This window comes from Geotrypetes seraphini, chromosome 12 (genome assembly GCF_902459505.1).
Source record: "Geotrypetes seraphini chromosome 12, aGeoSer1.1, whole genome shotgun sequence".
Lineage (NCBI taxonomy): Eukaryota > Metazoa > Chordata > Amphibia > Gymnophiona > Dermophiidae > Geotrypetes > Geotrypetes seraphini.
The window spans coordinates 52690081-52978438 of record NC_047095.1 but is presented as its reverse complement, the minus strand read 5'-3'; the positions used below and the strand labels follow the sequence as shown (position 1 = coordinate 52978438).

The 288358-nt window shown below is 42.8% G+C and overlaps 2 protein-coding genes across 6 annotated transcripts; one reads left to right on the top strand and one right to left on the bottom strand.

Annotated features, from left to right (window-relative positions):
• Positions 1-159496: 159496 nt before the first annotated feature.
• On the bottom strand, positions 159497-220895 carry OMA1 (OMA1 zinc metallopeptidase). 3 transcript variants are annotated; one of them, XM_033915773.1, is made up of 9 exons: positions 220687-220895; positions 212076-212617; positions 208764-208992; positions 202317-202490; positions 198747-198854; positions 192048-192176; positions 190233-190307; positions 176676-176813; positions 159497-160040 (listed from the first exon to the last, which is right to left on the bottom strand). In XM_033915773.1, exons 1-9 carry the CDS (start codon positions 220789-220791, stop codon positions 159891-159893), a joined length of 1650 nt encoding a protein of 549 aa, XP_033771664.1. In that variant the 5' UTR covers positions 220792-220895; the 3' UTR covers positions 159497-159890. The 3 variants fall into 3 exon arrangements, with proteins under 3 accessions (XP_033771664.1, XP_033771665.1, XP_033771666.1); XM_033915774.1 differs by having other exon boundaries at positions 220758-220865; XM_033915775.1 differs by lacking the exon at positions 220687-220895 and having other exon boundaries at positions 212156-212432.
• Positions 220896-221036: 141 nt separating this feature from the next.
• MYSM1 (Myb like, SWIRM and MPN domains 1) lies at positions 221037-277399 on the top strand. Of its 3 annotated transcripts, none has more exons than XM_033915771.1 (20): positions 221037-221289; positions 225520-225598; positions 226350-226420; positions 227727-227798; positions 228427-228453; positions 228554-228632; positions 239349-239447; positions 241179-241954; positions 244660-244790; positions 246387-246490; positions 250639-250716; positions 250896-250981; positions 255534-255588; positions 255663-255713; positions 258596-258670; positions 260396-260584; positions 262385-262517; positions 263811-263916; positions 274181-274235; positions 276100-277399. In XM_033915771.1, the coding sequence occupies exons 1-20, from the start codon at positions 221234-221236 to the stop codon at positions 276259-276261; spliced, it is 2484 nt and encodes an 827-aa protein (XP_033771662.1). In that variant the 5' UTR covers positions 221037-221233; the 3' UTR covers positions 276262-277399. The 3 variants fall into 3 exon arrangements, with proteins under 3 accessions (XP_033771662.1, XP_033771661.1, XP_033771663.1); XM_033915770.1 differs by having other exon boundaries at positions 274178-274235; XM_033915772.1 differs by lacking the exon at positions 221037-221289 and having other exon boundaries at positions 225520-225602; positions 274178-274235.
• The last annotated feature ends 10959 nt before the right edge of the window (positions 277400-288358 follow it).

Here is a 288358-nt window from a genome sequence, read left to right as displayed (position 1 = left end):
TGAGAGGCATAGCAATACACAACAAAAGGCCAAAACTTGGGGCAAGCAAACAAATCCCACCCCAGAACCCACAAGAATAATAAGCCGGACTAGACCCTCAGCCATATTTTATAATGAAAAAAACCCCCACAAGCAACAACACCCAGACCGCTCACCAGACACACCAATCCGCACAACAAGCACCCAAGAAACACCCAGCCACCACCCAGACAAAACTACCAGACACACCTACCCCACCAAGCCCAGACCCAACCCCCCCTCCCCAGAGAGTGCAAGCGCAAAGTGGACCGTGAAAAGGGCAGCTGCAGAAGTGGAAAGCCCCAGATAAGTAGGTTAGCTAAAGAAAGCCCACAGATAGAAGAAATCAGGATAACAGAAGTTCCAACAAATGCTCCCACAGAAAATTTTCTTTTATTGAACCTCATTTATGTAACCATTATTCCAAACATAACATAACATAAATTATGTCTGAATTGTCATGACATCAGAAGTACATATGGAGTAGTTGCAGGTGATGCTTGGGACAGTTCTGATTATGTTAGTTTGGTTTTATGTGTTTTTTTAATAGAAGGGTTTTTATTTCTTTTTTTAAGGTTTTGTAGTTTGTGGTCGAGGTCAATAGGTTGTAGAGTTGGGGGTCAAGTGTTGCAGCTCGAATGGCTAGGAGGTTGTCAAACAGTTTTTTTCTTTTGACGTTTTTGGTTGGAGGGTGTGTGAATGGTGCGTGAGTTCTCCTATGTCTGTTTGAAGTGGATTGAATTATTTAGCTGAAGAAATTAGTTACCCCCCCCCCCCCATTCCACACACATTAATTCTCTTCCATTTTTGTTCCCATTATAAAAAAACACTGATAAGTTCCCAGGAAAAAAATACATTAAAATAAGAAGTGAAAACAAAGGCCCCTACAGATGAGAACATAACATAAGAATAGCCTAACTGGGTCACACCAATGGTCCATCATGCCCAGTAGCCCATTCTCATGGTAGCCAATAGTGCTGCCCGATTCAGAGAAAAATATTTCATTCGATCCGATTCACCCTGTTGAATCGATTTTTCGATTAGATTCACTGTTAATGACACCGCTTTTTAAGTTTAAACAAAGTATAACAATAAATTTCACAACAACAATAAATTTCACAAAGTACTTAAAAAAAAAAAAATCACATTTTTCCATTAAAGCAGTTCTGGAGACATTTGCTTGAACAGTCTTTTTTCCCAGTCCATAAGCAAGCAATATGAAAAAGATTTCCTTAATTATCTACTCAAACATTTTTGCTATTTACTTTCATTGTACCTAGACTATTATTCAGTAGAAAAAATGGACTTAACTGTGCAGGAAATGAATCTCCTCATACACCCACCATATAGTGCAAAAATGTGCAAAGGTCTGTTTTTTTCTTTCGATCACTACATAGCCTAATGCCACACAAGCAGCGCTGTTACAAACATATTCTGAAGGTCAATGCTAAGGTTGACAAAGTTTCCTTCCTTGGACCAGAAGGAGATACTGACAAACCACTGGAAGAGATTCTAAAACAACTACCCAGAAATAACACCCAAAGACCCACTCAGTGTGTGAACCAGTTGAGTGGAGTGGACTAACTGGGGGTGGAAATGGGCCCAGAGTTTGCTCAGCAGAATTTCCCAGACTACCTCTTCCTCTCAACACACTGACATGCTACCACCACCACCAACACTAGGAACACCTCACCGAGTATGCCAGCAATGCTTATAAACTTTATAAAACACATTATTATATTTTCTTATAAAGCATATATTTTAACTGAACTCAGCCTTGCCATTCACAAAAATAGAAAAGTTCCCATTTCAAGCTGTCTCATGTACACTTTTCAAATCTAACATATTGTAATCACAAAACAGAAAATAAAATTATTTTTTCTACCTTTTGTTCTCTGATCAATATTCAAATCTTGTTGGTCCCAGGCTCTTGTTGTCTTGCTTGCCAGGGTCTCCTTTCTCCGTGCTAACCATCCGTCTGCCCTCTCTGTTCTCCCCTTCCGTTTCCCTTCCCTCTCCCGGAGATCTGGCATCTTTCCTTTTTTTTGTCTCCATCCACAGATTCACCTTTTCTCAACTCCCCACCACCCCAGGATCCACCATCTCTCCCTTTCTGTTCCCAACTATCCTCCTATCCAGTATCTCTATCCCCCCTCCACACCATCCCCTGTTTCCAAGTTCTCTCCCTTTCTGTTCCTTCCCTCCCTAAATCCCATTATGCACCATCTCTCTCCCACTCCTCTGTTTTTAGACCCATTATTTCTAACCCCCAAAGTCTGGCATATGCATGTATCTTTGAACCCCCCCTTCCCTCTCTCCCTCTGTGTACTTTTACACCAGGACCCCCCCCCCCCGAAGGTCTGTCCCCCCTCCGAAGGGCTACACCCCACCCCTGAAGACCTGCACCCCCCGAAGGACTTTACCTCCCACCCGAAGGTCTGTCCCCCTCTGAAGGCCTAAACCCCACCCCTGAAGGACCGCACCCCCCCCCCCCCCGAAGGCCTGCACTCCCTTGAAGGTCTGCACCCCCCCGAAGGCCTGTCCCCCCCTTGAAGGCCTGTCCCACCCCCTTGTAGGCCTGTCCCCCCTTTAAGGCCTGCCTGCCTGCCTTTCCCCCCCTTGAAGGCCTGTCTCCCCCTTGAAGGCCTGCACCCCCCCTTGAAGGCCTGCACCCCCCCTTGAAGGCCTGCACCCCCCCTTGAAGGCCTGCACCCCCCCTTGAAGGCCTGTCCCCCCCCTTGTAGGCCTGTCCCCCCCCCCTTGTAGGCCTGTCCCCCCCTTGAAGGCCTGCCTGCCTTTCCCCCCTTGAAGGCCTGCACCCCCCCCTTGAAGGCCTGCACCCCCCCTTGAAGGCCTGTCCCCCCCCCTTGTAGGCCTGTCCCCCCCCTTGTAGGCCTGTCCCCCCCCCTTCTAGGCCTGTCCCCCCCCCTTGTAGGCCTGCCTGCCTTTCCCCCCTTGAAGGCCTGCACCCCCTTGAAGGTCTGCACCCCCCCAAAGGCCTACACCCCCCCCCGAAGGTCTGCACCCCCCTGAAGGCCTGCCTGCCCCCCTTGAAGGCCTGCACCCCTTGAATGTCTGCACCCCCCCCCCCCCGAAGGCCTGTCCCCCCTTGAAGGCCTGCCTGCCTGCCTGTCACCCCCTCCCCCTTGAAAGCCTGCTTGCCTGCCCGCCCGCCCCACCCTGAAGGCCTGATGCCCCGACCCACCCCGAAGGACCGCTCGCCCCCCTGGCCTCCCCGCACCACCTATGAACAGCCGCAGCAGGATCGCGAAGTCAGCGTCGGGTACCAGCCCTAAGGGGGTGTTCCCGGCCTTGCCGTTCAGTCCCCCGCCACCCCCGAAGGACCGCTCGCCCCCCTGGCCTCCCCGCACCACCTATGAACAGCCGCAGCAGGATTGCGAAGTCAGCGTCAGCGATCCCTGCTGCTTCCTGCGCCACGGTCCCGCCCCTCCTCTGACGTCAGAGGAGGGGCGGGATCGCGTCGTAGGAAGCAGCGCAGGGATGCTGACGCTGACTTCGCGATCCTGCTGCGGCTGTTCATAGGTGGTGCGGGGAGGCCAGGGGGGCGAGCGGTCCTTCGGGGGTGGCGGGGGACTGAACGGCAAGGCCGGGAACACCCCCTTAGGGCTGGTACCCGGGGCGGCCCGCCCCCCCCCCCCGCGCCCCCCTAGGTACGCCACTGCTCTCAAGCGGATGTCCTGCCTGACGAGAACAGGCAGTGGGGGGGGGGCCGGGTCTAACCTTAAGCATGGCAAGCAATGCTTCACACAGCTTCTTTCCCTCCCCCCCTCCACCTCTGCAAGTTTATTACCTTTTCACCAGTTTGACATTCATCACCATTCTACTGTATATCCATATCCACTCTTTCCTACAGAGGTTGAGCAATAGACTCATCCTGCTCTCCTGCATGCATGCAGGCACTAAATGATTTATTTCATATTTGTATTACACAGTTGGAAACTAACGCTAGCTTTTACAAAGCCACGGTAGAAACGAGGTAATGTTCCGATGCTCATAGAATTCCTACGAGCGTTGGAGCATTTACATCGTCAGCCCGCGGTAGAAACCACTACTGCGGCTTTATTAAAGCAGCCCTAAGACAGTGTTTCTCAAGTCGGTCCTGGAGTACCCCCTTGCCAGTCAGGTTTTCAAGATATTCACAATGAATATGCATGGAAGACATTTGCATATAATGGATGCAGTGTATGCAAATCAAGTTTATGCAAATTCAATGTGGCTATCCCGAAAACCTGACTGGGAAGGGGGTACTCCAGGACCGAGTTGAGAAACACTGCCCTAAGAGATTGGGTCTTCCCCTGGAATCTTGGACTAGTTTAGCTAACTGTCGAATATTGCACGGATTGCGAGGGGCTGTCATTTGTCACGGTGGAGGCTATTGTGAAAAGTTTGTAAGACAGAGGGAGAGAGAAGAGTGTTGGATTGGGAGAGAGGGTGAGAAGCAATTAGGGATTTGCTAGATCAGCGGTTCCCAACCCTGTCCTGGAGGCCCACCAGGTCAGTCGGGTTTTCAGGCTAGCTCTAATGAATATGCATGAGAGAGATTTGCATATAATGGAAGTGATAGGCATGCAAATCTGCTCCATGCATATTCATTAGGGCGAGCCTGAAAACCCAATTGGCCTGGGGGACTTCCAGGACAGGGTTGGGAACCACTGTGCTAGATGGTTTCAGATGGTATGGCATGCTTGAGGAGGCTACGAGCTGAGCTACGAGACTCTGAATGGGGTCTTTTGTCAATATAAGGGTCCTTTTATCAAGGTGCACTAACTGATTTAGCGCACGCTAAATGTTAGATTGCCCACAGAATAGAATGGATGCCTTAGCATTTAGCGCGCGTTAAATCAGTTAGCGCACCTTAATAAAAGGATCCCACAGTGACTCTCTCCTCCTCTTTTACAAAGGCGCGCTAAGCATTTTAGCACGGATTTAGCCCGCGCTGAATCAACAAGTGCGCTAACCGCTAACGTGGCCATAGGATAACATGCACGTGTTAGCGTTTAGCGTGCGGTAATATTTAGCGCGCACTAAAAAGCTTAGCGCACCTTTGTAAAAGAGTTGGGGGTCAGCGTGAAAGGTCTGAATTCATAGAAAAAAAAGGCAATTCTTGTTTAAAGAATTTAAATGGGTGAAGGCTGATATTAGTCACAGAAAGAATGCTTCTTCTAAAAACAGACTTTTACAGGTTTCCAAAATTCATTATTTTTATGGCTACCCTTCAAATTAAATAGCGGTGGATTAAGAGTAAGTGGAATGGCATTTCTTTTTTAGCTGACCAACAAAGGCTGTGCACCCTTTCAGTTCCTTATCTTTAGCTCTATTTAAAAAAAAAAATACAGCAATCAAACACATCCTTCTCTCTTTAAAAGTTTTGGAATACAAAGCAATCGGAAGACCTCATAACCCAACCTAATGAGTCTCAGTTGACTCCTCCTTGTTGTTTTTCCCCTTCTCTAAACCCCAAAGCTTGGCTTGGTGGGAGATGACTTGCTTCAGACAGGCCTTTCGGTCTTTTATCGGTGTGCATCTTCTCTGTAATTATCAGGCTGATGTGGTATGTTTCCCACCTGTACACTGTGACTAAGTTAGATAATCCCCTCCCCACCACGACACCTTTTTAACTATACATAAGAGCGTAGTGGGTGCTTCAGCACCTCCAGTATTGAGCAAACTCCTTCACTGTGTCCACAAAGAGGTAATTTATGTTGAGTTTAACACTTAACAGTCCTCCGTGGTACTGAAGAGCTAGCTCCTATGAAATCATGTATTCTATAAAATTAATTTCAGCTACCACACTCCCCTGGGCCTGAGGGGGAGGGAAAAGACGATATCTGTATATTCCATATTACAGGATAGCACAGACTACAGTAAAACCCTAGAACCTAAATGTTATCCCCATTCAAGGGTACACAGTCCATATACAGCGTAGCAATCTCCAGCATATGTATGTTCTTAAAACTACACGGCCAACCTGTATTTAGAGAAGAAATCTAAGCTATAACAGAAAACCTGTTGGGGGGGGGGAGGCATTAAGCATACAGTGGGTACCGGGAGAAATGTTCCCACTGCACACCTCTGAATTCTATTTTTGCATTTCCCCCTTCTGCACAAAATTACAATCAGCTAAAAAAAAAAAATAATAATCAGTGGGGAAAGAAAACGTTTAAATCCCTTGTATCCGTTCCACTTGGCATCACTAATGGAATGAAGTGTATGGAAGATGAATCGACAGTGTAAAGGGGTGATTTGTTCTAAGGACCTTTTTAATATGGCTGTATGGTAATACTGCAGTCCCCCATACCCCCCCCCCCAAAAAAAAAAAAAAAAAAGCCTTCTCTAGTAATAAAAAGAGGAACTTCTGAGACCAGGAAATGCACTTCCATACATTTAATCATTGCTGTGTTTAAAAAAAAAAAAACCAGACTGGTAAAAAGGAGGGGTCTTCGCTAGACGCGAGGTTCTCAACTCCCATTATAAGACTTCTAAGACAGCAACTAATTTTCATTCGGTGTAATACAAACACGCAGACCGTGTAGTAGAGACAAGGCAGGAAAGTATCGGGACAGGCACAACAGCATCCCCGGTTAATTCCCCTCCCCCCCCTTTTTAAATTAGAACGCAATTGAAACACCAGGTAGGGGACACTTAGGGCTCCTTTTACTAAGCTGCGTTAGGGCATTAACGCACGGAATGGCACGCACTAGCCAGCACTGAGCTGGCGTTCTGCCCGCACGGCGCGGGTTAGCGCGTGCTAATCTGCAGGCGTGCGCTAAAAACGCCAACGCACCTTAGCAAAAGGAGCCCTTAGAAGAAATTAGAGAAACATAGGGAGTAAAAATGCATCGTCAAATCTGTCATCTTTATATCGCCATCTGGTTTAAATGCTCCTACGTTGCACCTATTACGAAGAAGGAAGCTAGTGGAAATATGAACGCATATCTTATCTGTGCTATTAAAAAAAAAAAAATCAAACACATATTCTCCCATGATTATCTTTCAACAAGGTTATTCCTAATTGATCATCCGCCCCAGCTGATTGATAACCCAATTTGCAAGGAGGCAACAGTCGGATAGACAGCGGTATAGCAAGATCAGTATTTCCTTTATAAACACAATTCTGTTGCTTGTAGCCCGTCCTGCGAAGGGGAACATTTAGGATGGGTGGGGGGAGGGAAATGCTTATATTATTATAATTGCTAACAGATCGGAGGAAACATCATTTGCTGCGTGTAACCGTTCTATGACATAAACACGGTAATTCCGATGTCCCTCGAGTATGTCTGAGAATCCATCGGTCAGTCGGAAGTGTCTTAAATGCTACACCGAGGAGTTTCTTTCCCTGCAGACGCATATCCAGTATCTCCACATTTATTATTGGGTCTCGAGCTAGAGCAAAGCCCGAATACCCTGCACTCGGTCTCAAGTTTCCTCTCTCCAAGCAGCCTCTGAATGCCATGCAACGTGTACGGATTACAGAGTGGCGGGGGAGGGGGCTGAAAAATACCACGGTTTTCACAGTCCAGCAGGTAAAAATCAAGGCTTGAAGTTCTACCATGCACATTGCAAAGGGGGGGGGGGGGGGGAGACGTCCTCTTGAGTAGCAAATGCTGAACCACATTTCCTATACCACATCCCTCAATGCAGAAGCTGGGATCTGTTCATGTATTCCAGTCCATGAGCAAAATAAATCAAACAGACCGTTAAAAATAAAATAAAATAAAAGCACCTGCTGGGATCCACCCAGACCCAGATCTCAGCTCGGTTGAGGCGGTATTAGCGAGTGATCGCGGTTCGGCAAACGCTGCAAACGAGAAACGAAATGCCCCGGTGGATGCGCCTGAGCCGCCCGGGAAAGCATCGCAAACACCTTCTCCTACCTTGAGCCGGCCGCGCTGCTCCGTCAGTCCCCCTTCTCATCCTCTCGTTGCGGGGAAATAGGCTCTCATTCCAAGCTTTGCCAATTCATCTGTGCTGCTGTGGTTATGTATTTATAATGATTACTGGCAGCAGGAAGTGGATCCCGCAAGAAGAAGAAGGGAAAAAAAAAAAAAGGCAAATAAAACGTTGGGGAAATGGGGAAATCCTGGTCAGAAAATCCTCAACAGTTTCAGTTCAACTGGAGCAGCTCAGCCACGGCGGCAGAGGCAACAGCAGCTGAGCCTCTGCTCGTTCTCCGCAGGCCGAATCATTCACACAGTCCCTTATACATCACTACCGCATTCCTTCTAATACTGGAGCCCTCGCTCTCCCTCTCCCCCTCCGCCCCCCACCCGCCGTTCCATCTCCAACAGCGTGACTTCATCTGCTGAAGTTACAAAGGGTAAAAAAAAAAAAGAAAAAAGATATATATATAATAATAATACATTCAGATGAGTTTCTTAAAGATTATTCAGTTCATCAGCCTCACCCAGACAGGCAAATCAAGTGTGTAATGATACAAGTGCATGAAATCGGTGGCAGCATGGGTTCTGCCTCCACCAAAATGATATAAAGGGAACCGTCCAGCAGGAAGGGAAGCCAGAAGCCGGAGCGCATTCGTCACTTAAGGTGTATTGATTGGTCCGAGCACAGTCGTAGGGGAAACGGAGCGCAGTCAAAATAATGCACTGGGCCAACTGAAGGGTAGTGTTTTTGATAATTCGCCTTTGGAAAGATCTGTCAGGCTCTGAAATTACAATAAGATAAACAGTGTTCTGGAGCATAATGTTCCCCCACTCTGTCTTGAGTTGTTTTAACATTTCCCCCTGGTGAACTGAAGTACTTAAAGGATAATTCAAATCCCTCTTTCATAATGCTAAGACCTGGCTGGATATAATTACATATTATTTGTATTTCTTACTAAATTGGGGGGGGGGGGAGGGTATTATTCCCCTGTAACATCTGAACCAGTTGACTAGATACAAGGATTTGAAACACCTCTCAAGAGGATATCAATGAGAATAAAAAGCCCAAGAGCTAGTCTCGACGGGCAACTTTAACGCGGGGCTGGGTGGCCGCCTGAGTGGCCCATGGGCTGGGGTAGCTTTGAGGAGGGGCTGGCAGGCGTGGAGCAGCAGGAAGTTGGTCTGGGGAGATCCTTAGGTCGAGGGATCGAGCGGCAATAGGTCGTCGCAGCCGAAGAGGATTGTGGGTGGGAGGGGTTAAAAGAGGGGCGCCTGGAGGACCCTAACGGGTTTGAGTCCTCCGAAGCAGCCTTGGAGCCTTGCAGCCTTCTCGGGGTCGAGCCTGTTCGCGGAGTGAGGTCACCGGTTCGTGCGCGCGAGGGGGACAGGTACAGGAAGGTGATGATAGGGGGGCTCCGGCGCTAGTGGCGTTGTCGGAATTATGGAAGAAGGTCCCGCGTTCTCTACGGCGTAAAATTAGGAGGCGTACCTGTGTTGACATCTTTAAACTTATGGAGGGTCTGGCTCGCGGTAGGAAGAAGAAGGGCAAGAAAGAGGGTGGGAAGCCTAAGGTGGGTGCAGTTTTGCACAATGTTCTCAATTGGACGCGCGCGTTCTTACGGTTAGCCAGCGTATGGGGGAGGGAAAGACCTCAGGATTATGGCCTTCTGCTTGCGTATACTGACTCCATTTTGGATGCGTGCCAACGCTTCGGGGGTTGGGCTTGGCTAAATTATGACGAGGCTTTCCATGACAAGATGGAGGAGAACCAGCACATGTCCTGGGGTACGCAGGACATCAATCTCTGGCTCACCCATATGGCGAAGCCGGGAGGTTCGGGTCCAGGATCTTCGGGTAAGCCGGTTTCGCAGGTCGCGGGAGGGGTGCTTTCCTTTCGTCCGCCCGGAGGTTCCGGTGCTGGGGGAGGTCCGGGCCTTTGTTGGCAGTTTAATAAATCAGCCTGCTCCTTTACCGACTGTCACTTTCATCACGCCTGTTCCTTGTGCGGCCAGGGTCACTCGGCCCTCAAATGCCCCAAGAAAGGAACCGGGTTACCTCCGGCCTCGGCTAAGTGAGTTGGGGACGTGCGGGTTGCCCACTCCGGTTGACATTGGCGCCATGCGTCCGTGGCTCGCTCAGTATAGTAATTGGCGGGCAGCAGCTGTTCTGTTGGGGGGGTTTAGCGAGGGTTTTGTGATTCCTGCTGCGTTGCCCTTAGATAACGTCCAGGCCTCCAACGCTTCCTCGGTTAATCAGCTTAAGTTAGAGGTTCGGAGGAAGTTGGACGAGGAAATTGAGCTGGGGCGGATTTCAGGTCCTTTTCGTGATCGCCCGTTTCCAGTGATGGTGTTGTCTCCCCTGGCGATAATCCCAAAAAAGGAGCCGGGAAAATATCGTTTGATTCACAATTTGTCCAGACCAGAGGAGCGTTCGGTGAATGACGGCATTCCGCGCGATCTCTGTTCGGTTCGCTACGCGTCCTTTGACAGTGCCCTCTGTCTCGTTCGTCGGGTGGGTCCCGGGGCTTTGTTGGCGAAGGTAGACATTGAATCTGCCTTTCGGTTGTTGCCCGTTCACCCGTCCTCGTATCCGTTGTTGGGTTTTCGGTTCGAGGGTGAGTTTTATTTTGATCGTTGCTTGCCGATGGGTTGTTCCATTTCTTGTGCCTTTTTTGAAATGTTCAGTTCACTGGGTCACGGTTCGACGTGCCGGGAGGGACTCGGTGGTGCACTACTTGGACGATTTTCTTTTTGTCGGGGGGGCGGATTCTGGTGATTGTGGGCTCTTGAAGACCACTTTTGAGCGTATGGCGGAGGAATTCGGGGTGCCGTTGTCGGCTGATAAGTCTGAAGGTCCTACATGTCTCACGTTTTTGGGGATTGAGATCGACTCAGTAGCGATGGTTACTAGGCTTCCACAGGGCAAGGTGCGCCAGTTGTTGGATTTGCTATCACTGGTGCAGGGTGCTTGCAAGACTACTTTGCGCGTGGTTCAATCTCTGTTGGGGTCCCTTAACTTTGCCTGTCGGGTGTTGCCTATGGGTCGCCCCTTTTCTCGGAGATTGGCGGTAGCGACGGCAGGTATAAGAGACCGCAGGCACTTCGTGCGGATTTCAGCTGGTATTCGCGCTGAAATGCAGATGTGGTCCCTTTTTCCGGAGCGTTTCAACGGATCGCTCCCAATTCAACAGCCTGAAGTTTCTAATTTGGATCTTGAACTGCAATCAGATGCTGCGGGGGGTGTAGGTTTCGGTCTCTATTTCCAGGGTGATTGGTGCGCAGCGGCATGGCCGGAGTCTTGGCGCCAGGCCGGGATTACCCGTAATGTCACTCTTCTGGAGCTTTTTCCGTTGTTGGTAGCTTGTGAGCTGTGGCCGGACAGGTTTCGGAATAGGAGAGTCGTGTTTTGGTGTGACAATATGGCTGTGGTTGAAGTGGTCAATAGGCAGGCTGCAAAATGTTTACGGGTGACGGCGTTGATGCGTGAGCTCGTTATGCGCTGTTTCCATCTTAATTTATTCATGCGGGCGCGTCACGTTCCTGGGGTGCAGAACAAACTTGCTGACGCTCTTTCTCGTTTCCACTTTTTGCAGTTTCGGCAGCTGGCTCCGGCAGCGAAGTTGGTGGGATCGCCGATGTCGGAGAGTTTGTGGAGCCTGGTGGAGAACAGATCTGGTACTTATTGCAACGATCCGTAGCTCCGTCTACGTGGGCCCGGTATAATTGGGGTTTTGTTACGGTGTCTGGTTTTCTGCAGTCTCGGGGTTGGATTCCTGGTCCTGTCTCAGAGCCCCTGATTGCGGACTTCCTAGCCTCTGCTCAGGCTCGGGGTTGTTCGCGGAGCGCAACAGCAGGGCATCTTGCGGGCTTTACGTTCTTTTGCAAAGCTCTCGACTGGCAGTGTCCTTCGTCGGGGTTTTTGCCGCGCCGGATGCTAGCGGCCTGGGGGCGTGTGGCTCCGCCATTACCTGATGCTCGGCTGCCGATTACCCATGAGCTGTTGGTCAGGCTCGTCGGGGTTTTGCCACGAGTGGCGAGTTCTAGCTTCGAGGCGTGCTTGTTTCAGGCAGCTTTCTCCTTGGCCTTTTTTGGTGCACTGCAGGTAGGCGAGCTGCTTGTCCATCCATCGGATGTGCGGGGCCTGCGGGGCCTGTTGGGTAGCCAGGTGTGTCTCGTCGGGAACACGTTGCGGGTATTCATTGCTCGTTCTAAGTCGGACCAGCTGGGCAGGGGGCGCACGTTGATCCTGCATCCAGTAGCGGGTTGTACGTCATGCCCCGTTCGCTCTATGGTGGCCTATATGGCGGTCCGTCCTCAATCAGCCTTGGCGTTCTTAGTGCATGAGAGTGGCGATCTTCTTTCCCGTTATCAATTCTTAGCAGTGTTGCGGCTAGCCTTAGGTTTGTGCGGTGAGGAGCCGGCTCATTATAGCACTCATTCCTTTCGCATTGGGGCGGCTACCAGCGTGTTTACGGCAGGGGTTCCCGAGGCGGTCATTCGACAACTCGGGCGGTGGTCGTCGGATGCTTATCGAGGTTATATCCGTCCGTCAGATACTGCTCGTGGTGATTCTCGGTCGGGCAGGATGGATTAGCGGGGAGTCCTGGGGAGGCGGTCTGTCAGGGGTGGTGAATGGGGGGGTTCTGTATGGGGTTGGTTTCTTTGATGGGGGACTGGGGTCACGGTCACTGCATGGCTCCCTCATTACTAACATTCTGATTTGGTGGTCAGTGACTTATTGACGGGGTTTGCTTTGCAGGTGCTGTGCAGCGGGTCCTGTCTGTCTGGATTATTGGTCACTCTTTCGTCCATTGGGCTGGGGAGCGTGCCATTGTCCGTCCCGGCGGTCGGCACCTGGGCCTTGGGCGCCGCGGAGTGTTTGTCTCGTGGTGGGGGCAGAGAGGCATGCGCTGGCACCAGTTGCTTCCTCTGCTGGATGATCTTCGGCGGCGTCCTCGTCGTCCGGATCTGTTGCTACTGCACCCGGGTGGCAATGATGTAGATACCCTTAGCGGGAAACATCTTATTGACTTGATCATTGGTGATTTGGGAGTGGTTCATGAGTGGTACCCTGGGGCGCGGTTGGTTTGGTCCGATATCATTCCTCGGCCGAGCCGGTTGGCGTCTCGGCGGTGGACCAGGGGGCTGGCTAAGGTTAATCGTCAGGTAGGACGTTGGGTAGAGGCCCGGGGCGGTATTCAGGTTAGGCACGAATGGGTGGATGTGTCTTGTTCTGGGTTGTTCTACAGGGATCGGGTGCATCTGTCCGATATTGGCTGGGATTTATTGTTAGACGACTTCGCCTCTTGTTGCGAACGGGTGTTGGTTCCCTAGCCGCAGCTCTGTTTCTTGGGGGGGGCCTGTAACTGGTTACAGGCCTGTGGCGGTATCCCGAGCTACTGGCTACTGGGCTCATCAAGGGATGAGCGGTGGGCCAGCTGGGAGCTGTGCCTGGTGGGTCGGATGACCCTGGATAATGGGGCATGTGTGGGACATGCCACCCCTCAGACCCTTGCTTAGATGGCGGGGTCGGGGGCCAGTTACATCTGTTAAGGTAGCTCGGGATCAGAGTCACAATGGTGATACCATTGTTATGGGTAATTATTAATGGGTTATTTATGGCTGTTAAGTTATATATATTTAATTATGTTAAAATTAAACCAGGCTGCGGCCTGGTTTATACCAACTAAAGTGTATTTGTTTCCTTGGGAAGGGTGAGAGGTATGTTGGGTGGGAGGTAGATTCTATGGGGAAGTGGGTCACTCCAGGTTCTGCTGTTACAAAACACAGACAAATTTGAAAATGCCCTTTGCTAGTTTTTATTTATTATGGGCTCTTTTTACTAAGCCGCGGAAGGGTTTCTTTCTGCGGGATGGCGCGGGAAATGCTCCGATGGTCATACAATCCCTATGGGCGTTGGAGCATTTGCCTCGCCAGCCCATGGGAAGAAGCTCTTCAGTGGTTTAGTAAAACCCAGCATATATGAATTCATTGCAAACTTACCCAGATACACTTCCTGAGTAGAGTGTGTTTTAATAGGATTTTAAAAAGATTTTTTTTTTTTAATCATTTCCTGAAAGAGAAGTCCATAGGCCATTATTGAGATGGCCTGGGTGAAATCCACTGCTTATTCCTAGGATAAGCAGCATAATATCTGTTTTACTACTTGGGATCTAGCTAGATACTTAGGACCCGGGTTGGTCACTGTTGGAAACAGGATACTGGGCTTGATGGACCTTCTGTCTGTCCCAGTATGACATGCTGTTATGTTCTTATGTGAGCCAAGTACAGGACAATCAAGCCATTGTGACATCACTGATGAAGTTGGCTCTAAGGCTTTGGTGGACTGAAGCATTATGATGTCACAATCTGAACTCTGGAATGTTGCTACTGTTTGGCTTTCTGCCAGGTACTTGGGAGCTGGGTTGGCCTCTGTTGGAAATAGGATGCTTGGCTTGATGGACCTTCTGTCTGTCCCAGTATGACATGCTCTTATGTTCTTATGTGAGCCAAGTACAGGACAATCAAGCCATTGTGACATCACTGATGAAGTTGGCTCTAAGGCTTTGGTGGACTGAAGCATTATGATGTCACAATCTGAACTCTGGAATGTTGCTACTGTTTGGCTTTCTGCCAGGTACTTGGGAGCTGGGTTGGCCTCTGTTGGAAATAGGATGCTTGGCTTGATGAACCTTCAGTCTGTCCCAGTATGGCAAATCATATGTTCTTATCTTCCAAGAAGTATAATGTTATAGAATTCTCTTAGTCACAGTATTCTGTCTGGAAGCAAGTTTATAAACCATCTTTTGCGTGATTTACATGAGGTATCAATAGTTGTGTATTTGTAGAATAGCCTGTTCAGGAGATGAGCTTGGCACAGCATGGGCGGAGGCATGATTTACATGTGTGTTCTACAAAGTGTGACTGTATTTTATGAAACAGTATTTACGCCCGCTTTTGAACAGACATAGATGTCAGCACCCACCATTTCGGCACTTTCTGCAGGATGCGTGCTAGTATTTTTAAGGACACTGTGGGTGTATGTCCTCCTGTCCCATAAGAAAACCCAGGACTGGAAGGAAAAGGTGAAGGCGGGTTTTGACATTTAAAAAAAAAAACCAAAACCTAAACCGCCTCATTCCTACAAGATTAAAATAGAGCTCAACAGCCTGTGAAACACCAAATCAAAACAGCTAGAACAGGGAAATCATATGGCATATGGCAACAGAAGTCATGATCTGTAGGGTCCGCCAATCAGATGGTGGATTGATGCATAAGGGAGGAGTCTACTGCCCTATAAATAACGAGAAGTGAGCATACAATGTTGCCAGAAGATATGTATCTCGTTTGTTTTGCCTATGGAATTTATTTTTGGTCCCCCCACAGGTTATCTAATTTTAAAGTACTTTTGAAGAAGCCCGGATTGTGGGATTTTTTTTCGCCAGCAGGAGGTTGTAGCTGCAAGTGGAGCTATATAGGTGGTAGTAGGTGGGTAGGCCTAACCCTAATTTGAGACTGTTTGTTTTCAGGATGGATTTGAAGCAATGGTGCAGTTGATATGAACACGTTTTACTTAAACAGTAGCTGATGGTCAAGGAGGATTGATTTGGATTACAAAGAAACAGAGAAAAATGAAGGCAGTTAAAGACCATAGGGCCTATCTAGTCTGCTCAACTATGCCATCCACTATCCCTTCATCTCCTTTAGGGATCCAACATACTTGGCCTAAGCTGTCTTAACTTCAGACTCTTTGTCTCCACCAGGAGGCCATTCCAAGTATTCACCATCCTTTCCATGAAAAAGTATTTTCTGAGATTACTTCTGAATGTATCCCCTTTCACCTTAAACCTATGCCCCCTCATTCCAAGGACTAAGTTTACACCAAGTTGTAGGAACGATCCATCGGATACCCTCCCTCCCCCCCCCCCCCTCCACACACACACACCTCCAGGTAGGCAATGTGACAGTGGAGACTTGGCCTATGTTTAGGGGGCGAACAACAGGATATCTGGTCTAAGCTTACAGGCAGATGATGTCACAACTGGAGACTCAGCCTACATGGATGGTCGGGCAGCAGAGTGAGAGAAAACTTGGCCTGTGGGTACATAGCCTGACAGACAGCTAGGTGCCTATTCCCATTATCTTAGAAACATTGTTAGGTGCCATCGACTCGTCTTGGAGTCCTAACGACTTGATAATGACATAAAGTTTTCATGGCAGATTATTACATTACTTTGGTGTCTTCTATCCCGCCAATACCTTTCAGTTCTAGGCGGTTTACAACAAGAATTGGCCTGGGCATTCCCAGCGAGATTACAAGGTTGATAGATATAGTATGCATCGGGATCCGGGGAGGGTCGATACCGTTTGGTTAGATCATTTGACAAATTTCTTGAATAGTAGTTTTAATTTCTTTCCTGAATGTTTTGTAGTTGGGTGTCATGGTCAGCAGATTGGAGAGGTGACGTCTAGTCTCGCTGCTCTGATGGCTAATAGTCCATCATTTTTTTTTTTTTTTGCTTTGTATGTCTTTGATTGGGGGTTGGGTAAAGTGTGCTTGAGTTCTCCTTGGTCTGGATATGTTTTTCCAGATTAAGCGGTTGTTCAGATAGCTTGGTCCATTTCCATTTAGGGCTTTGAATAGGGTGCAGTAGAATTTGTATTGTATGCGTGCTTGTACTGGGAGCCAGTGTGATTCTCGGAAAGCGGTGGTAATGTGGTTGTAATTTTTCAGCAAGTATATCAGTCTAAGAGCTCTATTTTGGACTGTTTGTAATTGTTGTAGCATGTTGGTGGGGCATAACAGGTATAGGATGTTATAGTAGTCCAGGAGTCCTAGGATTAGCGCTTGTACCATGAGTCTGAGTTGTTCGTTGTTGAAGTATTTTCGGATTGCCTTAAGTTGCGCCTAGTTGCGAATGCCTTCAGGATCGTTTTGCTGATTTGAAGTTGCATGGTGCAGCCTTTGTCTATCATTACTCCCAGCAGTTTTAGGTTGGGTTGTATGGGATATATGATGGAGTTTATTTCTAGGTTTTTATTGCCAGGCCTTTCATCTGTGCAGTATAAATTTAATGTTGTAGCCGTTGGTGCATCAAACGCGATCCTACGCCTCCAACGCTGCTCATCTGCTGCTGCACAGATGGATGGTGCATCATTAGTCTGACATCTCCACTGAAACCTGTCCACCTTGAGAAGCCCTGCATAGCTTTCAGCTTCACAGATGTAATCAAGCCCCAGTGGCATGTCAAGCCCATGTACCTTGTGTAAATAATAGCACCTGCAAGTCTATATGGCATACAGTATAAACACCAATTTTAGAAAAATAGAGAACGACACGGGGACAAAGTTTGTTCCTGCGAGCTCTGTCCCTATTCCCACCCCATCCCTGTGGACTCTGTCCTCATCTGCACAAGCTCAAACACTTATGATTTTATATTTAAATCTTTTTATTAAAGTATTAAAAAGGGACAATATTCTGTAGAAAACTGTTGTTTATAAATCACAAATAGAGACGTCCATTTCTATCTGGTCTTGGTACAACCTTCCCAAAGATTCAGTTGCTCGTGTTTTTACATCATCTGGGAAAATAATTGGATTGTCTTTCAGACATGGGTGTAGACAAGAACCAACGCTGTGTAGCGGATGAACAGGAAAATCAGTGTTTATTAAATGTTGGAAATGCTCCTCGATGCCGGCAATGATGGAAGAATTTGTTGCAGTAATAGTAAGACACTTGAGTGACGACACATGATGGAAGGTGGTAGGAAATTTAATATGATCAGCAGACAGTACTCTTGTTGCCACATCAAAGGAAAACATGATACAAATGACGTAATTTAACAGCAGTTCATTTAAATCCAGTATTTTTAATTACTAAATTCAGTTGCCATATGTCCAAGATGTGTTAAGTTTTTACAAATTGATTCTAGCATTTTATAGATGTTGTTCCAATGTTCCACCTAGTTGGAACAACCAATGGAAAATGACACAGGGACAAAGTTTGTCTCCATCCCTGTGGAGTTTGCCCTTGTCTCCGCCCCATGGTTAACCACTGGCCCCCATCTCCACGTCATTCTCTAATATAAAGAGCTACACTATGCAGAGAATTTGTTTTTTCTCTTCCAATGTAGGTAAAGGGTTTTCAAGTATGGTTCATAGACTAAACCGAGCGAGACAATTGTGCGCAGACAAAGCGAGGCCGACAACTGCGTGCAAGACATCAGCGCACTGGATTTAAACTGAATTTTAAAGCGCTCCGAGGGGTGTGGGGGGGGAACCATCACACTTAACTTAGAAGTGTTGGCGCTGCTGTTGGGGGAGGGGTGTTGGGGGGGAACCCCTCCATTATAGAGGAAACAAGCTTTCCCCCCTCCCAACGGCAGCGCCAACACTACTAAGTTAAGTCGGGGGTTCTCCACATACACTCGGAGCACTTTAAAATTCAGTTTAAATCCGGCGCGTTGATGTCCTGTGCCCAGCTTTGTCTACGTGTGATTGTCTCGTATTGTCAAGTATAGGTAGCCAAACACTGGTGGTGGTGGTAATTTTTCTTTTAATTCTTAGCATTTTATTCTTGTTTAGTTCTCTTTCTATATTCTCTCTCCCCTCAAATGTAGAGGATTATGTTATGGGTGGTTTTTTAAAAAAATATTTATTTTTATTGTTGTTTGTGTCGATTGTAACATTTCTCATATCCACTCACTTTCTGCTTCAAGATTTATTCTTGTAACTAACCCCCCCCCCTGCTCTTTTTACAAAAGCATATCGCAGTTTATAGCAGCGATAACAACTCCGACGCTCACAGAATTCCTATGAGCATAGGAGCTGTTACCACTGTGGCTGGCGCTAAAAAACACGCTACGGGGGTTAATTTGAACTTGTATAAATAAAAACAAACAAAGCATGGGGCAAGCACATAGGATCTCTAAGGGAGAAGTAGAACGTGAATGGTATAGGATCTCTAAAGGAAAGGAAGATATACCCCATCGTTTACAAAAGGTGCGCTAAGCTTTGTAGCGTGCACTAAAAGCTAATGTATGCATATTATCCTCAATCAACACGGTTAGCGCACATGTTGATTTAGCGCACACTAAATCTGCGCTAAAACGCTTAGCGCACCTTTGTAAAAGGGGGCCATAGTGGATGGGCAGACAGGATGGGCCATGTGATCTTTGACTGCTGCCTTCATTTGCTCTGTTTCTATACACAAATGATCCACCCTTAGATCAAGAACAAAATAGACTTTTTTTTTCTTCATCTCTCACTGAAACCTACCCCCTCTTTTACTAAGGTGCGCTAACCGATTAGAAATATAGAAACATAGAAAAAAGCGGCAGAAAAGGGCTATAGCCCACCAAGTCTGCCCATTCCAAGTATCCCCCCCCCCTGAATTTACTCCCTTAAAGATCCCACGTGAGTATCCCATTTTCTCTTAAAATCCGTCACGCTGCTGGCCTTTATCACCTGGAGTGGGAGTCTGTTCCAATGATCCACCACTCTCTCGGTGAAGAAGTACTTCCTGGAGTCCCCATGAAACTTCCCTCCCCTGATTTTCAGCGGATGCCCTCTGGTGGTCGAGGGTCCCATGAGCCAGAAGATATCACCTTCTGACTCAATGCGTCCCATGATGTATTTATACGTTTCAATCATATCTCCCCGTTCTCTTCTTTCCTCGAGTGAGTACAGTCGCAATTTCTTTAGTCTTTCTTCATACGGGAGATCCTTGAGCCCCATGACCATCCTGGTGGCCGTTCGCTGAACCGCCTCGATCCTCAGCACGTTCTTTCGGTAGTGTTGTCTCCAAAACTGAACACAGTACTCCAAGCGCGCTAATCGAATTAGTGCACGCTAAACGCTAACTCGTCCATAGACTAACATGCACGCGTTAGCGGTTAGCACACCTCAGTATAAGAGGGCCATGGTCCTACCTAATCAATCCTGGCTATGTCTCAAAAAGGACATTTTTTTCACATCACTAAATCCAGGTTTTAAAACATTCATGATTTTCAACTACAGTACACGGCTTCCTTCTAATTTATTTATTTATTTTTTTTCTTCTTTCACGGAGCGTAAAGCGCTTTGATTGCCATGCAACTAATGCCTCACGCTCAACCTGATCATTATCAATCACTCTATGTACATATACTTCATTTGCTTAAGGTTATTTTTTGTTGTTGTTGCTTTTATAAATGATTCATGCTCTCTTTCTTTATCCAAGCAGTACATGATTATATCTTTATTATTCCTTTATCTTATGAGACCATAATTTGTGGTACGTTGTTACAGGTAAAGCCTGTTTTGGATAAATACAAGAGCTGTCTTTTATTGATCATGACAGGAATAGCCATCCAAATGATCACAAGGAACTGGAAATGCCATGACAGACTTAACTACGGTGACGGGACTAAATCGCGCGAGACAACGGCGCGCCGACAACTGAGCGCAGACAACTGAGCGCAAGGTTGACGGCGCGCCGAAGAAAAGCACTATTTTAAAGGGCTCCGACGGGGGGTGTGGGGGGGAACCCCCCCCCCACTTTACTTAACAGACATTGCGCTGGCGTTGTGGGGGGTGGGGGGGGTTGGGGGGTTGTAACCCCCCACATTATACTTAAAACTGAACTTTTTCCCTAAAAAACAGGCAAAAAGTTTGGTTTCAAGTATAATGAGGGGGGTTACAACCCCCCAAACCCCCCACAACGCCAGCGCGATGTCTGTTAAGTAAAATAGGGGGGTTCCCCACCAACACCCCCCGTCGGAACCCTTTAAAATAGTGCTTTTCTTCGGCGCGCCGTCAACCTTGCGCTCAGTGTTCTGCTCTCAGTTGTCGGCGCGCTGTTGTCTCGCGCGATTTTGTCTATGAACCCTTAACTACACATTCTGGTGGGCAAATGTGTGTAATACATATAAATATGAAAGAATGAATGCGGAATGCTTGGGTCTTGGCAATACATTTAATAAAGTATGGAGCCCATTGACTGCATTTGTTAACATACAATAATAGAGATATATCTTTTATTTCTTAGATTGCCTTACACATCCAGGGTGGGGGGAGGGGAGGGGAAAGTGTTTGGAAGAGTTTAAAAATATTTAAATATAATATTGTAATAAATAAAATAATTTCATATATTAATAATTGGAAGGAGGGGGAAAATGGATGTTTTCTTTAATAATATGTATAATATGGTGTGTTTTATGCAATCTGTTAAAGTTATATTAATTGTAATACACTGTCAAAGCTTGAAAATTAATAAAGAATTAAAAAAAAAAAAAAAGGAATCATGACCAGTGGATCATTTAACATAACCACCAAGAAGATCGTCAGAGGGAAACAGCAAAGTAATTGCCAATTTGCTTCCCAACTGGCCATTACCATGATTATTTGGACAGTAAATCTAATGGCAAGGATAAAACATGGCTGCCAACTTCAGACTGGTTATATGTAATACTAGATCCTACCAGCTCACTAAGCCACTTTTTATTAATCAGGCCATTACCAGCCAATAAACTAGTCCTGGAAGTTTATGAGGATTGCTTCATTTATCTTTATTTATTAACCTTTATGAACAGATTGACCCGTGATCGGTGTAGCTGATTGCACTGCCAGTAATAAAAGTGATTCAGTTTTACAAGGGATATGAGGACGGTACATTATACGGGTCACTTAGGCCCCCTTTTATCAAGCTGTGTTAGGGATTTTTTTTGTCGCCAGCCGCTGCGGTGAAAGCTCCGACGCTCATAGAATTCCTATGAGCATCAGAGCTTTTACCGCAGGGGCCGACAATAAAAAACTCCCTTCCGTGGCTTGGATAAAAAGGAGCCTTAGGTTGGGACACATAAGGGGATGGGCTTCGTGCAACGCAAAATGCACAGCAGAGCACTCTGTGAGTTTTAACACTGTTGTTAGCACTCTTGACACACAGGTGGTCCACTGTCTGCCTTCACTTCTCAGTGATTCACATACAAACTCCTGAGGCAGGCAGTTTGGGTCTGATTCTAGAAAAGACACTATAAGTTAGGCAACTCCAGACTCCGTCCCTTCTGCCTTGCTGCGCCATATGCTTGGAACAAGCTTCCCGAATCCCTATGGCGGGCTCTGTCTCTGGCAGTGTTCAAGGCCCAGTTAAAAGCCCACCTCTTTGAGAGTGCTTTCGACTCCTAGCTCCTCTCACCTTGGGTTCTGCATCCCCAACCCTATATGTCATGTCTGTCTGTCCAAGTTGGATTGTAAGCTCTTCAGAGCAGGGACCATCTATAAATGTCAACCCACGTCTTTGAGAGTGCTTTCGACTCTTAACTCCCTCTCACCTTGGGTTCTGAATCCCCAACCCTATATGCCATGCCTGTCTGTCCAAGTTAGATTGTAAGCTCTTCAGAGCAGGGACCATCTATAAATGTCAACCCACGTCTTTGAGAGTGCTTTCGACTCTTAACTCCCTCTCACCTTGGGTTCTGCATCCCCAACCCTATATGCCATGCCTGTCTGTCCAAGTTAGATTGTAAGCTCTTCAGAGCAGGGACCATCTATAAATGTCAACCCACGTCTTTGAGAGTGCTTTCGACTCTTAACTCCCTCTCACCTTGGGTTCTGCATCCCCAACCCTATATGTCATGCCTGTCTGTCCAAGGTAGATTGTAAACTCTTCAGAGCAAGGACCATCTATAAATGTCAACTCCTAACTCCTCTCACCTTGGGTGCTGCATCCCCAACCCTATATGTCATGCCTGTCTGTCCAAGTTAGATTGTAAGCTCTTCAGAGCAGGGACCATCTATAAATGTCAACCCACGTCTTTGAGAGGGCTTTCGACTCTTAACTCCCTCTCACCTTGGGTTCTGCATCCCCAACCCTATATGTCATGCCTGTCTGTCCAAGGTAGATTGTAAACTCTTCAGAGCAAGGACCATCTATAAATGTCAACTCCTAACTCCTCTCACCTTGGGTGCTGCATCCCCAACCCTATATGCCATGCCTGTCTGGCCAAGTTAGATTGTAAACTCTTCAGAGCAGGGGCCATCTATAAATATCAACCCAAGTCTTTGAGAATGCTTTCAAATCCTAACTCCTCTCACCTTGGGTGCTGCATCCCCAACCCTATATGTCATCCTGTCTGTCCAAGTTAGATTGTAAGCTCTTCAGAGAAGGGACCATCTATAAATGTCAACCCACGTCTTTGAGAGTGCTTTCGACTCTTAACTCCCTCTCACCTTGGGTTCTGCATCCCCAACCCTATATGCCATGCCTGTCTGTCCAAGTTAGATTGTAAACTCTTCAGAGCAAGGACCATCTATAAATGTCAACTCCTAACTCCTCTCACCTTGGGTGCTGCATCCCCAACCCTATATGTCATGCCTGTCCCCATTGCCCCAGGTACATTAGATAGAGTTTGAGCCCACTGGGACAGATAGGGAAAATGCTTGAGTACCTTCTCTCACACTTTGTGCTGTATAGTCCGACGAGGGAAACTAGAAGTTTACACTTATTCGTTTATCCAAAAATTAATGGTTGTAGATACAAGACTTTTTTGGACAGGACCCTCACATTTCAAGCAGGTAAACAGTGGTCTTGGTTAGGTAAATGCATCTGTCAAGCTATGTCATCTTACTGCTTTTTTCGGAAAGCAATTATGACGACGCTGTTTGATAAATCCATCTCCTAACACAGGTCATCATTACTAAAAATTGTATTTTAAATAAATGTTTGTATTTTGTATCCTTTTATGAAACACTTTGTATTTCTGAATCATTTCTGTATTTCTCTGATTGTCCAGCTTTCTTTGGTGTAAACCACCTAGAAATCTTTTTGGTTAGGGTGGTTTAGAAGAATAAAGTTATGTTATGAATGTTAACCACTTAGGGCTCCTTTTACAAAAGTGCGCTAGCGTTTTCAGCGCACGCACCGGATTAGCACGCGCTATAGCGTGCGCTAGCCGAAAAACTACCGCCTGCTCAAGAGGAGGCGGTAGCGGCTAGCGTGCGCGGCATTTTAGCACGCGCTACTCCGCGCGTTAAGGCCCTAACGCACCTTTGTACAAGGAAGCGGAAATCCATGCAAGACGTACTTCTTGAACGGAGAAACTTTAACTAGGACTTCAGCAGAACGAGATTTAGGAGTAATCATCAGTGCAGACATGAAAACTGCCAATCAAGTGGAGAAGGCTTCATCTAAGGCAAGGCAGATATTGGGTTGTATCAATAGAAGTTTCGTCAGCCGAAAGCCTGAAGTCATAATGCCGTTGTACAGGGCCATGGTGAGACCTCATCTGGAGTACTGTGTGCAATTCTGGAGGCCACATTACAGTAAAGATGTGCGCAGAATTGAATCGGTTCAGCGGGCGGCCACCAGGATGATCCCGGGGCTCAAGGGTCTCTCGTACGAAGAGAGACTGAACAAATTGCAGCTCTACACTCTCGAGGAATGTAGGGAGAGGGGAGACATGATCGAAACATTTAAGTACCTCACGGGACGTGTCGAAGTGGAAGATGATATTTTCTTTCTCAAGGGACCCTCGGCCACAAGAGGTCACCCTCTCAAACTCAGGGGCGGAAAATTTCATGGCGACACCAGAAAGTATTTCTTCACAGAGAGAGTGGTTGATCATTGGAACAAGCTTCCAGTGCAGGTGATCGAGGCAGACAGCGTGCCAGACTTTAAGAATAAATGGGATACCCATGTGGGATCCCTACGAGGGTCAAGATAAGGAAATTGGGTCATTAGGGCATAGACAGGGGGTGGGTAAGCAGAGTGGGCAGACTTGATGGGCTGTAGCCCTTTTCTGCCGTCATCTTCTATGTTTCTATGATGGGTCATTTGGCCTTTATCTGCCATCATGTTTCTATGTTTCTATAATCAGAAAGTTCTATGACATCACAATGCAGGTGTAAAGAGCCTTAGCCTATAGGAAGAGGAGATGCAAATGTTAAGAGCCTTAGCCAATAGGGAGAGGAGGAGAGAGTGGCTGCTGCAGACACCAGAAAGTATTTCTTCACAGAGAGAGTGGTTGATCATTGGAACAAGCTTCCAGTGCAGGTGATCGAGGCAGACAGCGTGCCAGACTTTAAGAAGAAATGGGATACCCATGTGGGATCCCTACGAGGGTCAAGATAAGGAAATTGGGTCATTAGGGCATAGGCAGGTGGTGGGTAAGCAGAGTGGGCAGACTTGATGGGCTGTAGCCCTTTTCTGCCATCATCTTCTATGTTTCTATGTTTCTATGAGCCCTTAGACTATAAGTGGTGTCTAAATACTTAGGAGCATAGCTGAAAGATACAGGCATTGTTACATTTGGATTGGGTGCCATGAGCCTAATTTTAAAATCTTTTCCAAGGGCATATTGATATGTTGCCTGTACATACTAAACACTGTGACTGCCACAGAGTGGCACAATTTCTCTGTCTGTTGTGAGAGGTTGAGAACATTTCACCCTGGCTTAGGAATAAGGTTCATCCCTCTTGTAGTGTGTGCAAAACTAAGCAACTTGGAGACATTATCCCCATCTGAGACTCACACTTTGTAGCCTGTTTTAGACAGAGTAGTTTTATGGGACATACTCATGTATGCAAAAGGTGAACTGTACGGTAGAGAGTTGCGAGGGGACAGAAATCCCACCCATCCCCGCCCGTCCCCGCCAGGATACTCTCCGTCCCCACCCATCCCCACAGGGAATTACCTCCATCCCCGCCCGTCCCCATAAAAAGCAGCAATTACTTCTGGCAGGATCATCAATTCCACAGTTTCTTTTGTGTTTGCGCTGCTGTTTTCCTTGTGGAATCTCTTTGGTGGAACCCTTTTTTTTTTGTTTTCTGTTCAGGTAATTAACTTATAAACCCCCTCTTTTACTAAGGCTGACATGTCCATTATATTATATGGATGAACCTGCTTCCAAAGCCTTCCATCCCCGTGGGAGTCCCGTTGGCTAGAGGGGGGTCCCTGTGGGAGTCCTGTGAGCCAGAGGGGGGTCCCATTGGAAGTCCCGTGGGTTAGGGGGGGATTCCCGCGGGACCCCCCACGGGACCCGCGGGATTCCCGCGATCCCCGTGCCCGTGCAGACTTCTACTGTACAGATCTTTGTAGGAAAGTAAGGACGGAAGAAAAAAAAAAAGAGGAGATGTTAAATTTATACTGAAGTAAAATTTGGGATGAGAAAGAATAAGTGAAAACTAAGGGCTCTAGCGTTTTTAACGCACGGACTGGATTAGCGTGCGCTATAGTGCGCGCTAGCTGAAAATATACCGCCTGCTCAAAAGGAGGCGGTAGCGGCTAGCGTGCGCGGCAATTTAGGGAGCGCTATTCCGCAGCATTAAGGCCCTAGCGCGGCCTTGTAAAAGGAGCCCTAGGTTTACAATGAGAATGTTTTCAGAAAGAGAATATCGCTGCTTTCAGAACTCTAACGCATAGATTGTGGCTCTGAAACAGATTTCAGCATTGAAAGTTGGTGAGAGAAACATGTTACCATGAGAGCATTTTGATCCTGATTAAGCTTCCAATCAAAACTGGGGAGTTAGTATAAGAGTTGTTTGTTGTTGAGTTTTTGGGGTTTTGTTGTTTGTTTGTTTTTTGCGGATCTCCATATACTACTATTATTTATTATTTCTATAGCGCTGAATAGACGGTCCTTGCTCAAAAGAGCTTACAATCTAATTTGGACAGACAGTCAGGACATCTCAGGGTTGGGGTATTTCTAGCAGAAGGAATGACACGATGGGTAAAGGTAACTGATGGAAAGTTAAGAGTTGAAAGCAACTTGAAAAAGTGGGCTTTTAGCTTGGATAGCCAAACAATTCGATAAGATGACAGCAAAACCCCAAAAGATGTCTAAATGTATAGGGTGAGGAATGATCTGCAGGAAAAAGGAGATGACAGTGCATCTCGGTACAGTTCTTTGCCGAGACCACATTTGGAGTACTGTCTTCAGTTCTTGAGATCTTCAAAAATATGTGAATTCAATGGAGCTGCTCCAGTGGACAACAGTCTCCTTCGGGGCTGGATCCATGCACAAAGAAAGCAAGAATGTCCTAAGGGGAGGCTCATCAGCTGTCATTTTCACAAGATTTTGCTTGTCATTTACCGAAGAGGGAAATGGCTTTTCTATTGCATAAACAGAGTGCTGCCATGACCTCTCTATCTACTGTGCATTGGTTATGTATTAAATATGAAGTTATTCTGCTGAATACTGATTCAAATGGATCAATACAGCCCAAAGAGTGGCAGAGGAACCCAATAGTTAAATCAGCAGGCTGATGACCGGGAATACCAGTGTTCAAATCGCACTGGGGAATCTTGGAATCTGGAGCAAGTCATTTAACCCTGAGTTGCCTCATATACAAATATGACCCCCCTCTCTCCCCCACCCCCCCCCCCCCCCCCCCCCCCACCCCCGGGACAGGAAAATACAATACCTGAAAGTAGCTCATCTTAAATGCCTGAGAGGCATGAGCTAAATCCAGATCCTAAAGACTAGAGATGTGTATTCATTAGCACTCATTAAAAAAAAAAAAATTGTGCATGCTTCCCATGTGCTACAAGAATCATTTTTATTTCTTAGTGCTGGGGCATATTTGGGAGTGGAGAATAGGCATTCCAAGCGCTAATCGGTTAGCGTAGCTACATCACCGCATGTTAACTGATTAGCACATGTTAGGTGTAGTTAAGAGCTCAGGTGCTAATGGCCAAACGCTAATGGGAAGATTAGCTCCTGGGCATTATCGCAGAAATGGAAAATATAAGAACATAAGAATTGTCGCTGCTGGGTCAGACCAGTGGTCCTTCGTGCCCAACAGTCCGCTCCCACTGCGGCCCTTAGGTCAAAAGCCAGTGCCCTAACTGAGACTAGCCTTACCTTCGTATGTTCTGGTTCAGCAGGAACCCTCTCTAAATTTGAAAGGGGATAGATTCCATACAAACGTAAGGAAGTTCTTCTTCACCCAGAGAGTGGTGGAAAACTGGAACGCTCTTCCGGAGTCTGCCATAGGGGGAAACACCCTCCAGGGATTCAAGACAAAGTTAGACAAGTTCCTGCTGAACAAGAACGTAAGCTGATAGGGCTAGTCTCAGTTAGGGTGCTGGTCTTTGACCAGTGGGCCACCAAGTGAGCGGACTACTGGGCATGATGGACCACTGGTCTGACCCAGCAGCGGCAATTCTTATGTTCCTATGTTCTTATGTCTAACTTTGTCTTGAATCCCTGGAGGGTGTTTTCCCCTATAACAGCCTCCGGAAGAGCGTTCCAGATTTCTACCACTCTCTGGGTGAAGAAGAACTTGCTTATGTTTGTTTGGAATCGATCCCTTTTTAACTTCCGTCCTCGAGGGCCGCAATACAGTTGGGTTTTCAGGATTTCCCTAATGAATATGCATGAGATCTATTTGCATGCACTGCCTTCATTGTAAGCAAATAGATCTCATGCATATCCATTGGGGAAATCCTGAAAACCCAACTGGATTGCAGCCCTCGTTGCTCACCCCTGCAGGGATTGAACTGTTGTATTGGTGGCACCATAGAAATGATAAATTGTTGTGTTGTTGTTGCATTGCAAATTGTTCTAACAGAACTCATTAAAAATCTCATTTTTTTGTTTCTGGAGACTTTAGGTTACTTTTTCCCAGAAAGGGTCATAAATGTCCTCTTAAAAGATACCAACTTGTGTAAAATTGCATGCCATGATTTGATGGCAGCTATCTTTTCAGCGGGCATGCACATGGGCAGTGTTTGAGCAGAATATGGCCAAATTTAAAGCAAGCCTCAAAATCTTTCTTTTTTAAAGATGACTTTGGGGTATAAGAACAGCCTTACTGGGTCAGACCAATAGTCCATCGAACCCAGTAGCCCATTCTCATGGTGGCTAAACCAGGTCACTAGTACCTGGCCAAAGAGTAGCAACATTCCATTCAGAATCCTAAAGATTAGCAAGATTCTGGAATCCCAACAAGTAACAAAAGATTCCGGAACACCAAAGAGAAGCAACATTCCATGTTACCAATCCAGGGCAACCAGTGGCTTCCCCCAAGCTTTTTTCAATAACAGACTATGGACTTTTCCTCCAGGAACTTGTCCAAACCTTTCTTAAAACCAGCTACGCTATCCGCTCTTACCACATCCTCTGGCAACACGTTCCAGAGCTTAACTATTCTCTGAGTGAAAAAATACTTCCTCCTATTGGTTTTAAAAGTATTTCCCTGTAACTTCATCGAGTGTCCCCTAGTCTTTGTCATTTTTGACGGAGTGAAAAATCGATCCACTTGTACCCGTTCTACTCCACTCAGGATTTTGTAGACTTCAATCCTCTCTCTTCTCAGCTGTCTCTTTTCCAAGCTGAACAGCCCTAACATTTTTAGTCTTTCCTCATATGAGAGGAGTTTCATCCCCTTTATCCGGATTTTGATTTCATTTTATTTACACTCCCTTTTCGTATCTTATGTTGTCTCCCGCGTTGTCTTTATCTTCCATGTTAGCTCTCCATATTTTAGATTATTTTTTAAAACTATGGCCCTCTTTTACTAAGGTGCGCTAACCGATTAGCGTGCGCTAGTCGATTTAGCACGCACTAAATGCTAACGAGTGCATGTTAGTCTATGGACACGTTAGCATTTAGCTTGCGCTAATTAGTTAACGCATCTTAGTATAAGAGAGGGATAGGAACATAAGCAGTGCCTCTGCTGGGTCAGACCAGAGGGCCATCTTGCCCAGCAGTCTGCTCACGCGGTGGCCCATCAGGTCCAGGACCTGTATAGAATCCTCTATCTATACCCTTCTATCCCCTTTTCCTTCAGGAAATTATCTAATCCCTTCTTGAACCCCAATACCGTACTCTGTCCTATCACGCCCTCTGGGAGAGCATTCCAGGTGTCCATCACCTTTTGGGTGAAGAAGAACTTCCTAGCATTGGTTCTGAATCTGTCCCCTCTTAATTTTTCCGAAGGCCCTCTCGTTCTTGTAGTTTTCGAAAGTTTGAAGACCCTGTCCCTCTCCGCTTTCTCCATGCCCTTCATGATCTTGTAAGTCTCTATCATGTCCCCTCTAAGCCTCCGCTTCTCCAGGGAAAAGAGCCCCAGTTTTAAGTGGTATATCAAACCGTAATAAACTTGAAATTTGAGTGCATAACTACGCATATAAATTATGAAATTCAATCATTTACTCAATATGTCTTTAATATCTAGCCTCAATAATTTACACTAGCCACTGGGCTGATGTATCGTGATTGTGCCTCAATATAAGTGTGTGTTTGGCCATTTGCACTAGTACGTGCCTAATGGGTTTGGCTTTTTTTTTTGAGAATATACTTAAAAGAGGCCCCATAATCAGTGCCTATAGAGGGCGTCCTGTTATGGAATCACATTGCACATTTACCCCCCCCCTTTACAAAACCATGCAAGAGGTTTTTAGTGCTAGCCGTCTCTGTACTGCTCAGACTGTCATAGAGTTCCTTACTCGGTTTTATAAAAGGGGAGATTAAATTTATTTGCTATATTGCAAATCATTACAAATATCTAGGCAGTTTACAATCTGAAAAAAAATAATCAGGGGTAAAAAGAAGAGAGCGAAACACACGGAGGCCAAGATTACAATTTCCGATGTATAAGCGATAGGAAATTAGGTTGAAATTAAACTAACCAAGATACAAAAGGATGGTAGGATTGTGCTAAAAAGACTTCAAGGACATTCAAGGAAGTCACATCAGGGTGAACCTGGGTGCAGTCACTGGATCAAGCCAAATGTTTAATGATACGGAAGGCTTGCTTGAAATAAAGCATTTTAAGTAGGGAGGGAAAGTGTGGAATAGTGATTAGAGCTGCAGTCTCAGCACCTGAGGTTGTGGGTTCAAACCCTGTGCTGCTCCCTGTGACCCTGGTCAAGCCATTTAATCCTCCACTGCTCCAAGTATTTAGATAAATTGTGAGCCCATGAGCACAGATAAGGAAAATGCTTGAAGCACCTGTATGTGAACCACTTTTTGTGCATTTATGAAAAGTTCTTTATTGAGATAATTATGTTTGTTATTTTTAGGGGATAGACCTTGAAACAGCAGTTTACGCGAAACATGAGTCATGTCTGTTGATAGGTCCCCGATCCAAGTATGATTCATTGAAGGTTTTTTACAACGCAATTGAATATAAGTGAGATCAGATTTCTTTATACTGTATATAAAAATGATATTAAATGAAATTTAAACTATGGAACATAATTGAGTGAGACTGGTGATGACTGGATACTTAAAGCCCTACCAGCAATTAAACTTATAAGAGCGGGATCGCTGAGGTCTCTGAAGAATATTACATATAAGCCATATAGAAGTGGTTTCAATAAGGCCCTCTTTTACTAAGGTGCACTCAGCGTTTTAGCATGCGTTTATCACACGCTAAATCAATGTGTGCGCTAACCGCTAACAGGATAACATGCACGCATTTGCATTTAGTGCATGTTTAGCATGCGCTAATATTTACCGCGCATGACAAAAAAACCCACACAAGAAACAGTGGGAACGGACAATGAACACTCCACGTAGGGTTACTGGTGTAAGAAAATAAGGACAGAAATGTATAAAAACTGGAAAAAGCACAACCAACATCAAAGCAAGCGTCTATATACCGCGTATCAACAAGGGTTCCAAGGGGAAAAAGAACAAGGAACCGGCGTGGCTCACAGTAGCGGTGAAGGAAGCGATCAGAGACAAGATGACTTCGTTTAAGGAATGGAAGAGGACAAAAACGTACAAAAACTGGAAAAAGCACAAACAACATCAAAGCAAGTGTCTTAAGGCGGTGAGAGGGGCCAAAGGAGACTATGAGGAAAAAATAGCCAAGGAGGCAAAAACTTTTAAGCCGTTCTTTCGATATATTAAGGGGAAATGACCCGGGAAGGAAGCAGTGGGGCCGTTAGTACTAAAGGAGGACAAAGCCATCACTGACAAACTGAATACATTTTTTTGCATCTGTATTTACTGAAGAGGATTTATCCAATATACCAGAAGTTTTTATATGTCCTTTTATTGGAATAAACAAGACTCTTTTTACACCAGTAACCCTACATGGAGTGTTCTTTGTCCGTTCCCACTGTTTCTTGTGTAAACATGAGAGAAAAATCATAGAGACGTTAGCATGAAATCCATGCCCAACAGAGGTTGCTATTTTGCATCTGATCTTCATCAGGGCTTAACAATTGAAAACAAACTCCTCACAATGTTGAGTATTTTTTTTTTTTTTTTTTAGTAAGACCACAGCAATGCAAAGAAAGAGATCAAAATATACAAAACAATCAGACACCCACAAAGAGGTATACACGCCAACAAAACTGGGACGAATGACTCTGGCCTCCTTTTACGAAACTATGCTAGCCGTTTCTAGGGCGGGGAGCCACGCTGAACGGCCCGCACTGCTCCCGACGCTCATTGAGTTTCTAAAAGAGGGGGGTTTATTCAGTAAAAGACTCTACACTGCCAGTTTCAAAAGGAATTTATTGAACAGACAACTACAAAGACCGCTGAGGCAGGCCAAGAGCCGAAACACTGGCAGTGCCGGTCTTTCACTGAATAAAGAGTCGTTCATCCCAGTTCTGCTGGCGTGTACACTTTTTTGTGGGAGAATTTTTTAATTCCATATCTGCCAACCCAGCACTGTTAACATTTTTCTGAATGTATTACATATTATTTGTTCTATTTTTTTTATATATATACTATATATTGGGCTTTTTGCCTGACAGTCTCAGAGCAGGGGTTACTCTAATGCTGCACTGGGATATATGTTCATTTAAACTAATTGGTCTCTGCTTTCACTGTGCTGGAATCAACAACCTCGTCACTGACACGTCTGTACTTACATAGCCCAGTTCTGTCAACCTGAGTCTTTTTTTTTTTTTTTTTGTTGCTATGGATGCTAAATCTATTTATCTTTACTGGAACAGAAAAGCCGTGAAAATGCTAGCGAGTCTAAAGTAGTCCCAAGATGATAACTGCAAACTTTCCCAAACAAAAGACTGTTGGGGTGGCTTCTACGTGCTTTTGCTATGGATGTTCATACCGTGACTTCACGCTACAGGCTAAAATCACCTTTATTGCACATTCTGTCACTGCCCACTGGAAAGGATTTAAGAAGCTTAAGGCGATGGCTTCCTGAAATGATGCCATTGAGCAATGATCACCCTATTTTCTTGTCCTTTCAGCTAATGAAAGAATCATCTTAAACTATGTATTCCACTGGAACGGGGTTTTTTTTTTTGGTTTTTTTTTTGCTTGGCAGATTCGTTTCAGTGGCTTAGAAATACAAAAACTCTGGCAAATCACTCTTGCAGGTCTTTATTTGTTTGGATTTATATCCTGTTCTCCCAGAAGAGCTCAGAATAGCTTACAAGTTTACATATATAGGAGTCCTTTTACTAAGGCGCGCTAACCCATTTAGCACGCGCAAACTGATATAGCGTGCGCTATTCGATTTAGCACACGCTAAATGCTAAGGCGCCCATTATATTCTATGGGCACCTTAACATTTAGCACGCGCTAATCTTTAGTGTGCGCTAAATTGATTAGCGCACGCTAAATCAGTTTGCGTGCGCTAAATCGGTTAGCGCGCCTTAGTAAAAGGACCCCATAATAAGGCATTAGCATTAGTGATAAAGCTTTGATAATGAAGCTCTATTTGAAAAGTAAAGATTTAAAGTTTTGTGGAGATAAAATGTTGATTTTTTCCTGACGTAGCCAAGGCTACACAGCTCAGGAGAAAAGCCTTTTTGGCTTTAAGAACCTCTTGTTCATTTGCATGATAAAGGTTATGTTTTTTTGGGACCCGCTGCAGCTAGAGTCATTTCTTCAAGTAAATCAGAAGTAAATCTGCACCTGTATAGATTTTGGCCCTCTTTTACAAAGGTGTGCTAAGGGTTTTAGCGCACATTTACCATGCATTAAATCAACATGTGCGCTAACCGCTAACGCGTCCATAGGATAACATGCATGCATTAATGTTTAGCGCATGATTAGCGCGCGTTATTATTTATCACACGCTAAAAAGCATAGCGCACCTTAGTAAAAGAAGGGGTTTGTTTCTGCAGGGTGATATTGGGGTAAAATATTGTTAATTTGTGCTTAAATAGTAGGGGGGTTATATATCTCTTTCCCCCAGAATTTACTTGTATATATTTCTTAAGAAAATAAAGCGCTTTCTCTCAATATAGTGAGCTAGATGGATTGTCCTTGTATCCATATCCTGACTTTGTGTTATTTGCATTGTTAAAAATTTTCAATAAAAAATAAATAAAAATAAGGCATAACATTGACTCATTGGTGGTGCAGGGTTCAGAGAGGGACATTAAAAATACAGCGATGCCTTGGAATCCGAACTTAATCCGTTCCAGAACCCAGTTCAAGTTTCAAAACGTTCAAGTTCCAAGACAATTTTTCCCATTGAAAATAATGGAAACTGGATTAATCCATTCCTGGGTCCCACAAACTCAAATTTTAACAGGAAATACACTGGATTTTAGGGGCAGAAACACACACATACAATGTGCAGGGGGTTCGGATTCCGCAGAGTTTGGATTCTGGGGCAAAATTTTCTACAAAAAAAGTTCAGATTCCAAAACGTTCAAGTTCTGGGGTGTTCGGATTCCGAGGTACCACTGTATATCGAACTAAAACTTAACAGGAAATATATTAGAATTTGCATTGTGCCAAGCTAGTGAGAACAACATTGATCTTTAATAGGTAGTCCAACATTAACTATGGGGGTCTTTTACTAAGGCGTCCTAGCCGATTTGGTTAAGTTCTGACACTCATAGGAATTCTATGAGTGTCAGGTTTTTCTGCCGTGGCCAGTGAAAAGAACCCACTAACGTGGCTTCATAAAAGGGGAGGGGGGAGTTATTTCAGAGATATTTTGACATGGGAAGAGTGGAAACCTGAATAATATATTGTAACTAGTGTTTAAGCCCGTTACATTAACAGGTGCTAGAATAGATGTGTAGAATTTCTCTTTCTTTCTGTCTATCTTCCTCTTGCTGTCTATCTTTCTTTCTTTCTGTCTCTCTCCCTCCCACTGTCTTTCTTTCTTTTTTTCTGTCCCTCTCTCTCCAGCTGTCTATCTTTCTTTCTTTCTGTCTCTCTCCCTCCCGCTGTCTATTTTTCTTTCTGTTTCTCTCCCTGCCCCGTCTTTCTTTCTCTCTTTCTTTCTGTTTCTCTTCCTGACCCCTATCTATCTTTCTTTCTTTCTTCTATTGGCTCCCGGCGCTATCATCAACATTTTCTTAGTCCTCTGTACCCTTTTGGCCTTCATCGATCCTTCACTGCATTTATCATCCTTTCAGTCCCAGCTCCATTCCTATCTCTCCTTCCTTCCATTGCCTCAAAGGCCATTCTTCCTGTCCCTATATTCCACCCCCACCCAGCTTCTCTTCTTTTTTTACCCTTTCTCTTGTACCCCACCCCAGGACCAATTTCTCTCTCAAGATATCCCGAATGAATATGCAGGAGAGAGATTTGCATACCTGCCACTGCCATTAGATATATATATCTCATAAACATAAATCAATACTTTAAAACCTACAGCAATTATAAAATAAAATTATAAAACCATATCATAAAAAGTTTATATATTTATATAAAACAAATTATGTTTACTGTATATACAATTAATAAAGAACCTTGAATGAATTGATGGTATGGTGAAAGATTTTTATGTTGTGCAACCAATTATGTTTACTGTATGTGGGACATGATTAAAAAAAAAAAACTTTTGAAAACTGATGATGTATATGGGTGCAATTCTTCGGGATATCTAAAGCAACAGTTCTTAATCCAGGAAGGAAGAGGCCCTGCCACTCTCTTTCGTGGCCCCCCTCAGGGGGAGGGGAACGTATCACACTCGGCTGTATTTCGGGACGGGGGGCAGTTTCCTATCCCTTCCCCCTCCCTCACCTGGACAGATGCTTCAGGATCTGCTTCTTGCTTGGCGTCTCGAGCGGCCTCCGCTCCTCTCACTCCGCCGCCGCTATCAACGGGAGTGCGCAGCGCGGGACGGGGACGGATTCAGGTGTCGCACACGGCGGAGCTTAAACAATTGCCATAGAAACCAAGTAGAGCGCCCGCGACTCGGCCACCTATCCCCCTCTCTGACCACTGCACTGAATCTTTGGGCAGGCTGCCCCTCCCCAGCCCTTCAACCTGATGGACCTCCACACACACACACACACACCTGGTCCACTGCCCCCACAGGTCTGTCCTCCCTCCCTCCACGTGGGTCTGGCCTCCTGGAATGGCTTCAGTTCAGCGGCCCGGCAACCTAACCATCGCGGCAGGAGATGCATCATCTCCCCTACCGCAATGCCATCACTCTTCTACCCGAACTGCCGCGACCCACGGCAGTTTGGGTAGAGGAGTGATGGCATCGCGGTAGGGGAGATGAGGCATCTCTCCTGCCGCGATGAATCACTCCCCCCCAAACACAACATCAGGGCAAGAGGGAGCCCAAGCCCTCTTGCCCCAGGCCCCCACGGCACCCCCGACTCGTTCGGGCCAGGAGGGAGCCCAAGCCCTCCTGGCCCAAGCGACCCCCCACTACCCCCACCCCCACTACAGTACAGGGAGATTTGCATACAATGGAGGCTGTGCATGTAAATTAATCTCATACATATTCATTGTGGATATCTTGAAAAGCAGACTTACTCAGCATGTCCCTAGGACTGGGCTGAAACCCCAGGCTTTAGTTGATAGGCTCAGACTATGGCTCCCTCCTAAATCCGACATCAGTACAGCCTTAACCTAGTGGTATTGCTAAACCCTAATAACCGGGACTCCCTTCTGTGGAGTTTGAATGCTATATTCTCAACATCTTGGAAGTCCTGCCTGCCTGGGAAGTGGGGGTCAGGCTTCAGACTGGAGCAGGAGCATCACACAGTGCTTAGGACCACCTGTCTGTTCGTAGGAGTTTTTGGGGTTGATATTCAATGTGGGTTAAGCAGGCATGAGAGGCCCCTGAACGGAAAATCTGGTAACCCTAACCAGAGGCTAAAAATCGGCCCCTTTATTTCCAAGACTAATCAATAATTGTCATACTCTTAAAGATCTGATAAAGAAAACATGCCCTCCTCTTTCCTCCACGAATATGATACATATCATAGGGTAGAACCATGAGTCTGTGAAAAACTATTTTCTGGGACATGATGTATTTGCCTTCTGCTGTCAGGTCATATTATTCACATAATGGTGTCAATTTAATTAATTTCAAATGGCTGTTTCCTGAATAATACAAAATTCAGTCATGCAAAATGTTGTAGGTAACATGGTAGGGAGCAGAAGCCTAACGGAGCTGTCGGAAGGAGAAATTCCTGTTTTGTTCTAGTAATATAGATCTCTTGCTACCCCACTCATTTCTTTTTTCGCTCAAAGCATTAGAGGAAAGGCAACAGTCTAGCAGGTACGGTGACCTGAAAGGACTGTAATCGCCGGGATTTCTGCATCTCTTTCAAGGAGCTCAGATATGTATTTCCTTATTCTTTTAACCAGAAGATCCTCAATTCTATTCATTCACAGAATGAAAAATATAAACGGCGAAACCTCATTATCCCATTATCCCTTGCAGTCTTAAACTGATCATTTCCAGCAGACATCATTGTAAGCCTTCAAAAAAAAAAAATAAAAGAATAGAAAAACCTCAGGCAAGACTAATGCTTAGGATCTTGCTTTGCTCGCAGTACATCCTAAGGAACCAGTACTTTAAACAAAGGAGAAAAAGAGTGAGAAACAGGCCCTGGAAACGGTTGAAAACAGAAACCTTCCATGCAGGTGTCGCACCGGGGGAATGAGTGAGCCCACCGTGGAGCCAGCATGCCATCTAATCATCTGGGCCTAGAAGAGAGACAGGAAGGTCTCTCAGGAAAGAGACTTGGGAGTTCTGATCGACAAGTCTCCGGAAGAGCGTTCCAGATTTCTACCACTCTCTGTGTGAAGTAGAACTTCCTTACATATTTACGGAATCCTTTCCCTTCTAACTTTAGAAGGTAGAAGTGGCCATGTGTAGAATTTGTCTATTATTTTAGAAAGTCAACTTTGCATATATAGGTCTTCAAAAACTGACATATCCTCACCTCAAGACTACATATCAAGGGTAGGTGCAACACATGTAAGTTGGGTAGAAAATCAATTTTACAAATTCAAAACTGGGAAATGTACAGAGGGAAATATACACATGGTGTTGCACAAGTGTGTGTCACCTCATACATATATAGGCTGCAGACTAGCAACCTACACCTGTACAAACTCATGTAAGGCAGCCATCTTACCAACCAACACATGTAGCACCTTGTGATGACAGAGCTGTTAAAACCCCTCCCCTTCCTCTACGATCTAATCCTCCCACAACATCACAACAACTTAAGAAAATATGGCAAGAGCACTAGATAATATCCACCGCATAAAGTTAGGACAGTCTTTTTGATGGCCTAACCTTATGTGGTTACTTAACTCGTTATTAAGCTGAAAACCACTGCTAACCAGCTAAGGGCTCCTTTTACAAAGCCGCGTTAGGCTTTATTAATCGCCAACCGTGGTGGCATTAGCTCTGAGGCTCAAAGAATTCCTGTGAGCACCAGCGCTAATACCGCCCCAGCCGGCAATAAAAAAAAGCCTAACGAGCAGGGACTGTCTTCTTTGTGACTCTGTACAGCGCTGCGTACATCTGGTAGCGCTATAGAATTAATTAATAGCGGTAGTAATAATTGAGGCAACAGGTTGGAATGAGAGAAGAGCATACAGGAGGTGTGAATGGGAATGAGGGAACCCCATTGCCACATTCATTTTCTATTCCCCTGGGACTGGGGGGGGGAGGGAAAGGAGGATTCTGGAGATAGTTGGAGGATGCAGAAGATAAAGTTAACTGCCATATCCTGAAAAACCTGCCCCCTGCCACCCTTTTTCCCATCATTTTAAATCACCGAATGAGGCAGATGGTCCCTTTCACACGGCAGACTCTTGTTCGAGAAGCACTCCACACCCCCCACACCCCACCCCCCTCTACCTCTCTCAGTGATTTCAAATGTCCTATGAGACTCTTGAGATGAAACCTTTAGGAACCTCTGATATAAAGTCTGCATTTAAAAGTACCAGGAGGGATCATATGTAGACAGACAGCTTGGAAATTGCCCCCTTAGAGATCAATTTATAGTTATTTTGCTGTGCTGTGAAAACTTGACTTTTTATAATGGCCTTTGCTACATAATTTTTAATGGGCCACTATTACATCTTCTGAGGGTAATTTTTTGAAAGATTTCCTGCGTGTAAAAACCCTGTTCTACATGTACAAGGCAGGCTATGCAAAATCTGCTACCTTATACATATATAAAAGTTTACAGAGAAAATAATCCTACATAAAGGGTGGAAGTGGACACAGTTTGTGGTTTGCTTGCATGCCCTGTTTCAAAATAACAGGACTCCTTTTTAACTCTATGACAAATAAGTGGCTGGTTACGCAATAGCACAATAACAAATAGAATCACAGATAGAGCTATAAAATGATCTTGTAAAAAATAAGTAGCATGAAAAATATTCTTTGCAAATCACGTCATTACAGCATAATGCCATTATTTACAGGGTTTTCGCTAGAAGATATGCGCATAGTAGAATTCCAAGGGAGAAGTGAAGCATCATGGAGCAAAAAACGTTTCTTAAAATGTTTCCCGGAAAATAATGACCACTTATCCCCCTCTTTTATTAAGGTGCGCTAATTGATTAGCACGCGCTAATCGAATTAGCATGCGCTAAACGCTACTGCATCCATAGACTAACATGCACGCATCAGTGTTTAGCACGCGCTAATTGGTTAGCACACCTTAGTAAAAGTGGGCCTTGATGGACTAAGGAAACTTATTTAGAAATCAATTTTACCAGCAATTTTAAATGCTGCCACACAAGCAATCAAACCTGACACACACCACAGACTTGGAGTCTCTAATTGGCACCAATTATTTAAGCACTGGTAGGCAGTGGCGTAGTAAGGTGGGTGAGGGGGGTCCTCCCCGAGCACCGTCTTGGTGGGGGCGCTGGCACCCATCCTCTTCTCCCCCCCACAACTGCGTGCACCCCCACCTTCCCTTCCCCCATTCCTCTTTAATGTTCCCGGCGCGAGCAGCCACCCCCAAGAGGCTGCTCGTGCCAGCGTCGGCTCTTCCTCTGATGTCACTTCCTGGATCCGCACCTAGGAAATGATGTCAGAGGAAGAGACAACGCTGGCGCGAGCAGCAGCTTGGGAGTTGCTGCTCGTGCCGGGAATGTTAACGAGGTACAGGGAAAGAGCAGTTCAGGGCCCCGTCTAGAGGTCCTTCGCGCATGCACGGACATCAACATGACAACATCATGCATGCACATGACATCATCTTGTCAACGTCCACGCACTACCAGATGCCCTTGAGCCGCGGCCATCACGTCCAGTGTGCCACGGCTTTGCAAAGTTTGCGAGACGCTGGCCTTATGGTCACCTCCCAATTAGATGATGACACAGGAACACATTTGTCCCTTCCCCGCAGGATATCTCTCTGTCCCCATCCCCACAAGTTGCATCCCTGTCCTTGCCCCTGCTCCGTCCCTGCACGTTCTGACCTTATCTGCACAAGTCACAAACACTTATGATTTTAAAGTGTTCCAGGCTTATGCAGATGAGGATAGAGCTTGCAGGGATGCGGCGCAGACAAGGACAGAACTCACGGTGACGGGATGGGGATGAAGATAGATCCCGTAGGGATGGAGACAAATTTATTATTTATTTAAAATATTAATAGCCGGCAAAATCCAACAATGTTAAGCGGGTTCCAAAAGTACATACATAATCAAAAAAACAAAACAAGACAAGACAAAATCAGAAAAAGTACAAAATCTATATAACACAAGCTAAAAAAACACACACACAGAAAAACCACAAATTAAAAACATCATAAAACTGTCCCCATGTCATTCTCTACAGTCCCAACCTCATGCTTTTACAATGTTTATTATTGGTTAAGATCTGTTGAGCAAAGTAAAAAATTTCAATAAAATATTTAAACTTAAAAAAACGTATTTATTGCTTCATCGTTGATTATAGCTCTATCATAGACCTATATCTAAGTCATATTTTACTATTGTACACAAGGGTTTTTTTTTTTTTTTTTTACCAAACGGCTTTTGCGCACTGTTACACAGGTCTTTCCCACATACTAAGGCCATTTTTTCCTGCAGGGCTAAAATGGCCACATGCTAATTTTCCCATTAGCGTGTGAGCCTATTTTCTTAGACCGTAGGGACTCATTCACTAAACCTGCGCTAATCAGTTAGCTCCATATTCTATAAACGGCACCTTAAGTTACGCTCCCTCTGGGAAAAAATGTTAAATATATTTTTGGGTGCAATGTGCAGGATACCTCAACGCGCCCCATGGTATGCCAATTTAAGCTGTGATAAGCACATGCTGGGACAATTATTTTTTTATAGAAAAACAAGGGGGTTTCATTATTTTGAAACACTTTGCCAATTACATATTCATCACCTGGAAGGCATGCATATATATATTTATAACAGGTTCAGAGCAAGAGTAATTAACCATATGGTCTTGTCACCATTTGTTGAATGTGACAACAGCAATTTTAGAAGTGAAAGCATCTGTGGTTTTCGTTTTTATATCTACATCAGCTGCATCTGTTTACGCATACTATAGAATCATACACAGTCGAGTCACATTATTATGACTACCGCTTAACTCTGACATCAGGGACGCACAGCCAATGAAAGAATGCACATGTCGCATGCAGACTTCGTGAGCATATAAGGCAGGATGTAAGCAATTTGCCAATATAGCAACCATAGTTGTCATGGGGGAAAAAGCACGATTTATCAGACATTGAAAAAGGTATGATCATTGGCTACCGGGCCAAGGTGGAAGCATTTCGGAAACAGCGGAGTTTGTGAACTGTTCATGGGCTGCTGTGGTTACATTGTACTGTGAATGGATGAATGGAACCTTTTCGATGACCCAAAGTAGTAACTTTGGGGCAACATGAGCCATCGATAAGAGAGGTAGATGTCAGCTTTGCAAGATGGTGCAGGTCAATTGACACACTACCGTGGGGCAAATCACCGTCCAAATGAATCAGGGGTCTTCCAGATGTATGCCAAAAATGACTGTGCAATGAACCCTGTTGCAAATGGGGCTTGGAACACATGGCTGATGATTGCAAAAAAACAGTTGCAATTTGCACAGGAGTACCAACATTGGACTTGCACTGATTAGCAGAGGGTTGCCTTCTCAAATGAGTCACATTTTGAGCTCCATCAAATGGATGAGCATTGGCATGTCAGGCATGAAACTGCAAAAACAAACACCCAGCATCCATTGTTGGGTGTACCCAAGTTGGTGACAACAGCCTTATTGTCTGGGGAAGGTCTGGGTCCCTTGGTACCTCTGGAAGGTACTCTCAATCAATATGGGTATCTCTCCATCCTTGTTGATCAAGTACATCCATACATGTTGATGGCCTTCCCTATGGCTGATGTGATCTTTTAACAGGACAATGTGACATATATTGTTTGCAAGTGGTTTGCAGAGCATGGCCATGACTTCCAGATATTTCTCTGGCCTCCGAATTCCCCATACCTTAACCCAATTGAGCACATTTGGGACCACCTCAATCGACATGTTCGATGACTAGATCCACCATCACGAACCCATCAGCAACTGTCAGACATACTGCAGTCTTCATGGCTCCAGATACCTCTAGCAGCCATCCAGCATCTTATTGAGTTACTCCCAAAGAGTTTGGCTAAAGAGTCTCTTTATGGAGATGATGCGGTATACAAACTTAAGGTTTAGTCCATACTGCTAGAGGCGGTTAATCCATGTAAATATAAAGACCATATGACCTATGCAGACTTCCCAACCACACCAACTACTAAATTCAACAATCCCTTCCTCTCTCCGAGGGGTTTTTTGTTCTCGCAGTTTCATGCCTGTACAGTGCATTCTTGCTATTCGTGCATCTAATATTTGCGATTTTACATATCCATGGCAGAGCGAATTGTGACTGCTATTCCCGCCACTGTGTTTGCATATTTGCGGGCATGCGTATTTCAAAATGTAATCTAATCTTTGATTTTATATACCGCTTCATCCCTACAAGAGGGCTCGAATCAGTTAACAAACTATTAATGAAATATACAAGAGATTAGAGCAGAAACTGTAACTTTTATGCCCAAAATCTTTTATGGTCAATTATTTGGGGAAGAAGAGTCGTTAGTAAATTTCTGAAATAAGTATGTCTTCAGTGTTTTACGAAAAATAGGTAAATGAGCGCGAACTCGATGGGCTCCTTTTACTAAGGCGTGCTAGGGCTTTAACGCGCAGAATAGCGCATGCTACGTTGCTGCACATGCTAGACCTTAACGCCAGCATCGAGCTGGCGTTAGTTCTAGAAGCATAGCGCGCGGTATAGCGTGCGGTAATTTCCCGCATGCGCTAAAAACGTTAATGCACCTTAGTAAAAGGAGCCCTGATTATAGAAGGAAAGTCATTCCAAATTTTTATGACTAAAAATGAAAACGATCGACAGAAATTGGCCATAGTTTTTATTCTCTTTAAAGTGGGGAAGCCAAGTTTTAAATTTCTGAGCGCTCCTAGATTTCTTGTGAATTAAACGAAACAGAGACCAAAGGAGAAAAAAATACTATAGAGGATTTTGAAAATTGCAGCTGCACACTTAAATTGGATCCTCCAATAGACAGAAAGCCAATGAAGGGATCTCAATAAAGGTGTAACATGATCATATTTATGTTTACCATATATCAATTTGGCCACCGTATTCTGGATAAGTTGTAGCCTCTTCAAATTGCATTTACTTAAACAAACATAAAGCGAGTTGCCGTAGTCCAACTGAGAGAGAATAAGAGCCTTTTTTGCTTTCATTTTCTCTTTTGCTTCCGAAAATGGCCACCATGCATCTAGGGAGTAAGTTGCTTGGCGTTTCTTTTATTTATATGTATGTTTAGCCTTTGTAAACCGTTTAGATTTGGTAAAAGTGAGATAACAAATCAATAAATAATATTGTAGGGTACTACAGTATTATAAGGTCTGAATTATCTTACCTAATGCACACTAACCTCATTCTTAATAATTTTATATCAGTCTGAGAACACAACTAAGTACCGTATTTTCACGTAGATAACGCGCACCCGTGTAAAACGCGCACACAGGTATAGCGCGCGGAAAACACAAATTTATGTAAAGAAATTTTTATATACCGCGCTCACGGGTATACCGCGCATGCCGCCCCGACTCTCCTCTGGCTGCCCCGACTCTCCGTTCACCTGCCCCCACTTTCCGTTCACTGCCCCGACTCTCCTCTGGCTGCCCTGACTTTCCGTTCGCTGCCCCGACTCTCCTCTGGCTGCTCTGACTTTCCGTTCACTGCCCCGACTCTCCGTTCGCTGCCCCGACTCTCCTCTGGTTGCCCCGACTCTCCGTTCACCCGCCCCGACTTTCCGTTCACTGCCCCGACTCTCCTCTGGCTGCCCTGACTTTCCATTCACTGCCCCGACTCTCCTCTGGTTGCCCCGACTCTCCGTTCACCCGCCCCGACTTTCCGTTCACTGCCCCGACTCTCCTCTGGCTGCCCTGACTTTCCGTTCGCTGCCCCGACTCTCCATTCGCTGCCCCGACTCTCCTCTGGTTGCCCCGACTCTCCGTTCACCCGCCCTGACTTTCCGTTCACTGCCCCGACTCTCCTCTGGCTGCCCCAACTTTCCGTTCGCTGCCCCGACTCTCCGTGCGCTGCCCCAACTCTCCTTTCGCCCGCCCTGCCCTGCTCCCAGCTCTGTAAGCATGCGCAATGGTCTGAGCATGCTTGCCGCTTAGTTTTCTGCGCCGGGTTGTGGGGGCGCGCTTTTGACCTGTCACCAAGGCGGTTTTTCTGGCGGTGTGCTTTTCACCACGTGGCTGTGGCCCCCCTCTATCTGGCCTTGTAATTTGCCCAGTGAATACTATTTTGACTATACAACAGCATCTCAGCCTTTGGGTAAGCCTATAAAAGATTAATGCTGCATGTAGAGCCCACATTTTAATTTGATCTCTTCAGATTGGTATTCTGCATATATCTACCCGGTAGTAGAGTTTATCAATTAAATTTAAATTTACCACCATAATGGCAGGAATGAGACGAAAGTCATATACAGCGGACTTTAAGCTTCAAGTCGTTGCGAAAGCTGAGGAAATAGGCAACCGGGCCGCAGCGAGAGAGTTCGATGTTGGAGAAACATCGGTGCGTGAATGGAGAAAAGATAAGAAGGAACTGGAGAAATGCAATCCGCGAAAACGGGCACATCGTGGGGCCAAACCAAAATGGCCTCAGCTGGAGGATGACTTGAAGCAGTGGATTCTGGCGAGAAGGGAGCAAAATCAATCAGTCTCTACTGTTGCGATTCAGATGAAGGCGAAACTACTTGCCAATGGAAGAGGAATACCCGACTTCAAAGCTGGCTTCACATGGATCTCAAAATTTATGAAAAGGAACGGACTATCAGTTAGAATGAGAACAACTGTTGGACAGCGACTTCCAGATGACTGGCAGCAAAAATTGATTGATTTCCGTGACTTTGTCGCCAAAGAAATATCTGAACTTGGCATCACTGCAAAGGACGTCATCAACATGGATGAAATTCCAATGGCATTCGACATTCCAGCGACAAGAACCATAGCCCCCACAGGTACTAAATCTGTTGCCATCACCACAACTGGGCATGAAAGAACGTGTTTTACAGTCGTTCTTGGTTGCTCAGCTAGCGGGGTTAAGTTAAAGCCCATGCTCATTTTCAAAAGGGTCACTATGCCCCGTGAAAAGCTGCCCACCAGTGTGGTTGTGCACTGCAACAAGAAGGGATGGATGGACTGCGACGTAATGAGATTGTGGGTAGATAAATGCTTTAGGGCAAGACAGGGTGGATTCTTTGCAAAAAAATCCTTGTTAATTTTTGATGCCATGGCTGCCCACAAAGAAAAAAATGTTCAGGCCTACATTAATTCTACTCGTGCCCACATCGCTGTGATACCTGGAGGCCTGACGTGTAAGCTGCAACCACTTGACATCGCAGTGAATCATCCATTCAAGACTTTTATTAGAAAGGAGTGGGAGGAGTGGATGCAGAGCGGCATGCACGAGTACACACCCGCGGGGCGGCTGAAGCGGGCAACTTTCACAGAAGTCTGCAAGTGGGTGGCTTCAGCATGGGACAAAATAACACCAGATACCATTCGAAACGGATTTAGAAAAGCGGGCATTGTTTATGAAACCAATGACACTACGGGTACTACCAGTGCAGCGGAAGGAGGCAACAACATGGATATCAGCGATGATGATGACGATGATGACGATATTACTTCGGAAATAAACGAGGATCGTCTGCAGGCCGTGCTCACTTTATTTAATGACGATGATGACAATTCGGATTTTGATGGATTCAAGGATTCAGATGACTGTGATGATGATGACTGAATAGACCTGTAAACTTTGTTTATTTACAACTTTACCGTAATTACGGTAACTGTATTTAGATTATTTTGTCCTCGATACTTCGTTTGACCTACCGGTTAATGTTATAGTTTATAAGAATGAACATGTCATTTCTGTTCTTGTTGCTGAATTCATACTCACTAACTCTAGATTAAAAGTTATACGGTTGTTTATAAGAATGAACAGTTTTTTTCTTTTCACGTGTTTGGTTGGAGGGTGTGTGAATGGTGCGTGAGTTCTCCTATGTCTGGTTGAGGTGGATTGAATTACCGGTATTTAGCTGAAGAAATTATGGTAGTTAAACACCCCCCCCCCCCCATTCCACACACATTACGGTAATTCTCTTCCATTTTTGTTCCCATTATAAAAAACACTGATAAGTTTCCAGAAAAAAATACATTAAAATAAGAAGTGAAAACAAAGGCCCCTACAGATGAGAACATAACATAAGAATAGCCTAACTGGGTCAGTCCAATGGTCCATCATGCCCAGTAGCCCATTCTCATGGTAGCCAATCCAGGTCACTAATACCTGGTCAAAACCCAAAGAATAGCAAACATTCCATGCTACGGATCCAGGGCAAGCAGACGCTTCCCCCATGTCTTAATAACAGACTATGGACTTTTCCTCCAGGAATTTGTCCAAACCTTTTTAAAACCAGCAACGCTATCTGCTTTTACCATAACTTAAATCTTTCCTTCCAAACAGAGACCTTGCTAGATGTCAAATACAGAAAGAACAAGGTAACTTCACAAGGACTTAGCTGTGCAGGAAATGTGAATCTCCTCATACACCCACCATATAGTGCATAAATGTGCAAAGGTCTGTTTTTTTTCTTTCGATCACTACATAGCCTAATGCCACACAAATATATTCTGAAGGTCAATGCTAAGGTTAACAAAGTTTCCTTCCTTGGACCACAAGGAGATACTGACAAACCACTAGAAGAGATCCCAAAACAACTATGCAGGCACAACACCACTCAGTGTGTGAACCAGTTCAGTGGAGTGGACTACGGTAACTGGGGGGTGGAAATGGACCCGGAGTTTTCTCAGCAGAATTTCCCAGAACATCTCTTCCTCTCAACACATTGACACGCTGGTGGGTTTATTTTATAGCTTTTTCACTCCCTTCGGTCTTCCTGTCCCCCCTTGAAGTCCTGTCCCCCCTTGAAGTCCTGTCCCCCCTTGAAGTCCTGCCTGTCCCCCCTTGAAGTCCTGTCCCCCCTTGAAGTCCTGTCCCCCTTGAAGTCCTGCCTGTCCCCCCTTGATGTCCTGTCCCCCCTTGATGTCCTGTCCCCCCCCGAAGGTCTGCCTGTCCCCCCTTGAAGTCCTGTCCCCCCTTGAAGGTCTGCCTGTCCCCCCTTGAAGTCCTGTCCCCCTTGAAGTCCTGTCCCCATCCTGAAAGCCTGATGCCCACCCCCCCACCGCCCGATTCATCATCCGGAAGGACCGCTCGCACCCCCACCGCTCGCACTCCCACCCCGATGGACCGCTCGCACCCCCACAGCCTCCCCCCCCTCCCCCATGGAGAAGCTGTCTACCTTGTTTCCGGATGCCAGTGAGCCCAGCTGTTTCCTCTGCCGGCGGTCCTGCCCCTTCTCTGAGGCCTGCGCTACGCTGCTTCCTCTTCCGGCGGTCCCGCCCTTTCTCTGACATCAGAGAAAGGGCGGGACCGCCGGAAGAGGAAGCAGCGCAGCAGGGCTCAGAGAAGGGGCAGGACCGCCGGCAGAGGAAACAGCTGGGCTCACTGGCATCCGGAAACAAGGTAGACAGCTTCTCCATGGGGGAGGGGGGGAGACCGTGGGGGTGCGAGCGGTTCTTCGGGTGGGAGTGCGAGCGGTCCATCGGGGTGAGAGTGCAAGCGGTGGGGGTGCGAGCGGTCCTTCCGGATGATGAATCGGGCGTCGGGCGAGGTGGGAACTATGTAAAAAAAATTTTATATACCGCGCTCACGCGTATACCGCGCAAGGTTATGCACGGTTTGTAAAAACACGTATAACGCGCGCGTTATATGCGTGAAAATACGGTAGTCCTTTTACTAAGGTGCGGTAGCTGTTTTAAAGCGCGCTAAATACTAATGCGTGCCAACACGTCCATAGGATATAATGGACGTGTTGGCATGCATTAGCATTTAGTATAAATCATGTTTTATTGGTGCACTATCAGTAAATACACAATACAGCACAACAGCACAACAAGGTCGAGATCACCAAACGTACAACCAAACAATTTTTTTCACCCCCCCCCCAAAGAATCCCCCCAATCCCCCCTCCACTCCTAAGCCCAAACCCCCACCCCAACCCTCACCCTCACCATGAAACCCAACCCATAACTCAAAACCAGCTAGAAAAGAGTATGCTGAGCAAGCTGTGTTCTTATGCCGCTCAGCACATAGCAAACAAGACAACCAAATCCCGTCCACCCACCCACAGAATGGAGTCTCCTCCTACCCAACTAACTCCACATACATCCAACCAGTCATACCCTCCAGTCACACTCACCCAAACAACCCACCAACCACCCCGGGGAAACAGCTGAGAGCATAGGGTATCATCATCGAAATGAGTTTATGACCAGACTTCTGGCCCTAGGGGAAAGCGAGCAAATATAGGGGTCCCAGGTCTGCAGGAAAACCTTCGTCCGCCTGACGGATAAACCAGCATGGCGCTGCTCCAAGAGCATCAGATTATGAAATCGATTCCTCCAAGCCCAGTAAGCAGGTGCGATGGCTTGCGTCCAAACGCTAAGAATGATCTTCTTTCCTATAACAGCACCTTTCCAGATCAGCAACCGATGTCCCCGAGCAGGCACTCGCAAAGATTCATATCTATCCAAAAGCAAGCCTACCGGAGACATCGGAATAGAGTGTCCAACAAGCCGCTCCAAGAAGCGGAGTACGGCTCTCCAAAAAACTTTCACTTGAGGGCATCCCCAAAATGCATGAAAAAAGGAGTTGCAACCCAGCTGACACTTAGGGCAGATTGGAGAAGAAATGCCCCCAACCTTGTGGACCCACTCTTGGGAAAAATATGCTCGATAGACCACTCGAAATTGGCATTCCCTCAGTTCTGCGCTAATAGAAATAGAGGAGATACGACTAATAAGGGAAGGGAAATTCAAGGACTCACCAGGTATGCCCAAGTCTCTCCCCCAGTGGCACTCCAAAGCCGCATAAGACTTCTGAGGAGTAAGACTGCGCAAAGCACCATGCAACGCAGACACCGTCAAGCCACTAGCATGAAATTGGGCAAAAAAGAGATGAAATTGGTGACCCAATCGAAACCGTAAGCTCGGGCGAGCCAAGGACCTCACATAGTGATGAATTTGCTGATACACAAATAAACCTCCCACCCCCAAGGAATGAAGCATGGGAAAATCTCCCCAAGATCTTATAGCCCCCTCCGCGTCCAATAAATGCTCAAGAAGAAGCAACCCCTCTCCAGTCCATCGCACAAAGACAGGGTTATCACAGCCAGGCAGGAACTGCGGATTCCCCCGTATAGACAACTGAACCGAAACCTGATGGTCTCCCCCCAGCAATCCGACCAAGGCCTTCCAGCAAAAGCGCCACGACCGAAGAAGAAAACTGGATCAGATCGCGGGGGGCAAGAGACGAACAGGCAACTGAGACAACGAAAACAAGTGCCAAGGAGAGAAAAGAGCAGTTTCAAAGTCCCGAAAAAGATAGTCATCACTAGAACCCCTAAATTAGACATCACCGCCTTTAAGATTCTGACAGGGATTGCCCCTGACTACCTAACAGAGTTTGCCACCTTATGCCCTGGTGCCTCCAACAGATATTCCACCACAAATCTTTTCCACATAAAATTCCCAGCATGCAAAAATATAAAATCTACTTTATCCATCCAATATCAATTAGCTAAATGCTGGAACCAACTACCACTTACACTACAATCTTGTGTCCACTATCTCAGATCCAGAAAACTTTTAAAAGCATTTCTCTACCAAGACAGGGAACCAGCCCGGAAGTAACTGAAATGGTAATTGTAAAAACCCATTTCTAAACTGTCTAATGCAACTCTTGGGACATAACAATGAGCCAACGATGACCAACTTGAACTTGTAATTCTGTGTTTGTAACTATGACCTAACTGTACGGATTTATCTGTACTAGTATTGAATGTCCATGTCAAACTGTCCATTGTAACTTCCTGGGTAACTGACTTCTTGTAATGTACGGTAATCCGACCTTAAACTGAATAGGTAAAGGTGGAATTAAAAATACTAATTTAACAACTTTTCTGGAAAACTCTTTAGAGGTTATAACAGAAAGGAAAACATTGTTAATAAGTCTTGCTTTGGAAAGTGATAGAGAATATGTATTACGATTGTATTTTCGTCATATAAATGATCAGTTTTTAGGTTCCAATGTTCAAATATTTCCAGATATGTCTTTAAGATCTCAGAGGCAGAGAAAGATTCTTGGCATTGAGTCCAAGAATTCTAGCTCTGGGACCAAATTTTTTGTTGAAATTTCCTGTAAAATGTTTTGTTACCAATCAGAATAAGAATTATCTATTTTTTTAACCTAAACAACTGTTAGGATTTATAGAATCAAAAGAGCAAGTAGTGCCCGTAGCTGAAAATGTATAACTTGTCATAACCGGCTGTAGGTTCTGCAGTTAAGTGCTGCTTTCTAGTTTGAATAAGATTTTTTCCACTAATAATTTTTTTCCTAAATCTCTCTCAATATGGTGGGCTAAATATAGTTGATAAAAAAAAAAAAAAAAGAATAGCCTAAATCACAGAGTTAAGTGGAATTAGATTTATAATTTTTCTGTTAATAACTTTTATAAATCTGTATGCACGTATTTGCTTGTTTGAAATTTGAAAAATTGAATAAATATAAAGTTAAAAAATTAAAAAAAACCTGATTAACATAACAACCACTGTATTTTGCTTATTTGTTTTGTTTCTGCGATTGTTCTGATGCTTCTATATTTTTGAATTTTCTACGTTTGATGTATTTTATACATTTTTTTTATTTATTTGTTCATACAACACCTTGAGTGCATCACAGAAAATTAACAGTTTAAAATATGACTAGATAAAATAATAACTTACAAACAATTAAGATTCTCCAAGGCTGAATGATGTAATGACACCCTAAACTTTCAACTCTGTGCAATCCCATGTTAATATAATAAGTATCACCATTTGTATCAGTAGCGTACACTGGATGATAAATTGACAGTAATTAATTGCTAAATTACAAATGAATGCTACAAAAGCACTTATGGTGGCCACACAAATAACAAATGAGTTCATCAAGATTAATGTTATCATTGAATAGCGCACAAATAATTAATGATTAGCCCTTGATTATATGGTGGGGGCTGTGAAAACCGGGGTTAGGCACATTTGTATGCTAGTCTCTGCTCCGATGAGAAGTGTCAGAATCCAGGTCAGTTAGCAATTTAAGATGAAAGGATATTAAAGTCTGAATTTATTTCAAATATGGTGAGCCTTGAGCATCAGTGTCTATCCCTGGCACTCCATCAACAGAAACGTAGTCTATTCTATCGTACAGAAAGGTTGTTCTGAATAATAGCATTCTATAATGTAGAAAATTAGCATATTTCTGAAAATGAAAGCAGGGCTATGTTAATGTTACTTAGTTATTCTTTTCTCGTTAATTCAATCTGGCTTGGACAAGGACTTCATGTGTCTCGGAATCCGAGCTTCATTATTAAGGGATTTATGAATTGTAGCCAATTTTTTTTTTTAGCCTGTTTTCTAGGATCCAGCTTCTGGGAAGTTCCTGTTTCTACTCTGGAGCCACAGAGAGCTGATGAGATCATATGTACTTACTAGTGTTTAAGCCCGTTACATTAATGAGTGCTAGTAAAGCACTCCTTCCCTCACATGTCCCCTATTTTCAGCCCAGCTCCAAACCCATTTTTACCCCCCCCCCAGCCCCCTTCTCTCATCTTTTCCCTTTCAGCTTCCAGCCCCAGCCCCCTTTTCTCACCAGCAGCATTTCCCTCCTCCCCCCCTCCATTTCCCTGTGCAGCAGCATAATTTCCCTCCCCCACCCCACTTCCCTATGCAGCACCATTTCTGTTTGTTTCTGGCCAGCTCCCTTACAGTCCCTTGCTGAAGTTATTTTTGAGTTTAAAGCTGCCGCGGCGGCTCCTCTCACAATCCGCGCCTGCGTCGGAAGCCTTCTCTCTGACGTGATGTCAGAGAGGCTTCCGACGCAGGTGCGGCTTGTGTGAGGAGCCACGGCGGCAGCTTTGAACTTAAAAATAACTTTGGCAAGGGACTATAAAGGAGCCGGCCAGACCGCAGGCCACACTGTGTTAGACAGAGTGAGGGTGGGAGGAGAGAGTCGCCTCCGTGCATTCCTGCTTAAGGTGCCTCCACATGCGCAGAAGAAACCACCTCTGACTCCTTCTACTGCGCATGCAAAGCCACGGAACTACAGAGCACAGATCACACAGGTAAGAGTGCGCATGTGCGCTTAGGGTTTTATTATTAGTGATAAGGGGAAATTGTTTAATGTTTGATTACTTTTTCAGTGGCTAAAAAGAGAGTAACCCATCCTATCGGACGTACTGATTTTGACCCACTAAAGAGCACAAACTGCTGTGTCCAAGGTGGGTGCTGTGTTTTGTGCAGGGCAGAGGCATTCACGGGGCTTCTGGGAGTCTTTTTGAAACCGCATTATACAATTACATTTTCAGAAATGTTCATAGTTGCAGAAGGACTGCTGCCAACACTGCTGGTGCAGTGGTTAAAGCTACAGCCTCAGCACCCTAAAGTTGTGGGATTAAGCCCATGTTTCTACTTGTGACCCTGGGCAAGTCACTTAATCCCCCCCCCCCCCAAGGTACATTAGATAGATTGTGACCTGCTGGGGCAGACAGGGAAAAATGCTTGAGTACCTGAATAAATTCATGTAAACTGTTCTAGCTCCCCTGGGAGAATGGTATAGAAAATTGAATAAATAATCAAGCTTCAGCCTCTGATAACTAGAGCTGGTACTGTGACATCACAATGCCTCATTCCACCAATGCCTAAGAGCCAACCTCATCAGTGATGTCACAATGGCTTGACTGTCCTGTACTTGGCTCATTTTTGCTACATTTTGCTTTCTAGAATGGCACAGTGGTTAAAGCACAGGTGTCAAAGTCGGTCCTCAAGGGCCACAATCCAGTCGGGTTTTCAGGATTTCCCCAATGAATATGTATTGAAAGCAGTGCATGCAAATAGATCTCAGGCATATTCATTGGGGAAATCCTGAAAACCCGACTGGATTCCGGCCCTCGAGGAGGGACTTTGACACCCCTGGAAAGCTACAGCCTCAGCACCCTAAAGTTGTGGGTTTAAATCCATGTTTCTACTTGTGTCCCTGGGCAAGTCACTTAATCCCCCTCCCCCCCCCCCAGGTACATTAGACAGATTGTGACCTGCTGGGGCAGACAGGTAAAAATGCTTGAGTACCTGAATAAATTCATGTAAACTGGTCTGGGCTCCCCTGGGAGAACACTATAGAAAATTGAATAAATAAAATTCCTTATACCTTTAAAATTGTACATGTATACAGCCATAGACTGTATGTGAAGGGCTAGAAACTAACATTTACAAGTCCATTCTGTATGCAAATGTTTACAATATTAACAAATCGTGGAATCAGCACTGCCCTAATCAACAGCTTTAGTTTACTTTTTAATTTTTTTTGCTTCCGGGGCCTCAGCGATGACATCCAAACTGAAGTATTATTTCATTATCGGCTGGGATTTATTCATCTAATCTTCACCAGCTCCCATATAAACTTCATAAATTAATCTTTCTTCAATCTTCAGCATTTAGTTTGATTTAATAATCAATATTTACTAACAGAGAACTTTTATCTCATTTTTTTTTCCAATAGTAGTACTTTTCCATAATAGGATATGAATCAATATCGGACCTGGGGTTCAGCAACCAACACGTCTCATGTTTCGCATTGTCTGCATCAAGGTCTCTCCCCATAAAATACAATAGCTCTATTAAACATTTTTCCAGCAATTCATTATAAAAATATTTCAGGAAATGCATCTAAGTTTAAGCACAACCATTTGCACCAACAAAAACATGGTCCATATATGAGTGTAGGTGTGACTATACCAGTATTCTACATAAGCGCTATTCTGTAAATAGGTGATTATCTTGCATTGCACATATTCGTGAGGGAGTGGGGCGCAGGCGAGGCTCCCACTTATACACATAAAGAATACTGAAGGCTATATTCACTCCTGCCACATTTAGGAATCCAGACCACATTAGTATTCCGTAACACAGTGTATTGCAAACTGTGTGCCGTGGAAGATTTCATGTGTGCCGCGAGATGCCCGAGGAGGACAGGCGCTGGCTGACTGCTTACAGGGCTTGCCTCTCACGACAAGAGACATTTCCTATAATAATAATAATAATAATAATAACTACTTTATTTTTGTATACCGCAATACCACAAACAGTTCAGAGCGGTTTACAATGTAAGAGACTGTACATACACAGCGAAGATACAGTACAAGGGAATGTGCTATGCAGTTGAGCACAGTTTACAATGCAGGGGACTGTACATATTCGGCATGGGTGATTATATAGCGAAGATACAATGCAGATTTACCATGCAAGAGCCTGTACATATTCAGCGGAGATATTTATACAGTGAAAATATAGTGCGAGTGACTTATAGAACAGGATAAGATGCAAGAGACTGTATAATGCGGTTGAAATGGATTACTATGCAAAGATAGTTACATTCTGGTTATTCTGGTAGAGTTTGGTTATTCGGGGGGGAGGGGTTCGAGAAATTTATCATAGAGGTAAGATTTGAGGGATTTCCTGAAGTAAGGGTAAGATGGGGCAGATGAGATGAGGGTGGTCAGGCAGTCTGTCCATCTGCCAGCTTGGAACGAGAGAGTTCTATTGAGGAATCTTTTGTAGGTGCATCCCTTTGGAGATGGGTAGGTAAACAGATAGGTATTGCATGTGCGAGTGGCGCCTGGGTACGCAAAGTGGTGAGAGAGATATATCGGGGACAAGCCAGATAAGGTTTTGAAGCAGAGGCAGGCGAATTTGAAGATGACTCTCGCTTCAATTGGCAGCCAGTGTAGTTTTCTGTAGTAAGGGCTGATATGGTCTGACTTTTTGAGGCCATAGATTAGGCAGACGGCGGTGTTTTGAATGAGTCTCAGTCAGCCGGCGCCAGTGCCTCTCCTGCTATTCGCACCTCTCCCTCCCCAGAACCCCACCACCGGCGGCAATAGGAGTCTCAGGGCTGCGGTTGGAGCACATCCGCGCATGCGCAGACATTGATGTGATGACATCACAGGGGCGTAAGATGTCATCACGCCGATGTCCGTGTACTTCCGTATGCCCTCCAGCTGTGCATTTAGTGTGCCGCAGCTTTAAAAAGTTTGCGGCAAGCTGCCGTAACGAAACCTAGGCGCTTGGGTTCCGTTATAGAAAATGTTCCTACTGCCTGCACTCAGGACATCCAATGGAGGTGACCAGTTACAAAATTACTCCTATTGACATCACTACCCAAAGATACTTCATATAATGTGTTTGAAGCCTGGAATTTTTCAGACTGCAAAGAATGTGCCCAAGTTGTTAGGCACTCTACAGAATGCGAAAATAAATCTGGAAACTCGGGTTGAAGTAATATAATGGTAAATTCAGTCAGAATTCATGCTTATTATGAGTAAGTCCACACTAGAATCCTAATTGGAAATAATCCATGGAGATCCTACTCACAACTTGGTCTTCCGCAGTGTCGCCTCTTCCCCTTGCAATCTGTGCAAAACTCTGCTGCACGACTCATCTTCTACCAACCTCGCTACACTCATCTCACCCCTCTTCTTAAATCACTTCACTGGCTCCCTCTCCGCCATCGCATACAGTTCAAGCTCCTATTGCTGACCTACAAGTGTGTTCATTCTGCTGCCCCTCAATATCTCTCCTCTCTCCTTATACATCTCCCAGAGAAGCCACTCTTCGCTGTAGCCTTCTCCTTCACTGCCAATTCCAGACTTTGTTCCTTTCATCTAGCTGCCCCCCTATGCCTGGAATAAACTACCTGAGTTTGTCCGCCAAGCCCCTTGTTTAAACGCAGACTGAAAACCCACCTTTTTGATGTAGCCTTCAATCTCCACTGCCCTAGCCACCAGATTAATCATTCCCCCTAACTGTATCCATGGCATCAGTTTGTCTGTCTGTCTTGTCTGTTTGGATTGTAAGCTCCTTCGAGCAAGGGCTGTCTCCTTTGTGACTCTGTACAGCACTGCGTATGTCTGGTAGCGCTATAAAAATAATTAATAGTAGTGGTAGAATCTTCTGCATGTGCCTTTGCAAGCACACGGGTGGGGGGAAGTTCTCTCTAGAGTGCTTAATGTTAGGCCCCATAACGATACTCTCTCTGCACAAATTCTATGTTGGTAAATGAATGGGCAATTGTCATTATAGAATACTAGTGTTGTCAAACTGCATGGAGAAGATAGGTAATTGGATGAAAGTAAAACCGACCGATGTTGAATTTATCTAAAACTGAAGTGATGGTTGTTGGAAATAATGAAAAATCAAGAATTAGAATGGTTATCTATTGATTAAATAAATATACACAAAACCATTAAAAGAATCAATAAATTCTTAATATTAATCAAATTTCAAGTTTAATATTTTTCTTGATTGATCGCTTAATCAAATTCTAAGCGATGAACAGATTAAAATATAATCAAATAGAGGCAAAACAATACAAACTTTAAATAATAACATTGGGTAGATAACTAGTACATTATACTCATTACATAAGGTAAGATAGGGGTTTGAAATACAATTAATAAAGAAAAGCAATACAAAGGAAAAGTACAGTAGGGAAACAAATAACCACAGAACATAAGAGAATAAAATCAAATCGCTGGTTTAAGAATTGTTAAATTAAATATTAAAAGCATCTTTAAAAAGAAATGTTTTTTAGATTACTTTTAAATTTTCCTAAGTCCTGCTCATTTCGTAAGTAAATTGGGAGAGCGTTCCAAGTCTGAGGAGCAGTTACCGAAAAGATAAACTGTCGTCTAGTATTAATAACCTTAAGTGAAGGAATGGTCAACAAATTTTGCTCATTAGATCTCAAGGTTCTGCTTGGGTGATATGGTATTAGTAGTTTAAATATGAATGCTGGAGTCTTGTAAAAAAGAGACTTAAAAACAAGCAAACAAAGTTTGTATGTTATCTGATGGATAACTGGAAGCCAATGTGCATTTATTAAAAGGGGTGTAACATGATCAAATTTTCTAGACTTAGTGATGAGTTTAATGGATACGTTCTGGATAATTTGAAGACGTTTAATTTCGTTTAGTGGTATCCCATTAAAGAGAGCATTACAGTAGTCTAATTTAGAAATCACTAAAGAGTGAATGAGAATATTTAATGATTTAGGACATAGAAATTTTGCAATAGATCGTATCCTACGCAATCTGTAGAATGTAGATTTAACTATAGTACTAATATGATCATGAAAGTTCAGTTTTGTATCAAATGTCACCCCTAAGATTTTTATATTATTAACTATTTGTAGGGGAACATTTTTTATTGTAATGGGAGCAACAAGAGTAAAATTTTCTTTCCATGGGAAGAGCATCATGTTGGTTTTTTTAATATTAAGAGCAAGTTTATTTCTATTTAACCATTGATGAATTTGGTCAAGTTTCTCACTGATCTCTTGGATGTCAGATATTTTGTTAGAATTTATTGGATGCAGGAGCTGAATATCATCTGCATATGCAAACACCTGAAAACCCACGGATTGACATAAGGTAATTAAAGGAGCAAATATCAAATATTAATTTGGTAGGGAGGTGGTACTAAGCCGGTGATGTTATAGGAGTTGGAGAATAGATGTGTCTTTCTTCTGAAGATATCCCAGTATGGGAGGATGTACTCCACTATCTGAGGCTTGTCCCTAATATAACTTTGAATTAAATTTAAACCAAATTATCAATTAAATTATCAATTAAGTATTAAGTACTATCATAGTCTCGAGTCTTCAGTCTTTTTTGATTCTTTTAATGGTTTTCTTGGAAATAATGAATAACTGCTACAATTGAAGGAGACAGAAGTGAAGGAAGTAAAGATGTCTGTCTTCTCAAGTATGAGGTTGTCGGGGGACCATTTTGATAGTAAACTTACAATGCAGGAACACATTGCGTGTGGTAAAAGGAGCCTTTATGTCGACGCATATATTTTCCAGCATACAGCCGAAGTTGTCTGTAACAGATTTCTGAACAGTGATACGGAATCTTGTTATCACAAAATTGGATTTCTGTAATGCCTTGTTGGGACTGACAACGTCTAGTGTAGGCATTACAGGTAGTGCAGAACAGCACGAATGATCACTGGCATATCTCGTTGTCAACATACTGTATATCCTCAGTGTTGAAACAATTACATTGGATACCTGTAACGTTTCACATCGAATATAAAATCTTGATGATTTTACATCAAGTAATAAATGGAAAAGCACCTTGGTACCTGAGTACTGCTTATTTGGCCTCCTAGAGAAGAGATGTTGTTCCATAGATCCAGGCGAAAGCAACAGCACAAACTTGCTGCTTTATTGTGTCAGCTACTCTTCTGACTTCACTTCCTAGGCACGGGATCAGGAAGTGACATCAGACAGAGGTGACACATTCATTCTTCTGTATTGTTCTCCCAGGGGAGCTCAGAAATGTTTACATAAATTTATTCAGGTACTCAAGTATTTTTCCCTGTCTGTCCTGGCAGGTTTAGAAAAATGCAAAGTGATGCACCTGGGAAGGCATAACAAAGAACAAGAATTTAAAATGTTAGGTGTAACATTGGGCAAGAGCGAACAAGAAAGGGACCTGGGGGTACTGATAGACAGGACCCTGAAGCCGTCGGCTCAATGCGCAGCGGCGGCAAAGAAAGCAAACAGGATGCTTGGTATGATAAAGAAGGGCATCACGAGTAGATCGGCGGATGTCATAATGCCGCTTTATAGAGCAATGGTCAGACCACACTTGGAATACTGTGTCCAACACTGGTCTCCCTACCTAAAGAAAGATATAACCCTACTAGAGAGGGTGCAGAGACGAGCCACAAAACTAATAGATGGTATGAAGAATTTGAGTTACGAAGAACGCCTCGATAAACTGGGATTATTTACCCTCCAGAAGAGAAGGCTGCGAGGGGATATGATAGAGACTTTTAAAATACTAAAAGGTTTCGACAAAATGGAGCAAGAATCTTCATTATTCACATTGTCAACAGTGACTCGAACAAGAGGTCATGGACTAAAACTTAGGGGAGGCAGACTCAGGACTAATGTCCGGAAGTTCTGCTTCGCACAGCGAGTGGTGGACGCCTGGAATGCTCTCCCGGAGGAGGTTGTGACAGAGACCACCATTCTGGGATTCAAGGGCAAGTTGGATGCATATCTTCATGCAAATCACATTGAGGGACATGGGTGAACAAGGTGTCCAGTAGAGAACACCTAGCTTGGCCTCCGCGTGTGCGGGTCGCCGGACTAGATGGACCTAGGGTCTGATCCGGTGAAGGCATTTCTTATGTTCTTATGTTCTTATGTGATGTGCCTGGGGCAATTTGGGGATTAAGTTCACGTTTCAAATTGTATAGATGACGAACAAGCTATTGCATACTCATTTCCATGCCTGAGATAGTCAAATAAGAGAGTATTGTAATCAGTGCTATTCGTTGGTGAATTATTTAAAAAAATACAATTACTGAACAAAAAGATTTCCATATTGAAATGACCCATAAATCTACTAAATGTGAGCATTTTTTGTTGTTGTTGTTGTTATTTAAAAATTGCTTCACTTGTAAATGTCTTTAAAATGATCATTTGAACTGAAAGTAATTGTCTAAGAGATGTTTTTTTAATGCAATTCTATTCTGTAACATAGTATTTAGTCACGTCATCCAACAACGCATTGTGGAAGATGGATGTACGATATACAATTGAAAATTTATTAATTTGCAGCTAAGGTTAAGTGGCTTGCTAGTGGAGACCTGGCACGACTGATTGTTTACCTAAAGGCGAGTGCTTCACAAACTGGAGATAGCCAGGTGACTCAAGATTAATTGCAATAAAGGTAGAAAGTTGCAGTGTTGAAAAGACCAGAATACAAAAACATTTACTGACAGATTCTATAAAAGACACCTTTAAGGTAGGCACCTGGATAAGCAGCACACTGACAAATCCACACATGACAATTGCGCCCTGAAAATTGAGTGCACGGACAAGTGTACGCACGACAATTGTGCCCTGTGAAATGTGCATACTAGTGCTGCCCAATTCAGAGAAAAATATTTCGATTCGATTCGATTCACCCTGTTGAATCAATTTTTCGATTCGATTCAATTCACTGTTAATGACACAGCTTTTTAAGTTTAAACATTTTATTTAACCAAGGCAATATCATATCAAAAATTCCCAGCTTCCATCCCCAGCCCCCCAGACTCACCAGCCCCCCTGCCGATTCCCAGCTTCCATCCCCAGCCCCCCTGACGATTCTGAGCTTCCATCCCCAGCCCCCCTGCCGATTTCAGCTTCCATCCCCAGCCCCCAAGACTCACCAACCCCCTGCCGATACTCTGCCCCCCCTGCCGATTCTCAGCCCCCCTGCTGATTCTCAGCCCCCCCTGCCGATTCTGAGCACCCCCTGCTGATTCTCAGCCCCACCTTCCGATTCTGAGCACCCTTTGCCGATTCTCAGCCCCCCCTGCCAATTCAGAGCACCCCCTGCCGATTCTCAGCCCTCCCTGCTGGTTCAGTTACTTACTTGACTGGATGTGGAATCGCGGGGAAGAGAGGAGAAATGCGGAGACAGCCAAAAAATACCCTTTGCTTCTGACTGGTCCGCTGCACGAGGTCTGTACGCTCCCTCTCGACACTCCCATGTCCTTTAATTTCTTCTGATGTAACTTCCGGTTTTGCAAAACCAGAAGTTACATTAGATGGGAACGAGTCCTGTGGCCGGCAGTGAAAAAAGAATGAACTTTAATCGGAATGAATCGGTAAGTCCGTTTTTTTTACAAAATCGAACCAATTCGAATCGTGAATCGGGCAGCACTAGTGCACACCAATCTTAATCTGCCATAAGTGGATATCTGGAAGGCCCTGATTTGCTCAGACTCCTCAGGCCCCGTCCCTTGGGAGGGGCTTGAGGCAAGGGACGGGGCCTGAGGAGGCTGAGCAAATTAGAGCCTTCCAGATATCCATGTATGTAAAGGTTTCCCATAATCATCATCTAAATCTTACCCTAATTCTAGATACCAAGTGAATATTTTAAGTGTAGTGTGGGGGGTCCCCCCTCAAAAAAAGAGGGTTACTTTGGTAACCCTCATAAAGACAAAATAGTATCCACTGTGGATTGTGATCGGGGAGTTCAATTGTTGGGGTGCATTTGACATGTCACCTCCCATTCATTGCGCGCATTTGTCGTGCACGCAATTGTTGGGGCACCTTTGTCGGGGTGCAATTGGCATGGACATGTATGACAGGTCACCGGATCAGCATGCCTCGCCAATCTAGACGCCCACCTTAATTGTTTAAAAAGCATGTAATTGCACGTAATTGTCTGGTAGGCATATACCTCAAAATTGTAGGCGCCTACCTGAAAGTAGTCATGGTTATGGGTGGATTGTAGGCATGTTTGTCCATGTAGGTACCTACTGTAGGCCTAGGAGCTGATAGATACCTAATTTAGGCATACTCATTTAGTCCAAGAAAACCCTGGTATAAATAAGGTGAGTCTAAGCCCACTTTAGACGTCACTAGGCATGATTTATAAAGCACGCCTAACTTATGATTGAAATGCACTGGATATCTAAATTGTAGGCACTTACATTCTAGCCGTGCTTTATAGAATCTTGCCCTTAATTTTTTTTATCTTTATTATATGTGTAGTATTGTACAGAAACGTGTAAAAGACTGCCCCTGCTATTTAAGCCTAGAGTTTAATTGAAACAGACAAGACACACAGACAACAAAAAAAGGACTGGTTAGAAACCAGTTGAGTAGAAAGCAACAAAGGGTAAAATAGGTGGGGTTGATGCTGAAGATAAGAGTGTTACAAGTTGTGTGCCACGGGGCTCAGCACTTTGGCTGGTTCTTTATACCTGTAAGATTTATGTAAACAATATGGTGGAAGGGCTGTCAGTAATATTTGACTCTTTGTGGACAATACCAAAATCTGCAAAATGGTAGATAACATGAGGAGAAATCTAGTGAACGTTGATGAATGGTCTAGAATTTGGCAGGGACATGCATATGGACTACAAAAGCCCAAAGAGGAGATCATTATAGGGATGAGGTATTTCTGTATCTGCTTTTCTTCTCTGTGACATGTTCTTGACTCAATAAATATCTCATTTAAATAAATAAATAAAAAAAGATGAAAAAGGAGCAGAATCAGGGGGGGGGGGATTGGATCCTATGGTAGCCGAACAGGTAGAGCCAACTCAAGGTTATATGATACCCTTGGTCAGGGGTAGGCAATTCCAGTCCTCAAGAGCCGGAGCCAGGTCAGGTTTTCAGAATCTCCACTATGAATATGTACGAGATGGATTTGCATGGACTGCCTCCTTGAGATGCAAATCTATCTCATGCATATTTATTGTGGAGATCCTGAAAACCTGACCTGCCTCCGGCTCTTGAAGACCGGAATTGCCTACCCCTGCCCTAGGTCAGGGATTGGCAACCTGTGGCTAGCAAGCCACATGTGACTCTTCTGCCAAGTAGCTGCAGTTCTCCGGGCCCCGACACTTTAATCTCCCTCCCAACCCCATGAGGTACCTGGTGGTCCAGCGGGGATGGGAGGGAGATTAAAGGGTTGGGGCCTGGAGAGGGGGGAGAACCTTGGCATTGTTAGTCTATGGACGCATTAGCGTTTAGCACGCGCTAATCGGTTAGCGTACCTTAGTAAAAGAGGGGGTTTTGTTGCATGGTATTGTTTTATTGTACTAGCTAATACAACACAAGCCCACTCGAATAACCAAATATACTCTCAGACTACACTCTAGACCTGGTTCACAGCACAGTGACCATATAAACATAGACAACCAAGGGAAAAAACCTTGTGCAATGCAAGTGAGTGAGTGTCCGTTTAACATTGAAAGCACCATAAGGTTAGGTAAACTACCAGTGCTCGCAGCAACATTAGGAGCAAAGCCCCGCCAAGATGGAAAACAAAAGCGCACCACACATCGACGATGGCCAGCATTTCGCTAATTGTAAGCTGCCTCAGGATGTGGAAGTGATCAATCTCTCAATCCGGCTCCAAGATTCAATATGGTGGCTCCTCAGAGGAGTGGTATGCTTTTGTTTTCCATCTTGCTGGGGCTTTGCTCCTAATGTTGCTGCGAGCACTGGTAGTTTACCTAACCTTATGGTGTTTTGAATGTTAAACGGACACTCACTCACTTGCATTGCACAAGGCTTTTTCATATAGTGAAATATTATTTGAGGAGATTTTTTATGCCAATGACTTTAATGTACCTCGGTTAGCCTCCACTTATTTATTCACAACCTGAACTATTGGTAGGATGGAGGGGGGGATCTGAGGCTTTTTCCTACCTCATGATAATTTTCAGGGAAGAAGTGTTTTGGGGTGCAGGCTGATGGTTGTCCGTTTTTTGATTTCAACTTCCAGTGTTCTCAGGAACATCTAGTATCTTCTCTGCGGTTCCCTTGGTTGTCCATGTTTATATGGTCACTGTGCTGTGAACCAGGTCGAGAATGTAGTCTGAGAGATTGTTTTATTGTACGTCATTTTAAATTTATTTGTAAGCCGCTTTGTTACCCTGTGATTTGCGGGATATTAAGAAACAGTAAACTTGAAAACTTATACATGGTTTTGAAGCATTACAGAACTATTTGATGGTTATGAAGTCACAATTACAGAAGAGCTTCACACATTTTATACATCATTCTATAGCAAGCTAGAAAATTAATGCAGTCCACGAATGTGGATTTCTATGCCTTACAGTTGATATGGGTGTAATCCTCTGTCTTAATATAAACCCCTTTGTACTAAGGAGGATCAAATCAATATCGACCAGAAATGAACAGACAGAAAGGACTCTGGGATGAGAAATCTTGAATTTCTAATTTGAATTGATTCATACTTCTAGGACAGTGGTGATGTTTGGGGAGTTTGTAATAACCTATCCACAGCGGTAAATCATTGGACCCTGCTCAAATGCTTAGCACCTAAGAAACAAGGCACAGATTGCAAAAACCTCCCTCCCCCACTCCCATATCCACAGCCTGTACCACAGAAAAGCAGTCTGATTCTGAGCCGTGTTCACGTGGCCTTTCGATGTAACATGGCGAAACAATTCCCTGCAGCCATTAATCTTCAAAGAGAGCTGCGGTCTGTTTCAATGCAGACGTGTGCTTTGTGGAAGACAGCGGTGGCATAAGTTTGCAATATAAAATGTTTTCTGTTTTAATTACCATTCTAATACAGGATCTAGCTACAACAGAGGGAACCTGTTTTCCAGTGATCTTCCAGATGACATAAATGTATCTCACACTGTTATAAGCCCATTGGCATGGCAACGTTACACTTTCTATTCTTGTCTATGTTGTGTTTTTGAAGTTTAAATGTCATAAATATTGAAAGCTTTTATTTTTAAAAAAAAATCCAGTAAAAAAATGCTGTTTCTTTGGGTTTGTTACAAATGGCACAGGATGTACTGGATCAGTGACATCACTGCCATACAAAATGTGTCTCCGGTACATTTTCTCTGAGCACCACAATCAATCAAGTGCTATGTAAAACTCAAGGAACAGAAAATATTTTATTGTAATTGTACAGTTCTGTTGCCAATTTATCCCACAATTCAAAGGATTGCAACCTAAACACACAAGATGAGGCATCTTTCTTATTCCTGGCCTGGAAACAGCTAATAGAAATTTGCAGGCTCTGAATCATGGCCTGGTGCAGTAGTAATTTGTTCCCATCTCAGGCTGACTGAATGCAGAACAGAGACTGATGGTCTTTCATATGTACTCGTAACTTATCCGATTGTGCATGTACATCTGTATTTGTCTTCTCTGTGTTTTTCTTTCCCTTTTACTGTTCCGTTATTGATGGCATCCCTCTTAAACTGTGTTCATGAGCGCACAGTCAGTGAAATACAACATAATTGCATTGCCATGCAACGTTCACAATCTTAACCCTTTCTGACTAAGCTGGATCGCCTAAATTAATTGGACTCGGGTTTTGTAACCTGGCAGTTTCTAAATTTCTTGCGTCTCCTTGCAACCCTGGTGTAATAACAGACTTATGCAAATTAGTGGCTTTGCCAATCTTGATTGACCAGGTTCTGCTGTTCCATTTTGTCTCTCTGTCTCACCTACCTGCCTATCTTTCCTATGAGGGGGTGTTGTAAAGTTCTCATGTGCCAACCAAGAAGGGAATGACGTGGAGCTTACAAGTTATTCCACATATTCACCCCTATGTTCATCACACTTGGCACATTGTGACTGAAGTTTCTGTAATCCTTCCAAATAATACTCTGGTCACCGAAATACCGCTCTGCGGCTGCAATCACCTCTGAACCACTCTAAAATTAATACCCTTTCAAACTCTTTTTTAAGTTTGGAAACAGAAAATAGTCAGATGGAGTAGGGTGAGTAGGATGGATGGTTTAATCAATGACACCCCAACTGCGTCAAGACATCCATCGTTTTGCCAGTCTTGTGAGCAAGTGCATTGTCTTGCAAAAAGAGAACTTCTTTCTGCAGCTTCCCTCTCCTTTTTTCGTTCAATGCCTCCTTTATTCGGAAAAGTAAGTTATAGTAGTATTCTGCATTAACTGTTTGGACCCTTGGATGATAGTCAATTATTATTACACCTTCTTGATCCCAAAACCATGACCTTTCCTGATGACTTTTGGGTCTTGAATTTCCTTGGAGAACCTGAGTGCCACCATTGCATGGACTGTTGTTTGTCTCAGGATCATAATGGTGTAACCATGTTTCATCAACAGTAACTGTTGTTGTTGTTAGGTGCCATCGATTCATGCTCGAATCCTAGTGACTTGGTGAATTTTGGATCTAAAAAGAAATCAGTTTTGTGCTAGTCCAGAAATGTCCTCCAGCCTCTTCCCCATGGTTGTTTTCAACATGTCCAGCCATCTGATTGCAGGTCGCCGTCTTCGCCTGGTTACTCTCTCTCTCTCTTCTGATGGTATGACCAAAATAAGACAGTTGTAACTTCATCATTTGGGCTTTGAGTGACATAGCTGGTTTGATCTCTTCCAGAATCGATTTATTAGTTCTTCTGGTGGTCCACGTCATGCCTAAAATCCTTCTCCAGCACCAAAGCTCAAATAAGTCAATCTTCTTTCTGTCTTGTTTCCGTAGTGTCCAGCTTTCGCATCGATAACAGACCACTGAGAAAATGAGGCTGTGGTCAAGTCTGATCTTCATTTGGAGTGTTACCTCCTTGCCTTTGAATTCTTTGTTGAGAGCCTTCATTGAAGAGCGACCATGTGTTAGTCTGTAGAGTATTTCCTCCTTGCTAGTTTCTTCTTTGTTTACAAAAGAGCCCAGGAGATTGAAATCCTTTACAACTTCTATTCTATCGCCTTCAAGCTCAAAATTTTCATTTGGCTGCCTGATGCCCTTGCAAATCTGTCTGGAAGCATAGGACCTGCAAGCTATAATGATCCTTTAAATTTCACCAATCAGGGAACCCTTTCTGAATGGCAACCACTTAAATGCTTGAGACTTTGTGATATCAAATATGTATTGCAGTCGTGAAAAATCAAGCAGTTTCCCATGTAATAATATATCATCCAAAGTACGTATGCCTGCATGCATCCAATGCTTCCAGAGGATCTTAGACTCGCCAATTTGAATCTTGGGGTTCAACCATAAGGACTGACATGTGGATTGTTGCACTGGTACAGGTGTGAGATTGTTATCAAATTTTAAAGTTTTTCAAGTACCAAGAAGAATACGATTATCCTTATAAATCCTTGGCAGTTTAATACTCAGTATGTGGCACAATCTTAAAGGAGACTTCAGTTGCCATTCTAAGTAAAGCCAGTCCGGGAGATGCTCCAAGACTTCAGGAAGGATCCAATACATACCCTGCCGCATTATGAAAGCTTGATGGTATCTGTAAAAATTTGGAAAATTTACCCTACCCTCCGCAATTGGTTTTTGCAAAGATACTAAAGAAATTCTAGCAGTTTTAATAATAATAATAATAATAATAACTTTATTCTTCTATACCGCCACAATCTTGCGACTTCTAGGCGGTTTACAATCAAGAGAACTGGACATTCAGCGAAATACAATATGCAGATATTCAGAGGAAATACAGAGAGCAGAGACTTTAAGAAAGCAAGAAAATAGAAATACAATTTGCTGAACAAGAGTATAAGATGTACATTTTGGTAGGTAATGTCTGAGAGGACTTGTTTGGAATAATCCGCATGTTTTAGAAAATAACAACGAAAAATTACGATAAGATAAAAATAACAGTTTATATGTATCACAGTACCGTGAAATTCAAGTGGACTAAGGAGGGGGGTAAAGGTAGGGGGTAGGGGGGACCGTTGTTGGGGAGAAAGAGGGGATAGCGGGTCAATTGTTTAGGTATTTCAGGAACAGGTATGTTTTTAGGCGCTTCCTAAATTCCCCGTAGGTAGTGGGTGAAAGCAGTTGATCTAGGTCTTTACCCCATAGGGCTGCTTGGTGAGAGAGAAGGTGTTTGTGGTGTTTTTTCAGTTTGCAACCTCTAACTGGAGGGGAAATGAATTTTGAGTGTGTGTTTCTCTTGCGTTTGTTGTTAGAAAATGAGAAAAGGTCCGTTATGTATTTGGGGGCAAGTCCATATAGTACTTTGAAGCAGAGGCAGGCGAATTTAAACCTTACTCGTGCTTCCGTTGGCAGCCAGTGCAACTGCCGATAGTAAGGTGTCACGTGATCGAATTTCTTCAGCCCGAAGATAAGTCTGACCGCAGCATTTTGCATTATTTGAAGACATCTCATATTCTTTTGGGAGATTGCTAGATAGGCGATGTTGCAGTAGTCAAGTTGACCTAGTACGAGGGATTGCACTAGGATTCTGAATGCTGACGTATCAAAGTATGATTTAATGGATCTGAGTTTCCAGAGAGTAAGAAAACCCTTTCTGAATAGGATGTCCACTTGTTCCTTCATAGTTAGGCATTGGTCTAGAGCAGCGATGGCGAACCTATGGCACGCATGCCAACTGTGGCATGCGAAGGCCTTGCAGCTGGCACGTGCAGGGCCGCCATCAGGGCAGTACTACCAGGGGGTGCACAGGAGAGGGAGCTGAACGGGGACGAAGGGGGACCCGCGGGATTAAATATAACTCGAGCCGCGAGACTTTCGGCAATAAATATTTTTCAGTTACTGTCATTGTCTTCATGAAGATTATTTGCACTGTAATATTTTGTCAATGAAGAAATGATCTAAAATGTTTGTGGTTTGGATACGTTTGGACATTTTAAAAATGGCATCCATATAGATGAAATTTTACTTTGCAGAAATAATCTTATGGGCATGAGAACTAGTTGGTTTAAATGATTTTGGATGGTTCACTTCTGAAGAAGCTTTTTTAAGTGAAACAGGGAAACTCCGTTGAGCGTGAGCACACCATCTGCAAATTCGAGCAAAAGTATGTCATCTGTTAGTTCGGATGGATGTTTATTGGCAAAGTACTCCATTGAAGATTGCCCAATTTATAAAGTGAAGACGTTCATAACAGCCTGCTCAAAGATAAGTAAAATATTTATTGCAAAAATATTTATTGTTGGACGTAAAATAATGAAAAAGAATTGAAGTCTCAGCATTGTAGTTGATAATATGGGAGGTTCTCGTGAATGATAGCTCACAAATTGGGGAGGGGGGGGAGTCAGAATGTTCTAAAGCCTTGTTTTCTTAAGCAAAGTATTTTCCTCCCTTGACTGCAATATTGAATGAAATTTGCTTAAATGTCAAGTTGAGCATAACTGAACAGATAGCCAATATTTTTCTAGTATTAGGTCATGTGTTGACATTGGATTTACAATAAAACCTTGGTTTGCGAGCATAATGCGTACCGAAAGCATGCTTGTAATCCAAAGCACTCATATATCAAAGTGAATTTCCCCATAGGAAATAGTAGAAACTCAGACGATTCGTTCCGCAACCCAAAAACTTTAATATAAATTACTATACGTACTTGTATTGCAAGACCTCACTCATTTAGAACAGCATCAGAGAGAGAAGAACCATCGGCTCCGTTGGGATGATGCGACGCGTGTATACTGTATGTACTGGTATTGCAAGACTTTGCTTGTTTATTAAGTTAAAATTTAATAAAATGTTTTGCTTGTCTTACAAAACACTTGCAAACCAAGTTACTTGCAATCCAAGGTTTGACTGTATATTGTATTGTTTATCTGTACAGATGTACCATCTACTTATATTTATTTATTTAAAATATTTATAATCCGCTTTTAACCAAAGTGGCTCACAATTAACATGCATAGTATGAAACACATACCCCCTCTTTTACAAAGGTGCGCTAAGCTTTTTAGCATGCGCTAAATATTAGGACGCGCTAAACGCTAACGTGTGCATATTATCCTATGGACGTGTTAGCGGTTAGCGCACGTATTGATTTAGCGTGCACTACATCCGCACTAAAACACTTAGTGCGCCTTTTTAAAAGAGGGCCATAACGTGTACAATAATCTAGACCAGTGTTCTTCAACCTTTTTACACCCGTGGACCGGCAGAAAAAAAAGAATTATTTTGTGGACCGGCAAACTACTAGGACTAAAATTTAAAAACCCCGTTTCCGCCCCATCTCTGCGAGCTCGGTCCCCACAAATCATCTGATCCCATCCACACAAGCCTCAGTTATGATTTTATATTGAATGTATTTTATTAAAGTATAAAAAGAAACAATATTCTGTAGAATTGTCATTTTATAAATACAAATAATTCAGAGCAAGGATCAACAAAACCCCTGTCTCCCCTCCCCTTCACATATATCCCCTCTACTATCAAGAAAACTGAACAAGCCAAATTATTACAGAATGCTACACAGAAATATCATGCTAACAGAATACTGAAGTCACACATGACAGGAATAGTTTTAGGGGAGTGCAGCTAGGGCAACTGCCCCCTGGTCAGAGAGCGCCCTAAGCCAGCTGGAAGCTAAAGAAACACTGCCTGGGTTTTGCAGTCCCCAGTTATGTCTAACACCAGCTCTAGCAGGATATATATTTCAAATCTGATATATTCTAATCACAAAATAGAAATAAAATTATTTTTTTCTACCTTTTGTCGTCTCTGGTTTCTGCTTTCAATCTTCTTTTCACTCTCTTCCTTCCAGCGTCTGCCCTCTCTGTCTCTTCAATCCAGCATCTGCCCCTTCCATCCACTGTCTGTCCTCTCCCCCTTCCATATAGTATCTGTCTTCTTTCTATGCCCCTCTCCCCTTTCCATCCAGCTTGTGCCCCCTCTCTCCTTTTTACATGATTCATTCCAGCTTCACTGCTCTCTTCATTTTTATCTCTCCTACACCTGATCTCTCATCATTGTCCCTCTCTGCTTATTTTTCTGCTGACCCCTTCCTATCATCAATCTCTCTACTTTCTCATGCCTGTGTCTCCCCTTCCCCTCCTCTAATCTCTCTGCCAGCTGTTTCCTTCCTTTTTTCATTCTCCCTTCCCTCCTCCTCCTGTCCAGCAGTAACTCTCTTCCCTTCCTCCCCTCCCAGCAGCATCTCTCCTTCTCCCTCTCCAGTAGCAGCTGTCCCTTTTTTTTCTTTGCCCAGCAGCTTCCCAGATTCCTTTCCCTCCTCCCCTCCCAGAAGCATCTCTCCTTCTCCTTCTCCCTCTCCAGTAGCAGCTGTCCCTTTTTTTTCTTGCCCAGCAGCTTCCCAGATTCCTTTCCCTCCTCCCCTCCCAGAAGCATCTCTCCTTCTCCTTCTCCTTCTCCTTCTCCAGTAGCAACTGTCCCTTTTTTTCCCTTGCCCAGCAGCTTCTGATAGTGGCTTTCTCCCCTGCCAGCAGCTCTTCTTACTTCCCAGCGCAGCGATTCAGGAAGGCAGCCTCGGGTCCTTTGTTGGGTCACGCAGCCTCTGAGGAAAGAGGAAGTTGCATCATCAGAGGCAGCCGCGACTCAGCAAAAGCCCCGAGGCTGCCTTCGTGATGCTGCGCTAGGAAGGAAAGGAGAGCTGCAGAGAGGGGAGAAAGCCACTGTCAGAGGCTCCCCAAGATCTCTCCGGCCCAGCGCACGCTTCAGATGTTGATCTTGCCGACCCTACGCGGACCAGCAGGAAGTTGAAGTAAGTCAATCTTGCCGGCCCTGCGCAGACTGGCAAAAATTTCCTGCAGACCGGCTCCGGTCCGCGGACCGGAGGTTGAAGAACTGTAATCTAGACCAGTGTTTTTCAACCTTTTTTGGGCAAAGGCACACTTGTTTCATGAAAAAAATCACGAGGCACACCACCATTAGAAAATGTTAAAAAATTTAACTCTCTGCCTATATTGACTATATATAAAGTAATTCTCTTGAATAGGAATCAAATAAACACAAAGAAAGTATTTTATAATTACTTTATTATGAAATAAAAATTATAAAAATTATAAAATACTTTATTCAGTGCGAAACCTGGGCCTGTTTGGCTGAACACAAAGCTGATATTCTGGCTGGAATGGAAGAAAGACACACACGTAGCTCTTTGTCAACAGCTCTCAGTCTCTCTCTGTATTTGGTTTTTATAGCATACAAAAATAGACAAATATACCCTCCATCCTTTTTATTAAACCACAATAGCAGTTTTTAGCGCAGGAAGCTGCGCTGAATGCCCAGCACTGCTCTTGACGCTCATAGGCTCCCTGCGCTAAAAACCACTATTGCGATTTAGTAAAAGGTGACCATATTGTAAAATATAGACAGCAGATATAAATTCAGAACTGTGCATAGTAAGTGAAGGGAAGTTTTCATCTCTGGGAATTTACCCAGTTAACTATTAAGTTATTTGGGCAAATTCCTTTGAAAACTGTGGTAATACTGCCTCCACTTTGCTAAATTTAAAATAAAATAATTTTTCCTACCTTGTCTGGTGATTTCTGGTTGCACTTTCTTCTTCTGACTGTGCATCCAATATTTCTTCCCTTCTATCAGCCTGTATGCTTTCTCTCCTCCACACCTCATTCCCTCCCCCAACTTTTTCTTCCTCTCTCCCTGACCTTTCTTTCTTTTTTTCTGTTTCTCTTCTTTCCTTCTGTTTCCCTGCCTGCCCCCTTTCTTTCTTTCTCCCTGCCGTTCCCCAAGCCACTGCCACTGCCGCTGCCATCGGGGAACAGGACCCACCAATGGATAACAGGCCCCAAAGCCGACGCATGCTCTCCCTGACGTCAATTCTGCAATCGGAGAGGAAGTTCCGCCCAGCCAGGCTGGTGATTTCTGGTTGCACTTTCTTCTTCTGACTGTGCATCCAATCTTTCTTCCCTTCTATCAGCCTGTATGCTTTCTCTCCTCCACACCTCATTCCCTCCCCCAACTTTTTCTTCCTCTCTCCCTGACCTTTCTTTCTTTTTTTCTGTTTCTCTTCTTTCCTTCTGTTTCCCTGCCTGCCCCCTTTCTTTCTTTCTCCCAGCCTCCTGTCCAGCAGTAACTCTCTTCCCTTCCTCCCCTCCCAGCAGCATCTCTCCGTCTCCCTCTCCAGTAGCAGCTGTCCCTTTTTTTTTCCTTGCCCAGCAGCTTCCCAGATTCATTTCCCTCCTCCCCTCCCAGAAGCATCTCTCCTTCTTCTCCCTCTCCAGTAGCAGCTGTCCCTTTTTTTATCTTGCCCAGCAGCTTCCCAGATTCCTTTCCCTCCTCCCCTCCCAGAAGCATCTCTCCGTCTCCTTCTCCCTCTCCAGTAGCAGCTGTCCCTTTTTTTCCTAGCCCAGCAGCTTCCCAGATTCCTTTCCCTCCTCCCCTCCCAGAAGCATCTCTCCTTCTTCTCCTTATCCAGTAGCAGCTGTCCCTTTTTTTCCTTGCCCAGCAGCTTCCCAGATTCCTTTCCCTCCTCCCCTCCCAGAAGCATCTCTCCTTCTTCTCCCTCTCCAGTAGCAGCTGTCCTTTTTTTTCCTGGCCCAGCAGCTTCCCAGATTCCTTTCCCTCCTCCCCTCCCAGATGCATCTCTCCTTCTCCCTCTCCAGTAGCAGCTGTCCCTTTTTTTTCCTGGCCCAGCAGCTTCCCAGATTCCTTTCCCTCCTCCCCTCCCAGAAGCATCTCTCCTTCTTCTCCCTCTCCAGTAGCAGCTGTCCCTTTTTTTATCTTGCCCAGCAGCTTCCCAGATTCCTTTCCCTCCTCCCCTCCCAGATGCATCTCTCCTTCTCCTTCTCCCTCTCCAGTAGCAGCTGTCCCTTTTTTTTCCTGGCTCAGCAGCTTCCCAGATTCCTTTCCCTCCTCCCCTCCCAGATGCATCTCTCCTTCTCCTTCTCCCTCTCCAGTAGCAGCTGTCCCTTTTTTTTCCTGGCCCAGCAGCTTCCCAGATTCCTTTCCCTCCTCCCCTCCTAGAAGCATCTCTCCTTCTCCTTCTCCCTCTCCAGTAGCAGCTGTCCCTTTTTTCCCCTGCCCAGCAGCTTCCCAGACTGATAGTGGTTTTCTCCCCTCCCAGTAGCTCTTCTTACTTCCCAGCGCAGCTATTCACGAAGGCAGCCTCGGGTCCTTTGTTGGGTCGCGCCGCCTCTGAGGAAAGAGGAAGTTGCATCATCAGAGGCAGCCGCGACTCAGCAAAAGCCCCGAGGCTGCCTTCGTGAATCGCTGCGCTGGGAAGTAAAGGAGAGCTGCAGAGAGGGGAGAAAGCCACTGTCGGAGGCTCCCCAAGATCTCTCCGGCCCAGCGCACGCTTCCGATGCTGATCTTGCCGGTCCTGCGCGGACCGGCAGGAAGTTCAAATGAGTCAATCTTGCCGGTCCTGCGCGGACCGGCAAAAATTTCCTGCGGACCGGCGGTTGAAGAACTGTGGATTAGATCGCCAAGACAAAGTGAGTCCTGGGTGATCGACTCACTTTGCCTTGGCGAGCTACTGGCGCCCCTGCCTCGGGCCCCCTGTCAGCTCCGGGCCCGGCGGCCCTGCGGCACACCAGGCAACATCTCGCGGCACACTAGTGTGCCGCGGAACAGCGGTTGAAAAACACTGATCTAGACAACAAAACTAGACAAATAAAAACATACCCCTTCTTTTACTAACGCATAACGTGGCTTTTAGCACTGGCAGCAGCGGTAACTGCTCCAGCGCTCATAGAATTCTTATGAGCGTCAGAGCAGTTACCGCCACTGCCGGTGCAAAAACCCATGCTAACCCCCTCTTTTACTAAGGTGCGCTAACCGATTAGCATGCGCTAAACGCTAACACGTTCATAGACTAGCATGCATGTTTTAGCGTTTACTGAGTGCTAAATTGATTAGCGCATGCTAATCGCTTAGCACACCTTAGTAAAAGAGGGCTTAACCCCCTCTTTTACTAAGGTGCGCTAACCGGTTAGCATGCGCTAAACGCTAACACGTTCATAGACTAGCATGCATGTTTTAGCGTTTACTGTGTGTTAAATCGATTAGCGCACTAATCGCTTAGCACACCTTAGTAAAAGAGGGCTTAACCCCCTCTTTTACAAAGGTGCGCTAAGCTTTGTAGCACGCGATAAACGTGCTAAACACTGACATGAATGCATTAGCGGTTAGCACACGCATTGATTTAGCGCATGCTAAATCCACTCTAAAACGCTTAGCGCGCCTTTGTAAAAGAGGGCTTAAGTTTCAGTAAAACAGGGGGATAAATAGAAGGAAAGGGTACAACTCATTAAATTCATAAAGAGAAAAAACAAGCTCCGATCCCGTCTAGGGAGGAGTGCGGCCAAATCGGTCGAAGCCGGAGCGAGAGGATGGGAGGGGGGAGGGGGAAGGGAGGAGAAGGAAGGGCCAATCAACAGAAGAAGCGGGGAGGGGAAGATTAGGGGATAGGGGTGAGCGGAAGGGAGGTCGCCCTTTCGATACAGCGATCCCGAGAGAGAGACGCAGCTTCCCTTCCTCCCACCCCTTGACTGCGGTCTAAACTAAACTAAACTAAACTAAATCTTGGGTTTATATACCGCATCATCTCCACGGGTGGAGCTCGACACGGTTTACAAGGTTAGGGAAGGAACGGAACTCCAATAGATTTATAGAAGTAGGTAAGAAGAGAGGAAAGGTGTGATAATACTAGGGAGGGGATGAGGTTACGTTTTGGAGAAGAGCCAGGTCTTCAGAAGCTTACGGAATGGTAGAAGGGGGCTCAAGTTGCGGAGAGGGGAAGGGAAGCTATTCCATAACTGAACGATTCTGAAGTGGAGGGAGGAACCGAGTTTACCAACGAGGGAGATACCTTTTAAGGAGGGGAGGGATAATTTTAGTTTTTGCGTGGATCTAGTGAAGGATGGATTTGAGGAATTCCAGGCTAGAGGAATAAGAGGTGGAAGGATGCCGTGGAGGATTTTGAAGGTTAAGCAGGCACATTTAAAGTGGACCCTGGAGATGACAGGAAGCCAGTGGAGCTTGGACAGGAGCGGAGAGACATGGTCAAATTTACTTTTTGAGAAGATAAGTTTGGCCGCTGTGTTCTGGATTAGTTGGAGTCTGTGGAGGCTTTTCTTTGTTAAGCTAAGGTAAATGGAATTGCAATAATCCAATCTGGAGAGGATGATGGACTGTACGAGCAAGGCAAAGTGTTTTTGGTGGAAGCAGGACCTCACTTTCCTCAGCATGTGAAGGCTGTAAAAGCATTTTTTTATCAGGGAATTGAGGTGGTCGTTGAAGGATAGCGAGGAATCTATGGTGATGCCCAGGACTTTGCTAGAGAACTCCAGTTGTAGAGAGGAGCCTGTGGGCAGTGGGATGGAGGTGGGTAGATGATCAAGTTTAGGGCCAAGCCAGAGTAGTTTGTTCCCTCACATGTGCCGGCGCTTCTAGCTCCAGCGGCAAACTTTCCTCTCCTGCGTCCTCTCTCCGACGGCTGCACACCGGAGTGTCTGGGTCCGGTGTCGGTTTCCCCACAGGGACGCTCATGCAGCTGCCGGATAGGTGAGTCCAGGCGGAGAGGGGGTTGGGCTGCTGCACACGCGGCCAGGGGGCGCACCGCCCTGGAGCACCGGTCGGGTACAGTCTGTGCCCAGCGCGCCGATCATAAGAATTTTCATCTGAAAAAAAACACCAAAAAAACCCATCTCCAGCGGCTTTGCGGTGCTGCCGCCATCCCTGTCTGCTCGGTGCGCTGGGAGGTGGGTGGCCGTTTGGCCCGCCCTGCACTCTGCCACGTGGATGGGAGAGATACGGCTGCAGGGGGGGTGGGTTTGAGTGGCGCCCATGTGGCCGGAGTTCGTCCTCCTCCGTTGCACACGCGGTCAGGTTGGGAGTCGCCGGCCGGTGCGGTCTGTGCCGCGGGCCGCTGGCCCCAATGTGTTCGGGAGGTGGGTCGCGCCTGCTGGAGATTTGCTTCTGCGGCCCATCTCCAGCGGCTTCGCGGTGCCGCCGCCGTCTCCGGCAGCTCGGCGCACTGGGAGGTGGGTGAGGTACATCTCCTAAAATCAGTGTAATCTTCTCCTATCAGACAAAAAAGCTTGTGCAAAAGATGTGTTTTCAGTAATTTTCTGAACTGCAACAGATTCCCACAAAATCTCAAAATTCCTGACAAGGCATTCCAAAAATCAAGGCCCGCAATGGAAAAACAAGTTTTCATTGTCCTCACATATCTCACCGCATCCCTTTTACATGTATCAAATAACAAACAGGTCTCAGATTAGAGAATGACACGGTGACAAAATTCATCACCGTTCCCGTCCTCGCGGATAACCGCGGTAAACCATCTTCATGTCATTCTTTAAGGAGAGAAGGAAGAATCAGAGTATGAATGGCCACAACCACTGACCCGCAAGCTTTGCTTTGAAGAATGCTGGTGTAGAAGGACTGAGGTTGAAACAGACACTACAGAATGACAGTCTCTGGTATCCAGAGCAGATATTGTGATGTCATAATGCCTCATTCCACCAGTGCCTAAGAGCCAATCGCATCAGTGATGTCACAATGGCTTCATTATCCTTGGCTCACATAAGAATCAGAGTATGAATGGCCACAACCACTGACCTGCAAGCTTTGCTTTGAAGAATGCTGGTGTAGAAGGACTGAGGTTGAAACAGACACTACAGAATGACAGTCTCTGGTATCCAGAGCAGATATTGTGATGTCATAATGCCTCAATTCCACCAGTGCCTAAGAGCCAATCACATCAGTGATGTCACAATGGCTTCATTACCCTTGGCTCACACAAGAATCAGAGTATGAATGGCCACAACCACTGACCCGCAAGCTTTGCTTTGAAGAATGCTGGTGTTGAAGGACCGAGGCTGAAATAGACACTAAAAAATGACAAGGGATTATTTCCCGCGGTTATCCGCGGAGACGGGAACGGTGATGAATTTTGTCACCGTGTCATTCTCTATCTCAGATCTCAATGCTCCAGTCAGTTTGTACAAAGTCAAACACTTGACCAAATAGTCTGGCAAGGTATCGTAAATCCCCTGTTGGACAAATTTCCAAAATTTTGAATTGTATATGAAAACGTAGAGGCAACCAATGTACTGTAATTTTTTCAGAATAGGAGAAATATGCTCATAACGGGACCCTCCCGTCAGTATCCGAGTCGCTGAGTTTGTAATGCCTTGATCTGGACAGAGGGCATGCCCAAATAAATGCCATTCCAACATCAATAATACCATTGTTTGCAGCTCCTGTCTAAAATCCCAATTAGCTAAAACAGTTTTCAGGTGAGATAGTTTTTACTTAGCACTACCTGAGCTTTCTAAGATAGTTTCACATCTAGAATTATAATTGCCCTTTTCCAAATCTAACCTCAAAAAAAGTTACATATACATTATAGTTAATTCCCCACTCAAAGGACATAAAATCTAAATAATATCTGAGACAATGGACGGTGACATGTTTTGCCCAAGGTCACAAGGAATATCTTTTCTTCTAATCACAAGACTGTTCCTTTACGAAGATATAATGGAAATGTTTTGCATTTAAGAATTCACTACGAGGGTCATTGAAAAGTTCTCAGCCCGTCCAACAAAGCTGGGGACAATCTCCTTCAGGGGTTATCCTGTATATTTAGTCCAGTGATTTCCCACTTTTTTTTTTTGTTCTACATTTTTCCGACAGAGCGAAAAAAGTGGAAAATCTCTGGACTAAGTATGTAGCCTTCAAAGGAGACTGCCCCAACTTTGTTGATTGGGCTGAGAACTTTTCAGCGGCCCCTCGTACTTAGCAAAAGGTTCATTAGAACATAAGAGCATAAGAGTTGCCATACTGGATCAGACCAAGGATTCATCAGTACCAGTATCCTGTATCACAAGTACCTGACAGTGCCAAAATATAGCAAGATTCCTTGCTGCTTTGCCTCAGGGATAAGCAGTGATTTCCCCTAGGTCTACCTTAATAACGTTTTATGGACTTTTCCTCCAGGAATTTGTCCAAACCTTTTTTAAACCTAGCTACATGAACTGCTTTTACTCCTTGCTCTAGCAATGAGGTCCAGAGCTTAACTATACAGTGAGTGAAAAAATATTTCTTTTTCTTTTTTTTTTTTTAATGTGCTACTAGGTAATTTCATGGAACGTTCCCTAGTCTTTGTACTTTTTGAAAGAGAAAACAATCGATTTGTACCTAAGTTCCAATAGGGCTGTGACATTTTAGCATTTACTAAGCAGTGGTTGTTATGAAATAATGCTTCTGTGATATTTCTTTAGTGAACTGTAAAATCCAATCTCTTCTTTCCTTCCCCCCCACCTCCCCAAAATCCACACAGGGCAATAAAGAGCGGGTCTGAGAGACAGAAAATCCATGGCAGTGAGCTAAGGGCAACTCTTTATGTCTTGAGGGGGAAATGAGGTCAAAGTTCAGTATTGGTACTGACTGGTTCTTATGGGGATCTTATATATAAAAAATGTTGAGCCCTATATAAGCTAATGAACCTTTGTGCATATACTGTAGAAGTGAAAGCTATTTGTTCTTTTCCTGCTGAATGAGGAGACCCCCAGTAAAACTAATTGGCTTGCACATAATGTCCACAGTGTTCAAATGTTTCCTTTGAATTTATGAAGAATTCCTGTTGTGAAGGGAGAAATGACAGCATGCACATGACAGCATGCACATGACAGCATGCACTAGAAACGGAGAAATGAATGGAGCTAGCCAGCTCTAGGTGTGTGATAAAAATCTGACTCCCATATACAAAGAAAGGCATGTGCAAAATACTGATATGTAGAAATGGCACTGTAAAATCTAGAAAACAGAAAACAAGCTGCAGGGAAAATAAATCGAGCTTTCTACTGACTGCTGAAGGAGATTAACAAAGCAGTTGGAAAAGCTGGAGTGTTAAACATTTCCCTGCACACTATCAACCTGATTCATCAAGGTATTTCTCCGCACTGGCGGAACAGGAAAACAGAGCCCTAATGAATTAGGCCCTAAGCATTAGTGAAGAGACCTTTTAAAAAAGCTTTTTATGATAGAAATTGTGAAGCGGTTCTGTGACCTGCCATGCAAAATATCTATCGCAAGAATGCTTTGACTTTGGACATACCCAGGAAGTGTGGTATTTTGTAGTCAAAGAATTTCTCATGTATTGTTTTTTAGGATTTGATGTAGTGCGTTTATGATTTTAGAATGATATTATGCAATTTATTGGATGTTAATTTTTATACTGTATGCTGTTTGTACTGTAACTCATGTGTTCTTGTAATCCGCCTCTGATTGCTTTTGCTGGCTAGGCAGGATTTAAGGCCCTCTTACTAAGGGGCGCTAACCGATTCGCGCGTGCTTAACGCTAACGTGTGCATGTTAGTCTATGGACGTGTTAGCGTTTAACACATGCTAATTTGATTAACGCCCACTGATCAATTAGCGTGCGTTGCTCGATTAGCGCATCTTAGTAAAAGAGGGGGTTAAGGTCACAGATTAAATTACATTGAATTAATCTTGGTTTCAGAGAAGCCTGATCTAGGAGAGCTCCTGTCGCTTGTTATGTTAATGAAAGTATATGGTGAAAATGGCTGTAGTTTAGCGAACGCAGATTCGGCTCAGAAAATATGCTTCCAGTTACAGAAATAGGTCCGTGAAGCAAAATCGCTCCCTAGCTTTCCTTGTTACACCCAGAACTGACTAAAAAGAAAGGAAATGACTGAAAATTGATGAAAAAAATCCATTTCTTCAGAAACCAATTCAGCATCCTTAGAGACTGCTGTAGGTAGGTTTGGCATGCGCATAAACATATTGAGCGAGTAGATCAATCATGATCATCCTAACAAGGCACAAAAGTCCTTTTTGTCTTCTACAAAAGAATGAGACAGAGATTAATATACTCAGAAGCCTGGAAGAACAGAGGTGAAGGCAAACAGGACTTAAAATTAAGGGCGCCTTTTACAAAGGTGCGTTAGGGCCTTAACGCATGAAATAGCGCATGCTATAATGCCGCGTGTGCAAGCCGCTACCGCCTCCTCAAGTTTCAAGTTTATTTAATGTTTGATATAATCGCAATATCTAAATCCAATGCGATTTACAAAACTAAAAATATCAAAACAATTTCAACAAACATGGTATTAAAAACATTGTGATTATAAAAATACTAAGAAAAAAAATGAGGGGGAAAAAAAATAAAATTGGATTAAATACAATGTAAAAATAAAATAAAAGGGTGGGTAGGACATGAAAAGGTTGGGGACGGTACCAACTTGATTTCTATTTGAGCAGGCGGTAGTTTTTCGGGTAGTGCGCGCTAATCCGGTGCGTGCGCTAAAAACAGGTGGAGAAGGCCTCATCCAAGGCGAGGCAAATGATGGGATGTATCAATAGAAGCTTCGTCAGCCGCAAACCTGAAGTCATAATGCCACTGTATAGAACCATGGTGAGACCTCATCTGGAGTACTGTGTGCAATTCTGGAGGCCACATTACCGTAAAGATGTGCTTCGAGCTGAGTCGGTCCAGCGAATGGCCACTAGGAAGGTCTCTGGACTCAAGGGTCTCTCATACGAGGAAAGACTGGGCAAATTGCAGCTGTACTCTCTAGAGGAGCGCAGGGAAAGGGGTGACATGATTGAGACTTTTAAGTACGTCACAGGTCGTGTCGAGGTGGAAAACGATATATTCCTTCCCAAGGGACCCTCGGTCACAAGGGGGCACCCGCTCAAACTCAGGGGAGGGAAATTTAGAGGTGACATCAGGAAGTATTTCTTCACAGAAAGAGTGGTGGATCACTGGAACAAACTTCCGACGCAGGTAATCAAGGCCACAAGCGTGCTCGACTTTAAGAATAAATGGGACATCCACGTGGGATCCCTACGTGGGTCGAGCAGCACTCAGACTTAATGGGGTGGGTCAGTAGAGTGGGCAGACTTGATGGGCTGTAGCCCTTTTCTGCCGTCACCTTTCTATGTTTCTATGTTTCTAATGCTAAGTATCGTTTTAATATGTGTATTCAACATAAGTACTTAACCTGTGGAAAAACCAACATGTGCCATTCTCTTTAGAAACATAATGCATTAAAATCTCTCCCAGTGAAAGCAGAGGTAGCATTTAATAGAAATCCAATGAGATATCATGACTAAATTTCCTATTAAAACTCAAGGGTCCTAAACTAAACTAAACTAAACTAAACCTTAATTTTTAATACCGCATCATCTCCACAGAAGTAGAGCTCAGCACGGTTTACAGTAATTGGTATAGAAAGAAACTACAATGAAAAGTAGAAGGGCTTAGAAAGAGAGGTTTAGAGGGAATTAGTCCCTTCTCTCTCCCCTTATATTTAATTTGTTTCTTGGTTCTATAGCAACTCTCATTCAGCAGTTTACGATTAAATCTCATATCTACACAGATGATATCCTTTTGGTGTCAGAACAAAATCCGTATGATCTAGATTTCACTACTTTTCAGTCATGCTTAGATTCAGTAGAATATTTAACTCACTATTCACTTATCTTTGTACCAAGACATGGAACAACCTTCCAATGGTCATCAAAACTGAACCATACTACTGCAGATTCCGGAAAAATATAAAGACTCTTCTCTTCGAGAATATCTACATCGTGGACAAACACTATTGATGTTCCTCAATCTGACAATACATCGCACCTATGCTCCATATTCCTAAAGTCACTTCTTGGCTCCCTTTATATAGATCCCTCATCACCACCTCCAGTATCTGCAATAATTTCCTGTTTTTCCTACACTTCATTGCATTCATAATGTGCTTCTCTTGAGTTGTAAGTCGCCTTGAACTGATTAAGCACTGAGCGACACAGAAATCGCAGATTAGGTTAGATTGGATTAGATTACTAGCAGACTGGCTAGAAACCAATCATCTTTTTCCAAACCAGGAAAAAAAAACTATAGCTCTTTAAATTACTGACCATTTTTCTGCTCCAGCCAAAGTTCTCTTTCTCCATGGTTTACTTCTGAATTTAATCAAATCTTTGAAATATCTTGGTGCAATTTATTTATTTTTTTAAATTATATATCGGCTATCCCTAGAAGGTATCCATATAAACATATACAAGTAAAAAATCAAAAGTAAGCTGAATCATTATGAAAATTCCTTCATCTAAATAATCCATTAAACCTGGCGACAATAGAAATGGTCTTTAAAAAAAAAAGCAGATACAAAAAGTTGCGTTTTCAACAATTTCTTAAACTTTCTTCTGTCCTCACACAATCGCAACTGACCCAGCTGCTCTTTAACATTGGAACATTAGATTTCTAAAGTCACCGCTTGCTTCGACTTGTCTACTCATTCCATCCTTAAGTAGAAGACAGCTTGTGTGCTGTTACAAAACTAGATTAATGCAATGTTTTTTATGCAGGTTTTTCACGAACATTTCTTTAAAAAACTTCCAATGGTCCATTGCCCCATGTACAGAGAGAGAAAGAGATAACGGTTACTGTGGATGGGCAGACTAGATGGGCCATTGGGCCTTTATCTGACGTTCTGTTTCTATGTTTCTATATAATATGTAAACTGCTTTGATTGTAACCACAGAAACGCAGTATATCAAGTCCCAACCCCTTTTGTAATCAACCCACCATTTAGCATTTTTTTTTTCTGGAATTCTCTTCCCTCAGTGATTCGTTCAGAACAATCCTACCCAAAATGTACATAGTAAAATAGGAAATGACAATAGATAAAGACCTAGACAGTCCATCTAGTCTGCCCAATAGTTACACACATTATAAATTAATGATTAAACTAAATCACCTTTTTTCTTTGATATTTCTAGACCATAGACCATAGAAGTCACCCGGTATAGTCCTTAGGATTCAACTACTGGAGTTGCAGTTGAAGCTCACTCTAGCCTATCCAAATCATCTTGTCATTTGCAGGATACAGACTATATAAGTCTGCCCAGAACTGTCCTCATTCCAAATTACTGTAGGTCCTATTGATGCCCTCTCTAGCCCATCCTAAACTGAATTGCTGTATACAGGTCACAGACCGTGCATGTCTGCCCCGGTACCAGCCTTAGTTCTTCAATTTATACCATTCATTTTCTAATTAGAGATCCTCTGTGTTCCTCCCATGCTTTTTTGAATTCCATTACCATTTTCATCTCTACCACCTCTCATGGGAGGGCATTCCAGGCATCAACCACCCTCGCCTTGAAAAAGAATTTCCTAATATTACTCCTAAGTCTCCCATCATGCAGCCTCAATGTATGCTCTCTAGTATTACTATTTTCCCTTCTCTAGAAAACAATTTAGTTCTATATTAATACCTTTCAAGTATTTAAATGTCTGTATCATATCTTCTCTATCCCTCCACTCCTCTAGAGTATACATATTCAAGTCTTCCAGTCTCTGCTCATATATCTTTTGGAAGAAACACCCTATTATTTATGTTGCCTTCCTTTGAACCGCTTCAAGATTTCTTATATCCTTAGTCAGACATGGCCTCCAAAACTGAACACTCTACCAACGACTTCTACTGCGACATCAATACCTCCTTTCTTCTGCTGATTATGCCTCTCTCTCTACAATCCAGCATCCTTCTGGCTACAGCTACCACCACCACCTTGTCACATCGTCTCATTGCCTTCAGATCCTCAGACATTATTACCACAAGGTCCCTCTTCCCATCCTTGATATCATGGTGCCTCATTGTTTATCCCCCTTCCACAAAATCTCCAGGATGCCAATTCTATCTCTCTTTTCCTCCAGTGCTATACAACCTAATTCTTGCATCTTATGTTTTAGAATTATGACATACGCAAACAGATATTTCCAATTCTGCTTATGATTGTATTTGCAATCTGTCTTGCAGTTAACTGGGATAATTTGGTATTTTAATTCTATCTACTCTTTACTTACTTTACTTCTTTATGGAATATTTGATCCTCTGATTCCCTTACGTTGGAATGCCTATACAACCTGCTATTTGAGGAACACACAGAAGTACAAATTATCGTCTCCCACTTTCAAGGGAATTAAATCAGCTGGGAAACTTTGTCAGTCCTATGTTTTCAAGTTGGTAGAGATTTGGAATGGACTTCCTGGTGTTATTAGGATGATAGACCAATTGCAATTCTTTCGGAAAATCTAATCTAATCTAATCTTCAATTTATATGCTGGGTCATCTCCCGAAGGAGCTCGACTCAGTTCACAAATGATTAAGATCAGAGTGACATAGAACATAAGCCTAAAGAAAAAAATGCTATTAATGTATCATTTCCAGAAAAACTTGATAGTTAAAATTATAGTATAAAACTGAATAAAAACAAAAAGAATAAAATATACCATTATGTGACACTTCAGTAGGTAAGCCTTTAAGATATTGTGTAAACAGCCAAGTTTTTTAATCTTTCCGGAATTGTTGTATCAATCTGGCAGTCGAGAAGTCTGTTCCAAATTTCTACCAGTTTAGACGCCATAGATTTACTAAGCTTCCCAGCAGATTTGAGTCCTGTAAAAGAGGAAAACAATAATTTATATGCTGTTATAATCCTCGAATAGCAGGATCTGGTAGTATTCCAGCATAAAGGAATTGAAGGGTCAATATTCTATAAAGGAATTAAAAAATTACACATATGCACTTAAACTGTATCCTAAAGCGAACTGGAAGCCTTAAAAACCCTACTATTCTCACAATATCTAATTAGCTTACCTGCAGAACCTACTAATTGTTAACATTGCAAGATTTCCTTCTATGATAGACTAAACTAATTTTTATTATCTTTTATTTCTTCTTATTTTATGTATATTCTAGTCTCTTGACTTCTTGTAAACCGAGTCGAGCTCTGACGAGAGATAACCTGGTATATAAACTGAAGACTAGATTAGATTAGACTAGATTAAAGATACCTGGGATACTTTTGATTTTTATTGCAAACTCATTATCAGACCGTTTGAAAATTCCCTGTATGGAGTTTTCCGAAGCTTTTATGGTAGAGCAATAGCAAAATATATTTGTAGCATGCACATAAACTTCATTTCAGCAGCAGCACTGCTAGATTCATATGCGAAGAGAAATGCATCACACAGGTATGTAGAAATACAAACCATTTAAAAATTGCTAGTTCTCAGAGGGAAAGTAATCAAGAAGCTTAAAAGTATGTGCCTATAAAGGTTATTAAGACATGAGAGCTAAAACGCTGCACTTAACCTTCGTCCTGCAACACACACACAGATGCATGAGATGTACCGTAATTCTGGCCTTGGCTGCTCTGGCAGGATGAATTTGGAAAAGAATCTGGCAGAGTATAGAGCAGGGCACTATAATGCAAAGAACCCTCTGCCTTTGCCAGAAGTGTTTTGCTGCACGGTTTGTTATTTTATGTACGACTCGTATAACACTGGACTTACCTATGGAAATCAAGTCCTTGTTGGCAATGTTAAAATAGATGGCTTGTGGAACACAAATATTGTTTAAAGAAAAGTAAACTAGAAGCCTCATTAGTCCCCCACTGTAGGAAAAAAAGGACTTCTTTTCACCAAGTTGTAAGGATGGGAATCCAGGACATTTTTGTTTCATTTTGTTTGCTATTTTAGTTTGGCCATTTTTTTCCCATCATTTTCTTTCCCCCCCCCCCCCCCCCATCCATTTTTGAGCCTTTTTTATTTTTTTTTTTGAGGGGGGGTTGGCCATTTTAGTTGTTTGGCCATTCCCCCCCCCCCCCCCCCCCCCATTTTTATTACTTAGAATCTAGCTAGATACTTGAATGCTGGGTTGAACACTTTTGGAAACAGGATGCCGGGCTTAATGGACCTTCAGTCTGTCCCAGTACTGCAATTCTTATGTTCTTATGTGAGCCAAGTATAAGATAATCAAACCATTGTGACATCACTGATGAGTTTGGCTCTTAGGCACTGATGGAATGAGGCATTATGACATCACAATCTCAGCTCTGGAATGTTGCTACTATTTGGGTCTCTGCCAGGTATTTGGTCCTTGGGAGCAAAGTCATTGAGACCTGGATTTTGTTTAACAGCGCCTAGTAAAATGGCGCTGGCCACGTGTCAATCACGCTTAGGCGCTGTTTCCAGAATCACGGCTACCGGCGCCTAAGTAAAATCTTAGCCGTCAGTAATTTCTAAAGACCTACATTACTGGCTCCTAAGTTTGTTTGTTTTTTTAAATCGGGCCTAACGGCACCTAAGGTCATCTCCACTCCTAACCATTCTGAGCTCGTTGGGGAGAACGCGATAGAAAATGAATTAAATAAATAAATAACCGCACCTACTTTGACCTTAGGCATCACTGTCATGCTGTAGGCTTGATTCAGGCACCTACCCCCGGGTACCTAGCAGCCCCCATTTTTTAAATGGGTTTTTAATTGGTTATAAACAATGCGGTCAATTACTGCACCAATTAAAGCTAATTAAAGCAATTAAGTTAGGCACGATCAATGTCGCGCAGTTTACTTTATTTTCTGCTTAAAGGCATTCTCCGCGAGATCTCCACAAGTTAGATCCAGGTTTTCTTACTTGGGGCTAGATTCGCTAAGCAAACCAATCATGTGCCGATCGGTTTGCAACCCCGACCCGATTCGCTAACCTCGTGGCCAATCCGATTCCGATCCGCGCATGCAAATGAAGGTAAACGGCATGCAGAGTAGGAAGGGATGCGATTCACAAAACTTTTTCCAGTAACACCGACTGGTCTGGCCGATCCAAAAAGAAGCCACTGGTGGGGGCCAGTCGCTCACAACCTTTCCTGCTCTCTGCCGACTTCCCCTGCCCTTTTTAAGCCCCGACTCTCCTCTCGTCACCCCGCTCTCTGCCCCGACTCGCCGTCCTGCTCCCCGAATCTCTGGTTTTGCTGCATGCTTCAGGATCGTTCGCTAGCGATCCGTGTGGTTGTGGGGGGGGGCATTCCTCCGATCGCCCCCATTTGCATGCTGGCCTTTAGTGAATTCGTAGGCCTTCCAGCAATCTCCCATGGATCGGACACGGAAAGGAAGGTTGGTGAATCTAGGCCTAAGAAGGATGTTGGTTACAAATCAATTTGGGGAAAACTGTTTATTTTTCAAGGTGCAAAAGTTTGGAATAATATCCCCTAAACATCAAGTTCTTTCATATGCTCAGTTTGGGAAGGCTTTAAAAGCCTATTTGTTTTGATTTGTCATGATTTGTGAATTGTAAAATCCTTTCTCATATGAAGGTGCTCTTGTTGCAAACGGTGAACATGAGCTATCTAAAAGAGTGCACACTAGTATCAGCAAACATTAACCCCTCTTTTACTAAGGTGCGCTAACTGATTAACGCGCGCTAACCGCTAATGCGTCCATAGACTAACATGCATGTGTTAGCATTTAGCGCATGCTAAGTTGATTAGTGCGCGCTACTCAGTTAGCGCTTAGTAAAAGAAAGCCTAATTTTTTTCTGTTTTTGCGGTAGATATTATGCAGTTTGGTTCTCTTAATTTTGTAAATTATTTTTTTAAGGAATTTCTTCTATCTAAGTATCAATCCTCTCTCTTTTACGAGCGCATAGCGCGGGTTTTAGCGCCAGCAGTGGCGGTAACTGCTCCGACGCTGCCAGTACTAAAACCCACACAATGCGTTCGTAAAGAGGGGGGAATATTTTTTTTTTTCTTTTATTATTGATATCTTTGTTTTAATTTGTGTATTTATATTTTGTAACCCAAATAGATATTGCGATATGCGGGATGTTAGTATTTTAAATAATTAAATAATGACATTCCCATAGCGCTACAGATGAATGCTCTTGCCTAACTCCATTACGAGTAACCCATTTTCATCATTTGATTTAAGGTTAAGTCTCAGCCTCTTTATTCCTCTTAAAAAAATAAAAAAAATATCTCTTATGTATTTATCTGAACATGGTATCCCGTGGGATTTGATGTGGATTGAATACAGATATGTAATATTTAATACACATTTCATTTAAGCACTTGGAAGGTACTATGATCTAAGGAGAACACCGTCTACTACGGTGGATGCAATTTCATACTGGTGGCTCTTGGACTCGGGTGTGTCCTTACTGAAATCCTTCCTTCGCTTTACAATTTATTTCGAGTGTTTTATCTAAAGTGATTATTATCTGTAGTCCATCTTTGAATTATTATATAGAGCAGGTCTTGTTTAGGAATATAGGCCCCCTTTTATCAAGCTGGATTAGGGTTTTTGGAGGGTTTTTAATTTAAATTTAAATGACCTTTATCATAAAGGTTAAAAACCTTAGTTCAGATTAATGTTTATGTAAAAAAGATGAACACAAAAAAAAGCACAAAAGGCCTTTAAGTTCCGGGCAGTGAAGTAGTAAAGGGGGGAGGGGCAAGGAGGTGATCCGCCCCGGACGCCATGTTGGTGGGTGCACTGGCGCCCCTCCTCCTCTCCACCCCCGCCCCCCGCCCATTCCTCCCCTCCACGCGCACGATCCCCCCTTCCCCCATACCTCTAGTTGAAATTATTGTTTGTGGCGGTTAACAATGCGCTCTTCACAACCCCGTTGGTTTTCCCGCCGATGTCACTTTCGGGTGTCACGCATAGGAAGAGAGAGAGAGCCGACGGGGTTGCGAGGAGCACATTGTTGACTGCCACGAGCAACAACTTCAACTAGAGGGAAGGGGGAAGGGGCGCGGGGTCTGAGATGAGGGCAACACCCAAACCACCTCTCACCCTCGCTACACCACCGGTTCCAGGTAATCCTGCTTTAATGATGGACCCGACCTGGGCTATGTTTTGGTGTCTCCGCCAGCGTCAGGGGTCAGAAGGTCTTGAATGTCAGTATAATCGAAATACGCAAAGGACAAAATTTTTGCGCAAACCGGTGAAAAAGAAACATACTCAGCCTAACGGTTAATCTGGTGCCACAAAGAACTGAGCTGCACACGTGGTTCTGCTTTCCAGGTCGGAAAATGGAGTATTTTGATCTTTTATACTGAATTACAAGACCTTCTGACCCCTGTCGCAGGCGGAGACGCCAAAACGCCGCCTGTGTTGGGTCCGTCGTTAAAGCAGGATTACCCAGAACTTAGGGGGTCCTTTTATCAAGCTGCGGTAGGGGCGTAACACCGCGCGTTAAACCGCCTGCCGCGCTAGCCGCTAACGCCTGCATTGAGCAGGCAATTAGTCTTTTAGCCGGCCGCGGGGGTTAGCGCATGATGAAGTGTCCGACGCACTAACCCCGCTAGCGCGGCTTGATAAAAGGATCCCTTAAAGGCCCTTTGTGTTCATTTGTGGTTTCTACTTCGAATCCCTCTTCTTTTCTAGAGTATGTAAATAAAAAGCTATAGATTTCCTTTTTTGGTTTATCAAACGGAATACTATTTTTTTTTTACAGACATTTTGCAGTGCTTGTGCTTAGTATGCTGGGCCAGTTGCCACAGTGCCATAGCTGAATTGAAAACATGCCATCTGGCTCTTTGCAATAACATATAATATGTTTAAGGTACTTCTACTGCTGCTAGGTTTTTATTTTTCTACAAATCATTTCTCATTTTCAGAGAACCAGTTTACAGTTCTTTCAGGCTTTTATTTATCCATTGCAATTCTATGAATTCCCCTTACTATAGGAGTTCCTACAGGTCACATGTTGTCAGGCCCTCTTCTCGCATTGACTGTCAGGATTTACATGAATATGCAACACAATAAGCTCAGGAGTTGTGCTACATCGCATGGACAGTCATGAATTCAAATTAACTTTAATTTGCAAGCCAGGACTGGAAAATTAGAGCACGACAGCCGGGTTCGTTGATGTTCAGCATTTAATGCTCGTGAATTTGAGAAAGAGTTCTGCCGTTAAAGATGAGATTCTAATCAGCGATTAAGGCAAACAACACCTTGAATTTCGGCGTTGCCTGATCTCGCTTCCAGCGTGGCGATATGGGAAAGGAAAACTGGAACTGCAGGCCCTTCTTCGCTCCATTTCTGGTGCCTTAGGGGGTAAATCTATAAAGTAGGTGCCAAATACACACAGAATTGATCAGAATACTGGCGTAAACATGCAGAGGGCACACAGACAGAAGCAGGTGGAGTGGAGAACCAGCCTAATGGTTAGTGAGATCCTGAGGAACTGGGTTCAATGGCTTCTGCGGGTCCCAGTGACCCTGGGCAAGCCACTTACCAACAAATTCTATAAACAGCTCTCAAATTTGGGCATAATTGGGCATAGTCAACTATTGGCAACAAGCAGAATTTATGCATACATCTCTCTAGGCACTATTCTATAAAGATGCGCATGCAAACGTTTTCGCACACAAGTGAAAAGGGGGGCATGACCATGGGTGGGGCATGGGTGTGTCAGAAGCATTCATTAAAAATGCATGCATTATTGAAGAATACAGGGGATCTGTGCCTATCTCCACCCCTCCCCCATTTTACTAAGCCTGACAGCACGGGCCGGCTCACAGGAATTGAATGGGTGTCGGAGTACTTGCCATGTGACCCTCAGCTGCACATCTTAGTAAAAAGACCCCTAATTTAGGCACAAGGATTTTGACTAGGGTTTAGTCGATGTAAATCATCGCGACCAAAACTGGGCTGTTCAAGAAATGGCACCTGACTCGGAGCACCATTTATGGATTAGTGCTTAGCACTAATTTTTATCTGTGTCCCAATATGGGTGTCCATTCCTGGATTTAACCCTTAACTCCCATTGTCCCAGTACAAAAACTGATTGTGAGCCCACTAGGAAAAGAGAAAGTGCCTGTATAGAATAGGTAAACCACTTTAGTTGTTCTACAGAAAGGTGGCATATCATGTTTATGATCCTTCAAATACCAAAATCCATCTACGGACTATTCTGTAGCTCTGCAAGTGTCTTTGATTGCGTGCACTTTACAGGTAGACAGAGTCTAGGTAGAGCTATGTGCGTGCTTCAAAATCTAGGAGTGAACATGTCATACCTGCTCTATGACTAACATTAGTGCTCATACCTAAATTCACACACATAACGTAGGCAGTTGCACTAATATTCTATTAAAAAAAAAAGTAGGCACTAGGGAGATAATTCTATAAAATAAAAAAATAGATAAAATGAAGGCAGATTAAAAAGCATGTTTGTTTATGTGTATTAAAACTCTTTGGGCTCCTTTTACTAAGCTATGCTAGTGGTTTTAGTGCACGTGCTAGACGCTAATGCCAGCATTGAGCTGGCATTAGTTCTTGGCGCATAGCATGGGGGTTAGCGCATGCGGCAATGCAGCGCGCGCTAAAAACGCTACCACACCTTAGTAAAAGGGGCCCTTAATATACCACTTAGGCTACAAATGAGATCAAAGGGGTTTACAATATAATCATAAATAATAAAAAGAACTCCATTTACAAACAGAAAAGAAAGAAAGAGGAGAAAAGTAAAGGATTAGAATACACTCACAGACTCAATATAAATAATATGGCCTATCTAATCTACCTATCGATACTATCTACTATCCCTTCCTGTCCCTTAGAAAGCCAATGTACTTCTCCCAAGCTTTCTTTAATTCAGATACAATCTTCATCTCCACCACCTCCACTGGAGGCCCTTCCACTCATTCAACATCCTTTCCGTGAAAAAAAAAGTATTTCATGAGGTTATTTCTGAGTTCATCCCAACCGCAGAGCTAGTGTAAATGGTGGTGTAAGTTCCCATGAGAAAAGGTGAAGAAACCCCCCCCCCCCCCAAGAAGTAGACCAGATGAGTCCAAAGTAGATCTGATTTATAAAACATGAGGGATAAAATAACGTCCAACCTGGCCAAGTTTTATTCAATTATGGACTGTCTCAGGAGTCGGAGGTACTGTTAACAACAAATATTATTTATTATTATTTCTAATATTTCTAGACCGCCTAAAATCGATTTAACACGTGCTTAAAATTAGCACGCGATAAATACTAACATGCCCATTATATTCTATGGACGCGTTAGCATTTGCACGCTAAATCGGTTAGCGTGCCTTAGTAAAAGAACCCCTTAGTTTTCAGTTTCATCTGAAGTCAACTCATACCCCTGAAGCTACCAGTCGGTCAGTTTTTCTGTCCCAGACTAGCATTATTGATTCTCTTTAAAGTACTCATCACTGGAGAAACTCCCTACAAGTGACCAAATGGAAGAAAACAGAAATCTATGGACTCAAAATGATACCTAAATATTCGCCAGGGGAGTTGCACCCTCTTTAAGGGGTCCTTTTATTAAGGCACGCTAACCAATTTAACGAACGCGCTAAATCGGTTAGCGCGCCTTAGCAAAATATCTAAAATGCTAAAGCAGTGATTCTCAATCAGGCGCACAGAAATGTCCACCCAGTCTGTAATGAATATGGGAGGGATCCCTAATGACCCCTCCCTCCTCCCCTTTTGGGTTAGGCAGATTCTGGGATTACATAAACAATTTTTATGTGTTTGGGTCCTGAAAGACACCGATTCCAAGGCCTTGATGTGGAGTTCTTGCATGCTTGTCCACAAGGAAAACAAGAAACCTCCCAATTCTGCTCCGTGGATATAACCCTTGGGGTTTTTTTTTCATCTGTGCGTTTCAGCATAGAACCGATATCTACAGAGCGGGAATGTCTCTGTGCTCTGCTTGTGGGAAAGATGGATTATCCAATAAAAACAAAACTGAAGGCTAACTGCACAAACCATACAGAGGGCCATTTCCCAGAGCATTTATCAGGGAAAATAGGTATTGATCTGGGCAGAACGGCCTGACTGAAAATTAAGAGTGTGCATGTTATTATTATTATCATTATTTATGGGATCTCAAATGTTATTACAAGAGTACTTTTGATCAGAAAATGGATATGGTACAGCAACAGTCAAATGGGGAAAAAAAAAATTAAAAAATATATAAACTTTTTCATCAAACCTGCATTACGTACAGTCCACTACATTGGAAGTAGTAAATTAGAAACAAAAGAATAAAATAGCTTCTGTGAAAACAAGAACAGCCCTCAGTCATCCATGGCCTAGAAAAATAAAGCAACCAAATAAGAGAGCTTGTGAAGATTTTTACATAGAAACATAGAAAATGACGGCAGAAAAGGGCCATAGCCCATCAAGTCTGCCCACTCTATTAACCCTCCCCCCAAACTACCCTCTTAGGGGACACACTCTGATGGCATCCCCTTTACACTACCCTTGTAGAGATCCGACGTGGGCATCCCACTTTTTCTTGAAATCTTGCACGCTGCTGGCCGCGATCACCTGCACGGGGAGCTCGTTCCAATGGTCAACCACTCTTTCTGTGAAGAAATACTTCCTGGTGTCGCCATGGAAACTTCCCGCCCCTGAGTTTAAGCATATGCCCTCTTGTGGCTGAGGGACCTTTGAGAAAGAAAATATCATCTTCCATCTCGATACGACCAGTGGTATATTTAAATGTCTCAATCTTGTCTCCCCCCTCCCTACGCTCTTCGAGAGAGTATAGCCGCAATTTGTTCAGCCTTTCCTCGTACGAGAGATTCTTGAGCCCCGAGAACATCCTGATGGCCATTCGCTGAACCGACTCTACTCTCAGCACATCTACTTTTGCCCCCCCCCCACCCAATCTTCAGAACTATTTAAATGGACAGGAAAAGCTCCTGGCCATTTAATGGCAAATTCGCACCTAACCACGGCTGTTCGGCAGGAGAGAGCCAGCTATCTTGCAGTTAGCAGCTAGCCACTTAACCGGTTATCACTGAATATTGGCAAAAACCAGCTAAAGTTGTTGCAGCTAAAAATAAAGGTCCCCTTTTACAAAGCCGCGGTAGTGATGCTGCCAAAGGAACTGAACGGGCTTCAGTGCATTTACCGTGGCAGCATCGCTACCGCAGCTGTGTAAAAGGGGCCCAAAACCAGATATTCAACGCCAGTCACTGGAAATAGCCAAGCACTGAATATCTGGGTTGAGCCCTGGGGTCAGGCAGATAGTTCACTGCACGGTGCCAGCTAAATATCAGACCCTTTGGGCCTGATTCTCGAAAACGCCCGTCCCGAAGGCTGGCGGCAGTAGGAGTCCTATCGATGTCTAGCAGCCAATCGAGATGCATGTTTTTAAAAAAAAAAAAAAATCTCTGAGGCAGGACGCTCACATTGTAGGCCTCCAGAGTTCGTCTACGGAGACACACCGCACGTCTACGTAGATACATAGCGATGCTTAAGCATGCCGAAGGCGGGCTGTGGGTGTGGATTTGCTCGGAAGTGGCCTAGGAAGGCCTTAAGCATCACTCACATACAGTAGATGCGAGACAGATGCTTCAAAAGTAGGCCTGCAAAATGCTGGCCTCCATTTTGGGCATCTGACCGGGACTGTAGACGTGATTCTCTTTTGCATGAATGGCACACAATGCATGATTGGCACACAATTTGCAGCCGCTTCTTAGACGGCCACTGATATTGGCATCCAAAAGAGAATCAGGTCCTTTATGTTTGAATGGCTTAGCAGTATTTTGTTGGACCATCCGATTATATGAGAAGCTAAGGTTTGTGAAGCACATTCCCCCAGTATATATGACGCCATAATTTGGGCACCAAACCTTTAGTACACAGCAAAGATTTGCATACAAATAAATTGTTTTACGAGTTATCAGTCAGTTAATTACATATGAATTTGAGCATGCAAATGTCTGTGCATCTAATATAATAAAAGCCTAAGCATGCATGCGCACTCCCACCTGCGTGTTCCGTTTTCCGTGCGCTGTAGGGCCCCGCAGGTAGGAGTGCCGATGTGCGCTTAGGCGGAGGCTGTCGGCCACGGGCAGCTCTTGGCGGCTGCAGGCCGCGGCGGCTGTCAGCGGAGGCCAGACGCGAGGTAAGGGGTACTGCTGGACAGGGGAACAGACGGGGGGGGGAGGAGAAAAAGGAAGGGAGGCCTGGATGAGTTACTGTGATATGCCAGAACAACCGGGGTACGAGCAGGACGTGAAAAACCTACAAAATAATTGGTGTACCAAGGTTCATTCAAGCAAAGCCGTCATGCAAATCGCAAGTGAGTTGCATGCAAAGAAATAATAAGAAAGCCCTACTCCAATGAGATATGCGGAGAGTTAAAAGAATATGCAATGTAACACAAGAATTATAGGGATTAATAGGGGGAACCATGCTACCGGAAGGATATCATATGAAAGTACAGCTACTCACAATAGTAGCACATGGAGGTACAACCAGTCAGAGAGAAAAAAATAAAGAGCCAAATTGGAGGCCTACTGCTGGATAGGGGGACAAGAAAGAGGTGCTGATGGACAGGGGAAGAGACGGGGGGGAGCTGGAAGAAAAAGGAAGGGAGGCCTACTGCTGGACAGGGGGACAGGAAAGAGGTGCTGATGGACAGGGTCAGTGGTTGTGGCCATTCATACTCTGATTCTTATGTGAGCCAAGGATAATGAAGCCATTGTGACATCACTGATGTGATTGGCTCTTAGGCACTGGTGGAATGAGGCATTATGACATCACAATATCTGCTCTGGATACCAGAGACTGTCATTCTGTAGTGTCTGTTTCAACCTCGGTCCTTCTACACCAGCATTCTTCAAAGCAAAGCTTGCGGGTCAGTGGTTGTGGCCATTCATACTCTGATTCTTATTTGAGCCAAGTATAGGATAATGAAGCCATTGTGACATCACTGATGCGATTGGCTCTTAGGCACTGGTGGAATGAGGCATTATGACATCACAATCTCAGCTCTGGAATGTTGCTGCTCAATCTCAGCATTCTTCAATGCAAGGCTTGAGGGTCAGTGGCCGGGCTCATTCATACCCTGATTCTTCCCTCTCTCCTTAAAAAATGACATGGAGATGGTTTCCTGTGGTTATCCCTGGGGACAGGAACAGTGATGGATTTTGTCACCGTGTCATTCTCTACGAATCAGTCCCTTGTTTCTGAGACTTCATTGGCTTCCAACGGAGACACAGACTGTAAACGTTAAACTGTTTTAAGAATTTTAATGGAACAGCGAAATTTATGTCTCTTTTTAGTTCAAATTTTCTATTTTCACAGAGGTCCCCAAAATAAACACAACCATGTTGTAACATAGTCAAAAGTCCAGAGTCTAACAAATATGGTCCCTCTTAACAAAGACCAAAATTCAATCCTCTTTACTGGCAAAACAAATTCAATGGAGCCTTGATCTTTCAAAACACTGAAAATCTCGGGGGGCTGATTTAGTGCGTGCTAAATAGTAACGTGCCCATTATATTCTATGGACGTGTTAGCATTTAGGGCTCCTTTTACTAAGGTTTGCTAGCGTTTTTAGCACACGCAGGATATTACAGCGCGCTACGCGGCTAGAACTAACGCCAGCTCAATGCTGGCGTTAGCGTCTAGCGTGCGGGGCAATGTAGTGCACGCTATTCTACGCGCTAATGCCCTAACGCAGCTTCGTAAAAAGGAGCCCTTGGTGCGCACTAAATCATCTAGCGATCCTTAGTAAAAGACCCCCCCCCCCCTCCGTCTCTTAACTTCAGCAATTTCTTCATACTTCCTAATGAGACACAAAGCATTCCATCACGCTTCAGAGAAAGACTATATTGTCTTCCCGCTCACAACCAGGAGAACAGAAGGGCTGGTATTCAGTCTCAAAAATAGTAAAATCTCCAAAATAAATCCGTGGCAATGTTAACTTCTCAAGAGATTGGCTTTGTAGGAGGACAAGCGTCCCATTGTCTCTGGTGCTGTCTTATTCAATCATCGGCATTTAAAAAAAAAAACAACAACCTCTCATTCAATTTTTTTATTGATATTTCAATCTCATTAACTCCATAGCAATAAGAATTTCAAAATGTTTTCGTATTTTATCATAAAGAGGAAGACTTAGCTGCTAACAGTTGACAATCAAAATTTTCCGCTGATCTCATCAGAAGTTAACATTGTTACAGATTTGGTTTTGGGAGGTCTTATTATTTTTGAAATTGTCTTTCCGCTCAAATAATACACTCAATATCTATGGCTGCAAGGAAGTCAAATAGATTAGCCTGCTTCTGACTTAATAAATGAGATAAAGCAATTGATCTCAATACAACAGCCTTAGAACTGAGTTTCCTAGGATCTGTTTTGCTACTTGGGATCTAGCTAGGTGCTTGGGACCTGGGTTAGCTACTGTTTGAAACAGGATACTGGGCTTAATGGACCTTTGATCTGACCCATTATGGTAATTCCTATGTTCATATATGAGCCAAGTATAGGACAATCAAGCCATTGTGACATCACTGATGAGTTTGCCTCTTAGGCATTTTCTGGAATGAGGCATTGTGATGTCACAATCTCAGCTCTGGAATGTTGCTACTATTTGGGTTTCTGCCAGGTACTTGGAACCTGGGTTGGCCACTGTTGGAAACTGGGCTTGATGGACCTTTAGTCTGTTCTAGTATGTCAATTCTTATGTTCTTAGTTCTAATTCTATCCCATAATGGAACCCAAAATTGTTTTAAAAGCCATACTGAGATAGAGTTTCCACAGCAGACCAACAAGATTAACATTTATAAGAGCTACCGTACTAGTCTCCAAGTTTATAAATGGCGCATAAGCGTGCCTACATTATAGGTGCCACTCAGTGTGGCTATCAATTACTAGGCACTGCCTATAGAATTCCACCTAGCAGCACCTAGGCATTGCTAAGCATCCTGGAAGTAGGCGCCAATACATTAGGCCAGATTTTACTTGTCCTAATTTACTGGTGCCTAACTCGGATTACTGGTAATGCCTAAATCACTATCACTATAATCTGAACCAAATGGGCCTTCTGAGGCTAGAACTGGTACTGTTATATACCAGCTCAAAATGGTGAGCCAATCAGGGCCTTTGGCCCCTCCCACTGCATCCCAAGATGGCAGACCACACTTTTTGAGTGCTGCATAATCCCAGTATGCAGTGGGAGGGACAATCCCCAGTCATTGCAGTACGAGACCCTGTAGGTAGGAGGGAGCGAGCTTCTCTCCTGCGATTTACTCTTCCATAGGTTCGGGGGGGGGGGGGTTCCAGGGATGTGGGAGGGGGGCCCAGGAATATTGGGGGAATGTGGTGGGGGGGGGATGGTATGAGTTATCAGGGGGATGTTGGGATGTGAGGGGGATATGGGAGATATCAGGGGGATGTCAGGATGTCAGGGGGATTTCAGGGAAAGTGTTGTAGGCTCCATGGCTCATATGATCCTGGCAAGGGGGAATCCCCCTCAGCTGAGCTGCCAGGAATCCCCAGAAATCTTGCTCAGCTGATGGAGATTCCTTCTGCCGCGATCAGCTGAAGGGAAGCCTATGGGGTTGTTGGGTTTTTTTTTTGCTCTTTGGGTGGTGGGAGAGGGTCGTGACCATTAGAGAATTAAATCTTTCAGTGGCCTTCGTATCAGTTTAGGCACCTTTGTGGAACTTAGATGCAACCAAACAGGTCTAACTACTGGCGTCTAAGTTCCCTCTAGGAAGTTTTGATTATGGCTAGGGTGCGCCCAGATTGAAACCCGCCCAATTCCTGCCCATAACACACCTCCCAACACGCCCCTTTGCTCTCTGGACGCACAGCAGCTTAGAAATGCAACTGCACATCCAGAAAGCTGGTTTTGATTATCGGCACTCGGATGTCCCTGCTCACTTAGGCTGCTTTTTGGACATTTTAAACTTTTGATTATGAGCCCCATTTTATACACTTTTTTAAATTATTATTTTTGAATCAAAATGAGTGATCCTGGCTCACCACAGCATGATTCATCAGTTTATGAGGTTTTTGTTTGGTTTTGAGACCATTTTTCATTGTGATATTCTTAGGCTGGGGTTTTTTTTGTTGTTGTTTTTTTTTTTTGGGGGGGGGGTTTGCCAGCTTGCAATAAATGTTAGTCATAAAGCACTTTTAAGTGAATTCTAGCATACTCTGATGGTTTTAACTTTCTTTTTATTAGTTTTTTTAGGTATTTATAATTTTTTTCTTGCCTTGCTCTTTGACCTTTGTGGACTAGCATAAAAGACTTAGACTTAGGCCCTCTTTTACAAAGGCACGCTAAGCGTTGTAGCATGGATTTAGAGTGCGCTAAATCAACACGTGCGCTAACTGCTAATGCATCCATAGGATAACATGCATGCGTTAGCGTTTAGCGCGCGCTAAAAAGCTTAGCGCACCTTTGTAAAAGAGGGGGTTAGGACCGGATTCTACAAATGGTGCCGTTATCGGATGGTGCCTTCAAAAATGGCACTGGGTCATGTCAATCGCACAACAGCGCCATTTGTAGAATCACGGCTACCGTCAAACATAGGCGCCGGAAATGTAGGCCAGGATTTTGAAGGCCTACATTTCCAGCACCTATGTGTGACGTGAATCTCTTCTACGTAGAACCCAAGGGCACCTAAGGTCATTTCCAGCATTGACCATGCCTAGTTCAACCTTAAGTGCCTCTGTAAACGTGATCACAGTGCCATTTTTTGAGGCGCCAGTGGGCGCTTATATTTTTTTATAATTACTTTTTAATTGTTTTAAAATAACACGGTCAATTACCATGCCGATTAAAAACAATTAAACCAATTAAGTTAGGCGATGGTACAGAGCCTACTACAGCTGTCCGATTCAGGAAAACATTTTTTGATTCAATTTGATTCAATTTTACCAATTGAATCAATTTTTCAATTTGATACGATTCGATTCCCTTTTTATGATATAGCTTTAAAATTAGCTGGAGGGTGTATTTTGCAGCCTCTTCACTCACCCCACCCCTTTTGCCCTCTCCAATCCCACACTGAGGCTGTCATGTGTAAACAAAACAAACACTGTTAGATTTTAGCTCATGCTCGCCGGTGTCGGGGGAGAGGTGGTGTCATTCAGGCGGGAGGCAAGGGCATCCCTCCTGCCGATCTTGAGGGGGAGGCATCCTCTGCTGCCGCAGCCAACTGAGCTGATTGCAGCAGGGGAATTTCTCCTGATCAGCTGAGCCATCAGGATTCTCTGAAGCCGCAGCTTCGGGGAGTCCTGCCAGCTCAGCTGATCGTGGATTCCTGTGTCGCGATCAGCTGATGAGCACGTTGCAGTCTAGTTTCAGGATCCCCCCCCCCCCTCAGCAAAGATAGGTGGCTGAAATGCAGATCAGGGTTTTCCGGCCTACATGTCAGCCGCCAATCTTTGTGATCAGGCTCGATTCTCTAACCGGCACCGGTTAGAGAATTGGGGGAGTAAGTCGTCTGCGTGTCGACTTAGACACGATTATGTATTGGAACGCTGGTGCATGATTGACATACGATTCTTGGCTGCTTCTTAGGCGGCTGCCGAGATAGGCATCCTATACAGAATCAGGCACTAACTGGATATTTTCAGCTGATCTAACCATCAATTACGGATACAAAAGCTGGACAGTACGGAAACAAGACCGAAAGACGATTGACTTATTTGAGCTTTGGTACTGGAGAAGTATTTTGTGTGTGCCAAAAGCCACTAGAAGAATTAACAGATCGATTCAGGAAGAGATCAGACCGGCTATGTCACTCGAAGCTCACATGATGACGTTACAACTATCTTATTTTGGTCACACCATCAGAAGAGAGAGATCACTGGAGAAGGCCATCATGTTTGGGAAGATCGAAGAAACCAGGCGAACAGGGCGACCTGCAATCAGATGGATGGACACTTTTTTTAAACAACCATGGGGATGACCGGACTAGCACAAAACCGATTTCTTTTTAGACCTGTAATTCATCAAGTCGCTAGGACTTGAACACGAGTCGATGACACCTAACAACCAATTAAGTGTCACTGAATATGGCCCGGTTAGTCTCGAGCAAGCATTTTAACCAGCCAGAAGCTATTTCTGGCTGGTTAGATCACTTTGAATATTCACAGAAACTCCATTTATTCTAGCATTCAGCATGGCATAGGTCAAAAAGAGATCTTGCCATAGGTAGAGTCTCCTCCCCATCACAGTTGCATAGCTCTCTGTACTCTTGGAATAAGACAGACTTTTAACTTTTAGAATTCGGCTCTTCTTCTGTGCATGATAACAAATATTAAGGGAGCAGCACACCTAGACCTACAAATTGGTTCTACTGTCTTCCACAGAGCAATTAACAAATAAGAGTAGAACTCATTATCTTTATGGTTTTGCTGTTGTTCCACTATGCTGTGTGACAGAAGAATGCAGTGAGAGAAAGGTGATCAGAAAGCAATTTCATAGTCGTGTAGAAAGCTCAGCATTGCAAAGCTTCCTTTTACCAGACGGAAAGTCGCTATTATTCCAGCATGCTTTGTCTTTCACACGTGTTCCCTTAGCTTCAGACTAATTAACTAAACTGTAATTTTTAAATCTTTCTAGTTGTAAAAATTAAGAGTAGTCAATAGTACAAAGGCAGTAACATTTCAGAGGCCAGGAATTCCATCACTTCCAGTCATTTCTGCAATTTGTGGGTTTCTACGTTCCAAGGGCCTTATTAGATGATGTAAATGTTGTTTGATGTGTGTACAATAGCTAAGAGAACATTACGGTCAGTTGTTCTTGAACAGATTAACAGTGCTAGGTCTGTAGCCCATATAAAGAATGTGTGTTCAAAACAAGGGCATGCAATTGGAGGGTCTTTAAGAGAATAGCAAAGACAATCAAAGGTCAGACAGTTCCATTGCATGTAGCAGCCTGTATGGTATAGATTGGAGGCCTCACATTTATTTATTTTTGCTGTTCCTTTCTTCACAGTACAGCAATAAGCAGCAGCTTGATACATTCAATTAGGGGAAAAAGAATACATACTTCAGTTTCATGGATGAATAGGATTACAGGGACATAGAATAGGGTGGCAAGACTTTTATCTCTAGAAAGAAAGGTACTGGTACTCAGATTCAGGGCTGTTCTTGAAGGGCAGGTTTAAATCAGGGCAGAGTGAAGTCCCTGAAGGACAAGGCCGAAGCAACCTGTTTTAGAGTGCTGCCGGCCCAACGCTGCTTTGGATGAAGGTAAGGCTCACTCGCAGTCGGTGGGGAGGGAAGGATGGAGGGTCAGCAGGGGTTTGGCTGCGCGGTGGGGGCAGCGGGGGTGGGTGGGTTGAGGAGTTGCTGCCGGCAAATCCCAAGACTAGTGCTTATTTTTGGGGTAAGGCTTATATTAAGACCTACCCCGAAAATTATGCTAGGGCTTATTTTCGGGGTAGGTCTTATTTTTGGAGAAACACGGTAGCAGACATTCAGAATATATCTAGAAAAGGGGAAGTTTTACTAATAGGCGATTTTAGCATGTCAGATGTTGATTGAGGTATCCCTATTGTGGGGTCTTCTAGAAGTAGGGAGATCCTGGATTCTCTCTAGAAGGAGAACTGTTCCATCCGTCAGTAATTGAACCCACGCGGTCATGCTGGGGTCATGCTGGACTTAGCACTTACAAACATGGAAAGTGTTTCTGATGTTACAGTGGGTGATCATCTGGCATCCAGTGATCTCTGCATGGTACGGTTTAATATTAAGACGGATATAGAGAGGGCTCATTCAAAAGTAAAGGTTCTAGACTTTTGAAAAACGAACTTTGTTAGGATGGGGGATTACGTCAAGGAATTGTCTGGATGGGAGCATCTAGAACAGTGGTCTTAAACATGCGGCCCACCAGGTACTGTTTTGAGGCCCTCGGTATGTTTATCATAATCACAAAAGTTTCTTGATCTTATGTCTCTTTAGCTATAAATTACAATATTATTAAGACTTAGCCAATAGGAAAGATTTATAAACTATAAAGAGTCATTTCTTTAATAAGACATTAACTATTTGTTTCTGAGGCCCTCCAAGTACCTCCAAGTCCAAAATGTGGCCCTGCAAAGGGTTTGAGTTTGAGACCACTGTGCTAGAAGTAGAAATGCAGTGGGCAAAACTGAAAGGAGTTATTGTAAAGGTGACAGACATAGGAACATAAGAATAGCCTTACGGGGTCAGTCCAAAGGTCATAGAAACATAGAAGCATAGAAGATGATGGCAGATAAGGGCCATAGCCCATCAGGTCTGCCCACTCTACTGACTCACCCCCAAGTCTACTATTCTAGGGATCCCACTCTTGGGGACAGATTCCCTTGGCTTAACCCTCTAAGGGATCCCACATGGGCATCCCATTTGCTCTTAAATTCAAGTCCAGTAGCCTGTTCTTACGGTGGCCAATGCAGGTCACTAATACCTGGCCAAGACCTTTTTGTGAGGCTAGTAAGTAAAAGTAAGAGGAAAAGAAGGCCACTTTGGTTCCCAAAAGTAGTAGCTGAGAAGGTAAGGAATAAGAGGTTATAAGCTACAAAAGATCGTGGAAAGAGGAAGACAGGCAAAAATATCTGGAAAAGCTTCATTCCCCTAAAATATTGGAAGACATGATAATGCAGTAGAAGATGGCAAACATAGTCCAGCTTGACCCGAACAGTCTGCCCGAAAAGTGGCCAAGGTCGTCTTTAGGGTTGTAACTGACATCGGGAGCGGTTTAACCCGCTCGGTGCCTCTTTGTTTTCGTAATTCTTTAAAGTGTGGAATTTATTTAAGTTATGTTGTAAATTGCTCTATGCTTTTATTCCATCTTTATGCCAAATGAGGAACCTCTGTATTTATCTCACACATTTTAGAATTCCATCACTGGTTTTGACTCCACCACTTCCCTTTGGAACGGCGTTCCAGGCATCAATTACCCTCTCTGTGAAGAGCTGATTTTCAGATATCGTACCAGATGTCCAGCTCCAGAAGTTGTATCTCTAGCAATAAAACCTACATATGTTGAATAAGAATGAGATACCAGTGCTATAAAGGTAGCAAGAAGAGAATTTCACGCCTACTGTCAAATTAGTTTGCACATAACATGTTAAAATTATTAATTGTCACCTTTGAAGGGTGCATAGTGTTTTTTCTCCTTATTGGAGTTGTTTACACTGTGTTTTTCCCTTTTTTAAAGTGACCAAAACCAATGATAAGAACATAAGAATAGCTTTACTGGGTCAGACCAATTTATTTATTTAAAATATTTTGAATTCGCTTTTAACCAAGGCGGCTCACAATTAACATACATAATATGAAACACATGACATGTCTACAATAATGTAGGCAACAAAAATAAGCAAATTAAGAACATAAATAAGAGGGAGGAGTACAGCTCATCAAATCCATAAAAAGAAAAGGTACATCTGCTAAAACCAACATAATCTTCATATATAAAAAAAAAAAAAAAAAAAAAGCTTGTGCAAAAAGATGCGTTTTCAGTACTTTCCTGAACTGCAACAGATTTCCACATTGTCCTTCAATGACCACCTCCAATTCTTGGTTAAAAAAATGCTTTTTCAGCCTTCACATGCTGAGGAAATTTAGATCCTGCTTCCATCAAAAACATTTTACCCTCCTTGTCCAATCCATCATCCTCTCCAGATTGGACTATTGCAACTCTATCTACTTAAGCCTAACTAAGAAAAACCTCCACAGATTCCAACGGATTCAGAATGCCGCGGCCAAGCTCATCTTCGCTAAAAGTAAATTTGACCATGTCTTCCCGCTCCTGGCCAAGCTCCACTGGCTTCCGATAATCGCCAGGGTCCACTATAAATGCGCCTGTTTAACTTTCAAAATCCTATATGGTATCCTCCCTCCCTTTATCCCTCTTTCTTGGAATTCCTCAAACCCTAATACCACCAGATCCTCCCACAAATTAAAACTATCCTTCCCCTCGCTAAAAGGCATTTCCCACACAGGAAAGCTAGGGACCTCCCTCCACTTCAAAATCACTGAGCTCTGGAACAACCTTACCTCCCCTCTTCGGAACTTGAGCTCTCTCCAAGTTTTCCGCAAACATCTGAAAACCTGGCTTTTCTCAAAAAATGTAAGTCTCCCTCCAACTTAGGAATCAAGGAAACTCTTATATCTTGGCATCCCAAGTCCTCTAAATTTTCTTCACACTTCTACCTCTAACCCTCTGTTATAGTTCCTTCCTATTTCTCCTACTGTAAACCGCGTCGAGCTCTACGAACGTGGAGATGATGCGGTATACAAACCTAAGGATTAGATTAGATTAGATCTCAAAATTTCTGATAAGGCATTCCATAAATCAAGGTCCGCAATGGAAAAACTAGGGGCTCCTTTTACGAAGGTGTGCTTGCATTTTTAGCGCTCTCACACAATTAGCGCGCATTTTAGCGCATGCTAGCCGAAAAACTACCACCTGCTTAAAAGGAGGTGGTAGCAGCTAGCACGCGTGGTATTGTAGCATGCGCTAAGTGCGTACTAAAACCGCTAGCGCACCTTTGTAAAAGGAGCCCTAGATTTTATATCTTACTGCATCCCTTTTACATGTTTTAAGCGACAAACGGTTCTCAAATTTCAATGCTCTAGTTGGTTTGTACAAAGTCAAACACTTTGCCAAATAGTCCGACAAGGTATCATAAATTCCCTGTTGGATAAATGTCAAAATTTTATGTACAAAAAAGTACAGGCGACCAATGTAATTTTTTCAGAATAGGAGAAATATGCTCATAACGGGACACTCCTATCAACAGCTGAGCCGCTGAGCTCTAAACAGTTTGTAATGCCTTGATACGAACAGCGGGCATGCCTAAATAAATTCCATTGTTGTGTCTCCACCTAGAATTTCACATGAACCATCAACTACTATAGACTCAACACTCTATAAGTTCAATCCAATGATTAAAATATTGGGAGTTGATATAGATCAACACTTGACCATGAAAAAGCAAGTAGATGCTGTGGTGCAAAAGGTTATTACACATTGTGGGAGTTGCGTACCATAAAATCATATTTTGAGTTTCCGGCCTTTCAACTTTTAGTTCAGTCGTTACTTCTAAGTCTTCTCGACTATTGTAACAGTGTCTATTTGACATGTACCAAGAAAGAAATGGCTAGGCTTAGACTGATTCAAAATACGGGGGTTAAATTAATTTATGGTCTAAAGAAATAGGATCATGTGACTCCTTTCTACCGTGAGTTGCATTGGCTACCAATGGAGGCGCGTGTTTTGTTTAAGCTGGGTGTCTTTGTTACAAAGTTGCGTATGGCATTGCTCCAAACTATATGACCGACAGATTTCTCATAGCATCCCATAAACATAGGAGAGAATCACATGCATTGTTTAATTTTCCATCTGCTCAAGATTGTAAGAGCAAGAAATCCTTGGAACATACACTAGCATTTCAGGCCACTTTCTATGACAGGGAATTTCAGTCACTGTTGCATAGTGCTTGCTCTTACAAGCACTTCAGAACTCAATTGAAAACTCATCTTTTTTCAAAATATTTAGCGAACTAATTTAAATCATCCTTAGGTTATGTTATTTTTAATCTTTTGTTCTCCGCATAGAACTTATGGTTATGCGGTTTATAAGTACGATGTTATGTTATGTTACAGTAGTCGAGTTTCGATAAGACCTAGCCCAGTATCCCGTCTTTGCGGAGGCCAATCCAAGTCACATGTACCTGGCAATAAAACCAAATAGTAACAGTATTCCATGCTACCATCCCATGTCTGTCTCAACAGCAGACTGGCGCCTTCATTTTTAAAGTCTGATATAATTAAATTATTGGCCTGTGTGGAGCTCTGCGGTTCCTTTTTGTTAATTCAATTATAGGTAAAGTACAACTGCCAGTTCTCCCTAGTTTGTTCAAACTAATTTAATTGATAGTAGATGTGAGATTAGTTTTTCCTCGGTTTTGATATATTCTATCAAGAAGAGAATGCCATACAGGGAAAAGAATATAGTTCTAAATACAGGCACTAGGTGTCCCTGATGACAGAGGTTTTCTCTGAAATGCTAAACCTTGTGTACTGTATGAATCACTCCCTGAGCTGGCGGCTACAGAGAAAGATATATTAAATGAAATAGCTACATGAAAAGCACTAGGAAAATAGTAATACTGTCTAGAACATTACTGCGAAGAGTAGATAACCCAAAAGTCAATATTCAGTATGGTTTATGTGGGCAGAAGAGGCTTCTGTCCACTTAAACCATACTCAGTGTCCTAGCTGCCGACAGGCAGTACCACTAAATTATCAATTATGACTGCTGCAACACTGGTTAGTGCCAGGGCAGTCCGTGGGCAAAGTCAGGTGGGAAGCAGCAGTTCTATGACCACTGGTCAAATTATGGGCTCCTTTTACGAAGCCGCGTTAGCGGCTTTAACGCACGCACAATTTTAGTGCGCACTAACCCCCACGCCACCCTCCAGGGATTCAAGACAAAGTTAGACAAGTTCCAGAACGTACACAGGTACGGCTAGTCTCAATTAGGGCACTGGTCTTTGACCTAAGGGCCGCTGCGGGAGCAGACTCCTGGGCACGATGGACCACTGGTCTGACCCAACAGCGGCAAATAACATGGTGGGCGACCTGGCCTGTGCCTGAAGGAGAGGCAGCACACGGTGAACAAAGTGCTGGGAATCGGTGATTTTCTCTGTAAACGCTTGGAATCAGCGATTTCTCTACGCAAGCTGATGTAATTTGGGAGGAGGAGCCAGCAAGCTTAAAAATGTGAATAATCGAAACCGCGAATGCTGAAACTGCGAATACGGAAGGAGAAGTGTACATCATTAGTCTGACATCACCACTGATACCACTGATACTGATGGCATATCTTTCCCATGTATCATAAACTAATTACAGTGGTGCCTCACACAACGAACTTAATTGGTTCCAGGAGCAAGTTTGTTATGCGAAAAGTTCGTTATGTGAAACGCGTTTTCCCATAACAATACATGTTAAAAAAAATAATTCGTTCTGTAGCATAAAATATGCTAAGATGACATAAAAAAAGATAAATTTTTTGTTATTATTTTCATGAAATAGTTTTGATACTCCTTTGGCTACTTTGGCTGATTTTATTGCATCCTTATTTGTCAAATAGGTGAAAATGGTGGTTTTGCTGAGGCCAAACTCTTTGACGAGGTCACACTGTTTTACCCCACATTCACTCCTTCTAATTATTTCCCGTTTAATTTCAACAGAAATCACCTTCCTGCTTTTTTTAGAAGCCATGATATACTGTATAAACAATAATTTTACAGTGAGAGAGGGCAGAGTCTCAGCGGCAAAAACTGGGACTTAACTGTTCATTTTTTTTTTTTTTCTAGCATCGGGGAAGCGGCGAGAGTAGCTCCGCCCCCCCCAACGCATCAGCAGTAGGCGCCGGGCCCCTGCGAGCCGACGGTCCGCCACTGCACAGGGAGCCAGGCGGAGAGAGGGCAGTTAAGCGCAGTGCCTGCGCGGAAGGATGCAGCTCGGGCGACTTCGTTGTGTGAAACAAAGTTCGTTGTAGGAAGCAAGACATGAAGTTCGTTGTGCGCAGCGTTCGCTGTGCGAGGCGTTCGTTATGCGAGGCACCACTGTATTTTTTATTATTATTTTAAAATTTTCTATTACGCTTAACAACCTAAGCGGATTACAATTTACATACAAAGTAAATTGACAGAACCATAGATTCATTAACAGACTAATCATTCATACAATTCCAACATCCTCTGGGGGCCACCAGTATTAAAAAAAAATAAATAAATAAAAAAAAAAGCCTTAACAAAGAAGTGAGTTTTCAAATATATATTTTTTAACTGTTCAGATCTTCGTACAACCTCAGTGACCCATTTACTTTTGTTTTTGCCCTGAATCACGTAGGAGCTTTCACGTCTGCTCAGCTATCCACTGCTGATTCCAATTTTTATCCATCAGGTTTTCTTGTATTGACACATTCTAGGACCCCTGAGGAAGGAGTGTTTCTTCGAAACATGGACCGTGTCGGGTCCGGTCTTATCAGTCCTTTTGGATACAAACTGTTTCATGATTTTATTTTTATGATTGTGGAGGAGTGTGTGGTGCAGTGGTTGGATCTACAGCCTCAGCACCCTGGGGTTGTGGGTTCAAAACCCCGCGCTGCTCCTTGTGACCCTGGGCAAGTCACTTAATTCTCCACAGCCCCAGGTACATTAGATAGATTGTGAGCCCACCGGGACAGATAGGGAAAATGCTTGAGTACCTGATTGTAAAAAAACCGCTTAGATAACCTTGATAGGCGGTATATAAATTCCTAATAAACTTTAAAAAAAAACTTTAAACCTTTAAACTTTATTAAAGACTTGGCATCCTGTACACCATCACTGCCGTTTTTGGTTTTGTTCTTCGACCCATTCAAATCATTCCATAATCGAGGTCCTGCTATTGAAATTGCTGCTCTCCGCGGTTTTTTTTATAACGGACCTCACACCCATGCTCAAAGAACGAGATGGTAGATATTTACCGATGATTTACATTAGGTACCAAGGTGCCTTTCTATTTATTACTTGATGTAAAATCATCAAGATTTTATATTCAATGTGAAACGTTACAGGTATCCAATGTAATTGTTTCAACACTGGGGATATACAGTATGTTGACAACGAGATATCCCAGTGATCATTCGTGCGGACATGTTCTGCACTCAAGTATCTCACGGGCCGCATCGAGGTGGAAGAAGATATCTTCTTTTTCAAGGGTCCCGTGGCAACAAGGGGGCATCCGTGGAAAAGCAGAGGCGGGAAACTGCACTGGGATACCAGGAAGTTCTTTTTCACTGAAAGAGTGGTTGATCGCTGGAATAGTCTTCCACTAGAGGTTATTGAGGCCAGCAGCGTGCCTGATTTTAAGGCCAAATGGGATAGACACGTGGGATCTATTCACAGAGAAGGGTAGAGGGTGGGTCATTGAGGTGGGCAGACTAGATGGGCCGTGGCCCTTATCTGCCGTCTGTTTCTCTGTTTCTACGTTACCTGTAATGCCTACGCTAGACGTTGTCAGTCCCAACAAGGCATTACGGAAATCCAATTTTGTGATAACAAGACTCTGTATCACTGTTCGGAAATCTGTTACAGACGTCGGCTGTATGCTGGAAAGTATACGCGTCTGCATAAAGGCTCCTTATACCACACGCAATGTAAGTTTACTATCGAAATGGTACCCCAATAACTTCATACTTGAGAAGACAGACATCTTTACTTCCTTCACTTCTATCTCCTTCAATTGTAGCAGTTGTTCCTTATTTCCAACAAACATCCCTTCAGTTTTAGATAAATTCAATATCAGTCGGTTTACTTTCATCCAATTACCTATCTTCTCCATGCAGTTCGACAACAAACTAATATACTCTACATAAATGTTTAATAGAAACAGAAGTAGTGGTAGAATCAGACTTTTCTTGAATATTCTATATAAAATGAGATTTACGTTGATCGGTGACCAGTTGTCCTGGACCCATTCCCTGAATCAGTGCTGGCATTTCACATGCATGCTAGTAATTTTGTTCTAAACAAGAGGGGGGAGGGGTCTGCGTATAGCCAGGGAAAGCTCCTCGTCTCTCTGCCACTCCAGAGCCTGACTTATAATCTATAACACGTGTAGTGGTCCATGAATTGCTCCCTGAGCAGTCAGTCACTAACCATTCTATTGAGCTATGCTGATCTGCCGTTGTAAGGCATACCGCATCCAGTGTCGACTCTCCCCAGCGATTGAGTTTCTCAACACGTATTAGTTTGCTTCTATTGAATAATAAAAGAACTTCGGCAGAGAAGAACAGCACTATTTGAGTTAAAATGTTCATATGTATATTTAAGAAACTGAATAACAAAATGTTGTCAACTGTAAAGAGAGCAAAGGATAAAGGGGCCCTTTTTCTTCTTTTGGAATAATCTACCATTATATACCGCAAACAATCATCCTATCTTTCCTTTCTAAAACATTTAAACTTGTATCTGTTTGATAAGTATCTGAAAAATAAGTAAGAGCTCCTTTCACAAAGCCGCAGTAGCGGTTTCTACTGCAGGAAGGCGAAGTAAATGTTTCAGTGTTCCCAGGAATTCTATGAGCATCGGAGCATTTACCTTCCTGGCCCGTGGTGGAAACCTTTACCGCGACTTTGTAAAAGCCAGTGTACATGTAAATTACAAGGGGGTGCTGAAAAGTTCTCAGCCCAACCAACCAACTTCCTGAATTCTGAGCGTCATTTTGCCACTGTAGCTGAAAAGAGTGTTATCTTATTTCATTAAGCGCCAATTTGCAGAGACAAAATTCTATGTTTTGAGATTGTTTCAGATCATTGGTTGAACCATATCCACGTCATTCTCTTCTTGGTTGGGCTGAGAACTTTTCAACACCCTCTTGTAGTATGGAGAGTCTCAGTCACTGGTAACCAGAGCTCAGATTGTGATGTCATAATGCCTCATTCCACCAATAAGAGCTAACCTCCTCAGTGATGTCACAATGGCTTGATTGTCCTATACTTGGCTCACTTTTATTACATATGAGGGGGTGCTGAAAAGTTCTCAGCCCAACCAACCAACTTCCTGAATTCTGAGTGTTATTTGCCACTGTAGCTGAAAAGAGTGTTATCTTATTTTGTTAAGTGCCAATTGGTGGAAACTAAACCAATTGGCGTGAGAATTTGCAGCAGCCATTCAGATAGCGGCCCTGCACGGGGCAGGAGCATATGAAGATCGTTCCTGCCCTGGTTCACTGCTGGCCCACCAGGAATTTTAAAGGTAATATTTATACTAAGCAGAAAGGGAGGAGGGAGGTGAGAATTGTTAGAGTCGGCCAAGACAGGAGGCGTGAGGGATCTCTCCTGTCCTGGCCCAATGCTGGACCACCAGGTCTTATGGCAGGCCCAGTGGAGTACTGCAAGGCATTGGGAAGGAGAGGAGACAGGATGCAGAACCTGGTAGGGCAGGGAGGGAGAGGAGTTGGGTGCAGAGCCTGGCAGGGCACTTGAATATAAACCCCCCCCCCCCCCCCCCCCCCCAGTTTATATTCAAGTCAACCTTTTTTCCTCCTTTTTTGGGGGAAAAAAGTTACCTCGGTTTATATTCAGGTTGGTTTATATTCAAGTATATACGGTAATTGGTTTTTAATTGCTTTTTAATGGCACTTTTCAATTAACAGTGTCAGTTAAGCCTAATTGAATAATTAAGTTAGGTGCCTAGATTGGCTAGATGTGCCAATCTAGGTGCCTAATTTCAGATGCCGTTTATAAAATCTGGGCTAAATTTATAGGATAGGAGTGTAAATCATTTATGCACACAACTACAAATGAGTGCTTGTTGATGCCAATTAGCTAATTTAAATGACTCCTGCATGCCCAATTTTTAGTGCCCTGTATACTGTAGAATTTGATTGGGGGGAGGGGAGTTTTGTTCACCAATAATAGTGCACACAAAGATAGTGCACTCTTTTGAAACAATGCACACCCATAAGGCTAAGTTCTATATATGGCACCTAAAAATTTGATGCCAGAAAAAGCACTCTCCTGTGAGCCATGCCTAAAGTTAGGCGTGGTTTATAGAGTCGCGATTTAAACGTTGGAAATGAGACTTCGTTTAGATGCAGCTATTTGCACCCATGAAAATTAATAATAATAATAATTTATTTCTTATATACCGCCAAAGCCGTAGAAGTTCGAGGCGGTTTACAATAAAGAAGGGCTGGACAATCAGCGAATGGGTACAATCAGAGAAAGGGTACCGTCAGCAAATACAATCGGTGAATGGGAACAATCAGAGAAAGGGTACCATCAGCAAATACAATCGGTGAATGGGAACAATCAGAGAAAGGGTACCATCAGCAAATACAATCGGTGAATGGGAACAATCAGAGAAAGGGTACCATCAGCAAATACAATCGGTGAATGGGAACAATCAGAGAAAGGGTACCGTCAGCAAATACAATCGGTGAATGGGAACAATCAGAGAAAGGGTACCATCAGCAAATACAATCGGTGAATGGGAACAATCAGAGAAAGGGTACCATCAGCAAATACAATCGGTGAATGGGAACAATCAGAGAAAGGGTACCATCAGCAAATACAATCGGTGAATGGGAACAATCAGAGAAAGGGTACCATCAGCAAATACAATCGGTGAATGGGAACAATCTGCAAAATTAATAGAAGTAAGTAGGGGAGCTGGTACAATATAAGGGGTTAGGAGTAAGGTGATCGGGAGGGAGGAGAAAGGAGATCTAGGTGGTAGGGGCACCTGCAACAAAATCGCCTTCATCCTATCAACGCAGCAGTGAAACGCCAACGTGTCCTATGAGACGTGCTTCTCCCGCAACTTCTAAGAGCAGTCACACTCTGGGCTTTATCTTCTGTAATGTATTTATTTTTTTTTAATGCATAAGACTAATTTATGATGTCTGGGTGCAGCTAAAGGTTTATAGCTTTTCTTTCTGACTACAGCAGATTACATAATTGCTTGCTTTAATTGACCAAATCCATTACCAGAGAATGTGTTCCTTGAGTGAGAGCGCGTTTCAGCATTTCTTTCCTTTTACAAATGCACAGCACTGCAGGTCTAGAACATCCTTAAGATATTTCTAAAACGCAAGCTGGCTTTGCTATCTGCTCTTCTTGCGGGAAGTCACCTTCCGCTGCTGCCTGGAGCCTAATATATTGCTTTGTTTTGTTGAAGTGGCTCCCTGAGTTTGGCATCTGTCACATCTCTCCACAAAGCACATTTGATATCGGGGAGGTCGGGAGGCATCAGAATGGCTTTCTATTTCTCCAAAACCCCTCCCCACTCCTCCCATCTGTCTGTCTTCTCCCTCCATCACATGAGCATCGATTATACGTCTCGGCTGATTTTATACTCTATGATATATTGTGCAATACCGGATGGGTTATTTCAACATGAGGTTAGAGACAACAATAGTGCCTCCTAGAGGAATGCAGAAATAAAGATGCCCACATGTCTCTCTTGAGACCTCCCCCCTATATTCCCCATCCCCCCCCCCCACACACACACACATATACCACCCCCAGGAGAGATTTTATATATTTTTTTTCTAAGTTTATTTTTATTTTTGTTTCTTCTTATTTCTATACCAACTCCTTTTATTTTATTTTTGATTCCAAACTTTCCACTGTGTTAGATGAGTTAGGCTATCATTGATGATAATGAGATTCTGTGGGTTCAAATCCTGCGCTGCTCCCTGTGACCCTGGGCAAGTCACTTAATCCTCTAGATAGATTATGAGTCCACCGGGACAGATAGGGAAATGCTTGAAGTATCTGCATTTAAACCGCTTTGAGTGTGGTTGTATAACTACATAAAGGCATTATACAAATCCCAATCTCTTTCCCTGATGTCATAATGCCTCATTCCACCAATGCCTAAGAACCAACCTTATCAGTGATGTCACAAAGGCTTCATTGTTCTGTACTTGGCTCACTTCTAGTATTGTATTGGAGGAGAGTGTGGCACGGTGCTTAGAGCTACAGCCTGAGGTTGTGGATTCAAACCCCATGCTTCTCCTTGTGACCCTGGGCAAATCACTTAATACTCCACTACCCCAGGAGCATTAGATAAATCATGAGCCCACTAGGACAGATAGGGAAAATACTTGACGTGCCTGTATATAAACCACTTTGAGTGTGGTTGTGAAACTACAACAAGGTGGTATCCTACTCCCTTTCCCCTAAGGCTGCCATTTGGATCCAAATTCACAGGACAGAGTTGATCCAGTCCTGAGTTTATCACAAAGCATGATGGGGCTTATAGACTTGCTATTCTTAGGGAATGCAATGGGGAAATCAGAACTACGAGTCCCTGCATGCAATGTGGTAAATTCAGGACTGGATCAACCTGTCCTGCAAATCTGGATCCACTTGGCAGCCTTATAAGAAGCACTTGAGTCCATTTGTTGGTAACAGAAAGGAATCCTAGAGGTTTCTGGATTGTTTCATATGCATCAAAGACTATCAGCCTGGAGTTTAATCCCATTTGAGATATGACTGATTAGGATTCAGCATCGTACAAGTATTGCATTTATTATCTTTTCTTTTTAATAGTTTGTAGTGTTTTTGCTTGGTCATTGTTTTAATGTGATGTTTTGCTGTAACTCACTCAGAATTGTAGATATGAAAGTTAGTAATTATTTTTCTGAATAATAAATAAATAAATCCTTCCTCTGATTTTTTTTTTTTTGTTTCCTTATTTTTTGGTCATTTTCATTAATGGCTGACGCTTCCAAGCTTCTTTCATTATTGTAAGACTTCCTTCTTTATCTCTAGTAGTAACTCATTATGAGGATCTCCCATTATATAGCTCATGACAATTGCTCACAAATGTATTGAACAAAATTGGCCCCAGCACCAATCCTTGAGGTACTCCATTACTCACTTTTTCTTCCTCCGAGCAAATTCCATTAACCACCACCCTCTGACGTCTGTCCATTAACCAGTTTCTAATACAGTTCACCACTTTGGGTCCTGACTTCAGCCAGTCAAGTGTGTTCAACAGCCTCCTATGAGGAACCGTGCCAAAGGCTTTGCTGAAATCTAAGTAAATTATATCTAGCTCACTTCCTTGATCTATTTCTCTGGTCATCCAATCAAAGAATTCCATCATATTTATTTGGCACAATTTACTTCTAGAAAAGCCATATTGTCTCAGATCTTGTAACCCATTTGAATCTAGGAATTTCACTATCCTCTCCTTCAGCAACTTCTCCATTATTTTTCCAGTAACTGAAGTGAGGCTTATCAGCCTGTTGTTTCCCGCTTCATCTCTGTGACCACTTGTGGAAAGAGGAACCACTTCCGCTCTTCTTCAAACCCACAGAACCACTCCTGCCTCCAGGGATTTGTTGAACAAATCCTTAAGTGGAGCCGTCAAAACCTCTCTGAGCTCCCTCAGTATCAGCATCCCCTTGTATGTAATAAAAGTGAGCCAAGTACACAATCAAGCCATTGTGACATAACTGATGAGGTTGCCTCTTATTGGTGGAATGAGGCATTATGACATCACAATCTCAGTTCTGGTTACCAGTGACTGAGACTCTTCATACTACAAGAAGGTACTGAAAAGTTCTCAGCCCAACCAAGAAGAGAATGACCTGGATATGGTTCAATCAATGATCTGAAGCAATGTCAAAACAGAGAATTTCGATTCTGCAAATTGGCACTTAATGAAATAAGGTAATACCCTTTTCAGCTACAGTGGCAAAATAACGCTCAGAATTTAGGAAGTTGGTTGGTATTGCTGAGAACTTTTCAGCACCCCATCATGCAGGGTGCCCACAAAAACATTCCTTGATTTTAAATGGTTACAAACCCAAAATTTATTGGAATATTATTTCACCTTTGAAGCTAGTTTTGTCAACTCATAAAGTTTCATATGGTATCTATTGATTACATACACTCGATGTGTGCCCCACCTGTTACTTGGCAAACATCGATGCAATAATCAAGCTTGGACCAGATTCTCCGGCGTGATCGTGTTTTTAGCTTCAGTGATGCTTTCCTGCAGATCATCCATGGTTGCGGGTAGTGGAGGTACGTACACGCTGTCTTTCACGTACCCTCAAAGAAAAAGTCACAAACGGTAATGTCCGGTGATCTCGGGGATCATTTTGTCGCGTTGCATTGTCTGAAGGTTGTAACTTCGGCACCAATTGCAGCTTATAAGGGTGAAAGTGCAAGTGATTGTGTAAGATCTTACTAACCGTGCTTTTTGGGACTTCTATTTGCTGTCATCTTATTTATATAGGGAAAAGGGAAAGAAGGTTCCAAACCTTGAACTATAATAGAGCGAAGAACAAAAGAGGCACTGGAGATGTATTTTTAACATTTTTAAGCGTAAATTGAATTAATCACCAATAGTATTAATTCACCATCATTATCCCAAAACAGTCTTACGCATTAGGTGAATTTTTATTGTCTTTTTTATTAGTCTACTTTTTTAATTAGTGTACTGTTTTCTTTGCTGCACTCAGAGCTCCTTATACTAAGGTGCGCTAGTGCACAGTTCTTCAACCGCCGGTCCGCGGACCGGTATCGGTCCGCAGAAAATTTCTACCGGTCTGCGCAGGGCCGGCGAGATCAAGTCAGCAGTTAAATTTCCTGCCGACTGCGGTTCCTACTGACTAATGTTCCTCCCAGTCTCAGGCGATCAAGACAGGCTGCCGACGTCAGGGCCTTCCCTCTCTGAGTCTCGTCTGTTCGGAAACAGGAAGTTGAAACAAAATAGGCGGGACTCAGAGAGTGAAGGTCCTGACGTCGGCAGCCTGTCTTGATCGCCGCCCCTGCCGAGTTGCTGAAGAGGGCCGTGGGGAAGTTGCGATTAGAACGGAGAGAGCTGCAGATTCAGGTGCAGGTGGAGGGAGATGGTCAGCGTGTGCGAGCAAGATCCTGGGGAGCCTTCACAGTGGCTGGCTCCCCTCCCACCAGCTCTCCTACTTGCCAGGGCAGTGATTTACCGGCAACTTCCTGCAGGCAAGTACTGAGAGCTGCTGGAAGGGGAGGAAGCCACTGTAGGAGGCTGGGAAGCTGCTGGATAAAGGGAGAGCTGTTACTGGACTTGAAAAGAGTTAGAAGGAGAGATGCTGCTGGGAGGGGGATGGGAAGAGAATTAATGTTGGATAGAGGGAGGAGGGAAGGGAGAAGAAGGAGATATGCTGCTGGAAGGGGAAGAGGGAAAGGGATGGGAAGAGAGTTAATGTTGGATAGAGGGAGGAGGGAAGGGAGAAGAAGGAGAGGTGCTTCTGGGAGGGGAGGCGGGAAAGGGATGGGAAGAGAGTTAATGTTGGATAAAGGGAGGAGGGAAGGGAGAAGGAAAAAAAGGAAGGAGGGAACGGAGAAAGAAAAAAGGAAGGAAACAGCTGGCAGGGAGATTACAGGAGGGGAAAGGGGTCAGGGTGGAATGGAGAGATCAGATGAGGGAAAGGGGAGAGAGAGGAATGAGAAAGTAGGGAGACATTGATGCTGGAAAGGGGGTCAGCAGAGAAATGAGAGAGGGATAAAGATGCTAGATCTGGTGTAGGAGAGATAAAAATGAAGAAGGCAGTGAAGCTGGAATGAATGATGTAAAAAGGAGAGAGGAGGAACAGGCTGGATGGACAGGGAAGAGGGGCATAGAAAAAATTCAGATTCATATGGAAGGGGGAGAGGGCAGACATTGGATGGAACGGGCAGATGCTGGAAGGAAAAGAGTGAAAAGAAGATGAAAGCAGAAACCAGAGACAACAAAAGGTAGAAAAAAATAATTTTATTTCTATTTTGTCATTAGAATATATCAGATTTGAGATATATATCCTGCTAGAGACATAATTGGGGACTGCAGTATTCTGTTAGCATGATATTTCTATGTAGCATTCTATAAAAACTTGGCTTGTTCAGTTTTCTTGATAGTAGAGGGGATATATGTGAAGGGGAGGGGAGACAGGGGTTTTGTTGGTCTGTGCTCTGTATATTTGTATTTATAAAATCACAATTGTTCAGAATATTGTTTCTTTTTATACTTTAATAAAATACGTTCAATATAAAATCATAATTGCGGCTTGTGCAGATGGGATCAGATGGTTTGCGGGGACCGAGCTCACGGAGATGGGGCGTAAACGGGTTTTTTTTAATTTTAGTCCTAGTAGTATAAGCTTGTATTAAGGACATAGATGAATATGTATAGGTTTATTATTATAATTTTTGGAAGAATACAATATGTATGATATTTATGATAAAATAAGTTATAAAAGGGAACCTTTTTTAAATAAGAACACCTGGGGGGGTATAAATTGATTTCTGAATTTTTAAATAAGAAGCCAAAAAATAGTCTTAGACATATTTGGAGCATCGAGATAAAATAGTATATTTCTGTATCTCGTTGGCCATGAATTTGGACTTGGAGACTGAAATGTACAGCGTCAGCATCTATGAGACAAACATGGTTATTTTTATTGCATAGGATTTTTTGGACCCCCAGTTCGACTACAAAAAATAGATAAGTGTAAATCTAATATATGTTGGCATTGTCATATTGATATAGGGACTATGGATCATCTGATATATTTTGGGGGACAAATAAATCTCATTCTTGAGTCATCTGTTCCCTTAACCTATGAAGCCGTAATTTGTGGTACGTTACTACATGTTAAGCCTACTTTAGATAAGTCACCTTTTCCTGATCATGACGGGAATAGCTGTTCAACTGATCATACATAATTGGAAGAACCATGACAGGATTAATTATACTTTTTGGTGGGTAAATGTGTGTACCACATATAAGTATGAAAGAATGATGGCGGGACGTTTGGGGACTAATAAGTTCTTTAATGATGTATGGAGTCCGTTGACTACTTTTGTTGTATTACAGTAAGAGTAATATTTCTTTCTTTTTTATGAGATTTCCTTACATATCCAGGGAGGGTGGATGGGTGGGAGGAGGGAAATGTATTTTGAGGAGTAAAATTATTTAATTATAATATTGTAATCACATCATATGGATTATTGTATTAATTGAGATGAGGATGGAAGAAAATGACTGTTTAATGCAATAACTGTATAGTTAATAGTGCATTTTATGCAATATTTCTGATTTATCAATTGTATTGCACTATCAAAGTTTGAAAATCAATAAAGAATTACAAAAAAAAATAATAAATGGGCACATTCGCACTAAAGCCCTCTTTTACAAAGCCGATTACTACGGTGGCCCACGGTAATCGCACTGAAGCCCATTGGTTAGCGTGAAAGATTAGAGAAACTGGGCCTTTTCTCCCTCAAACAGAGGAGATTGAGAGGGGACATGATTGAAACATTCAAGGTACTGAAAGGAATAGACTTAGGAGATAAGGACAGGTTAGTAGATAAGGACAGGTTGTTCACCCTCTCCAAGGTAGGGAGAACGAGAGGGCACTCTCTAAAATTGAAAGGGGATAGATTTTGTACCAACGTAAGGAAGTTCTTCTTCACCCAGAGAGTGGTAGAAATCTGGAACGCTCTTCCGGAGGCTGTTATAGGGGAAAACACCCTCCAGAGATTCAAGACAAAGTTAGACAAGTTCCTGCTGAACCGGAACGTACGCAGGTAGGGCTAGTCTCAGTTAGGTCTTTGACCAGAGGGCCGCCACGTGAGCGGACTGCTTGGCACGATGAACCACTGTTCTGACCCAGCAGCGGCAATTCTTATGTTCTTATGGGGAGGGGTAAATTTACTATCAACAAAATATTGAGTTGGATTTTTTTTGTTCAGCTGTGAATTTTAGTGTTCAGAATGTCACACGCACGAACATTGTCCGTCAGGTGTGTTACAACAGGAAAAGATTGAGAAGCACTGGCCAACGGTGATTTGGAACGACTGAAAGTTCCCAAAGAGTCAACTTGCAAGCATATATATTTAACTCCACTCAACTTCATATCTGTTTGGCAGGTAATGTTCTCACTTGCCCAATGTTTTCCCATCAGTGTGACTGACTTAGAATGGAAGATTCCATGAGCAAAAGTCATTCTGTTCATTCATTACCCTTGTCACCTTCCCTTCCCCCAACACCCTACAATATTTACTTAAATTTTATTTCAGTAGGCAGTGCAGAATGTGATAATCGATATGCCAATGATTTATATGAGGAAGGTTCAGGCAACCTGCTATAATTTATCTTAGGCTAGTGCTTTCTGAATGAGGTGCTCAATATTGTGTCCTTTGACAAATTTATATAGACACTGGCTCCCTGAGGTGAGCTTAACAAATGGCTCCATCCTTGCATCACATCGAAAGCCTAAAAATATCTGCTCTCGAATCTATCATGCCTTTACATGCCTGGACTGTGCCCTCTCATTTGTTTGGGGGGAGGGGACTGCAACCTAAGAATTCGTGGCATTTTCCAAAGGAAGATTTCAGCTGCTCGCTTTAAAGTTCTTGAAAATCTGCAGTGAGGAAAAAAAAAATGGTATTTACATCTTAATTCAATATTAACGTGTGACAGTACAGTATTGATTCAACTGAGATTTCAGTCTTTCAGTTAGCATGAAATAGATCAATTAAAATATTGCTGATAGAAGGTATTTAACCAAAACAAAGGGGTCCTTTTGCTAAGGCGGCTGACCGATTTAGCACGCGCGAAACGCTAAGGCGCCCATTATATTCTATGGTCGCCTGAGCATTTAGAACGCACTAATCGTTAGTACACGCGAAACTGGTTAGCGCGCCTTAGTAAAAGGACCCCAAAGTGAGGTAGCAATTGCAGGGTGATAGAATCAAATAATCCCGCCCCCTTTTTCTTTACTAAGCCGCGATAGATAGGGCTGCCAGAAGTACGGATTTACCTAGACAAGGCCTCTTTTTAGAGGACTGTCTGTGTCTGTGTCCATAAGGGTTTTCACAAGAACATAAGCAGTGCCTCCGCTGGGTCAGACCCGAGGTCCATCATGCCCAGCAGTCTGCTCACGCGGCGGCCCATCAGGTCCAGGACCTGCAAATTATCCTCTATCTGTACCCTTCAATCCCCTTTTCCTTCAAGAAATCATCCAATCCCTTCTTCAAACCCAGTAGCGTACTCTGTCGTATCACACTTTCTGGAAGCGCCTTCCAAGTGTCTACCACCCTTTGGGTGAAGAAGAACTTCCTAGCATTGGCTCTGAATCTGTCTCCTCTCAATTTTTCCGAGTGCCCTCTCGTTCTTGTAGTTTTTGAGACTTTGAAAAATCTGTCCCTCTCCGCTTTCTCCGTGCCCTTCATGATCTTGTAAGTCTCTATCGTGTCCCCTCTAAGCCTCCGCTTCTCCAGGGAAAAGAGGCCCAGTCCGGGTTTCAAAAAGCGTTGAACTCAGGGCCACATCTGGAGGGCCTCTGCGCATGCGTGGATGTGAAGCGATGACATCACACGCATCCACGCACGCATGTGACATCATCACGTCACATCCGCGCATGATTGTGTGGCTTATCCCTGTGCTAACCTTGATGCTCCTTGTGACCTTGGGCAAGTCACTTAATCCCCTCTCTCTGGACACCCGGATATGTTCTCTAAAAAGGGGACATATCCGGGTAAATCCGGACATCCGGTAGCCCTACGTTCGGGTCTTTATCTGCTGTCATTTACTATATAATGTAGATGCGCTAACTGGTTAGTGCAGGAGAGGAATGTCCACCCCTTCAAAACTAACCCCAAAACTTTTAAGACATGGTTAGAGCATGCGAATTAAGAAGCCAGTAAGTGATGGGGGTCCATTAACAAATTTTGTTAACTCTGATTACCGTATTTTCACGCATATAATGCGCATACGTGTATAACACATATACGCATATAGCGCGCGGGTCCAAACCATTTGTGTAAAAAAATTTTTTATATAGCACGCACACGCGTATACCGCGCATGCTGCTCTAACCTCCTCCCGCCACTCTCGCTTACTCCCTCTTCTGGCTTGTGAACCGGCATCCTCCCCCCCCCCCCGCTCACGTCACCCCCCCTCCCCCGCGATCCTACATCCCCCCCAGCACCGCAAAGACATCGGTCGCTTACCCAATTGGGCACCGGCACCAGCACTAATGCACAGGACGTGTCAGTGCCAGTGCCCGAAGATCCTCCCTCGTTGGGCTGGGCTGGGCTGGGCTGGGCGGTGAGAGGGAGATCCTCTCTCTTCCCTGTGCCGGGCTGGACTGGGCTTTGAGCATTTGCGCATGCTCAAAGCCTTCTGGTCTCGCTCTCTCTGAGATTCTCAGATTCAGAATCTCGGAGAGAGCGAGACCAGAAGGCTTTGAGCATGCGCAAATGCTCAAAGCCCAGCCAAGCCCGGCACAGGGAAGAGGGAGGATCTCCCTTGCACCGCCCAGCCCAGCCCAGCCCAACGAGGGAGGATCTTTGGGCACTGGCACGTCCTGTGCATTGGTGCTGGTGCCGGTGCCCAATTGGGTAAGCGATGTAGGATCGCGGGGGAGGGGGGTGATGCGAGCGGGGGGAGGATGCCGGTTCGCAGGGGGGATGTCGGATCGCACTGGAAAAAAAAATTTGTATAACGCGCTCACACATATAACGCACATGGTTATACTCGGTTTGTAAAATCGTGTATACCGCACGCGTTATATGCGTGAAAATACGGTAGTTGTATAATGCCTTTATTTGCTCTTTGATTTGCACACACAACCAGGTAGGGAGGGACTGAGCGGGGAAATAAATTTTGTATTATTCTTTGATCGAATGTAGTGCTGTTCATGATATTAATTGTATGTAAAATTTATTGCACTTTGTACTCGAATTGAAAATCAATAAAGAATTTAAAAAAAAACAAAAAACCAGTAAGTGATGCTGTAGCGCCTCTTGTGGTAGTCCGTTTTTGGATTTTTTTTTTACTGCATTAGGCACAGTGGGCACACATTAGAAACCTAATGCAACTTAGGGCTCTTTTTACAAAGCCGCGCTAGCGGTTTTAGCATACGCACCGGATTAGCACACGCTAGCCAAAAATCTACCGCCTGCTCAAAAGGAGGTGGTAGCGGCTAGCGTGCGCAGCAATTTAGAGTGCGCTATTCTGCGCCTTAAGGCCCTAGCGTGGCTTTGTAAAAGGAGCCCTTTCGATAGGTGAAATTGAGCCTGAACGAAGCACGTTACATATGTGTCATAATCCATGAAAAGGGACCAAGTCTTAGAAATTGAGTTAGTCAGCTGGCTAAGTAATCAAGAAGATGCCGATTGAAATGCAACAAACCACATCTTTCTATCATTTCATTTGCCAGAGCTGGACCATTTCAATTAACAATATAATTCAACAAATAAATAGAACCCAACTGACATTCTTGCCTCATTTCTGAAGTAAGCGTGCACTCAGACTTGGTACTTTCTCACAGCCTGCGACACATATGCATGGGTATGGGACTAAAAATATTCAACCCCTAGAAAAAGGTTGATTTATTTTTGGATGACATCACAAAGGAAGGACTCCTGAAATGTTCTCAGGCCAACCAAGAAGAGAATGATGTGGAGCCATGAAACTTACAAGTTATTCCACACTTTTCTTGACACTTCATTTCAATGAGGCAAATGCATCTAGCAAATGGGCACAAGTATAGGGAAACCAAGCCATTGTGACATCACCCATGAGGTTGGCTCTTAAGCATTGGTGGAATGAGGCATTATGACATCACAATATGAGGGGCCACTGAAAAGTTCTCAGCCCAATCGAGAAGAGAATGATGTGGAGCCAAGAAGTTATTCCACACTTTTCCTGATACTTTTCTTTTCATCTCTCATATACTAATCACCTTATTAAATATATTACTAAATAAATACATCACATGGTCACAACAGTGACTCTAGGCTTCTAAGTGAATGCTCAGACCCATAACCGAAACTCTAGTGAAAAATCACGGAGCCAGTTATTATAGAGACCATCACAGCTAATTCACTGTCTCCGCCATCTGCCATGTCATATCATTGAAACGAAAAGTGTCAAGAAAAGCGTAGAATAGTTTGTAAGTTTCATGGCTCCATATCATTCTCTTCTCGATTGGGCTGAGAACTTTTCAGTGGCCCCTAGTAGTATGAGTACATTCCAAAAAAATGCTAAATATAAGTAAGAAATTTCAATAAATTGTTTTCAATTGTATAGAAGTGTGTGTCATGTATATTGAACATCCTGTAAAGCCAACTGATTTCTCGCTCTCCAGGCTAGGAGTGGTCTACAGCTGTACAAGCTTAGTGGAAGGTTTTTCTTTCTTTAGACCAAAAAAGATGGTTTCAGTGTAAGTTCATGTCTCTGCAGATCAAAGAGAAAGATCTACCTATACCTTCAGCTGCTTCTTGCAACATCAAGTTCAGGAATTAAAACCATGTGCATGTTACCAACGGTACATACTAGCCTTCCCTCCCCCCCCCCCCCCCCCCCTTCATGCATACTTAGGAAGAAGCTGCAAGAATCAACGTTCACGTACCAGGGACCCAAGATATGGAACGGTCTCCCTTTCCACCTACAACAACGGTGCCAGTATTACATCTTCAGGAAGAAACTTAAGCCCACCTTTTCTCCTTGGACCTATAATGAAATCTCAGGAGCCTACCTCCAATCCTTCATTCAATGTCCATGTCCATGGTTCTTAATCTTGTTGTAAATTGCATTGAATCCTAGTTGATATTTGCAGTGTAGAAGAAAAATGTATGGCATGGTGTGGTATGGTATTTGGGTGATGTGACATTCTGTCTCACCCTCTCTGGCCACCATTTCCCCCAGGAAGCCCTTGCTGCAAAGCACCCTAGGCCGATGCCCAAAGCTACCGCTAACGAAAATGTGCAGTTAACCCCGGGTCTGCACACATGTTGTTGTGTGCCAATTACTCAGAAGTCTTGAGCACAGATGTTAACATGCGCAGAAAAGATGGACAAAAATTGTATTGCAATATATTTAAACTAGTCTTTAAGCCCGTTACATTAACGGGTGCTAGAACATATGTGTGTGTGTCTGTCTTTATTTCTTTCTCTCTCTCCTTAGCCACTTTCTTTCTTTCTGCCTTTCTTTTTCCTTGGCTGCCCATCACCACCCCTTACCTGCTCCCCCTGTCCATTTTCCCTTCCTTTTACCTCCCCTGTGTCCACCACCACCCCTTCACTGCTCTCCTTATGCAGCAGCAGCCCTTCTCCCTTTGTTTTACCTCCCCCCTGTCCAGCAGCACCTCTTTCCTTCTCCCCCTGTCCAACATTAGTCCTCCGTTCCTTTTTCTTCACCCCCCCTGTCCATCAGCATCTCTTTCCTTCTCCCCCTGTCCAGCAGTAGGCATCCCTTCATTTTTTATCCCTCCTCCTCCTTCTTATCCCTATGATACTCTTACCTTGCTCTGCCCCTGATCAGAGGTTCCCGACAGCCGCCCAGTTGCACCCATTGGAAAAGTTCCCACTGCCGCATCCCGCACCCCTCCTGACGCGGCTCCCGCTGTCCTTTCTGTCTGTCTCTGTCCCTGGCCCCCTTTGCCTGTCTGTCTTTCTGTGTATCTCCCTGCCCCTGTGTCTTTCTTCTTTTCTTTCTGTCTCCCTTCCTCCCTCTGTCTGTCTGTCCAAAGCAGCATTCCAAATTCCTCCATTTCCCTCCCCCCACACCAGTTCCCTGTGCACCTGCCCCTGTATCTTTCTTATTTTCTTTGTTTTTCCCTTCCTCTCTCTGTCTGTCTGTCCAAAGCAGCATTCCCTCCCCCTCCATTTCCCTCCCCCCCCACCAGTTCCCTGTGCAGCAGCATTAGCGTTTCTTCTACCCCCCCTTTCCCTTCCCGCGGTCCGGACTACAAACGTGGTGATTACAGCAGCGCTTGCATCAGTCTCCACACGCTACTTCGGGTCCTTCTACTGCCCTGATTTACTCTGGCACGTCCCTGATGACATCATCAGAGACGCGGCAGAGCAAATCAGGGCAGTAGAAGGGCCCAAAGCAGCGTGTGAAGACTGATGCACACGCTGCTGGAATCGCCATTCGGGCCCGCGGGAAGAGAAGGGGGTGGGCGGCGGCAGGAGGAACGGAGATCGGCGGCAGCAGGAGAAACGGAGATCGGCGTCTGGCTGTGGTCCGGCTTGTGGAGGCGATCGGCTGGTGACGTATTAGCGCGCATGCGCACTCCTTCGGCCACAGACCTACATGCGCAAGGAACACGCAAATAGGAGTGCGCATGCGCGGCTAGCTCTTTATTATATTAGATGGATGTTAATGTTTTGTTATGTGCAATCTTATATCTTATTACTACTATTTATCATTTCTATAGCGCTGAAAGGCGTACACCAGGGGTGTCCAACCTGCGGCCCCGTGAAGTATTTTGTGTGGCCCCGGTCGAGGGCGATGAAGTGTTTTCCTCTGCTGCCCCCGGGTGTTTACCGTCTTGCCGGCTCCCTCCTCTGTCTTGCTGCAGCGTTTGCGCAGCCCCAGAAACATTTTTTTTGGCCAATGCGGCCCAGGGAAGCCAAAAGGTTGGACACCCCTGGTGTACACAGTGCTGTACATTTAACATACAATAGACAGTCCCTGCTCAGAAGAGGTAACAATCTAATTTGTCAGGCAGGACATCTCAAGGTTGGGGAGATTATGGCAGAGGAAATGATACAGTGGGTCTGGGTATCTGACAGCAGCGAGTGGGAGTTAAGAGTTGAAGGCAGTTTCAAAAAAGTGGGCTTTTAGCTTGGATTTGAATACTGCTAGGGATGGAGCATGATGTATTGATTCAGTTAGTCTGTTCCAGGCATACAGTGCAGCAAGAAAGAAGGGACGGAGTCTGGAGTTGGCAGTGGAAGAGAAGGGTACAGATAAGAGGGGCTCGTCCGATGAACGGAGTTCACGGGGAGGAGCATAGGGGGAGATAAATGAAGAGAGATATTGGGGGGTTTCAGCTTGAATGCACTTGTAAGTCAGTAAGAGGAGTTTGAACTGTATTCGGAAATGGATGGGGAGTCAATAAAGTGACGCGAGGAGACAGGTAATGTGAGAATAGCGGCTCTCACAGAATATGAGTCGTATCCCACTGAATCCTCATTAATGCGAGTTCTAGGTGGGTTACAGGCAATACGAGATATTGTTACATAGAATTTTGTGTAGAGTTAAATGTTACAAAGAATTATACTTGCTATATAAAGTTATCAAATTAGACATACATCATTAATAGCAGCTGACCATTAACATGGACACATGGACCGAGCTTCCGGAGGATGTGACAGCCAGAGCACTTTACAGGGGTTCAAGGAAGGTTTGGATAGGTTCCTGGAGGATAAGGGGATTGAGGGGTACAGATAAAACTAGAGGTAGGTTATAGAAGTGGTCAGAAACCACTTCACAGGTTACAGACCTGATGGGCCGCCGCGGGAGCGGACCGCTGGGCGGGATGGACCTCTGGTCTGACCCAGTGGAGGCAACTTCTTATGTTCTTAACATTGTCTTTGTTTTGGGTGACGTTAGTCTAAGTCTCTTTGGATCCTGGTAGGAATTTCTTTAAAAAGCCATGTTTTTTGGGTTTTGCAAAACAGTGAGTACACTTCTCCCTCCGTATTCGCTGTGACAGGGGATTAACAGACCTGCGAATACAGAAAAACCGCGAATAACTTTTTCATATGTTATTTGCGGTTTTCTATTAAAAACCATCGTGACTATGGTGAAACCGCGAATAACATGGTGGGAGACCTGGCCTGTTCCCGAAGGAGAGGCAAAACACGGTGAAGAAAGTGCTGGGAATCTGCGATTTTCTCTGTAAACACTTGGAATCAACGATTTCTCTATGCAAGCTGACATAATTTTTTGGGGGGAGGAGCCAGCAAGCTACAAAACCGTGAATAATCGAAACCGCAATTGCCGAAACAGGCGTCTGTTGTAGGGAAAAACACCCTTCGGGGTTTCAAGACTAAACTGGACAAGTTCCTGCTAAACTGGGACCTACGCAGGTGAGGCTGGACTCATTTAGAGTAGAGAATGACAACGGTGACAAAAATTCATCACCGTTCCCATCCCCGCGGATAACCGTGGGAAACCATCTTCATGTCATTCTTTAAGGAAAGAGGGAAGAATCGGAGTATGAATGGCCACAACCACTGACCCTCAAGCTTTGCTTTGAAGAATGCTGGTGTAGAAGGACTGAGGTTGAAACAGACACTACAGAATGACAGTCTCTGGTATCCAGAGCAGATATTGTGATGTCATAATGCCTCATTCCACCAGTGCTTAAGAGCCAATCACATCAGTGATGTCACAATGGCTTCATTATCCTTGGCTCACATAAGAATGAGAGTATGAATGGCCACAACCACTGACCCACAAGCTTTACTTTGAAGAATGCTAGTGTAGAAGGACTGAGGTTGAAATAGACACTACAGAATGACAGTCTCTGGTATCCAGAGCAGATATTGTGATGTCATAATGCCTCATTCCACCAGTGCCTAAGAGCCAATCACATCAGTGATGTCACAATGGCTTCATTATCCTTGGCTCACATAAGGATCAGAGTATGAATGGCCACAACCACTGACCCGCAAGCTTTGCTTTGAAGAATGCTGGTGTAGAAGGACTGAGGTTGAAACAGACACTACAGAATGACAGTCTCTGGTACCCAGAGCAGATATTGTGATGTCATAATGCCTCATTCCACCAGTGCCTAAGAGCCAATCACATCAGTGATGTCACAATGGCTTCATTATCCTTGGCTCACATAAGGATCAGAGTATGAATGGCCACAACCACTGACCCACAAGCTTTGCTTTGAAGAATGCTGGTGTTGAAGGACTGAGGCTGAAATAGACACTAGAAAATGACATGGGATTATTTCCCACGGTTATCTGCGGGGACGGGAACGGTGATGAATTTTGTCACCATGTCATTCTCTAATTTAGAGCGGACTTCTGGGCAGGATGGACCACTGGTCTGACCCAGCGGCGGCAATTTACGGTCCATGATGCCAGGTCAGGGGCAGCACTGAAGCCTTTGAAGAGAGAATTTCTTGTCAGTTTTTTTTAATTGATCAGCCAGCTTTGTGTTCCTTCACAAGTGAAAGGATGTTCCTGCAAGTTTTAAAGGCATTCGGGAAGGAACAAACATGTGTATGTATCTGAGAAAACCAAAAGTAAAAAGGGAAAGGGGTTGGGACTTGTATCCTGCCCTTTTTTTTAAATTAATTAATGTATTTATTTATTTGGTTTTATATCTCATCTGCCCAGGAGAGCGCAGAATGGGTTACAAGTTTACATACATATTAAAGTGTATTTATATAAGGTGATGACAAACATGGCAGGCAGAACATTGTCTGGCAAAGATGGCAAAACATAGGGGTCCTATTGAAGGAGTCTGGGACTGGTTTTCCTAAGTGTTGAACTAAGTTTTCTCTTTAATAAAATGCTGTATTATTTTTTTGCTGCAGACCTAACTTATCTCATGTTCGAGCCTGCCTGCACTGGGTGTTTTAGCTTGGGCATTCTAGCTTCTTATGGCTATCTCAGGATAAATTACTGTATAAGGCTTAGAATATATGGATTCTTTATAGAAGGATGAATTCTATAGCATAGTTGAAGGGATGGTATAGTATAAACCTCCCCTAGGTACCTTCTATACCAATATGATTTATCAAGTGAATTCTCCAGGCCCTCAGAAGTGCCACCAAAACTTTTGGTGGCACCTCTGAAGGCCTGGAGAATTCACTTGATAAATCATATTGGTATAGAAGGTACCTAGGGGAGGTTTATACTATACCATCCCTTCAACTATGCTATCTCAGGATAAACGACATATAACAGAAAGATTGCAGAGCTTAGATAAGTGACCTGCTAGTGTGAGCTTAGAACCAATGATTGTTAAGAAAAGTAACACGTGAAAAGTTTTTTCTAGAATTCAGTTGTATAGCCAGAAGAATGTATAAATATCTCTGTAACTTCCTGGTTTCGGGACTTCTGAAGCCAGCTTGGGGCTCAGGGGTCCGCATATGCTGAATAAAACATCTGTACTTTCTTCAAGTCTCTAAGTTTTGTGGCTGCCCAAAGTGGCCTTTCACTATTACTAAGGCGCGCTAACCGATTTAGAATATAAAGAGCATGTTAGCATTTGGCGTCCACTAATCAGTTAATGCACGCTAAATCGGTTAGCGCGCCTTAGTAAAAGGACCCCCATAGTATTGAAAGCGTGGCTAACATAGCATGGCGACCATAATAATATATTTACAAGCATAGTATGGCAATATAGCTTGCCACCCAAGGTGATATTGTAAATCACCCTTTATACCTTGTGACTAAGGTGAATGAATCAGTTTATATGGCCCTCAGAGATGCCACCAGGGATCAATATGATCATATCCCTTGGCTTTACACACCCTATCGTCATCGGGTCAATATCAAATGTGAAAATGATGTAAACATTTTTTTTCTTTCTTTTTTCTTTTTGCTTTTACTAATTTTACTCGTGTGTGTTAAACTCTCTTTGCTAATTTTAAAACAATAAATATGGCTAATGAGTTTAAGGTCGATACTTAGCTTCACCGGGATGGTTAGTAGCTGTTGGTAAGGGATACATATGCCAACATGTTTCACCCCTAAAAAGGGGGTTTCTTCAGGGCTATTATCCCTTTTGTGTTAATTTTACACGGCTGGCCACCCGTGTAAAATTAACACAAAAGGGATAATAGCCCTGAAGAAACCCCCTTTTTAGGGGTGAAACATGTTGGCATATGTATCCCTTACCAACAGCTACTAACCATCCCGGTGAAGCTAAGTATCGACCTTAAACTCATTAGCCATATTTATTGTTTTAAAATTAGCAAAGAGAGTTTAACACACACGAGTAAAATTAGTAAAAGCAAAAAGAAAAAAGAGGGAAAAAAAATGTTTACATCATTTTCACATTTGATATTGACCCGATGACGATAGGGTGTGTAAAGCCAAGGGATATGATCATATTGATCCCTGGTGGCATCTCTGAGGGCCATATAAACTGATTCATTCACCTTAGTCACAAGGTATAAAGGGTGATTTACAATATCACCTTGGGTGGCATAATTAATAACACCTTGCAAGAGAACACTGTTCAAGCCTATTGTTCTGAATATAGCTTGCCAAACATATTATGGTAGATATATAACATAACATAAATCTTTATTTATATACCATAAAAGCTTTTCGGTTCGAGGTGGTTTACGGGGAAAATGGTTGAGAATCAGCGAGCTATAGCGATGGAGAGAGGCAGGGCCGGATTTAGATGAAAAGAGGCCCTAGGCTATTCCACTTATGAGGCCCTTTCACCTCCCATTTTTAAGTTTGTAAATTACATGAGAGATAATAAAATACATCATTACTGTGATATATATCAATATGTTAAATGAAACATGTTGTTATTGGTACTAACCTTTATAAAAAATGTGACACGGATCTTGAGGCCCTAGGCTGAAGCCTAGTTAGCCTAGTCAGCCTATAGGAAAATCCGGCCCTGGAGAGAGGACTGAAAATTGCATCGCTTGCATAGAGGGAGGTTAAGCAGGGTTTTATAAGGAAGGAGATAAATACATAGGTAGGAATGTTCCTAGTCTTAGAGCACTATTGTGCTTGGGGTTTTACTAATTTGCATGGCCGGATCGTCATATGGGCGATCATAGAATTCCTATGAGCGTCGGAGCTGTTACCGCCGGGGCCAGTGCTATAAACCATGCTACGGTTTTGTAAAGGGGGGGTTTAAAGTGATCTACCAAATAGCCGGGGGGCCAAACCATATAGAACTTTATAGCACAAATATATAAGAAATGTAAATAAATTAAATATATAAAAATGTAAATAAATATCATTTGATTCAAGTATCACAGTAGTTTGGTTTTGCTTTTTTTTTTTTACAATACTGTTGCATTATGGGCCTATCTGAGCACATCTTTTGCATGTATCTTTGAGCACTGGCTCTTTTCCTTGAGCATGCACTCCTTATCTTAATTACTTTTTCCTTCAGCTTAAAGTAAAAATGTCTTCAAGTTGCCTGTGACTGATCTACCTTCTATCTGTCACAGACATTTAGAAAAGGAAAAACAGAGCATATTTTTTTCAGGTTGCTCACCTTAAAACAAAGCATGGTTTGTCTACAGCATTTGGATTTTCTGTTTGCTGTGACCAGTCATTTTTTTTCTCCTGTGTAAGTGCTGTATGTATTTCTGATGCACTTTGGCATTTAGCCTCCTTCCCTCCCCCCCCCGAGCCCCACCCAACAACGATTCAGCGAGGAAACTGCATCCAGGTTTCACGCTTCCCTTTCATTCTCAGGAGCTGTTATCAGCATTATGCAGTCTATTTCGGAGTTATCAAAGGATCGGACTCCTGGGGAAGATTCGGATCTCTGCCTGCTGGAGAGTTATAAATGATGTTTTCTGTCCTTGACAGCCTGCCCGCTTGCTAACTGATGAGATGGTCTCGTGGACAGCCGAGCCTCATGTATTTAGCAAATGACAAAATACCCAAGGAGATTGAATCCCGATACATAGAAAGGAAACAAATATAAGGTTTTATTACAGTAACTTCATATGATGGATACATTCATCAAAATGTACGCTATTTGAACAAATGTATTCATTCGAATGCATATTTCATTCCTGGATTTTCTTCCGATTTACTGACATTTCGTGAGAGAAATGGTGTGGCAGCCATGTTAGTCCACGCTTTATATGTAGAAATAAAAAGAAAGCACAAAACAACAGGTAGACCAAATGAGGATGAATAAGTTTATTGAAAATGCTCACAGGAGCAGCGCCCAATGCGTTTCGCCTGTGTGGCTTCTTCAGGGGCATATAACTACTGTATATACTCGAATATAAACCAGGATTTTGGGGCCAAAAATGGGGGTCCAGGTTTATATTCAGGCCAGTGCTCAACACCCCCCCCCCACCCCCTCCCAGTCTTATTTCAGGCTTTCACCGGGCCACCATGCTCTGCACCCTACCCCCCCCACTCCCTGCTCTGTCCATCGTATCTCGTCTGCCGCTGGAATCCCTGGTGATCCAGAGGTGTAGCAGGCAGCAGCGAGCTTTCCGTGATCCTGACCCACTGCTAACCTAATGGGTCGCTGCCGCGAGTTGCTATGCATCACCTAACCCTTCTAATCCTCCCTGGCACCAAAATTAGACAATGCATCTCCCCCCCACCCCGACCCAGAAGGTTCAACAGCATCTTTGGTGTGAGTGTAAGCAGGGCATACACTCACATCAAAGATGCTGTTGATCCTCCTGGTACTTACCAAGGTTATTGGTGGCGGTATGGTGTTAGGATAGGATCTGCCTTTGCTCCCAGCCCCACTGAAAACAGCTGCTTTACCTAAATCAATTTGGAACAGGCATTGGAGATGCAGATCTCCCATAAGAGCCATAAAATCACATGATGCTTCTGAGCAACAATGCCAAATAAAGGGTTAAAGCAAAGACAACTGCAATCCCTTCCAGGCCTATTGGGAGTAGGAGGCTTTGAAACATGGCTCAGACATGGATTATGTGAAGGCAACCCAGACCTAAGGGCCATGGCAGTTGCAAAGGTTTCAAACGGCACCGAAGTGGGGGTTCTGATCCAGCAGGGGAGTAACCCAGTATAAGGGGTCTCAAATAAAGCCCTCCTGGGCCTCTTCGGTAAGAAACTACCATGGGTGTGCCAGGAACCACTGGAAATATTACTTAACTCTCTAACGCAGAGATGCCAAGCAGAGGCGTACCTAGGGTATGTGACATCCGGGGCCCATTGTTTTTTACTCCCCCTGCCATCATTTTTAAACCCCCCCCCCCAAATGAAAAAAAAAATATTTTTAGTAATGTTCCCCCCAGGTGCCAGCCATGAGGGGGTGTTCCCGGCCTAGGAGTCATGTTCCGGGAACTTCCCTTCTCACGGCCCAGTGCCAAGGCTCTGGATAGTCCCCGTGGCCCAGCATGTTCCCAGCCTTCTCTCCCTTCACCTTCCATGAAGCTGAAAAAACTGCCGGTCTCGGCAGTGATTCAGCTACGTCGCCCGCGGCTCCCCTTCCTGCTTTCTGTGTCTGCCTCTGCAATCCACCCGGGCAGAAACAGGAAGTTGCATCATTGGCAAACGCAGGAAGTAGCTGAATCACTGCCGAGGCCGGCAGATTTTTCAGCTTCACGGAAGGTAAAGGGAGAGAAGTCTGGGAACATGCTGGGCCACGGGGACTATCCAGAGCCTTGGGACCGGGCTGTGAGAAGGGACATTCCCGGACCATGACTCCCAGGCCAGGAACACCCCCCTCATAGCTGGCACACGGTGCAGACCACCCCTCCACCCACCCACCCCCCCTTGGTACGCCACTGATGCCAAGTTACCCAGCTCCAGAAAAGACTCTTTTTTTGTACAATCCTGTTTTTGAATTTACACCCCAGACCAGCGTGGGGTTAATAGTCCCTGATTCTTCCCTTTTGAAATCCATGTTGCAGATTCCATGATATCAGTGGCGTAGCGAGGAGGGGGGCGGCATCTGGGGCCGTGGCACACCTCCTCCGCCCCCCCCCCCCTGCCATGCATGTGTGCCCCTTCACTGTATCTTTTTAACTTCGGCACGAGCAGCCGCCAACTTACTGCCCACGTTGGCTTTGGCAATGTCTCTGACATCACTTCCTAGACGCGGGTCCCAGAAGCAACATCAGAGAGAGCGCCGAAGCTGACGCGGGCAGCTAGTTGATGGCTGCTCGCGCCGAAATTAAAAAGGCAGAGGGGAAGGGAAGGGGCGCGTGCGCAGCAGGGGATTGGAGTGGGAAAGGGGGGTGCCGGCGCCCCGAGGAAGATGGCACCCGGGGCGGACTGCCCCCTTACTCCCCCCAGTGCATGATATATCATGATAGGGTTGTTGGAAAGCTAGAGCTGGCCTAAAATCTCCCTTTTGAACTGAGTAACTTTGGCAGCTCTGGCGCTGTTAATCCTCAAATTTAGCTGTGTTTTTCTATCAGCTTTTTTTATTTAGGCAACTAAGGCCCTCTTTTACTAAGGTGCGCTAAGCGTTTTAGCGCGCATTTATCGCATGCTAAATCAACACGTGCGCTAACCGCTAACGCGTCCATAGGATAACATGCACGCATTGGTGTTTAGTGCACGCTAATATTTACCGCGCACTAAAAAGCATAGCACACCTTAGTAAAAGAGGGGGTAAGTCAATTTTTCAGCGCATTTATGTTGGCTGGTTTATTCAGTTGCAGAGTCCGTAGCAAGGATCTCTGATGTTTGAACACTAGACTAGAACATAACATGAACCAGAATTGTTCAAGGTTAAGCCTTAATGTCACTGTACCTTCAAGAATCGTACCCAACACAAAAGGGCAAACAACGATTACTGAAAGAGCTTGACAACATGTTGGAATCTTGAGCCCTCTGAAAAAATAAGGCAAAAACAGAAATCAAATGCAGATCTGGACAAGAAAAGAACATTGATGTGGCAGGAAAGAGCCTGCTCTGAGCTAGCACCTGCTGGACCTATCAGGAAACAAGAGCGAAGATTACTAGAAATACATGACACAGCTAGCAATGGCCTGGCTACAGCCGCACTCCAAAGAGGCAGAGTAATTTCTTCTGGAAGGCTGGCTTGTTCCCAGTAGCTATTGATGATTAGGGTCCAAATACTGAAATTTAAGAACACTGGAAAGAAGCCTTATGCTTTGAGTTTTTCTGTCTTTTCTTCTAGAAACCTTAATGCTTACATTTCCCATGTCCTTTCAAACAAATGCACATCCCTAGTAGCTACCTGCATTAACATAGTAACATGGTAGATGACGGCAGATAAAGACCCGAATGGTCCATCCAGTCTGCCCAACCTGATTCAATTTAAATTTTTAAATTTTTTCTTCTTAACTATTTCTGGGCAAGAATCCAAAGCTTTACCCTCTACTGTGCTTTGGGTTCCAACTGCCGAAATCTCTGTTAAGACTTACTCCAGCCCATCTACACCCTTCCAGCCATTGAAGCCCTCCCCTGCCCATCCTCCTCCAAACGGCCATGCACAGACACAGACCGTACAAGTCAATAAATATTATTCACCCTGCAATCAGTAAACAGTAATGAATTTTGTTCTGTAAGAGTATTATCAGTCATGCTTTCAACATGCAGTAACTAATGGCACTGCGCTAACAGCATGGCAACTATTTAAAAATGCTGGGAACATCCTTAGCAGTTACTGCAAAAGTTTTCAGGTTAACATGTCTTAAATTTTATATTTACAGTAAAACTGCTATGTTTACACCGATGATATCCTTCTGAACTCCACCCATGTAATCCTAATCTGTCTACTCTTCAAAGTTATCCGGATGCTATTGACATTTGGCTAACTTCTCACCAACGCCTTGAAACCATCCAAATCCAGCTTTGATGATGCAATAAATCAGTGGTCTCAAACTCGCGGCCCACCGGGTACTATTTTGAGGCCCTCAGTATTATAAAGAATGATTTTTTTATGGAAAACCTGTGCCTTAAGTGTCCGGCAGTTATGTTCTGGAACGTTGCCCGCATCACTGCTGTAACCTCACGCAAGCGCTTTCCTGCGTCTGTACGCGATTATAAGGTGGAGTGGAGAGGACAATCGTGTAAAGATGCAGGACAGCGCTTGCATGAGGCGGGCTGCGTTCCAGAACGCAAGGTAACTATTGAAGGCAGTGCAGCTTGTGCGTGTGTCCAGTGCTGGAGGAGGTGAGAGCTGAAGGCGGTTGCAAAATGACCGCTGGACACTTAAGGCACAAGTTTTCCATAAAGAATCACCGAGAGCCTCACAATAGTTGGTCCAAAATCTGGTCTCTTGCAGTTGATACTTTGATAGTTTTTCACTTTCAGCATGTTGCACTGCTTTCAGCTGTGTATCGCTGAAATGATCAGAAGCAATTATAAATCTTTCCTTAATTGCTTCTGATCATTTCAGATAATCCAGATTTTGGATTTGGGGGTACTTGGAGGGCCGCAGAAAAAATAGTTAATGTCTTATTAAAGAAATGACAACTTTGCATGAGGTAAAACTGCTTATACTATAACGAACTCTACCTCATGCAAAGCTGTCATTTCTTTAATAAGACATTAACTATTTTTTCTGCGGCCCTCCAAGTACCTCCAAATCCAAAATGTGGCCCTGCAAAGGGTTTGAGATTGGGAGCAACAATTTTAAAAAGCTGTATTCGTACACATTTGGGGAAAGCAAAATGTACAGCTTTTTAAATGTGCTGCTTCTGAAGGATGTGCCAGCAAAGATCCTTGTACAAGGGGGTGCTGAAGAGTTCTTAGACCAATCAACCAGCTTCCTACATTCTGAGCATTGTGTAGCTGAAAAGAGTGTTATCTTGGTTTTTTAAGTGCCAATTTGCAGAAAGAAAATTCTCTGTTTTGACATTGTTTCGAATCATTAATTGAACCATATCCATGTCATTCTCTTGGTTGGGCTGAGAACTTTTCAGCGCCCCCTCATGCTTGCTGACATCATTTCAGGTATTTTGTAAAGGCTGCGTGTTTGGCAGAGCTTTTTGTAAAATAGTTGTGGAATTGTGCACATCCTGATTTCCATCTCAATAAGTTATGCAAAACGGGCCTTCTTCACAGGCACAAATTGTGCATGCACTATATGAAAAGAAAGGCATACATCTGTATCATAGCTACTGTTTTCAATAGGTCTGCATTTATAGCATCTTCAAAGCTGTTGTTCAAAATATATAATTTTGGTATTGATGTACTTTGGCTCCATGCAATATCTAGAAAAAAACAAAACACAAAACCTAGAAGCTCTGGAAATGTTCTGTACGAATTTAAAAAGCAGCAAAAGGATAATTGGACAAGGTACAATAATATCTGTTATTATAGGCTGCTGTACTATATAATCATTATTATTAATTTAAGATTTAAGGGATGCTTTTATTAAGCTGTGGTAAAAAGCGGCCTTAGTGCACCCTTATGTAGGCTTTTCCTATGCACTAATGCCATTTTTACTTCAACCATAAAAATGACTTTATTGTATTTTTTTTTTTTTGTATTGATGGCCATGTGCTAAATTGACATTAACATATGAGCTTTAAAATATTTACCACATGAGTACTTGCTGCCGCCCATTTTGTAGGCGATAAGGATTCACCAGTTAGCCCTCGGTAATGTAGCTGTGCTGATTAATGCAGGAAAACTCACTCTGTGCTCCCCTGACATGCTCCCTCCCAAAATATTTTTAATATTTTTATAACACCCATTTAGCATACATTTGACAGTTACTGCATACATTTGACAGTTAGCATACATTTAACAGTTACTGAGCGTGTTCTGTGGTATGCCATTTTAAGCTGCGTTAGGCACACGTTAGCTTAGGGGTCCTTTTATTAAGCTGTGCTAACCGATTTCGCTCACACTAAAGATTAGCACGCGCTAAATGCTAAGACATCCATTATATTCTTATGGGCATCTTAGCATTTAGCTAAATCGGTTATCACACCTTAATAAAAGACCCCTTAGTAAAAGGGCCCCCTAAGCTTTAATCAGATAATGGTCACTAGCAAAGTCTAAAAATTATGTCAACATGCCCAGGACAAAACCATTTACCCCGCAAAGCAAAACGGTGCGTGTAGTTCCGGTCAATTCAATCGCTGCGAATGAGTCTGTTGGTAGGAAATCGGAATCACGGCAATCGTTCAGGAAAGTGGCGTAATATATTCTGTGCGTGATAACAGAGTATTACAGCGACAAGCAGTAAAACAGGCAAAGTCCTCTCTTACAATTATTTAGATTTTATGATGTTATCCTTTTCCCAAACAGTTGTCAGAAGGCCAGAGCTGAGTGTTTCAGAAGGATAAAAGCTTTAGTGCCCAACAGGGATTTCTGTTATCCAGACCAGACTAAGGGAAACAGCTGCTATTAGAATGAGCAATGGTTCTGCTTGCCCTCACAGCTCTTAAAAGTGTTTTTGTTTCATAAAATATCCTTCTGGTGCAGAACAGAGGAGAGAAGACACCGCACATAAAAACTCTCTCAGCACACTTCTTTATAAGAATTGTCACTGTTGTTCTTAAGAGTCGTTGAGTTGGTGTCAACTCATGCCATTTTTTTTTTGTATAGATGCTCTAACTTGTGTTTGGTCTTTTGTCAGGTCTAATCATTGATAGAGTGGTAACCATAGCCATTGTTATTGTATCGATCCATCGCATCACATTGTAATAATAATAATAATAATAATAATTTTATTCTTATATACCGCCATGCCCATCGAGTTCTAGGCGGTTCACAACAATTACATTAGGATCTGCATTGACATGCCGATTTACAAACAATGTATTGGATTTACAACAGCTTCCGCCGAACATGGCTGAAGAAGCGGAAGAGGGAAGGAGAGAAGGAGGAAAGCGGTCAATAGAGGGGGGGGGGCAGGGCCGAACGGGCTGATTTACCACAATTTATTGGATTTACAACAACTTTAGCCGAACTTGGCTGATGAGGAAGGAGGCGGAAGTCAGCGATCAATAAAGGGGGGAAAAGGGTCGAACGTGTGGCCGGGTGATTCCGGGGAGGGGGCGTTACGGGGTTTGTTTGTTGAATAGATAAGTTTTGAGTGTTTTTCTGAAGTCGAGGTAAGTGGGAGCCTCAAGAATCATTTGGGCGATCCATGGGTTCATCTTGGCTGCTTGGAAGGCAAAGGTTTTGTAAGTATTGTAAGTATTATCATGTTCCATTAGGACTGATATCAATTACTTAAGGCTTCGTAACAATTTAAAACTTTTTATATGACTTGTAATATTCATGTTATTGATGATGTTTTAATTATTGATCGCTTTTGTATTTTCCTGTTGATTTTACGTCCTCTTTGAACGTATATCGCCTTGAACCTTTATGGTATAGTGTGATTAATAAGTTGTGTATTAGATTAGATTCCATTTGAATAAACAAGATATGTGGGGAAGGGGACATCATGGCTTCTTTGTCATTTTGTGAAAATGTTCATTTGAGTGTCTGCGAGACACTTGTTGAGAATTGCTTCTGATTTGTTACTCTAGGGAGAAGTGTGTATTGTGTTTGACCTCTCTAGACCACTACTGATATTTTACTCTGGAGAGTTGTACTGTATGGTTGACCTCAGGGGAGGCCCTCTAATGAAGTGAACCGAGGCGGCACTTTTGACACCTCTCCTACCATCCCCCTTCTCTCCTTCCATCCCCAAAATGTGGTCAGCGGCGGCAGCGCTATACAAACAATGCCCTACCACCAGCCACAGAGTCTTCTCGGCACTGCGTCCTGACCCTGAGAAAAATGGACGTTATGTCAGAGAGGATGGGAAGCATTGCCAAGAAGTGTCCGGGGCTGATGGCAGGGCAGAGGGTGCTCCGACAACTCCTCTGAGGGCTGGCGTCGGCGTCAAGAACTTCTTCCCAGCATCAGCAGCATTCACAATTCGTTCTCTTGTCAGCATCGGGCCTTCCTCTCTGCTGGGTCCCACCTAGTTCCTCTTTTCATGAAGGCAGGACCCGGCAGAGGAGAAGGCCTGATGCCGACTGAAGGGTGACAAAGAGGGGAAGAGAAATGCTGCACCAGATTGGGGAGAGGGAGGGAGGAAGGGAGGGAGACCAGGGAAGGGAATGGAGATGAAAGAGAGTTGGCTGACCATAGGGAAGGAAAAGAAGGAGGTAGAGGGGTTGTTAAAAAAAAAATGATGAGCCCCAGGTGTCACATACCCTAGGTACAATCCAAAAATAAAGGAGGTACTGGAGTAAATAATCAAATAATAATACAATATTTTCTCCAGCATTAAATGCTGAGTGAAATTGCCATAATAAATTCTATTTAAGTTATATTTAAAGAAGTAAAAAAGGCCTCAGAAGCTGCTAGCTCCCCTCCAAACTTCTATCAAGGGCTAAAAGAGTCTCCGTTTAACTTAACTTAAATACATCATTTTCATATAGGGCTCCTTTTGCTGAAGTGCGTTAGGGCCCTAACGCGCAGAATAACGCGTGCTAAATTGCCATGCGCGCTAGACCTTAACGCCAGCATTGAGCTGGCGTTATTCTAGAAGCATACCGCAGAGTTTAGCGTGTGGTAATTTCATGCGTGCGCTAAAAACGCTAGTGCACCTTAGTAAAAGGAGCCCAAAGCTTGTAAACCACAAAACTATAGTGATAAAAAAAAAAAAAGAATGCTTATTTGGCCAATGTCTCGCAAATCCTTTGTCAATAAATCGGACAATTCGGTGTTCTTAATCTACATGAACTTTGCCGTTGCCAGAAGTTCAGTGCTTTCCACCAAAGTAAGCCTTGCTGTGGCCGACCGTGACCGTCATTTCACAATCTTCTAATCGCTGTTTCAGGGCTCTGCAAGCCATAAAAAGCATTGTAAGCTCTAATTGAGAAAAAAACAAAAAAAAAGTACCTGAATAGATGTCTACACTGAATGGCTCAGGCAGGAAAAAATGGCGCCTCAGCGTTTATTGTACAAAAAGTTGTAACCAATCACGTTCTTACAGCTCTGCCCAATCGAGTCTAAAATCTAAATGCAAAAATCAAATGCATGATGTCAAATATTAAAGGGATCACTTCAAGACTAAAACTCATAAAGAAAAAAGCACTTTAGTAAAAAAAAAAATAAAAAAAATAGACCCAAACTATGGATAATTTAATCCATGAGGATGAACAGTATTAAGTTTGAAGACCCATTGTTGTTTCTGCCGCTGAAGCAAGAGCTTCCGATTCCCACCTAGGAGAGTTAGAGGGGATAGAGACTTACAAGATCATGAAGGGCATAGAGAGAGTAGAGAGGGACAGATTCTTCAAACTTTTGAATAATAAAAGAATAAGAGGGCATTCGGAAAAGTTGAAAGGGGACAGATTCAAAACGAATGCTAGGAAGTTCTTCTTCACCCAACGTGTGGTGGACACCTGGAATGCGCTTCCAGAGAGCGTAATAGGGCAGAGTATGGTACTGGGGTACAAAAAAAGATTGGACAATTTTCTGCTGGAAAAGGGGATAGAGGGGTATAGATAGAGGATTTCTGCACAGGTCCTGGACCTGTTGGGCCGCTGCGTGAGCGGACTGCTGGGCACGATGGACCTCAGGTCTGACTCAGCAGAGGCATTGCTTATGTTCTTATGTATTACAATGTGAACAAAAATGAAACATCTGAGATCCTGGAAACTATGCATGAATTGTGTGCAGGGCTGAACCATAGGTGCTTCCATTACACTTCTTGCAATAGCACTGCAAGGTTCATTCACTCTTGACACAAAATTTTGTCGAACTCTGCCCTATGTACAATTTCTTCCAAGGACAGACAAAACAGCACACCACAAATTCTGTGTCACAACTGGAATTGTGTTTCCATTTATAGATTCTCTGATCTGCATGATTTACAAATTCTTTATCTTTAGAGAGACCTCACGTGTTTTGCAGTGACCACAAGGACCACATGACCACTAACTGGTCCCAAGTCCTTTGTGGGTTTACGTAGTATTGACGGACATAAAGTTTCTTTTAAATTGGGACCTTTTTTGTAAGCTATTTGTAACCATGTGTTCTGAAAAGCTGGCAACAGAGACACTAAGGCTCGATTTCTATACACAGCGTCCCGATTGTAGGCGGCCAACTGCTGCCTAACCAGCCAATCGGAACACATGTTTCTATTTTTTTAAAAAACCTCCCGAGGCAGGCCACCTACTTTGCAGGCACCTCCAAGAGCCTAGGGAGGCGCGTAGGCTCACCTAAGGCTAGGCGTGGGCATGCCTTGACCCAGAAGTAGCCTTAAGTGGGCCTAGGTGGCCCTCCTCACCTCCCTAGGCATGCGGGAGACACATACAATGTAGGCCAGCAAAATTCTGGCCTACATTGTAAGCAGTCACGGCCACTGAGCTTATCGTGGCAAGGGATCTCTCTGCCACGATAAATTTAGTGGCTGCGGCTGCCCATCCCCCCCCCTCGAAGATTGCCAGCAAGAGGGATGCCCAGTCCCTCCTGCCAGAGCACCCCCCACACCTCCCCCGAACATCGCATAGCAGAAAGAATGCCCAGTCCCTCCTGCCAGAAATCCCACCCTGAATATTGCACGGCAGGAGGGATGCCCAGTCTCTCCTGCCAGACCCCACCCCCCTCGAACATCAAACGGCAAGAGGTATGCCCAGTCCCTCCTGCCGTAACCCACCCCAGCCCCCAAACATCGTGGGCATCCCCCCACCAGATCCCCCTCCCCCCCTGACTCCATCATTCCCCCGCCACGGGGCCTTAGGCACCTGGGCCAACCAGAATCTCAGGCCCCATTCACAGTGCATTCTGGGCTGCACTGGGAGTGGCCTAAGATTCTGATTGGTCAGATTTCTTAGGCCACAATCGCTCCACAGATTTCTTAGGCCACAAAAACTGATATGTTTTAAAGCTAATCTGAAAACATTCCTCTTTAATGATGTTTGCATCTGGAAAAACAGAAAAATATTCCTAATGTATCTTTTTCCACCCTTCTTTTTCTTTTACATTATGTAATTCTCCCCTTTTAACCTTACTTTTCTGTATTTTAGTTATTATTGTTTTTAGAGTATAAGCGGACCTGAAGGTATTCCTGAGGCGCGGGGTAATAAATTTTTAATAAACTTGGATTGTATCACTGCTTTTCACTCTCCTTCACCTTGCACCCCCTCCACAGAAATTGCTGTCTTAGGTCACTGCCTGGTCTTGGCCACTGCAGCTTCTTGTAATGTAATGTAATGTAATGTAACGTAATTTTATTTCTTATATACCGCTAATCCGTTAGGTTCGAAGCGGTTTACAGAAAATATACATTAAGGATACAATAAAACAGCTTCTTCACTCAATCCTCCATTCCCCCAGTACAAAAAGACTGTGACCCCTCTAGGGACAGAGAAAGTACCTATAATAATGTATGCAGCACTGTATAGGTCTAATAGTACTAGTAGTAAGTCCATCTTAATAAAAGCTTATGGACTTTTCTTTAAGGAAATTATCCAGACCTTTTTTTTGAACCCTGCTAAGCTAACTGCTTTTACTACATTATCCGTAAACAAATTCCAAGTGAAGAAATATTTTTTCTGGTTTGATTTCAATTTATTACTTAGTAACTTTATTGCATGCCTCCCAATCATTGTATTTTTGGAACAAATAAACAGGCAAAGCATATCTACCCGTTCCACTCCACTCAGTATTTTATAGACCTCTATCACATCTCCCTTCATCCATCTCTTCTCTGAGCTCAAGAGCCCAAACCACTTCAGTCTTTCCTCATAGGGAAGTCATCCCATCCCCCTTATCGTTATCATTACCTTTCTTGGTGCCTTTTCTAATTCCACTTTATCTTTTCTTGAGATGTGGTGACCACAATATTGTTAATCAAGCACATTTCTGCCCCGGAGGAACTGCTGCTTTAATCTGGGTGCTGCAGAACATGAGAATAAACATGTCAATTTCCCATTCCCCGGCCTTGTTAAGGATAAGATGCAAGATAAGCAAATATATGTTTTCAATCTTTGTGTATGGGAAGGGGGGAGTGTTCAGTGCCTGGAGGTGAGGAGAGATTGAATATACTGAAAAGTGGCACTGAAGCCATAGCTGTCTGTTTTACTAGGATATTTGAAGGAATCAAAATGTCTGTACCACAGCGTGGGAACGATCTAGGCTGTAAACCATGCGGTTATTTCTGTACGGCTTCTGCAATGCACAGAACCCTTTAAAAGTGTCAAATATATTCAGACTTAGCAGGCCATAATGGCTGGGTATTTTTAATACATGATGTGTCTGTGACACTTTGTTCTATTGTGCTTGAACACCATAAATGACTTCACGTTACACAGCATTTATCAAGTCATTGAACTCTAAGGCAACATTTTTTTCTGTTATCATTTATTCTTTGCACGAAAGGAATGTATTTAAGGACACTATATTCCAGGCAGGAATAAAGAGCTTTGATTCTCTGGAGTCTGAATATCCAATATAAATCAATGTTGCTTGAGGGGAAAGAGAAATTTAATTACCTCAAGTCTTAGTGGAACATACGCAAAATAAAAAAGGGAGGGGAAGAGGCCATAGGTCACCTAAATGCCAGTGTTAACTCTGTGCAAAACTATATGGTGGTTTTAAATAGATTCCTGCATGAATACAATAAAAGTATACAGTATTTTTAAGTTTGAAAAGAACAATGCTGCCAATATGTTGTGCATAGGGCATTGTGTTCAAAGGTCCCAAGTACGGTAACATAAGGAAAATCATTTTTTTTTTTTTTGTACCTTTCATATGAACTATCTCCTCAGATGAGAAGAAATAGAGTGAGAGGTCAAGTGTGAGGGATCAAGCAGTAGCTATGTGATATAAATTAAATATAAACCAGCACAATAATTTCCATAGTTCTACACCAGCACCTCTGGGCTGTACTAACAGGCTTTAGAGTTGCCAAGATTCCCAGTTCCAGGAGAGATATTTTAGCCTGTCCTGGATTTTTGACATATCTATCCTGATGCATGATGGGACCTGATTTCAGTGCATAAAATCAGGGACTACAACACTGCACTGCTTTGGGGTGTGAGTTTAAAACCAGGACTGGCCCAAAGGTCCCCTGCTTGGAACTGAGTAACTTGGCAGCTCTGAACCTCTGAGGCAGGGGTGGGCAACCATGGACCTCAAGGGCCACAATCCAATCGAGTTTTCAAGGTGTCCACAATAAATATGTATAAGATTGATTTGCATGTGCTGCTTCCATTGTGTGCAAATAGATCTCATGCATATTCATGGTGGAAATTTTCGAAAACCGGACTGGGTTCTGGCCCTCAGGGATCGTGGCCGACCACCCCTGCTCTAGGACAATGGTCCTCAACCCAGTGGTGAAATAAGGGGGTGGGGGACGAGGACTACCCCGGGCACCATCTTGGTGGGGGCACCGGTGCTGCTGGCGCCTCTTCTCCCACTGCATCTTCCACATGCTGCTCACGCCAGCCTCAGCTCCCTACCGACATCCTGTCCTAGTTGTGGGACCAGGAAGTGACATCAGAGGGGAGCCGAGGCCAGCACAAGCAGGAGGTGGAAGATGCTGCTCGTGCCGGTAAACGTTTCAAGAAGGACGTGGAAGGGGGCGCTCAAGTGGCAGGGAAGAGTAGGGGTGCATGGTGTGGCAGTGTCGGGTGCCTCCCTCCCTCACGATGCCACTATTTCAATCCAGTCCTCAGGGCACACCTAGTCAATCAGGTTTTCAGCATACCCTCAATGAATACGCATGATTGGGTTACATAGAATGAAGGAAGTGTATGCAAATTTATCTCATACATATTTATTGTAGATATCCTGAAAGCTCAGCGTGCTAGATGTATCCCAAGGACTGTTTCAAGAACCTCCACACTAGGAAATCCCCTACATCTGGCTTGGTCAGCCCATAAATTCTAGCGTGACTGAAGCACTGGAGGGTTTATAATTTTAAGCACCTCATTAGGGAGGTCCTAAAATGACTGGGGAAATGGAATTAATCAGCAGCTGTTTACCCTAATAACCAGGAAGTAAATGTTTACCTCTGTCAGCCCAAGGACAGTAAATATATCACCATCATTATTTTAGGATGCCACAAATGATGCTGTTAGATATGATGTGCATTCTGGAGATCTGGGAATATGGTGGTTTGTCGACTTATCTTGCTCATCACAGGTGGATTGATGCCCAGTGACAGCAGCAACTGGTGTACTATATACTGAAAGAAGAGCAGGAGAGGAATGTCAGTGTGCATGTGTGAAACCTACAGCTACTTCCAGAAGCCAGTGGCCTAAATGTGATCATAACCAACCAATAGGACACTTTACGTTTCAAATGCTCTTCAGTGTTCTTCATTTGCTTCATGTCTTAAGGACATCCTTAGCGCCAGTATTGGTCAAATTGAACTGAGAAATATGGGTTGCATTTTTTTTTTGACAATAGCATTAAAGATTTTGCTATTTTGAAAACAGGGGGGAAAAAAAAGAGATGATGTACATTCTGTATTGCAATTAGGATGAAAACGCATTTGCCAGAAGACTTGGCTCATAAGGAACTGACTGCTCAAATCCTGGTTTTACTTCATGGTGTATATGGACTTGGGCTTATTGTCGCTCCTCTCCTAGGGCAGGGGTAGGCAATTCTGGTCCTCGAGAGCCGGAGTCAGGTCAGGTTTTCAGTATATCCACAATAAATATGCATGAGATAGATTTGCATCTCAAGGAGGCAGTGCATGCAAATCCATCTCATACATATTCATTGTGGATATCCTGAAAACCTGACCCGACTCCGGCTCTTGAGGACCGGAATTGTCTAACCCTTAATCCCTTGGTCTTCCAGGTCTTGAGGGGTTGCCAACATGTCAGGTTTTCAGGATATCCCTAATGAATAGGCATGAGAGAGATTTGTAACAATGGAATCTCTCTCATGCCTATTCATTAGGGATATCCTGAAAACCTGACATGTTGGCAACCCCTCAAGACCTGGAAGACCAAGGGATTAAGGGGTAGGCAATTCCAGTCCTCAAGAGCATATCCTGAAAATCCATTGGTGGGCCTTGAGGACTGGGAGTGAAGACCAAGGTCACGGTCCATTCAGTGGTTTAAATTAAAAAAAAAAAAAAATTGTTATCTGGCTCAGAAGATCTGGAGTCATGTGATAGTCTGCAAATTTCCTTTGCACTAGGATTTTGCTTCAACCACAACACCTGCAGCAAACAGAGAATCCAATGTCCTGCTTTCCAGGTAGACTGGAAGGAAACATAGAAACATGATGGCAGATAAAGGTCAAATGGCCCATCTAGTCTGCCCATCCGCAGTAACCATTATGTAGGAAAGACCGACAAAGAAGGAGGAGTCCACAAGCCTGCAGCCCAAAATCTCCAAGCAACCTTTCCCTTGAAAGTAAGTTCCCTTTCTGTCAAAGAAGCTGTCCAGCCCAGCACACGGGAAACTGTGGAAGAGAGGCAGGTACCTTCCTCCAGGGGGCGCTGTATTACAATAAGTTATTACAGAATAAGGGGCATCCACACCTAAATTTATGTGCAAGGTTTCCCACCATGTTTTGTTGATACAAACGTTCACACCTAAAATTAGGCGCAGCTCCCGGGCATAAGCGCTATTCTATAAACACTTGGATTTTTTTTGTGTGTCTGCTGATTTTTTAGGTGCAATATATAGAATCCAGTCCAAAGTGTCATGTTTTATTACTCATTTGTGTTCAGTAACAACATTTTGTTTATTCAGTTTTCTATACCATTCTCCCAAGAAAGCGCAGAATGATTTACATGAATTTATTGTTTCCTGTCTGCCCCAGCAGGCTCACAATCTAACTAATGTACCTGGGGCAATGGAGGATTAAGTGACTTGCCCAGGATTACAAGGAGCAGCATAGGATTTCAGGGTGCTGAGGCTGTAGCTTTAACCACTGTGCCACTCTCCCCTAATATCCTATCTCACTGCAAATGACAGCCCATTCCCACTGACTATCTATATCTATGTACAGTGGTGCCTCGCACAGCGAACGCTGCGCACAACGAACTTCAGGTCTTGCTTCCTACAACGAACTTCGTTTCACACAACGAAGTCGCCCGAGCTGCATCCTTCCGCGCAGGCACTGCGCTTAACTGCCCTCTCTCCGCCTGGCTCCCTGTGCAGTGGCGGACCGTCGGCTCGCAGGGGCCTACTGCTGATGCGTTGGGGGGGGCGGAGCTACTCTCGCCGCTTCCCCGATGCTAGAAAAAAAAAAATGAACAGTTAAGTCCCAGTTTTTGCCGCTGAGACTCTGCCCTCTCTCACTGTAAAATTAGACTCTACTTAGTCTGTCTTTAAATTTAAAAAATGTGTGTTGTTTTAAAAAACAATTATGTTTTTAGATGTATCTAAATAAAAATAATAACAAAACATTTATCTTTTTTTATGTCATCTTAGCATATTTTATGCTACAGAACAAATTATTTTTTTTAACATGTATTGTTATGGGAAAATGCGTTTCACATAACGAACTTTTCGCATAACAAACTTGCTCCTGGAACGAATTAAGTTCGTTGTGTGAGGCACCACTGTATTTATATCTATAAAAAGAAGATCAGTAACCTCTCTATTTGGATGCAGTGATACGGTGAAGAGTAACACAAGGATACTTGTATTCAAGAGGCCCTTGTGTATGGTAAGGTTTTCAAGCCTGACCCATCATAAATGGGGAAGTGATTGGTTTGAGGGGAGAGGAAGGTTCTTTGTACTGCTTTGTTGGTATTTTAAACAAAGAACATTCAGGTAAGTACCATCACAGGACTGTTCCTCCACTTTTGTAATTCTGAATTCTCTGGCAACATAGTAGATGACGGCAGACAACGACCCAAATGGTCCATCCAGTCTGCCCAACCTGATTCAATTTACATTTTTTTTTCTTCTTAGCTATATCTGGGCAAGAATCCAAAGCTCTATCCAGTACTGTGCCTGAAGTCTCCGTGGCGCTAATGAATATATTCTGACCATACTTATACATTGCTTTTTATTCAAGTATCGTCCATGCGTCCAAACAATGCACTTGAAGATCTATACTAAAAAGGATAGGAAAAAAAACACCCAGCTAGCAAAGGGAGGTTTAGGGTTTTCTACCACGTTTGCAGTGTGATTGTCAGCACTAGTGGAGCAGGGCAGGACTGACCATTCGGGCAGTGCTCTAGGGCCCAGAGCATTTTTTTTTTTGGGGGGGGGGCAGTACCTCCAACCCATATGACATTTCTCCCCTCTTCTTTCGTCTGGCACCATCTCTCTCAGCCTTCTCCCCCCGCTCCATCCTCTCACCAAAGTAGAAATGTTGAGGGAAAAAAACAGGAAGGAGAAAAATGTACAAGATAATTAACATCAAACATTTTTCATGATATGTTCTCTTAGGCTTCTTCGGCTGGCACTTGGTGTAAACACATTTAAATTTAGCATCATGTGAACAGTGGCATAGTGAGGGTGAGTGGCACATCTCCCTTGCCCTCTTTCCCAACCCCCATGTCACGCGTGTGCCCCCTTCCCCATACCTCTTTAATTTCCCCAGCGCGAGCAGCAATACAAACTTGCAGCCCGCTCGTATCGATTCTCCGTCTGACATCACTTCCTAGGCGTGGGACCCAGAAATGATGTCAGAGAGAGCTGACACCGACACGGGGCAGCAAGATTGTGATACTGCTCACAGCGGGAAAATGAAAGAGATAGGAGGGAAGGGGCACACACGTGTAGTGGAGGGGTCAGGAAGGAGCGGGGGATGGCAGAAAGGACGGGAGCTGACGCCCAGGGCAGACTGACCCTCCCCCTCCCTTACTACGACACTACATGTGAACTTATAATGAACACGAGGCTGTTACAGCTTAACATAAGAATAGACTTACTGGGTCAAACCAATGGTCCATCAAGCCCAGTAGCCTGTTCTCATGGTGGTCAATCCAGGTCACTAGTACCTGGCCAAAACCCAAGGAGTAGCAACATTCCATTATCTCAAGAGTAAGATTTTGGAACCTCGAATAGTAGAAACATTCCATACAGAATCCCCAAAGAATAGCGAGATTCTAGAATCCCAGAGAGTAGCAACATTCCATGCTACCGATCCAGGGCAAGCTGTGTCTTCCCCCATGTCTTTCTCAATAACAGACTATGGAGTTTTCCTCCAGGAACTTGTCCAAACCTTCCTTAAAACCAGCTACCCTATCCATTCTTACCACATCCTCTGGCAATGCATTCCAGAGCGTAACTATTCTCTGGGTGAAAAAAAAATTTCCTCCAATTGGATTTAAAAATATTTCCCTGTAACTTCAAGTGTCCCCTAGTCTTTGTCATTTTTGACAGAGTGAAAAATCGACCCACTTGTACCCAATTCTTCTCCACTCAGGATTTTGTAGACTTCAATCATATCTCCCCTCAGCCATACTGGGCAGACAGATGGTCCATCTAGCCTAGGGCTACCAGTTTTTATGATTGTAAAATAATCACTTGAGCTGGCCCTGGTGGGGGAGGAGGGAAATGATGAATCTTTCCTTTTTAAATCTTGCTAGCACTGAAACATTTGCTCAAAGTGCCAGTCAAATTATATTTGAATACTTGGTATATCCTGAAAAATGTTTTCTAATATTATGGGACTTCATTTATCATTACGCTCTTTCTGGAAGCTGCATCTTTTCTGTGGGGTGGTGGCAGACAACTTCCGGAAAGTTTCAGGGACATGCAGGTAGAGTTTCCTAAGCTACCTTCATGCTGCAGCCACTGAAAGCGATGACCTAAATAGGCAAAGGTACAAGATCTGGAAATTGTAGGACTAGGGAACACAATCTTAAGGGTTTTTACTCTGTTACAACAGAAGCACCTAGCTTGGGAAATCTTCGTAGAGCAGCAAACAGGTGTTTGGAGTAGCCTAGTGGGTGGGGTAGTGAACCATAGAGAAGGGAACCCAGGCCCACATCCTACTTTAACCACATTTATAGTGGAAAGTGACCCTACAGTGTGAACCCATGAAAACCCTACTATACTGCCCTATAGGTGTTAACTGCAGCCATAAGGGCTATTATGGTGTAGACAGATGGGTATAGTAGGTTTTGGGGAGTTTTGTAGAGCTCACCATAAGGGAGTTATGGTGAGAGGTGTACCTCACTTCCTTTCTGAAAAGTTCACAATAGTGCCCTCTAAGGTGTCCCACTGCTCTGCTGGCATGTCTGTGTGGCAAATTGACCAAAATTGCTGGCCCTTCCTTCCTCCAACGGGCTTGTTTTGTATGCTTTTCATTTGGACCTCTCGTTGATCAAAAATGGCCAAAAAAGATAGATGCACTGAGGGCGCAAGATATCTAGTGGTCATTTTTGAAAATATATATATACATATATATGTGTGTCACATATATATATACACACACACACGTCTGGCAGTTTTGAAAATGGACATTTTTTTTCGCTTCTGGAAATCGATATGGGGACAAATCAATGTAATACTTGATTCTGCAATTCCATTGTCATATGAAAAGGTTATATGTCGTACCTTATTGTATGTTAAACCCCCATTTGACCGATATAAAGGCAGGCTTTTCATGATGACAGGGATAGCCATCCAAATGATAACAAGAAATTGGAAGAGTTCCGATACTTTAAATTTTCCTTTTTGGTGGGCAAATTTGTGTTCTAGTTACAAATATGAAAAAAATGAATGCAGAATTTTTGGGGAATAATAAGGTATTTAAGTTAGTGTGGGACCCATTAACAGCTTTTGTTGCATCTATTTAAGATATGTAGTTATATATTTATGTCTTATATCTCTTTTAAATTAGGTTTAGTTCCCATACACATCCGAGGGAGGGGAGGGGTGATATCGCATATATATTTGATGTACGTTTACATTTCTGAGATATATAGGGTTGGGGGGTAATGATGTCCTTTAATTTCTGTAGTTCAAAAGTGCTTTGTAATGGTTTGATATGTTTCAGATGTATGTATTGATATTGCACTGTTCATATTGGAAAATAATAAAATTTATTAAAAAAAAGAAAAGAAAATGGACATTTTCTCCACCCGATTTTTAGACACACTTTTCAAGCCATCCAAAGTCTGATTTAGACATACTACTGAAAATTCCCCTCCATGTCAATGAAAGAAACAATACGAATAGGAAAATTAAACAAAATAGTCATTATTTAAATTTGAAGGGAAATGACATGAATATATATATAGTTTTTCCCCATATAGCCCTGGTAGAAACATGTTTATGACACCACGTGAAGCAATTGCAGCCTTGTTGGTAAGCTACACAATTAGTGCTGAGAAAAATTTTATTCTCAAAACATGATTAAATTCTAATCTCAGTTATGATAAGAGAAAGATAACCCATTTGACAGTATATTTCATACATACTCATGCAAAAAAATATTTTATTTATGCAACCAAATATTCAACAAGTATCCTTGTGTGAAAAAAATATGTGAATCCCTCATTCAGTATCTAGTAACACCTTTTTGAACTGCAGTAACAATTAAGGGGGGATTCAACAAAGAATGCGAATCGCGCTAGCATGCACAATCCATTAGAGTACACTAACCGCTAAAGACGCCCATTATATTTCTATGGGCGTCTTTAGCGATTAGAACGCGCTAATGCACTTAGTACCTTTTATTCAATCCCCCCTAAATTGACCAGTTTCTCATGCTGCCATTGAGGAATCTTTGCCCCTTCTCCCATACAGAACTGTTTCAAAGGTATGAAATTTGAGTTTTCTTTGCATGGACAGCTTACTTCAGGTCAGAACACACAAAAAGAGTAGCTGATAGGGTTTAAGACCATTGTGAGGGACTGGGAGGTACATGGCTAGGTTTCCATAGGTTCACACAAACCAAAAATGCAGATATGTACAATGATGTAGGCAAAATTTATTGTGACAAACCAAAGTCTATCCAAAAACCTTTTTACCAAACCGGGGACCCAACACGGTCCGTGTTTCGGACAACCTTCATCAGGGGTCCATGGTAGAAAAGGAAAGAAAAATGTGTCACAAAAAAATTGCAGTAGAAAAAACAGATTGTATGTATCGCTGAGGATCACCGATAATTGTGAAATCTCGCGACATTTGCAAGTCTCTTTACGTCTCTCATGTACTTATACTTCACGGCATTTTTCCAGCAATTTTTACTTTAGCGAGATTTCACAATTATCAGTGATCCTCGGCGATACATACAATCTGTTTTTTCTACTGCAATTTTTTTTGTGACACATTTTTCTTTCCTTTTCTACCATGGACCCCTGATGAAGGTTGTCCGAAACACAGACCGTGTTGGGTCCCCTGTTTGGTAAAAAGGTTTTTAGATATACTTTGGTTTGTCACAATAAATTTTGCCTACATCGTTGTACATATCTGCAGTTTTGGTTTGTTTGTTTGTTCCTGGTTGGTTTTTTTCACTGCAGACAAGGTTGGACCTCCCTTCTCCTTTGGTTTTGTTCCATAGGTTCACTCCATCACCAACTAAATCACCTATAGCCTGCTGAGGAGTTGGGGATCAGGCAGAGAGGCCCCAAGTGAAGAGGTTTCAAAGGGAGTGGCAAATGAGGGGAGTGCCAGGGACGAGAAATAGCCAGAGCAAAGTGTTTCCTAGGGTGGAAAACTATACATAGTCAAGTAAACCTCCAGGAGTTAAAGTTACACAGACAGAAGACTGTCAAGGTAGGAGAGAACCTTGCAGTTTACTCCTAAAGTGCACAGTCTGTGCATAGAAGGGACCCCAAGATGACATTTGTTGCTAGTGTTTAGGTCTGGCTAGGAGACAGTCCCATGAAGAGTATTGACTGGAACTCTACTGAGGGAGAAAGAGACTCTACTTAAAAGGACTAAGCCTGTGAAATAACAGAGGTGACTACAACCCCTTTTGTGTACTTACTGTATAGTATTTTGACTTTTATCTGCAACCTGTATGTGAGGTCCTGCAGCCAGTCACTAGTCATGCCACCACAACCATTTATAAACATTTGAGGCTCCAATTATTCACTGTCAGATAGTCTAGAAATGGGAAAATATTGAAGATACAGCAACTACCTGGAAAGAAGTCATCCTGTCAGGACTACATCAAGAACAAATTGGAAAATAATCGAGAAAGACACAAAGAACTGCAGTCTCAATTTACATGCTTTCTCTCACTGCAGCTGGTGTAAAGGTTCACAAATCAACCATCAGGAACTGAGCGGGAATGATGTTTATGGGAAGACAACTATAAATCAACCACTGATTTTTTAATAAAAAACACAGCTCGCTACCTCAGGTTCACCAAAGAGCATCCAGATGGCCACAATAGTTGCGGGATTTTTCATTTATTAAAATGTATTCTCTATCATTTAAAAGATGAGTCAAAAATTGATCTTTTTAATCACAATAATAAATGTTTGTTTGACAAAGCCAAAAAAAAAAATGCCTTTCAATAGAAACTTCATCCCAACTGACAACTATGATGGTAGAGGTTATCAGGGCACTCGATTGTATAGCCGCATCAAGACTTGAAAATTTGCCATTATTGACGGAAGTAAGAATTCTGCTCTATATAAGAAAAGTCCAAAGGAGAGTGCCAGACATCTGTTCAACAGCCGAGGCTGAACCAAAAAATCTACTACCGAATGGACAAATCAAAATCTTTTCCTACACAGCACTGTATTATTAACTGTGAATCTTTCTTGTGCGGCCATCTTTGTTCACAATACTTGGTGGTCAATCAGGCATGATTAAAAGCAATAATAAGGTAAGAACCTCTTGTGGGATTTGTTAGTGTAGGATATTATATCGCTACTTATCAAATGTAGTTTCTAGCTTTTAAATTATTATTTTGTTTATTTGGTCCTAGGGATATTAGCCTTGAAAAAACCTACTGGGTGAAATATGGCGTGATATCCCTGAGAATTAGACCACTTGATATATTTATATGGAAAAAATTATTTGAAAAACTAAGTAAAAAAGTTTATGATATTTATAAAATGTGGGCATGATAAAATCCAAACATTAAGACAAATTAAAAATGACCTGATGAGACAAGGGATACAAAAATCTCAAGTTACCTTAATGCAAGATAGACTATTTCTAGTTTGGAAAGTTGAAAATATGGAAAAATTATACTACAATGCTTAATTTAAGAATTCTTAACTTTCCTAAGGTTCTGGCAATGTCTCCAAGAGATCTATCTAATTAATTTTTAATGGAAGTATTTAAATACCCTGAGTCTGGACTTTCACCTTTACATAAGATATATTTCCTTCCAATATCTAAGAAGGCTTCACAACCAGAGGCATTACCTGATTCGACGAGTACAATGGACTTAACAAGAATATTGGAAACCTCAGTGGATGAAGCCATCTCATATTCTACACTTCTGGTGACTTTTGTTTGGACTTTTGTTTTTCAACAAGATAAAGGAGCACTTCTTAGGCTTTTTTTAGGCTCAAAGAGGTGATCTTTATGGATTCTAAGATTTATATGTTTCCAGATGTTTCAAAGATAACTCAGACTAGAAGAAAAGAGTTCCTGCAATTGAGACAATCCGTACTGTCTTTGGGTGCTAAATTTCAACTTAGATACCCTTGTAAATGTTTGATCCTTTGGATCAACATTCTTATACTTTCTTTGACCTTTCTCAGTTACGGTTTTTCCTTGAGGGAAAAGGAGTAATCCCTCCCAGCACCTCTACGCGGACTTAGTCCTTATTAATAATTTAGAAGATATACACTGCACTATTGATATGGTTATTTTCATATTACTTTGATAAACTATCAGATCCCATGATGGAATGTGTATTGCTTCTCCCAAATTGTGGCCTTATTTTTAGAGATTGTTTAATCCTTAGGGAATATATTTTATTGTTTAACTATATGTAATCTCCCAATTTTCCTTTATATAGATATTGTTAATAAATTGAATAAATAAATAATAATTAAAAAAATGACCCGAGGAATGGGTACGTGAAGTCAGATACAATGAAATCTTTTTGAGTATCTTTGGTGGTACCTCTGAGGGTTTGTCTCACTGCACTCGCAATTGCAAATAAAAGAGTTGGAAGTGTGAGAATTTCGGAGGAGATTGATCTCTCTCTACGGACTAGATCAAACCAAAATCTTGACCTAAACTCAACAGGAATAGTTTAGCAAGAGCTAAAATCTGTTGTTCTTGCAATGCAGCCCTGGCACATCACAGACTGAAAATACTTCTGTGTAGGCTAAAATTCCTCCAAAGTAAAGTGATTGATCAACAGTTACATAAAAATGTGTATGCACAAAATGGGTTCTGTTCAAAGTGACACGACCACTTAATGAAGGGTTCTCGTAGTTTTTTCCCACCCAAGAATACATATGGTCCGATAATCACCAGGGTCCACTATAAATGCGCCTGTTTAACTTTCAAAATCCTATATGGTATCCTCCCTCCCTTTATCCCTCTTTCTTGGAATTCCTCAAACCCTAATACCACCAGATCCTCCCACAAATTAAAACAATCCTTCCCCTCGCTAAAAGGCATTTCCCACACAGGAAAGCTAGGGACCTCCCTCCACTTCAAAATCACTGAGCTCTGGAACAACCTTACCTCCCCTCTTCGGAACTTGAGCTCTCTCCAAGTTTTCCGCAAACATCTGAAAACCTGGCTTTTCTCAAAAAATGTAAGTCTCTCTCCAACTTAGGAATCAAGGGAACTCTTATATCTTGGCATCCCAAGTCCTCTAAATTTTCTTCACACTTCTACCTCTAACCCTCTGTTGTAGTTCCTTCCTATTTCTCCTACTGTAAACCGCGTCAAGCTCTACGAACGTGGAGATGATGCGGTATACAAACCTAAGGATTAGATTAGATTAGATATGGTAGAACCATTTTATTGAATAAAAAGGATATGCGTGCAGTATTTACCTGTTACTTACCCAATACGGTTATGTTTCTCTCTTATTAGGGTTTTATTAGAATCAAATCATGTTTTAAGGGCAAATTGTACTAAATAGAGACCATCCTACCAAGTTCACAAAATTTTTCACAGCACTGTGGGAGAAACTCACTAAATGGTACCCAAAGTTGGATGCCAGAATGATCTGCGCTGAGTATTCTGTAAATGGCGCTCTGCGTGAAACGACTTTTACAGAATACTAGCTTAGTGGGCATGTGATGCCTAACTTTGGGCGAGAGCATTTATGTCTCCCAAAAGATGGTGTAATTGCTCACACCCATCTGATGAAAGTTAGGTGCACAAATGCAGGCATTCTCTATCATCACATCTAATTTCTGGGAACACCCCTGACCCTTTTGGAGTTGTGCGCTATGAAATTTATGCGCGCGTTATAGAATAGGGTGCAGGGCAGATCTGCACATAACTCCTAATTAGTGTCGATTAAGTGTTTGTTAAACTCAATAATTATATTTGGTACGTTAATGAGGGCTAAAAGCCAAATATCTGCTCGGAATAACAAACTTCTCTTGATAATGATAAGAGGTTGCCATACAACTTATTTTGAGGAACTGGAAAAACTGGGATCAGTTAAATTATACTTTTTGGTGGGAATCTCTGTGTCATACTTTTAAAATGGAACTTATGGTGGCCATACAACAGGGACATTATAGGAAGTTTTTATGGATATTTGGGAGCCATTGACAAAATTCTGTAAGGAGTGATTGTTGATCTTGTCCTATGATAATACATGTCCAGGGTGGGTGGGTAAGATATTGTTTTAATTTGAGTGCAATTTTTGGATAAGTAGACGGGGGTGATATATGTGTATGTCGTAGCATATAATTTTGACTGAATTTAAATGCTGTTATAGGGCTCCTTTTACTAAGCTGCGTTAGGGCTTTAACGCGCAGAATAGCGCGCACTACAATGCCACGTGCGCTAGACGCCAATGCCAGCATTGCACTGGCGTTAATTCTAGCCGCGTAGTGCGGGATTAGCGTGCGCTAATCTGCTGCATTCGCTAAAAACGCTAGCACACCTTAGTAAAAGGAGCCCATAGTATAAAATGACTGTACAGATATGTTGCATTTATTTTTGGCTTTAAAATAAATAAAAGATAAATTTTTTAAAAAAAATATCAATAATTATCATCGCCTAATTAATTAGTTACATGCGAAGCTGTGATCCATGCCTAAACCTGCTTGCAACCTATGCAGAATCCAGTACTGTATGCACCTCAAAACACTTTGAATAAAGCAGCATTTGATAAGAGGATTGGGGGTTGTGGGAGAAGATAGAAACATTTTAAAATGAAGTTTCTCAGGCAGAAGTTTCTAACATGATTCATGATACGGCCAACTCCTCACAGTCCAGTTTGTTTTGAAAGGCTAAATTAATCATATTCTAACGAATATTGATTATGGACGCTGCTGGAAGTTTTCCCTCCATGCTATGCCAGGTTCATTTTGCTCTCTTCAGCGTATCCACTGCAACGTTCGGTTTTGGTTTCTCTTCAGATTTTTGAAGATGTTGTATTCTCTGTCTAAATATTAGTCGAGGGTCTGGATCCGAAAGAGCAGGACAATTACACTTTTCTCTTATTTTAAGAGCCTAAAAAAGAAAAGCAAACATACACATGAAACAGAATTGAGCCATAAAATAATGCTGTTTCATTCAAATAACGTGCTACCTGAATTTAGAGAGAGTAACAATTAACTGGTTCCCCCATGCATTATCATTTAGGGCTCTGTTTACTAAAGGTTTTTAGCATGAGCTGGCAAGGTAAATGCTCCGATGCTCATAGTGGCATTCATAGGGGCCGCCGTGGGAGCGGACCACTGGGCGAGATGGACCTCTGGTCTGACCCAGCGGAGGCAAATTCTTATGTTCTTATAGGAATTCATAGAATTCCTAAGAGCATTGGAGCATTTACCTCACCGGGCTGTGCCAATAGCCTCTAGTGTCATTTAGCAAAACCTAGCGTTAATATTTTTTAAAAATAATAATAAATGCATATGACTCTGGAGAAGCTGGAACGGAGTGGACAGCGAACACAGTAGGCCTGATATAAGCAGCAAACCAAACTTTACTGGACAATAGCATAAATGACCACAATGAGTCATGTTTCGGCCAACTGGCCTGTATATCAGGAGTCAAATTTGCCGATGAAGACAAAATAAAAATGCAAATGGGCGTCATCACACGCAGTAGAGATCAAAATACCTCTTTTAAAAGTAGTGAAAAGGCACCAACGTGTGATTAAAGACGCTATGTGATTCTCAGCAAGAAAAATAGTGGCAAAGGCTCTACTAGAAGTCATTAAAAAGAAGTGGTAAAAAGGCGCCAACGCGCACCCGGAACCCCAGCTGTGTGAATCTTATCTTGTTGGCATTTATTCAAAGAGGAGCTTTTTCTCATTATATGCAAAAAAAGAAGGGAAACAGAAAGACAACAAACAGCCCAGGCTAAATAAAGTCAGAAAAAAAATTGAAGAGAGTCTTTCAAGGAAAGATGCTTTTATTTATTTATTATTATAACCCCCCACCCCTCACACTTTTATGAAGCCATGTTAGGGTTTTAAAAAAAAAAAAAAAAAAAACGCTGGCGATATTAGTTCCAATGCTCATAGAATCTCAAGTTACGTCTATGAACGTCGGAGTTAATATTGCCAAGGCCTAACGCGGCTTCGTAAAAGGGGACCATAGTCTTTTCATTTCCATACACCACAGTTATATTCCCACCAATGATCATATCCGAGCACCCGCAAAGTGCCTGGGAAAAATGTTCCACAGTGCAGTGGTCACCCTTAAGAGAAACTCCAAAAGGCATTGCACAGCCGACTTCAAGATTCAAGTTTATTATAGCTTGATATAACGCTTTAAGTACCGAAGCGGTTTACATAGTACAAAATTTTAAATACCAAAAAAGAAATACGGTAACACCTTGGTTTGAGAGCATAATTCGTTCCAGAAGCAATGCTTGTAATCCAAAGCACTTGTATATCAAAGCTAATTTCCCCATAGGAAATCAAGCAAACTCAGACAATTCGTTCCACAACCCCAAAACTTTAATACAAAATTCTTTACGTACTTGTATTGCAAGACTTCGCTCGTTTAGAACAGTCACTACACACCCGCAGCGTCAGAGAGAGAAGAACCATCGGCTCAGCTGTGATAATGTGACGCGTGTATATTGTATGTACTCGTATTGCGAGACTTTGCTCATTTGGAACAATCGCCACACTCTTGCAATGTCAGAGAGAGAAGAACCATCGGCTCAGTCGTGATGTGTGTATACTGTATGTACTTATATTGCAAGACACTGCTTGTATATCAAGTTAAAATTTAATAAAATGTTTTGCTTGTCATGCAAAATACTTGCAATTCAAGGTTTTACTGTAGTTAAAAACAGGGGAAAGGACATATAGATACGATTCAGTTGATGAGACATGCACAAAAGGAAATAGGAGGGGTTACAATTTTCAAAATAAAATAAGGAGGTAATGGACAGAACAATACGGTAAAGGAAAAGACATAAATGAGCCCTTTTATCTAAATCTCAAACACATCCCTAAAGAGAAAGGTTTTAAGGTTGGATTTGAAATGATTAGAATTAGTCTCTTGTCTTAGGGCTAGATTCAGTAAGCCCACCGATCAAGTTCCCCTATGTGACCCGATTTCCCTCCGACCCAATTCACTAACCTCTGTCCCGATCATCCTCCGATCTGCGCATGCAAATGAGGGGGAATGGCATTCAAATGTAGGCAGGCAGCGATTCACAAAAAAAATGAGGAACACCGACTAGGCTGACCAATCCAAAAACAAGCAACTGCTGAAGACCAATCGCTCAGATCCTTTCCGACTACCCTGCCTTCTGCTGCCCTGATCTCATGCTCTCTGCCTTCCTGCCTCGCTCTCTGCCTCCCCGGCTCTTCTGCTCTCTGCCGCAACCTGCTCTCTGCCTCCCCGACTCTCTCTCTGCCATGACCTGCTCCCCGACTCTGGAATTACGAGTAAATGCCGCACAGCACTGCCCTGCTTCTGCCCCGGCCTTCCCCCATCTGCAAGCCCGTGGTTTTAACCTGCGGGTTTAAAGGGGGTTAAAACCACGGGCTCACTATAAAAAGTTGAAAAAAAAGGTTGCTGCTCATTAAGCATGCGCAAACCATCTACAGATGGTCTGCACATTAGAGAATGACATGGTGACAAAATTCATCACCATTCCTGTCCCCGCGGATAACCGCGGGAAATAATCCCATGTCATTTTCTAGTGTCTATTTCAACCTCGGTCCTTCTATACCAGCATTCTTCAAAGCAAAGCTTGCGGGTCGGTGGTTGTGCCCAATTATACTCTGATTCTTTCCTCTCTCCTTAAAGAATGACATGAAGATGGTTTCCCGCGGTTATCCGCGGGGACGGGAACGGTGATGAATTTTGTCACCGTGTCATTCTCTACTGCACATGCATCGGGATTGCTATTCAGTGACCCAAGTAATCAGTTGACGGTGTGATTGCACGAGGGCAATTTGTGAATCAGCCCCCCCCCCGGCCACAGATTGGATCGGATCCGATCCGTGGCATTAGTGAATCTAGCCCTTAAGAGTTATTGGGCCTTTTTTTTTCAGCAGAGGGGTTACATGGTCAAATTTCTTAGCCTGAAAGATAATTTTGACAGAAGAATTTTGAATAATTTGCAATCTCCTGCTCTCTTTTTGTGCGATTCCATAATAAAGCTATCTAGGTTCAGCAATGTATTCCCAACTTGCCATGCTACATCTTGATCTACAAATTAGGTGCTCAAGCAATTCAGGCCCCCTTTTATGAAGCCGCGTTAGGATTTTTTTTTTTTTTATCGCCGGCCGCGGCAGTATTAGCTATGAAGCTCATAGAAATTCTATGAGTGCCGGAGCTTTGACCACCGCGGCCAGTGATAAATAAAACCTAACGCGGCTTCATAAAGGGGGGGGGGCGGCGTTTTAGAGTCTTCTGTAGAAGCTGTGCAGTAGCTCCGGTTCAAGAGTTCCAAATCATGCTTGCCGCACCACTTCATGGGCATGTGCAGATATGCAAACTGCAACAGAATTTGTTAAAATCGCTATTAAGAACCGTTAGTCCAAAAGTATTAACACTTATACATCCTTTAAGAGATAATGGATACTGATGAAACCTAGTTTGATAGACCGTAACTACAATATGCAGAATCGTTGACTTGTTTACTAAATGTTATGTCCATAACCATCAAATGGAGGCTCTCCTTGTAAGATTTGGGTTTCCTGCCAAACATGAAGGCAAAGGTAGAGAAATGAAAATACAGATAAATAAATTGCTCCACCATCTGGTTTCAATGCGATTATGAATCATCAAGAGAGCAGGATTAAGGGGCTGTACTGATCCTTTCTATTTTTAAACCTCTTGCTGCTGTGCATAATTATAAGTCAAGAGTATTTGGGGATAGCTTGCCTTTCCTTTTCAAAATGTGTCTGTAAATCCAGCTTAACATATTAAAGTGAATGCTTGTTCAAGGGCAAAGAAACTCCCTTGGCATATTTATAACCACAGCAAGAAAGTTTTGTTTTATTAAGCAATGTTACCTTTTGCTGGACATTATTTTGTCTAACTGCATTAATCTAAGCAAGCAGGAATGCCACGATTTATTGTCCATTTTTAAAGGCACACAAAAATCCTCTTAAAATTTACTGGGTCCTTTAACTAAGCTATGGTGACTAAAACGTGCTTGCTGCTGCTAAAAACGTCTTAACCGTAGGGCTTGCTCAGGCATCCCGCAATAATTCTGGGATAAGCAGGTACTATCCACATGCAAAAACATAACATGTATTTTTTAGCACTTGCAACAGCTTTGAGGGTGGGGAATGGGCGTGCTCTGTGCTAACTGGTTAGAGCAGCTGCATCGCCGTGCACTAACGGGGAAATTCTATAACCAGCGCCTATTTGTAGGCGTGGGTAGGCGCCCTGCTGACACCTGTTAATTGAAATATGTTGTCAGAAATGGCAAAAAATGGCAGCGTTGAAGTGCATCCCGACGCCTACGTAAAAGGCGGCTGGCATCACGGCTAGATAGCCGCTTTAGGCTGTGGAACACCAAAGTAGGCTTGGCCAATGCCAAAAATGGCTTTGAGTGGGCTAAAGCCACAATTCACAGCAAGACAGGCAGCTGAAATTTAGGCCTGGACAACCCTTGTCTACATTTCAGTCATCTATCTATGCCATTGCGGGATCCTAAAGTCAGACTGCAGCAGCCATAAGCTGATTGTGGCAGGGGAAGTTATCCCCCGATCAGCTGAGCTGGCAGTGTTCCCTGAAGCCGCTGCTTTGGGGGAGTCCTGCTGGCTCAGCTGATCGGGGGTGGAGGGAATACCCTTGCCTTGATTAGCTGAGCGGCTGTGGCAGGGGACCCCCCCCCCCCCAACTGCGATAGGTAGGAGGGATGCCCACTCCCTACTGCCATAACCCCAAAGTACACACACTTCCAACTGTAATAGGCAGGAGGGATGCCCACTCCCTCCTGCCTGCAGGCCCCACCAAACCATGACCCATCCCAACTGATGATACTCCTGAAACCCCCCCCCCCACCCCCAAGACTCTTAGCCTTAGACCTACAGCTTTGCATAATCTTCAGCTGACGGCAGAGTGCACCTGATCACAGGCCCAAAGCCATTTTGTAAGCAATCGAGATGAGTTTGGCACAGGGCTGTGGAGTCGGAGGAAATTTCGGGTACCTGGAGTCGGAGTCGGAGTCAGAAATACAAAAAACTGAGGAATCAGAGTCGGAACATTAATCTACCGACTCCATTTTTGAACTTGGCAAACCAATCACGAGCGATTCTTTCAGCTATAGCATATATACACAGCACAAATGTTGCGAGCAGCTTCTGCGGCCTTAGAACCTTGATTAAAAGCAAAAAGAAGGTGGTGTCGAAAATGCTCATTTCTCTCAACTTGACATTCCATTTTAATGATCTGAAAATTAACCAGTGCTGTGGAGTCGGAGTCGGAGGAACTTTCGGGTACTGGAGTCGGAGTCTGAAGTACAAAAAACTGAGGAGTCGGAGTCGGAACATTTGTCTATCGACTCCACAGCCCTGGTTTGGCATAATGTGGGATGAAGAAATATAGTTTTCCCCTGATGTAGCTTAACTACGAAGCGAAACAGGAGTACCCCCTGTCGGGAGCAAATGGAGAGGAATATTCCAGTTTGGAAGATGAAAGCATCAAAGACCGAGATAAGTGGGTTTTTTAAAAATATTGTTGGGACATTGTTCGATATTTACTGGAACATTCTCCAGAGGAATCTTTGACAATATTGCCACTGAAACTGCTTTAAGCTGTTTACTTGAATAGCCATCACAAGTTAATAGTTTATTATTGTGGACTCCTATCAAGAAAAACACAAGTTTGAAAAGCAAAAATACTAAGATTGAAAGTTCAATTGAACGTTTTTACAGACCCATGACGATACGAGCGCCACTGGACGCTTTATGAGTCTGAGAGCCAGGTTATTGAGGTCTATTTTATAATTTATTAGTTTTGGTGTTTGGTGTGCATGCTGATCCCAATAATATTCACATAGCAGCACATTTATGCTTGGATTGGTGTCATATTAATAACGTCTGTGCCCACACAATTTAATGTGATCCCAACGCAAAAGTAGATAGACCACAGAAACTAAGAAAAACAAAAAGCAGAGGATTAACTATGTTACGTAAAGCTCTGAAGATAAAAAGAAAAATGCATTGCTATTTTTATTTCAAAAATCTGTTTGTTGATTTCAGAAGCACACTGTCATTACTCTCCATTCCCACTGCGGCTTGCTTCTTTCACCCTTCCCATTCCTAACAACAAAGTGCCTCTTAGAGAATAGCACAGAAGATTTAGAAGAATAACACAGAAGATTTAGAATCAGAAAATAATATTAAATATTGAACTAGGCCAGTTACTGGGCAGACTTGCACGGTCTGTGTCTGTGTATGGCCGTTTGGTGGAGGATGGGCAGGGGAGGGCTTCAATGGCTGGGAGGGTGTAGATGGGCTGGAGTAAGTCTTAACAGAGATTTCGGCAGTTGGAACCCAAGCACAGTACCGGGTAAAGCTTTGGATTCTTGCCCAGAAATAGCTAAGATGAAAAAATTAAAAAAAAAATAAAAATTTAAATTGAATCAGGTTGGGCAGACTGGATGGACCATTCGGGTCTTTATCTGCCGTCATCTACTATGTTACTATGTTATGTTAGCACTTGGGGCCAATCCCTGTGCCTAAAGCTGAGCACCAGTACTTACCCCAACTTATGGCATTTTGATGTGTAAATGGTGGTATTCTAACAAGCATATAAAGAGTGGAATTGTCCTAATAAAGACTGGTGAACGTGCGTAAATGTCCTTTTATTCATCCAATCTTTCAAATGACTTTATTCATCCAATAACTCAATGACTCGACATGTACATGTTTCGGCCAAACAATCCTCGGCGGGTTTTTTCCTCTCTTATTTTATGCATTTGAGTTTGTGGATTTGTAACAAGCTGCATGCTAATTTTCAGACTACCACCGGCCACACCCTTCGAGTTGCATGCTATGGGGATTTAGGTGCCTGGTGCTACAGAATATCAGCCAAATTAGTGCCAAGTAACTTCAATAGTTAAGGCCAATTAATTGATAGTGAATGGCTTGTTAACCAATTTAATTGTGTGCACATCTTAGAACCGCAATGAAATGTCAGCACCATATATAAATGGGTTTGTGCTGTCAGTGCATACAAAAAGTAGCATTCCCAAGGAGCAGGTATGCTCCTTGGGCTAGATTTTTTTTTTCTTTTTCTTGTTTATGCAACTCTAATGACATTCGGGCCTTGTGGCATTCTGCTCTAGAGCTAATGGTTGCCACTAGCCCATTTTTTTAACAACTTCAGAGTTTTCCATCCCTATTCACTTGCAAATAGCCCCACTGTATGCAGTTCCTATGGTATAAGGCCGTTATGACCCCCAAGTCTCATTCGCTGTTCCTGTGACCAAAGGTAAGGCATCTTGGTGATTACACACCCTCTACTTTAACACCTGGCTCTTCATCTATCCTGAATTCATCTATGGAATCCTATCTAAAGGCTGGCTCATTTAATCCTAGATCCTTACAGTATCACCTTGACATATTATGCCTCACAGAGACCTGGCTAAAAGAAAGAGATGAAACCTATTTGTTGGACTGTTTGCCTCCTGGTTGTGATATTTTTTTTTCTCAAAACAAGCTGGGAGGCTGGATGTGACCTTGCTTTAATCTACTCAAAAGCCCTTCCCGTTATTCAATTTGATGGATATAAATCATGATATCCCTGAAATCCTAACCATTCATATTGACTGTTGAGTTATTTACATCCCTCTTATACTCACCACCCCGCTGTAAGAGCCACCTCTTGGGATGTTTTATTAACTTGTATCTTTGATGTGGAAGCTTGTTATAACATCCCTCTTGATAGTGGCAGCCCTTAAAAATTCATACAGAAATCCCCCAGAGATCTTGCGATAAGGAGTTCATTAATCTTTTAGAAACCCATCAGCATATTCACTTTCCTACTCATGAGGCAAGACATGCACTGGATCAAGTAATCATTAACAGTATCTTATTTGTTCTACAGTAACTCGTTCCACTGCTTTTTCATTTTCATGGACTGAACATTTCCTTGTCATCTCTGATTTACCGTCCCTTTGACTCGGCAAACAATCAGAATAATTTGCACATTGTTCTAGAGCAGGGGTGTCAAAGTCCCTCCTTGAGGGCTGCAATCCAGTCAGGTTTTCATGATTTCCCCAATGAATATGCATGAGATCTATTAGCATACAATGAAAGCAGTGCATGCAAATAGATCTCATATATATTCATTGGGGAAATCTTGAAAACCCGACTGGATTGCGACCCTCAAGGAGGGACTTTGACACCCCTGTTCTAGAGGCTTGGTTAATATCCATCTTGAAACACTGGCTTCCACTGGGCTTGACTCTCCCTCCAATTTTGAGACCTCGTCTTTGGTGTACCAAGTATGTATTCAGAGGTTTCTATGCTGAACGCCGCATTAGAAGCTTTACAGAAGCTGTCTCCCTGACCAGGCCATAAAGGTGAAGCAGCACTGACCAAAGAGAAAAGGTATGCAAATATCTCCTATGAGATGCTGTAACAAATATATCAGATGTTGCATGCAGCAACCAGAACTTTGCTTTGGCCCTGTCTCGTCACTAGATATGCATCAATTCTCCATAGATAAATAATTGTGAGTTGGGGTAGCTCTAAAGGAATCAATAGAAGCTACTTTCAGCTGCCCACGGATGCTTTCAATATATTGGTGGTCATGATAGTAAAATTGCTCCAGACATGTAAATTACAAAAAAACCCTGATGTCTGTTCTCTGATGTTGGGAGGCGGAGCTTGGCTGCCGAGAGGAATGGACGCAAACTGGCAGCACAAAAAAAGTCAAATATATGTGTAATGAGGGTTTCAGGGCTACTCTTGCCATGACAGTTGAACGGGAAAACTGAAAAGCTGTCAGGCTGACTGAGGTATCATACAGGACGGACTTTCTAGCTACCGACCATTTAGCTGGACCCCTGAGGAAGGCAAAATATTGCTGAAACACAGCCCATGTTGGGTCCGGGTCTCACCCTGGGTATAGTAATATTCTTGACACAAACAATTTGTACTTGATATGCTTTTATTATATGGAATATTGTAAGATAAACTTTTATATAGGCATCCTGCATCTCCAGAAACTAGTGTTCCACTTTTGTGTTTGCGGACAATGAGGAACATTATCATTTTGAATGAAGCTGATAAGAGGCAGAAGACAATTTTCTTCATTCAGCTATACCTTCTAATGCTCTGATTTACTGAATAAAATGAAGCCCAAGATTTTCTGTTACATTCCTTATTTTGCCGAGTCTCTATAATTTTAGTGTTCACCTCCAGCATCATTTTTCTTCATTACCACCTATGCGTCACCTTTCATACAGTAAGTGTCTGCAAAAGACAGAAACAAATGGCCAGTCTCCTCCTACAAACGGTGTCCCACTTCAATTTAAAAACTGTGATCCTATTGTTTTGAAATTGATTGGGCCTCCAGATTCCTACCTAAAGAAACTGAAAAGGACAAAGTTTATCAAGTTTATTATAAAATTTGATTAATCACTTATTCCAAATTCTAAGCGATGAACAAATCCATAAAATCACAAAAATGGGGGGACAAATATAACTAACAAAAAAACCTAAATCTTACAAAATATAATAAAGACTAATTTTATACACATAATAAAACATGAGGAAAGAATGGGAAAAGAAATACAATCTGCTTAATAGAAGGAAAGACATTTAAGGTTAAAAACAATAAGAAGGGAAAGAAGAAAGAATCTCAAAAGATATGAAGATAAAATGAAACTCCTAGACAATTCTTTTAGTCATTAAATGCATCTTGAAAAAGAAAGCTTTTGAGTTTGTTCTTAAATTTCTCCAAATTTTTTTCCTCTCTTAAGTAAATTGGAAGGGAATTCCAAGTTTGAGGAGCTGTGACAGAAAAGATGAAGTGTCGTCGTGTATTAATAATTTTAAGGGAGGGGATGATTAATAAATGGTGGTCATTAGACCTCAGTAATCTGGCTGAAGTATAAGGAATCAATAATTTGTAAATGAAAGCCAGGGTTTTATATATCAGAGATTTAAAGGTAAGCAAACTTAATTTGTACATTATGCGATGTGCGACAGGGAGCCAGTGTGCTTTTTTAAGTAGAGGAGTCACATGATAAAATTTCTTGGCTTTCATAATAAGTTTAATTGAAGCATTCTGGATGATCTGCAAACGTCTAATTTCCTTTTGAGCTATTCCTTTTAGTAGAACATTACATTAATCAGTTTTTGAGATAACCAAGGAATGGATTAATATATTCAAAGACTTTGGACATAAAAATTTTGACACTGAACGGATTTGACGGAGTCTGTAAAAAGTTGATTTAACAATATTACTAATATGGTCATGGTAGGTTAACTTATCATCGAAGATAACCCCTAGGATCTTAATTCTATTTATCAACTATAAAGTGGTACCTTTAATAGAAATTGGAAAGATAAGTTTGGAACTATCTTTCCAGGGGAAGAACATAACATTTGATTTATTAATATTAAGGGCTAATCTGTTGGTGTCAAGCCAACACAGCATTAAATGGGATGTTTACAGTGCAAAAAATTAAATGTACCAAAAACTAGCCTGAATTTTTTTTAATGTATATTTTTTTGTCTATTATTTTGGCATTTATACAGCAAAGTGGGAATTTACAATAAGGCTTTCTATTTTGTAGCACCAAGATTATAGAAACATAATGGAAGATAAAGGCCCATCTGCCCATCCACTATTATCTCTTCCTCTATCTAAGAAGACTCACGTGACTATCCCAGGATTTCTTGAAATTAGACACAGTCTCTGGCTCCACCACCTCTTCCGGGAGACTGTTCCACGCATCTATCATCCTTTATGTAAAATAGAATTTCCCTAGATTACTCCTGAGCCTATCACCTCTTCACTTCATCCTATGCCCTCTTATTCTAGAGCTTCCTTTCAAATGAGAATCGACTCATGCGAATTTACATCATGTAGATATTTAAACGTCTCCATCATATCCCCCCTCTCCCGCCTTTCCTCCAAAGTATACAGATTGAGATCTTTAAGTCTGTCCCCATATGCCTTATGATGAAGACCACGCACCATTTTAGTAGCCTTCCTCTGGACCAACTCCATCCTTTTTATATCTTTTGAAGGTGTGGCCTCCAGAATTGTACACAATATTCTAAATGAGGTCTCACCAAAGTCTTATACAGAGGCATCAATACCTCCTTTTTCCTACCGGCCATACCTCTCTCTATGCACCCTAGCAACCTTCTACTTTTCGCCATCACCTTTTCAACCTGTTTGGCTACCTTAAGATCATCACATACAATCACACCCAAGTCCTGCTCTTCTGTCGTGCTCTTAAGTTTTTCACTCCCTATACTGTACCGTTCCCTCGGATTTTTGCAGCCCAAATGCATGACCTTGCATTTCTTAGCATTAAATTTTAGCCTGCCAAATTTCAGACCATTTTTAAAGCTTCATTAGGTCTTTCTTCATGTTATTCACACCATCCGGCGTGTCTAATCTATTGCAGATTTTGGTATCATCAGCAAAGAGGCAAATCTTACCTGACAGCCCTGCAGCAACATTGTTTATAAAATTGTTAAGAAGAATAGGCCCAAGAACAGAGCCTTGAGGCGCATCAATAGTAACATCCCTTTCCTCAGAGCAATCTCCATTGATCACTACCCTCTGTTGCCTTCTACTCAACCAGTTCTTGACCCAGCCCATCACTTTGGGAACCATCCTGAGGGCACTCAGTTTATTTATTAGACGTCTGTGTGGAACACTGTCAAAGGCTTTGCTAAAATCTAAATACACCACATCTAGCGCACTCCCTCTATCCAATTCTCTGGTCACCCAAAGAAATTGATCAGATTTGTCTGACAAGACCTACCTCTAATGAATCCATGTTGCCTCTGGTCTTGTAATCTACAGGATTCCAGAAACTTCATCATTCTCATTTTAAAAGTGTTTCCATTAATTTGCTTACCACAGAAGTCAGACTTATCAGCCTGCGATTCCCTACTTCTTCCTTACTTCTACTTTTAGAGGTATCACATCCGCCCTTCTCCAGTCCTCTGGTACCACTCCTAACTCTAGAGACTCATTGAAAGGGTCAGTCAGCAGCACCACCAGAACTTCCCTAAGTTCATTCAGCACCCTCGGATGTACACCATCCGGCCCCATCACTTTGTCTACTTTTATTTTAGCTAGCTCCTCATGAACACAACCCTCTGAAAATCGATCAGGGTCTAACACTCCTCCATCCCTATTCATGTTTGTCTTCTGTGGTCCATTCAGCCTTTTCTTTATCAGCTTCTAAATATTCCTCGCCTTCACTTTTGAGTCTCATAATGCCACTTTTGCACTTCTTCCTATCACTTATATATCTAAAAAATGTCTTATCTCTCCATTTTACCGTGTCAGCTATTTTTTCTTCCATTTGCATCTTTGCTTTCCTGACCACACGACCAGCCTATCTTAACTTTTCCAGAAATTTTTGCCTGTCTTCTCTTTCTGTGATCTTTTGTAGCTTATGAAAGCTAACTTCTTATTCCTTACCTTCTCAGCTACTACTTTTGAGAACCAAAGCGGCCTTCTTTTCCTCTTACTTTTACTTACTTGCCTCACTAAAAGGTTTGTCGCTCTTAAAATTACTCCTTTTAGTTTTGCCCACTGCATTTCTACTCCTTCCAGACGTTCCCATCCAGACAACAATTGCTTGACATAATCCCCCATCTGAACAAAGTTAGGTTTTTTTAAAAAAAGTCTAGAACCTTTGCTTTTGAATGAGTCCTCTCTATACTCATCTTAATATTAAACCGTACCATGCAGTGATCACCAGATGCCAGATAATCACCCACTATAACAGCAGAAACACTTTCCCCGTTTGTAAGCACTAAGTCCAGTATGATCCCTTCCCGTGTGGGTTCCATTACCAACTGCTGGAACAGTTCTCCTTGTACAGAATCCAGGATTTCCCTACTTCTAGAAGACACATGGAAGATGCAGCCAGCACCCGATAAAGTCCTTACTCAAGATTGACAGGGAGCCATAAAGCCTGTGATCCAGTAACAACCAAGAGTGAGCCTTGCTACCAGGGGAATGATCCCCAAGCTACCAAAAGTGTTAATGCAGGCTGGCTAGTTAGGTGCCCTGTAAAAGGGTTGTCCTCCCTGCCACAGACTTATGATCAGAAAAGACTGTGTCTTCTTCCAGGCAGTGCTACCCCAGTAACACTGGGGACCTCTGAAGCACAGAGAAGCCTCAAAATCAGGATAATAATCCAAAAATAACAAACCAAAAAAATCAGAGCAGATCAGAAAGACACTTTCAAACTCGCGGGTAGAAGCAGAAACTGAGGCGATACAGAGGCGGAGCTGAAAAAAATGTAGATGATGCCTTCTACACAACTTGTGACTAGAGGTGATTAACCCACTGGTACAAGCCTCACATGCCTTTTGCACTACAAGGAGCTGAGACACATAGCAATCAGCTGCAAACTGGTTAAGAAAGCTTACAGCTCAGTTACTAGATTTCACAACAAATAAATGCACTTTTGAATCACTAAGTGTGAGCTCTGCAGGAACAGGAAATGGCAGCTCAGGGTACGGGGATGGGTGTGGGAAAGCATGCACAGCATTATCACTTTTTTTTAAGAGGGGGGGTGGGAACTATCTGGAACTGCCAAGTCCAATCTGTTCCATTTTCAAACTCGGTGTCTCTTTTGACCAGTTTTTAATCCCCATCCTGAATCTGGTCTCATCCTCTTAAATTTTTGAAGTTTTATTTTGCCTCAAGGTAAGAGGGACAAACATTCTCACCTCCTTTTGCATAATTCATTTCGAACATTTTGTTTGCTGGGAAAGAATAAAAACAGTATACTTCATGAGATTCTTGTATTTCTTTGTGTCTGACCCAATGTGGCATTTTGCAAAGTTAAAGCACAGACGATTAATCACAGTACTCAGCCCAGCTACGTATGGTCAGAGTAGGTAGAGAGACTGATGAGCTTGCATCCAAATGCCTGTTAGCAGATCCCTAAATGAGAAACCAATGTACCTATCTTCACAAACCAGTAGTAACAGTCGAGTTCTAACAACTGATAGCTTCACTTGAGTACACCAGTCCTTAGACATAGAAACACGATGGCAGATAAAGGTCAAGTAGCCCATCCAGTCTGCCCATCTGCAGCATCCCCTATTCTCCTCTTTGTCCTAAGAGATCCCACATACCTATCCCACGCTTTCTTGAATTCAGACACAGTCTCTGTCTCCTCCACCTCTACTGGGAGACTATTCCACGCATCTACCACCCTTTCTGTAAAAAACAGAATTTCCTCAGATTACTCCTGAGGCTATTCCTTCTTAACTTCATCCTATACCTTCTCATTCTGGAGTTTTATTTCATTTGAAAAAGGCTCACCTACAGTATATTAATGCCATGGGGATATTTAAACATCTCTATCATATCCCCTTTCTGCTGCCTTTCTTCTAGGGCAGGGCTGCCCAAGTCCGGTCCTCGAGATCTACTGGCAAGCCAGGTTTTCAGGATATCTACAATGAATATGCATGAGGGAGATTTGCCTGCACTGCCTTCTTGGTATGCAAATCTCTCTCTCATGCATATTCATTGTGGATATCCTGAAGATCTTGAGGGCCGGACTTGGGCAGCCCTGTTCTAGAGTATACATATTGAAGTCTCTAAGTCTGTCCCTATAAGCTTTATGACAAAGATCACTAACCAATTTACTCCATTAACTCCATTCTATTTACTGTATATCTTTTTGAAGATGCGGTCTCCAGAATTGCACGCAGTACTCCAGAAGGGCCTTCACCAGAGATTTATACAACGGCACTATTGCCTTCTTTTTTTCTACTGGCTATTGAGTACGCAGATTTGCGTAGCATCCCAACATACAGGGTATTTCATGCTAGTAACTCATATAGACATGTAATGTCATCAAAATAATTTTTATTTAATTTATATTCAATTAAGCTTGAGGTTCAAATTAGAATTCAGATTACATTGCAAAGTTTGTTCATGACCAATTTGGCAAAACATTCTGTATAAGAGGGGGGCTGTCTCTTCCAAGGCTAAGTGGCCCATATGGAGAGAGAGAGAGGATTTTCCCTCCCCCCCAAACAAAAGCTGGTGCTTGCTTATGTACCCTCGCAATGACCAAAAATGACATCACTTCCATCTATCAATGGTCAGCCAACTCTTTGAATATTCTCCTGGCTTTGAGTGTCACCTTTTCTATCTGTTTTGCTACCTTAAGATCATCAGACACAATCACTTCGTCCCCTATACTATACCATTCCTCAGTAGAGTTAAGACTACAGCGCTGTTCTCATATACCTCCCGACACCATGGGCACAGCTAAAGCCCATTGGTTCTTTCAGCATTTCGGTCAATAGACCTGCCTCAGGGGAATTCATTCCTCACATGCCACCACTACGGGAAAATACTCAAAACATGGCCGCCACAGCCTGTTTTGGCTTTTGCTAGGTACTAGTGACCTGGATTGGTCACCTTGAGGACGGACTACTGGGCTAGATGGACCATTGTTCTGACCCAGTAAGGCTATTCTTATGTAGCTGTCAGAAGTCACTAGTGAACGTGTGGTTTAGGAATTTGTGCAAAATGTTTGTTGCAGGTTTCCGGGTCTCGCTGCGAGACCTGGAAACCTGCAACAAGCACAATGCCAGGAACGGAAACCCTGAGAAAACATCTAACCCAGCTCCACGGGGAGAACATCTTTAAACCTATGAGAGACTTTTCCATTCTATGGACTTTCACAAAAAAAAATTCAAATTTCAAAGTTCTGTCCAGGACGTCTTGCAAAATGTTAGATTATCGCTGCAAGACGTCCATGTCTAACCCGTCCTTGAGAACGCCCAAAGCCTGTCCATAAGACACCTCTACCACGCCCATCTTGTGCTCTGGACATACAGAGGCTGGAACACCTCGCTAGATGTACAGAAAGACGGTTTCGCGTATCGGCACTTGGACGTCCTGGTGATCCAAGTGCTGATTTAGAATGCTTATTGGACATCTATGTTTTTTGATTATGAGCCTGATAGTCACTTTGCAGACTCCTGCCAACCCTACTCAAAAACTGTACCCTGGCTTTCTTACCAAATACCGTCAACAAGACACAGAATTGGTCCTTATTTACAGACTTGATTTTTTTTCATCCATAGTGAAAATTTCTTCAGGAGTGTGCATTCTGGAATAACATTACTACATGAATAATTAACAATACACACATACACAAACATGAAAACATTTATTTGAGACGGGAGAGAAATAACATCACACTTAAGTAAAATTTTTAAACTGGAATACTAGAAGAGACGATGAGACTAAAGGCATCTAAGGACAATAAAATTATATTGCTGAGCAATGGCTAATAGGAAATATTTTTGATAAGTGTTTTTAAACATTTTTAATGCAATGATATGTAACAAACGCTTTGTTGTAAGCCGCCAAGAATTTTTGAGATTGAATGGGCTATGAAATAATATAAATAAAATCACACGCCTGTGCCCTTGGCCTGCTTTTAAAAAGTCCCATTCTTCCATGTGCTCACCTCAGGTATGAGCCTGTCCAAATGCTCTGCACGCCTACCATGGGAGGGATGTGTGGAGACCCATTCTGGTAACTGAGGTTGCCCACTCGCTTCCATCTGGTGCCAGAATACTGAACTTGCTCTCACATCTACGCAGGCCTGAAAGGAGAAAAAAAAAAAAAAGAAGCTTATCTAACGCACCATTAATAATGTTAAGAGTGAGCTGAGATGCTTGCTTTGGTGATTTTTGCATAAGCGTTACTTTTGGACACACACTACGAAGATGAAGAAAGAGAGAAACTTTCAAGGAGCAGAAGAGTAACAGAACGTTAAATCTGCAGGTGGTAGGGGTGAACATCTACAGGAGGGTGGTACCTGCAACGGTGTCATTCTGGCTACATAAATTTGGTCCGACTCATGGAGAAGTAACTTAGTGAGTGTTTTTGGGTTTGGATTTAGCTTGCATCTTTTCAGTGGTAGCTCAAGGTAAGTTATGTTTCCCTGTCCCTGGAGAACTCACAATCTAGGTTTGCACCCAAAGCAATGGAGGATTAAAGTGACTTGTTCAAGATCACAAGGAGCAGCAGGCTACACTTCCATTTCCCTAATTCTCAGGACACTACTTAGAACCAAGGAAGTCAGGCTTCAAAATCTTGTTTTTCCCATCAACATTACTTGTTGACTTTGGGAAAGTTACTTCATAGGCCACGGCCTCGGGTATTATCTTAGGGCCTTGCTTACTGACCCGCATTAATATAGTAAAAAAAAAGGACAACTGGCCCCGCCCTGTTCCACTCCCAGCCCCGCCCTCACACGAACCTCCAGTCTCCTTCCCCGAGCTTAGGGCCGCAGGTGGAGGGCATCTGCGCATGCGCAGATGGCAATGTGATGTCACGTGCACGTGCATATGACATCATCGTGTTGACGTTCACGTATGCGCAGAGGGCCTCCAGGCCAGTCGGCGCTAAAAGCCACTTTAGCGGTTTTGTAAAAAAAGGGGGGGGGTTAGCTAGCTAGTAACCCCCTTTGGTTGTACCACAGAGGCGGTATATCAGGAATCTAACAAATATTAAAAAGCCATACATGAGATTTATTTTTTCCCCTGCTCAATTATAACTATATTTATTATCCCAGTATACTTCTTTATTGGGACTTAGAAAAGTGGGGGAATCCCTGAAAACGTGGCATCTCAGGATATTCCTTTATTTGGCATTAGTACCTTTAAAAGGTACTAACTATTAGGTACAATACTAAACAGGAGATTTTAAAACCCTAGGGAGGAATCCTATGCAAGACGGACACTTATGGGTAAAATCTGGGTGCAGGGCTTCAAAAAGAATTGTGTTCTGTGGTTACCTGTGCAAATCCCGGCCCGATGGTTGCCTTATAGAGGGCGGGCTATGGAAATTTGAAACATGGGAAGGAAATACCTAGTTTAAACTTTTTTTTCTCCCATCTCCAGAGTATATAGCACTGTGTCATTTTAAAAAGGGCAAAATAAGCCATGTAAGTTATGCGATCCATAATTTACGCAGTGCTGCATGCCGTGGTTGTTTTGTATTCTGCTCAGAAGCACCCCCCATCTCCTGCTGAGTCTGGCAGGAAGCTCTGAGCTATCACAGCGGCTTCCTGAAGGGCTAGGCCGAGAACCTAATGGATGAGAGCCCGGGAAAACAAGTTTTTATTAAATGAACACAATGCTGTAATTTAGGGCTATCTGTCCCAACAAGCACGAAGCCTAGTTACCTGGCACAATCTCAGAATGGAGATGGTTATGACAGACGGCATGAGAATTCAAGGAAGCACGGGACAAACATGCAGGGGAAGAATTGTAAAACCGGGCTGTGTTGTGGCTGGGCTGAAGAGACTCAATCTCTCATGTTCTAAGTGACTTCTGAGACAGCGAGGCCAAAGAGCTACTCAAATTGATTTTTTATTATTTTTGCTAAAATATACCAGCACATTTCTTGGCCTGCCTTTCTATATACCTTATGGCCTACTTAGAGCATTAGTTAGAGATTGTTCACCCTCTGCAAGGTGGAAAGAACGAGAAGGCACTCTCTAAAGTTAAAAAGGGATAGATTCCCTACAAACGTAAGGAAGTTCTTCTTCACCCAGAGAATGCTCTTCCGGAGGCTGTTATAGGGGAAAGCACCCTCCAGGGATTCAATAAAAGGTTAAATAAGTTACTGCAACACAATGCAAGACTTCAGTTATTCTTATACCAAAATCTTTAACAGGATTTCAGGGAAGGACACAGATTCAGAGAGAAGAAAGGATCAGGACTGGAGGAAGGAAGGTTTCCTGCCATCCCTCACATTCCCCACACATACTCCCCCAATTCTCTAATCCCAGTTCCTTTTCTCTACTTTTCAATCCCCTTTCCTGCTGCCTTCTCCCTCCAAGAACAATGACTAGTATTGCTTCAAATACACACCTACCCCTGGTGTCAATCCCTCTCTTTCTAATGTATATCATGCAACTAATTAGCTCTTTTTTTTTTTAAATGCTTACTTATCGGTTGGCAAAATACATGACATTCAACAAGACTCCAGTGTCTTCATGGAAACAGTTAAGCTCTGTACATCACAGGACCAAACTAACCAGTAATAAAAATATAAACAACTACATGACATGTGGAGGGGCATTTTCAGTATGACGTCCAAGTCTGACTTTGGATGTTTTTGGCACCACATCCAAATATCGGGTAGAGAAAATGTCCATTTTTGAAACGGCAAAATGTCTAGCTTGTTTATCCAAAAATGACCATTTCTAGACGTGCTCACCCTTACTGTGTATCTTTTTTGACCAGTTTCGATAAATAAAACGTCCAAATGGAAAACACACATTGGGAGGTAGGAGGGGCCAAAATTTTTAGTAGGCTGGTCTCATAAGACATCCTAGCTGAGCAGTGGGGCACTGCAGTGAACTTCACATAAAAAGTCCCAGGTACACATCTCACCATAACTCCCTCTAAAACCCGCCCCAAACCTACTGAACCTGTCTACCACCCCAACAGCCCTTATGTCTGAAGGTGTCACCTATATGTCAGTAGTCTCCTGGTAGAGGTCGTGGAAACAAAGACTGTCTGAATTCAAGAAAGCATGGGACAGGAATATGGGATCTCTTATGAAGAGGAGGAGATAGTGGATCCTGCAGATGGGCAGACTTGATGGGCCATTTGGCCTTTATCTGCCGTCATGTTTCTAGTACAGAAACAAGTGAACTAGTTAGGATGGGATATGGGGCCTGGGTCCCCTTCTCTAGGGTCCACTGCACTAACCACCAGGCTACTCCAAACACCTGTTTGCTGCTCTATTAGACTGGCCCTAATATTTCCAAGCTGTTATAGAGATAGCACAGTTACTTACTGTAACAGGTGTTATCCAGGGACAGCAGGCAGATATTCTTAACGTATGGGTGACGTCACCGACGGAGCCTCGGTACGGACCTTTTTAACTAGAAAGTTCTAGTTGGCCGCACCGCGCATGCGCGAGTGCCTTCCCGCCCGACGGAGGAGTGCGTGGTCCCCAGTTAAGGTAAGCCAGCTAAGAAGCCAACCCAGGGAGGTGGGTGGGTCGTAAGAATATCTGCCTGCTGTCCCTGGATAACACCTGTTACGGTAAGTAACTGTGCTTTATCCCAGGACAAGCAGGCAGCATATTCTTAACGTATGGGTGACCTCCAAGCTAACAGAGAGGGAGGAGGGATGGTTGGCCATTAGGAAAATAAATTTTGCAACACAGATTGGCCGAAGTGTCCATCCCGTCTGGAGAAGGCATCCAGACAGTAGTGAGTAGTGAACGTGTGAACTGAGGACCAAGTGGCAGCCCTGCAGATTTCCTCGATGGGTGTGGAACGGAGGAAAGCCACAGAAGCAGCCATAGCTCTGACCCTGTGGGCCGTGACAGGGTACTATTTCTTTCACATCTTTGAGGGGTGGGAGGGGGCAGCAACCACTGGGGGAATGTTGGGGGGGAGGGGCGCCAGGCCTTCATGTCTCCAGTGGTCATCTGGTCTGTTTCAATACCTTTTTGGTACTTATTTGTTTTGAAAACAGGTTTACCCCCCCAAACATCTAAATGGTGCCCTGGACGTTTTGCAAAATGATTACTGCTGCAAAACGTCCAAATCTTAAACCCACCCAAAACACGCCTCCAACAAGGCCCCCCATGAAATTTAGACACACTGCTGAAAAGGCATAGAAAAACGTTTAGAAAGTAGGTTTCAAAAATGGCAATTTGGACGTTTTGGTGATCCAAACATCCCAGTGCCACCTTAAGATGGTCTAACTCAGTGTCTCGCAAAGTTTGCCATGCGGCGGCGACACACTAAACCCGGAAGGCATCCAGAAGTGTGTGGACGTCTACGTTATGATGTCACAGGCACGCGTAACATCATGTCGATGTCCGTGCATACACGGAGGCCCTCCGGCTGCGACCCTGAGTCTGTCACTTTGCCGGTGGGGGGGATCCTGGAGGAAGGGAGGTGCTGGGAGAGGAAGAGAGATGCCGGGAAGGAGGAGAGTCATTGGCACCAGCTGACTGCCTACAGGACCTGCCTCTTGCCACGAAAGGCACACCCTGTAAGCAGTCAGCCGGTACCTCTCCTCCTTGCTCGGCGTCTCAGGGCACACCTGGAATCTGCCGCGGCACACTAGTTTGCCACGGCACAAAGTTTGCAATATAGTGGTCCAACTAAATAATCAGGCATTCTGACAATTTTTAACCCCTTTGTCTCTCCTTACCTGCGCTCAGTCCAAGCCCTCCGCCATTCAATCGGTGTCAGGTCAAAAGCGCGTCGGGACAAAGGCGCGTGCAGACAATTGAGCGCAGCGCGGAGGCGCGCGCCAAAGAAAATTACTGTTTTTAGGGGCTCCGACGGGGGGGCGTGGGGCCCACTTTACTTAATACAGATCGCGCCGCGTTGTGGGGGCGTTGTGGGGGGTTTGGGCGGTTGTAACCCCCACATTTTACTGAAAACTTCACTTTTTCCCTGTTTTTCGGGAAAAAGTTAAGTTTCCAGTAAAATGTGGGGGGTTACAACCCCCAAACCCCCCACAACGCCGCCGCGATCTGTATTAAGTAAAGTGGTGGGGGGGCTCCCCAGCAAAACCCCCCGTCGGAGCCCCTAAAAACAGTAATTTTCTTCAGCGCGCGCCTCCGTCTTGCGCTCAGTTGTCGGCGCGCGCCTTTGTCTTCCGCGATTATGTCTATGAACCATTCAATCTCCTTTCCTGCCCTCCCTCCCCTACAGTACGAGGGTCCTGCATTCTATGTACAGGATAGGGAAAGTCACTATAAATATCAGCTTGCGTCATCTACATCTCCAACAGACTGTCTGAATTTAGACAGAAATTTATTTCACAAATTGAAATACGTTTACACCCACTTCTTGGAATTCTGTTTATACATTCACAGCTCAAAGGTACCCAAGCCTTATCATCCACTGCACCCAAACACTGGATTTGGGTGTGAATCTTTTTAAAAACAGCCTTTTAACTAACAAGAGTGCATGCAGGATACATTTCTTTTGCCTAATGGAGACAATTCTTTCTGCTGCTCTACCCAATCTTCCAACTGATCAGCGTGTACGTGTAGGGGATATTTTTATTCAAATATGTCCCCCACCCACGTTGTCCTCACTAAGCTCCAAAGTGGACCCCGAGTAGAACATTCTAAAAGAGAATGGTTCAGAGTTCCCCATTCCCTATTACACTTCAAACAAACATCCGCTTCCCAAAGTTTCATGTGATATCCGGCACTAATTAGTTCTTTCATACATATACTAGAGCAGTGTTCTTCAACCTTGGATGGGTAGAAACAAAAGAATTATTTTATGGACCAGCATCGGTCCGTGGACCGGCGGTTGAAGAACACTGGGCTAAGTCGTGGGCCAGACGTCGCCCATCTCTACCCAATCTCCACCCCCATAATAATTGTAACACTATTTTTTCCATTCATTTTTCATAGATATACACAATATAATCTTATTAACAACACATAATGGTTAACCACAAAATTAAACTACACAAAGCACACTGACAGCAGATGTAAATTCTCAAAACTGACATAATTCAATCACTAAATTCAAAAATAAAATCATTCTCCCCCTACCTTTGTTGTCTCCCTCCCTCTATGCTATGCCTGGCCATTTTATGCTGCCCCCGGTGTTATCTTCAGGCCGGCTCCCTCTTCCTCACTGATGCAGTGCACAAAGCTGCGGTCAGCGGCTCCTTGCACGTCCTGCACCTCATCTGGAAGCCTTTCCTCTGACGTTGCGACGTCAGAAAGAAGGCTTCCGGTTCAGGCGCAGGACGCACGTAGGAGCCACTGCCTGTGGCTTTGTGCACTGAATCAGTGAGGAAGAGGGAGCTGGCTCAAAGATAACTCCACACTGATCACACCGTGGACCAGTGGTTGAAGAACACTGTTTGGGCTTGATGCACGTGCCGGCCTGTGGAATTTTCTGTGGACCGGCACTGGTCCACGAACCGGTGGTTGAAGAACACTGTACTAGAGAATGACACTACATACATATATACTAGACCCTGCGAGTTCTTTTCCTGCCCCTGCCCTGTTCCTGCAAGCTCCGTCTTCATCTGCACAAGCCTCAAGATTGTGATGTCATAATGCCTCATTCCACCAATGCCTAAGCTCCGTCCTCATCTGCACAAGCCTCAAACACTTGAAAATCCTAAGTAGCAACATTCTAGAGCTCAGATTGTGATGTCATAATGCCTCATTCCACCAATGCCTAAGCTCTGTCCTCATCTGCACAAGCCTCAAACACTTTCAAATCCTAAGTAGCCACATTCTAGAGCTCAGATTGTGATGTCATAATGCCTCATTCCACCAATGCCTAAGCTCTGTCCTCATCTGCACAAGCCTCAAACACTTGAAAATCCTAAGTAGCAACATTCTAGAGCTCAGATTGTGATGTCATAATGCCTCATTCCACCAATGCCTAAGCTCCGTCCTCATCTGCACAAGCCTCAAACACTTTCAAATCCTAAGTAGCAACATTCTAGAGCTCAGATTGTGATGTCATAATGCCTCATTCCACCAATGCCTAAGCTCTGTCCTCATCTGCACAAGCCTCAAACACTTGAAAATCCTAAGTAGCAACATTCTAGAGCTCAGATTGTGATGTCATAATGCCTCATTCCACCAATGCCTAAGCTCCGTCCTCATCTGCACAAGCCTCAAACACTTTCAAATCCTAAGTAGCAACATTCTAGAGCTCAGATTGTGATGTCATAATGCCTCATTCCACCAATGCCTAAGCTCTGTCCTCATCTGCACAAGCCTCAAACACTTGAAAATCCTAAGTAGCAACATTCTAGAGCTCAGATTGTGATGTCATAATGCCTCATTCCACCAATGCCTAAGCTCTGTCCTCATCTGCACAAGCCTCAAACACTTGAAAATCATACGTGTTTGAGGCTTGTGCAGTTAAGGTAGAGCTTACAGGAATGGGGCGGGGGACAGCTGCAAAACTCGTGAGGATGGGACGGGGAAATTGAGTTCCTGTGGGGATGGGGAAAAATTTGTCCACATGTCATTCTCTCACATATACCCTCAGTTGACCTGCCTCTATGATCCTTTCTTACTAAGTCCCGAGACCATGTGTCACTCTCTTAACACCCAAACCACAATTTTCCTCAACTAATCTCCTCTGTCACACTGCCTAGCCACCATCAATCTCCTCTCCCATGCCTGCTGATGCTTCCTCCTCCTCCTCCTCCTTCTGCCCATCCCTCATGGTCTGTGCAATTTAGCCACAGCCTGACTGTACCCAAGGAACCATGTGGCCAATGTTGTGGCATTTAGCGCTGCTGAACAAAAGCAAAAAAAAAAAGAACTGCCGGAAATGTACAAGGTACAGGAATTTTATTCAAATAAAATGAAAATCAATAAAAAGTTGGGTATCCAAAAATGAGTCCTCGATATAAAATAGTTGCAGATTGGGGTGTTTCTCTCTGAGCAGCATTTTCTCCAGGAGAATTCTTATCACCTGTGTTTCTAGACCCTTTGCTTCAATTGCTTTTATCCATATGGTTCTTGAATATTAATGTATTGAACATCTTGGACCCCCTGAGGAAGAAGTGTTTTTCGAAACACAGGCCATGTCAGGTCCGGATTATTTAATATCAAGGACTAATTTTTGGATACCAACTTTTGTATTGATTTTTATTTTATTTGAATAAAATTCCTGTGCCTCGTACATTTCCGGCAGTTCTTTTTTGGTTTTGCGTTGCAATTTTACTGCAGTTCTTTTCTGTTTTATTTCTCGCTGCTGATAAATACTCATTGTCAATGCGCCAGTGCCAATATTGCTGCTAGGCTATAGCCCACTCCCCAGGAACACAGCTTGCCTTGGCATCACCCACCCAGTGCACATCACTGGCAGTCCTTCGACGCGGCCTATTCCAAAGCCATCAGCATGCATTTAAAGGCAACATAAATCCAGAACCTGTGTGCACGCACCCCATGGCTTAACTATACGTACATTTGCATGCATGTTCAAGACAGACAAAATGACCTGTGTGTTGTAATTTATTGACACTGTGTGGTCACCGGCAGTACTGCATACTCACGTTTCCCATAGGATTAACAGACTGAAGTTTGGCACATAATTATCAAGTGACTCGGAATCACAGGCAGTGGAACGAGCCCAATTTATTTGCCCCATACAGCAATAACTACCAGGAAATATGAGGCATAGGGACAAGAGTTTGGTTTGTTTAGCCCTCCCAAACAAAATGATGCCCCACTGCCCCTGTTTGAATCACAGACCCCTCTTATACAATGGAACAGCGTTAAGGCATGCATCAATAACATAACAATACTCGGACAGCTCCAATAATACCTGATGACTATGAGCTGAAAGAAGGCCCCGTGATTTCCAAGGGAATATTTCTTCCTATAATTAAGTTGTGAGACACTGAGATAAAGAAATGTCACTGATTAATATATAACTAGCTGCCTGGCTTGAAATAATATTGAAAGTTAAAACAGGTGGTGTGTATGTGCCAGTATGAGAGACAGGGAGACTTCAATTACTTTAATGAATGGTGGTGCCATCTGGTTCGAGTTACTGACCTTGGAGGAATTTAGACAACACCGAGCTGACATTGGAGGCAGAGTAATAACACAGATGTGACTCGGAAGGGTTATTGTAATGTTGCAGAGTTGCGCTGCTATGCTTTCAGCTCTGTGACTTGTTACCAGTGTTAAAAACCTCTCTTCGGGGCTGTACAATACGGATATGTTTGCAAGAGAAATATTTTTTCCTTAGAGGGATGCCGTCAGGGTTCGTAAATACAGGCATGGATAACATTTGTTTGGCAAATGTAATACAATTGCAAAGATAGAGCCAAGTGAAGGGATGCAGAACAATTAAAAATACTTTTACAGAGGACTGTCTTGCCTTAACCTTTTTTGTGAATTATACCGTGGGACGATACTTCTCAAAAGCTAACTGCAAATGTAAAAAATTACTCCCTCCCCCTCCCCTTTTTACAAAACCCTAGCACGGTTTTTAGCGCCAGGCCATGGCGGTAACAGCTCCGACACACATAGAAATTCTACGAGTGTCGGAGCTATTATCACCACGGCCGGCGCTATAAAATGCACTACGGTTTTGTTAAAAAAAAACAGGGGGGGGGGGAGGGTTAGGCCCAGATAATGGTGTCATCTACAGCCGGTTTGCAAGCTTTTATTACTAGCATCCAGATGAGCCACGCTGATAGAGTCAGCTATAACTCTTCAAGAGCTTATTAGGATGGAGCAAGTTTTGCTGCTGTTACTACACAGGAAAGTTAAACAAGCCAACTAATAAATAAGTGGACCTTTTACTAAAAGGTGTTGAGCCCATGCAAACAAGGTGGTGCAGAAATGCTTTAAAGCATTTTGCCGTATTCTACCTGTTTCTGTGCATTAACCTGCGCCGTTACCAATTAAAAAAAAAATATTGTTAGAAGAGGACTGTTCGTGGGTGGAGAGCTAAGTGTGGAAGCTTTAAACCAGCTATTGCATTATACTTAGGGCTCCTTTTACTAAGCTTTGATAGTGGTTTTAGCGCGCGCTAAACTGCCCCGCGCGCTAGACACTAAAGCCAGCACTGAGCTAGCGTTAGTTTTAGCCGCATAGCGCGGGTTTAGCGTGCGCTAAAATTCTGCGTGCGCTAAAAACGCTATCGCAGCTGAGTAAAAGGAGCCCTTAGTGCTCTCACATTAACTCTATGCAGATACCATGCACTAATGAAATTATTGCATGACCTGCAATAACATATTTTTAAAATCCTCCCAAAAGTGCTGCATTATATCTGGGCTTCTATCACATTTTAGTAAAAGGGTCCCTAAATATATTAAAAAAACAGGGTATTAAAGAAATGGGGGGAGGGAAAAGATTACAGCTCTTCAAAACAGATACAAAAATATTGTAAAATTAACACATACTGAAAATATAATTAAATGTAGTTTTTACTAAAATCTCTAAAGGCTCAATATTCAGCTGGTGGTAATCAGCGTTTTCTTGACCACCGCCAGCATTGAACCCGAAAATTCAATGTCGTACCATGTCCGGGGACCGGCACTGAATTTCTGAAGCTGGCTAACATATAGCTGGTTAAGTGCGATAGTCAGCAATTAACTAAGGGTTACCGCATAAAAATAGGACTGACTTAAGTGGTTCCATTTATGCAGTTACCCTGGCTGGTTAAATACTGAATATCAGCACTTAACCAGCAAGTGCTGACTCTGCCCTTAGAACATCAACAAAACAGCCAGTTTTAAGTTCAGTTATTTTCAGCAATGCTAGCTGGCTACGTGCTGCTGACACTGACTGGGTGAGCTCCAAACAGGCAAATTAACTGGCCAGTAGCCGCTTTTGGCCAGGTGATTCACGCTGAATATCAATCCTTAAGGTTTTGGCTCTAATTTTTATTTTTTTAATTGCACTTTCATTTTGTTTGACCCATTAGTTTCTTCTTGCTCTTTTTGTCGTCCAGCTCAGCTGCAACCTGGTTTGCCTTCTGGCACCTGCTGAAAAGTTAACAAAAAGCAGCAGCTATCCAGAGATTTTTCTTCTATTTTATACAGCGCAATAAAAGCTCATGGCAAAGTAGCGAACAGAGGGCAGATCTGATTAAGCTGGAGCCCCAGAAAGAATCAGAATGAACCTGCCAGGTCAAAAGAAGTATATTATAAAAAATAAATAAATAATAAAAAAGTTGGGATGGAAAACTAACACGGCTTGGGATAATTGTCTAAATTTGAAAAATGTATTACAGCATACCAAATGGCCCTGGCACAGTCCATGTTTCAGCTCAACAGAGTTTGCCTCAGAGCTTTCAACAATATCTCATATGCTGTCAGACTTGAAATATAAAGGGCAGTTTCTTCCAAGATGCTATGCTAAACAGTAACATAAATATCTGATTTTTTTTTTTTAACTCTCTTCCTAACAAATCCAGTTTAAAAATGCAGGTAATGAACACGGACTGTGTTGGGTCCAGTTAGTGTGCTGCAATAAATTTTCATATTTGGACAACTATCCCAAGCTGTGTTGATTTTCCATCCCTACTTATTTGGATTTATGTACTCTTTGTTGGGATTTTTTCTTCCTGTTTTTTGTTTCTTGGATATTATAATACATATTCAGATTATAAAGAACCTAATTTTTTTTTTTTTTTAAAAACCTCTTTACTCCCATTAGATTAGTTCTCGTGTGTTCTCTTTACATACGGCACAGAAAAAAAAGCATTGCATTACCTAGCACCAACTATTTTCACTAGATGGCGCTATTTCTAAAGTTATCTATTTTTCTGCATGAAAGGTGTTCAAACAGACCTACAGGCTCATATTTAGATTGCAGGAGATCGTATCCAGCTACTGCCAATCTGGAGACTGGGATATTCAGCTATGTGATAGTTAGACAGCTGGGAGCCGTTCCTGGCCATCTAAATAGCGCCAAATATTGACTAAGCTCTTTAACCCTAATCCAACCAACTGAAGTCTCATGAGATCCCAACGTATCTTTATGTTGGGCTATTTTTGCGCCTAATTATCTCTCAGTGCAATATCGTTAGTAAAATCTCTTCGGTGGAAAAATATTTTCAATATAATTTTATTTCTATTATGGCTCTCTCAGACATCCCGTACCACTATTTGAATTATAAAGTGTTTATTGAAACAACTTTGGGTTTTAACTGTGCTGCTGATCACTTATATCCAAATTTTATAAAGTGTGCCTACATCGGCGCACCGGCACCTAGCTTACCTCCCCCCCCCTTTTACAAAGGCCACACAGCAAACGCTCTGATGCCCATTGAATCCTTATGGGCGTCAGAGTGATTATCGCGGCATGCCGCATGATGCACTAGGGAGGGGCCTAAAGCCCAGCATTGTCGGCAGCGGCAGGAGGAGGAGCAGGAGGTACTGAGCACCCCTCCTGCTCCCAACTTTTAAAAGGTATAGGGGCGGGGGGCCTCGAAGGGAAGGGGGCCTCTGGTGGAAGGAGGGAGTGGGCATCCCTTTTGCCATTTTCCTGCGGGGCGGAGGGTGGGGAGTCAATTGAGATGGCAGGAGGCAATGGGCATCTTTCTTGCTATTTTATCGGGGTGGGGGGAGGTCCTTCATGGCAGGAGGGAGTGGGCATCCCTATTGCCATTTTGCTGTGGAGCGGGGGGGGTCAATCAAGATGGCAAGAGGGAATGGGCATCCCTTCTGCCATTTTATGGGGGTTCGGGGGGGGACATGTTTGTCAGAGATCATGCCATTGTCGGCAGTGGGGAACTTTTCTCATTTTTTCCTTTATGGGACAGATATTTTGCATATGTAATACACGCAAAATATCTGTGCCATTGAAAAAAAACCAAAAACAGCTAGACCTATCAATTGGGACTTGTATACTGACTTTTTTTTGCAGTTTTTACAACCACACTCAAAGCAGTTTAGATCCAGGAACTTCAAGCATTTTCTCTATCTATTCCAATGTGCTCATAATCTATCTAATGTATCTGAGGCAGTAGAGGATTAAGTGACTTGCCCAGGGTCACAAGGAGCAGCATGGGATTTGAACTCACAACCTCAGGGTGCTGAGGCTGTAGCTCTAACCACTGCACCACACTCTCCTCCACACTGTTACTGACAGGTCTGCCTGTTTGTTTGTTTTTTCTTTTGTTTTTTTTTAAATAGCACAGATATTTTGCGCATATTACACGTGCAAAATATCTGTCCCATAAAGAAAAAAATGAAAAAAAGTTACCGACAGGTCTAGAGCAATCGGTTTTTACAATCGGTAAAACCCGATGCTAACAAGCCAAGCGATGTTAGTGCATCAGTCGCGTGGCTATTTTGCATGGGGTTTTACTAATTTACATGGCCGTATCGGAAAATGGGTGATTGATTGTAAAAAAAACACACGGTGGGCCATTTTGTGCATCGGTGTTGGTTATCAGCGATCATCGCTAAAGCTTTAGCAGGTTTAGCGACGATCGATGACTTTAGTGCATCCCCCAGAAAGTCTTTTATTCAGAGTCGACATCATGTTACTCCAAAAATCGTCTGCTTACCTTAGCAGCCATCTGCAGGCCAACTCTGTCAGCTTCAGCCTCCAACGTTCTGCTGTATGGCCTCAAAAACATAAACTGGGGAAAAAAAAAAACCCTTCACAAGTTAGGTCATGAAAATAGTCTTTTTCCATTATACAAATTTGATAATACAGAAAAGCATGTGATCTTTAGTGTATCTAACACGAAACACAATAAATGATGGCAGATAAAGGCACTCACAGTCCATCCAGTCCATTAAGGCAGCCAGAGCCACAACGTCTACTCCGTGTAGGTTACTACTACCACCAACTATTTCTATAGCGCTTCTAGATATTCACAGTGCTGTCAACATTGTACGCAGGTGAGCTCTCAATCTACCGGGTAGGTTTTTGCACCTGAGGCAATCAAGGGTTACGTGACTTACCCAGAGTCATCAGGAGTTAGTGGGAATTTGAACCCAGTTTCCCAGGATTTCAATTTGTTGCAATAACCATTAGGCTACCACTAGGTTACACTCCATGATCAAGTAGGGCAGTCAGCAATTTGCCACACTACCAACCACAAATAGGCAGCTATATTTAATATAATCGCGGAAGAGTGGTTTTCATTTTGGTTGCAGCTTAGTCACGTTCATTGTTAATACTTGATTAAATCAAAAATCCAATAACGATGCAACATTTTATTCGCTATCAACCTTAAGGCATCTTCCCCTTCCCTTCTGAGATACACTCAAAGCATACGATATGAATGTACAGTGTTCCCCAGGTCATTCGCGGTCGGCAGTTCGCGGTCCAAGTCATTCGCGGTATTTGCCGACCCCGACCAGAAGAGGACAGCTGGAGAGGCAGGAAAGAGCAGCCAGAGCGCTGGCGAGTGAAGGAAATCACTCGCTGTATGCTCCGACCGCCTCTTCCTGCACTAAAGTCGGGCCTCACCAATCAAGTTTATAAATTAAAAAAAAAAAAAAAAACATATGGAAAGAAAAAGACCTGTGCATGGACAATATTCAATTTGTTTTTAATGTATTTTATGGGCTCCTTTAACTAAACTGCGTTAGCTTTTTTAGCATACGCAGCATTTTAGCACGTGCTAAAAACGCTCAATGCTGGCGTTAAGGTCTAGCGCGCGCGGCACTTTAGCACGTGCTATTCAACGCGTTAAAGCTCTAACGTGGCTTAGTAAAAGGAGCCCTATGTGTTTCATTTTTAGCATGGGCTGCTGTTTTACAATAGGCATATTTTTACAAAAACATGCAGTAAAACCACAGAAACAGTATTTCAGAGGCAGAGGGAGAGCACTTTTGTTTCAGACAATCATCAGAATGATTTGACCACATTATTTTGGCTCACTTTCATGACAGCTTATCCAGAAAAAGGGATATGAAATTCTGCAAGAAGTCTTATGGGAGACAATTCACAATACATTTACTCAATGAGTGTAGTGGAAGAGTGACTTAATGGTTAGTTTAGTGGGCTGAGAAGCAGGGGAAATGGGTTCGATTCCCATTGCAGTTTCTTGCGACTCTGGGCAACCCTTCATTGTCCCAGGTACAAAAACTTAACCTGGAAGCCCTCCAGGTCGCCTCTGTATATCTAATGTTTCTGTACACATGTAAAGTCATAATTTGTTGGTCTGTTTTATTACCTGTTCTGAGCTTGTTGGAAAGGAAGGGATATAAAACTAATCAAATAAATAAATAAGAAATTACCTGAATATAATATTGCACCACTGAAAGTTAGTATATCCAAAGCATTTCCCTTACTCAATGCAGCATTTTAAACAGAAATCTCTTAGATGTGGTGTGAAAACAAATTCCTCTCGTCACTTAATCCTTACCTCTTTCAATTTTGACTGGATCCACTGCCCTAAGATTGCAAGACTATCCATGGGACAGACTGCCCAAATCATCATAAGAAAAATGAGAAGCAGGAAGTCCAGAAGGTGGGCTACGCTGCCCTTCTCTGCCTGAAAACACAAAAATCAGTTTGCTTACGAAATATATATTTTTTTCTCATTTTTTAAAATTGCACGTGCAAGATTAAGTACCATTAGAACCCAAATACTTCTATTTATCCTTCAGAGCAGGTAGAGCAAAGGAAGCATGGACACGAACTTCCCCTAGAAACAATCCTTATTCTGCTTACTTATGAAATAATACAGGTGAGGACAATGCAGTTTTATCCATTCATCCAATGTTTATTGTTTTGCTCTTTAAAAAAATTGCTTATGGAACCTTTATGGTCAAAGCTAACAGATAACAATCCTGGCTGGGAAACCACATAAAGAAAACCAGACAGACCTACAACGCATTCCGAAAATCTATCAAAACCACTCTGTTTGACAAATTCAACACCTAAACAGACCGACCTTCGCTCTATGCATTTTCCCCCTACAAACCCGAAGCAATCTCTCAGGCAATCCCAACCCCTCTTACATTCCCTTCCTTTCAACCCTTCTCTTCTGTAACATTCCCTTCACGCATTTGTAATTTGCTGAATGTCCAGCCTTCTTTCGATGTGAACCACCTAGAAACTGTCTTGAGGGTGGGTTAGGAACTCATGGAGAGGAGGACCCATGCCCATAAGCCCCTGTAATCACTGCATTGATACTTAAAAATGTGCACTGCCCTAAACACCCCCCAAAACCCTTTTTTACTGGCATATAAGTGGCTCCTGCAGCCATAAGGGCTATTGGGGTGGCAGATAAGTGGGCCTAGGGGATTCTGGAAGTGGTTTGAGGGCTCACTGTAACCTATAAGGGAGCTGTAGGGAGGAGAAGACAAGGCACCCTTTTTGTGAAGTTCACAGCAGTGCACTATTTAGGTGGCATGTCTGGGTGTGCAGTCCATCACTTTGCAGACCCCTCCCACATCCAACAGGGCTAGTTCTAGGTGTTTTGGACTTGGATGGAAAGTTGGCCGAAAATGTGGTATAAAGATAATCGATTTAGTGGCTTGCACGATCAGATCGGCAGGACGAATAATTAGACGATTTTCGAAACGACAAAAAAGTTGGACGTATCTTTCGAAAATGTGTCTTAAGCTGTTTTTCACTTTGGACGACTTGCGAGATGGACGTAAACGGACTTAGACGTCCCTTTCGATTATGCCCCTCCATGCTTTTACCTCTGCTAAGAGGGATTGGAAGAATCATACTACAGGAGTTGACATTTGGAGGTGGCAGGGGCAGTGCAGGAAGGATGGAAAATGGTGAAAGTAAAGTTCAGGTTGTTGTCTAGTCTAGTGGATGTTGTATTTATACATTTAATTTGACTAATCTTTTGTATTCTTGCTATGTTGTTTAACTGTACTTCCTTCAATAAAGAGATTTAAACACAAATGCAATAAACAGAATAAAGCTAGCCCACCATAAATATTTACCACATGGCATTCTGTTGACATGACAATCACTGTAAAGAGAGTGGCTATGGGCTCCTTTTATCAAGCCGCGCAAGCGGGGTTAACGCACGTGACTTTTCATCACGCGTTAACCCCCGCGCTGGCCAAAACCTACTGCTAGCACAGCTTGATAAAAGGAGCCCTATCTTTCTAAAAATTCAAAGCCAGACTAAAAAGCAATTTCTGAGACCTAGTTTCAACAGATATGTGCATGCCCCAATAAACAAATGTTTAAAGAGACCAGACAATATGCCCGTCAAGGCAGTGCGATGTTTATGCATATCATCAGTGCCACATCATTATTCAAAATCTCAAGCTTGCAGAACAATTCCAGACATGGAGACAGGCAACCTGGAGAATAGCGAGAACAAAATGTCAGAGCAATAAAGCCAGGACATTCTGTAAATAAAATAAAACAGGGTGGCTGTGGTACATGAAGCCGCAGCGACACAATGAACAATGGGACTTCCGTTCCTTGTTTAGGGCACTGCTTAGGAATATAAAGGATGTCTTTGCTAGGACTCTGATCTGACAGGCACGGACAAAATGGGTTATGCATGCAAGAACAGCGTGCTGGTGGAATGCTACATTCAGCTGGAATAAACAAACAATGCTTTAGAACATTCATATATTCCAAACATGAGCTGAATTTAAATGCACGAAATGTCACTTAAATAAAAAAAATATATAAAGGGTTTTAGAATCGTATATATGTATTCCAGCCTGAAATAACTGATGGGTGACTGGAAAATGTTTGCTACTGAAGTTGGAAAGCCAAAACCCTTACAGAATCAGAATAATTTTGGGCTTTTACTCAATAGGAAAGAAAAAAAAAATTCAATTACAAAGCTGAAGACTTTTTCTTTTACACTGGTTTTCATTAATGTTGATTAAATTACCATTAATGATCGTGGTTAATGCACATACCATAACTGCAATTAAAATCAACAGTCCCATTAATGCTGACTTCTGCAGCTTTGAGCATCCCTTCCTTCATGAAGCCACACAAGGAACCCTCCCCCTACCCCCAGGCATACCTTAAGGAAGCCCTGGTGATCTAGGGTAGGGCAGACAGCAGCAATTTCCTGCCCGTGCAGGTCTGTATATGATTTGTAACAATAGTCTACTGCAGTGGTCTCAAACTCGCGGCCCGCCAGGTACTATTTTGAGGCCCTTGGTATGTTTATCGTAATCACAAAAGTAAAAAAAAAACACAGTTTTTTGATCATGTCTCTTTAGCTATAAATTACAATATTATTATTAAGGGCTCCTTTTACAAAAGTGCATTAGGGCCTTAAAGCGCGGAAAAGTGCACGCTAAATTACCGTGCGCGCTAGCCGCTACCGCCTCCTTTTAAGCAAGCGGTAATTTTTCAGCTAGCGCACGCTAATCCAGTGCATGCGCTAAAAACGCTAGCGCATCTTTGTAAAAGGAGCCCTAAGACTTAGCCAAAAGGAATGATTTATAAACTATAAAGAGTTTTACCTCATGCAAAATTGTCATTTCTTTAATAAGACATTATCTATTTTTTCTGAGGCTCTCCAAGCACCTAAAAATCCAAAATGTGGCCCTGCAAAGGGTTGGAGTTGGAGACCACTGGTCTACTGGTACTACTGTTAGGGTCTTGCATTCTAACTGTAGTAACACAAGACTACCACTACAAGCAGTCATTTTGAATCCAGAAGAGGTACAGGCAGGAGCCACTGGGGATTGTTCCAGTCTGCTCTGCCCTAGACAAGGGCATCCTTAAAGTAGGCCCAGGGTGGCTCTACATAAAGTAGTGGGGATGGGGGGTGGGATTCTTCCATGTCAGTGTATAAAAATGCAATTAACCACGATCAAATTTTTTTAACCGGGTGGTTTACTACAAACAGATACAGTTCTCATATACATATGACCTGGTATCACTAATCTGTTTATGTAATATGCTTGGTGATAGGACAGTAGGTGTTCCCTATTAACAATGTGCATCTATCATTGATATCTTTAGTGGAAGGAAGAGTATAGACCTTAATGTTATCCTTTCCACCCTGATGAAGTTTCCTTTTGAACCACTCTCGTCTTTATCCCTTAAACATCTCACTTGGAAAGTAACCTTCCTTATTGCTCTCACATCTGCACGTCAAGTTGGCGAACTTCAGTCTCTTGTGTCAGATCCACCTTATACAACATTCTGCCATGATAGAGTAGTTCTTCGCACTCATCCCAGGCTCCTCCTGAAGATCGTTTCGGAGTTTCATCTAAATCAGTCAATTGTTCTCCCGATCTTCTTTCCAAGGCCACATTCTTACCGTGGTGAAATGGCATGCCATGTATTCTACTGTAAATGTGCTCTTGTTTATTACTTAGATTGCACCAAATTTCACAGAGCTTCCACTCAACTGTTCTTGTCTTTTGATCCAAACAGACTTGGAACTCCTGTCATCAAGAGAACCTTTTCCACATGGCTGACAGACTGTTTGTTCTTTTGCTATGCTCGGGCTGGGAAGAGTGTCAAGAGTGTTATTTTGAATTGCATTCCTTAGATGATGATGCATGCCTCAGTGCCTTGGGTATTACTCGGACTGAGATGAGGCTGTGGGTATGGAAGAAGAAACTGGCACCAAGTGCACCTGCAGTGGCCCAGCTAGTTCTTTCTGCAACAGCATGCTAAGCTGTTCTTGCAGAGATGTCGCCAGTACCGATGTTGACAAGAGAACATTAGGCGCAGGTTGTGTTGAGTGTCGAGGCATCAAGAACCTTGATGTTCAAGCAAAAGCTATCTTGGATCGGAGCATCGATGCTTGGTGTGCATCGATGGTGACTATGCTTGAGACAATGCCTATCTTGAGACGAAAAGGTGTTTACGTTTCTTAGCTTTCTTACGAGCTTCCCCTAAAGCAGGTAGCACTGATGAAGAAGAGGAGTTTCCAAGTTTATTTATAATTTGATATACCGACCATCGACAAGTATCTGGCCGGTTTACAATACTAAAATTTATAAAATATAACATAAAAATAATATAGGGCAGATTGTAGCCTGGACAAGGACAACGATTGGACAAGTTGGATTTGAGAAAGACTGCCATCAGTGCCAATGTTGATGCTGGAGTTGCTGGATGTTGAGCATTGGCATCAGAGTCTCCAGCTGTTCTCGATGCAAATGATGTTGACCCGAAAAGTTTTTTGTACTGCAACTTCCTGACTTTAAGCGAACTCTTCTGCAGTTTTAAATAGAGCAGGCAGGTAATGTCTCAGTGCTCAGAACCTAGTTATTGGACATACCAATTATGCGGGTCTGTACCCGAAATGGTCCTTTTGTACCAAGTGCATAACTTGAAGCCACCTTGAAACCATGCCTTTGACATTGAAGGAAAAACCACCAACGTGAAGTCAAAGGACTCTTATGGTCTGGGGAGTTCAAGTTAATGGTAAGCCGAAAATAGATCGATTTTCCCAGCCTGAAAACAGGCTGGAAAGAATCTGACATCCCGAAAGTAAAAAAAAACATAGAAAAATCAAATTTTTTTTTACAACGAATGAAAGATAAAGTAATAAAATTGAAAAATTTGATAACAATAAAGGCAAAAAACAGAAAGACAGAAAAAAGTCATAGAAGTTTGATGAGCTTAGAAAAACTCAAGAAACAGCTTCTCAGATCCACAGAAAACTGGTCCAACAAGCCAACATCGGGCAAGAAGGCATCGACAATTGCACGGTAAAGGCCGTCTCGAGACTTTTAAAGTGACATTACAATTTTGCAATATCCATGCCGGGCTCCGTGGATGTTGTCACTCACAAGTGAGAATATGCTGCCTGCTTGTCATTGGATAACGTATGCAAGGTACAAGCGGAATAGAAATCACTAATGTAATTAATATGTTCTCTCTCCCTCTCTTTACAATTGATGGTGTTCCTTTCCAACTTTCTTTTTTTGTTTTACTGATGTCTATCGCCTTGTTATCTTATTGAGAAAAGGCGATTCATACAGTTTTAATCGCTGACGTAGTAAGGCAGGGCAAGGGGGGGCAGATCACTCTGGACGCCACCTTGGTAGGGGCTCTAGCACCTTTCCCCCATTCCCCATACCTCTTTTTTTTTTAATTAATCTTTATTGATTTTGAAGTAGTAACAGTGCAATACATATGAATCTGAACATATAACAAATCAAGAAAAGCACTTTGAACTTACAAATATTCGGAAGTAATCTTTTCGCCCCACCCCCTTTACTTAATCAATAATATAAATGCAATTATCCTTCCAATAGCCCACTCTTATTTAAAATAGTAATCCACCCTGGATGTGTAAGGAAATCAGACAAAAATTAAAGAGAAATGACAACTATATAGAAGCAATAAAAGATGCCAATGGGCCCCACACCAAGTTAAATACATGCCCCATACCTTTTCTAGTCTTTGCCAGATATAAGCAGCATCTCACACCAGTCTCATCCCTCCCTCTGATGTCACTTCCTGTTCATGGCAACCAAGACGTGACATCAGAGGGAAGAATAAAGCTGGGGCAAGTAGCAGATAAGAGATGTTGCTTGTGGCCGGCAAAGATTTGAAGAGGTACAAAGAGGAGGGCCATGGGGAAGGATGCATCGAGGGGGCACGTGGCACGGCAAGACACAGTGATGTTACGAGCCTTCGCCCCGGGTGCAAACTTCCCTCACTGCAACACTGCTTTTAATAAACCATAAGACAGGGATGCAGGAATTCATGCCTTAAGTGCCACAAATAGGTCAGGTTTTTAGGATACCCATAATAAATATGCATTAGAGCTGCATACAGTGGAAGTTCTCATGCATATTCATTAGGTATATCCTGTAAACCAGACCCGTTTACCGTACTTGAAATCTAAACTTCTACATCCCTGACTTAGGCGGTTGATGTTCTATAGAAACCATACAAAGAGCTCTGCTATCTCAATCCTCCAAAATATTTCTTAATGTAAGTGTTGCGGCTTTTCTCAAAGCATAGGCAGCATTCACTGTTCATATGCTACCTGCAAACTTTGCTAGACTTTGTCACGTGATGGGCTGCCTGAGAGAATGTCTATGTAAATATTTGGAATAACCCACACTATCACCCCATGATATTTCATTGTTTTAGTATCGGAGCATTTCAGACTTCATTTAATTAACAAAGAAGCACTTACCACGTGCTCTAATACAACATGAGCAATTTCATGTCCCAAAATACATGACAGTTGATGAATATCTTCCATTGCTTGCAATAAGCCAGTGAAAACAAATACATGCCCATTCTGAAAGCAGAGAAATATTACATTACATTAGTGATTTCTATTCCGCCATTACCTTGCGGTTCAAGGCGGATTACATCCAAACTAAAACAAGAATTACATTTCAACTTTGAAGTAATAGATTAAACGATGAGATAAAATTTTAAGGGAGAATTATGGGTTTTAGATAATGTTTGGTGACTAGAAAAATTAGAGAGTACTAAGGGTTTATAGAGTGTTGGATGTTGGGTTAGGATTTTTGTGCTGGATGGTTTAACGTGTTTTTTTGAAGAGTATGATTTTAATTTCTTTCTTGAAGGTTTTGTAATCTGTGGATGAAGATAACAGAGTGGTGAGTTGTTTGTCCAACTTAGCTGCTTTGGAGGCTATTAGGTTGTCATAAAGTTTTTTTCGTTTGACATTTTTGGATGGTGGGTAATAGAATAGTGAATGTGTTCTTCTGTGTCTGATTGAGGAGGAATGATTTAGTCTGTTATTCCAGTAGGTTGGGCTTCCTACGGAAGAGTGTGAGGACCTACAAAGGGACCTAAACAAACTGGAGGAGTGGGCGAATAAATGGTAGATGAAATTCAATGTAGGGAAATGCAAGGTCATGCATATAGGGAGAAAGAACCCGATGTTCAGCTACCAAATGGGGGGATTAGTATTAGAGGGAAGTAACCTTGAAAGAGATTTGGGTGTACTGGTGGATACAACAATGAAGTCAACGGCGCAATGCGCAGCAGCCGCGAAGAAGGCAAACAGAATGTTGGGTATTATTAAAAATGGTATTATGACCAGAACAAAAGAAGTCATCCTGCCGTTGTATCGGGCAATGGTGCGCCCGCACCTGGAGTACTGTGTTCAGTATTGGTCACCGTACCTTAAGAAGGATATGGCAATACTTGAGAGGGTCCAGAGGAGAGCGACACGAATGATTAAGGGCATGGAAAACCTTTCATACACTGAAAGATTGGAGAGGCTGGAGCTCTTCTCCCTGGAAAAGCGGAGACTCAGAGGAGACATGATAGAAACCTACAAGATCATGAAGGGCATAGAGAAAGTAGAGAGAGATAGATTCTTCAAATTTTCAAAACATAAAAGAACAAGAGGGCATTCGGAAAAATTGGAAGGGGATAGATTCAAAACAAATGCTAGGAAGTTTTTCTTTACTCAGCGGGTGGTGGATACCTGGAATGCGCTTCCAGAGGACGTAATAGGGCAGAGTACGGTACTGGGGTTTAAGAAAGGATTGGACAATTTCCTGTTGGAAAAGGGGATAGAGGGGTTTAGATAGAGGGTTACTGCACAGGTCCTGGACCTGTTGGGCCGCCGCGTGAGCGGACTGCTGGGCGCGATGGACCTCGGGTCTGACCCGGCAGAGGCATTGCTTATGTTCTTATGTTATGTTCTTATGATAGCCTTGTAAAGTAAGCAGTAGAATTTGAAGTTCACTCTCACTTCTATTGGAAGCCAATGCGAGTCATGGTATGCCTCTGTGATATGGTCATATTTTTTTAGTGAATAGACAAGTCTCAGGGCTGTATTCTGCACCGTCTGCAATTGCCTTAATATAACATAATATGAGAAAAAAATAATAATAATATGAGAAAAAAAAAAAGATATGATGCATGTGTGTTTATATATCTGAACTCAGCTCATACTTTTCATAATAGTTGAGAATGTAAGAACAGCCATAGTGGATCAGACCAATGATCCATCTCGCGCCGTTTCCTGTTTCCAACAGTAACCAATCCAGGACACAGTACCTGGCAGAAATCCAAACAACAGCAACATTCCATGCTACCAATCACAGAGAAAGCAGTGGCTTCCCCAAGTTCTGTTTCAATAGCCCCGGGAACTCAGTTCATTGGGTGAGTCTCTCTTGTCTGTACCCTTCTCCTCTATGGCCAGCTCCAGAGTCCACCCTTTCTACTTTGCTGCACCGTATGCCTGGAACAAATTGCCTGACTTGGTATGTCAAGCTCTATCCTCTGTAGTATTCAAACCAGACTCAAAGCCCACTTCTTTGAAGTTGCTTTCAATTCCAAATTCCAACTCACCTGCTAAGCACCCATGTCTGCCTTATCGTTCCGTCTGTAATCCCTCCACCTGAGCACCCTATATAGATGCACCTTTTTGTCCAGTTGTCTGCCTTTACTAGATTGTAAACTCTTTTGAGCAGAGACTGTCATGCCTATGTTTTGGTGTACAGTGCCGTGTATGTCTGGTAGAGCTATATAAATGATAAGTATTAGTAGTAGACTTTTCCTCCAATAACTTGTCCAAACCTTTCTTAAACACAGCTATGCTAACCAGTGAATTCTATTCAAGTATAGTAACTGTGTATCATAGATGATATAAGTTTGAATTTTGGGGGGAGGTTTTCACCTATGATTATGCTTAACCCATTTAAAAATGTAGCTGTTTTTTGTCTCGTGCTTTGGATATTTTTTTGCTACTACTTGGGTATCTGAGGTCTTTTTCCTCCTATTGTTTGCAAGCAATTTTACAAGCATTTTCACAAGTATGGTGTGATTAGCAATAATAGATTGACTTCATATTAATGTTGATATGTATCATACACAGTATAATACAGACACTAACACAGCATATTAACTGTTAGTATGCTGCATTTAACCACTAACAAGGAAGTGCATGTAGAATGGGTGAGAATTTGCCTTACAAGTACGGTGTGGCAATGGCCTCTCCATTAACTGGCACACTGGAGTGGGCTCGGAGGTGGTGCGTCTGAGGAGAGGACGGCCCCGGAAGGATCCTGTGTGCAGCTGAAGGAGCAGTCGTCCTGCCTGGGAACTGGCCTGTTCACTGGAGGGACCCTGAGATCTTTGGGAGTGGTCTGGTGATGATGGCGGTTGGCCGTTTGAGGCTTCTAACATCAGATCCTATTGACTGACTGGCATTTACTTTATTTTATATATATATATATATATATAATTTTTTTAATTTAATTTACTCATTGAATACTTTTTGGGCTGTACATATCTTGATTGTATCTCTATCTTTCCTATCTGAATATGTTTAATGGATTTTATTTTTATTATTTGAATTATTATATCTTTACTATTTAAAAATTGTTTTCTCAGGTACTTTAGCTAGACTGTGAGCCTTTGGGACAATTAGGGAACTTCCTAGTACCTAATTTTTTATTTTTATGTTTATTTTATTGTAACCCGTTCTGCCAGGAATGCCTCCAAACACAGAGGGTTTTTTTCAGTTTCTGCTGATCACTGCAAACATTTAAGGTGGCTCTGTAACTAGGGCCTTAATGAAGAGTTCTTGACTCTCATTGTCACAAATCACATCTATGTGTCTATGGATGGTCATATGAGTATAAGGGTTAGGTGTGTCCTATAATTTATGACGTTCTTTTCAGTATGTTATTCATGTTAGCCACTATAAACTGTCACAAGAACTGGCGGTATAGCAAATTTTATTCAACATAAAAATACTTGTTTTGCTTACTGGAAGCACATAAGCATTAATGTCTGATTTGTCAACAACGTGGAGAATCCATTCCATCTTGGAAACTTCTGGTATGTCTCTGTTGAACTTTATTAGCGTGTCAAGAATTGTTTTTGTACCTCGATAGAGAGGATCATTCTCAGTCAGCATTTTCTCAGCAAACTCTTCCATGAGCTGTGGAAGTAAAAAAAAAAAAATATATGCAATTAGCAGCCTAAAAGAGGTGCAGTGTAGCATTTATACTGTTAAAACCAATAGGAGGAAATATTTTTTCACTCAGAGAATAGTTAAGCTCTGGAACGTATTGACAGAGATTGTGGTAAGCGGGGATAGCGTAGCTGGTTTTAAGAAAGGTTTGGACGAGTTCCTGGAGGAAAGGTCCGTAGTCTGTTATTGAGAAAGACATGGGGGAAGCCACTGCTTGCTCTGGATCAGTAGCATGGAATGTTGCTACTCTCTGGGATTCTAGAATCTCGCTATTCTTTGGGGATTCTGTATGGAATGTTGCAACTCCTTGGGTTTTGATCACGTACTAGAGACCTGAATTGGCCACCGTGAGAACAGGCTACTGGGCTTGATGACCATTGGTCTGACTCAGTAAGGATATTCTTATGTTCTTATCATTACAACATACAATACAGACTCAAGAAAGCTCTATACAATTGGATAGAAGCAGCCATAATTACTGAAATCTCCAATAAGACCTCTTTCAGGGCCAGATGCATTAAGAGGATCGGTGAGACCGTGTGGGTCTTCACCGATCCGATTTTTGGGCTGATTCAGAAAGACCTATTGATGCACTAAAAGGTTTACATGCAAATGGTTCACATGGATGCTCCTTGTAATACCTAACTCTGCTGTCTGATTGACTGCAGTGAGAGCGACTCTCAGACAAGGGCAGAGCCAAAACCCCTCTTGCTGCCATTGATCGTGTCGGTGGTGGTGGTGAAAGGGGAGCAAAGGAGTGTAAGGGGGGGGGGGGTCACCCGTCACTATTTTGCATCTTGGCCACAGAATGGCTCTTTCTTGCCCCGTCTTCTTATTTGAATCATCGGAAGGGACATTGTCGGTACGTACACAATACAAACTCCAGATTCTAGTTCACAAAGATCCAAAGTCGTCAGCTCCTGACTGCATCACTAATTTATTGATACCATATCAGTCCTCTTGTTTGGTGTGTTCTTCACAGCAGTCTCATCTACGCCTCCCCCTCCTTTTCTTATATGTTTGGATTAGAGGTCTGCACTGGAACAGGTAAATAGATAGATATAGATCTCTATGAGATAGTGATAGAAAGATTGTAAAAGTGTGACAAAGTAGAGGCAGTTGGGACATTGATGTGGCTATGATGGTCCCATGGTAACCCTTGCCTACCCTGCAATATTTTGGTTATGGGTCTAACCATATCATATTTTTTATTTCAAGATATTATTTGGAATGAGGAGTGAACTTCTTCAGGGCTTCAGTGGCGGTTGTGCCACAAAGCTCAGGTCCTCATAGGGGGTTTTTTTTTTGTTTAAAATTGTGCTCACCTCATTGCGCTAATATTGTTTCTGCATTAATTACGGAGGGGTCCTTTCACTAAAGGCGCGCTAGCCGTTTTAGCATGCGCTAAACGCTAATGCGTCCTTTATAGTCTACGGATGCGTTGGCGTTTAGCGCGTGCTAAAACGGCTAGCGTAACTTAGTAAAAAGGCCCCCAGAATTTCAGAGGTTTTTTTAATGCCTGTGATGCATGAGAGAAGAGCAAACATTCACGCTCTCTCTGGTTCTGAGGCTTTTCCCTCCATCTACTGCTATTGTTATCAGGTGCTAGTAAAGTTACATTTGGTGGCGGTGTTTGGTGTCTCAGCGGTTGCTATTTCTCCACTACTAATCATATATTTTTTTTCAGGGGTACTTGGATGCATTCAGAAGTAATGGGATAGAAGACACTAATGTAATGTAATTTTAAACTTGCATAAATGTTTGCACCTAAATGTGACAGGAAAACGCACCACTTATGGTATTCAGGAAGAAGCCTGCGTAAATATCAGCCTTGCCTATGCCACACCCGTGCTCCTTCCTTCTAATAGTTATCTGCAATACCATTTGAGGGGGTAAATATAGCATGGTGATGTGCCATTTATATCTAACCCCTATAGATGGCAGTGTTCTATAAATTTACACATACAATAGACTACAATACAGTAGTGACAGGTGCTCTTAATATATCTTCCCCCCTCCACTTTATTGGCTTAAAAGTAGAAAGAGGAGCTTTTCTAAAATAATAATCACAGGGAGAAAAAAAGGAAAACAACTATTTACTGGTCATTTTTATTTTAAGCTTCATTTGTTATTCCTGGGTTCTCCTCTTCTTATCCTAATAAGGGAAAACAAACATTCAAAAATACAGTTTCTACTGTATGCAGACTATAATCATTTTAGAAGCATTGACTGATTCTTAATTGCTGTTCTGCTGATCTCAGCAATCTTGAAGTGTCCTATTTGGTTGCTCCCTACCATTGGCAGCAGCCAGCTGTTCACTGAAGTAGACTGTGGAGGCACTGACTGCGCTGAGGGAGTCAATCATGAGTTCTCTCAGGCTTATCTTGTAAGATTTGGCAGCACAGAAAGAAAAATTCTGCAACCTTATTTTTTGACCACAAAGAAACACTCCATTTATTCTGTAAAGATTTTAGCTTTGTATACTTTAGCTTGATCAACGTATCCTCATTTGTTAACAAAACGTATAAGACCTAAGATGTACCAAAATTTTATTACCGATGTTCCCCTTTAGAGGAGATATTGAACCACGGGCTAAGTCCAACTTTTATAATGCTTCTAAATTATACTGGGGTTTAAAATAAATTAGTCTCATAAACTGTCATCTGTTATTCAAATCCAGACTCAAAGCCCGCTTCTTTGAAGATGCTTTCAATTCTAAACTCTAACCCACCTTCTAAGATTGAGAGGGGACATGATCGAAACATTTAAGGTACTGAAGGGGATAGACTTAGTAGATAAGGACAGGTTGTTCACCCTCTCCAAGGTAGGGAGAACGAGAGGGCACTCTCTAAGGTTAAAAGGGGATAGATTCCGAACAAACATAAGGAAGTTCTTCACCCGGAGAGTGGTAGAGAATTTGAATGCTCTTCCGGAGTCTGTCATAGGGGAAACACCCTCCAGGGATTCAAGACAAAGTCAGACAAGTTTCTGCTGATCAAGGACGTACGCTGGTAGGGCTAGTCTCAGTTAGGGCGCTGGTCTTTGACCAGAGGGCTGCTGCGTGAGCGGATTGCTGGGCATGATGGCCCACTGGTCTGACCCAGCAGTGGCAATTCTGTTCTTATGTTATGTTCAAGCAAAGAGCAACAAAAAGAAATCCAACCAAATCTGCAGAAAAACCACCAAAACAGGAAAACCAAAAAAAAACTGCAGATAATGTACAAGATGCAGACAAAAGTTTATTGTACCAAGGTTAAAATGCAGTAATATAAAACCTTTTTACCAACCAAGAGACCCAACACGGTCCGTGTTTCGGACAACACGCCTTCGTCAGGGGTCCATGGTAAATAAGTTACATTATGAAAAGTTACATTTTGAAATGTTTGGAGTTTTTTGCCTATGATACAGAGCAGGACTGGCTTAAGAACTCATTGGGTTGCCGTCCGTATATTGTTGATAAGTTGAGGCTTCTTCTCCACCTATTATAAATGCACTTTCATGGGGTATCTCCACCACTAGGCTAATAACAATTTTTTGCTGATTGTATTTAAACATCTCCGTCATATCTCCCCTCTCCCACCTTTCCTCCAAAGTATACAGGATTGAGATTTTTAAGTCTGTCTCCATATGCCTTATGATGAAGGCCAAGCACCATTTTAGTAGCCTTCCTCTGGACCGACTCCATCCTTTTTATATCTTTTTGAAGGTGTGGCCTCCAGAATTGTACACAATATTCTAAATGAGGTCTCACCAAAATCTTATACAGGGGCATCAATACCTCCTTTTTCCTTCTGGCCATACCTCTCCCTATGCACCTTAGCATCCTTCTAGCTTTCACTGTCACCTTTTCAAGCTGTTTGGCCACCTTAAAGGTCATCACATACAATCACACCCAAGTCCCGAAATTCTGTCGTGCACATAAGTTCTTCAACCCTAAACTGTATCGTACCATCGGGTTTTTGCAGCCCAAATGCATGACCTTGCATTTCTTAGCACTAAATTTTAGCTGCCAAATTTTCAGACCATTCTTCAAGCTTCGCCGGGTCTTTCTTCATGTTATTCACACCATCCTTGGTGTCTACACTTCCCCCTCTGTATTCATGGGGGTTAGGGACAGAGCCGGTCCGCGAATATGGAAAAACCGCAAATAATATTCAGGCCAGTTCTGCCCTTATCCCCGGCTTCCCACGGCTATTTTTAGCCCTGTAAGCCCCCCCTTAAGCCTTACCTGGTGGTCTAGCAGGTTTTCAGGCAGGAGCGATCTTCCCACGCTCCTGCCCCGTGCAGATCGCTCACAGGAAATTGCTGCCTTGAGCTCCCGTAGTCTCTCGAGCCATTTCCTGTGAGCGATCTGCACGGAGCAGGAGCGTGGGAAGATCGCTCCTGCCTGAAAACCCGCTAGACCACCAGGTAAAACTTAAGGGAGGGGGGCTTACAGGGCTAAAAAAAGCCTGAAAATTAAAATTTATATTTTGGTCAAAAATCGCAAATACCCGAATCCGTAGATACGGAATTCGCGAATACAGAGGGGGGAAGTGTACTTTATTGTGGATTTTGGTATCATCCGCAAAGAAGCAAATCTTACCTGACAGCACTACAGCAATATCGTTTATAAAAATGTTAAAAAGGGCAGGCCCAAGAACAGACCTTAAAGCACACCGCTGGTTTATGCTAGTATTCTGTCTTAGGTGCACCCAAGTACCATTATAGAAATAATGCTCATTGCACCACACCGTAGAATCTAATTCAAGGCGTTACAGAATTATCTCCTTTATTCTCAAATATGATATATGATCAGAGTGTAGTAGACTTGCTAGCATTTGAAAATACTGTATAGCACTAGGTATGTGGTACTTTGAGAGCACAATTGAAAACATACCGCACTGTGTAATGAAAAATAATCCTGCGCTAATTACAAGAAACACAAAACTACACAATTCAACTAGTGAAGACATAGAGAAAGTGTTTATAACAAGTGGCATATAAAGCAAAGGGTGATGGGTCACCTGTTAACTGTGGTACGCGTAATCCTAATTTAACTACTGCATCCCCCAAAAGGAAAAAGCTCATCTGTCAATGCACTCAATTTATGCCATGTATCCAAGTTTTGCTTTGCACGAGCTTGGGGAGGGGGTTGGGGGGAAAAAAACATAAGAATAGCTATACTGGGTTAGACCGATAGTCTAGTGGCCAATCCAGACCAAAGGTTCTTGGCAAAATCCCAAATAGTAGCAATATTCCATGTCACCAATCCCAAGGCAAGCACTGGTTTCCCCCCATGCCTGTCTCAATAGCAGATTATGGACTTTCCTCCAGGAACCTGTCCAAACTTTGTATAAACTAGCTATGATAACCACTCTTACCATATCCTCTGACAACATGCTCCAGAACTTAATTATTCTCCGAGTTAAAAATATTTCCTCCTATTGGTTTTAAAAAGTATTTCCCTGTAACTTCCCTAGTCTTTTTAATTTTTGAAGGAGGAAAAAAATGATCCACTTGTATGTGTTCTCTGCCACTCAAGAGTTTGTAGACTTCAATCATATCTCCCCTCAGCTGTCTCTTTTCCCAAACTGAAGAGCTCTAACCTCTTTTAGTCTTTCCTCATGTAAGAAGAGATCCATACACTTTTATCATCTTGGTCACTCTTCTTTGAACCTTTTCTAAGTCCGCTATATCTTTTTTGAGATATGGCGACCAGAACTGAGCTCAATAGTCAAGGTGAGGTCCACACCATGGAGCGATACAGAGGCATTCTTAGTCTTAGGCCCTTTAACAAAATACCAAATTCAGAATTGATAAGACTTAAACGGATGCCATTTCCATTTCAAAATCCCCCAAATACGTGACAGTATAATATTTTCCCCTCTTTCCTGCATAAAGATTTTACTTTACTTATTTCGTTTTCTATCCCGCGCAAGTTTTTTTCAGTACAAGTTTTCATCCTAACTCAACACATACAGGGATCTAATACCAATATAGGGCTCCTTTTACAAAGGTGCGCTAGCGTTTTTAGCGCACGCACAGGATTAGCGCACGCTAGCCGAAAAATTACCACCTGCTTAAAAGGAGGCGGAAGCGGCTAGTGCGTGCAGCATTTAAAACCGCTAGCGCATCTTTGTAAAAAAAAGAGCCCATAGTTTACAGGTTGCAATTTGTCATAGTTACATTGCAAGGTTTTCCATACAAGTTTTGTCATTTTGCACTACATCACCTTTTGCATTTCTGTCCATGACTCACCCCTTCATACTCCAGCTGTGTAAGGACATCGTAATGTTCTCTCCTGAAGAGAAGTAGCCGGCTGCGGCCAGTGATTGGGCTCTCTTCCAAGTGAGTGAAATAAAACAAAACAAATATAACCCCTAGTCCACTTAGGCTTGCGAACAGCTTCCACTTGTTGGTTCGCAGATATTCTCTGAATAACAGGCGCTTGTTCTCAGGAAGAGCTTTCCACCACTTTCTAATTCTCCTGCAAGCAGAAACAAGAGCAATCCTAAATTCAAGTCAATGCCAATATTTTTTTTTTCAATAAATCATTCATGATTATATAAATAGGGGTGGAGTAGATAATAATAACAATAATAATGATAACTTTATTTTTCTATAGCAGCAGGCTGGAAATTGGAAAGCCCAGCTTCAAAACTCATGTTAGCTCCTTGGGGTTTTGGGCACACCAATTTACCCTTTGTTGTCTTATGGTGGCATTAGCACCCTCACCCCGTTTAAGGTCTGCTATGGAAACTGTCACATCTTGTCCCCTAAATTCTGTATATGGCGCTCAAAGTTGAGCATGTAGCCAATGTATGCGCACAACTTGATTAATTGGGTTAACTGATGCCAATAATTGATAATTAGCACCTCATAATTGATGCTAATTCTGATTAATTAAAAGTTAGACACACATTTATTTATTCAATTTTCTATACTGTTATCCCAGGAGAGCTCAGAACGGTTTACATGAATTTATTCAGGTACTCAAGCATATTTCTACACACACAACTCGGAAAGTGCAGTTCTATAAAGAGTATGCGCCAGTTGCAGTCCATGAATTTGAAAAGGGGGCATGGCCAGGGGTGGATCAGAGGCAGTCCTAAAAGTTACATGCATTGTTATAGAATACACCCAAGCTACTCACAACTTGAGTACAAATATTTAGGGTTGGTTTTAGCTGGCCTACAAGCGCTAAATACGTTTTGCAGAATCGCATTTAGCGCACACAGGCGCTAAACACTATTCTATAAAAGGTAAGTGCACCTTGTAGAATTGCGCCAAGAGCTGATCTACTCAGCGCCAATTTTTTTAAGCATCATATATAGAAAATGCCCTGTGTGCACAAAGGATTAAGGGGAAGAGAGAGGGATTGTGTTTTTAAACATGTCACCAAGCTTTTCTAATTTGACTTCATTTATTTTTGAGACTTTAACTAGTGTTTCTTTCAGCATGACTTTCTTACGAGGCCAATGTAGAAAGGTTCATGGTAGTGCCACAGTCAGATGTCTAAGCACACGGCTTCCACTGTGGGTACGACACCAAAGGGAAAGGTAAATATATTCACATTTTATGCATCAAGATCTTGTAGTTAATGGGGGGAGGGGAGCATGCTGGATGCTTCTTTGTGAACATGTCCAAAATGAAACAGAAATGCCACTCTTGTTCTTTTGCAGCTAAAGTGAAGCTTGCAAAAACAGAAAAGCACAAGAGAAACACTAGGAGTAAAACAATGCACAGAGAACAAAAGGTAGGAAAAAAACACTATTTTTTCTGAATTTATTAATTGTAATATGTCAACTTTGGGAAATGAGCACAAGGATAAAACAGGGGAAACAAAACCACAACTTCAAAAGCACAGAACAAAGGTGGAATTGTCCCAATCAGAATGGTGCACAAGAAAGTGTCTTTCAACTCATCTCCCAAGCAGCATTTAGTGAGATTGTGCACTTTTTATACAGTTGAAGACTCGTAAGATTCCTGAGGCAGGCCGTTTGGGCCGAAACATGCGCATGTCGAGTCGTAGAGTCATTTTATGAATTTTGGATGAATACAGGCATTTGGATTTATCAGATGAGTTGAAAGACACTTTCTTGTGCACCATTCTGATTGGGACAATTCCACCTTTGTTCTGAACTTTGGAAAAGATGCATCTTCCCCCCCCCGTCCCCCACTACCCTGGGAGTGATGGTGTTATAGAGGTCCCATCCCAATCTTCCCACCGAGGACCCATTCAGTCCTAGCTATGCCACTGATGGATGTGCTTAATTAACGGTATTCTGTAAGATACCCACACTAAGGGCTCCTTTTACTAAAGTGCGCTAGGGCTTTAACACGCGGAATAGTGCACGCTATATTGCCGCACATGCTAGACCTTAACGCCAGCACTGAGCTGGCGTTAGTTCTAGAAGCGTAGCACGCGGTAATTTCCTGCGTGCGCTAAAATGCTAGCGCGCCTTTGTAAAAAGAGCCCTAAGTGGGAGACATGCTCCTCCCCTACGTATACCTTCGCCCCCTTGCAAATACATGTCTTTTCAGAATAATGCAAAGACTGATTGAGATTTATGCACATCTGCACATGTATGTCAGTATTCTGTACACTTACATGTGTAGCATGTACAAAATGTAACTGCCTTGTTTACAGACTTTCTTGTTCAATGTTTTCTCATAGCCTACTGCTTGCTCTGAAGATCTCTAATTTGGAATAAAATGACTCTCCTTGAATACTGATTATAATCGATATATATTAGATAATTAACTTGAGATGTTATTACCATCTAAAGATGATCAATTATTTGTTACCAAAAGTCATCAAAACTATCCTTAATAACTGGAAGTGCTGTAACCTAAAGGATGTTAATTTTAAGTGGATTTTGATACATATGCAACATAGTAGATGACGGCAGATAACGATCTGTGCCGTCCACCCAGTATGAAAAAGGCAGCACGGCAATTTGGAAATATATCTGTATATGATTTCCTATAAATTCCTTTTGCAATGCTCTTTTATATTCAATGTAATACAGAAATTTGAACAGTAAGTACTTTCAGAGACTATTTTGCAAGCTCTAATTACAGAAGACACCAGTGAAGAGAACCCAGGAAAGAATATAAAATAGTATTATTTAGTCCTGTGCTGCCACATAGAAATTCCTTTCAGTGATAGATTTGCCACACCTTTTTAAGCGCTGTATGTTTAACTTAAAAAAAAAAAAAAAAAGAAGAAACCAAATGCGACAATGTTTTCACTCACAAATGTAAATTATTTTTTTCATTTTTTTACCATCAGGCTTAGGAGAGTGTGGCGCAGTGGTTCAAGCTACAGCCTCAGCATCCTGAGGTTGTGGGTTCAAACCCACACTGCTCCTTGTGACCCTGGACAAGTCACTTAATCCCTCCCATTGCCCCAGGTACATTAGATATATTTTGAGCCCACTGGGACAGACAGGGGAAAAATGCTCGAGTACCTGAATAAGTTCATGTAAACCGTTCCGAGCTCCCTTGGGAGAACGTATAGAAAATTGAATAAATAAACAATGGCAAAAAATAAGTGGCTTTTTTCACCTGCCAAGAATGATGGCAAAAAGCTTCTGTGCTGGTTTAAGGAGAAGCCATACATGAGGGGGTAGCAGAACATTCAGTACCGGTGAGGTATGGAAGTGCCTGGTTTTCTGGAAGGAAGTTTCTGCAGGAAAGAAATGTAGGGTGGATAATGGATAAAGGGTTCCTGGTAATGCACTTCCCCTGGAAAAAGGCATGGATGACAGGAAGGCATGACTTCTCGCACAGCACAACACGCCTCTTTGCATGTCTCCAGTCTGGTGATTTAAATGCAATTCATGATCGTCATTGAAAAAATATCTGTGGATGCCAGTGTGTGTGGCCCCAAAATAGTCTTTATCTTTGCTGCTTATATTCAGTTGTTGGTGTTTCGTTTCTGTGCAGTTCCTTTGCATTTCCAGTCCTTCCCTGGAAACCATGGAATAAGTGCAGCTGTTACTGCATTTCTCCGCACAAACCAAAGAAGCTAAGCGCAGACATATGCACTTCCGTCTAGCAACCTGAAGACTGCAGAAGGTTCTTATTTTCTCTTTTGCTAGTTCACCCTGGAACATAATAAATCATTGTAAATTGAAAGAAGAAATGGCTTAAGCATTCATTGTTTTGTATGTATAATTATATACTGTAGATTGCACAAAACAGTAGCATTATAGAATAGTCTGTACAGTTTAAACAGACCTCATATACGATAACTTGTTTCAAAAAAACAAAAAACAAAAAACCTTTTCAATCAGCATTTACACTGAATCCTGCGGGAGGAGTTCCAAAGGTATGTGTTTTATTACTAGGGAGATCTAGTGATATTCAGCATTGTTACCCTTCATTATGAAAATCCATCTTTCTTTCTTTTTTTTCTATTAAAAGAAAATTTGGACTGAACTTAATAGTTTGAGAACATCAAAAGATACGGAACACACCAAAGTAATGAGAAACATAAAATTTATAATCAGATGGAACAAAACATAACACTCTCTAATTGCCCAACATGGCCAATGTTTCGCCCTCTCAATGGCTGCATCAAGAGCTTGAATAAAAAACTGTAAACTAAATAAAAGCATGTAAATATGGGCAATAAAAATCAATATGTTATGCATATAACAAACATTACACACTATCTCTGCCCAACATACACACACACACTTTCACAAAAACATAGTGTGTGTTTTTTAGCACCAGCTGCAGTGGTAACAGTTTTGACGCTCATAGGAATTCTAAGCATCAAAAAGCGCTAAAAACCACACTACAGTTTTGTAAAAGGTGGGGGAGGGGGGATGAGGTGAAAGTAATGTAGCAGGCCACAGACCTGTCTTGTGATTGCTATAAATAAGTGGCTCAAATGATAAAACACATGTCCACTGTTTCATAACTCCACCCGTGGCTCGTCTCTAACCTAGCCAGTTAAATGCCACTGAATATCAGCAACTGGCTATCTCAGTGGGGTTTAACTGGTCGGGAGCCTCTCCTCCTCAGTTAAACCCTTTAGAACAGTGTCCCCCCAACCCTGTCCACCAGGCCAATCGGGGTTTTCAGGATAGCCCTAATGAATATGCATGGAGCAGATTTGCATTCCTGTCACTTCCATTATATGCAAATCTCTCTCGTGCATATTCATTAGGGCTAGCCTGAAAACCCAATTGACCTGGTGGTCCTCCAGGACAGGGTTGGGAACCACTGCTCTATGGTACGGCTGCACCTTGATTACTGTGTACAATTCTGGTTGCCGCATCTCAAAAAATATGTAAGGGAATTAGAAAAGGTACAGAGAAAGGTGATGAAAATGATAAGAAACGGGACAACTTCCTTATGAGGAAAGACTAAAGCAACTGAGGTTTTTTAGCCTGGAGAAGAGACAGCTCAGAGAAGATATGACAGAGGTCTATAAAATACTGAATGGAGTGGTACAAGTAGACATGAATCACTTGCTTACTCTTTCCAGAAATACTAGTAATAAAGGAACAGATGATGAAACTAAGAAGTAGATTAAAAAAATAAAATAGAAAAAATATTTCATCACTCAACGTGTAATTAAACTCTGGAATTCGTTGCCAGAGAATGTGGTGAAAGCAGTTAGCTTAAACGGGTTTAAATAAGGTGTATAATTTCCTAAAACAAAAGTCCAAAGGCCATTATTGAGATGGCTTGGGGAAATCCACTACTTTATTCCTAGGATAAGCAGCATAAAAATTTTTTTTGATCCTTGGGACCTCGCCAGGTACTTGTGATCTGGGTTGGAAACAGGAGACTAGGCTTGATGGGCCTTCGGTCTGTCCCAGGATGGCAATTCTATGTTCCTGTGGTATGTTCTTATGTACACTCCGATATTCATCAAGCAATATCTGCCTTTAAAGAAAATGTGATAAACTTGGATGACAGTATCTGCTTCCCTTTTGGTTGTATGTCCCCTTTGCAATTGCTAATAAAGATATATATAAAAAAAAAAAAAGTCTCTCAAAATTAGATTAGCATCGGAGAATAAATTTTGCCTCAATTTTACAACCAAAGGTTTGGAAGACAAAAAAAAAAAAAAAAAGATAAGCAGAGAAATAAATTGGAAACGGGATGATATAGAAAACGACAGGTTTAGGAGCTTCGCAAACCACAAATACGTCCTGTGCAACACAACCCTAAGTGCTCCCAGTGCCTCAACCACCTTTGTGACATCAGCAAGAGAAGCCAATGGACAGAATGCAATTTTGGCGCCCCCGTGCAGCCGCATTAGCTGCACATAGCTAGCATATTACTGAAAAGAAAGATCTCGTTCTCATCTTGGAAAATATTTATCACCCATACATTTCTGATTTGGCCGTCAGAAAAAATTCATATTGATCGTATCAACGTAGCCTTCCAGAAATCTGGTTCTAATTTGGATACCTCTCGTCCCATAATCACTATCCCAAGGTTTTAAGCACACCTAGTGCACGCCAGCAGCAGAACTTGAGGAACAAGTCAAATGAAAACCTGCTGTAGGCGTGCGTTATGTGCACTCAAAACCTTGGGATAGTGGCTTCACTGTTTGGCATCGGTAATGCCACATTTATTAGCTTAATTTTAGCAACATTTTCATTTGGTGTTGCGAGGGGTTTTTTAACCCCTAGCATAGGTACCATAGGCTGAAACACGGCCGTGACACGTCTTCTCATGCACTAGTTGCTGGCAAAACAGAGTGATTTTGGTTCCAGCCTTCCTCTGCATTTCTGTTTTACCTCACTCCATTTCTTTTCTATCTTCAGTGTGAGGAGTTTTTCTCTCTGTTGTTTACTCTCTTTAACTTGCTTCCACTATTTCAAGCACAACCACTAAGATACAGACCTATTAAATTACATATGGTCTTTTCTGCTTGGTCTGACATTTTCATATCAAGGAAAAGAAATTTATCTCTGAAATGGAAGATGGTCTAGAATGGGTTGAAGGTACACACAGATCCTCTACAATTTTTACTCCTGGTGGAATTCTGCACATGCGAGATAGTGGTTCACATAAAGTCGGGTCTGATGGCACAGAAGAAGGAAGTGACCTCCTCTACTGCATCGAATTCTGCACAACATGTGTAGAATTTTATGCATCCTGAAGGGGTGAGGAATTCTACAATCGCAGAATTCTGCCAGGAGTAAATTTATCCTAGAAACCTTCCAAATCAGAATAACACTAAATTACACCTAAATACTACAAGAACTCCAAGAGAAAATGTATTCAGGAAAATGAATCAACTAAATGTAATAATACACTGTCAAGAATCCAGATTGACATTCTTGCTAACCGTTTCATTAATATTCTCTTATTTCATGTTTAAGAAGTTTCTCCCTTGACACTGGTATCCAGTGAGATAATTTCAGAAGTGTGAGATGTCATAATATTCAGCCTGTAGAGCCTCCATGTGCCCTTTCCGTAGCACTCACTGGGCAGAACACTGAATTGTTTCTGCTTTAATTGTTCTTAGTATTACTGTTCAATTTTATTTTATGAATTTTACTGTTACTATTATTACAAAAGGTCAGAAAAATGACAAACTCGAAGTTCTCCTCGGTTGTAAGCTTGAAGTGTATAATTTAGGACTTGAAAAATCTTTTGAACTTTTAATACTTTTCCTATTACATTTTAATTATATGATTAATCTTTATCTACTCCTCATAAATGTCAACTAAATTGATCACCTGGAATGTACATGGATTGAATAACCCAATTAAAATGTAAAAGAATTTTAGGACAGATTCACATAAAATCTGCAAGAAACCCATTTATTTCAGAATATGATAAATTATCTCAAGGTTGGATCTCTAAGGGTTTCAGTTATATTTTAGAAAATCTAGTAGGGGTGTAGCTAATTATTATTTGAATTTCTCACCCCAAAATGTTATCTATCTATATATAAAAAAATCAGATGTATCTGTGTGTGTATGTTCCAGCATAACTCTGAAACGCATGGACAGATTTCAACCAAACTTGGTATACATATCACTTACTATCTGGGGAAAAATACTGTGGGGGTGGGAAGGGGGTGACATGTAAAAATTATTGAAAACGAAAAATTTTAATGTGTAATCCACAGTTTTTGGCCTCGCTGAGATGATGTTCCAGCATAACTCTGAAACACATAGAGAGATGCATTACTATCTGGGATGACTTGGGATGCACTGGGGAGGGGCCTGGGGCTCTGATTGGCCCATGTTGTTTAAGGTCCCTCCCATAGGAGGGAGGCTGCAAGGGGAGGGTCACTTGGCAGCGGGAGAGAGTGGACATCTCTCCTGCTGCAGTGAGGTGTTGTATGGCAGCGGGAGAGAAAGGTTATCTCTCCTGCTACTGGAGGAGGTTTGCTTGGCAGCAGGAGAGAGTGGGTATCTCTTCCGCTTCAGGGAGTGTTGTGTGGCAGCTGGAGAGAAAGGAAGATAAGAGCATAAGAATTGCCGTTGCTGGGTCAGACCAGTGGTCCATCGTGCACAGCAGTCCTGTCTTCGCTACTCTCTGCCAACCTCATTTACATGAGCAAATTTTGGAGAATGAATTACTTTTTTTAATTTACTACCAGATCAGCTGCAATAGCAGCCTGTCATTTTTTAACGTGGTTTTTTAAGAATCTAGACCTTTGTGCCTTTATCAAAAGTTTTCAGCAAACAAATATTTGGAGAAAATTTCACAAATCCAAAAGAGATTTTGTCTTCTATTTTCGTGGAGGACCATAATCAAAAAAAAATGTCTAAGTCCCTTTTTGGCCTAAGTCCTTAAACGTTCAAAGCAGAAGCAGGGAAAGTGTTCATAACCAAAACAAACATCCTTGTTTTGATTATGGCCTGCCTCTACTAAACGCCTAGATCACCACTAAGTCTAAAAGTACACCCCCACGACGTCTACACTTTTTGGCCATAATGAACCAAAAAAACGTCTAAGCCCCAAACGTCCAACAGAAGGGCTTTAAGGCGAAGGAGGAGCCAGTCCTTCGCCTAAAAGCTGGATTCTGTAACCGGTGTCTGTCAAAATCAACACCGGTTATAGAATTTCCCCCCCCCACAATGATCCAGGCAGGAGGGTGCTCAAGCCCTCCTGCCATGTCGAACCGCGATACCACCCCCCCCCCCCGACAACATCGTGCCAAGAGGGAGCCCAAGCCCTCTTGCCCCGTTGAACCGCAACCCCCCCCCTGACAACATTGGGGCAAGAGGGAGCCCCCCACCTACATGAACGGGCCAGGAGAGAGCCCAACCTCTCCTGGCCCCGGCGACCCCCCCCCCCCCCCCCCACCTACACGAATGGGTAGGAGGGAGCCCAAGTCCTCCTGGCCCCTGCGACCCCCTACCCCCCCTACAATATGGGCAGGAGGGATCCCAGGCCCTCCTGCCCTCGATGCAACCCCTCTTCCCCCAACGACCACCTCCCCAGAACCCCCGATCGCCCCCCCCCGCCGACCCGCAACCCCCCTGGCCGACCCCACGACCCCTCCACCCCCACCCCCCTTCCCCGTACCTTTAATGTTGGCCAGACAGATGGTGCCAAGCCCGCCTGTCCGGCAGGCCAGCCGGGTCCAGAATGGGGCCGGATTGGCCCAGGCAGCAGAAACCCCGCCCACAGGTGGGGCATGAGGCGCCTGGGCCAATCAGAATAGCTAAAAAGAGCTAGTGCGCCTTAGAAAAAAGAACCCTTAAATGCTAGTATGAAGAACAAATACAAACAATATGTACAAATTTGGCAACCCATTGATATATTCCTAAATACCCAATCTTAAGAGTACTTGATTCTTTTGTTATGCTCTTTTCTTTACTCCTTTTAGGGGTCCTGTGGTAAACAGTGGCCTTAGCTTGTCCTTACATGGTTCCTTCCTATACACTAAGGCCATTTTTACTGCAGCAATAAAATGGTCGCATTTCCTATTTTCTGTACTAATGGCTATACACTAGTTTTCACATTAACACATGGTCATTAAAAAAGATTAACGCGTAGGCCCTTACCACCACCTAGTCGCCGTACTAGAAGGACACGGTACTACTCGAAAGGGTCCATAGAGGAGCGACTAAAATGGTTAAGGAGCTGGAGGAGTTGACGTACAGTGAGAGGTTAGAGAAACTGGGCCTCTTCTCCCTTGAAAAGAGGAGATTGAGAGGGGACATGATCGAAACATTCAAAATACTGAAGGGAATAGACTTAGTAGATAAAGACAGGTTGTTCACCCTCTCCAAGGTAGGGAGAACGAGAGAGCACTCTCTAAAGTTAAAAGGGGATAGATTCCGTACAAACATAAGGAAGTTCTTCTTCACCCAGAGAGTGGTGGAAAACTAGAACGCTCTTCCGGAGGCTGTTATAGGGGAAAACACCCTCCAGGGATTCAAAACAAAGTTAGACAAGTTTTTGCTGAACCAGAACAAACGCAAGTAAGGCTAGTCTCAGTTAGGGCACTGGTCTTTGACCTAAGGGTCGCCGTGGGAGCGGACTGCTGGGCACGATGGACCACTGGTCTGATCCAGCAGTGGCAATTCTTATGTTCAGTAAAGGCCAGATTCTATAAATAGCGCCTAAATTGGCAGGCACCTAGATAAAAAGGTGCTGGCCACATGTCAATCTAATCTAATCTTCTATTTGTGCGTTGCTCATACCTATACAGGCTCAAGGCAACTGTAAAGAGAGGTTAGAGGGGAGAGAAAGAATAGGGAGGGAGAGGAAGGGGAGAGAAAAAGAAGGGAGAAAGGAGGAAGGGAAAGGGAGAGAAGAGAGGGTAAAGGAGATTAAGTATCGAACAGATGTGTTTTCAGTTTTCTTCGGAAGATGATGTGGCAAGGTTCAGTTCTGGCCTTTTCTGTAAGGCCATTCCAAGTTTTGACTCCTAGGAAGGTAAGCATGGAGTGCGAAACTCATTTACAGTGAAGATCACACTTAGGTGCTGTTTATATAATCGTGCCTAACAGCCCCTATCAAAAAACGTAAGCGCCAGTAATTTTATTTATTTATTTGGTTTTATAGCCCATCCTCCTAGGAGAGATCAGAATGTGTTACAAGTTTACATACATATTAAAGTGTATTTATACGAGGTGATGGCAAACTTAGCATGGCAGGACACTGACAGAGATAGCAACACATAGTTAACAATGCATGGTAAAATATAACATGATAAACATGGTATGGCATGACAAACATAGCATTACAAGCTTAGCTAACATAGCATGGTAACCATAATAAACATGTAATGCAGGCCAGAGATTTACTGGCCTATACTGCAGGCGCCTAAGTTCTTTAGAGAATCACATCTAACAGTGCCTGTTTCTGCCCCCCCCCCCCCCAAACATGCCTACTTAGGTGTTAGGTGCCTACCTTTTATAGAATCTGGTAGGCGCCTATCAGCCAATTAAAAATTTGTTTTTCAATTATGAGCTTAATGGAAGCTATTAATGTGATCTGAGCAATTAAGGTAGACACCTGTTATAGAATCTGGCCCCAAGAGCTCACTTGCAGCAATGAAGCTGCACTATCTGATTAGTAAAGTACACCCATTCTAGCTCCCAGACATGCTGCCCCCGTGAAAATATTGTGAATGTATTTTAGCCCATGGTTTTTGCATATATATTCAAGTTACTCCTGGACACTTCAGCAAGCCCTTCGATATGTCATTTTAAGCTGCAACAAGCATACATTAATGCTTAACGCAACTTAGTAAAAGGACCCCTTATCTAGGGTTACCATATGGTTCCAGAAAAAGGAGGACGGATTGAGATAGCTGAGTTTTACTTCCATTGCTTTCAATGGAAGTAAAACCAAGATGTCTCAATCCGTCCTCCTTTTTCTGGAGCCATTGTACGGTATTTTAGCAAATTCAGACTATTTTTTTCTACTCCACAGAGTCACTTTCTGTGTCACTTTATATAATTTTATGTTTATTTTTTCTCTGATCACCATAATACCTTTTTATAAAACTGATTAGTTGCTCTTGTTAGTTTTTTAATAGTGTTTTAAGAAAAAATTTTTAAAAAGTGCGCCTCACACCTTTTACGTGCATAACCCAGGACTTAATATTATAAGCCCTGTTTTATTTGCAGAAAAAGTTTATGAAGTTACCAACCCCGAATAAGCAAAAAGTCTTAAGGGCTCGTGACGTTTTCAGCACGCGAGTAGCAGCCGCCTCTCTCTCACTACTTACCAGAGCCCCACAAACTCCGGTAAGGAAATATGAGTTCCCGGCAGAGTAGAGTCCCTGAGCTTTCATCTTACCGCATATGCGGCTTATTATCGGGTATAACAACATTCCACAGCTGGGGCGGAAAGTCGAGCCGTCAAAAAATAAAAAAAACACAACGAAGCACCTTCCAAAAGCAAACCAATGTCTTTGGGTGACGTCAAGACCTCTTTCCCCCCGCCCCCCTCCCATACGCCTAGAGAACGTCGAAGACGCAAGGAGTACGTTACGCAGAGACGCCCCGCAACGCGCAAGTCCATTGGTCGAAAGCTTTCTATGACGTCAGTGAGTCCTTGCTGTCCCCGGGGGGGAGGAGGCCTGGCCTTGGTTCGCTCGTGCGGCGCCTCCGACCTCGGCCTTTCCTTCCCTGACGTACCTCTCCGTTTTCTCGTAGCGACCGTCCTTCGTTGCTTTTTTTTTTTTTTTTATAAGCCACGTCTCGTCTAGCTCGGCTGTGACCTGCTTTTGCCTGTCGTTGGCGGGAACCAACCCGCGAGGACGGAGGGTCGCTATGGCGGAAGAGGCGGACGTGGATATTGAAGGGGACGAGGCTGAAGGGCCGCGAGGGTGAGGGGAGGGTTTTATGCTTGCTTCACTATTTCTGGTTGCTGATGTGCTGGTTCTAGGGCAGCGGTTCCCAACCCTGTCCTGGAGGACCACCAGGCCAGTCGGGTTTCCAGGATAGCCCTAATGAATATGCATGGAGCAGATTTGCATGCTTCTCATTTCCATTATATGCAAATCTCTCTCATGCATATTCATTAGGGCTATCCTGAAAACCTGACTGGCCTGGTGGTCCTCCAGGACAGGGTTGGGAACCACTGTTCTAGGGTGCATCCTAGTTTCTTGTTTTGCATTTTCTTTATATGACTGGCTTAATTAAGCTACTCACTTCGCTGGCCTGGCTGGATGAAAGCTGCAAGCAAGGCTGGATGTGATGGGCGCTTCTGGTCCTCCAGAAGTGTCTGTCAAGCGTGTTAAGAAGAACTGGGATTAATGTAAACCTTTTAGATCATACACTAGGCCCGGGTTTGCTCATGCCTGTCCTGGGAACCTGCGAGACAGTTAGAGATCCATTACATGGAAATGTATCTGTACTGCTTACTTTTGTGTGCTTGTTTATGTGAAGTTTGCATGTATGGACAACTTAGGAGCTGATGTAGGGTGTCATGCATGAGAGCTGTGCACCGTGGGAATTAATAGTACGTAAAGAATTTTAAATATGTTTTCTAATACACGTGGCAAAAATGTTTTACACCAGATGCAACTTGCAGATAAGGTGCACACAAAAGAAATGTATACAAACACGGGAGACTTTAGGGTTGGCCAGAAAAATTTCCCCATTAATTTGATTGGGCTTGATCGGAAAAAAAATGTAAACAAAATTTTTTAAAGCCCATCCTGGAGTCAGGTTTTTAGCGCTGGCCGATGCACTGAATGCTCTGCACTGCTCCGACGGTCATAGAGTTCTAAGAGCGGCAATCCATTCAGCACGCCAGCTGGCGCTAAAAACATCTTGTGTGGTTTTGTAAAAGGTGTGTATGAGATTTGCTGTTATTTTTGTTAATGGAGCAAACATCTTGGTATTAAAGCTATAAGTTTTTACATTCAGCAGTGATGCATTGATAAAAAGACATGCAAAAACTCTAGCAGTATTTTATTAAATGCACCTTCAAAATCTGCACTTTATGGTGAAAAGTAACAGAAATTTAACATACTTCACTAATAGCTAAACACGTTCACTTTGGTGTGGTCAACTACCAAACACTGAAGCATTCGATGTTTTGAGAGCATAAAGCCTGCAATGCTGTTCAGCTCCTTGCTGTACTGGATCTGTGGTGATGCTAGTGGCATTGCAGGCTTTATTCTGACTTTCTCAAGAAGACATTGAATACTTGAGTGTTTGGAGCGCCGTTGATAGATAGATGACTTCTCCCGCCCCCTTTTACAAAAGCATAGTGCAGTTTTTAGTGCTGGCTGCAGTGGTAACAGCTCTGATGCTCATAGAATTCCTAAGAGCGTCCGAGCTGTTCCCGCCTTGGCTGGCGCTAAAAACCGCGCTATGCTTTTGTAAAAGGGGAGGTTAGGTGTCCTTAAGAGTTCAGTGCCAAACTCTTAAATTGATTAATGGGGGTTTTGGGCTAAAAATTGGCGCAGTCAATTACCACACCAATTAAAAGTACGGATGCTGAATTTAAACGTTGCTGAACTTAATCTCTTTGGTGCTTCAGATGGACTTGTGCAGCGCTTCGTATGCCTTTCAGCACTATAGAAATAATAAATAATAGAAGTAGTAGTAGTACTGTACTTCCCAGGCCTCTGTGACACTGTGGTACCGGAATTGGACTTCTGTAATTCATAATTTGGATTTTCTAGTATACTGGAGATATATTTTGGCTGAGAAAGTGGTTTGCTGTGAAGTACGAGTGATGCAAGTGGAATTATGTGAGGTAGGGTTGATCTATGACTTATTTTTTTTGGTTGAATTGGAGTATTAGGAAAGGTTTTCTGTGGGCAAAGTGGTACAGGGAGCAGATTGAGAGCTTATGTGGTTATGAAATGGCAGGTAGCCTGTGGAGTTCATCATATGTGTGATTAATTATCTGAAGCTAGTATTATGTGCTTATGTTGTCAGGTATATATATATATATCTAATATAATAAAGAGCTAGCCACGCATGCGCACTCCTATTTGCGTGTTCCGTGCGTGTAGGTCTGTGGCCGAAGGAGTGCGCATGCGCGCTAATACGTCACCAGCCGATCACCTCCACAAGCCGGACTGCAGCCAGACGACGATCTCCGTTCCTCCTGCCGCCACTGATCTCCGTTCCTCCTTTGCCGCCCACCCCCTTCTCTTCCCGCAGACCCGAATGGCAATTCCAGCAGCGTGTGCATCAGTCTCCACACGCTGCTTCGGGCCCTTCTACTGCTCTGATTAGCTCTGCTGCGTCTCTGATGATGTCATCAGGGGCGTGCCAGAGTAAATCAGGGCAGTAGAAGGACCCGAAGCAGCGTGTGGAGACTGATGCAAGCGCTGCTGGAATCACCACCTTTGTAATCCGGACCGCGGGAAGGGAAAGGGGGGGGAGAGGAAACGCTAATGCTGCTGCACAGGGAACTGGTGGGGGGAAGGGAAATGGAGGGGGAGGGAATGCTGCTTTGCACAGAGACAGAGAGAGGAAGGGAAACACAAAGAAAATAAGAAAGACACAGGGGCAGGTGCGCAGGGAACTGGTGTGGGGGAGGGAAATGGAGGGGGATGGAATGCTGACAGGGGGGGTGAAGAAAAAGGAACGGAGGACTAATGTTGGACAGGGGGAGAAGTAAAGAGGTGCTGCTGGACAGGGGGGAGGTAAAACAAAGGGAGAAGGGCTGCTGCAGCATAAGGAGAGCAGTGAAGGGGTGGTGGTGGACACAGGGGAGGTAAAAGGAAGGGAAAATGGACAGGGGGAGCAGGCAAGGGATGGTGATGGACAGCCAAGGAAAAAGAAAGGAAGAAAGCGGCTAAGGAGAGAGAGAGAAAGAAAGAAAGACAGACACACACACATATGTGGTATATATATATATATATATATACACACACACACACACAGTATATGTGTTAGATTCATTCGGTGGAGAGGGGTTTATTGATGAACAGTATGGATGTATGACTAAAATACAGAAATGAGAGGTGTTTGGGTGACCGGGAACAGTTTGCTGATCAGTGGAGTGTATATAGGCAAGTGTAGGTATCTGGATCTATGAGCGGGTAGAGATATTTCGATGGGATAGTTGAATCCCATCTCTTTTGCTTTCCTTTTAACCAGGTTTCAATAGCAGTCATTTTGAAATCTGGGAGCTCTGTTGTAGAGAGAATGCTTGGTCCTTCACTTCACCCAGGGACCCTCTGGAGTAGGGGGTTCTCAACTTAGACCTTGTCAGGACAGACTCAGCCAGAGACAGGTTTTCAGGATATCTCTCAAGATTTGTCTTCTGGGGTTGGGGTTGCTAAAACTCTGAAAAAGCCTAATTACCCTATTTTTAAAAAACTTTCTGTAGTCAGTCACTATTAGTTTTTTATATCTAGAAGGATAATATGTTAAACACAAACATTTATTTAGATTCTTGTTGCTTGACACACAGATGTCAGTGGCTAAAAAGTAAAATTGCTTTTTCAGGTGTTCTCAAATGTAATACCATTGAACAGCTAGTTTTACTGACACACCACATGGCTATTTGTTACAATTTTGTTGTTTTGTTATATGAAAACCAATAAAAACTTCTGTCAGTGCTAAATATATGGTTGAAAAGAGGGCCTTGAGAGGTTCTGAAAACCATTGTAGTGATGGTAAATATATCTTTTTTTCAACAGACGTTGGTGATCACAGCACACCAGGTGTCTGTGGCTTTCTTGGCAAGATACTATATTACCTCCACTTTTACTTAACTGCGATAGCGGTTATTAGCACAGGGAGCCGCGCTGAATGCTCTGCACTGCTCCCGATGCTCATAAGAACTCTATGAGTGTCAGAAGCAGTGCGGAGCATGCAGCACGGCTTCCTGCGCTAATAACCACTTACGTGGTTTCACAGTTTCCATCCAATACAGTGAGGCCAGACCCTATTTGGATTCCAAGATTGTATGAAAACCTAATAATAAAGACTGTTGATTGAATATAGGAACATGTAAAATTCAGCATGCAATTAAATTTGTCTCTTTCTACAATTCACAATTTGGGATTATTTTTGGTAGACACAAATAATTTGAGCCATGTAATTGATCATCATCATCTTTCTATCCTGAATTGGTACTTTAGAGACTACGAAAGAGCAACTGGTGGTTTCAGACAGGATCATTACCTTGATTCAACCTGGAAAACTGATATTGGCCTCGTAGTAAGTATGTATTTATAAATTTTATATCCTGCTTACAACTAAGCAGGTAACAGAAAGCATACAGAAAACAATACAATAAATATTAAACCAACCATCAAGTAGCAAACTTCACAATCCATGTATCCAGTCTATCAGGTGGATATCAAGGCAAATAGATAAGTTTTCAGCCCTTTTTTTTAAGTATTTTATTTGAAACAAGGTCAGTCATGTTTGCGATCAGTAGATTTATTTTAGATGATCATGCAATGAGAAAAGTTTTTTGGGAGGCTTATTGAGGCGTACTTTCAAAGCATAGTAACCTATATAAGTCTTGAGTGCATTGAAAATGAGGCCCTTATTTTCTTTGCGGGGAGAATTTTGGCCTCTATTCAGTCCCTGTCCCCTGCTTGTGCTGTAAGTTTAAAAAAAGTGAAACCGATGAAGTGGAGGAGTAACCTAATGTTTAGTGCCGCAGCCTGGGAAACTGGGTTCGATTCTCACTGCAGCTCCTTGTGACTCTGGGCGTGTCACTTAACACTCCATTGGCCTAGGTACAAAACTCCTGTATATAATATGTAAACCGCTTTGATTGTAGCCACAGAAAGGTGGTTTATCAAGTCCTATTCCCTTTCAGCAGGAGAGAGCATTGAAGTGTAATATTTCAGTTGGTTCTGAAAGGAGGTATAGCCCAGCACCAAAGAAAATAGGTATGTCCTTGGCATAAATATTGTCTAGAATTGTTAAGTGGAAAATGTCACTTTCTTTATTTCAGCCCTGGTCCCTGGATAGCTCCATCAGTGAGGAGAACAGAGCTATTATTCAGAAAATGTTGCTTGAGGAAGAGTATCCTTCTGAAATAACTGTCTTTTCCTTTACTTTTTCTGGTGCTGTAGGTGTGTGTGTGAGAATTTATAGTTAGACTGAACATAAAAATGATATGAGTATGTTGTATGGTTTGTTGGCATTATGTATAAAACTTGGCTCATATAGTTAAGAGGTAAAGAAACTTTTCTTTTATGCAGGACCATGTTAGTGCTCTTACCTGCTCCAGGCCCAGGGAGAGGGTTCCCAGTCAGACTATTTGTTGCTGGAACAAGGAAGACAAATTGCACTTCAGGATACATAACATAGTAGATGGTAGCATACTGAAATGGTCGCTTTGATCCATTTAGAAAGGTATTTAGGATTATAACATCTTATTGTGTGGAAACTACCCCTTCGCATCCCTGTGCCCACTTGAAGTGCAGAAAAATTATTTCACTTCTGTTTCAACATGAGGTACCCAAAGCTTGGTTTCCATCCTGTTGCCAGAAATTTTACAGTGCTTACTAGTCAGAATTGTAGCAGTTTTATTGTAGAACATGTGAATATTTATTTATTTCTAATATTTCTAGACCACCTAAAACTAAGCGGTTAACAATTGAAAAACATTCATAATAATTCATACATAATACATTTACAAAATGCATTCAAATTACATCCTCATCCCCTAAAAATAATGTCAAGAGCATATCGAATTTACACATTAGCCATTACATTAAATAAAGTGCAAATAAAGTGCAATAATCACAGCTTAGAATTCTTAAAATAAATCTACCAGGTAGTTTAAAAAAAGAAAAAAAAAAGCCTTCACAAACAGTTGTCCCTAATTCTGATCCCAACCGGACCTCATACTCCTAACTCTTCATCTTTCAGCCCAGTCAGATATCTCCTCCACTGCCTGTTTGGTTCTAACTGCCTTTTTTCTCTTATCTTCTTGTGATACTTTTACCTTCTGCATATTGGAGGATTAATGTATTTGGTGTCATGATTAAAGATCTATAATGTTGTGCTTTGGATAATGACAGCATTGAGGTCCACAGAACTAAGGAATGGCAAATTAGTGTCTTTTTCACCTGAAAGGTTTTTAATGGTATCTGTCAGATTAAAGGATTTTTGTGGCCTGGTTTTGGCTCCTAGGTTGTAGTTTGCCTGTTTCTGATAATAGTGCTAAACTAACTTGATGCAACAGTATCCTAATTTGCTTTGGTAGGTTTGTGAGTATGTAAGTCTAGCATATTTTATTACTCATGTAGCATTAAATATTGGATAAAATCTAGTTTTCCTTTTTTTAAATTGTTATACCAAACCAACCTTAATAGTTTTTCAGATTTTATTTTTCTAATAAACCTGTTCCACACAAATTCAGGCCTGGTGCACAAGAAAGTGATAGGATGAAAAGGTAAGTACAGAACTCTTTCTGGTTGCTTGTTTCAAGTTTATTAATTTTTAATATACCGATCATCAATTGGTATCTAGCCGGTTTACAATAAAATGATAAAATAAGAATAGGAGAAATGCTTATAAAAAGTAATATTTATTTGAAGGAAGGGAGGGGTGGGGGAATTAGGGAGAATTGCATATATATATTGCATATTTTTAAATGATTAATATACATATGAATTTTATTATTTGTGTATGGTTATGGGAGGGGGGTGGGATATAAAGCTTTTAGATACACATTGTGATGGAATTTTCAATTGATAATGTATTATGATAGTTTGTATTTAATGTACACTTGATGTATGTATTAAAATGAATAAAGATTTTGAAAAAAAAAAAAAAAAAAGTAATATTTATGAGAAAGAGGGGATGTGTACATAAAGGACTTTTGACAATAACAAACATGATGGTGAGGTTAGAAGAAAGGGAAGGGGAGTTAGAGTACATTATTAGTGATGGAAAACTTATGGGGAATTGAATCCGAAAAAATATTATAACCAACAGGGGTTTCTAAAAACATCAAACTGTTTTGTCAAAAAATCCCACTGTAAGTATGTTTAAAAAATAAATTTGTGCTTATTCCACAGTCCCCAAAAGAAACCAGGGAAAGTCCCGTATGTATCTTTTTTTAAATTTTAAACTAACCTACTATCATAAATAGCGGTATTCTTTCTTTAAACATAATTAAAACCTTTTTTTCTTTTCATAATTTAGGGTGCGTACTCCTGCTAAGCTAGGCAGCAGTCCAATAAAATGGAGTAATGAAGAAAAGGAGCTCTTTGACCAAGGACTAGTATGTATTTTAATGATTGAGAATCTATGTACATTTCAGTTAGTATTGTGCATTAACGGATCCAACATAAATGAAATGCTTTACACCAAATGCACCATTGAAGTAAAGTTTAAAATAGATGAATTTGGTAAAATGTGCATAAACATTCGTTTAGGAAGGGAAGGTGTATAGGCAAAGATCAGGTATAAATTCTTAAAAAAAAAACCTACTTGGGTTATTTACTAAAGGCTAGGCAGTGTGCTGTCTGCTGCAGGGCCCTATGGGAATAAAATGGGCCTTGTTGGAGAAAACATATACTAACCATTTATATATAACCCCCTTTGAGAATCAAAAATTGATTAGAATAAAAAAAACACATTCTCTCTGGAGCAGCAGTCAGTGATACAGGCAGTCCCCGAGATACGAACGTCCGACTTCTGTACAACCTATACTTATGAACCGGCTGTCCAACTTAGTACAACCCGTACTTACGAACCAAACAATACGTTAATAATGTGTGCTTTGTTTGACTGGGATAGGCTAGGATAGGATTAGAGGTAAGTTACAAAATTAGTCGGGGACCACTGTTCAGGCAATAAGCCCGATGGGCCGCCGCGGGAGCGGACCACTGGGCAAGATGGACCTCTGGTCTGTCTCAGCGGAGGCAACTTCTTATGTTCTTAAATCACTATTGGTGCGCCGAAGTTAGCATCCAACCTCCCGGATTGCTGCCATTGCCACCGCTGCCCAGCCTACCTAGAGAGCTGCAAGAGAAGGAAGCTCTGGCACAGGTGAGGATGCTGCGGATACTTCTGCCTCTTAGTGGGCTCAAACAGATGGTTGCATCCTCCCATTCTGGCTTCCAAGGAGCTGTGATATAGAGGAGCAATTAAGTGAGAAGCTATGGAGGTTTATGCAGGAGAGCTTCAAGAGTTTGACAGTGGCAGGGTGTGTGTGTGGGGGGGTATTATGAAATATTGGTGGCTGCAGGAGGTGTGTGTGGGGAGGAGTATTGGAAAAGATTGGTGGTTGCAGGTTAGAGTAGGGGGGATTGGGAAAGATTAGCGGTTGGGGGGAGGTTGGGAAAGATCAGTGGCTTGAAGAAGCAAATGTTCTGCCCAGTTTAATCAAATCACATATATTTCTCATACAAGTATTCACACTTGTAAAAATGCCTCTTGTGTTATATACATGTTCCAATTTACATACAAATCTGACTTAAGAACAGCTTTAAAAACGTAACTTGTTCGTAACCTCTGGGACTGCCTGTACTGTAGCAATAAGAGTCTATGCTGGCTGTCTTTCATTTACATAGAAACATAAAAAATGACGGCAGAAAAGGGCCACGGCCCATGTAGTCTGCCCACACTAATGACCCATCCCCTAACTTCCTCGATGAAGAGATCCCACATGCCAATCCCATGTGAGATCTCTTCATCGATTTATGATATATGGTGTTGCATTGAGATCACGACTCCTGATGCAGCCTTTTGAGTGCCGAAACACGGCTCCACGTTGAGTCGTATCTTTGTGCGGTGGCTACTAAATAAAACTAGTTTGATCTATTTGCAGCTATTTGGAAGACCCATTTATCTAAACCCTACTTTTTTGGTGGGTTTGACTTCCATAGGGTTTTGGTTGGTTTTTCTTTCTTAGAATGAAAAAAATAAGCTCAGAAAATATTGATTTTAATTTTATTAAATTTTTTTTTTTTTATAATTCTTTATTCACTTTCATATTTTACATGAAGTGTACAAAATATTGAGTTACAACTAATGAATACACAATATCACTTTTATATCTATTACATAATATTCTGAACAAATTTTTTTTATCCCCTCTCCCACCCCCCACCCTTCAAGTACTTTCCAATCACCTTATACATATTGTATACCATATTATAACATGTTATGTAAAATTATTTTCACTACCCCCCCCCTCCATGTGTGCCATAAAGAAGACAAGAAAAAGAAGAAAAGAAGAAGATAAATCCTATTATTCATTCAGTATAATACTTTGTCAATGGCCCCCATATTTTTATAAATTTAGGATATGTCCCTCTTTGTATTGCTATTACTCTTTCCATTTTGAATATATGACAAATTGTATTCCACCAAAATGTATAATTAAGGTTACTATGATTCTTCCAGTTATTGGTTATATGCTGAATGGCAACCCCTGTCATGACTAGTAAAAGCTTGTTATTTTCTGGTGAAATTTGACTTTTTTTCTCATCATCATTCCAAATAACACTGTATCATATGATATTGCTACATGATTTTCCATCAATTTATTAATTTGTGGCCAAATTGCATTCCAAAAACTTTTAATGTAGGGACAATGATATAGTAAATGATCCAACGTCCCAGGTTCCAGATTACAGTGCCAGCATTTATTGGACTTAGAACTATCTAATTTTTGCAAACGTGTAGGGGTCCAAAAAGCTCTATGTAATAAAAAGAACCAAGTTTGTCTTAGATGCTGACACTGTACATCTCATTCTCCAAGACCAAATTAGTGGCCATTGAGATGCAGTAATTTGATGCTTAATCTCAATGCTCCAAATGTCTCTTAGACCATTTTTTGGTTTTTTATTCAAATATCCAGATATTAATTTATACCACAATGCAGCTTGATGCCCTAGGAAGTCTGCTTGGAAGCATAAGAACTCTAAACTATATTGATTATTCAATGTTTTCCATTCAGGGAACCCAACCTGAATGGCCTGTTTCAATTGCAACCATTTAAAACTTTGTTTTTTACTAAGACCAAATCTATGTTGCAATTGTGAAAATTCCAGCAGTTTACCTTCCGAAATAACATCATTCAGAGATCTAATGCCTGCAATAATCCATTCCTTCCAAAGGATTTGAGCTCCGCCAATTTTAATCTTGGAGTTTATCCATAAAGACTGATTAGTTGACTTGTTTATTAGGACAGGTGTTAATTTACTAATAAACCTCAACATTTTCCAAGTATCCATTAATATCTTATTTTCTCTGTATCTTCTAGGCATGTTGATACTTGGAAGATGAACTAAATTTAGGGGAAACATAAGGCGCCATTCCAAATATAACCAATCCGGTGCATTATCTATCAGTTCTGGGAGGATCCAATACATACCCTGACGTAAAATATAGGCTTGATGGTACCTATAAAAATTTGGAAAATTTACCCCTCCCTCCTTAATTGATTTTTGCAAAGATACCAAAACTATTCTATGCGTTTTACCAAGTCAAAGAAATTTCGTTAAAATGCTATTAAGCTTTTTATAAAAGGACCCTTGAAAATAAATAGGTATCATACTCATTTGGTAGCAAACTACAGGCAAGATCATCATTTTAATAGTTTGAACTCTCCCCCACCAAGAAAGATGTAACGGATTCCATTGCTCACATAACTCTGTAACTCTTTTCAATACAAATTTTTCATTTTCTTTTACTGTTTCTTCAATTGTATTTTTAACTTGAATGCCAAGATATTTAAATCCTCCTTCTTTCCATATGAACGGAAAAGCATCAAATAATCCTTTTACACAATGAACATTTAAAGGTATAAGTTCAGACTTACTCCAATTAATTTTATAACCTGAAAATTTGCCAAACATATCAATTAATTCCAATAGACAAGATAAGGTAGACTCTGGATTCCTCAAATAAAGTAAAATATCATCCGCATAAGCCGAAATTTTATATTCCATATCAGAATATGGAATACCCTGTATCCCCCTTGCTTGCTGTATTGCTAACAATAAGGGTTCTAATACAACATCAAATAACAAAGGAGATAAAGGACAACCTTGTCTAACTCCCCTCTGCAATTGAAAACCATCAGATATCATATTATTAATATTTAATCTTGCAATCGGGAAGCTATACAATGTTTTTACCATTTGTATAAATCCAGAACCTATACCAAACCATTCTAAAGCCTGATACATAAAATTCCATTCTACCCTATCAAACGCTTTTTCTGCATCCAAGGAAACTGTAAAAGCCGGTTCATCCATTTTTTTTTTGATAAATTTAACATATGAAACAATAATCTAGAGTTATTAGAGGAATGTCTTTTAGCAACAAAACCCGTCTGATGCGTGTCTATAATATGTGGGAGAACTTTGGCTAATCTCAAAGCCAAAATTTTCGCCAAAAGTTTATTATCCACATTTATTAAAGATATAGGCTTGTAGTCTGAAACCAAAGTAGGATCTTTATTTGGCTTAGGCAAAACAATTACTATTGATTCAGCCATAGTGCCTTTAATATCACCTTTTATAAGTTGTGTCTGATATAAATTTAGTAAATATGGGGAAAGGACATTTTGAAATGTTTTATAAAATTCTACTGTATAACCATCACCACCTGGAGCGGATCCAACTCTAAAAGATCTCAACGCTGTTTCTAATTCTTTTAATGATATAGGTTCATCTAAACTCCGTTTTATATGATCAGGAACCTTAGGTCCAATAATTAAATCTAAAAAATTTTTACCATCTTTTTGCCTCTCCAAATAAGGCTCGGAAGAATACAGGTCCTTATAAAATTTTAGAAATTGCTTTAAAATTATATCCGTTTGATTGGTTATTATACCATTATCATCTTTTATCCCATTAATGTTAGTTCTTCTTTTTTTTGCTTTAAGATAATTTGCCAATAATCTTCCCGCCTTATTAGAATTTCCATAATACATTGTCTGTTTGGAAAACAAGTCTCTTCTTATCATTTTTGAAGCTAATTCGTTATATTTACCTTTTGCTTTCAAAAGAGCTTGTAATACATCATGTTCCCATTTGCTTACCAATTTAGTTTCTAATATTTTAATTTCTTTTTCTAACTCTATATACTGTTTTTTAATCTGTTTCCTAACAAAAGCCGAATATGATATAATATGACCTCTCATAGTCGCTTTAAAAGCGTCCCATACATTTTCAATAGATGTAGCTTCCACTAAATTAATTTGAAAGAAATCACTAATTTGTGTTTTAAAATTTTCCAAAAATTTTTCATCCACAAGCAATGCATTATCAAATCTCCAAAGAGGTCTTCTATTTTCTAATTGATCTAATTGTAAATCTATCCATACTCCCGCATGATCCGAAATGATAATGGGATCAATGGAAGCCTTAATCACTTGCTGCACCTTATGTGATGAAATAAAAATATAATCTATTCTTGAAAATGATTTATGAACCTGTGAACAAAATGAAAATTCCTGATCATTAAAATGAAGAATACGCCATATATCCTTCAAATCACATGATTGAACCAAATTATCTAAACCTAAAGATTTTATACTTTTACCTGGTTTTTTATCCATTAATGGATCCATTACAGCATTAAAATCTCCAGCCATTACTAAATTAGAAGCAGCCAGTGGTAACAACATACTCTGCAATTTTTTAAAGAATTCTGATTGATTCGAATTAGGGGCATATATATTGAACAACGTCAGGGCATTATTTCCCATACTTATATCAACATGTAGCCATCTTCCATGTGGGTCCGAATTTACTATCTTAAAATTGGCCATACACTTTTTATTTATAAGAACTGCTACTCCTGCTTTTTTACCCTCTGCTGGAGCAAAAAAACATTCTTTCACCCACCCACCCGTTAGTTTCTGTGATTCCTTTATATTAAGATGGGTCTCCTGCAGACAATAAACATCCGCGTTTTGCTTCTTTAAAAATGATAATACCTTTTTCCTTTTGATTACATGATTCAGGCCATTGACATTAATAGAAAATATCTTAAAAGACATAATATATTTTATACTCCTTATCATAATCTTCCTCTTCCCTTCTTCCATAACTAAGATCTAAAAAACTTCTTCCCATGGCACACATTCTTACCTCCAAATTACCCAATCCCTTATTAATCTTTTCCTTAATCATCCTAGTAATATCTTTAATACCCACCTTCTTCCCACCCCTCCCTCCCCAATATAATGACAGCTTAAGGACACACATTGGACAGTAATCCCAACTTCCCCCTCCCCCCAGGCAACCAATATTTATTAATAACCCCTTTATCCTTTATTGAGACAAACTCACTACCTCTCCACAATATATCTAATTATATCTCTCTTCTAATCATAAAACCTTTTTTCTTTTTTTTTTTCCATTTTAAAGTAATTAATTTCTCTATCTATTATTTAACCTTTAGTCACATAACCATATTTATTTCCTAACATTCCATTAATGCATTTTTATCATTTCACCAATCTCTAATTCATTCCCCCAACATTTTATTTCATTCAAGAAAATTCTATCATAGTCATATATTTAATAAAAAGTATCATTTTCCTATATCTTATATTATCTAATCCATCTTCTCCTATCCTCCTTTAAATATCCAACAACAAATATCCATCTCTTCATATATTTCTGTTAAAAAAACAAACTTCAATTTTATAAGTTTTTATCCTCTATTTGTATTTAAACATTTGTATTTCATTTTCAAAATAATTTTTTTCCCCCCCTTTTTATATTTCCTCTTCTCCAAATTAAATCCAATCTTTTTAAAACTATATTATCACAACATCAATCTTTACATTCCTTCAGCTACCAATAAATTCTTATGTATCTTTCTTTTATATTATTCATTTTCCTTTCCTTTACTTGCATTTAAATATCATATAACTTGTCCTTTCTATCATTAGTCCATTCTGCAATCTTTTCCTTATTGTCCTTTCATTCTTTACTTTCTCCTTTTCTGACTTATTAAATAAACTGAACTTTCATATTTATTTCTTATCTCCATCCATCCACTCTTAAAGACTTTTGACTGCCAATTGTCATTCATTTTTTTTTTTTTTTTATAATATCCTTTTAGTCTATCAGTCCTGCTTTCTTCTTCTTCACATCTATTTATTTTCCTATTCAGTCTTCACTTTTCCTTTTGTGTTAATTTGTCCAGTCCTTTAATCCTTCTTGTTCATTCTTTACTCCAACCATCCATCTTTCAGTCTCCTAAAAGTTCAGTCTAATAACTTCACTTTAATGTCTTTCCAGTCTATCCTTCTTTCTTCTTTACATTCTTTTATTTTCTTTTTCACTTGTCCATTTTTATTTCCTGTTCTTTGTTGCATATTCTTCTTTTTCCAACAAACTAAAGTCCCATAGTTCTTTATATTTAATTTTTTGTTCAATATTCACCAATCCAGTCTTAGTATTTATCCCTTCATTTCAACACCCATTGTGCTAAAATGACATAGGTTCTGATTTTGAAAGAAAGATCTTTAGTTTTTCCGGATCAACAAAATACAAAGATTTATCCCCACAAGATACCCTCATTTTTGCTGGGTAATATAACCCATACTTATATCCTTTTTCCTTTAATTGAGATCTCAGATCAAGGAATTTCTTCCTAATATTTGCTGTATTTTTAGCAAAGTCTGGTAAAAACCATATTTTGGATCCTTTATAGTTTAAGTTTTTATCTTTTTTGGCAGCATTTAAAATTTCTATTGCTTGCTGGTATCTTAACATCTTGAATATTAATGGTCTTGGTCTCCCTTGATTTTCCAGACTCTTTATTGGAATCCTGTGTGCCCGTTCTATTTCCAAAGGCTGTTTGAAATCCAACTGCAATAATCTAGGAATTAAATTTTCTAAAAACTGTATTGCATTTTTCCCTTCCAAATTTTCCTGTATTCCAAAAAGTTTTATATTCTTTCTTCTTCCACGGTTTTCGTAATCTTCCAGCTGACTTTTCAATTGAATTATTTCCAAACTGTCATTTTTGCATCTTTTTCCTTCACATTCTAAGCTCTCCATTTTAACTTCTAACTCTGTTGTTCTTTTATTAGCTACTTCCATTTGTCTGTGTATATTCAGGATTTCTTCCTTCAGTTCTGCCATATTACTCACAGTCTCTGTCAGCATTTGTTTGATTTGCCTCAGTTCCCCCATAACTTCAGCTTTGCTTAACTCCTCTGATACATCAGCAGGAAGCGGAACCTTATTCGGGGTAATTTGATCCTGCTTCTGCCTTTTCACAGCCCCTCCGGTTTCACTCTTACTCTGTCGGGTGCTCGCCATGCTCCCGCTGTCCTCTCCGATGTTTTCAGCCGAAAACAGTTTAAATGGAAATCTTTATTTATTCAGCGGTTGCCCAGGTAAGAGGAGCGCTGCGATCACACGACCATTTTGTGTGCACGCTAAGCCATTAATTTTATTAAATTAATTCAAATTTTTTTTTTTTTTTAATTTTATTAAATTAATTTGAAAATATAAAAAGGCATTGTTAAGTAAATTCAGAACTATAAAAAAACTTAACTGTGCACAGGTTAGAAACACAGTTGATGAAAGTGAGGTGTACAAGAGTCACTGTGAATTACAACATTGTAGAAGCAGAATATACTGTCGAAACTCCATAATAACTTTCATTTGGATTTTCACCCATTAAAGGCTGCCTAAGAGAGTCTAAATACTAGGAAAAATGGTAGTTTAAAAAAGATTATCAAATAGATACATATGTCCCTTTCCCCGATGGGAAAAATAATTGTGTGGGGGGGGGGGTTTAAACCAGAAAACCCAACTTTAAATTATAGCTATCTTTTACTGAAGTGTGTTAAACTGTTAACACGGGAATTAGCACATGTTAATCGCTACTGCAATTATATGGGGGTGATTTATAAGTAAGTATACTGTATACAGTTTTTTTTTTTTTAAGTTCAATAAAATTTTTATTGATTTATATATAGAAACAGAACAAACATAAAAATATCAACATGATAAACATCATACATGTAACCAATGTTTGTACTCCATTATTATAGACTACCTATAAAAGATCTGTCTCTAGTCTGTATACAGTTTTTAATACTCCATACTGGATCCTAAAAATAAAATTCAGTTCAGCACAGTGAAATATGTTTACACATTAATCATGTCTACCCCCCTCAGTCATCTCTTTTCCAAGAGGAAGGAGTGGCACACTACCCGGACCCTTGTCCAAGCTCTCATAACCTCACGCTTAGATTAATGCAATCTACTCCTGATATCCCCCAGTGTCGCCTCTCCCCCCTTGCAATCTGTGCAAAACTCTGCGGCACGACTCATCTTCTACCAACCTCCAGTACGCTCATGCCACCCCTCTCCTTAAGTCACTTCACTGGCTCCCTATCTGCCATCGCATACAGTTCAAGATCTTATTGCTGACCTACAAGTGTGTTCATTCTGCTGCCCCTCGCTTCTCTCTCCTTATACACCTCCCAGAGAACGTCACTCTTAGTATTACTCTTCTCCTCCACTGCCAATTCCAGACTTTGTTCCTTTCGTCTAGCTGCCTATGCCTGGAATAAATTACCCAAGTTTGTCCATCAGTCCCCTTCCCTTCCTTTGTTTAAAAGCAGACTCAAAACCCACCTTTTTTTATATAATCTTCTTCAATCCTTAACCCTACTCCTCTGCCCTACAACCCAGCCCGCTGATTAACTGTTTCCCTTAACTGTATCCATGACATTCTGTTTGTCTGTCTTGCCTGTTAAGATTGTAAGCTCTTTCGAGCAGGGACTGTTTTTTTATTCTTTGTGACTGTGCAGCACTGCGTGCATCTGGTAGCACTATAGAAATAATTAACAGTAGTAGTGATTAGAGCTACAGCCTCAGCACCCTGAGGTTATGGATTTAAGCCCCACACTCCGCCTTGTGACCCTGGGCAAGTCACTTAATCCTCCATTGCTTTAGGTGCATCAGATAGATTGTGAGTCCTCAGGGACAGATAGGGAAAAATGCTTGCGTACCTGAATGTAAACCGCTTAGACAACTTCCACTGATAGGCAGTATATAAATAACTTAAATAATGATTTAGGAATAAGGTAACAGTTTTATGGATAGGCAGCAGTATTTTTTAAAAAAGTGTTCTTAAGTACTAAGATTAAGTCTTTTGAGGCTAGATTCTTTATTTTCTTGAACTCTGCTTATTGAATTGCACCAATTTTTAGCTAAATCAGCAATGTTGAAATTTGATTTCATGCCCATTATATTGTTTTGATTTCTATTTCTGTATTATTTTTAAGTGCCCAATACAAACAACTGGGTAATAATCGAACAAGGAGTTGTTCCTAAAAATCCGTAATTTGCAAAAAACACCAATATAGGAACAAACAAAAGTACTTTAAATGCCTTTTAAACCTGAGTGGCGCTCAGAATCCAAGATGGAATGAAAAAACTCGATGTGGGGAACAAACCCCTAAAGAGCTTCTTACAGAATCTATCATTGCACCATTATGAGGTAAAAGGTAATTAAAAATGCTTCTTGAGAACGCTCATAAATATTTTTTATGTCCATATAGTGAAATAAATATCCGACTTCTTAATGACTTCAAAAAACGTGAATTCAAAAATAACTTAGCTTAAATGGTCAGACAGCGTTGGTCCGGCAAGTTAAGTTATTTTTGAATTCACGTTTTATGAAGTCATTAAGAAGTCGGATATTTATTTCACTATATGGACATAAAAAATATTTATGAGCATTCTCAAGAAGCATTTTTAATTACCTTTTACCTCATAATGGTGCAATGATAGATTCTGTAAGAAGCTCTTTAGGGGTTTGTTCCCCACATCGAGTTTTTTCATTCCATCTTGGATTCTGAGCGCCACTCAGGTTTAAAAGGCATTTAAAGTACTTTTGTTTGTTCCTATATTGGTGTTTTTTGCAAATTACGGGTTTATTTTTAAGTGCAACATGACGGCAGCATTTTGTTCTGTTTTGACTTTTTTGTTTCTTGTAGGGTAAATTTGGCCGAAGGTGGACAAAAATTGCAAAGCTAATTGGAAGCCGCACAGTTCTACAAGTAAAGAACTACGCCAGGCACTACTTGAGGAACAAGGTGAGAATAGCATACCTTTTTTTTTTTTTTTTTTTTTTGGTACTCCAAATGTGAAAAATATCTAGAATGGAGCTAAAAAAAAAAAATCTTCAATTCCTGACCAGCATAGGACTAGAGGCTAATAACAGTTCTCTGTAAGAATTGCAATATGATCACTGGAGCTCATGTTAAAGTAATTCAGCAGTCTTGAACGTGCATGTAGTTTTGAGGATGCATTGAGGGTAATACCAAGTCCCCTCCCTCCCCAGATTTCTACAGGCTGCTTTCAGATTCTGTAGCATCATAGTAGATAAAGAAGGGTAAAGAAGAATAGACAGTTCTGTCTCAAGTAAAGGGTCTAGAAATGTCTGTGTGTAACTGGAGCTTTTGCACTGTATACATGTGTTCCTCTCTGGCCATGGCCAGACACTTAGCTGTTTGGGTAATCTGAGAGCAGTGCTGTGGGAAGGAAGGGAAAGAGGGACAGTGGCCATAAGGAGAGGAAGAAGTGACAGACTGCATGTACCCTTTGAGGAGGAAAGAGGGTGAAAAGGTGTGTATACCTGGAAGTAGAGGGAGAGAGAAAATGTGCTAGAAAAGGAGCAGATGAGGTTTGACATTGGAGAAAGGATGGAATGAAAGAGAGAGGGTGAAGAAATGAAAGAAAGGAAGGAGAGATGCGTGGGAAGGACAGTGTGAAGGAGGGAGAGAATAGAGGAGGAGTAGAGGAAAAGGAACAACGCAAGAAGTATGGAGAGGTGGGGAGAAAGGATATTCTGTGTGAAAGTATGTAGGAGGAGTGGAAGAGGAGAAGAATATAGATAAGGAGAAACACCAAGAAAAGGAAAACCTAAAGAAGTGGAACACAGAAATAATATGCAGGTCCCCCTCCATATTCACGGGGTCAGCACTCACGACTTTGATTATTTATGGTTTTCTTCTCGCTGACCCACCCTGCCTCCTGGACCTCTCACTTACTTTTTAAAGCTTGGTGGTCTAGCGGCGAAGTGGGGCAGCAGCACTCTTCCTACTCTTCTGCCCCGTGCAGAACCCCGAACAAAAATGGCTGCCGTGAGTTCCTGCTGTAGTCTTGAGCGTAGGAAGATCGCTCCTGCCCCGCTTCACCGCTAGACCACCAGGCTTTAAAAAGTAAGTGAAGAGGTGCGGGAGAGAAGTGGGGGTGAATAATAGTTGAAAGTTATTTGTGAATTTTTCTTATTCACAGGCCGGCTTTGCACCTAACCCGTGCGAATATGGAAGTAGGAGTGTAATTTAAAAAAAAAACAGGGTGAAAATATCTAGAAGAAATGCTGAGAAAATAGAAGAATGAAACTTAGAATTCAGATGGGAGAGGAAATGTGGACAAAGAAAAATGAATTAAAAGATTGGACAAATGAAAATAAAATAAACTGAAGGCTCAAAGAAATGTTAAAGGAAGGCAATTAGAAAAGATGCAAAGGCTTTCCAATGCTTTATTGTTATGTTTGAAAATACTTTTTAGCATCTTTGCCCTGCTGCAGATACAACCAAACAGGCATGGAGATTGAGGATGTTACAGAATGCTAGTGAGTGTCATTGTTTGGGGTGGGAAGAGAGGGAAGACTAATGAATGTCAATGGTAAGAGAAGAAAGTTCACCCTACTTACAAAGAAAACAGGCAAACTATGCCTGTGATTGCAAATTAGTTAATCCTGTGATCTGTTATGATGGGGACTTCTAAGTTTTCAATAAAATCTTTGTATTTTTTCATAGCCAAAATTGGAGGAGACAGAAGAAATTAATCAGAATGGCACCACCCACCTATGCGAAGAAGTTGATTTGGAGGAGGATGATATAATGGCACCAGCAGCACCTGCACAATTAAGGGGCCGTGCTGACCCCAACTTAAATGCAGTGAAAATTGAAAAATTGTCAGATGATGAAGAAGTTGACATCACAGATGACACTGGCGAGTTATCAATCTGTGAACTGCCAAACAGGCCTGAATTGATCGCATTATCAAATATTCCCAATAGTTTGTCATTGGAGACCAATCACTATGAAAATATTTTGGAATCTGCTAGACAAGTGGATGGCCTTCCCATATCTGCACTGAAGAAAACACCAATTCCACAACCAGCTGAGGTGGTGGAGATAAGAACTCCTGGAGTGGGAAATATTTGCTGTAAAAAACCAGACCAAAATATGGCATACGCAGATTCCCTAACCGACACATATGGCCTCTTGGAAAGGAACGAACATCATGAGATGAAGAACCCTGAAACCGTAAATCAGTTTCCTGATCGGGAACTTGGTCAAGAGGAGAATGAATTGTTAGATAGTGAAATGCTTTTGCTGCCTTCTTTTCAGCTGGATGAGGATAATCAAGAGGAAGAAGAAGAGCTAAAACCACCTGACCAGGAAGTGGAAATAGACAGAAATGTTATTATGGAAGATGAAAAGCAAGCCATTCCAGAATTTTTTGAAGGGCGTCAAACAAAAACTCCAGAACGTTACTTAAAGATTAGAAACTACATATTGGATCAATGGTAAGATGGTGTTAATATGTTCTAATGGGTCTCCTGCTATGTTCTCTCTAAGATGAGCACATGATCATTCACTCATACATTCTTGGAGCATTGCTCACAGAGCAAATCAGAAAGGCACCTTCCAACTTGCCTGTAGAAGAAAAAACTGAGATGGGGCACAGCACAGAGATGCAGGAGGTGAAGCTGAGAAAAAAATGTAGATAATGCCTTCTACAAACTCACAAGAAAAGGAGAATAACTCACTGGTTTAAGACTCGTATGCCTTTTGCACTAGAAATTAAGTTTATAGGAATAAAACTTATGTGCCATCTTGTTGGCATAAGTACATATATACAAGCCAATGGCCATTCAAGCTTAACTCATAAGGGGTAATTTTATGAAGTATTGTTTATATGCAGAAAAGAGTTTAGTGTAGGGAAATATATACCCAAAGATAGCATATGTGGACGACACACAGAGGTTCTCAAGAGTAAAATTTGGGTAGAACTATAATGTATTTTACAAAATATCATAAGTATACACACCAATACAGACTTGTTTTAGAAGGTGTTAATTTGTGTGTTACTGGGCCTGTTTCTGAGGGCCTACATTTTCCAATTTTGACTTCAGTACTCTGTTATAAAAGTATCCTCCACCCCGGAAAAGGCAAAATCTAACAATCCTAAAACACTGATTTCTGATTCAGGAGACCAATGCTTCCTCTAAGAATTAGCTGGCTGTGTGCAAATTTTCCTCATATAAGCGACAAGTTCTAAAACCCAACAATTTTCCACATTTGCAAGTATTTTTATAAGCAACCATGTTAAATCTGTGACCATCACTCCTAGAATTCCTCACATGATCAGCTTAGAGGGAACACAGCTTCAATCATATCTCCCCTCAGCTGTCTCTTTTCCAAGCTGAAGAGCCCTAACCTCTTTAGTCTTTCTTCATACGAAAGGAGTTCCATCCCTTTTATCATCTTGGTCGCTCTTCTTTGAACCTTTCCAGTTCTGCTGTACAGTGGTACCTTGGATTACGAGCATAATCCGTTCCAGGAGCATGCTCGTAATCCAAAATGCTCGTTTATCAAAGCGAGTTTCCCCATAGGAAATAATGGAAACTCACTTTGATGCGTTCCCCCCCCCCCGACACGATTGGGCACCCCCCGCCGCTTCTTACCCTCATCTGGGCACTCTTGAAGATCGGCCTACTCGTCTGCTGGGCCTTGAGCATCTGAGCATGCTCAAGGCCCAGCAGACGAGTAGGCCGATCTTCAAGAGTACCCAGATGAGGGTAAGAAGCGGCGGGGGGGTGCCCAATTGTGTCGGGGGGGGTGTCGGATCGTGGCGGGGGGGTGCCCAATCATGGCGGGGGGGGTCGGATCGTGGCGGGGGGGTGCCAGTTCGAGGCAGGGGGGGGTGCTCGTAAATCGAGCCATGCTCGGTTTCCGAGGCACCGATTTTGAGAATGTTTTGCTCGTCTTGCAAAACACTCGCAAACCAGTGCACTCGTAAACCGAGGTACCACTGTATTGTTTTTTGAGATACGGTGACCTGAATTGAATCATATGATTCAAAATGTTGTTTGATCGTGGCACCGAGGTACTCCCCTCTTCAAACCCAGCATGCACCCAAAAAGAGGGAGAAAAAGCCTCAGACTAATGTAGCAGTATAGAACCAAAAGTACAAATCAAAACTGCTTTTGATATTTTCACTGGCAAAAAAATTCCCTCACAGAACAGCTCAGGTTTAGAAAAGGGCAAAGTCGTTCAAGGACTTAGCTGACAAAAGACGATTTAAGCTCCAACGCTGTCACGTCTTCTCCAATCTTCCCACGATCACACAACATTTGGAATCATTATATGAACATATTATATGTTGTGCGTCCTCGTATATTTTGTTAACACATTAGTATTTTGACACCTGAATTGAATGCAATACTCAAGGTGAGGTCGCTTTTTATTTTTGCTTTGCACTGTATATCAATTGATTTGATATATTGTCCTTGCTGACCACCCAGATCGGAGTAGTTTACAATTCTAACAAAGATCAATAGAAAACAGAGAAGATAGACATTCAAATCATCACTCAAATATTAAAATACTAATGTATATGCAGTAATAAACTATTTGGTTAAAGGATAAGGTTTTATTTTGCTAGTAAAAAAAATCATAGTGAGAAGCTTGTTTTAAACAGCTCAGATACCTTATATGCAGATCTAAGAAATACTAATTAATTTTATTTAAATTCAATTTCTTATATTTTAGGTGTATTACTCGTTGCATTTTTAACTAAATATTTTTATCTTTTGCACTTTTTTTTTTTTAATAAAGGCATCTATTATTGTGTCCATGTCTTTAAAAAAAAAAAAAAAATCTACTCATGTCTCTGCAATATAGGTTGTATTTATATATTCCATGTTTCGATGGGGTGTTTACATAGAACTTTGAGGGTTACTGGAGCACTCAGAATATATAAATACTGAAATGCTTATATCATCCCAAGGATATAATCATCATTTTTGTGCAGTTGCTTCAACCTCTAGTTATTGGAGCCACCAGAGTTTCAAGAGTATATTAGCCATAATGCTGCTTTCAAAAACTTGTCTCCTCTTTCCTTGGAAGATATCTATGAAAGTTCTTCTTGAAATGTTATATGCCAGCAAATATTCACAAAAAGTATTTGTTCCTTCCTAAATATTGTTGTTCTTTTTCTTTTATGTAGGGATAAGTGCAAGCCCAGGTATCTGAATAAGACCTCTGTACGTCCAGGCCTGAAGAACTGTGGTGATGTTAATTGTATAGGACGAATACACACATACCTGGAGCTGATTGGGGCGATCAACTTTGGCTGTGGTAAGTACTTGGCTTTTGCTAGCCCTTTGAAAAGGACTGCACAGCTGAATGAGCACTCTGGCTGAAGAGTACCTAGCAGCCTTTTCATGCCTAAGATACCACATGTGGCGATCTTCATATAGAAACAGAGAAACATGTCAGCAGATAAAGGCAAAATGGCCCACCCACACCACCCATTCACAGAATCCACTATCTCCTCATCTCCCTAAGATTCCACATGTTGTCCCACCCTTTCTTGAATTCAGACACAGTCTCTGTCTCTACCACATCTACCGAGAGACTATTCCAAGCATACACCACACTTTCTATAAAGAAGTATCTCCTTAGATTACTCTTGAGCCTTCCACCTCTTAACTTCATCCTATGCCCTCTCCTTCTAGAGTTTTCCTTCATTTGAAAAAGACTCACCTCCTGTACATTAATGCCATGGAGAAATTTAAACATCTCTAGCATATCCCCTCTCTCCCATCTTTCGTCCAGAGTATACAAATTGAGGTTTCTAAGTCTGTCCCCATATGCTTTATGACATAGGCCACTAACCAATTTTGTAGCAGCCCTCTGGACTTACTGTATACTCTAATATAAGTCAATCTGAGTATAAGACGAGGTACCTTTTTTCCCAAAAAAAGAGGAAAAAAGATTGACTTGAATATAAGATATATTTGAGGGGAGGTGTTAATGTTTGTGTGCCCTATCAGGATCTGTGTCCTGCTCCCTTTCTCTTCACTCCCTCCCATGCCAGGCTCTGCACTCAACCCCTCTCCCTCCCTACCAGGCTTGCCACCCTGTCCCCCCCCCACCTGCCATGCCAGGCTTTCCACCCTGTCTAGTGGCATAATTGGGGCAGGAGTGATCACCAGTCACTCCTGCCCATGCCATCTCCATCATCCAAATGACTGCTGAACTCTCCAGCAGTATGAGACTGTTGCTTGAGGTTTTAGCTGTCATTTAAAATTGGAGTCAGCATGAGCAGGAGTGACTAGGGATCGCTCCTGCCTTGACTATACCACTAGACCACCAAGAACTCTAAGGTAGGTTGAGGGGGGGGCACTTATGGGTGGAACTACGGAATATGTCTGTTGGAGGGGGAAAGGATGAGGCAATAGAGACCACTACTGTTTGAGGTGGGACCAGTTTTGATTTCAGCCAAAACTGAGTGGTGATTTTCAGCTAAAGACTCTTTTTTGGTTGAAACGGAAATAATCAGTTTTGGCCAGAAGCAGCTTGAGCACTGCCTCCTGCTGACCGGCTGATGCTTTGGGTAAGGAAGGGAAGGAGGGGGTTCACGGCTCAGGACCTCTGCCGCTTCAGGGCTTGAGGGGGGCGTTTGCGTCTCAGAATCGCTGCTGTGCCAGTGCTTTGGAGCAGGAGGAGGGTGATTTGTGGCTCAAGACTGCCATTGCTTCTACTCTTTTGGGGCTTGGTGGGGTGGAGGGTTGTGGCTCAGGATCGTTGCCGCTGGTGCTTCGTGGGACTATTCTCCCCCCCCCATTTTTTTTTTGGCCGGTTGGGTGAGCATGCCAGTTAGTTGAATACCGGTTAACAGAGATTCTATTACTGTACAGCATCTTACATCTGATTTTTCTGTTCCTTTAGAACAGGCCATATACAGCAGGCCACGACCAGCAGAGAAAACAAGATCCAGAGAGGGAAAAGATACAATAAAAGCCTACCAACTGGCTCAGCGTCTGCAGTCTATGGTAAGATAAGGTTTGACGTATGGGTTGAGGAAAGGGAATGGAGAGCAGTACTGAACCAGTCATCAGAGGAAGCAGATTAAAAGCCCTTACATTGCTGGTGCTATAGAACTCGATTCTCTATATGAGAGCATGTTGTCTTGTATCAAGTCTGCTGTTATTATCAGGAGGCTTTTCTGCAGATCACCTTAAAGAGATCTAGGGAGGATTTCTTACTGGTTTACTTCTATTTGTAGCAGGTTCTCACTTGAATTTTGGGTGTTTTAACATTGGCATACAGCAGCATTAATGTAGTTTTTTTAAAATGGAGATGTCATCTCAAAGTGTTTTGTTACTTTCAAATTATGGAAAATATGGTTTTCTTATCTTACCCTATGGAACTATTACTTTATTATTTCTATACCACTACCAGACACATGCAGCGCTGTACATTAACATGGATGAGATGGTCCCTACTCGAAAGAGCTTACAATCTAGTTGTGATAGACAAACGGGACAAAAAGGGTGAATCTGTACATGCTGCTCAGGTACATAATTAGAGGCAGATTGGGTAGGAAACTGTAAAGCAGGGGTGTCAAAGTCCCTCCTTGAGGGCCGCAATCCAGTCAGGTTTTCAGGATTTCCCCAATGAATATGCATGAGATCTATGTACATGCACTGCTTTCAATGCATATTCATTGGGGAAATCCTGAAAACCCGACTAGATTGTGGCCCTCAAGGAGGGACTTTGAGATCCCTGCTGTAGAGGGAATGACGAAACAGATGGTTGCTTTACAAGTAGGTTGGAGTTAGGACTTAAAAGCAGCTTCAAAAAAATGGGCTTTTAGCATGGATTTGAATTTTGCCAGAGACAGAGCCAAAGACATATCGAATCAGGCAGTTTGTTCCAGGCAGCAAAGTAGAAGGGATGGAGTCGGGAGTTGGTGATAGAGGAGAAGGGTACAGACAAGAGAGACTTACCCAGTGATTGGAGTTCTCATGGAGGATACTTTGGAAGATGGCAATAATCGGACCCATTCTCAAGCAGTCCTCTGCAAGCCCTGAAGAATACTCCAATTATCATCCTATAGCTTACATTTCATTCCTTGCAAAGCTAACAGAAAAATAGTGTTCACCCAATTGACTTCTTTCATTGAACAGACAAATGCCTTACACCCCCAACCAAACTGGCTTTAGACCACATCATTCAACTGAATTTTCACTTTTAGGCCTTTTAACTTCCGTTAGACCACAGGAAATCTGTCCTGCTGGTGTCCTTGGACTTATCAGCAGCTTTTGACACAACTGATCATTCGGTACTCTTGCGCAGACTTCAATCGTTGGGAATCTCAAGGACAAGCACTAGAGTGGTTCAAGTCATATTTTTCAGAAAGGAAATATCTGGTCAGCCTTCCAAGCTCTTCATCGGAGCCATATTCGCAGATGTTTGGTGTCCCCCATTTTATCACCAATGCTGTTCAACTTTTTCTTGGTCCCACTTTTGACCTTTGCGCAATCCATCGGCTTTACCATTTTCACTTATGCCAATGATATCCATCTACTTCACCCAATTCAAACTTAAAATAAAAACAATATTCAGGAAATCAATCAAAAGTTGGATTTAATCTCTGATTGGCCTACTGAAAACTTGTTGTCTCTTAATATTAGTAAATCCAAGGCTTTGCTATTTCCATCAAGAGATAATGAATCCCTAATAGCCCCTTTCTGCATTAAGTCAACCCTTATCCAATTCGTTACATCAATCAAGCTCTTAGGGGTGATTCTCAATGATAAGCTATGCTTTAATAAGCAAGTCAGTTCAGTGTTCCAAAAATGTTTTTACAAACCCAAACTGATTTGTTCCCTTTCATCTCTTTTGGACTACAAATCTCTTAATATTCTTATCCATTCGTTGGTCATTTCCCATTTAGACTATTGTAATTCACGCTTATCAGGGAATCGCTCAGAAGGAAACCAAAAGGCTTCAGATCATTTTTACTGCCGTGTTCTGTGTTATCTTCAAGGCAAAAAAATATGATCACGTTACTCCTCTCCTGAAAAATGCACATTGGCTGCCTACAGAATTACATTCAAATTACTTTTTCTTATCTTTAAGATAAAAACAGATCACTTGCCAGCTTTTATAGATAGACTATTGATTCTGTAAATGACGTCCAGTGCTCTTCAATTGACACAACAAAACCTACTTGCAATTCCTTCTATTCACCAAATAGTTTTGCGAATCATGTCGTAGATCTTTTCGGTCATAGCACCCACACTGTGGAACTCCTTCCCTTCAAATATGAGACAAGAAACTAATATCGCCAAATTTAAAGCAAGCCTCAAAACTTATCTTTTTAAAGATGCCTTTGGGGCATAAATTTGAATCCTGATTTCAGCTTATTCGCACTCCCTTTTGTTCCTTCTCCCTTTTCAATTTTTTTTGTTTTGTTTTTTGCAGTGATGTAATCCTGGCTGTTTTCCTCTTGTATCCCCTCATTATTTTAACTGTCCATGTTAGTTTCCCTGTTTAAAATTCCATATGGCATCTGCTCTATTTCTATGCCTCTATCAGAAACTGTCTGCCTCTCCCTTCCATCTCTTCCCCCCCTATTGGTCTGGCACCGATCTGCTCCCCCCCCCCCCATGGTCTGGCATCTCTTCTTCCCTTCCATCTCTCACTCCCTCCCCCAGTTGGTATTTAGCATCTCTTTCTTCCCTTCAGATCTGGTATTGTCTCCTCCCTCTCCCCCAATGCTCTGGTATCTCTCTCTCCTTTCCCTTCCTTTTCTTTTCTGCTCTTCCTTCTCAATTTGTTTTCCACCTCTTGTATCCTATGTCTTGTATCTTGTCTACTTTCTTACTTTCCAGTCCTCAATTTCTCTTTCATTGTGTCTGCCTACAGCTTACCACCTCTTTCCTTCACTCCTTCCAGTATCTCACGAACTCTACCCTCTTCCCCCAATCCAGCATGTGCCCTTTTTCTTTATCCCCGCCTTCCATCTAGTATGTGATCCCCTCTCTTTCTCTTCAGCGTCTGTACCCCTCTCTCTCCTCCCCACTTCCCTTCACCATCTACTCCTCCCTCTCTCTCCCCTCCCTACTTCCATCCAGCGTCTGCTCCTCTCTCTCTTTCCACTTCCCTTCAGCGTCTTCTCCCCTCTCTCTCCTCCCCGCTTCCTTCCAGTGACTGCATCCCTCTCTCTCTTCTGACTTTATTCATCTTCTCCTTCCCCTTCACTCCTTCCCATTTCCCTTCGGTGTCTGTTCCTCTCTCCCCTCCCCACATCCATCTATCGTCCGCTCCTCCCTCTCTCCACTTCCCTTCAGCATCTTCTCTCTCTCTCTCCCTCCCAACTTCTTCCATGCTGCGTCTGCTCCCTCCTCTCTCCTCCCCATTTCCCTTTGGCGTCTGTTCCTCTCTCCCCTCCCCTTAGGTGCTACGCGACCTCTTCTCATCAGACCATCTCCCTCCCTTCCCGTCACGGGCACTTTTCAGAACAGAGGAGCTTTAGTTTAGCTTACCTGCTTGACTATTCGTCAGACTGGTTCTATGAAGTACTGCACAGCCCACTTATACTGTTAGAATTCAGTGTGTTCTCAGTCTCCACCTGCTGGCAGAGGAGCATAAGCCCATCCATCTGTGCTGTTCTGGAAGGACTAAATGAAAGAAAATTAGCAGGTAAGACCTAATATCTCTTTACTACCCAATTATTGTCATTGAGCTCATTAATTTGTGCGTGGATCTTGGACTCATGCACAAATTTGGGCACGCAAATCTGGTCGCCATATATAGAATCTGGCCCTTTTCATCTAGAACACAGTATCTGGGAGAAAATTTGCAGTTGGAAGGACATAGTCTCAGGAATCACAAGAAAGTACTCCTTCAACTGAGAGGGTAGTGAATGATTGCTGAAAATTGCCTGAAAACAAACATGGTACTTGCCAAAGCTATGATAGAATCAAGCATCCTTGGGACTCCTATAGAGGACAAGGAATGGAAATGACTTTTTTGGATGCCACTATTTCAAAAGCCTATGTCCATCTACAAATACATTTGTAGTCTTGTTTTTTGTTTGTTTGTTTTTTTGTTTTGTTTTTTTGCAACTGTTAGTACCTTGATGTGTATGAATGCTTTCTATTTGATAAATGCTTTAACTTTCTGGTTACAGCGAACCAGGAAACGGCGTGTGCGAGATCCATGGGGCAATTGGTGTGATGCTAAGGATCTGGAAGGCCAGACATTTGAGGTGATGTTCCAGTTTACAAACTGTTCTAAATGCAAAACAATTCCTTTGTGGTAACTCACTAGATGTAAATATTAAAATTCAGTTTTGATTTTGAGACCTTAATTGTATGAAATGAAAATAATGAAAGAACTGACAATTGATAATGACCTCCTTAACCAAAAGGCATTTCTGTTCATTAGCATCTGTCTGCTGAGGAATTGGCAAGGAGGCGAGAAGAGAAAAACAAACCAGTAAAATACTCCAAAGGACCAAGACTAAATAAAAGGTAGTGTGTGCAGAGATTGTATGTTGTGTTTCGCAGATGCAATTGAGTGGCAAGAAAACTACTTGTGTATTTTATTTTTATTCAGATAAATCTCAAAGATCCAAACAGTTCCCTCAGAAAACCTCAGTTTTCCATTAGAAGATAAATGTGGCATATCTAAGAAGGAAGAAAGCTTGTCTCGTATTTGTTGTCTTTGCACGAAAGAACCAGAAATCTCTGTAAATCTTAAATATGTAATGGGGCAGTTTGCCAAATAAAGAGTAGCAAATCACCTGAACTAGATGATATATCCCAGAGTATTACTAGAAATAAAAAATGAACTTGCAGAGTATTATTAGTAATATGTAATTTATATTAAAAATCAAGTGTGGTACCAGAAGATTGGAGGGTGGCCAATGTAACATCAGTTTTTAAAAAGAGCTCCAGAAGTAACCTGGGAAATTATAGACTGGTGAGCCTGGTGATAGTCTCTGCCATTTTGCCTGGAACCATCATAAAGAGCAAAATTATTAAGCATATGCATAACCATCATGAATTTAGCCAAGGGAGATCTTGCCTCACTAATTGCTATATTCTTTAGCATCCCTCCAGACCAGCACAGAAACAGATGAGTTTACACTCCTCTGCCAGCAGGTGGAGATTGAGACACTGAGATTTGGCTATAGTACAAGTGGGCTGTGAGTCCCTATTTCAATCAGTCTTTTCTCAGTCTCCAGCAGGTGGAGTGGTAAGCTTATGCAATCTGTGCTGGGGTTTTGTTTGTGCCTGTTGGATCTGATTTAGTGGATCTTTCTTGTCCCATTTGCTGTTTGGACAGAGCTTGGGGGACCTTCTCGGGGGTGCCACACTCAGAAGTGTCGAGCCTTCCCCCCCATTTCCCCCACCTCCCCAGGTTTTCTGACTTTAGAGGAGCCTCAACTGTACGCGTAGCCACCTGTTAGGCACAGACTACAGTTTAGAGTGCCAGTAGGGTTTGCTCTCTATAGCTGGTGAGCTGTTAGAAGTTAAAAAAGACACAAGACATAAAGGAGAAAAAGTGTGTTTTCTGTGGGCGCCGCATGATGGATGCAGTTATTGGGTGCCCGAAATGTCCCGGCCATCTTGAGGAGGATCTGGTTTCATGTGCGGGGCTCCCCTTCAATCGTGATTCAGGTGTCTTCAGTTTTACACTTTAAAGAGGAAGCTAAGGCCCCCCCCTCATGTTGTGGACCCCTCTTCTGACAGGGATCCGGTCAGCATCGCGCTCTTTCCCTATGCATCAAGATATTCAGGATGTAGTGCACACTCGGTGGAAATTTTTGGATGCGCCTTTTCACTTGGCATGGTCCATGGACAGACTGTACCCCATTCCTGATACATTTAAATCTCCTGTAGTCGATGCGGTGGTCTCGGCTATTGCATGCAGACATACAGTGCTGGTGGAAGGCGGCTCGGCTCTGAGAGATCCTCAGACCCATAAAATAGAGGCTATACTTAAAGAAGTTTTGATGTGGCTGCCCTGGCTGTCCAGGCAGCGATTTGGGCGGTCTGGTAGCCCGGGCTTGTTTCTGGTGGTCTGAGAAAATTCTTGATCGCAAGTCGATTAATTGGTCCTTAGTGGATCAGGAAGTTGCTAAGATTGAGTTCTTATCTCTCTGATGCCATGTATGATCTGTTGTGTGCCTCGGCCAAGTCCATGGCTCTCAGTGTAGCCACCCACAGTACTCTGTGGCTTTGGGGTTGGTCAGCAGATGTGGCAACTAAAGCTAAGCTCAGTAAGTTTCCCTTTCGGGGCTCCTTTCTCTTCGGGGAGGAGTTAAATAAGCTGGTACAGGTCTTGAGTGACTCTAAGGTGCCTTGGCTACCAGAGGACCGATCTCACCAGGATTCATGAGGTGGTTCTGACTGGGGACATTTGAGTGACTTTCGTAGGTACCGTCGACCTCTTCACTTTATTTATTCTTCATTTTCACTTTTACATCACTAATACTTTGAAGACTAACAGAAATTCTTGAAATAAAGTAAAATAAAACTGAACATACAATAGGAAATAATTAACACCTTTCGCCCACAGCATTTAGGTAATTGTGATTCAAAATTAGGAAAAAATAAATATCTATAAATGATAAAGGAACACAAATGCATTGAAAGGCCGCTCCAAGACCCTGCCCCTGTCCAGTCTATAGCGAACATATGGAATTTACACTATGACGTTCATTTCTTTTCTAGCATTTAAAAATTCCTCAAGCTGCTTAGAGTCAAAGAATTGAAATTGCCTTCATGAGCAACAATTACAAGGAAATCTTAACACAAAGTTAGCAGATAAAGCCTGAAGCCTAGCCCGAAGGGCCAAGAAGGCTTTTCGCCTTATCTGTGTATCTCGTGCCAAGTCAGGAAATATTCTTATTTTAGACTCTAAAAACTGAGAATCCAAATGTCTAAAGGCAAGCTTCAAAACATTGTTACAGTCAAGCTCAAAAGTGAAGGTAACCAGCAATGTAGTCCTAAGGATAACCACTTCCAAAGAGAATTCCAAAGAGGCAGTAAGTCCCAGGAGTTCTTCCTTCTCAGCTGTTGCCTCTGGGTTAGCAAGACTCCTCCAACCCTGGAGGTATTGAGCCTCCGACAGCATCTTAAAAACTTCCATCAGAAATTTCTTAAACATATCCACAGTGGAGACTTAGGAAAATTTAGAAATCATAAGTTAAATCATCTCGATTGATTTTCAAGGTACTCTAAGCATTTTGCAATATAATTTTTGTCTTTTACTATCAAGGATTCACATGTCTCCACTGCCTGGAGCCTAGCCATTAAGGAATCCATTTCTTATCAATGTTGGTTAGCAACCTGCGCTTGAACCAAGACTGCTTCAGAAATATTCTCCAAGTCCACAGTATTTGATCTAACTTCTTTTAACAGAGAAGACTGTATGCCATTAATGGCATTCCACAGTGAATTAAGTGTCTCAATGGCTGGTCTTGACTTTTCCCGCTCCTCTGAAACCAGAGTTACCCAGGTCTTAACTTTCATTAGATTACTCACTGTTTCCTGACCCAAGGTTTTGGAAGCAGCTGGCATCAGTGGAGCAAACTCCAAATCCTTAGAAGGCAGCCTCCCTTGCTCACAGAGGATATCATCCTACTCGGGTTCCCCTGCCGAACGTTGAATTTCTGATGAGTTTTCACCCAGACGCGCGGGAGCCGTTTGATCTATGGGGCTTAAAGATGCCCCCAAACTGCTGCCCGATGCAACTACTCTGGGCACGACTGAAAGAGAAGAGGTCACCGGTCCTGCTGATGCTCGGAAGAGATCAAAAGTCAGTTGTCTCTTTCCGGGAGTGGATGGTGCCACTGGGGGAGGCTCCCGCACTTTTCCCCATCGAAAAATGACAGGGAATTAAGGTATGGCAGAAAAAACTCTTCAAAGCACCAAGCTCTGCTCGTGCGGCTTTTCAATGCAGCCTTCCACTCCAGTGCCATTTTGGATTCCCATTTGTGAAAGATTCTTGTTCTAATCACTATCCAACAGTGTTTTTCTTTGCCTTCTTCATGTAAGTGGGGAGTTGGGATGTTATTTTCTTCAGTCTAGTTGTTTTCTGCTCGGCTATTCGTTAAGACTGATTGTAATAGGGACTGCACAGCCCACTTGTACTGTAGCCAAAACTCAGTGTCTCGATCTCCACCTGCTGGCAGAGGAGCGTAAACCCACCCGTTTCTGTGCAGGTCTGGAGGGACTAAAAGAAAGAAAATTAGCAGGTAAGTACCTAATTCCTCCTTTCTTTGAATAAACATGGGTAAAGGTAAGCTGGTTGATAATTGCTTGCTTAGCTGTCACTGCACTGAGCAGAGGGTTTCAAAGTATCAACAGTGATACCTAAATCCTCTTACTGGATGGTGACTTGTAATGTGAAATCTCATCATGTAGCTGTAGTTTGGGTTCCTCTTTCCTACATTAATTCCAAAGGAGAAATCACTTTGAATGCTGGACATGGATGTACTCTGAGAACAGGCTTCTAGCAAAGATGCAAGAAGATGCTGAAAAAAATGATGATGCTCTCTAGCAAGGATTCCTGATAATAGCTAGGAACAGTGTCAGTCAGGATATCCATTTCAGCTCTTCATTTGATGAATTTGCACATACATGATTAAAAAAATAAAGTAATTTGCATAGCTTGGTTACTCTGAAAACCCAACCTGGGAGTGGTCCTTGAAGACTAGAGGACTTTTTACACTTGAACTAATAATTGCTGTTATATTCTCTGTCCCCCATAACTAAGAACAAAGGCTTTTCTTCTGCTGTTGATATATGAAAGAGATTTTGAGTTAATGTAAAATCTCAAAATCTATGTCCTCAGAATGCTGTGATGTTTTCTCTCCCCATATACAATTCTTATAAGGGTTCAGGACATAAATCGCAGGGATGTCCTATGAATCTGTGTCTTCTGCCATTCACTTCATCGACTTATAGAAGGAACGTAATGAAAGTGAGCCAGAAAGATGTTGTGTTACTGTTTCAAGTTGTCTCCCAGTTATTGTTAGCCCATTTTGAGGAAAATTGTTATTTTGCTTTATAGCTCTTTTGATCCCTTCCAGTTGATCCCTTGCTGCTCGTTTAATGAGGAGAAACAGGCAAGTGCTTAAAACTTGTTTAAAAGCTACCTTCTATTTTGTGCAATTCTATAATGAACTTTGTTTGATTGCAGGAGCCATTTCAAGTGAAAGTAGCATCAGAAGCTTTGTTAATAATGGACTTGGTAAGGATGAAGCCTTTGTTTTGTATGTTCATCTTCTTTAATTGTACCTTTCTTAAGGAAAAGAGAAGGACCGGCCTAAATGGGTCATTAGCAACATTGTGCACTGCCAGATAGGAGACTGCATTTGATTCTCAACCCTGGCTTCTGCTTCTCAAGCCAACAAAGACCAGGGTTATTATACAGGCAGCATTCCTAGCCTATGCTCCCTCTGAAAGGGAGGGAGGGAGCAAAAGCAATTGGGCAACAGCACCATCTTCTGTCCAGACTCAGAATACACATGCACCAGGTTGTGTGAGGGGAGGAAAGTTACTGTAATGTCAAGACGAGATGGGTAAGTAAGGTAAGACTTTGCAGAGGGTGTGGTAAAAAGCCATAAAGAGTAGTAAATTTAATTTCATTACAGAGCAAGAGAAACCTGTTGATTTAAAAAAAAAAAAAATTTAGAAAGCAGAGAAAGCATGACTCGTACATGTGTATGTATGTGTACATATATATTTATATGTGTGTTGCCTGTATATTCAGTGTGTGTGCGTTGTTTCTGAGAGAAGAGGGGGTTGGTAATTTTGAATTCAGTGGTTCATAAATATTTTGGTGGTTTGAATAAGGTAATCAAATAAAACCAAGTGTGATGATATATCTCTCCCTGTCACTGTCTACACATTTCAAAGAATGCATTTTACATTTAGTCAGTAGGAGTTAGTGTAGCAAGGCAACAGATATTGCCATGCTTCTTTACCACTAGGAATTACCGTATATACTCTAATATAAATTGGGATTTTTGGGCCCAAAAATGGGGGTCCCAGTTTATATTCGGGTCAGTGCCCCCTTCCAGAATTTTTTAAGGCCACCGCCGCCAGGCTCTTCCCCTCCCCCCCTCCTCCTCCCTGCCCTATCTTCATATCTCTGCCGATCTGGTGGAGGTGTAGCGGATCCTCTGTCGGTGCAGCGGGCAGGAGCAAGCTTTCCAAACTCCTGTCCCGCTGCTAACTGGCTGCGTGATCCAATTTCGCCATCTGAGCTGCATGAGCAGCAATGCGATTTGGCACTGCTGCTCAGCACTGAGCGGCTTCCTTACTGGCTCCCGCAAATTCTCGTGAGAGAGGGCAGAGTCTGGGAGGAAGAGTGCAGAGTCTGACGGGGGAAGGAAGGAAGGGTTCAGAGCCTGACAGAGGAGGGGAGGAAGGAAGTGTGCTGGGTGCAGAGCCTGACAGGGGAGGGTGGGAAGGAAGGGTGCTGGGTGCAGAGCCTGACAGGGGAGGGGAGGAAGGAAGTGTGCTGGGCACAGAGTCTGATAGGGGAGGGATGGAGGGAAGGGGGCTGGGTGAAGAGCTTGGCAGGGAGAGGGCTGGGTGCAGAGACTGACAGGGCAGGACACTTGAATATTAAGCTGCCTGGCTTATATTTGAGCCAACCATTTTTTCCTCCTTTTTGGGGGGAGGGAAGGGGGGTCTCGACTTGTATTCGAGTATATACGGTATTTTGTAGGAACCAGTAGCAAACTATACGGCTTTGCCACTAGATGGTACTGTACATAGCAACCATAGCAGGAAGATTCAGAGGGTGACCAGAACCAAATCTACAGCTGAAATTTTCCACTCAGTTTCACCTGAAGCTAAAACCAACATCGCACTCCCTCTCCTCCCCTTCAGGGGAGGGTGAGTGTAGAGAGTTTAGGTTTCAGCAGAAAATGCACTTGAATTTTTGGCCAAAACCAAAGGATGGCCAGATCCTGATTTTGGATCATTTATGGCACTGAAATTGAAATTCTGTCAGCCTCTAGATTTTCACCGGTTTTCACTGTAGAACATACAAAGTAGAAAACACTCATCAGATTTGCTGATAGCCAGCTCAGTATGAGTAGGTGTGTGGCAGCAGGGTGGGAGGGAAAACATGTGAAACATATGTGATTGGGAGAGGCGAGGAGGGCATTTTGAAAGGAGCAATTGGGCCATTTTCTTTGGGGGGGATGTTATTTTCCTGGAATCCCTACTCTGATCTGTCTCAGTTTTGAACTAGATGTAACTTTTCCCCCATACCAAATTTGGTTTTATTCCTTTAAGGTTTTGGAAAGTTATTTTGCCCTCAGACAGATGTTTTCAACTGTTCATCCAGACAAACATTTTCAACTGCTTATGTATAATTTGTTAAGCAGCTCTTGAAACGTGTATGGTATGATAGATTCTTTGGTTTCTACTGGTTTAACATGCATTGAAATATAAACTTGGCATGAGAGCTGCCTGGTTTAAAAGCGTATACTGCAGATTTTTCTCCTTTATAGACTGTAAATTTCACTTCAGTTGCCAGACTTGGCGTCAGAGCGCCTACACTGTCCTTTTGTGCTGAATGTAGAATGAATTCAGGTTGCAGACTGTGTACTCTGCAGGGGAAAAGGAAATTCAAGTAGTCACTTTGCTATGGTGTCTGGGAGGTTCTGCTATGATAGTGAGGGGAAGTAATAGCTTAAAAATGTCAAACATGCCTAAGGCATACAAGTTGTTATTTTGAAGACTGGAGGCCCGTAGTCTTGAATAGTTAGCTTCTGCACTGTCACCGATTGCTTTCAAGACCTTATGTAAATCCCTCATTAGCATGTGTCCCTCCTTACCTGTGGATATAATAGTAATAATTTGTTTCCATCTCTTTCACTTCAGAAGTTGTGAAGTGCACAGCAGGCCATATAATGATTACAACACTAAAGTGCTGATATTGTAAACATGCTTTGAGATCTGATTAGATATAAAATCGTGCATAAAATCCAGATATTTATTAAATATGCTATAGGCTGATCGCAGTATGGTTAAAAAGTTAAATCAGATGAAGCAAAATACTTTGCCTAAATGCTTATTTTAACAGAAGAACTTTTTTCTCTCTCTGTTTTTAAGCATGCACATGTTTCTATGGCCGAGGTGATTGGTTTATTGGGAGGAAGATATTCAGAAGCTGACAAGACAATAGAGGTATGAATGAATGTGTGTTGCTGCTTTTCATTTTACATTGCTACAACACAGTTTTTTTTCAGCTTCGCCTCTCATTCAGCACATCAGTATTACGAGAGGGCTTTTCCAATGCCTCCCAGGCAGTTAAGCATTTAGTAACTGTGCGCTAGAGGTTTTTTTTATTCCATACTGTTCCTCAGTGGCCGATGTTAAAATAAGTGCTTGAAAAGCTCAAGGATGTGACCTAGTTAGTCAAGAAATACCAAGAATTCACATTCGTGATAAAGTGCACTAGATTAGTTTTGGGGACTGTTTTGAGCTCACTGATCAGTGTTTACCAGATATCGACAACTGATGTTTTTCTTCAACTAGAATGCATTTTTAAGTCCTCTTTGTTAATTTAAAAACCAAGCTAGAGTTCCCCCTCCGTATTTGCGGTTTCAGCAAGTGCAACTTCGATTATTCACAATTTTTAGCATGCCGGCTTCTCCCCCCAAATTACAGTACAGTGGGCATTTTTCAAGCGCAATCCGTCCTCTGGCAGCTTCAGACCGTCAACGTTTCTGGTCTCCTCCCCCACCTTTTTTGACTTTCTCATATGTTGTTCGTGGTTTTCTGTTAAAAACCATCAAGAATATGTTAAAACCGCAAATAACATATGAGAAAGTTATTCGTGGTTTTTCTGTATTTGCTGGTTTGGTCATCCCCAATCACCGCAAATACGGAGGGGGAACTGTATATCCAATTCTCTAGATTGTGGAAGGCAATAAGCAGTCTTCCTTAAATATATTGGATTTTTTTCCCCAGAACTTTTAGGGTACATCTGTTAAGCACGCATTAGGGCCTAACATCCTTCAGTTGACACAGTACTTTGTGTACCACCTTAATGTGCAGTCCACTTAACACAGAGAGAAAGCTGTTTACTAGTCTTACCAGTGTTGTCTCACTTCATTATAAACCTGTTGAAATAACGTTTTGCTTTTCATCTTCCTCGTCCTGCTAATTTTTGAACTGTCAGTAGGTCACAGATTTGCTTTTTTGTTTCTCCATTGTGCATAATCGTTAATTCTAATGTTATATCTCCCCACATATGTGGAAGTTATAAAAATTCTCATTTATTTGCTTAGCTATATTTTTGCCTTACTGCTATGAATTTGGAAATTTTAAAATATTTGCTAATATTTCTATTGCAGTGACATAATAATCATACAGCTTCTTATCTACCAACAGTGGCGTAGCGAGGGTAGGAGGTGCCTGGGGTAGTTGCCCCCCCCCCCGGCACCCTCCTTTCCACACCCCACCTCTTCCTTGCCCCCCTCTCCTTCCTCGCCTCCACGCCACATTCGCACCCTCCCTTCCCCCATACCTAAGTCTTCGTCAGTGCAAGCAGCTTCTCCAACTTGCTGTTTATGCCTGCGTTGGCTTTCCTTCCGATGTCACATCCTGGCCCCATGACCCGGAAGTGATTTCAGAGGGGAGACAGGCTGGCACGAGCAGCAGGCCGGAAAAGTTGCTCACGCTGGTGAAGATTTAAAAAGGTACAGGGGGGAGAGGGCGAAGAGATGCTGGTACCCCCACCAAGATGGTTCCCGGGGCAGTCTACCCATCCCCCCCTTACTACACCACTGTCTTCAATTTGCTTGCTATGGTTTAACAGGGATTGTATATATGTCTTCATTAACATTCATTTGAAATAGAATGGAATATCCAGTGTCGCATGTACTCACAAAATTGTGTTACTTACAGGTTTGTGCAGCTGAGCCGTGCAACAGTCTCAGCACAGGACTCCAATGTGAAATGGACCCTGTGTCACAAACCTTAGCATCCGAGACCCTGGCTGCCAGAGGGTATAGTGTCATTGGCTGGTATCACTCTCACCCTGCCTTTGACCCTAACCCTTCCATACGAGATATTGATACTCAGGCTAAATACCAGGTACATTGAAAATAAAAGGTCTGTTTGATTTGGTTTATTTGTTTGATATATCACATAGCAAAATAAAGGTACTAAAGCGGTTTACAAGAAATAAAGATCAAAAACCCATACAATAAATTATGAAATACAACTTAACATAATTTACAATGCAATATATTTTTAAAAATTCAATGAGGGGAATGGTTAAGATGGCAGCATAAGTGTTGGATGAACTTACTAGCCTTGTTGTAGCGCTGGAGGACTTTTTCTTCTGCATAATGCCTCGTACCAAACAGAAGGGTGTTGTGAAGGGCTGTTACCTTCCCAGTTTGGATCTCATCCCCGATCCAGCAAACCCTTGACCGTTACGTTGCCAAACCCACACCGATTCAGCCAAGGGGGTCCCGCTTCAGATATAGACGGAGTGTCTTCTTTGAAACATCACTATCCCAACCGACAGCTAACTCTCCACTGTCTCTGGGGATTCCATGAGAACCGAAGGAGCCGAAATGGATCCCTGAAGGGAGGAAGTTAGACCTGATCACCTGTTGACGAATCGTGGTGCGTCGATGAGTCCCTCGACACCCGCGATAGTCAACTTAGAGAGTATTTGGCAAGCTTGGCAAAAGTTGGGTTTTTCCATTGAAAAATATGTACAGGAAGTCTTCAGTGTCACTAGTAGGATGAAAATATTTCCACAGAATATGGAAAAAACTTAAACCAAGTATTTTGACCAATCTGATTTGATCATAAAGAGACAGTTTGTGTAGTTGTTAAAGATTAAGACTGATTCATTGGAAAATAGAGCAGCTGGAAAATTATAGAAGACTCATCATCCGTATGCTAAAATTTCCTCTCTCCAGTTATCTGCAGCTGAGTATCAGCCTCTTTGAGAATATACACTATGTACAGTTTTTCTCTTTTTCTATTCTATTTAGATTTCTAAGGAGGTCCTTTTATAAAACTGTGATAGAAAGTGACCTTAGTATGCCCCTTATGCAGGTCTTTCCTGCATGCTAAGGCCATTTTTTATTTCTGCCAGAAATTTTCCATTTTCTGAATTAATGGTCACACGCTAATGTTTAAAAGGCAAACAGGAGAAATTGCCTTCACACCAAAAAGGGCACAAAAACAACAATGAAGGAGACCAGAAGGTGCTCAATCCTATTTATTAGACAGACTCGACATGATCATGTTTCGGCCCAAAGGGGCCTGCCTCAGGAGTCTTGATATTGAATGGTAAAAACCAATAACATGTCAATCCAAATGTTGCTATGAAAAACTGAAAAGCCAAATTAATGGCTGACAGCGATTGCAGTATACACCGCATGAAAACATTTGGATTTTTGGATTGACATGTTATTGGTTTTACCACTTAATACCAAGACTCCTGAGGCAGGCCCCTTTGGGCCGAAACACGATCGTATCGAGGCTGTTTAATAAATAGGATTGAGCACCTTCTAGTCTCCTTTGTTGTTGTTTTTTTGCACACGCTAATGTTACCATTGCCAAAAATTAGCACATGAACCCTATTTCAAAAGTGGTAAGGGCTCAAATGGCAGTGTCGATGCACTAACTGATGTATTGTAGAAATGCCCACTCTTTTCCCCTGGACATGCTCCCTCAAAGACAGATTTTAAAAAATTTTTTAGCCTGTGATTTGCATATACATATTCAGAGCTTACTGTGGGACACCTTGGTACATCCCACAGCTTAGTGAAAGGAGCCCTAACACTTTAGCATTTATTTGTAGAATGTAAAATGGTCTGAAAACCTTTGGTAGAAGGGCAAATTATCAAATGCACTTCTCTTCTCCTTCAGAGTTACTTCTCCCGAGGAGGAGCAATGTTCATTGGGATGATCATAAGCCCTTATAACAGGAACAATCCATTGCCGTATTCCCAGCTCACCTGTCTGGTTATTAGTGATGAACTGAGCTGTGATGGATCTTACCGTAAGTATCTGAACACAAGGCCGCCCATGCCAAACATTTTATGGGTCAGGGCTTGTGTAGCCTTGCCATTCAATGTGCTTTGTCCAGATCTGTGAAAAACCCGTCTTTTAATCTTGCAGTCTTACCTAGATACCAGCACAATAGAAACAGAAATATGATGGCAGATAAAGGCCAAATGGCCAGTCTGCCCATCCACATTATCATCTCCTGGAATGCAGAGTATATATATTGAAGAACTAGAGCTGAGACTGAGCAGACTTGCACGATCAGTTTACCCTATATGACTATATGGTTGGAATTGGCTGGGGAGGGCTTCAACAGGAAGTACAATAGTTTGGGATGGTTTAGAAAGGCTGGAGTGAGCTTGGATAGCAACTCCAGTAGTTGGAAACTAAGGACTGTGCCAGGCAGATTTCTATGGCAGAAACAGCAAAGGAAAAAAAAAATAGACTTGGGCAGACTGGATGGACCATGACAGGTCTTTATCTGCCATCATTTACTATGTTATGTTACTATGATAAGAGCCAAATGGCCCATCCAGTCTGTTCATCCATAGCATCCATGATCTCCTCTTCTCTCTAAGACAGGGATCTCAAAAGTCCCTCCTTGAGGGCCGCAATCCAGTCGGGTTTTCAGGATTTCCACAATGAATATGCATTGAAAGCAGTGCATGCACATAGATTTCATGCATATTCATTGGGGAAATCCTGAAAACCCGACTGGATTGCGGCCCTCAAGGAGGGACTTTGAGACCCCTGCCCTAAGAGATCCCAAGTGCCTGTCCCAAACTTTCTTGAATTCAGACATGATCTTTGTCTCCACCACCTCTACCACGAGACTATTCCACGCATCTACCATCCTTTCTGCAAAAAAGTATTTCCTTAGATTACTCCTGAGCCTATCACCTCTTAAGTTCATCCTACGCCCTCTCATTCTGGAGTTTCCTTTCAAATAGGTTGTGGGTTCAAACCCACGCTGCTCCTTGTGACCCTAGGCAAGTCACTTAATCCCCCCAGTGCCCCAGGTACATTAGATAAATTGTGAGCCCACTGGCACAGACGGGGGAAAATGCTTGAGTACCCGAATAAATTCATGTAAACCGTTCTGAGCTCCCCTGGGAGAGCAGTATAGAAAATTGAATGAATAATTGAATGATTTAAATCATGAAGTCATGATTAATGGAAAGCAATCTTGCTAGAAGTGCAGTGAATGGAATCTAGGGTGGGGAGTATTTGTGGTTCTGTGATTTCCAATATCAGCTTTATGCAAACTACTTTGCTTTATGCTTCACAGGTTTGCCTTACAAGTTTGAAGTGCACCAAATGTTGGAAGAACCACAGTGGGAAGTAGTACTTGAAAAAATGAGATGGATAATAGAAAAATACAAGCAATTCCATAGGTATGCACAATGTCCAATTTATAGTCCATTAATCTAATTAGGATAACTGGAAGAGTTTTTATTAGACTCTTATTACATTTCACTACTTGCTAAGAATCAAACACTAAATAAAGCATACAGTTTAATATAGTCTAACAGGGGGTGCTATCCAATCTTTATCACTGAGTGTCGCATGAATGATTATCTCAGTTGGTGAGAGGTTGTGTGTTCTCGATGCAAAGAGCTCCTAGCTCTCAGAGAATGAGTCTGTTCTCTTGAGGCTAGAGTAGCAGACTTGGAGGAGCTGAGGGAGACAGAGGTACATATAGGCGACCTACAGTGACAATGTAGAGAACAGGCTGTGGAGTCGGAGTCGGAGGAAATTTCGGGTACCTGGAATCGGAGTCTGAAGTACAAAAAACTGAGGAGTCGGAGTCGGAACATTTATCTACCGACTCCCTGATAGAGAAGTCCCACCTCCAGTCTGGCAGCCCCTATGCTGCCTTGGAAGAGGCAGGTCCTCTAAAAGGAGAGCATCACTCTGGTAATATAGGAAATAATCCTGTAGCCAGGACCTGCCCACTAGAGCAGTGTGTCTCAAATTGTGCCCCGAAGAGATTCCGGGTGTACCACGAGAGATTCCAGATTTTTACTTTAATTTTAAAAATTCCCTTCATAAGTATGCACTTGAATAGATGACATGTACATCGCATACGCAAAAGTCTGTCAATGTTATTACGAGTTTCTGTGTGCGTAAGGATACAACCGCCCAGACAAGCATCATTCTTTGGCATGACTAGTCCTTGAAAACTAACAGCAAGTAATTTTTAGTTTTATTTTTACACTATTTTTTAATGCAGTAGTTATCCTAATGGATCGTGGTAATAGTATCCTAATTTGAGCAACAAAGCAATCAAGGCTTTATTACTGTTTGAATCTTCTTAACTTTATGAACTTGGATTTTCAGCTCTGACAGAAATTAAATCGAAAAAAAGAGAACAACTGCAGCTGGTAGATGATGAAATAAGTGTTTGCTTGTGGACGAGCCGCATTTTGAGTTAATTTGCAGTCAAAAACAAGCCCATTGCATTGATTAGCATTTCTATTCTACAGCATCTACTTTAGTTTCACCATTGCTACAATTGCCCATACATAGCTTAGAGAACTCTCAAATTTAATTTTTTTGTTGATTTTGCAATTTTATAATTTCAATTACAATGTGCCACGATAAACATTTACTCCATTTAGTGTGCCAGAGCTAAAAAAAAAAAAAAAAAAGGGATGTGTCTCCAGGGAAGGGTTAGGACAGCTGATGTAGTTGGGTGATTCGATCATTAGGCATGTAGATAGCTGGGTTGTTGATAGATGTGAGAATCGCTTGTCTGGTGCAAAGATGACAGACCTCACGTATCACCTAGATAGGATTTTAGATAGTGCTAGGGAGGACCCAGCTGTCTTGGTACATGTAGGTATCAGTGACTTAGGAAAATGTGGGAGGGAGATTCTTGAAGCCAAATTTGGGCTCTTTTGTAGAAGGTTGAAATCCAGATCCTCCAGGATAGCATTTTTGGAAATACTCCCTGTTCCACACATGGGACCCAAGAGGCCAGCAGAGCTCCAAAGTCTCAATGCGTGGTTGAGACTGTAGTGCATGAATGAGAGATTTAGATTTGTTAGAAACTGGGCAACGTTCTGGGAAAGGGGGAGCCTATTCCAAAAGAATGGAACCAGGCTGCTGGGTGCTAACATTTATCCTTGAAGGATACTATTGAAAGAGGACATTTAGGGATTCCCAATAGAGAGGTTTCAATAATGGTGAAAGAAAGCCAGGCGTGTTTAAGAGGAAATCAGAGTAAAGGACGCAAATTATTCTTGTCAACTTCTAAGCAGCATGTAGATGGAAGGAAAAAATACAATTTGAAGTGTCTGTATAAAAATGAAAGAAGCCTAAAAAAAACAAGAGTTAGAGTATATAGCACTAAATGTAGATATATAGGTATCTCAGAGACCTGGTGGAAGGAGGACAATCAATGGGACACTGTGTTACTAGGGTACAAATTATATCGCAAGAATAGAGCAGGTCAAATTGGAAGGGGGGAGTGTTGCGCTGTATGCTAGAGGGAATTGAATCAAACAAAATAAATAAATATTCTGTATGACAGCAGCATGGAATACATATGGATAGATATTCCATTTACAAAGGGAAGGGGTGTACAGGTAGTACTGTACTACTGTTCCCCAGGACAGAATGAGCAGACAAATGAAATGTTTACAGAGATTAGGAAAGCTAGTGAATTGGGCAACAGTGTTGTAATGGGTACCAAACAGAAAAATTACTACAAGGTAGAGTAGAATAAGATCATAGACATCACAAAAATTCTACTCTCTTCTATTGAGGGAGGAACAACCACTACATGCACCACACTCTTAATAGTGGAGAAAAAAGACCTTGCCATAAGAAAGGAGCATTACAGTCCAACATGCTGCTGTAACATAGTAAGCTCACTGTCATCATAGATTAAAAAAAAACAAAAACCAACTCCAATATAACTTAGATCAGGAAGCTAAAAATCTTTCCTCACAGTAAGTAAATGTAGCTGTAAATACTCAAAACAATTTCACTTAAAACGGAGCAGTCAAAATGTACTTATCTTCCCAGCAGCCATCTACTTAGCATCAGACTTCTTTACCGTCCCGCAAGCAAAATCCCAATTGTCATCTCGAAGCTGGGACTTTAATCATCTATTATTCTATTGTCCATTTATTTTGGCTTTTTGGAAATCAATATGGGGCCAAATAAATAGGTTATTAGAAAATTTGGTGGCTTTAACATATGATACTATTTTATTTGGCATGTCAATGAGAGTGAAGAGTCAGATTTCTTCAAAAAACAATAAGCTTTTACTTACGACAGGAGTTGCCATTCAACAGATTACATTTAATTGGAAAAATTGGAGCAGATTAAATTACAGTTTTTGGTGGAATTCTTTATGTCATCTATATAAAATGGAAAGAACATTAGCCATACAGAAAGGATATTTTAGTAAATTTTGAGATGTTTGGGGACCATTAACAGATTATTGTAATGAGTAGTTAACATTTTCCCTTAATAATACAATTTAAATGATGGGATAGGGATGGGGGTGGTTCTGATTCTTCATTAAATGTTTGGATTAATAGGAACGATTATATTTTATAATATATTTTATAACATATGATATGGGAGGGATAAGTTGATTGTAATAGAATATCAAGTGATGTTTTTAAATTCAAATGTTATTCTTTAGCACTCTCCAGACCAGTAGAGGTTAACTTTACGAATGGGTATATATCTAATCATGACCAGCAGGTGGAGACTGAAAACAAAACTTTGGGACAGTATATACTATCCTCCCTTCTCTATTTCCCTCAGTCTTCTTTCAGTCTCCAGCAGGTGTTGAGTGATCTGTACCCATCTCTCTTGGTAGGGCTGTTGGAATTTGTTTAGGGGTTTATTGTCCCTGTTTTTGGCCGGACGGAGCTTGGTCGGGCCCTGTTTGGGGGTCCGTCCGACCTCGGGGGTGTCAAACCCGGCGGGTCACGAGCGGGGTCCCTCCCCCCACTTCCTCCACCTCCCCACATTTTTTTAGAGGAGCCTCAGCAGTAAGCCTTGCCCCCTAAGTCAAGCAAGGCATATTGCTTCGAGAGCCTGTGGAGTCTGTTCTGTAAAAAAAAAAAAAAAAAAAATCCTGAGGTAGTGCTGGTCTGAAGGGTTGTTTCCCTTTAAGAAAACTGTATTTTACTGTATTTTTTCATGTAACCAGCACTTTTTTATAGCTAGGTCGCGTCTGGAGCAATTGTGCCCTTCTCCGGGGGAGTAGGCCACAATTTTAGTCCAGCCGCGAGGCACTCGCGGCCGGCCTGAACTCGGCGGTTTGGGTCGGTGAGGTGGTGGAGCTCCGTCGGCAGCGGCTGCAGGCGCCCAGAGCTCCCCGCCGATGGTGCCTCGCGAGTCGGCTTGGAGCAGTGGGGAAGCCCGGTCTTCCACAACCGCCCACGGAGGGATTCCCCGAAGGATTCCCTCTCAGCTGATTTTTTGACAGCTGATGCCGACTTGCCTGTCTTAGCGGCTGGGACTGTTCAGTCTTCTCAGCCGCTACAGGCCATGGAGGGAGCATTTTTGGCGGGAACTTCGCCATTTTCTTTGTCTGGCCCCTCCATTTTGTCTGCAACCTCAGGTGACCTTCCCCCTGTATGGCGAACACAGGGGCAGGTTTCAGCTTGGACCCCTGCTGGGGCAGGGAGTCCCTGGGGACCCCCAGGGGTTTTTTGCCCCCAATTTTTTTTCTTTCTTTGTGCGGACTTTGGGGGGTCCCACGTGCGCCTGGGGGGTTTCGGGGGGGGGTTTCCCTCCGCGCCCCCTATGGCTTTGCCTCCCTCTTTTCGTTTGGCGTCCCCTCTTCCTCCTCCCTCATCCAAGCGCCCGCGGGGGGGCTTGGATTGCGAATTGGTGGGCGGAGGAGCGTGTTGGCCTGGTTGAGGACCTGGCTGCTTTGGCGGGCTTCCAGGATCCTCTAGAGGGGACGCCTGTTGGCAGCGGGGCGGCGGGTTTCCCGTCTTCCAGAGCAGATGCGTCCGTGGTGCGCTTTTTTATTCAGAGGGATGAGCTTTTAGACCTGTGTAGCAGGTCTCCTTGGTGCTGCATTTTTGCAGTGGCGCCGCCGGAGACCCCGCGTATGGGGGCCCCTCTGCTTCAGGGGGTCTGTCCTGGTTCCCGCTCTTTTCCTGTGCGTCAGGATTTGCGGGATTTTGTGTTGGCGCAGTGGCCTATGGGCGCAGTTTCGTTTGGTGTGCGCCTTGGCTCTTGGGTATCCCGTCCCGGAGGGAGGTAGGGCTACCTTAATTTCGCCAATGGGGAACGCGGTGGTCTCGGCACTTCCTAAGCGGCATACCGTGCCTGTTATGGACGGTTCTGCTCTTAGGGTCTCGGAGGCGCGTGCGTTAGAGACTCTTCTTAAGTATGATTTTGATGTCTCTGCCTTTGGGGTCCAGGCGGCTGTTTGTGGGGAGCTAGTCGCTCGCGCCGTGTTTCGGTGGGCTGAGCGTGTCCTGGATCGGGAGTCTGATGACTGGTCTCTAGTGGATCAGGAGGTAGCGAAGATTGCGATGGCTGCCTCGTTCCTCTCAGATGCTCTTTATGACTTGGTGCGGATTTCGGCTAAGTCTATGGCATGGCCGCGCGGCGTATTTTGTGGCTGCGCGCTTGGGCGGCGGATTCTGCGTCCAAAGCTAAGTTTACTAAAGTTCCCTTTAGGGGGTCTTTTTGTTTGGAGAGGAATTAGATGAGTTGATTCAGACTCTGACGGACTCGAAGGTGCCCCGTCTGCCTGAGGACCGTGCCCGCCCTGCGTCTAGGTGTGGGGCTGCCCGGGGGCGTTTGCGGGAATTTCGCAAGTATCGCCCGGGGCGTGGGGCTGCTTCTTTCCCGGCTCAGGGTTTTTCCCGGGGTCGGTTCTTCCAGCGCATGCAGCCCTTTCGGGGGGCCCGTCGGGGGGCAGGGAATCCCTCCGCCGGTTCCCCCGCTTCCCGTCCTGCGCAATGACTCCTTGCCGGCGCCCCCTTTGGTTCCGGTGGGGGCCCGGCTGCGCAAATTTTTCCCCAAATGGGCCGAGATCGCGTCCGATCAGTGGGTCCTTGAGGTGGTGCGGGACGGTTACGCTCTGGAGTTTACCCGCTCTCTGCCGGACTTTTTCCTCGCTTCTCCATGTCAGACTCCATGGAAGACGCAGGCTTTTCGTCAGACCCTTCAGCGTTTGCTAGATCTCGAGGCAGTGGTGCCGGTGTCCCCTACGGAGTGGGGCACCGGCAGGTACTCCATTTACTTTGTGGTGGCCATAAAGGAGGGGACCTTTCGGCCCATCCTGGATGTCTCTCGATCTGACGGAGGCCTACTTGCAGGTTCCAATTCGGGCCTCTCATCAGCACTTCCTTCGCTTTGCGATCTTGGGGCGGCACTTTCAGTTCTGTGCGCTTCCCTTTGGTCTGGCCACGGCTCCTCGGACGTTCACCACGGTAATGGTGGTCGTCGCGGCAGCCTTGCGGTCGGTGGGCATCCTGGTTCTCCCCTACCTGGACGACTGGTTGATTCGGGCAAAGTCGTTGCAGGAGAGCTCCCGGGTTACGGCTCGGGTGGTGGAGTTTCTCCGGTCGCTGGGCTGGGTGGTCAACCTTTCCAAGAGTCGGTTGGTCCCGGCTCAGCGTCTGGAGTGCCTTGGGGTTATGTTCGACATCTCCTTGGGGAAGGTCTTCCTTCCAGAGGCCCGGGTGAGCAAATTGCAATCTCAGATTCGCCTGCTTTTGGCGTCCCGGGGTCCTCGGGCGCGAGATTTCCTCCAAGTCCTGGGATCAATGGCGGCATCCCTGGACGTGGTGAGGTGGGCGCGGGCCCACATGCGTCCTCTTCAGTATGCTCTGCTCCGGAGGTGGTCTCCCCGGAGGCAAGATTTGGATGTTCCGGTTCCCCTGCGAGGCTTGGCGCGCTGCATTCTGCGCTGGTGGCTCCGGACCCCTCACCTGGTTCAGGGGGTGGGTCTGGATCTCCCGCAGTGGACGGTGCTCCTTACGGATGCGAGTCTCCTCGGTTGGGGGGCTCAGTTTATGGGCCACTCAGCTCGGGGCACCTGGTCCGCGGAGGAGGCCTCCTGGTCGATCAACGAGTTGGAGACCAGAGCGGTCAGGCTGGCGCTGTTAGCTTTCCACTCCCTTTTGCTGGGCAAGTCGGTCAGAGTCCTGTCGGACAATGCCACGGCGGTGGCTTATGTCAATCGTCAGGGGGGCACCAAGAGCACTCCTGTGGCGCAGGAGGCGGCTCGGCTCATGGTTTGGGCGGAGTCCCATCTTCTGGACCTCTCGGCTTCTCATATAGCCGGGGTAGAAAATGTTCAGGCAGACTTCCTCAGTCGTCACTTCCTGGATCCAGGAGAGTGGTTTCTCGGCGCCGGAGCGTTTCGGTGGATAGTGCAAGATTGGGGGCAGCCCCTGATGGACCTGATGGCCACGAGTGGCAACGCCAAAGTGCCCCGCTTCTTCAGTCGTCGCAGGGAAGGGCTGGCCGAGGGTCTGGATGCTCTGGTCCAGCCGTGGCCAACGGAGGGGCTGTTGTATGTGTTCCCTCCTTAGCCGCTGGTGGGCAGAGTGCTTCTTCGCATTGTTCACCATCCTGGTTTGGTGGTGCTGGTGGCTCCGGATTGGCCTCGACGTCCGTGGTATGCGGATCTGGTGAGACACCTGGTGGCGGTTCCTCTTCCTCTGCCTCTCTCGGACGACCTTCTGATGCAGGGTCCCATTCCCTTGTTCGACCCGTCTCTCTTCTGTCTTACGGCGTGGCTCTTGAAAGGGGTCGCCTTAGCAAGAAGGGATATTCAGACAAGGTGATCGCTACACTGTTGGGGTCCCGGAGGCTTTCTACCTCTCGGGCTTATGTGCGGGTTTGGCGTCTCTTTGAGGAATGGTGTCGGGCGCGGGGAGTGACCTCTTTTCGCGCTTCTCTGCCTAACATTCTAGAGTTCTTGCAGGATGGCCTGGATAGAGGCCTGGCTTGGTCTTCTCTCCGGGTTCATCTTGCGGCCCTGTCGACCTTTCGAGGGTTGGTGTCAGGTCAGCGTTTATCGGCTCTTCCTGATGTGATTCGGTTTCTGCGGGCGGCCAAGTTGCTTAGGCCTCCCCTACGGCCCTCGGTTCCCTCTTGGGATCTTAATCTGGTTCTCTCTGTTTTGGTGCGCCCGCCTTTCGAGCCCTTGGACGACTGTTCTTTGAAGGACCTTACTTTGAAGGCGGTCTTTTTGGTGGCCATTACTTCTGCTAGGAGTATTTCTGAGCTGCAGGCTTTCTCTTGTAGGGCTCCCTTCTTGGAGTTGTATAGGGAGCGGGTCGTCTTGCGGCCTGTTCCTTCCTTTCTGCCGAAGGTTGTTTCTCTTTTCATGTCAATCAATCGGTGGTTCTCCCGGTCTTGGGTGGTCGGGAGGGCTCTTCTGAGCAACGGCAGCTGCGCAAGTTGGATGTCGGTCGGGTCCTTCGCTCTGATGTGCAGCGGACCCAGGAATTCCGGAAGTCCGATCATCTCTTTGTCCTCCTGGCTGGTCCTAGTCGGGGAGCTGGCGCTTCTAAGGCTAATATTGCGCGCTGGATCAAGGAGACGATTGCTTCCGCTTATCTTCTGAAACAGCAGCCTGTTCCGGAGTTTCTCAAGGCTCATTCCACTCGGGGTCAGGCGGCTTCTTGGGCTGAGTCGTCGCTCGTGCCTCCGGTGGATATTTGTAAGGCTGCGGTTTGGTCCTCCTTGTATTCTTTTGTTAGACATTATCGGGTAGATGTTCAGGCGCGTCGGGACGCGGTGTTCGGTGAGCGTGTTCTGGTATCGGCCCTTCGGGGGTCCCGCCCGTGAGAGGGACTGCTTTGGTACGTCCCATTCGTAAAGTTAACCTCTACTGGTCTGGAGAGTGCTAAAGAAGGAGAAATTAGGTTCTTACCTGCTAATTTACTTTCTTTTAGCTTCTCCAGACCAGTAGAGGTCCCCACCCTGTCTGTTGTTGTTGTTGTTGTTGGGGCTGTTTTCGCGGGCAGTTTTTGTTTTTTGCTGCGGGTTCTAGTATTTTTCTAGGGCCGGGGAGAATTAAAGAACAGCGGCTGTGGCTCGGCTGGCTTAGCTGGCGAGCTGTGGGGACATTTTCCTTCGGGTATTTCTCCTCTGCATTTTCCAACAGCATTTGGGTATGTTATTTGTTACTCCTGTTCGGAGTATTGTTTTCTTCCTGTTTTCCAGTTCTTGGTTCTGCTTGGCTATTCGGCAGACTGAGGGAAATAGAGAAGGGAGGATAGTATATACTGTCCCAAAGTTTTGTTTTCAGTCTCCACCTGCTGGTCATGATTAGATATATACCCATTCGTAAAGTTAACCTCTACTGGTCTGGAGAAGCTAAAAGAAAGTAAATTAGCAGGTAAGAACCTAATTTCTCCTTTCTTGAGACACTTGTTGTAAGATGAAAAAATAAATAAAGATAAAAAAAAAAATCCAAATGGGAGCACCCCATTTTGCCAATACTGTCTTCAGGGGATCAATCATCACAAGAGAATCCACAGCCAACTCTTAAATCACGTCTGAAAAAAAAAAATGGCTTTGGTACTGCTACAGATCTCCGCAGTGCGATGACATCATCAAAATGGCTCCTCCCATCAACACATCGCAGATGTGGCCAAATGTTTGGTGTGCCCTATGATGATCCTAGATCTAATAAAACTTTTTATTTGTATTCAGACACTTCTTGCAATGTAATTTATTGATTTGTCCCTGTGGACAGATATATGGCACAGATATACGGCAACTGTGGATTCGTTTAATGGAGCATAGACATTGCTTTGTATTAGAACAATTAGAAGTGAGTGCTCATCATGGCAATATACGCCGCAGTGTGCAGCAAAAAGAACAACACTGGATATTTACCTTAAAATCAGTGGCACCATTGAGTAGAAAGCGTTTCTGTAAGATAAATTGGACTGTTAGGGGTGTTGACAGGAGGAGCTAGTTTGATGATGTCATTGCGCTATATTTTCAAACAAGACTGAGACAAGTGGCACCTTCGGTTATCTTACAAAGTTGACATGGGTCCTGAAAAGCTTGTTTTTCCAATGTCAATCTGTAAGGTGCCGCATATGCCTTATTTTTCTCCACCTTACTTCCAATCGCAGATTCTCACCCTTCAGATCCCAGAAGTCCACCTGAATGCATGATAATAAGTGGATTTTTAGGGTGGTCAAAAATTTCTTGTATGAGGGAGGTTTGTTTGGAGTGAGAACAGTAGCACTTTCCAAAGGGCTGGGGCGATTTTAGCAAAGGAATGCACTTACGTGTTGTACCAAGCACATGAGACATTTGGAATAGATAAGCAGCAATCTTGACCTGAGTTAAAATGGTGCCAGCAAAAATCACTTTAGTCATGTTGGCACTATTTTTATGATGCTAGGGCTGACGTGGGAAGCAACAGCGAGTAATATTCAGCCATTACGTGGTTTATTTTAGGGCTGCTTAACTATTTATGTTGTACCTGAATCGTATTAATGCTATATGTGTAGATACCAGCGGTCAGTGTATTGTGTGTATATTCAGTGCTTCCAGATATTCTTTTGTCAATGCCATAGCTGGCATTTAAGAAAATATGCTCACCACTGGGTGTGAATATTGACCCGTATGTATAATCTATTTATTATATAGGTATTCATTGTTATTTATTTTTGCTTTTTTGAATAGCAGAGTTCCAATGGATAAAATCTTTCGAAGAGATTCAGATTTGACCTGCTTGCAGAAAGTAAGTCATAGTACATGTGGGCAGTATGTAAAATTGTTTTCACTTAATATTTATTAGAATTTTTTAATACACTAGGGCTGATTGAAAAGTAACGAGACTGCCTCTGTTTATCTTTCCAAGCATTAGATGTGGCAATGCTGTGCTAGTTCTTGTGAAGCTCATACAGTAACGTTTCTGAACCTGCAGTTGGACTGCCGTAGTCTTCATTGTTGGGTCACAGTGAAAGGAAGAACTTTGTACATGTCTATGAGAGTATGCCAGAAGTGTGCGATTGTTTCACCACTGTATGCTTGCCGTAACATTTCAAGAATTTCATTACCGCTCTTTCCAAGTTTTTAAGACAAAATTCAATCGTACATCTCTGACATCAGTGTATGAGCTTCACATGAGCAGCATAGCGTTGCCTTAGCTACTTCTTGGAAAGAAAAACAGAGGAAGTCTCATTCCTTTTCAATCAGCCCTCGTACAATCAACATAGAGCAATTACATCATCAAACAGAAGAAAAAGAAGCAAAAGTGTCCAACGAGAGCTGATAAAAAAAAAAAAAACAAAACCCAAATAATCATATCTTGCTTCTTAAATAAGCACAATGGGATATGAGCTCTCCCCTCCAAAATCCCAGCAGGTAAATTAACTCAAGAAACCTCAGTTGACCACCTCCATGTGCTATTCCTGACTTTTAATAGGATCTTCAGAATGGGTGAGTTCAATAAAAATATACTCCTTACCCATATATTTGAGAAAGCACTTTGGGGTACTTTTTTACTAAGCTGTGGTAAAATGGAACCTTAGCGCTCCCTTATGCGGGTTTTTCCCATGTGCTAAGATTATTTTTACCACTACTACTATTAATTATTTGTGTAGCACTACCAGACGTACGCAATGCTGTACAGAGTCACAAAGAAGACACTATCACAGCTGTTAAAATGGTCTTTTTGTATTTGTATTAATTGCCATGTGCTGCCCCCCCTGATTTCCCATCCCCTTATACACTTTAGCCTGCTCCTCTCCATTCCAGGATCAAAACCATCTCGAAGGCCCAAACCCTTTCTTCCACTTAACCCAGAGGTTCTCATCCTAGTCCTCAGGACACACCTAAGCAGTCAGGATATCCACAGCAAATATGCATGAGATAAATTTTGCATGAACTACCTTCATTCTGTGCAAATTATCTCATCCCCATGGGCTCTGTCCCTGCCCCATCCCCGCCCCGTCCCTACTGACTCTGTCCTCATTTGCTCTGGCCTTATGTCCTCATTTGGCCTGGCCTGAACATTTATGATTTTACTGTAAATTTAAATCTGTTTATTAAAGTATAAAAAAAAGAACAATCTGTACAACTGTTTATAAGTCACAAAGAGAGCCTTCCATTTCTGTCTGGTTTTGGAACAGCCTTTCCAAAGATTTAGTTGCCTATGTTTTTACATTCTCTGGGAAGGTAATTGAATTGTCTTTCAGACATGGTTGTAGAAGATGAACACCCCTGAGATGGCTGCCTTTGTTTTGTGCTATGATACTGTAAATCACTTCATAATGTGCTCTGGAAATCCAAATTACTATTTAATCATCGAGCCATAAGACATAGCTTAGTCCAATGTGTGTGAAACTTCCTTCTCGTAGTTGCCAACTGAATTTTAAACTTGTTTTCCCAAATCTCACTCCTGTTCATTCTGGTCCTTGCCAGCTGCGCCTGCTTGTGTGTTTTGTCTGACTGTTTACCCTTTAAGAGCTGGGTTAAAAAGGTCAGACCCAGTCTGACATAAGGCACTAGTGAGAGAAAATGTTCCATGCCAAAAAATCAATGTTTATTCAGGCTTATGCGAATTTAAATTGAAATACTGTGATTTTTCTCTCTTAATTTAGCTGTTGACGTGTTTGAGGAAAATATTAGAAAAGGTTGCCAACTGTTTTATTACTGAAGAGTTCCTGACCCAGATTGAACACTTGTTCCTGTCTAATAATAAAACTGTGAACAGCAACCTCGAGGAGCATAAGACGGAATCCCCAGAAGATAGTTCAACGTGACAGACTAAATAAGGACATAAGGGGAAAAAAATACCAGTTGGCCCGTTTAATTTCTGAAGGATAGGTTATGCCAAATTCTTCAAACAGAATATAATACCTACTCGTACTCCAGTCTTGATGAGGCTTCATCCAGAACTGGAAATATAATTTGCACTTAGCACAGTGTACTGGTGTCCCCTTCCAAGTCCGGCTTCAAATGGTAATTTTTGTGGCCCAAGCACTGGAGCATCTTAGTAAATTCAGAAGTTAGTACTGTTCAGACATTTGTTATGTTTTCTGGAAGTAATGGCATTTCATCCTGACTGCTGGATCCTAAAAGCTCTCTACTGCAGCTACCCACTCTGGGCCCCATTGCCAGCAAAGGGTTTTCTTAGCAGCTGAGTCCACAGGACTCGGGCACAGATACAGAGCTCTACGTGGATGACCTTGGTCCTCTGGTTTGGAATCATTCTGCAAGCGAGAGAACCTGCTTTAGTGCAAGTAGCTCAATTACTGCAAACATTGACCACCATAATTCACAGGATCATGGCTGGAGCAAATGTCATTGTGAAACTGATAAAAACCAGCGCCAGTATGTATTAATTTCTACACGTTATATCTGTTGTTCTGTGTGATATTACCCACATAATTTGCTTTTACTGTAATTACAGCTCCCAGTTGTGTACGATAAGTGTATTTGTATATATTTTCAAAATCCACATTCAAGTAACTAGTTTCCCAAGCAACATCCATGTCCAGCATTAAAAAAAATAAAGTTATATAAGTTATATACAAACAATATTTATCGTCTTAATTTGGAAACAATGCCTGAAGCTAAAACGACCTAAACTTTTTGGGAAGCTGCATTAAGCAATATCAGGAAAAGGAGGAAGATTTTTACAACTGCTGCTGATTTTTTTGCAGCTACTCGGTACTATACTGGGATAGAACTGATGTCAGCAAATTGTTTACTTTGCCTATAGTACACAGAAGGGGCAGTTCTATATAATGTGTCAAAATGCTGGGCCCTGGGGTTGCAGATTCAAGCTCAATTGGTGACTGGGCAAGTCACCAATATGCCATTGCCCCTGGTACATCAGTCAGATTGTGAGCCCACCAGGACAAATAGGGAGAAATACTCGAGTATCTGACTACTAAAATAAATAAAAATATTTGTAAATAGTAACATAGTAAATGATGGCAGATAAAGACCCGAATGGTCCATCCAGTCTGCCCAACCATACATGCCCCACTTGGAGTATTGTGTTCAGTTTTGAAGACCGTATCTGGCGAAGGACATAAGAAGACTTGAAGCGGTCCAGAGGAGGGCGACAAAAATGATAGGAGGTTTGCGCTAAAAGACATATGAGGAGAGACTGGAAGCCCTGAATATGTGTACCCTAGAACAGTGGTCTCAAACTCAAACCCTTTGCAGGGCCACATTTTGGATTTGTAGATACTTGGAGGGCCGCAGAAAAAAATAGTTAATGTCTTATTTTAAAAAATGACAATTTTGCATGCGGTAAAACTCTTTGTAGTTTATAAATATTTCCTTTTGGCTAAGACTTAATAATATTGTCATTTATAGCTAGAGATACATATGATCAAGAAACTGTTTTATTTTACTTTTGTGATTATGATAAAACATACCCAGGGCCTCAAAATAGTACCTGGCGCGCCACATGTTTGAGACCTGAGATATGATTCAGACGTTCAAATACTTGAAAGGTATTAACATAGAACAAAATCTTTTCCAAAGAAAGGAAAATGGTAAAACTAGAGGACATAATTTGAGGTTGAGGGGTGGTAGACTTAAGAGCAATGTAAGGAAATTCTACTTTAGGGAGAGGGTGGTGGATGCCTGGAATGCGCTCCCAAGAGAGGTGGTGGAGAGGAAAACGATGACAGAGTTCAAAAAAGCGTGGGATGAACACAGAGGATCTAGAATCAGAAAATAATAGTAAATATTGAAGGACAAAGGTCAGTATTGGGCAGACTTGCATGGTCTGTGTCTGTATATGGACTTTTGGTTGAGGATGGGCTGGAGTGAGCTTTGACGGAGACTTCAGTAGTTTGAACCCAAGCACAGTACCGGGTAGAGCTTTGGTTTCTTGCCCAGAAATAGCTAAGAAAAAAAAAAAGTAAATTGAATCAGGTTGGGCAGACTGGATGGACCATTTGGGTCTTTATCTGCCGTCATCTACTATGTTACTATGCTGCATAAATTAATCATTTAATGTAAATGGTCCTTTTTTCTTAGATATTTCTGGGCTAGAAACCCAGAGCCCTGCCTGGTAGTGTGCTTAGGTTCCATCTACTGGAGCCTCCATCAAAGCTCACTCCAGCCCATCTTAACCATCCCAGCAACCAAAACCCTCCCTAGCCCGTCCTCAACTGAATGTCCATATACAGGACACAGACCGTGCAAGCCTGCCCCAGTACTGGCCTTAGTTCCTTCAATGTATACCCATTATTTTCTGATTAGTGATTCTCTGTTCAAACCACTGTCATCGTTTTCTCTACCACCTCCCTCGGGAGCGCATTCCACGCATCAACATCACATGATTTTGTTCTATAACTTGCACAAAAGCATCTCCCACAGTTATGGCATTCTAGGCAAGTTATGCATGAAAGGGGAGATATTCAGCAGTTTTGCTGACTGCCGCTGGCATTAAATCTGGAAATTAAATGATGGGCCACATCCGCATTTTGCCATTGAATTTCCAAGTTAACTTATAACCAGTTAAGTGCGATATTAAGCACTTAACCAGGTATAGGTTCCGCACAAAGATACAACTGACGTCTTCATGTTCCTATTTATCTGAGAAGCTTAGCCGCTTAAGCTCTAAATATCAGCGCTTGACAGGCCAAGTGCTGACTCCACCCTTGGAACGCCCCAGAATAGCTGGTTTGCAGTGTGGCGCTAGCAGATTATTTTCAGCTTATTTGTCGAGTGGAATGTAGTAGATTTAAATCAAACTGGGCAAAATATTTCTTCGCTTAACATGTAATTAAACTTGAATTCACCAGAGAATGTGGTGAATGCAGTTATTAGGATTTTAAAAAAGGTTTGTATAATTTGCTAAAAGTTCATAAACCATTATTAATATGAGCTTGAGAAAATCTACTGCTTATTCCTAGGATAAATAGCATAAAATCTGTTTTACTATTTGGGATCTTGCCAGGTACTCATAACCTGGGTTGGCCACTGTTGGTAATAGGATACGTGGCTAGGTGATCCTTCCGTATGGCAACTCTTATGTTCAGCAGTGCTAAACAGTTCTGAAGGAGCTGAGACAGAGAGGAGGGTCTACAGTGATGTAGTAGAGAAGTCCTACTTCAAGTGTAGCATCCTCTGTCACCTATAGAGAGAGCCTCACCTTAGAGAGGCAGGAATTGATCCTGTAGCTAGATCCTGCCCTCCTGGTGATGCAGTATCCTCTCACAGCAAGGACATGTCCAGGAGGAAACAGGATGGCTATTGTTATTGGAGATTCAGTCATTATGCATATTTGTATCTAGGTGACTGACAGGTGTGAGGATCACATGGTCACTTGCCCGGTGTGAAAGTGACAGACCTCGCACATCACCTAGATAAGATTTTAGGCAGAGCTGAAGAGGAGCGTAATACAAAACATATATAAAAATTAACATCAATAATAATCTTTTGTCTTCCAAGATCCTCACAGCGCTACCCGTTATACCTGAGAAATGGGCATTTTGGCAGGTATGGTTTGGAAAATCATTCTTGAAAAGTTGGGTATGCCCAAGGTTAGTTAAAGATGGGTTCCAAGAATGCTCACACCATGTCAGAAGGTCACAAGTCTCCAGTGCTGTCAGGAGAACTTGAAGATGCTCCTTGAAGATCAAGTGAATTTTTTTTCATCACTTGGTGAATGGAGATGAGTTGAGTCTATCACAGAGATCTTAAGTCCAAAATGGAGTCAATGCAGTGGAAGTATAAGTCTTCCCCTACTCAAAACAGTTCAAGACAGAAAAAAGTCCCAAGTCATAGTAGCAGATAGTGACAAAATATCTCCAAACTCCAAATGAAATATAATTGGGTTGGGTTAGCAGGGTAACTCAATTATCTATTTGGTTTTTGGAAAAAGCTGGTATACAGTTAGAAACATGACAATGAGGACATACCAGGAAGACAAGTATATTGGTTTGGTGTAGTCAACGCTAGTAGGAAGAAGATCCTAGGTTTCCTTGTGACATTTTCCTAGAAATCCATGAAGAGCCAGCTAACACAAGAAAGGACTAGGAAGAACAGAAAGGGCTGAGATTTCTGAAAAGTGCAACAAAGAAATAAACACAGATCAAGAGACCAAAAGGACAGAGACAACACAGACAGATAAGAGAGGAATATAGAGAGAGTAAGAGATACCTGATTGTTCAAGTCATACAACTTGGAAAGCAAAAAGGGAAGGAACTCTGAAGAATCTAGTCCTAAGTGGAGCATAGTTCTAAGTACAGTATTTATATGTTTAGTCTTTATACTCATCTGAGGATATTCTTGAAGACGAAGCTGTTGTAAACTTTCAGCTCTGTAATTGAAACCTATATATGATATTTTGATAACTGCTACTTTTGAGACCAAAATGATAAATATTTACTATTCAATCATTTTAAAATGTTTTTATTATATTATCAATGTTAAGTTCCCTGGCTTGGTGTTGTGATTAATTGTAATAAATCATTTACTTTGAATTGTAAAATAATATCATGTTCTGCCACCAGCGGGTTTCCAGAAACTTCACAATGTAGTGTCAGTGAAGGAATTCAGTCTAGTTCTGTCAAGCATTGAGTTGATGCAACAAAAGTTAACAAAAATGTCTTCATTAAGGCAAAGTGAATATAAGAGTGTAGGCATTAGTTCTTAGAAGGGATGTTATCAACATGGGCTACTGTTATGACATAATTTTATTGTTAACCCCAGTTCATACTAACCAGGTCTTTTTGCATAAAATGGGACCTGTATTAAAATAGCATGAGTTAGTAGCAAAATATCAGTAGCCCACATTGATAACTGTGCTGCTCAGTCTACTTTCAACAGCTCGTAATGCAGGTGATCATCTTTTAACAATTGTATGTCATCTTTCTGGGTTATTTTTCTAATCTAATCTTCCATTTGTGAGTCATACCCTTGCAATTGCTCTGGACACTAAGGGGTCCTTTTATCAAGCTGCGGTAGGGGTTTAATGCACGTAATACTCCGCATTAAACCACCTGTCACGCTAGCCGCTAATGCCTGCATTGAGCAGGCGTTAGTTTTTTAGCCAGCCGCAGGGGTTAGCGCGTGATGAAATGTCTGACACGCTAACCCTGCTAACGCGGCATGATAAAAGGACCCCTAAGGGGCAAATTCTATAAATGGCATCCCGATTGTAGGCAGCAGTAGGCATCCTGCCGTTGTCTAGGCAGCCAATCGAGGGAAATGTTTTTAAAAAAAAAAAGCCCCAAGCAGGGTCGCCTACATTGTAGATGTTTATGCGAACCTAGGGAGGCGCATAGGGCCACCTAAGCTCCCCTAAGGCTAGGCATGGTTTTGCCCAGAAGTGGCCTTAGGGGAGCTTAGGCTGCCGTAGGCATCTCCCTAGGGCCGTTATAGGTGCCTGAAATGTAGACTAGTAAAATGCTGGGCTACATTTCAGATAGATGTGACTGCTGATCTGATCGCAGCAAGGGAATCTCCCTTGCTGCGATCAGATTAGTGGCCACGGCAGGGAACCCGTGCCCCCCCCCCCAAAGATTACCAGCAGGACGGATGCCCAGTCCCTCCTGCCAGAATCCCCGAAGCTGCCTCCCCCCCCCCAAAAAAAATGTCCACGGTAGAAGGAGTGCCCGATTACTCCTGCTGCTGCCACCCCAAGACATCCCCCTTATTGAGTTGGCCAACTGGCCTGCAGGTCCGCCTCCACTGAATGGTGGACCTTCCCTTTCCTGATGCATCGTGGGATGCTTCAGGGAGGGGCCTTGAGCATCTGCGCATGCTCAAGGCCTGCCTGCTCCCACCTTCACTGAGAATCTTGGAGGGGGAGAGAGCTGGCAGGCTTTGAGTATGCGCAGATGCTTAAAGCTCTGCACCAGATCAGAATACAGCATTGATGGCAGCAAGTTTCCAGTACTACTGGTAAGCGCAATGTAGAGGAGTGGGGTGTGCATGGAGGAGGGTGGCAGTGGCGGCAGGGGTTTGTGTACACACAGGATAGTGGCTTAGAGATTCATCGTGGGGGGTGGTGGGGTGGACAGATTGTTTTATTGAAGATTACAGCCCTGGTGCTCATCAGGAGTTGAATAGGGGACAGCACGCCATCCGTCAGGTAGAGGCTCAAATATAAACTGAGACACCCAATCTCAGTTTATATTCATAGAAAGATGACAGCAGAAAAGGGCTATAGCCCATCAAGTCTGCCCACTCTACTGACCCATCACCTTAAGTCTATGCCCTAACGACCAGTTCCTTAACTTGACCCTCGTAGGGATCCCACATAGGTATCCCATTTATTCTTAAAGTCTGGCACGCTGCTGGCCTCGATCACCTGCATTGGAAGTTTGTTCCAATGGTCAATCACTCTTTCCATTAAGAAATACTTCCTGGTGTCACCATGAAATTTCCCGCACCTGAGTTTGAGCGGATGCCCTCTTGGGGCCGAGGGTCCTTTGAGAAAGAAAATATCATCTTCCACCTTGATACATCCTGTGATGTATTTAAATGTCTCGATCATGTCTCCCCTCTCCCTACGTTCTTTGAGAGTGTAGAGCTGCAATTTGTTCAGTCTCTCTTTGTACGAGAGACCCCTGAGCCCCGAGATCATCCTGGTGGCCATCCTCTGAACCAATTCGGCTCTGAGCACATCTTTATGGTAATGTGGCCTCCAGAATTGCACACAGTATTCCAGATGAGGTCTTACCATGGTTCTGTACAATGGCATTATGACTTCAGGCTTCCGGCTGACGAAGCTTCTATTGATACAACCCATCATCTGCCTTGTCTTAGATGAAGCCTTCTCCACTTGATTGGCAGTTTTCATGTCTGCACTGACGATTACTCCTAAATCTCATTCCGCTGAAGTCCTAACTAAAGTTTCTCCATTCAAGGTGTAAGTTCTGCATGTATTTCCGCTACTGAGGTGCATGACCTTACATTTCTTAGCGTTGAAGCCCAGCTGCCAGGTCGAGGACCAACTTTCCAATGTAAGCAGGTTCTGTGCCATACTATCCTGCAAATTGCATTCACTTACTATATTACATAGTTTGGCGTCATCGGCGAATAATGTTATTTTACCTTGAAGCCCCTGAGTCAGATCCCCTATGAATATGTTGAAAAGGAATGGACCCAGGACTGATCCCTGCGGTACTTCGCTGGTCACCTCTGATGTCTTAGAGAGGGTACCGTTAACCACCACCCTCTTAAGTCTGCCACTTAGCCAATCATTGACCCATGCAGTTAGTGTCTCTCCTAGCCCCATCGATTTCATCTTGCTCAACAGCCTGCGGTGTGGGACGCTGTCAAAAGTTTACTGGTATATACGGTAATATTTGTAATTAGACTCAACTTCCACCAGGTGTCAGCAGTAGACTGTAGTTACATTTGAATAATTTTTTTAATGAAATTTATGTATCTTTTTTATCTCACATTTTTCAGTAGTAGCTATATAAGGTATTTCTCTGTCTCTAGAGGGCTTACAATTGTACCTGAGATAATGGAGGGTTGTGACTTGCTCAAGATCACCAGCAGCAGCAATGGGATTTGAACTGGGCTTCCCTGGTTGTCAACTTGGTGCTCTAAAAATTTACTACAACAATTTGGATGTGGGTTTGTTTGTTTTTTAATTACAGCAAGAAATGATCCTAAGTTCTTTTGTTTCATTTATTTCTCACTCTTTATGCATACAATGTCTTGCCATACTCTTCACCACTTTGCACATTCTGCTGTCTAAGAGCAATACAATTAAAAATGCCTTAAAGCTAGAGTGTCTACAAAATGTAAAGAAAATGATGGAAATAGTAAAAAATGAATGAGAAACCAAAAAAGCTAGGCTACTGCATAAGTAATCTCTGCGTACTCAAATTAGATTCATGTTCAGAAACTGCCTTAACAGTGTTTTCCACTCCATGTTCACCTTTCTAGGAGTAAAAACTTGGAATGACCTTACAGAAACGACCAGAACAGAACCTAATCACACCATATTCCGGAAGAAACTGAAATCTCATCTATTTGACACTTAATCACCATACCCTCTCCTTCCCCTCCACACACACATCCTCCCTACCTTTTCTCTTCTCCCTTTCCCCTCCTCCTCCCCTACCTATCTCTATAAGTCGCCTTGAGCCTGCCTAGGTATGAGCGATGCAGAAATAGAAGATTAGATTAGCTCAATTGGTGCAACTGCTCCTACATAAGGGGTGTCCAATGTCGGTCCTCGAGGGCCGCAATCCAGTCGGGTTTTCAGGATTTCCCCAATGAATATGCATGAGATCTATTTGCATGCACTGCTTTCATTGTATGCTAATAGATCTCATACATATTCATTGGGGAAATCCTGAAAACCCGACTGGCTTGCGGCCCTCGAGGACCGACATTGGACACCCCTGTCCTACATGAAGACTCAAGCTGTTTATGTTATAGGTGGTAGATTTGAAGCAAAGATCTAAACATGCCATGGGTGGAGCTGTTCATAGGTATAGAATGGGTAAAAGCTATTACAAATTTTAAGTGTACGAGACTGTCCTTTGGAGCATTGTCAACTTCATCATTGTAAAGCACCACTACGAGAGTGTGGCGCAGTGGTTAAAGCTACAGCCTCAGCACCCCGGGATGGTGGGTTCAAACCCACGCTGCTCCCTTCGACCCTGGACAAGTCACTGATTCCCCCCATTGCCCCAAGTACATTAACTAGATTGTGAGCCCACCAGGACAGATAGGGAAAAATGCTTGAGTACCTGAATAAATTAATGTAAACCGTTCTGAACTCTCCTGGGAGTATAGAAAATTGAATAAATAAAGTAGGTTGAACCTGCTAGGGTTGTCTAGAAAAACCTTACCCCCCCCCCTTTTTTTTTTTTTTTTTTTCAAAGCTGCGGTAGCTGCAAATGCGCTGATGCTTATTAAATCCCTATGGATGTCAGAGCGAGTACCATGGCTTTGTAAAAATAACCTAAAGTTGGAAAAACTGTGCAAATTGGTTTTTCCCAAAATTTGATTATGCTTGATCAGAAAATAATTTTAAAAATATGTAAAGCCCATTCTGGGGTCATTCAAAGTCACTGATTGCATAAAGCTCAGTTTTTCTTAAAATTTGCTATTTTTGCTTAATGGAGCAAATCTTTTGGTATTATAGCTATAACTTTTTATGTTTTTACACTCGGCAGTGATATATTGATTAACAAAAAAAAACCAGTAGCCTCTATGTCAAAACTAAACCAACTGAAAACAATTTTTATTTTAGTTTCCAATTCTCCAGTACAATGAATCTGCTGCATGAGATAATTACCATACACCAAGGGTATGACTAGGCTAGGGGTGGGCAACTCCGGTTCTCAAGGGCCGGAATCCAGTCGGGTTTTCAGGATTTCCCCAATGAATATGCATTGAAAGCAGTGCATGCAAATAGATCTCATGCATATTCATTGAGGAAATCATGAAAACCCAGCTGGATTCTGGCCCTTACAAAATTCACCTGTATGATGACTGCCATATGTGAACTTCTGCCAGATCTTATAGGGGAACTCTATCCCAAACCACATCTGACGCATGTGTCATGACACCAGATTCTCATCAGTTAACACCATTGCCTTGCCTGCCATCATCTGACTGTCAGCTTTCATGTAACTTCCCCATTCATTTATCAGAGATGTAAGTAAAGAGCCTGGCGTTTTTGATGAATGTTGGGGTTGGGGGAAGGGTTTGTATGAAGTGGCAGTAAAATGGTTGTGCTGACAAGGCCCTATTCTATGTGAATCAGCACTGGTTAACACAGCAGGGACCAAGGGTTAATCTGGGGAATGCAGGCAGACCATAGGTGCAATTACGGAAAAACCGCAAATAACTTTTTATATGTTATTCACAGTTTTTGCTATTGAAACCGCAAAGAACTAGAGACTCTGCAGCTGAAGGTACCTGGTGCGTGAGCAGCTCACTCTCGATCTCGCTGGTTGGGCTGGCTGGGCTTTGTGCAGGCTCTGCTTCCACTCCGTGTCGCAACGAGAGGGGGGGTGGGGGGGCCTGCGCGAAGGATGCGTCAGTTTTCAAAGTACTCGGCCCTTGCGTTTCCTGTGCTATCTTCAGTTCTGTGCTGAGGCTGACGGAGGAGATGATGCGCTTATTGCTGTCAGGTGAGCCCTCCAAAATGCACTGTTTTTTCTTTAATTGCTCACCAATTAAGAAAAGTAACTAATCATGATGTAATTTTTGGGGGGTGGAGTGATCAACAAAAAAATTGCGATTAAGCGAATCTGCAAAAACAGAAACCACGGATACAGAGGGAGAAGTGTACTCTGTTTCATTTTTGGCTGGGTGTTAACCTTCCACAGATTACACTCACCTGCCTGCTCATAAGGCACACTGAACTCTCCAGGTAACATGATGAACTGCCATCATATGCCTAAAACAGCCACCTCTTTATTTTCCAGGCATACTTGAAAGCAAGTGGAGAGAGAAATAGACTAATCACTTGAGACCCTTGAATGAGTCAAAAGCCATCACAGCATCCTAGGAGACGAGGAAGATACTGGAAAGAAAGCCTTTTTTATTTTCTATAACTTTCACTGCCTTCTTCTCTCCTACTGTCAACCCGTCAAGAGTCAAAAACTATTGGGGAGCACCAGTATGGGAACCCAGGCTGCACCCGAATTGATTCCCCTGTGGGGGATAGAAATCAGCTCCAAACAACTGTTGCCTGAAACGTCCCCCAGGCTCAGTCTATGCACCACAGGGAACCTGGCCCTATTGTTAGCTCTTGTACCTAGCCACTTTTGCACCATCCGCTGGAGATAGATAAAATATCAATCCTTCATAAGGGGAGTAAAGTCACTCTGAGGTATTTATGTGTTCAAAGGGAGACCTAATCCACTCCTCTGAACTAATCTGATAGAGACAATAAAGCAATGTTACTTACCGTAACAGTTGTTATCCAGGGACAGCAGGCAGCTATTCTCACTAGTGGGTGATGTCATCCGACAGAGCCCCGATACGGACATCTTGCAAGCATGTCTTGCTTGAAGAAACTCAGAAGTTTCGAGATGCCCGCACTGCGCATGCGCCAGTGCCTTCCCGCCCGATGTACCGGGCGTGTCTCCTCAGTTCAGGTAGCTAGCCTGAGAAGCCAACCCAGGGGAGGTGGGTGGGACGTGAGAATAGCTGCCTGCTGTCCCTGGATAACAACTGTTACGGTAAGTAACATTGCTTTATCCCAGGACAAGCAGGCAGGTATTCTCACTAGTGGGTGACCTCCAAGCTAACCCCAATGGGATGGTGGGAGAGTTGGCAACTTAAGAGAACAAATTTTGTAATACAGTTTGGCCAAACTGTCCATCCCGTCTGGAGAAAGTATCCAGACAATAATGAGAGGTGAATGTATGAACCGAGGACCAAGTGGCAGCCTTACAAATCTCCTCAATCGGTGTCGATCTGAGGAAGGCTACAGAGGCTGCCATTGCTCTGACCTTATGGGCTGTGACCTTACAGGGAAGGGATAATCCAGCCTGGGCATAGCAGGAAGAGATACAAGCCGCCATCCAGTTGGAGATGGTGCGCTTCGATACCGGTCGTCCCAACTTGTTTGGATCAAAGGAGACGAAAAGTTGAGGAGCAGTTCTGTGTGGCTTTGTGCGATCCAAGTAGAAAGCTAGAGCACGTTTACAGTCCAGAGTGTGCAAAGCAGATTCCCCAGGATGAGAATGAGGCTTTGGAAAGAATACCGGAAGCACGATGGATTGGTTGATGTGAAATTCAGAGACCACTTTAGGTAAGAATTTTGGATGAGTACGGAGAACCACCTTGTCATGATGGAATACGGTGAACGGTGGATCCGCCACTAGGGCCTGAAGCTCACTGACTCGACGAGCTGACGTGAGGGCCACTAGAAAAACCACCTTCCAGGTGAGATACTTG

Coding starts and splice junctions, on each gene's coding strand:
- MYSM1 (XM_033915770.1), top strand. CDS start 221,234: ATGGCGGAAGAGGCGGACGTGGATATTGAAGGGGACGAGGCTGAAGGG. Junction 221,290..225,519: donor GAGGCTGAAGGGCCGCGAGG/GTGAGGGGAGGG, acceptor TTGGTACTTTAG/AGACTACGAAAGAGCAACTG. Junction 227,799..228,426: donor GAAAGTGATAGGATGAAAAG/GTAAGTACAGAA, acceptor CTTATTCCACAG/TCCCCAAAAGAAACCAGGGA.
- OMA1 (XM_033915773.1), bottom strand. CDS start 220,791: ATGTTGTTATACCCGATAATAAGCCGCATATGCGGTAAGATGAAAGCT. Junction 176,814..190,232: donor GCCTGCAGATGGCTGCTAAG/GTAAGCAGACGA, acceptor TTCTCCTTTCAG/GCCTGCGTAGATGTGAGAGC. Junction 160,041..176,675: donor TGGACAGGCTCATACCTGAG/GTGAGCACATGG, acceptor TTTCTTTTTTAG/GCTCTTAAAATAAGAGAAAA.